Here is a 206,100-nt window from a genome sequence, read left to right as displayed (position 1 = left end):
TATAAGATTGCAGTACATCTTACTATAGTGTTTTGTAGCATATATATATAATATACTGTGATATGTAATTTGGTTTCCACTTACTTTAATTAAGCGAGTCGGCAAATCCCTCCAATTGAGGTTTTCCCTTTTCTCTTCCTTTAGCTGTAAAACACAGTCTGTATCAAGGATGTTAGGTCATAAACTAAGATCAGCCTCAAACATGGTGTCTTGTGAGCATAGTATACACTGTGTAAGTGGCACACGGTCAAATAAGCAAGGAAAGAGAGAGAGAGAGAGAGAGAGAGAGAGAGAGAGAGAGAGAGACTGGGATGTGGGAATGGGTCAGCAAAGTCAGAGATGAGTCAAGTGTAAATGTGCAGTGGGGGTGGAGGGTTGTGGGAGGATAAGAGAAGCGCATGGAGTGGGCAGGGGGTTAAACATGTTATTGTAGAGGGTGTGGAATTTCAGTGCCATGTGTTCCCCTTTCCTGTGTATATGTATGTGTTTGTGTGGAGAGTAAGGGGAATTTATGATTGTAAAAAAACAACAAAATCTTATTGCAAAGAAATTCTCTATCAGCTTACTCTAAAACATATTTAAAAACATGTCAGTTTAAAACAACTTATTTTTTTGATTAATCAAACAGCATGGTTGGGGAGGAATTACTGTCCAGTTAGGTGAGTTAATACACATTTTTAAGCAACTGTATGTATGCCCATAGCATATTGTAATTTTTGTCACACTGTACAACAATAATTAGTGATTTTTCATTATTATAAGGGGTAGGTTAGACCTTAATATAACACAATCTAATATGCATAAAAATGTATTTATTGTTAGCTTCCCTACTGTTATTGTCATAAATGTTGTAAATGTATCACTGCTGTAATTAAAGTGAATAGCCTTACAAGTGTCACTTAAAGCAATTTGCCCTTTTTGCTGAATTTCATACCCGCTCACCAAAGTCACTCCCAAAACAGACATTTTTATAAATGTACCATCAGAATGATTTTAAAACTGATATTTCAAAGTTAAAAATGCTTTTAAGACTGTGGTTTTAAGTATTAATTGTAATTTTTGGAAACAATATTTTCCTACAAATGCCGATATTTTAGTCTGAAGTGCCAGTTCCCTGACTTAAAGCCTAATAAACCTTTGTCTTGTCACTCATGTTATTTATAGCCTTCAGCTGTGATTGAACCGTCAGTGAGAAACCACCCCATGGACTAAGTCTTTAGGACTTAAATGTGTACTATTTTTGCAACAGTGCAGTTTCAATGATGCTGTTCGAGGTAGAGGTCAAATGTAGGCAATATGGCAAATCCAAATCTGTAGATAAATAACAATTGATCTACTACTGCCTTTGAGAATGGCAAATCTAGTGGGACAGACCACCAGACAGAAGAACCAGGTCAAAGTCTGTTCTCCTTGGCTTATTTGTGACAGTTCAACAGGTGAGGATCTCTTCTTATTCTGTCACCCTGTAGTTAAAGCTATAAAGATTCCTTTATTGTGTTGGAATATAGGTTAGCTATGCTATGGGCTGGCACGCATGTTGTATATGATGGATAGTGTTCTCATTGAAAATAACAGGATCAAAGCCAAATTGCAGCTGCTCTTGTCTTTTCATGAACTTGTATGAGCATGTAATGCATTTAAAAGGGTTCTAACATTTTATGGTCACATAACAGAAAGTTTGCTTTTAAAATGTTTAATTTATAATAACTATAATTATTATTACAATGATTATTGTTGCTGTTTAATAACAATTTATTAATGTTGTTGTTGTTTTATATTTATCTAAACATTCTTTATGCTTTCAACATCACTTCTTTAGTTGTTCTGGGAATGAGGTCAAGGAAACTGCATGTGTCTGAGTGTATCTGTGTTTCTGTGTTGGTGGGGCAAGTGTTTCAGTACATTTGCAGATGTTTGGTACACTCAGGAAGCTGTCTGTGTGTGTGTGTGTGTGTGTGTGTGTGTGTGTGTGCCTGCCTGTCTGTCAGCTACAGAGCAATGTTACACACAGTATTTTCATAGCCAACCATTCCCCCTTCTTTCAGGGAGCCATGTTATACTCTTTAGTCCCTTCTGACTAATTCTCTGTCTTCTTACATACACATACTCACATATTTAATTTAGTATATAAATTAGGGCATACCATAGAATTACATCGCTTTATATGAAGCTAATTGTTACACAGTGATCATTTTAACTCTTACGGAAAACATTTGCATTTTGCATTATTACTCAAAAACGGATGTCCCCATATGTCCCCAAAGGGAGGTTCTCAGACTTAGCTAACTTCTGGGGACATACTAGAGCTAATTAACACCAAACACACACACACACTGGTGAAAGTAGGCATGCAGTGTGAGGTGTGGAAATAGCAAACCATGGTGCTGACATGAAGAGTTTTATTTAAACCTCAATCTGGCGTGTAAGTGCTGCTGTCTGTGTGTAATTCAAGAGCAGCAATGGTATGTGTGTGAATGTGTCTGTCTGTGAATGATTGTCTGTCTGTGTGTACAAAACATATCTACAGTACACAGAATCCTGCTCATAGAACCAAGAACTGCTATTCCACCTGTTATGGACATATTGTATTATTAAATATGTGCTTATGCAATAAACTTTAGTAAAGAAAATAAAAATATAGAAGTTCTTATGATAGTAAATTGAAAAAAAATTTTGTGCATCATTTTTAAATCCCTTTCTATAGATTAACCTGCATGCTACAAATCATGAGTAATTCTGCCATCTAGTGGCTTACAAATATCATTGTGCAGGGCCCTTTAAACATTGCTCAATAAATAAAAAAATATTGCATAACCCTGTTGTGTTGATGTTCGGATTTCTCAAAATGGTGGATTGACGTGCCTGTCCAGGTTCACACCAAAAGCTGTTGCTGTAACTGAACACAGACTCGCTTGTTAAAATAAGTGCAATGGAGAGTGAGATTTGAGAGCTAACAGAGGTTTCATTTCAGGTTAGACAAACCCTATTTATTTATTTTTTCAGGAAAGCACAGGTAGAAGAGAGGGGAGCGGAACTGACAAAGGACCTCGAGACAGGAATCAAACTCAGGTCACTTTGAAGTTGCGAAATGTAGGCTACATTTTTTTTATGTTGATTAAAATGCTATTCAGCAGGGACACCTCAATTGATCAAAAGTAAAAGTAAAGTCATTTATAATAATGATGCAAGAGATTTCTATTTCAAATAGAATGTTTATTAAACAAAGTTTCTTGAGAAAATATTACACAAACTATTAAGCAGCATAACTGTTTTCAACATTGATAATAATAATAAGAATTGGTGTGTGTGTAGGAGCAACTTTAAGTTAACAGAACAATGTCCAAGCTTCAGCTCAATCTGTACTTAATGTGCTATTAAGTGATACTGACATTGATAGTGAGCCAGCTGATTTTTTCATTCATAATTTTTAATAATTAATTAATTATTAGGGTTGGAGCTGAACTCAGCAGGGCTGCCACCCCTGGTCTATATGCTTAAGATAGCATTCAAGAAAAAAATTAACCCTTTTTTTTACAGATGCGAAGAAGCCTTTCGACATACACTTCCTCCACAAACACAGCGCCTATTGTGAAAGGCAGTTGACAAGGTTTTATTGTGCAGAACCTCTGATCCACTAGTGTGACTCACCCTTTATGCACAAAGTCCAACTGATTAGTCCAGAGCTGTCACATTCATTGAATGCATCTGCCTTGTGTTGCTGACAAAACAATTGTTTTTCCTATTGTCCACTCTCTCTGCCTCTCCATAGAAAGCACACTCAACCTTTCCAACAAATGTTTTCACTCGCTTTTGAACTTGGCTGGTTAAAAAGTTGCACATTATGCAGTAAAATGATGGAAGCACATGAAAAGGTAATAAAAGGGTGGGGGGTTGTGAGACTGACTCACCTGTGATAAGTCTAACTCATGCAGTTTACCTGTCTAGCTTGTTCTACACTTTATGGGCGTTGCTGGTCCATTTATATAGCGCATGAGTCTAGGGCAGGATTCTCTTTCAGTCAGATGTTCTTTTGGGACAAGCATCTTTTATAACATTACATTTACATTTATTCAAAAGGTAGGTAATACTTAATCTGTAGGCTACACATTCAATTCTCAAAAGCAGGTGCTCGGAACTGGAGTGTCGCTTCCACTGGAATAAACGCAAATGTACGTGCAACTTCCTGTTTCTCTCACAGTAATCAAACCTCTGCGCGCAAGCTAAATATTAACGGTGATGGGCATATTATTAGCTAAATATGTGAAAACAAAAGGACATTATATTATCAGAATGGACAACAGTCTAAAGATGTTTTTTGTATAGGCTACTAACGCTGGCAATTCATAAACCATATTGTTTACACTCTAGATCTGCTCAATACTCTTTGCTGCTTTTTGTGAAAATATTGCGCTAGGTTGTATGGATTTTAACGATGGTTGCATAAATGATGGGGTTCTTTTTCTACGTAGTGTGATCAGTCATGGAGGGTCTGTCTCGTGCTAACAGTCTCTTCGCTCTGGATCTCTATCGGGCTCTGAGCGAGAGCAACGCTGCGGGAAACATGTTCTTTTCTCCACTGAGCATCAGCGCAGCGCTCAGCATGGTCTACCTGGGAGCCCGAGGAGACACTGCCAAAGAAATGGAAAAGGTATGAGGTATAAGCATCTGGAAGAACAAGAACAGGTCGGTGTGGGAGTGGGGTTTTTTTCAGTTGTGAATCTACAAATAGTTTGCATTCTGCACACTTACAGTAGCCTAATCCGTGACTGGGAAATCCAGCTAGGAAACAAAACCATAACCCAAAACCAGGAAGAGAAAATAACCGTGTTTGACAGAAAAAATGGGGTGAGGCCCAAGAGTAAATATTTGTTCATAGTATGAGTTTAAAGAGTAACTAAACCCTAAACCAACTTTTTTTAGTTAATGATCTATAAGAATGGGGCTTTATTAGTGCTGTTCATTGATTAGAGTAACTTTTTTGACATTTGAGTATAAAGTGTTTTAATTCTACAATATATGGTATAAAAACGTCTGAGTGCTTCAGGTTGAACGGTGGCTACTGCAGTTGATTTTCCCTATTGGATGTTGCGGTGGCAAGTGACGTAAGCAGTTTCCAGCTCACCACGCCCCTTGGTACGAGCTACCACGCCCTTGGCAGTATAAAACCATCTTGTTCCATCAAAATCACTGTATTGAGTCAGTAGTTGTAATTGCGAGTATTGAAAACCGCGAGTTCCCGCCTAGAGCTGGAGTGTGCAAACTGCATTTTACACGGGATTGCTTCTCCAACGCAATGGAGGTGGAAATGGGCTTCTCCACACAGCTCGCGCTGAAAAGCGACGCGGTGCGGGAGTTAAAGACTCCGCAGTTTGAGCCAGTTGCTCGAATTGATATGAACACCTCGACATCCTCCACTTCAGGTGAAAGTGGGGGAGAAAAGTCCTCTACTTCAAATGATCACTCTGTTGCAAAGCTACTTGCGTCATTACAGTCACTCTCCATTTTAGCGACTCTGACAGCAGCTGTCAATCAATCCGTCACTGCGAGTTCACACAGGTTCAAGCCGCACTCGCTCAGCCCCGCCCTAGGTTCGTCCCCTCTATCTCCGCTGTGATCTGCCCACTTTTAAGCATTTTTCAAATATTGTCAGTGGGTGGAGTCAGGCTCTGACCAGGGGTTTAGTTACCCTTTAAAACAGAGTTGCATTTATCACAGCCGAACAATAGCACACAGTTATGAGTTTTTACCTGGCGAGTTTGTTTACTTAAGCCAGATGTAGTGAAAAAATGCTTAGAAATGTCTTAGAATTCTTTGAGAGTTTAGTGAGAATGCTTCTGTTATTAGGCCTAATACATTTTAGGGTTGAAAAAATATTGTCTAGAAATGATGACTCATTTCTGTTGGGTAACTCTGAAAGTTTGAGTTGACATTATCATTCAGTAAATTCTTCTTGTCATTTCAGTTACTTGTCAATGGATGGTAAGAATTCAAGAAAATTTCTTAATGCAGAAAATGTGCTCTCATTCAGAATTTTATTGTCATTCAGTTTAAGCGGTGAATACCATAGCATATCTATAGTTTATTGTATAGCCAAAGTGGTTACATGTTAACTTGCCTATAGAAGTATTGAAAATAATCCAAGTTACTTAAACACTTAAGTGCTATATGCTGACTTCAACCATACATCATCAATCTATAAGAAAGTATATTTGCATGGTTAGACTGAAATCAAATGCAAAGCATTTGATGTTTATTGAAGACCTAGACAGGGCAGGACATTTGATTAGCCTAAGAGCACATGCAGGCTGTGGTAGGCTACTACCAGAGAGAGACTAACTCAACAGAAAGAGGGAGAGCTGGAGTAGTGTAAACAAATATAAACAAATGATTACAGCTGCACACACCTCTCTCTCTCTCTTTCAAGCTGCTCTATTAGAAGGAGCTTAAAAAAACTGAAAAATCCATCCAGATCTGAAAGGAGAAAACAACAACTGAGATTTTAGCCACAAAAGCCAACTTGTGCATGCCCTAAGCTTGCTGCCATGATTTACTTTAATTTCAGACTCAACTAGACAATGAATGTGAACGCTTGTTTTAACAAAGGACTTCAGACTCTGACATTAAGTTTACTCCTTGTGATAAATCTGCTCAGAACAGGCTCTTTAGTGCACATCCTTAGCTTATTCTGTAACATACCATGGGCATTTTTTTTGTAACTTTTTTAATAAAAGAGTAATATATAATTATTATATATATGACAAAATAAAAATATGACAAATTTTGTAAAACTATTAGTAAAGTCTCTCCTGTGTAAATAAGTTAATATGTGAACTTCTTTCTCTTTTAAGGTTTTGTCCTTCAGTTCTGTCTCTGATGTTCACTCTCATTTTGAGAGCCTCACCTCAGCAATCAACAGTCCATCAGCTTCTTATATCCTCAGGCTGGCCAACCGTCTCTACGGAGAGAAAACCTTCAGCTTCTTACCTGTGAGTTAATTCTGCCTTTAACAAAAAGACATTTGGAAGCTAAACCTAAGACATATATTCTTTTCCATCCATTATTGTTTAACTTCTCAATTAAGAGGTCATTCTTGATGATTGTTGTCATGTGTCCTGCAGGAGTATTTGGACTCCACTCTGAAGCTGTACCATGCTGACCTTCAGGCTGTGGACTTCATTGGAGCATCTGATGAGTCACGACAGCTCATTAACAAATGGGTGGAAGAGCAGACAGAGAGTGAGAAGAGCAGTTCAAAAACAGTTCTATTTCAGATTAAAGAATCAGTTTGGACCTGTTACTAGAATATCTTTCTTTTTAAGTACAGATGTGAAGTCAGTAAACTTTTGTTTTTCAGATAAAATCAAAGACCTTATCAAACCTGGAATGGTGACCGGAATGACCCAACTAGCTCTGGTTAATGCCATCTACTTCAAAGGCAACTGGCTACAGAAATTTAATGCTCAAGACACTAAAGAAATGCCATTTAAAATGAACCAGGTCTGTATGCAAACTATTGTAAAATGCAGTGGCATGTATTCACTCAAAGCATACTAAATCATATCTACTTCATAGAGGGTCATACTCTTTTTCATGTTCACTTTCTCATTGGTATGTGTATTTGTCTTCCATCAGAATGAGCGCAGTACAGTGCAAATGATGTACCAGAAGAAAAAGTTCCCCTTCAACTATGTTTATGACCACCGCTTGCAAGTGCTGGAGTTGCCATACGTAAAGGAGGAGCTCAGCATGCTGATCCTTCTTCCTGAGGAAAGTCAGGATGGCTCTGACCCTCTTCATAAGGTCAGCAAAAAGTTTTCATACCGATCTGCTTGACTTGAAAATGTTGTAATTTTGTGGATATTCAGAGACTCATGTGCACATGTGTTTGACAGCTGGAGAGTGAGCTGACCCTTGATAAGCTGCATGAATGGACCAACAGAAATAATATGGACACCCACACAGAGATCATAGTCCACTTGCCAAAGTTCAAGCTGGAGGTTGAGAGCTCCTTAGCAGAAATATTGATGGGGATGGGGATGAGCTCTGTGTTTCAGGGTCCAAAGGCTGATCTGACAGGCATGAGCAGTCAGGGTGGCCTGTTCCTTTCGGCAGTGGCCCACAAGGCCTTTGTGGATGTAAATGAAGAAGGCACAGAGGCAGCAGCCGCTACTGCAGCCATTGTGGCATTCTGTATGTTACGAGAGGAGCATTTCACGGCAGATCACCCCTTCTTGTTCTTCATCAGGCACAATCCCACCAACAGCATCCTCTTCTTCGGCAGATTCAGAGGCCCATCTTAAATATGTGATGTTTGTCTGTCTAAAACCAAAATAAACAATAAATACTAGTATTTAGATGTCAGTAATTCACATTTTGTATTTTTTTGGTTTTTAAGAGCACAGCAACACAAAAATAATGTCTTGGATTTGGACTGAGATGACAACACTAATATAGAGTTCAAATTTAGCTGGAAAATTATGGCTTACCTAATGCAACACATCCTCGATAATGTTTTTAGTGACTATCACAAGAATTATTTTGCAAATTTGCTAGCTAGGACAAAAAAAGTAAATGAAGTAGTCATTAGGCATGCTTACATCTTTGTTTGCTAAAGAATAACGTAGCACAGTTGTTAACACACTAATACACACAGTATCCCATAATTCATGTTCAGGAACTCATATGCCCAAAAATCGTGTTATGCAGAGGAATGTGTAGCTAAGTTAAATTAATTACATATTACATGTAGCCTAATTTGGTAGTAAAATAAAAGTTTTACATATTGTATTATTATAGAGATGAATATGTGTTTTTCATATTGCAACCGCTTTTTATTAAAAATTATTAGCATTACAATAAATAAATTCTATAATCGGTTAGATAGGGTCTTTAAGTTTAAAGTCGGCATTAAACCAATAGTATGTTCCTGCACAACCGGAGGCTGCAGATTCAGGACCACAGATCTAGGACCGCAGTTCTAGGATTTTAGTGCAGAGATTAACATCTTTGAGAGCTGGTTATGTAGTCTTAATGGACCGCGTTTCAGTCATTATAATATTAATTCCGTCGTTGGACAACAGAAACATTAAAATATAAAAAACGTTTTATTGAGAATTTTGGCTGCATTAAAATGCAGTACATGAGCACAGAAAGGGCAAGATAATATGACGCACTTACGTCATGAATATGCTAATTCGCATATTACGTCATTTAGCGACTTTTCAGGCAGGGTTTAGCTACTTTTCATTGAAAGACGTTGGCAACACTGTACCCTTCTCCATTAAACGGAAGTGGCGATAGTTGTTTTTTTTTTTTTCTTTACTGTGACCTTTTTCCGAGTGAAATGACTTTGAAATGAGAGGGCGGGACTTGATTTCGTCCTTCGGGAATTGATCGGATCGGGAAGTTGGGGCATTTCTAACAAAATGGAGGCAGATCTGAATGACAGTTTGCAGTTAGTTGTGGGTGGATTTTACCTGGATTTTACCGGCGAAACCCGAGCATGATTTGAGGAAAACGACGACGAGGTCAATCAATGGCACAAAACATGCGTTACAGATCAATGAGAGAGAGAGAGACTGCCGGAATAACTTAGTGCTTCCTCGAGGATATCCATCAGGTTAAGTCACACACACACACACACATACACACACACACACACACATATATATATATATATATATATATATATATATATAGTTTGCAATGGTAATATCCTTTCATTTAAGTGTAGTGTACTCCCCCATATCTTGCTTCATAAATTATTTATAATAAACACTGAAATCCTTGGATGCGGAAGACAATGGGGTGAAATGTTCCGGCTTGTCGTCCACCACTGAAAAGGGCGCATATAAAGTAAGCCCAGACGGATTACAAGGGATGCCCCTGCCATTAGACCTAAAAATCTGAGGCACAAACTCACCGTCACTGTGCGACCCACTTTGAAGTGACGCACGCATGACGCAAGAGACTGAGCGCGCGGGAGAGATAGTCTTGCTGTCATCGCGCGAGAGTCCAAGTCTATTCCCAGAAGCTTATCCGCTGAGAGGGAATTAAAACACTCTTCTAGAAATTCGTGCATAAGCCCAGGCTGTTAAGATGATTAGCACAAGATCCCGATGGGAGTGTGCTTGAGTCTGCGATTGTGCTAACACCAGCCAATCGTCCAGGCAATTCTATACATGAACATCCTGGAGCCGCAATGGGGCCAGAACTGCGTCCATGCGTTTCGAAAATACTCGATGAGCCAAGGCTAAGCCGAAAGAAGAACACAGTATTGATACGCTTTGCCCTCTAAAGTGAATCTGAGGAACTTCCTGTGTCTCTTGATGATCTGAATATGCATCCTTCAGATCGATTGTGACAAACCAACTGTTTGGTTGAATCTGAGACAGAATAGACTTTACCGTTAACATCTAGATTTTGCTCATCTTGAGTGCAAGATTCAAACGGCGTAAATCGTCACTTTTATTTATTTTACCTAAATAGCGGCTGTAAAACCTGACTCCATCTGAGAGGGGTCTACTTTTATAGCCCCTATTCCCCGCAGAGATGCTCCTGCCGCAGCACCACGATTGGTTAACAACCATGGGAAGATTTCCACGGCAAAAAGGCGGGCCTTTCTGAACTGAATGGTGTATCCGTGACGAATTGTGCGTAACACCCATAGTGAAAATGCCGGGCAAGCGCTGCCCTGCAGCCCATAAAACGTAGTGGTTTCCAAGCCTCCACCTGCAGCATTCCCAAATGCATTAACGTCCGAGCACGGAAAGCTCACAGCGTCCGTAAGCAAGGAAAGCACATGTGTCAAAGTCACTACGTTTCGTTGTGTCTAATCTTGAAGCGTATCCACGGCAGAATTAAATCCAACAAAATGAACATCGGGTCACACCGCTAGCGTGATTATGGTAGCTGTGTGAGCCGTCATAAACAGGCCGTCTTAGTCAGCCTCTTGTGCCGTCTCTCAAACTCTGAAGGCTGGATTGTGCAGAGTGTCAATGTTAGAGCGTGGGGACTGCAGTGAGAGGGTTGGATGTGCGTTAGCAGTCCAACAGCACTCTCTAGTGGAGGGCACAGTCCCTGACGAACAGCCGAAGTATAGGAACTGCTGTAAGGGGATAGAGGCAGAAGGCTTTTGCCGTCCAACTCAGGTTTTTGTAATGTCGGCAAGATTAGCCAAGGTGGCGCTCGACCGTTAACATCCCCGTCATAGAACTGTTCACTGCTCGGGCAGTATGTTTGGTAGCACTTAGCGCCAAATCTGTTGCCCCCCGCAGCTTTTTCACCGCCTCCGGTTGTAATATCTTTCTCGTTAAGAACCGCCATAAAGTGAAGTAAATTTGCCGAGATTAGACACGACTCGACACGCCTTCGACGAGCCTTTAGGCTGCGGCCGAGTTCAGTGCGATCCGTTCGGCTAGAGAGTTCGTCCACCAGCGGCATCGCTGTATAACAGCAGTCCGCCATGTCAGCAATGGTGGCGAAACCCGCGGCGTTGGTAACGTGCGCAGATTAAGGCTGCTTCCAGGACCTCAAAACCTCCAAACCACCACCTCGTGCGGCGCCTCGGCGACCGCAGAAGCGTAACGTTGGGGGTTAGACGCGAGGCGACCTATAGAAAATACACTCCAGAGCGCAGAACTGTAGCCGCAGGCTATCATGGAGAGAACATGTAGAGAGGCTGCTAACGAACCTCTCATGAGTGCCTCCCCGTTATAAACCCATTATACGGCTCTTACCTTTCGTTGACTCATCGCGTCCGCGAAAAGGAGTTGAACACTGCTCGAAGAAAAAACCGCTGAGAACGCGAGATGATTTCCTTAGGGCACAGATGATTCGCTTTCCTGAAGGAAATGAAATCTGAGTGAAATAGCGCGCAGCACTCAGGTATACGATGCGTAAGCATGCGTAGGGTGGTGCCAAGCGCTATTTGGCCAATAGGATTGGCGGGATGGTATAGGGCTTCAGACATTCGTCACACCGAGAGGTGTTCCCATACGGTGACGTCGACGCAGCATCGAAGTGACCTATGAAAGGGAACGCATCTCAAACCATGGCCCTGTCCCAAATGGAACACTTCACTTCAAGTCCACGAGACCATAGGGCAGGGATAGGCAACTCCGGTCCTGGAGGGCCACTCAGAGTTTAGCTTCACCCCTCATAAAAACTCACTTGCCTGTATCTATCTAGTAATCCCGAAAACACTGATTGCCTTGTTCAGGGGTGTTTAATTAGGGTTGGAGTTAAACTCTGCAGGAGAGTGGCCCTCCAGGACCGAAGTTCCCTATCCCTGCCGTAGGGTGTCCCATTTGTCATTTTAGCGTTCAGAAGAGTGCTCGCGAGCGCCCCTCTGCGGATGTTTATGCGCGCTCGATCCTTACTTCTACCGAGCCCGCACTGGGTCAAGCTCCGCCACAGACTTTCCCCGACAGTCAAAGCATTACGTCATGAAAGTGCGGACTCAGAGTAAGACTGTGAGGGTTTAATGTGCCATTTGGGACAGGTAAAGAGTTAACACGCAAACCTAATCACGCACGTGACTGGATAGAAAGTGAGGCTATCACGTGATTTTGTGGAAACAATGCACCCCTCGAAAAGAAACTTCACTGGAAATTGCGCTGCGTGCTCCATACGCGCATCTATGGCAAGCTGTTTTATCTTAAAATATTCCCAGCGTTATTCGTCAATGGCATTTTTACTAGTAACAATTCAATTAAAGAGCTCTACAATATAATTCTTACTAGTAACAATGCAATTTTTACTAGTTACAATTACAGAGTTCTCTAATTCAATTAGAGAGCTCTGCAACTGCATTCTTACTAGTTAGAACTGAATTAGAGAACTCTCTGATTCAGTATTTACTAGTAACAGTTATGATTATAGAGCTCTAATTCAATTCTTACTAGTAAGAATTCTGTTAGAAAGCTCTACAATTGAATTCTAACTAGTAAGAATTACAATTAAGAGAGCTCTTATTCAGTTCTTACTAGTAAAAATGCAATTACAGAGCTCTCTAATTAAATTCTTACTAGCAAGAAACCTAATTACAGAGATCTACAATTGTATTCTTAGTAGTAAAAACATGTATTCATTAGACACAAAAAGATGCCAAGTAGGGGTAACTAAAGCCTGGAGCAATGGGTGTGGCAAAAGGTGGGCGTGTCGAAAGGTTTCTCATTGGTGGAAAGAAAGTTAGGGGGCGTGGCAAAAGGTTTAGCGAAAACTGGCTGTTCCGCCTAAAGGCAAGCCATACTCTTAATCACTATTGGCCTATAGATTAATAGAAAGCGATAAATTAAACACATAATCCTATAAAACCAATTGAAATTCATCCAATGTAAAAACAGCGTTAATGATGTAAAGAATATTATTTTAAATTACTTTCGAAAGTACCTTCAAAACGGCTTACTGACGTAATCACCACCACACGTTTAGGTCTTAGTTTATCAATAATCAAAAACAGATTACAATTATTTTTGAGAATACAAACGTCTCTTAACACGGTTAGTCGCACTTGCTGTTCTTAAGTTAAAGTCATTTAAAGTCAGCTGTATTTGTTAACATTAGTCAACTAACAAGAACAACGTACAGCTGTATTTTTATTAACTAACAAAGTTTAATAAATACTGTATCAAATGTATTGCTCATAGTTAATGTTAGTTAATACATCAGTCAACAAATGAAACTTTATTGTAAAGTGTTACACTAGAAAACTAGGTTTTGCCTGATAGAGAAAAATAAATATGACAAAACCATTAAATTATCACATTTAAAAATTTGTCAGAAGAGTTAAGTAACCTTGTTTTAAGTGACATTAACCAATTAAGCAAATAGAAACAGTTTTATCCACTAAAACATTTATTTAGCTTTCAGTTTCAGTCACCAATTCAAGTAAATAGATAGATAGATAGATAGATAGATAGATAGATAGATAGATAGATAGATAGATAAACCACTCATTCATTAATTCATTCATTCATTCGGTAGTAGCAGTCCATAGAACAGAATCCAGCAAACTCTTTTTTGAATAGAAAGCTGTGAAGATGCCCTTCTTTCCAAGACCACAGTATCTACAGCCATCACACATCTGCTGAGCTCCAGCTCCACTCTGTGTGTCCTCCTCATATCTGGACTGACAGACTTCCAGTCAACCATACCTACACAAGAGAAAAACAAATGTTGAGAGGTTCAAAAAAGAAGTAACCAATAAGTTATAATAATATAATATTATAATACAACTGTACTACTGACTCTTCACGGAGTACCAAAAGTACATATGCTTCCTGTGCATGGTTTGTAAAAGAATGGAACCAGAAAAAAGCTGACTGACTCATCTATACCACAGGTTATACTAATATTTACATTTACATTTATTCATTTAGCAGACGCTTTTATTCAAATCGACTTACAAATGAGGACAAAGTGGAAGAAATCAAAAACAACAAAAAGAGCAATGATATATAAGAGCTATAACACATATAAGTTAGCTTAACACAGTACACATAGCAAGGGCTTTTAAATAATATAATAAATAAAAAGAAAACAGATAGAATAGAGAAAGAATAGAGCAAGCTATTTGGTTCATGTGCATGTACCACTCCAACATGTTGGATTAACTTAAGAGTGAATGTCCTTCGAGTGCACTTTGGGCAATGGTACAGTCAAGGAATGAGGATCTAATACAAGAGGCTAATCATTCAGAGTAAAGTTACTGACAGTGCTTGTCTCCATCTTCTAATGTTGACAATGTGCCTCTTAAGGAAAGTCAGTGTCTTTCTCAGGTATGGTGGATATGCAATGTTGAAAGCAAAATACATCCACAAGGCTGTTATGAAGGCTTCATCAAGGGTGGTGCACTGACACACATCTATTCCATCTTCTGTCACCACACTGAGCGCTCCTCCTATGATTGACATTTTACAGTCAGTATCCATCAGGTGTATGGTAGGAAAGGTGTAGCCGGGTCCCCCTTTCATTAAATAAAAAGAATAACAACAACAATAATAATAATAATAATAATAACGAGAAGAAAAAGAAAACACTTTTCAGATTCATCAGATTCTGTTGCATCCTCTTTGGCTCAGACGGTGTAGCTACATACACTGCAGAACTGCAGAAACAATCAGAAGCTAATGTATAAGGTTCACAATACGATGCATTTCATGTTCTTGTATAGACTGATAAATCTTACATTGTTTTCTAAAACTATTGCTTTAAATTTTTAACAGGGGATAAAAAGGTACAGAAGAATAAAATATTACTTGAAAATATTTGAAACAAGATATTTTACAGTTGATGAGTTTTTTTTTTTTAATATACCCACTCCAGCAGGATTCCTTAAGTATGTGTATTTTTAGAGTACATCCTCCACAGAGATTCCTTCCGTGCTTTCTCAGCGTCTCCAGGAGAATGATCCTGCCATGTGGTCTTTGACCGTCGAGGTGTCTGGATGTGTTTTCTGATACTCACTTTGTAGCACATTCACATGTGCCTCAACAGACATTGAATCCTGCCCAACACAAGCTTCCTTCATCAGAACAACAGAAACAGATCATGCTTAGACTGTGATAGATATGAAAAACATCTAAATACTTACTGAACAAGGTGCTTTAGATATAACAAATAATAAAAACATTGAACTGCATAAACATTAAGATGATGGTCAGGCAGTGAAGAAGTGGAGTACATACAAAAAGGATTTAAATATCTGTAGTACAGTACCTTCCTTACATTAACCTGCACTAAGTGAAAATGTAAAATTGATTAACAGTGCAAAAATAAATTATGCATATGTCAGTGTGCTTACATATTCTACAATAACCTGCAAGTGGAGCACGTTCTGCTTTACATTTCAGGTTTAGGGATGTGTCAGATGTGCTTAAAACACAAATTTGACTGATTGTCATTTTCCAGCAAAAAAAGATTACAACATCTTGTTACTACAATATTGTGTGTTATTATGTTGATAGAGATAAATCAATTAAATCAAAACAATTTAACTTACACAGTAATTTATTTTTTAATAATAGACTTAATACATCATTAGAGCCTCAGTGCTGCTATTCATCATTAAAAGCTGCTTGACTGAACAAGCTGCTTGAGTCCTCATTTTCTTTTTTCAAGATTGATTTTTCCTTTATTCCAATAGGACAGTGTAAGTGAATTGAGGTGGGATCGGAAGGGTCCGCAACACGAGCCACGACTCAAATTCAGGATACCCTTGGTGCAACAGCATTATCGATGAACAAATGGACCTTTTTGGATGCACCCAGCGGAAAAGCCCTGTTATCATGTGAGTTGGCTAATTTGGCTTATTCGCCATCTATCACAATAATAATATAATAAAGCAGTGTTCTGAACTTTAGATTTTGTCTGTTTTCTTTTTGTTTTACATTTTTCTTTGCCCTATGAAAAAACATAAAAAAATATTTTACAGGTCCCCCTTTATGAACACACAAGCTTTATATGGGTAAGTATTTTAATTTACTTTTCTATTACTGTTAAATCTTTATTTTTGTGACGTCACGCATAATTAAAAATATGAAAGCTGGCATTCCAAATAAATCAGAAATAATTTAAAACGTTTTGTGTGTGTGTGCGTGTTCTAGATTTTTCCCAATAGGTTTTTGTTAATAAAACTTACTTCCATACATTTACCTACATTTGTTTGTTTTGTGCAGGGCATGAATGAAGTCTGCATCAATGAGGCCACTGAAGACACCACTGTTGGGATTTACATTCTCAAACGACATGCTTCTGAACAACCAGAGGATGTTGGCATTGTCCTTGAAAGCATTAAAGGGATAGTTCATACAAAAAAGAAATCTAAATTCTGTCATTAATTACTCACCCTCATGTGATTCCAAACCTGTAAGACCTTCGTTCATTTTTAGAAAACAAATTAAGATATTTCTGATTTCCTCCATTATGAAGAGTCCTTTTTTTTTTTTTTTTTTTTTTTTTTACTGATGTCCTTATGTTTCTGGGTCTGGGAACATTTCAGTTGCATTGCTGTCTAAGGAGGGTCAGAGAGCTCTCAGATTTAATCAAAAATATCTTAATTTGTGTTCTGAAGATGAACGACGGTCTTACAGATTTGGAACAACATGAAAGGTGAGTAATAAATGACAGAATTTAGATTTTTTTGGGGGTGAACTATCACTTTAAGATGCATGGTTAACCTCCAGTGAACTGTAACAAGCTATTGCTCTATTTTAACTTTCACTTTGTGCCATGTTTGGATTGCTTAAGTGTTTTCTTTTTGTTTGTTCTAACAGTATACTGTTTAGTATATGCACTTTTAAGTCTTCTGGGATAGTTAATATTTTTACAAATGTCTTTGCTGTTCTTAATCGATACTGACAACAGTTAATAGTAGGTTTATCAATGTCTTGCTGTTCTTCATCCAATTTGACAATACTTATGCTATTGATGCATTAAAGTGTTTTTTTCTTCTGTGTAATCAATTCATGGCAACTGTGTTTTTGATTAATACTAGCATTAAGAAATCAATGAAATCACTTTTACAGTACACAATGCATTTGTGTAATGATAAGCAGGAACTACAAATAATTTCTTGAATAGACATGATTATTTTAAGTAGTCTTAATGTGAATGTTGGTTTGGCAAGCAATAAGTCTTTAAGAAAAAGAGGAAAATTATGTCAGTTGAACACATTCTGATCATGTGGGACCGATGTACACATTAAAATTAAGTAAATTCAAAGCATTGGGAAATCCCACTTTTTTTAAGTGTAATTGAATTGTTACTAGTAAAAATGCAATTATGACGAGCAACGTTGGGAATACTTTAAGATAAAACGGCTTGCCATACGCATTGGAACCTCGGTGTCATATGTTACTTCACTGCAACTCGTGTAGGCCTAAATCGGTTGAAAAAATATTTTTGAAACGCCCTTTTCGTTCTGCGGACATTCTAACAGCGGGGCGGAGCCCTCTCCGGACAATACTCCAGCAACAACACCAATGCAGCGCACTATTAAAAGCATTCTTATGGGACATTTTCAAGATAATTACATCTTTTAGAGCATCAAGTGAATATTTTGAACACGTAGCCTATAACGTATAGGCAACAGTGGAAGCTGTCGAACCAACAGAGGACAAGTGAATTACGGCAAAAGGACATCGTTAATAAAAGTAAAATAATACTTAGTGACTTGAAAGAAGGTTGCATAAAGTAGGCTATGATACTCACAGCTTTTGTTTTGTTGTTTCTAGCAGTGTGATCAGTCATGGAGGGTCTGTCTCGTGCTAACAGTCTCTTCGCTCTGGATCTCTATCGGGCTCTGAGCGAGAGCAACGCTGCGGGAAACATGTTCTTTTCTCCACTGAGCATCAGCGCAGCGCTCAGCATGGTCTACCTGGGAGCCCGAGGAGACACTGCCAAAGAAATGGAAAAGGTATGAGGTATAAATACGTTACCATTGGCGCTATTCATTTTAGTCTAGTTTCAGTTTTTAGTACATTAATTAACGAACTTAAAAATGTGATCAGATATGTGAGATCTACCCATCTGTCTTTCTCTTTATAGGTTTTGTCCTTCAGTTCTGTCTCTGATGTTCACTCTCATTTTGAGAGACTCGCCTCATCTATCAACAGACCATCAGCCTCCTACATCCTCAAACTGGCCAGCCGCCTCTATGGAGAGAAAACCTTCAACTTCTTACCTGTGAGTCCATTAAAAATTATGCTTTTGATGCTCATCGTGAGCTTTGCTAAATCCATGCTTTGCTTCCTTATCTGTGTTAAACTGAATGTTAAAACTATTTATGTATTTATTTTTATTTTTTGTCATATGAGACACTGCCTCTATTTTGTCCTGCAGGAGTATTTGGACTCCACTCTGAAGCTGTACAATGCTGACCTTCAGGCTGTGGACTTAATTGGAGCATCTGATGAGTCACGACAGCTCATTAACAAATGGGTGGAAGAGCAGACAGAGAGTGAGAAGTTATAATATGAGAAGGTTTTTTTGGATAAAAGGTTTAGAAAAGGGATGGGTAACTGCCCCTAGAGGGCCACTTGAAAATAATAGGAAGGTGTATTGGGTTTTTCAATCAAAACTATTCAACCCCCTGGCCACTGTAATAATTTACAAATGTAAACTTTTTCAAATATCCAGCATTTTTTTTTAAATTGCTATACCAGTTTAGTGGCAAATTAAAAGCAATGATGTAGTATGATAATGTAGTATTTTAGAGTAATGGGATTATTTTGTAATAATTAACGCCTATTCAACACTGCTGTTTGATCAGGGCGACTGAGAAAAAGGAAATCTTGCTACATGTAGGTTATCATGATTAATTTGAAGTACAAGGCCATTTTGGCAAAGATTATGCTCTTGATACAGAGACTGAAGTTTGATGATTAATGGACTTCTGCAGGAAAGCCAACCCAAAGTATACATCTGAATCTGGTAAAAGCTTGGTTTGGGGATCAGTCGTAGAATGGATTTGAGTGTTCTTATCAGTCTTCAGATTTCATTATTATTGAAAGTAGTTGATTAAATTTGAAAAAAAAAAAAACAGTGGCAACATGAAAACCAAAGACTATCTCTGATCTGGAAGCATTTTTTTTTCCAAGTAAAGAATGGGTCAAGATGGCAGCAGAGAGGTGACAGAAGCTTCTAAGGACTTACAGACAGTGTTTATTAGAGGTTATAAAGAATAAGATACTCTACACAAAACTTCAATATTTTATATTTGTGAATGTTTAAAACAAACAATGTTGTTTTTTTTCATTCTTTAACAGTTTTGAGAATCTAGGGGGTTGAATAATTTTGTTTGCAAATGTATTATATATTATTATTATTAACTTTGTATGTGTGATAGGCTGTTTGTAATCTGTGCAAAAGACACAAACATGAAGTAAAATGTGTATAATTTAATGCCAATGATCAGAATACTATAAATAATCAAATTCTGATCTTTGTTTGTTTTTGTTTTAGATAAAATTAAAGATCTCCTTCAGTTTGGTGTGATAAATGAGCTGACCCGGCTAGTTCTTGTTAATGCCATCTACTTCAAAGGGACCTGGATGTACACATTTGAAGCATTTAACACTAGAGAAATGCCATTTAAAATAAACCAGGTTTGATTCAGGGGTGCAACTCCATGTGGGGAATGAATGTAAAGTCAATGTGTTGAAGTCATTTTGTATGTACTATGCTTTTCTACATTTAATGGCAATTTTCTTCCATTAGAATGAGCACCGGCCTGTGCAAATGATGTACCAGAAAGAAATGTTTCCCTTCAGAGACATCCCAGAGTATGAACTGCAGGTGCTGGAGTTACCATATAAACAGGAGGAGCTCAGTATGTTGATCCTTCTTCCAAACGAAACTCAGGATGGCTCTGATAATCTTCTGAAGGTCAGCAAAAGTGCTGGTGGATAGTTTTGATGATGCTCTTGACAATTTTGGTGCCATGTATGCTATTTTTCAGTGTGTGTGTCTGTGTTTGACAGCTGGAGAGCGAGTTGACCCTTGACAAGCTGCTTGACTGGACCAAAAGAGACAAAATGGCCATGCATATGGATATTGAAGTCCATCTGCCAAAGTTCAAGTTGGAAGTTGAGACCTCCCTATCAGAAAAACTGCAAAAGATGGGTATGAGCTCTGTGTTTCAGGACACAAAGTCTGATCTGACAGGCATGAGCAGACAGAGTGGGCTCTTCATTTCAGCAGTGATCCACAAAGCTTTTATTGAGGTGAATGAAGAAGGCACAGAGGCAGCAGCAGCCACTGCAGTCATGGTAGAGTGTGACTGTTTTGTCAACTTTCAAAGTTTCACGGCAGATCACCCCTTCTTGTTCTTCATCAGGCACAACCCCACTAACAGCATCCTCTTCCTTGGCAGATTCAGAGGTCCATCCTAGAAATGTTACACACAAATTAAGAAATGTGTGATTCTTTGGATGTTTATTAAATAAATATATCACACCATATACATGCATGTCTTCTAAAATTACATTATTCCAGCTCACTTATAGAAAACTACATTCTGAATGTCAAGGAATCTGCTTTTAGCCTACTGTAACTTCTTGAGTCAGTGATAGGATGGGTTGTAATGAAGAGGTGTTTAAGTGTGTTGTTGCCCATAGTCACACCGTACATACACCACACCAAACTCAATTCCTGGATGGCCACAGTTCTGCAGTGTTTAACTCCAACCAGCTCCAAATCACACCTGCTTGGACGTTTCTAATGATCCTGAAGACCTTAGCTGAACTCTGCAGGAAAGTGGGCCTTAAGGGCCAGAGTTGAGGACCCCGGTAGTATTATACTAGTATCTAAAAAATAAGTACTCCATGAATAACTACTAGTTTATCATCAGTTAAGCTTCACAGACCATATTGCTACAACGACCCGGTCCTGCAGATTTGCCTTATACAACATTAGGAAGTTAAGACCCTTCCTGTCAGAGCAAGCCAACCAACTTCTTGTCCAAGCTCTTGTTCTCTCCAGACTCATGTAATGCTCTCCTGGCGGGCCTTCCTGCATGTACTGTCAAGCCTCTGCAACTGATCCAGAATGCAGCAGTGAGGGTTGTTTTCAATGAGCCAAAAAAAGCTCCCATTACTCCTCTCCTCATCAGGTTACACTGGCTACCAGTAGCCGCTCGCATCAAGGTACTGATGCTAGCCTACAAGACGACCACTGGCATGGCACCAACATACCTAAACTCACTGGTTAAATCTTATGTGCCCTCCAGAAGTTTGCACTCTGCAAGTGAAAGACACCTTGAGGTGCCATCCCAAAGAAGTTCAAAATCACTCTCACGGACCTTTTCCTGGACTGTGCCCAGCTGGTGGAATGACCTCCCAATCTCAACTCGAGTCTTTACTCATTTTCAAAAAACATCCAAAGACTCATCTTTTATGCCAGCACTTGACCAACTAATACTAGCACTTACATTTTCTTTTCTTGTCTTTCATATTCTTATTTTTAAAAAAAGGGGGGGGGGGCAACCTGGCTATGTGTTCTGTACTAGACTAACTGAGACTTGTCATGACACTTGTATACTGTCGTTGTTCTCTTGTTGACCTGACTGCTTCTATTGTTCTCATTTGTAAGTCGCTTTGGATAAAAGCGTCTGCTAAATGATTAAATGTAAATGTAAATATCAAATATATGGAAACACTTTAGATTAGGGAACACAATTCACTATTAACTAGTTCTTTATTATCATGCATATTACTAGTATATTGGCTGCTTATTAGAACTTATGAAGCACATTAAAGTCTGATTCTGCATGGCCATATTCTAGATCCCTTAATACGACCCTATACCTTAACATACTTCAACAACTACCATATTATCAATATACAGCAAATTAGTTAATATTAAATAGCCTGTGTTCCCTAATCTAAAGTGTTACCAAAATTGTGTACTAGTCACAATTGGAATAGGCTACTGTAATTTACATAGTAGTCAGAACTGAATAGCTGAAATCAGAAAGGCAGATCCCCGTAGAAATCACTGGCAAAAACGTAAATGTCATTAACACTGGTTCTTTATTTGTAACCTCCGAAAGAGAGACAAATGTGAAGTCAAAAGTATAGCCTATAATTTAAAGCGACTGTATAGTTTTGGTGCCCTCTATAGTACATAATTATGTATTATTGATAGGACAGAAGTAATAAAGGGTAAAATTAAGAGGGAAGTGAAACCTTGCCAATGGGTGGGGTGCTTTTCATCGAAAACACAGTCTACTCCGAAAACACAAAGAAGCAGAGTGACAGTAAGAAGCTCTGAAATATATAGATTCTGCTAACAAGCAACTTTTCCTACTAACTAGCGGTGAAGTTGAACTAAACGACCTCTTTGTTTCTGCGCACCGTCGAGCGAGTTTTCATCAGTCATGGAGGGTCTGTCTCGTGCTAACAGTCTCTTCGCTCTGGATCTCTATCGGGCTCTGAGCGAGAGCAACGCTGCGGGAAACATGTTCTTTTCTCCACTGAGCATCAGCGCAGCGCTCAGCATGGTCTACTTGGGAGCCCGAGGAAACACTGCCAAAGAAATGGAAAAGGTATAAGGAACTGACACATTACCCTTGCTAGATTATATTGTTATTTTTTACACATTTCGATTGTCTGTCAAGTTTCAGTAAATTCCGCTATCTACATCTAATTTAGAATCATTTAGGACTATTAAGATGTTTGGAATTTTTTACTGCCATTAAAGACAGTACAGGAAGTAGCCTATACTAACAAACTGCGCAGTTCAAATATGTGTACGGTTATTTTCATTTACAGTAGTGAGGTTTATTTGCATGAATATGCACACACACACATGCTGCATTTATTTAAGTAAAATACAGTTGTTTTTCTTTTGATTTTGATTTGATAAAAGCATGGGCGTCGGAACCATATGTTAGACCAGACCCACCCACAGTTTAATTCCGATGATATTGGACCCGCTCACTTTTACTGTCTTTATCCCTTGTACTCTGTTCGTTTGGGGGTGACAAGCGTACTGTTTTGGGTCTCCAGAGACCCCAGAGATTAAAATGTAATTTTTAACAAAATAATAGTAAAATAATAATAACAATAATTTTACTCAGTTTATTAATACTCCACATTTGTAAAACATTTTGAAGATTTGTGATTTTTTTTAATTCATACAAATAAATGTAAAAATACATTAAATTTATATATATATATATATATATATATATATATATATATATATATATATATATATATATATATACACACAGCTTTTATGTAAAATTTGTGTCATAAAATACCAAAATTGGTTATTTTAATTCATGCTGATAAAATGGCCAGTGTGCCATAGTTTAATGCCAAATTGTTTCCATCTACTTTAAAACAAACACTTTTAAAATAAATAATAAAAAAAATGAAATTTCAACTACAGCCACCATATGGCTCTAATTGGCTCACTTGCATACTCAGAATTCGTGCTCTGCATTTACCCATTCAACCTGCACACACACAGCATTGAAAACACACGTAAACACACACCCAGAGCAGTGGGCAGCCATTTATGCTGCGGTGCCAATGGAGCAAGGGCACCTCAGTCATGTTATTGAGGACGGAGAGAGCACTGTATATTCACTCCCTCCACCTACATTTCCTGCCTGCCCAAGACTCGAACTCACAACGTTTTGGATTATAAATCCAACTCTCTAACTATTAGGCCACAACTTTCCCCCACCACAGATCTTGTATAGATATTGTCACAAGTTGTTTATTTTGATCTATGTTAAGAGATTATGAAACCATTATTGTAACAATATAAAATGATTCTTTGTAACAGTTTAGCATTTATTGTACTGAAATAGCATTTTTTGCAGTTATGACAGGATTACAGTCAAGCCTGCATGTGGTGTTGTATGTTTGTATTAGTGTGTTTATGTGTGTGTGTTTGCATTTATTCTTCATCGTGGATGTGCTGTGGTGTCACTCCATCATTTCTGTGTGTGTTCTTTCTTGTAGCTGATATTAATTTCAAAACTGTGTAAGAGAGCTGTGTAAGAGCCACTCATGCCATTTCTACATTTCTTATGAGTGGGTTTTATGGGTTTGTGGGGTGGTGTGGGGGGTCATGTGTGTTTTAACTCAATTGTGGTTGTGCTGTGTTGTCAGATTTTGCGTGTTGTCTGCATTGTAACTGACATTTTTAACAAATTATGTAACAAAAAAAATCTATATTTTTAATAGTATTCAGTTTGATGTCAATGGTTGATTTTTTGGGGAGGTGGGGAAGGATATGTGTGCGACTGTAATTGTTCTGCATTGTGAATGTGTGGAAGGTTTGTCATTTCATTTTCATGTATTTTGTAGTCTGCATTGTGGTGGATTTATTGATTTTATTTGACAAATTAAAAATTAAAGGTATCGATTTTATCATTTCCCTATTCATTTCGAAGAGGGACTATTTTTTTCACACTAACATACAAACAGATATCAATCCATTTTGCCAGTTTGCAATCCAATGGCATTTAGATAAAGGGAAAGTTTTTTATTATTATTATTTCAGCAAATGTCATTTGGGGTCAAAAAGACCCTAAACAGAGTACAAGGGTTAATTCAGCATATAAATCTTTCTTTCCAGAGCGCCATTTAAAGTGGCCATTTTAAGGAATGGCACAATAAATTAAACTCCATTCCGCATTTTAGCTGCAGCCTTTACTTCCATGCTGCTGCTTCTTCAAATCTATTCAGTGTTGCCAATTTAGCAATTTTTTTGCTAGATTAAGCAACATTTCAGACTACCCTAGCAATTTTTTCCCCCAAAAAAAACCATAGCATTTAAAAAAAAAAGTTTTTGGCAACTTAAGCAACTTTTGTAAAGTGTCTCAAATAATAGATAAAGGTACTTTTTATGTTTTAAATCTAAATTACACAAAAAGAGGAAGAACAGCTAGCCAGCCAAACAGCACATCAGCCCGAAGAGAGCTGGATAAAGATGCCTAACAGTACAAACATCAAATATGTATTAAGTTGCTAGTTATATAATTGGTCAATAATAAATGCAAATGTATGATACAGCATGTTATTAGCTTGTGTATATATAATTATTGTTCAGTTAGGTACACTGTAAGAAAAATTGTTTAGAATGTTCAGTTTAACTAATAAGAAAATACATAAAATGTGTAACTGTTCAATAATTCAATGTTGTAAAAGTCCATAAAAATATATTTATAATATTTGTATGAACAAATAACATTATAATAAAGATTCATATATATATATATATATATATATTTTTTTTTTTTTTTTTTTTTTTTTTTTTTTCATATTGGCTACTTGTATTACTGGGTATTTAAATTGTAATTGAATAAGTCAAAATGAAATGTGACATTTTGTGACAGGTTTTTTGAGAGGTTTTATAAAATTTGTTTTGCAGGTTTTGTCCTTCAGTTCTGTCTCTGATGTTCACTCTCATTTTGAGAGCCTCACCTCAGCAATCAACAGCCCATCAGCCTCCTACATCCTCAAACTAGCCAACCGCCTCTACGGAGAGAAAACCTTCAGCTTCTTACCTGTGAGTCCATTTCAGCTTATGTCAAGGATACACACATCATGCACATGCAAAGAGGGCCTCAGTGAACCATGTAAATATCCACATAAATTAATGCAATATCAAATATTTTATAATCAAATCTTATCTTTGATATTGTTCTCCAGTCTTGCTCATTAGAGGGTGCTCTATTATGCCTGTAATAATGTGAGACTTTCATGCATATCTTTTTGTGTGTGTGTATTACGTAGGAGTATTTGGACTCCACTCTGAAGCTGTACCATGCTGACCTTCAGGCTGTGGACTTCATTGGAGCATCTGATGAGTCACGACAGCTCATTAACAAATGGGTGGAAGAGCAGACAGAGAGTGAGAAATAAATAACATCAAATCTATCAGAATGTGGATGGGAACGTTTATAGGCGAATCACTTTCAGCTTTATAGGCTTTATGTGAAAGTATATGATTGTATATACAAAGTCACTTTTACCGACTTTTAAATTAAATGTTCCCGCCTGGTGGATTGACCTCCACAACTCAATCCGAGCAGCTGAGTCCTTAGCCATCTTCAATAATCGGCTTAAAACCCATCTCTTCTATCTTTATTTGACCCTCTAACTTTAACACTCACTATTCTAATTCTATTCTTTAAAAAAAAATTTAAATCTTAATCTTTTTGTATTCTATTTTCTTTTCGTTCATTATGCAATTATGTGTGTATGTATATATTTATATATGTATGTATATCTATATATGTATATCTGTTTTGTTTTTATTCATTATATTATTGAAAAGCCCATGCTACGTGTAGTGTCTTAACCTAACTGAGACTTGTTATAGCACTTATATATCATTGCTCTTTTTGTTGTTTTTGATTGCTTCCACTGTCTTCATTTGTAAGTCGCTTTGAATAAAAGCGTCTGCTAAATGAATAAATGTAATGTAAATGTAAATGTAAATGCATACATTCATGCAAATGATCAGAACACTATAAATAATGCATGCTTTTTTGTTTGTTTTATTTTCAGATAAAATTAAAGATCTTATTCAGCCGGATATGATAAATGAGCTCACCCAACTAGTTCTGGTTAATGCAATCTACTTTAAAGGAAACTGGAAGCACGTATTTGAAGCAGGAAACACTAAAGAAATGCCATTTAAAATAAACCAGGTGCAATCTGCATTTTGTTTCAGGAGCACAACAGCATATGAAAAATTTCTATAAAGCTGATGTTGAAATTTTTTAAAATCATTTTTGTATATATATTATTCATTACATCATTTGATAACATTTGTCTTCAATTAGAATGAGAGCCGGCCTGTGCAAATGATGTACCGGGAAGAGACATTCCCTTTCAGAGACATCCCAGAGTATAAACTGCAGGTGCTGGAGTTACCATATGAAAAGGAGGAACTCAGTATGTTGATCCTTCTTCCAAACGAAACTCAGGATGGCTCTGACCCTCTTCTGAAGGTCAGCAAAAGTGTTGTGAGCAGAAAGAATTGATAGTTTGAATCCTATGGAATAGTTTGGTTCTGTGCATGTTTTTTTTTTTTCAGCATGTATGTCTGTGTGTTTAACAGCTGGAGAGCGAGTTGACCCTTGACAAGCTGCTTGACTGGACCAGAAAAGACAAAATGGAAACATGGATGGATATCAGAGTCCATTTGCCAAAGTTCAAGTTGGAAGTTGAGACCTCCCTATCAGAAAAACTGCAAGAGATGGGTATGAGCTCTTTGTTCCAGAAAACAAAGTCTGATCTGACAGGCATGAGCAGACAGAGTGGGCTCTTCATTTCAGCAGTGATCCACAAAGCTTTTATTGAGGTGAATGAAGAAGGCACAGAGGCAGCAGCAGCCACTGCAGCCTTTGTATTTCTGTGTGGCCGCAGTTCAGAAAGTTTCACGGCAGATCACCCCTTCTTGTTCTTCATCAGGCACAACCCCACTAACAGCATCCTCTTCCTTGGCAGATTCAGAGGCCCATCCTAAAATGTGTTTTTTTTCTTCTTTTTTTAAAGAATAAGAAATTATGTTTTTGTTTCAATATTTCAGCAGACAAAATTATTCAGAACATTTGTATTTGTTTTCTGATCACAAATGACATTATTACAGAGCATTTATTGTAATGAAAGTGAAAGTGACTTGACATGTGGCCAAGTACTGACCCAAACTCGGAATTCGTGCTCTGCATTTATCCCATCCAAAGTGCACACACATCAGTGAACACAGTTTTTCTCAAATCGTTTTAGGAAAAAACTGGCAAAATAAAGACTGTGTATTGGAGTCATATCCTCTTTTATTCACTTTGTGCAGCTGAATCCGTGTAGAGCTGACTCAGAACACAAGTAGAGCACAAAAAGAGAGTTCTGTAATGTGTGTTTGTTATGTTTCAGAAAATATAAACAATAATGCCCAAATGCTTAGAATAATGTAGATTTTTTTTTGTTTCTTATGCTCACCATGGCTGCATTTATCTGATCATAAATACAGTAAAAATGGTTATTTCTGTTATGCAAAGCTGAATTTGCATACTCCAGTCTTCAGTGTCACATGATCTTTCAGAAATCAATTCAAGTTTATTTGTATAGTGCTTTGACAATACATATAATTTCAAAGCAGCTATACATAATTTTTTTCTAGGATGCTACTAATCATGCATTTATAAAAAAGAAAATTTCAGATTGTGTTGTTAATCATGTATGGCATGCATATATTGCATATATTTTCATTTTACAATCTGTTTAATAAAAATATTGAAAGAAAATCATGCATTTATTCAATGTGTAGGCCTATTCATGCAGAATAAAACAAGTTTAGAGCAAAGATCAGTGTTGGGGAATGTTTCTTTTAAAAGTAATGCATTATTATATTGCGTTACTCCATAAAAAGTAACGATTTCTTCGATTATTGCTGGGATAATAATAGTGAAGTATGGGCATTTCATTACTATTGACAACTGAGACAATAGAGAAAGCGAGTCCATGGTGTGATATGAGAGACATGAAAGTAACACCTGTTTCAGTAACCCAGATGAGAGGACTGATATACAGCATTGCAATAATCGACAGCAAATTAAGAAATATCTGACTTAGGAATGTCACCGTAGACCAGTACTCCAGAGAGTGTGTAATAATAATGTAGAACTTTTGATAAGCAGTCACTTTTCCTTAAAAGTGACATCATAAAATCAGACTTTTCTAGATTTTAAGTGCTATAATCAGGTCCCCGGTGCATCGTGAAACCAATGAAACGTGAAAAAGATGAACCCAGTAGCCTAACTTTGTATTGGTACGCCTTTTTCTGCAAGCGCCTGAGAAAACAAGGCGTCTGACTATGATTTCTCTCCCTTGGTGCCGTGTCAAATGGATCTCATTATAATACCTGTGAGTTTATACCCACGGTACCATCATTTTAATTTTGCAAGCGACAATGGTGTACTAGCTCTAATGCCATCGTGAACGTTTGAACAAAACATAACTGTTCTGTCTTTGGTTGCAAGGACAAACACAGAACACTATTTAGAGTCCCAGCCTCAGAGGACAAGAGAGTAGTGGAATTATTGATTTATTCTGTGACAGCCGCTTTTTGTACATGTGCTTTCGATGTATGGTCTCAGAAAACCCTATATCAGAAATCACCGGCTTAAACTAATATGGTTTAAAACGCATGATTTGCAGTCTGTTTAATCTTACTGAAAGCATTTGTCAATAGAATTGTGTAATCTGGTTGAGGATCATCAAAGAAAAACTCCTTCTCCTTGCGCTCTATTGTACAGTCGTGGCCAAAAGTTTTGAGAATTACATAAATATTAGTTTTCAAAAAGTTTGTTGCTAAACTGCTTTTAGATCTTTGTTTCAGTTGTTTCTGTGATGTACTGAAATATAATTACAAGCACTTACGTTTCAAAGGCTTTTATCGACAATTACATGACATTTATGCAAAGAGTCAGTATTTGCAGTGTTGGCCCTTCTTTTTCAGGACCTCTGCAATTCAACTGGGCATGCTCTCAATCAACTTCTGGGCCAAATCCTGACTGATAGCAACCCATTCTTTCATAATCACTTCTTGGAGTTTGTCAGAATTATTGGGTTTTTGTTTGTCCACCCGCCTCTTGAGGATTGACCACAAGTTCTCAATGGGATTAAGGTCTGGGGAGTTTCCAGGCCATGGACCCAAAATTTCAACATTCTGGTCCCCGAGCCACTTAGTTATCACTAGTTATCACGGTGCTCCATCGTGCTGGAAAATGCATTGTTCTTCACCAAACTGTTGTTGGAAGAAGTTGCTGTTGGAGGGTGTTTTGGTACCATTCTTTATTCATGGCTGTGTTTTTGGGCAGAATTGTGAGTGAGCCCACTCCCTTGGATGAGAAGCAACCCCACACATAAATGGTGTCAGGATGCTTTACTGGTGGCATGACACAGGACTGATGGTAGCGCTCACCTTTTCTTCTCCAGACAAGCCTTTTTCCAGATGCCCCAAACAATCGGAAAGGGGCTTCATCGGAGAATATGACTTTGCCCCAGTCCTCAGCAGTCCATTCACTATGCTTTCTGCAGAAGATCAATCTGTCCCTGATGTTTTTTTTTTTTGGAGAGAAGTGGCTTCTTTGCTGCCCTTCTTGACACCAGGCCATCTTCCAAAAGTCTTGGCCTCACTGTGCATGCAGATGCGCTCACACCTGCCTGCTGCCATTCCTGAGCAAGCTCTGCACTGGTGGCACTCCAATCCCGCAGCTGAATCCTCTTTAGGAGACGATCCTGGCGCTTGCTGGACTTTCTTGGACGCCCTGAAGCCTTCTTTACAAGAATTGAACCTCTTTCCTTGAAGTTCTTGATGATCCTATAAATTGTTGATTTAGGAGCAATCTTAGTAGCCACAATATCCTTGCCTGGGAAGCCATTTTTATGCAACGCAATGATGGCTGCACGCGTTTCTTTGCAGGTCACCATGGTTAACAATGGAAGAACAATGATTTCAAGCATCACCCTCCTTTTAACATGTCAAGTCTGCCATTCTAACCCAATCAGCCTGACATAATGATCTCCAGCCTTGTGCTCGTCAACATTCTCACCTGAGTTAACAAGACGATTACTGAAATGATCTCAACAGGTCCTTTTATGACAGCAATGAAATGCAGTGGAAAGGTTTTTTGGGATTAAGTTAATTTTCATGGCAAAGAAGGACTATGCAATTCATCTGATCACTCTTCATAACATTCTGGAGTATATGCAAATTGCTATTATAAAAACTTAAGCAACTTTTCCAATTTCCAATATTTATGTAATTCTCAAAACTTTTGGCCACGACTGTAGAGGGTACTGTGTCGTGGCCCTTGTGGTCATCCAGTAAGCAGTGCATGCAGACACATTTCTGGTCCGTTCGACAGTAAACCTCAAGGAGCTTGTCGTGTTTGGGGCACACTGGAATGACTGCAGCTTTCGCCAGTTTGTGTTTCCTCAGTGCAGGAACATTATAGTGGGGCTGTACATGTGTTTCACAGTAAGAGGCTCGACACTCCAGACAAGACTTGACCGCTTTGATCATTTCTCCAGAACAGAAATCACACGCAATCTCTCCAGGCCCAGCGAGACTTTGTTTAACTATGTTTGCACGGAATTGTCACGGGATCCCTCAACTACTCCAAACAAAGTGAGCAGCTGTACTGGTCTTGATCTCTGAGTATAGCCTCTGCCATGTCTGCTAAAACCTAACCTACTTGTGTTAGAAAAGAACCATGGATGTAAGTGAAGGTGGAAGTGTGAGTTTGACGTGAAGGCATGTAATCATAATACACAAATACAGTAATAAATATGTAAGAGCTTGTGCAAGGTAAAACATGTAGTGTTTTGTATTTTCCTCATAACAGAGACCGTTGTGCTTTAAGTAATGGTCGTAGATTTCTTTGAATTTTTATCTTTAGGGGTTTTCATTATCAACATTAGATGATGACACCTAGCAAATCTTTCTGGCAAAAACAGGAAGCTTTCTAGTCTTGCAGCCACAAAGGGTCATGGGAAATGTAGTTTTGTCAATCATGACACTCAGCATTGCATTCAACTGAACTGTGTTTAACACAACTAATTTATCTTTATTATTAACTACCTTGTCATGATTCTTTAATTGACACCAACTTCAGCTAGGAAGAATTATACAAAACAACAACAAAAACCATGGCCACAGATACTTGTAGACCAACATGTATGAAAAGACATCAGCTTTAGTCACAAGGGCTGGATATCAGAGCAGTGTATTTAATTCAGTCAAAAGACAAGAAAATACTAATTTAACAGCAAAATATGAATTTGCGTTCATTGTATTTTGACAGGACATTTGCAATTCATTATTATTAAATATAGAATTAATTATTTTAGATTTGTTTTTAAAGTGAGGCTGAAACATAATTAGGAGTAAGTGCTCTTTCCCAATGAAAGCAAGAGGTAAACAGAGACATCCACAGTCACATCCTCACAATCTAGGAGGATCCTGAAATGTCATCATCTGTAGAAAAACAGAAAGGCTTAAGATTTTGATCGATGTTGACAAAAAACAAAACAAAAATACAACTAATTCAGGAAGAAAAAAAAACATCTTTAAGTAACTGACCTGAGTTTACTAACTCCATCTCGGAGAGAATGCCTTTCCAGCTTTTGTGTTTCGGAAAATCCACAATCACATCCTCAGATTTGATATCTAGACAGATGAGAGGACAACCACTTAATCATTTCTAACAGCAACCACATGCATTCCAAATGTAAATATACTGCATTTAATAAAATATATTCAAATAGAAAAGTTATTTTAAATTGTAAAAATATTTTACTATATTACTCTATTTACTGTATTTTTGATCAAATAAATGCAGCTTGGTGAGCATAAGATAATTTTTTTAATAAAAAGCTTAATTATTCCAAACTTTTGGCTTCCAGTGTATATGATAAATATATTGAATTAGTTGATGTCTCCTCAAATCTGTTCTTTGAAAAAAATACACAGATCTTGCCTTTTACAACACCAACACTCTTGTGTGTGACATGTCCACCCCAGTTATGTTTTGGAGTAATTATGGAAGATTTCACTCTGACTCTGTCTCCAACCTTAATGGCGACTGAAACATTTTAGTGCAAATATGAAAATTAAGATAATACAGAAAGCATTTTTACTTACAATGTGTAAACAGTATAAAAAAATTATGCATGGGGAAATTACCTAAATCAGCACTGGTCACAAGCTCCATTTCTGAAACTAAACCAGTCCATTTTTTATGCTCAGGAAAATCCACAATCAAAGACTCATCTTGAATTTCTGCAAAAATAAATAAACAAAACATATATGTTTTTTTTTTTGTAAATATATGTAATTTTTCTCACTCTGTGGCACACAGTAAGCCTAGAAAAAAATCTTGCATCATTGTTTCATTTAATCTTGTAAAAAGCACAATGCATGAAGATAGCATGCCTAATAATAGTAATGAAATCAATGTCAGTCATCGCTCTCACTTTGAACAACACCAATGCTTTTGTGAGTGACTGCTCCCCATTTGTGTGTTGGTGTAACAACAGACGGCTTCACACGAACTTGGTCACCAATATTAATAACAGACTCCAGTCTCGAAGATCCTGAAATGCAAGGAACGTCACGAACATCTGAGAGGAGCTTTCTGCTGAAAAGCTGCTAAACTTAAATGTCATGGAAATACTGCAATAACCAAACTCATCATTATTGGTTACTAGTTCCATTTCAGAGAGAATTCCCTTCCAATTTGCATGTTCAGGCAAATCAAAAATCTGACTGTTATCACATTTAATGTTTAAACAGAACAATTTCATATTTTAAGGCTAGTACTTGAGTGCGGATTGCTTGTGATAATCGATCATTTATTTGAGGAAAAACTAATCTTGCTTTTTAGCACACTCACGCTCTTGTGAGGACATCAGCACCCCAGTTAGGTTTTGTAAGTAATGGTGAAAATGGAAAATTTCACTCTGACTTTGTCACCAACCTTAATGTCAGCTGGAGCATTAATTGTTGACAAATTTGAAACAAGTAAAATATTACAGTAGGCACTTTCACATTTAAGTGCACAACACAACATTTAAACTGCAGCTAAGAAACTGTCTGCAATTATTTAAATAGTCATGTCTTAAAATAGGTACAGTAAAAATTACCTGGACCAGCGCTGGCCACAATCTCCATTTCTGAAACTATTCCAGTCCAGTTTTTTTGCTCAGGGAAATCTACGGTCAAAGAGTCGCCCTGAATTTCTGCAAATGCAAAAAAACATAATTAATGTAAAGTATGCTTTTTTTTTTTCCTCACTCTGTGATAACAGGCATTCAATGAGACAATAATAATTTCTTTCAACATTCATAACAGAAGATATTAAACTCAGTGCTCCTACTTTGAACAACACCAATGCTTTTGTTAGTGACTGCTCCCCATTTGTGGGTTGGAATAACAACAGACGGCTTCACACGAACTTTGTCTCCAATCTTAATACTGGAGTCCAGATTTGAAGGTCCTGAAATATCACATGGAGGTCCAAAATGAGTGTTTGATGGAAGACTAGATTATTTTATCATGGATCAAGTGTTTTAAACACTCTGTGCTTCATTCAACGGACAGATAACTATTTTGTTAAAGTGGGCTCTCTAGATATGTACTGCTTGGAGTCATATTCACTCTTAAAAATAAAAGTTGGCATTGATGGATCTATGAAGGACTTTGAATATTCATGGATTCTTCACTGCGGAACCTTTTGCAACCTTTATTTTTAAGAGTGTTTCTGCTGAAGCTTAAAATATTTACTTATATACTTAAAAGATAAAACATTTATTTACCAATCTCATCATTATCATTAGTTACTAGCTCCATTTCACTGAGAATTCCTTTCCAGTTTGCATGTCCAGGGAAGTCAACAACCACACTGTTATCATCTTTTATGTCTAAACAGAACAAGTTCATATTGTAACACAATACTTTAGTGGGAAATTGCTTGATAATTAATTATTTATAGTATATGAGGGGGAAATACGATCTTGCCTTTCACTACACCCACACTCTTATGAGTGACGTTTCTACCCCAGTTATGTTTTGGGGTGATAATGGAAGGCTTCACTCTGACTCTGTCTCCAACACTGATGTCAAATGGGCCATTTTTGGTTGACAAATCTGTCACAGGTAAAATATTACAAAACTGCTCAGATGCAAAGTGTAATATTCTATCAGTAGATGTTCTGGATATTTTTAGCATGTTTTTGTTTGACGAATACAGTAGATTACCTGAACCAGCACCGGTCACATGTTCCATTTCTGAAATTAGACCAGTCCAGTTTTTTTGTTCGGGGAAATCTACAGTCAACAAATCACCCTGAATTTCTGCAGAAGTATAACCAAAAAAAAATAAGCAGTAATATAAAAAAATTAAATTTTCTCAGTCTGTGGTACTTAAGACGTTAAGTGTGTGTGTGTTTATAATTTTCTCTGCAATTGTCATGCCTAATATAAATACATATCAATATCTGTCAGTTCTCTCACTTTTAACAACACCAACACTCGAGTAAGTAACCGATCCCCATTTGTGTATTGGAGTAACAACAGATGGCTTCACGCGGACTCTGTCTCCAACTACAATGTCAAATGGAGGCCTCTTTGTGGACAAATCTGAAACTAAAAGTAAGAGATTACATTAAACCATTCCATCAATCACACATATAATTACATGCAGGAAGTCATTAAGTGGAAATCATTGTTACTTTACCTTTATTAATTGTTTTGCTTATTTCCTGAGTGCAAGTAGTCTCAAGTCTCCCAGTAAGATCATATATAAGTTTTGTTACATCCTCAAAAGGGCAATATGGCTGAAATGGGAAACTCAGCAACTCATCAGATCCAGATGAAGAGGACACAGTCTCATAATTCTGAGGGGGGAAATATTCAAGGACTAAGTAATATAACTTTTAGAAGAACTTGGAATATTTGAACAGTTTGTTATGTCTTATAATTCTGGGTTCTAATATATAATCATATTACTTATAGTGCTTGTACCTGAAGAAATTGGATGTTGTCTTCAGTCTGTAGAAGATCATCTAGAACCCCTTCCCTCTTCTTCAGCTCAGTGATTTCCCCCTCCAGCTTCTTTCGTAGCTTTGTGCCGTGATCCAGATCTGCCTTTTCTTGAGCCTCTATTTCTTCAATCACCTCAATGCTTTTTTTCTCAATAAGTTTGACTAATTCACTGAAGACTTTCTTACTGTTCTCCACTGCCTTCTTAGCAGAATCCTGAGGAGAACCAAAGCAAAACAAAAATGTTGTTTACAATTACAAGATCCAACATGACAGTGATTATTCTTGTGTCAGCTGATAAATGCAGAGTCTTTCTGTATAACTGTGAAAGTTATTTGTTTTACATCAGAACTTACTGAATGTGATGTGATGTCCATTATCATCTTCTGTAGCTCTTTTTCTTTTGCCTTCATTGTCTGCTTGGCTTTTGTCTGAGAGTGCGTGAGTTTTATCTAAGGGCAAATCACAAGTCAAAGTCTGTTAAATCTTACTGAAAACATTTGTCAATCGCATTTTGTAACTGTTTTATGTTACAAGTGGGTTTGTCTAAGTTAATGCGTAATGCAATGTGATAAAGCAATAAAGCAGCTTATTTGGTTAATTCAAAATATTAAAATAATTTAATACAAATAAATAACTGAAACACATAAAGTTACATCATTACATAATTTCACACTCTGTGTGAAACAGAGACTAAACTTGAACGTCAAAACATCCCACCACTGTATGGCCAAATGATATGCAAACTTTTTTGTTTTGCAGAATGAGGATTGTAATCAAGGTAAGGACGATTGCAATGACTTACCGGGTGCTGTATAATAAGCACAGACACAAGTCTGTTATATTGATGCACAAATAAACCATGAATTTGTGCAGTCAATCAAGCTCTGGACACACATGGTATTTATGCACAAACACATTTGAGTACATTCAGGTTGTTTCCACACACATTGAGGATTATGTTTTGATTGGTCATGTGTATGTTGCTGTGTTTAGTTATTCTGAATGGATATGTATACTAGATGATATGAGGTCAGGTCAAGTCCGTTTTTTTTTTTGGCATCACCATGTGGTCCTGTTCGGGATATCAATTGAACTAAACAATTGGACTATGCTTATTTTCTTGCGATTAATAGCGATTAATCACAAAATGGTGTGATTCAAAATTTTAAAGGGGTCACCAAACTTGGTCCTGGAGGGTCAGTGTCCTGCAGAGTTTAGCTCCAAGTCTACTCAAACACACCTGAACTAGCGAATCAAAGTCTTGCCAGGCAGGTGTGTTGAGGCAAGTTGTTGCTAAACTCTGCAGGACACCGTCCCTCCAGGACCGAGTCGGGTGACCCGTTTTGAACTACTGACAGCCCTTACCAGTCATTAAAGAAAAGAAGAAGAAAAAACGATGGACATCTTCACCTGTTTCTCCTTGCGCTCTATTGTAGAGGGTACTGTGTCGTGGCCTTTGTGGTCATCCAGTAAGCAGTGCATGCAGACACATTTCTGGTCCGTTCGACAGTAAACCTCAAGGAGCTTGTCGTGTTTGGGGCACACTGGAATGACTGCAGCTTTCACCAGTTTGTGTTTCCTCAGTGCAGGAACATTATAGTGGGGCTGTACATGTGTTTCACAGTAAGAGGCTCGACACTCCAGACAAGACTTGACCGCTTTGATCATTTCTCCAGAACAGAAATCACACGCAATCTCTCCAGGCCCAGCGAGACTTTGAGGAGACTCTGTACTCCTCAGTTTCTCCATTATTTCAGCAAGCATTGTACTTTTGTTGAGTGGAGGCTTTGAATTGAAGGTATGTCTGCATTGTGGACATCTATAGATCCCTTTCTGATCATTTGTATTCCAGCACTCATCAATACAGCTCATGCAGTAACTATGTCCGCACGGAATTGTCACGGGATCCCTCAACAACTCCAAACATATTGAGCAGCTGTACTGCTCGTGATCTCCGAGCATAGCCTCTGCCATTTCGCCAACAACACGTGCTAAGACACTAAAAAAGATTTGTCCCGATCTTGTCGTCCGACGAAAAGGTGTTTATCAGAAGACCCGGTCGTTAGAAAAGCTATGCGTTGTGAAATCTAAAAAGAGAAAGTGAAAGTGTAAGTAAAGAATTGACACGATTCAGAAACTAACAATATGATCCAAAAGCTAATAATAATAGGCTAAAAATCACACTCAAATAGGCAAACTCAGATATACAGCTTAAATACAGAACTGAAGAAAAAAATCATATTTACCTGATGACAGTACGTTGTGCGCGTCATAACGCGGCGGCAGGAAACTGCGGAAACTTTTATCTTTTTATGGCTTGAATTGTTTGTTCAATGTAAAAAGCTCGTCGTATTTTAATTGTGTATCAAATATTGAGGAAAAGTTTTAAATGCAGACATAAAAAGGAAGGAAGAAAGAAAAACAGTTTAAAGCATAAAATACGATTCGGGGCTAATGAGTAAACGCGAAGATCTGTATTTTTTGAGTGGTGTCTTTTAGTATAGCCACTAGATGGAGGCACTGAATAGAGTACAATGGAATCTTGATTGAGTTTCATGTGACTATGAACATTCTTCTTTCAGAGTAGATTTTTAGTGTTAAATAATCAGGTACATTAAATGCGTGTTGGTTGTCCTGTAATATTGCGTGTTGTCGGCAAAACGGAGCCCAGGGGACACCTCAGTTTAGGGTTAGAGGAGAAACAAAAATTCCCCAGACTGTTGAAAAAAGTCCAACTGATAGGACTTGAACCCATTTAAGACAGAAGTACCAACTCCACAGTATTATATCAATTAAACACTCAACTCACATCCATTTTTAATTTTCCAGAATTCTAATTCACAATTAATTTACACTATAATCTTAAATGTAGCTATATATATATATATATATATATATATATATATATATAACACTCCTGGTAGCTGATATGTAAAATTGAGTGATAAAATGTGGTCAAAAATATTATCAAAACTTATTATCATATAATCTAATATCATGTTCTTGAAATCGTTAAAATATTACAAAGGACAGTTACATAAAAAATGTCAGAAAATCTTCAACTTTTTTTTCCAAAACATAACATGCCTATTTTTTTTTCTTTAAAAAAAATAATTTATTTTTTTACTTTGAGTTTTACAGTTTGTATCTCCTCCAACATCACCTCCAGCTTCTCAAATATCTGTACACCCCAGCATACAGAAACCATTTAAAGATATGAATTAACAGATTAAATTTGAATTAACATACTGCGCTCATATTAGTTACAAATGTAAAAATGCGCCAGAATATTGAGGTGCAAAAACTGCCACTTTTATAACAACGTTAATATCCGACACTGCCATCAGTATAACTCACTTTGAATAAAATGTGAATCTTTCACATATGAATTATTTTCTTAATTTTATCTATATATATATATATATATATATCCATTCAACTCTTCTTAAGGCAGTGGGAATGGCTGAGAAATTTGACCTGTGTGTAGCTACTCTGAGAAATCAAATTCGTGCGTGTCCATTTGATTTTTAAGATGCCTGCAAAACAAGATGTGCATTGTTGAAGTTGGGGCCCAGGGTTGAATCACAGACGCTTTTGTTTGGGGCTCCCCGTTCCTGCGAAGGCCTGCTGTCGATCAAGAAGCAGGAGTCCGCCCCCATCGGCCCTTTCACTGCTGCAGCTGCTCCCTCGCGCTGCTCAGCGTCTGCTCACTGTGATCTCAATCTGAGCTGGAGAGGCCACACGAGCTGCAGCTTCAGCATTAAACCCGGCCTACAGACGCGTATGACGCTCGCCACCAAAGAACGCCAATAACACGAGGTAAGCCTAAGCGTACTGGCACGTGCGATTTAAATACTATCTATATTATGTAGTCACACCGCTTCAGATGATTTCAATCCGCGATGGTTAAATCGCAGCGCGGTCGATTTCGAAAAGCGGCATGTTTGCGGAAGTGACCGCGCGGTCCATGTTTAGCCGCCCCTGTTATTTGCCTTTACATGTCATGTGTGTTTTTCCAAACTATATTTTACTCTCACATGCATTTTGTCGACACGGTAAGCGTTCGGAAAAGCTGAAGATGCTGTTTGTGTTGGCGGAGTTGACTAGCCAGCGGACCCCTTTGAAAAATCAAAATGGCTCCCATCTTTGTCGTCTCAGCTGAGAGGTTTATACCTTTGTTTCCCCGTCTCGCATGTCAGGGAGTCTGTGAGTAACCTCCTATTTATATTTATCTAGTGGGTTATTATCAATCGAGCCTTCGAATGAAGAGTTTGGGTGTTTATTTCACTGGTTTTTATTTATTTTGTTACTCACCCAGTAGCGCACTTTTTGACCACGTCAGTGCGGTGGGGGAGGGGGAGTGAGTCTGTGTGGGCGGAGCCTGTGTGATACGTTCCCTGTGGATCAATTATCCACTGCCCCCTTCGCTGTAAGTTTGATTTAGTTTAGACTCCAGCTACTGGAAGAATTATTAACTGATTTTTTTCTTCTTTATTAATGTCTTTTGATTAGTACTGTGTCACCACTTGCAATGTAGTCAAATTCAAACTGTTATACCTAAGAGCACATGGAGATCTCCTGAAAATCATTCTTGATATAGAGTGCTGCAGGAATTGCATATTTTTGTAGGCCGTTCTAGAAGTTGGCATCACACTGATTCCCTTGGGGGGGAAAAAGGCTAAAAGGACTGACTTTTGGATAATTGCAACAACAACAAAAAAGCAATGTGAACAATTAAAGTTTATTATTCTCAAATGTCTTGTTTATAATATTTTTTTTAATCTTTAATAATAATCACCAATTAACAACTTTGATGACTAAATCCAATCGGCCGAAATAAAAAGCTATATAAACAAACGGTCGCAGGACATCACGTTCACCACCACAGATTTTCTATTAAATCTTTTAATCTTTAAAGGCAACAATTTGGAACGATTGAATATTTTGCAAAAGCATGCGCATAAACACAACAAGGCTGTAAAAGTCGACTTGTGAGTAGATATTTGCCTTGATGTCGTTTAATGTCCCCGACAGCCTCTGAAGTTCCATTTAGAGCTTTTTCAAGATTCAAAAAAATAATGAGTGGGATTTTATGTTGCAGAAAAAAATCTGAAACATATTGAGCTTCTGTTAACCACAGACTTTATTTTACATATTTAATCATAAACCCACTGACTTTCGGCATGATGGAACCAGAGGTTCGAAATTCCTAACTAATTTCCCGGTTTTAGGACTCATTTCTTGCGGCACTCTATTGTTAACTGAATGCAGTGCTGGTGTTGGAAATGTTGGTTGTAGTTTTAGTTGCAGCGGATGTGTGTCAGCTTGCACTCTGGTCTCTTTTTCAACAGTGCTGGGATGTCACCCGTGCTTCAGGTAGGCACACCACCATGCCCTTAATATCTGGTTAACAGTGGGGTTATGGGTTTAAAGTTCTTGTGTGTGATCTTGGTTAACTGTCAAGCAAATCATCTCCATTATGTTAAGTCATCCCTCTTAACATGAAATGACTTTGCAGTACATGTGCTGGTTTTTGTGTGCTTGCACTTAATGGATTTGCTTGTTTTGCATAGAGTTTGATGTGTAAAATGTAACTCATTACCATTGTTAAGCTATCGTCTTATGTCTTCCCCACCTTTCACCTACCCACCAGTATATGTAGCTGATCAGAGGTCCCTGTGCCCCTCCCTACACTTCCCAACAATACACACACACACACAGTCACATACACGCTCACGAACACTCATTCGGTCAAGAGCTAGTGTGATGAAAGATAATGTGCTTTGTCATGCTGGTTGGTGTCATGTGTTTTTCCTATACTGGATGCATGTTTGTTACTTTTAGGCTCCTGTAACCCTGGTTGGCTGGCCACGGAGACAGGGAGTCCTCGTCTCAGTACTGTGGCTCTCCACATTAGACTTTCTGTTTGGGGTATCTACTTTCACCTCCATTTTTATCTATATGTATCTTGAAGTACAATTCCAAAATTTTATTGGCTAAATCAGTCATTTGATCTAGTGTGAGTTCATGTAGATTACTTTAATAATCTTCAAATTCCCATCATGTGCAAAGATCTACATTTAAAATCAATTTATGCATACTTTAGGTGGTTGAGATGTGATATTTGGCCTAAAAAATATTCTGACGCTCTGAAGCGTAGGAGTTTATTGTTCCTGCTAAAATAATTTTCAATTAGACCAAAGCATTTTTTTATCCATATTCAATCATATTAGACTATTACCAAGGTCAGTCATATTATATATTGTTTAAAATGTCAGTTAGTTATCCATTTTATTTTTTAAATATATACATGTATACATAGATATTCATGGCACATGTTTTAATACAGTTTAAATGTTCTAAAAGGTTACTTTAACTCTGGATTTGTGGTTTGTATGTTTTTCTTAGACTGAAAGCACTGAAATTTACTTTTATAAGAATGATTGACATTTCCATTGGTTTTATATTCTAGTTCTAGTCGCAGCAATTATAATTTTTAATAAATGTAAAGAACATTTTTACTGATCTAAGAAACAGGGTTGGGATTGACTTTGAAAAGAATTGGATGAATTGAAACTGACCATCGCTATGTCTTTTTTCTTTTCTGTAGGCTAAACATGTTCTCCAAGGGCACCAAGCGTAAGTTTTCTGATGGTGATGAAGAAATATCCGCCGAAAGCCTGGTAGGTGCCAGGGTGGCATCTTCGTACAGCTTGCAACGGCAGTCGCTGCTGGACATGTCCCTCATTAAGCTGCAGTTGTGCCACATGTTGGTGGAGCCCAACCTCTGCCGCTCGGTTCTCATAGCCAACACAGTCAGGCAGATTCAGGAGGAGATGACCCACGATGGCAGCTGGCATATGGTCGCTGAAGCGTTCTGCAGTCCAGGTCAGAGTCCCTCCGAGCGCTTGGTGGCCACTGAGGTCCTTTGCAGGTCGCGAGAGCAGGATGCAGAACCTAAACTCTTTTCTGTCATCAGCTACGAAGGTTGCCGTGAAGAGGAGGTGGTAGCTGACGAGACGCTGTGCTCCGTTTCAGTTAGCGATACTGTCTCTAATGTGTGCCTGGCAGGGCGTATGGGCCAGTGCTGGGAGAAGAGTGAGCTCAGTGGTGTAGAGAGGGATGAAGAGGCCCTTGAAGACTCTAGTCTTGGTTCAGGAGAAGATGAGGAGATAGACACTGAGGATGAGGCTTCTACAAAGAGTCCAAAGACCACTGGACAAGTTTTTGGGACATTTGAAATAAAAAACGGTTCCCCGGGTCCAGACTCTGCTCTTGAGGAACTGTTCTCTGATGTGGACACCTCCTACTATGATCTGGACACCATGCTGACGGGCATGCAGAGCGCACCCAAGATGGGCCCTTATGACCTCCTTGACAGCTTGGCACCTTCACACAGTTCCCCCACCATAGTATCCACCCCGAAATGTCGTTCTGATCTCAATGAACTGGATCACATCATGGAAATCATTGTGGGATCTTAGGTTCCAACTTGTTCAGAGACTTACACACTTGTCTTAATATTACTGGCTTTTCTGTTCCTTATGGAAAGCAAGTAAAGTCTGGAGTCCTTTCAGGAAAAAGAGTTGATGTCTTTTGAAAGACGGCCTTGATTTTATGAGCTGACCATAGTCATCTTATTTGCATACCCTCTGTATGTTTTAATGATTTTTCTGTATTTGTCTGTCCAGACATGTTGTTTTTTTTTTCTTTTAATTTATTTGTTATACTCATGACACTACGGAGAGCAGAACAAGATGTATACAAAAGTTGTAAAGTTTGGGATATTTTCATAAGGAGGCAAAAGATTGTCTAAATGTGTATATAAATTATATATTTTTTACAATAGATTCTTCTTGTAATATGTTACTGTACATTATGTACATGTTCTACAAATTGATTTTAACCGAAGAGATTAGATTCTTATGTGCAACAACTCAAGTTTTCTGTTTTATCAAAATCCATAAACTGAAGCAACTTAATTCAGTACTTCAATATAAAAAATGCACCAAGTATACATACGGTGAGACATTTTACATTTATGTGCTTATTTGCACAAAGTATTTTTTTTTCCTCTCAAGGTTTGATTGCAGTTTGCTGTCAATCAGCTCAGCCATGTAGGTTTTGTTTGTTGTTAGACGTCGAAGTCCTTCTACTTTGTCTTATCAGCAAATGAAGTATAATGGGGCCAACCCATTTTATATTGTGACTTAATTTATTTAATTTATTTACTGCAAACAGTGAGTGTTGGCTGTGGTCAAACTCAGGGTGGGTTTTTAACTCTAGAGGACTTAATAAGCCTGATTCAGAAAAGCCTTTTGCACATAGTAAATCGGTCACAGAATTAGTGCTTTGTGAGTTGTTTTGCACAAATTATTGGTTTCAGTATTAATTTTAAATAAGTTAACTTTTTGAATTTTGGTGATTGGCTTAAGTATATCAGTCTATTAGTCCTCTAGACCATTCATAACGAGAAGGCATTTGTCTAGTTCTATGCATTGAGTGTCATAACACTTTATACGTGTGAAGTGTTTGATATGCATTTAGTACAGTATTTTTTTTTAATACTTAAGAATCAGTCAACATAATACGGAGTCAACATTTCCCCCCAGTTATTACATATATTATTTGGTTTTGTCAGAATTTTTGCATAAACTATGTTTGTGCAAATTATAGGTTATTACACTTTGATAATTGTTTTCTTCTACATTGTCTCACACTTAAATTCTAAGAGGATTCTGTTTATTGTATGATCTTAAACTAGTATAGAGTATAAACATTTTATATGAGCATTGTAACTTTTTTAAAGTTTTTTAATAAAAGGTACAACTTATGAAAATGCTGTTTTTTTTACTGCTGCAATCAAATTTTAAGGACATCAGCTGTCATCAAACTTAGTCATCAATCTCTATAAATGCTCATTCTAAATTTTTTCGATTTAGTGAAGAATTGATACAGCAAGAAAACAAATAAATTATTAATAATGTCAGGGAAACATGCACATGGCAAATCTTAAAATGTTTCCAGAAAGTAATCGTACAGTAAGACCACAATTCCTTCAATCAACGTCAAGGTTTCATTCTGCACGTAGCGATTTCTAACGCAAGTGACGTCAGCAGATGTGACTCAAATGAACGTCAGTGTTGCAATCCCTCCGCGCTCAGATATTATTACATGTCAGAAAATGTTGTATTATACAAGACAAGACACAGTTGTGAGGTTTTATTAACTACTAAAAATTAGCTTTGTAAAGCATAGCTTAGAGAAATTCTACAGTAAATATAACTATAGTAGTATATACTATAGTATATCTAACATATGATAGGTAAAAATTGATAGCCTGAATGCACTGTAAGTCGCTTTGGATAAAAGCGTTTGCTAAATGCATGAATTTAATTTAACTGTAAGCATCTTTAGTATTCAGATGCTTGTTAAGTTTTCTTAAAATAGACACGGGAAATGGAAAGCCACAAACGTGCCATTTACAACGCTGTTTGTGCCGTAGTCGGTGCTCCAAACGGTCACGTTTTCGGTCTGTGGGCTGGGCATGTTAGGGGGACGAATGTGACTGGAGGAGGGGCAAGAAGACGCGTTCCACCAATCAGGGGTAGTTACTAGGCGGGTCTGAGATCGCGTTCGACCAATCACCGCCTTCCCACCTGACGACCGTCAATCAGCTGAGTTCTTTTCGCGTTGATTCTACAGTGTAGAGAGAGTTCTCTTCTCGTGCATGTGTAGAGACGTGATCGGTCGCGTAGTTTTGCGAAAAATAATGTTCAGGATTTGGACCAGAAGCTCATCGCGAAGTTCGGCGACCGATTTAAACAACCGTACATCTTGTTTTTATCATCCAAGAGAATGTAGCGGTCATTCGAGGGTCTTGTGTAAATTAATTTCGTAGTTCCATATAGACCGAGCCAGCACTTAACCAAGTACGAACTAGCTAACTGGCTAATTCATTGCGCATCCCTGTGAGCTTAGCCGCTGAGGCTAGCGGTGCGCGCGCACGTATGCGAGAGTAGTTGGCTGTAATTAACGCTAAACAACGAAGTAACTGATTGAGCCAAACATAATGGTATGGGTCAAAGGGACATCACTGCGTTCAAGGCGTCCATGAAAAGAAAAAAGGGAATTCCTACCGTCTCTATGTGTCGACTGGATGTGAAGAAGGAAGTTGAGCCCGCCGGAGGAGATGGTGCCCTTTCCTCGTCAAGGTAACGACTTTGTCACAAACTGTTTTCTGGATGTCTCATGAGCCCGGAAGAAGACCCTTTAGTTATAATTTTTTGTATTTGGAAATTGTTTCGTGTATTAACACTGTTCAGGACTGTCCCGCTTTACACAACAACTAAAGTTAGAGTTTATGTTATCGATACTCGAGCTTGTGTAGCTGTTACTCTATCCACACTTAGTTTATTTACACCTGGAGCAGTCCTAGCAAAAAGTATGTTACATCAGGGGTTCTTAACCTTTTTGATGTCGGGGCCCAAATTTTACAGTACAAAGTGGCCCAGGGCCCAATCAAATATTAGCACTGTATTGGTTTATTGATCTCAGCCTTGGTTTGATTTGTATTCAATAACTAAATGAAATCCACTTGCAGTTTAACAGTTTATTATTCATGTGTATATAAACCTGCACATAAAACATGTCAAACACAACAATTCAAGAAACAAATCAATCTGCATCAAGAACAAAATTAAAAGGCTCAAGTCAGGCATATTAACACAAAAAATCAGTAAGATTTGACAGATTTTACTTACAAAAAATAACATTTATATAAAATAAAAACAATAAAATGTTTTGCTACAATAAATTAAAAATAATATTTTTCAAATTAAATAAGTTGTAAATGAAAATGGAAATAAAGTGCAAATGAAAAAATATAGGCGTACTGACGGACCGCTCCTGGAACGCACTGACAGACCTCGGCCGCATGCAGTGTGAACGCTGGAATCCTTTAACATGGGTGCGTAAAACAAAACATGCAACGCATAGGCACTTCAGACGGAGTATGTGTGAAACAGCCGTAATTCAGTGCGTGCAGCACAGCAAAAATAGACTCGGTAAATCAGGGGTGAAACAGGCGTAACTTTTGCTTCAGGCTACGGTTGACTGAGTGTCTTCTTCTGCTTATTAACGTTTGTTAAACAACTGAGGCATTACTGCCACTAGTGGTGGGATGGTGTATTGTAACTGTCTCATGGATAACAGTGGTCATTCTGGTGTCTTCAATTGATAACTTGTTTGGTCCCGTGGCCCTCGCTGCCCACAGTTGAAAAACGTAAAGTTTTTTGCGGCCCTCCAGGTGGTGCTCACGGCCCAAGCGTGGTAAGAATAGGTGTGTTACGTTATACTGGTATTTCTATCTGTATCATTGTGTGTGAGCCTATAAACAGAAACTTTGGTACCTCGCGTTTTGTGTACGTGGTTTCGGTTGAGTAAGGGGGTCGATTTGCAACACCGATGTTTGGACCCCACTAACGTTCACTCGTAAATGTGACTGGACAGTTTTCTAGCAAACCTGTTATTAAAGAATTAAAATAGTATGTCGTTATGGTATTTCAGTCGCGTTTCGCAAACATGTCTAACTAAAGCAATAGTGAAAGCTAAGAGTGCATGAATGCCGATTTCGGTTTTACTAAAGTTTCATAATTCGAATGAATCATGTGTTATTTTACATTAATCTTTATGAGTATGTGTTTCATATTACGTGTCTTCATACGCGAAATGGTCAGAGCAGTTTTAGATTCAGCTGTCTTTCGGAAAGCGAAAGTCTTTTTTTTTTTTTTGAGAAAGCAGCTAGTATGTTACGAACTTTATTTGGTTGTTTTATATTACATAGTAAGTGTTTGTGTAGTATGGTCACTTCTGGGTATTTTAATGATTATTCACTTGTAGCATAACAAGTATCACCTTAAGGTTTTTAAAGAAATGTACAGGTTTGTAATATGTATTTTGTTTGTTATTATTGACTTCTACAGATGATAACTCTGTTGGTTTCTGTTGTAAGCAGAAAGTCAGTAGTGACTAAACTAGGTTCTGCTCTCTCATGGCTGTCAAACAGTTAAAGGGATAGTTCACCCAAAAATGAAAATTTTATGTCTGTTGCATTATATGTCTAACAGACTGCAACGGTTTGTTTTAAAAATCTCCTCTTTTGTTCTACTGAAGAAACAAAGTCACCTACATCTTGAACTATCCCTTTAACTTTTTGCATAAAGGTAAGCTGTGATCGTTTTTTGCATTTTTTTTTTTGTTTCTTGAAAAAGTGACTGGTTTATTATTATTATTATTATTAAAGGGATACTCCACCCCAAAATGAAAATTGTCATCACTTTACCTCCATGTCGTTCCATACCCGTAAAAGCTTTGTTTGTCTTTGGAACACAATTTAAGATATTTTGGATGAAAATCGGGAGGCTTGTGACTATCCCATTAACTTCCAAGTAAATTACACTGTCAAGATCCAAGGTCAAGACATCATCAAAATAGTCCATCTGGCATCAGTGGTTCAACCAAAACTTAATGAAGTGAATGCAACTTCTCTAAAATGGCACTGAATGCAACTTATGCACTTCTGTGTCAGCCGCGACACAAGGATACGTTTTCTATGTGTATTTACGCTTTGATTTTGAACAAAACCCGTGCATTAGTGCAGCGCGGCTGACACCGAAGAGCGTAAGATGTTTGTGTTCAGTGGATATTCTCCAAAATTGTGATGCGGAGAGACACAGGAGAGGAATTGTTGAATAAAGTCATTATTTCTTTTTTCTTCGTGTACAAAAAGTATTTGCGTCGCTTCATAACATTACAGTTGAACCAATGTTAGCAGATGGACCATTCTGACGATGTCTTTCATATTTTCCTGGATGTTGACAGTGTAATTTACTTGGCAGTCTATGGGACAGTCACAAGCCTCCCGGGTTTCATCCAAAATATTTTAAATTGTGTTCCGAAGACGAATCAAGCTTTTATGGGTGTGGAATGACATGGGGGTAAGTGTTTAATGACACAATTTTAATTTTGGGGTGGAGTATCCCTTTAAATGTGTGTAATTGAATGTTATGCAGGGTTGTCAACAACTTGAACCTCAGTCATGCATTAGTTGCTAATAAGTTCTTAGTAGGCAATCATTTTTATAGTAAATGAATAAAATCCATCTGAATCTTAGACTAGATTGAGGTTTCACCACTGACTCAGAGACTTACACCACTGATAGACAAGGAGGCTTCATATGAGTGTGTGTTCACGTCTTTCAGCGTGACTAATACTCTGAGTCACTTCGTCAGTCTGTTGGAGCCGCCCAGTTACAAAGCTGCCCAAACTAAGACATCCGGCCTGTCTACCCAGTGGTTCATTAATTTAAGACTTATTTGACTTGTCAGTGGCATTTGCCACCTACTCCCTCCCTCCTACTCGCAGTCAATCCCGTGCTCTTTCTTACACTCCTCAACTCAATCTCTTGTTCTCCTCCCACTTTCTCTCACAGACTAACCTTTCTAGAAGCTCCTGCTTGCTGTAGCTTATGTACACCCTCTCTCTTTCCTGCTTTTTTTTTTTTTTAAGACTCTTTCCTGTTGTCCTCTTTATCGTGACTGCCTTTTTTGGGCCAGTGGGAGGGAAACCGGAAGAGAAAGATGAAAATATGACTCAACCACGTCAGTTCAGTTTGCTCTCGTGCAGGGAGTATCGTAACTTAAGCCGGCCTATGAGTTGAAGCAACACTTATCTTGTCTTCGAAGTGTGACTAAAGATCATCTTGTTGCTGTCTGTCACTTTGTGGTCTTTTCATTTTTTTTTTATGTACTAACCACACATGATGGAAATGAAGTCCTTATCTCTCTAAATTCAGTGAAACCGATGTATCTTTTTTTTTTTTTGTGGAGCTAGGCTGTTCATTTATGCAGTGCTGTGCTGCTGTAAGTGAAAGCAGCAGTAAAAAGACACTTCTCAGTTGTTCAGACTCTTGTGTGTTTCACAGGCATTATGAATGATAACTTGGTTATCCTACAGTGAGTGTCAACACTTTTTTTTTTTTTTTTTTACAATTTTTATGCACCTTTATTATAAAAGTGTAACAGTCTGTTATTGATACTACACATGAATAAAAATGATGAAAGTTGTAATGGTACGATTTACTTTTTAAAAATTTTAGTTATTATCATTATTATTATTACAAAGCACTGCATCTTAAAGACTGACTGCTGATTATCAAAAAGGCCCTAATATAACCTAAATTGATGATGCTCTGTTTAATAGTATCATGTTCCATCATGTAGTTTTTTCTTTTTTTCACAGTAAGGAAAAAACCATCACTTTTTTTAAATAACAAAAAGCTGTCAAATGTCAAAAGGTTTAATGACAAAAGTAAGTATTCAAAACATAATTTAACTTACAGTCTGTAAAGGAGTGGAAACATGTTCAAATACTCAGTCCAATAACTTTCCACAAAATATGTCATTTTCTGTCACTGGATGTAATAAACTCCTACAGATGTGGAAAAAATACATTTGGGTCATAATTCTAACTTTGAAATCCAATGTTTTATTATCGCATAATACAATCTAATATATTTTAATGTTGAATGTTCTTCACCTTACAGTTGGTTGTTCAAAGCAAAAATTTTATAAAATTCATCTATTTACCAGGTAAAAACCAAACTGAAGTACCATCATGTATATGTGCAGACCTGAAGTGATGCAACGCAGTGTACTCTACTGCAATGCTCCCTCTTCTATGGATCCCATTGTATTCTCCCACTTTGATGGTCGTCTCCGTAGTTTTGTTTATTGTCTTTGAGCTGTGTGCCACTCAAGCGCCAGCCTCTCATCCACCGCTGTTGCCATGGAAAGCAGACCACAGAGGCCAGTCTAACCAGAGGGGCCCAATTTAAATCATGCCTGGCTGCTTTAAAGCTGCGAGACTTGATAGTGACCAAGTCAAAGTTTAAGTTGTTCAGCTTGCCTTCTTTAAAAAAAGCTTTAGAATGCACATTTGAATGTAAAAATCAGTAGATGACCTTTTTCTCAAGCTTTAACACTTGTTTGATGTCTCAAGCATAATGAACTCTTACATGCCATATTCTTCTTGATAATAGTGTTTTTCCGAAGTCATGGTGGTTTGCTCCCTTGCATTCCATTTATAGCTTGCTGTTGCTGACAGAGACGGGCTGCAGACCTCTTCCAAGCATACGTGTGCTCCTGCCGGAATTCAGCTGTGAAATCTGCAGGAATACAAAATGTCCCTTTTTAAGCCTTGTGACTTCCTTGTAGGAACGGCACCTATAGGGCTGAGCAGGAATGAGCCCAGAGTGCTCTGCTAGCGTGCGTGGTTATATAACCGCCAGCCTTTGCGTGCAGCACATGCATGCACTCACACACATTCAGGCATTAAAAGTGTTTAATCAAACTTGTTTTGATGCAAATGGTGTTTAGTTGTTCTTAAAGATTAATAATTAAAGAAATTCTTCCCTTCATGCTTTAGTTAGGTTCATGACTGGTTGTGGTATCTGTTGCCTGAAACTAAGACATAACGTGCTGCACATTTTGCTACATGTTGCGATTGAGACTAAAAATCTAATGCATCCATTTCCCTTCTGAACACGAGAGACTCTTCTTGGCTCCTGCAGCTTCCTGTGCACCCTGCAGTAGAGAAGAGCAGTCAGTGACCAGACCTGTGGGGGATGTCTGTATTGGTTCAGAGCGATGGATGTAGGGAGGGGGGCGCCTACACCACAGAGAGCGCAGAGGTGGATAGACAGTCTTTCACATTTACGGCCCTTTCTACTCAAACTCCAGCTCTCCAGATCTGAGGCGGCTATCTGACAGCTCAGTTATGGTCAGTATTCAAATAGTGCGCCCACAAGCCACATTTCGCTTATGTTTGTGCATAAACGTATGGCCCAAACAAAATTTGTGGCTCGGAATAGCAGTTTGAATATGGGATTGCATACTTAAGAAAACCTTTTTTCAGTGCTCAAAAATGGCTACTTCCATTTACAGTTTAGATTTGACAGGTCCATAAAGAACCCTGCCTTTGCACAACAGATTCTTTATAGTTTTTGCTGCAAAAACCCCTTTTAGGAAATGAAAAGTGTATCTTGAAGAAGGTCTTTGCTGTTAAGAATCGCTCATGGGGTAGAAGCTGCAGCAGTAAGCATTGTGCTCCTGTGCTGCGTATCCTCCTCCGCTGTGAGAAAGGAGCGCTAACGAAGCATGAGCTTATTCTCCTGTGTACTGCAGTCACAGCCAGGAGGAGCTTGAGCTAATGCATCCACCTCTCAGGAAGTCCCGCTTAGGGAGGAGGAGGAGGAGAAAGAGCTGTGTCAGGTTAAAGCTTCACGTTATCAGTCATGTATCAGATAACAGTCAAATTTCAAGGCAAAAGTGTTTGTCAAGAACAGAGTTCAGCGATAGTCTATTTGCACAGACGATGGTCATGGTGCTGTTAAATTCAGAATTGGTTTATTCCATGCACAGTTAATAACTGGAGCAGACCACACAGTGAACTTCGCAGGAATCAGTAGAACATGGATGCAATCTCATGTGTGTCAAGTATCAACAGTCTTAAAATATCAGATAATTCAACCTTTTTTATGACCAAGCAAGGTTAGTTGTAAAATGTGATGCTGAGACTTTTCAAAAACAAATTAAAATTTGTATTTATTTAAGCCTATGAATTATTAATTCATGATTTATTGATTTCATTTTTTTGCAATAGAAAACTACTTAAGTTAGGGGCAGTCATTGCCTAATGGTTAGCCTTAACCTTTCCTTGAATACACAATATTGAATTTGTACATGTGTGAAAATGAGGCTGTGAGGGATAGACTTTAATACTTTACAGTGCTATGTATGCACCATGTAGATCAAATGAAATTTACAAAAAAAAGTTTTGCTGATCGGGCAAGTGACAATTCCCTATGATGTGTTCTTGCAAAATATGTTAGTAGATGAAGCTTAAAAAGCTTGAATTGCAAGTAATATCATGCACCCTTAAGTAATATTTAATTTTTCTGTATGGTAGGTCAGTGAAAGAAATGTTCCAGTTCTGTTGTTCTGAACTTCCCTTTCTTTTTTCATCTCTAGGTACATGTTGGGCCGGGGGGTGAAACGTAAGCTGAGCACATGTGAGGACCCTGCCCAGGACTTGCCATATCCTCAGCAGAGGCAGCTGGTGCTGGACTTGTGTATAGACAAGCTACAAAGCTGCCAGCAACGAGCTGAACCTAGCCTGCACCGTTCGGTCCTGCTGGCCAACACCCTCCGCCAGATTCAGCAGGAGATGAGACAGGAGGGGGAAACCTGTTTGCCACCAGCCCCGCTCGGCCCCTCGCTCCCTCTCACCTCCACCCCACGCCACCTCCCTGACCTGCCACCTGTGCCCTTAGACTGTCCTCCACCCCTATCCGGAGCACTGTCCCCTTCATTCCCCTTCATGACAGCTGAGGATGAGGAGGTCCAGTTGTGCAGCACTGAAAATGAGACACTTTTGCCATCCCTTGCTGGTGAGGACGACACAAGGTCGTCAGATTCGCTTTTCAGCTCTTTTGAGATTACTAATTCCACCAGCTACTTGACAGACTTGCCGTTGGATGACATCTTTGAAGACATTGACACGTCAATGTACGACTCCTCTGACATTTCTGTCCTGGCGTTTCCTGTGCAGAGAAGCAGCGGGGTGGACGATGGCCTCAAGACCCATTCCAGCTGCACATCCAACAGCCTACAGCTCTGTCTCTCAGACATCAACGACCTGGACCACATCATGGAGATCCTGGTGCGCTCATGAACCACGGCTCGAACCACATTGTTCTCATTCAGCCATCCCAATGTTTTCTATGGGAAATTAGTAATACAGTGTGTTTTCTGAAAAAAAAAACAGACAAATATTTGATCTATTTTTATACAAAGGACTGATATATTTATATATTATAAACGGAAACTGCCTGACACACTCTCACTGTAGGATAAATGCACATTTTAAGACTTTTCAGATGGTCGAGCTTAACGCTGCCATCCTTCATATTTAAGCAAACTAAGATATGAATATGCAGGGACTTCAGAAACAAAGTATTAGCATTGATGCTTATTTATATTGGATAGCGACTCAGTTGTATTTAAAACAAGGAGATTGAAGAAAAGTGGATCGTGATGGACACTCCGTAGCTTTTGATGAGCTAAAAGACATTTATTTTTTGTGATCTCCACTGTATTCTGAAGCATTACATTTACTGTCAGTAATTCTGATTATCAGATCATGTCATGCACAGGCAGCACTCACACTACCTCTCAAGATACCAGGAGCTCTTTCTCAATACAAAGACTGTCATTGTTACAACTGTATTTTAATGGTTTCTCTCCAATAACTTTCAAAACTGCTGATTGTTTTATATGTGGCTCTCTGTTCACAGAAAGGCCTCTCCTCAAATGTTAGAATTCAGTCCAAAGCTATCGCTGTAGAAAAAAGGCTTTTGTCTCGATCTTTCTATTCAAAACTTTCTTTTCGAAACATTTCTGGATTCAGAACGGGCTGTTGCTTGCATAAAAAGTGATCTCTATTTTCAAATCACTTGGAATTTAATGCTGTTTCTACTTTTCACGTACATGATTGTCAGACACACAACCACCGTCGAATCCCTCGTATGAACATAGTGCCTACAACGGAGAATGAAGACTGCCGACGATGAACTGCACACTGTGGACCCACACATAGACTTTCCTGATCTACGCCCATGACTGTCCTTAAGTGGGTTGTTTGCCACTTTTTGAGTGTTAAGCGCAATCCTCTGTCCTCTAAAGAAGCCATTATCTCCTCTCTGCTGTCCTTTATTGTGATCTACACTGCAAAAAACTGATTGTGGATGTCTGTGAATGCCTTTCATGTTTTTTGAGGACCATTTCTGAATGTCCAAGCTTTCTCGTGTGGAGCAGTGGCCAAGAGCCATTTCCACCACAACTTAGTTATTAGTTACTACTCAGATGTGTGCGGATGACCAGAGCGAGGCCCTTGGTTTTTATCTGTATTAACATCGACTGAACATTAGGTTTCTGCAATCGAATGCAAAAGAGCCACAAGCTGCTGTCTCCATTAAGACAGGGCAGAAACAGGGGGAAGGGAAGAAGCAGAGCCAGATTAAGGGGGGGGGGGGGGGGTTAAAGCAAACAGCTACTGTCACGTGGAGAGCTGTGCTAGTGGTGAATGCTACTTTGAGAGTTTGACAACAGCTGGTATGTGTGCGCTCACATTGGTGCAATCACAACAAGCCCCGCCCCCAGTGAGGCCCCAAGGGGCTTTGATCTCCTCCTGACCAATCATTTTAGTTTAAGGGAGGAGCTTTGGTCTCTGTCTGATTTGTGGAAAAGAATAACAAGTGGAAGCGCTTCAGTTTGGTCTGTAAGCTCATAGAGGAATGTCTTTCTTTGCCTGTGGATAGCTCACTTTAATCATTAGTGGCTTGAGACATTTATGGTCTGAATTTGAGTTAAAATTAGACATTCCAACTAAAATAAATGAGATATTTTATATAATTTAAGGAACCACTAACTATGGCATTTAAGGTGGCAGCAGAGTAGGGCTTTTTGTGTTTTCGTCTGAACTAACACGCTTGTATCTCTTTAAAAACAGGCGGGCAGACACCCAACCCTGCCTTTCCCGCTCACAAGACACATGCCCTGCCACAGAGAAAACCGGACACTCGCAAAGTTTACACAAACATGCTTGTGTAAGATGGTTACCATAAATCAGAGAGAGATTGTATGGTGAGACCATGGCGTTACAACAGTGACTGGTTTTTAATGCTGAAAGCTGTGGATCTAATGAGGGTGTAGCTTCTTAAGCTTTGTAAGCTTGATCTGTTTGTGTGTGTGTGTATATTTGTATTTATACATTTTACTTGTGTTTTCATGTTTTTTTTTTTGTTGTTGACTGAAGATCATGAGATAATATATTGCTTTTATTTAAGAGTGAGAGATGATCTGTAGACTTCAGTCTTTAGGAGGTTTTATTTGTTTTTTGAAGTGTGATTTGTACTTCACCTCCGCTTAGTAATAATTGTGTACATATATAATGCAGAATTATGAGAGCTGTTTATCATTGGAATTATTTGTAAAGCTTTTGATCTGTGCTGACCATGATGGGATCTTCTTTATGGTGTGTTCACTTCCCTTTGGACCAGGCTGTTTTTAGGCAGCTTTTTAAACCGTTTTTATGGTAAAGTGGTTAAGGAGGAGAGCTTTCAGTTGTCTGCTTCATTTAAATGTAATGTCTCCTGCTGCTTGAGTTTCAGTCTCTTGAAGGACATTCGTTTCACAATCAGCCCCAGGAGCCTGTAGTTTTTAACTAGTGTTCATTATGCTTTAGTCTAGGAGCATGCATTGCAGTAATACATAGAGAAACAGTGAAAAGTGGTTTACACTGTTGTAAACTTGTGAACGGCTTACTCAAATAATGTAGGGTACGTTTGTTGTACCGGTTGCACAGAGAATATAAAATGCAGCAAGAGTTTGTATCATCATGGTCCTTGTCAAATTTGCTTGGTTGTGAGGCACAAAACAGCAAGCTTTAAACATCACATCATCTTGTTAATTTGGCAATTATTTATTTTTTAAGATAACCTTTTTTTAATTATTATCCTAATAAAATTGTAATATCAGAAACCTCAAAATGTCACTTTGTCCCAAGTGCAATAAGAAAATATGAACATAAGCGCTGTCTTGCCTAAATGCAAATGAATCAATGTAGTAGTCCTATATACATTTGAATGAATAAATGGCTATGTTTTTTTTTTTCTAATGATGACTTTACACCTTACACTTTTCAGTTTCACACAGAAACTGTCCTTTGATCTGGTTTGACCGCAGATTAAGTATGTAAATAAAGCATTTTCTTTTGCTGTCATATTCTATGCAATACATTGTAGCAGGTCAGTATGTCAAATAAAAAATGGAAATGGAAACTTATGTATTTATTCAATATCTACAACCAGATAAGCACACATTTTAAGTGATAAAACGGACAGTCAATATGGAGTAAACGCATCAGTTAAAAAGGACATATAACGCCCCCTACAGGCAAAATCAAGGAGTGCATGAAGGGAGATCAACTCGCTTGGAATTATATGCTGCACAATATCTTTCAGATACTGCACAAACATAAATGGTATATAAAATCGTGATACAAAGGTTATCACTTAAGTCTCATATAAACAAGCAACTTTGCATTAAAGATGAGTTTTAAACCATGATGCAAAATTATTTGTTTTCCATTTACCCTTTTTTCAAAACATTAGAATTCAGACTCTAAGATGGCTATCTGGAGGCAGTCTGCACTTGGATCGAATTGCTTGCAAAAAAGCATTAATAATACATGTATGAAGAAATCTGCTCTCCGCCCCATAGAGTATCAGCCATCTTTCTCCTCTTATTTTATTTCTCGCTCTCAAACAGCTGGTGTTTAAAAGTGCTTAAGTACTTCAACTGCCAGGTTCTTCCTCGTAGACCACTGTGTGTCCCTCCGTCTGTCTGTTTGGTGGGTACAGAGCTGCACTCCTCCTGGGATATCAATGCAGTTTGCTATGCTTGATAGCAACTGCCAAGAACAACAAACGTCAGCATGGGGTAGAAGACAAATTTGACTGACACAGGAAAACACCAATATGGCTCTCAAAGTCTTCCTCGTTGTGATATGGCAACAAAATTGTGGTTCTCAGATAAATATGATGCACATCTAATAGTATTCTTATTCGATTAGACTAGTTAATTTTATAATGTTATGTTATTAGGTAAACATTTTTTTTAAATACTCAATTTTAATATTTTACTTTAACAATTATGAGCATGGTTCATGTTTATGCAATGTGTCAAGGCTATACATTTCTTTTCATGTATTAATTTTACATAACATAATGTTGCACACAAAGCAAAACTACACACTTTTTTTCTGTTTAGCTGATCTGATGGAGTGCATGAGATACTCACATGTCAGTTTGCTCTGAATAATTCATTTGATTTCCTATTGTGGCTATTTACTTCCAGAAGATTCAAAAGGAATTAAGAATAGTCTTTGTTTGCACAGTTTATACTCTGTTTATATTAATTTAAACAATTTATAAGGTAGGCATTTTGTCTTATACTTTTAATTTACAAAATACATTTCCTGGCAAGACAATATTTAGAAAACATGGCAAACAAACCCTTAAACAACATATAATGTCAAGACATTTTAAGATATTTTAGATATACACCTCAGAAAAGGAGTGTTAGGGTTATAAAATAATCATATAACCATAGTAGCCTAAACTCATGACTAAACTATTTCTGATGTCAAACTTGTCAGTTCAGTTTATTTTACTTGTATAAGGCCAGATTTATGTTACTCCAAATGGTGATCATGCATGTTCCTTTGAGAGCATCAAAAGCAAGATCTCTCATTTTAGTACAATGTGAGTTAATGACAGCCAATAATCAATGCATTTTCTAATACAACAGCATGTACTGAAGGCCAACCAGAGGATCAAAGATTAGTCAGTGCTCTTTACCTCAGCTCCACCTGCTGGACAAACTAATGTACTGACGACTTAAAGAGAACCTGGCAGTTTCATACTGTGTTTTCCCCACACATCTCATTTACACACTTGTATTGGGATCATTTAACACCAGGGAAAAAAATTGAAGTAAAGTAATATGGATATGGATCCTGTGTTTCATTCCCTATGAAAATGTACCATTGTGCATAGTATTTAACTGTCGTATTTGAATTAAACCAAAGTAACCATAACCATTGGTAGCTCTTCATTAAAATGGTAAGCTTGAATACAATGTTGCAAAATATAAATGGCTATTTATTTATTTTTAAAAAAAGGAGACTAAAGTCTAGTCATCTCATTTCTATTAAATCTTTTATGTCATGTATTTGAATATATTTGGATTTGTAATGAAGCTACAATTTAGTAGCTTTTAAAATAATGTGCAATATCACAAAAAAAAGCACTATAATTAAAATTATGACCAAGTACTCAATTGTAAAAATAAAGGACACGTGTAGTACAACGTGTAGTTGAAGTACCGTGGTTTTTCATATAGCCTATACTTTTGAGATATATAAATAGGCTACACTAAAATTAAGTGCACATTTATGATATGCACATTCAAAACAATTAAGCGCTATTTTTTCACAAAGGGAGCTCAGTCCAGTTGATAAATGAGATTTATGGCTGGTCTACATTCAAAAGTTTTTTGTTGTTTATGTTGATGTTTAAACTTGGGTAACGAGGACCAAGAAGGTCCGCGAGTTTCTGGTTTCTAAAGGAAGCTTCTTCACCCAGTTCCGGTTCTGGGACTTTCTATGGGGGCTTAATAAAGGTCCAGGGGAACAGCTGCTAGCTAGTTGAGCAGACAACTTACCTCTCGGCTGCTCCTTGAATACTTCCTCCCTGCCTCCCTCGGATTTCCTTAAGAGAGTTGTTTTGTGCGTCTAATATAGTCATAGTCGTTCGGTCCTTCACTGGTCCTGTATAATCTCATGAATATTTATACTACTCCGTCGACGCAGCAAATCAGCTGAGATCCTTCTGCATACATTTATTGTGTAATTCACGAATTTACATCTGTCAATCCCTGCGGTACTAACCCGCATCCGCAGTTTATCGGAACAGCTCAATTCTTTTAAAATCATCTCAATTCTGTCATGGCCAAATGGGGAGAGGGAGACCCGCGCTGGATTGTGGAAGAAAGAGCAGATGCGACAAATGTCAATAACTGGCACTGGTATGTAACACGTGCATGTCGGCAACAGTGTGTAGCAAACAGCAAGTTTTTTCGCCCATTGTGTTAAATTAACTGCATGACGTGCCTCTTAATAGATTAAATTCTATTTTACAACTTCACATGTAGTCATCTAGATTTTGGGTTAAAATGCATGAATGTCTTGGGGAAAGTATAAGCTATAGATTATGTTATTGATTACAGATTTATCATTATGACCATTCTATATTTTAACTTGATCATTTTAAATTGTCATTTTAAACTATTTAATATTCTGTCTCAATGTGCAGCCAAACACAGTATATAAAAACTGATTTAGAAATGTTTGAATTGAGAATGGCATATCACCTCAGAGAAAACGTAAAAACTCATATTTTACAAATACTGCCTACATCTGATTCTTACAAGGCATTAGGTTAGTTTTTCCAGTGTTTGCAGAAGCCTCTGGAATGTCCAGTGGTTGAATGTGAGGGGTTGGCACAGTCTATTTTTGGAAGTACATGAATGTGAGACAGAATTAGACTCTGATGGAGTGTTCTGATGAAAAGCAAACTGAGTATGACTTCTGAACTGTCCCTCTTAAAATGTTACTTATCTGAAGAAATAATCTATATTATATAATTATATATATTATCTCTTGCTCTCTCAAATGCACACACGTGTGTGAAAGAGAGATTTAATATAGAGAAGATAACTATTATATATATATATATATATATATATATATATATATATATATATACACACACACACACACACACACACACACACATATATATATATATATATATATATATATAAGTGCTGTAGAATGACTAATCACGATTAATCGCATCCAAAATAAAAGTTTTTGTTTACATAATATGCCATATATGTACTATGTATATGTATTATCTATAAATAAATACACACACATACAGTATTATATTAAATATAAATACTTTTAATATATAAGCAATATATTTTTCTTAAATGTATACATGCATGAGTGTGTATTTATAAATATATTGACAGGACACATTATGAAAAAAAAAGGGATGTGATTAATCGTGATTAATTGTTTGACAGCACTTATATATATACACAATATATACACACACACACACACACACACACATTTATTCTCCTATACAATTTTGAGAAAACTGCAGTTATTAGTAGTTGCATAGTTCTCTTTTGAAATGTGAATTATATGCAAATTCTATCAAATAAACTGTAAATAAATGTTTATTTTTCTTAATCGTATACCACAGGACAGAGAGAGATGTTACAAGCTGGTCTCAGGATACAATAAATAGCCTTCTTCTTGGGCTTCGTGTAGAGGGTGAAGAAGGCTCATGCGAGATCACAGACATCAGCAATATAGACGGCGAGGCCTCCATCAACAACCGCAAAGGGAAACTCATCTACTTCTATGAGTGGGTTGTTAAAGCCTCATGGACTGGTTAGTCAAAGTTCTGTTTGCACACACAGCATAATAACTGAATGTAAAGGTGAAATAAAAGACATGTTTTTTTTTCTGTAGGTACAAATAAAATAGGAATCAAATATAAAGGCACTGTGGAAATACCAAATCTCTCTGATGAAAATGACATGGATGACTTAGATGTAAGTGAACCTCTCTCCCAATTAAAGACTCTTTCTATACGAGTGAGCATGCTGAATGAAAATCTACCTTGTTTGTTTGTACAGATTTGTGTTAAACTTTGTAAAGACCAGCCAAACACACCTCTGACTGACCTCATGAGGAAGGAGGGAGTCAAGAAAATCAGGATGGCACTGGACAACTATGTCAAACATCTCAAAACAGGTGATGGATTTAAAACATCATCTGTTTGTAATTATTGCTTCGTTTTATTTGTGCAGGTCATCACATTCTCGTAACTTGTTTTTACAGAGTTTTCTCAGGGTATGATTTTACCAACAGAAAACGCACTCAACAAACAGAATCAGGAGACACAAGCCAAGGTCAAACTAGACAAAACCCAAGTAAGTTCTCGTTCATTTTCTGGTAACACAAATACATAGACAGTATGCCGGTCATACATCCACCCTTTATTTTATGTCAGTTGCAATCACACATATATTCTCATGCTTGTTTTTGGATTTAAGTGATATTTGTGCACATTAATATTTCAGCTCTGTATCAAAATTGAGTATAAATGTTTTGGTCCCCCCAACAGATGGGATCCTCCACAACAAAAAACGCTCCCAACACTGGAGTTAAAATTTCAACAGTATCTTTGACTATGAAAGACACCTTTCTTACCTCACCAGAAGAGTTGTACAGGGTTTTCCTAAAACAAGAGGTCAGAATAAACTCCTCTCTTGTCCTGTCAGTCCATACAAATGCAGTTGAAACAATAAATCTGTATGTATCCTGCTCTTCTTTATGCATAGATTATCTGATGTTGAACTCACTCACTCCCTGTTTTTCCATGTGTGTAGATGGTACAAGCTTTTACACACCTTGCTGCCTTTGTGGATGGCTGCTCAGGTGGCAAATTCCGGCTGCTGGAAGGAAATGTTTATGGGCAGTTTGCAGAACTGGTGAGAATGAACCTCTTATAATTATTTTTGTTAACTGTTAAATCAACTAATTTGGTTTAATTTATTTATCTGGTGAGAACCTCACTTTTTTTATACTGCATTTTTCTATTGACGCAACATTTTGTTTTTAGATTCCGGACCAGAAAATTATCATGAAATGGAGGTTTTCAAGTTGGCCAGCTGGTATGGTTTATTATTGTATATATTAATATAGTATTTTTTTATGAACCCGCATACTACTTTAATATTAGTAATCATAATATTTTTCCACATTATTTGGTTTTTATTTTTCTATATTATTTGTTTTGTATGTATTAAGGAAAGTCTATGAAATGTTTTGCTCATTATTGATTATTTATGGCCAGTGTTCAACACTGTTGTTGGATCTGTTTGCTTTAATCTGAGTTATGATTTCTTTATAACTCCCTTATAGGACATGCAGCAACTGTCATTTTAAACTTCGTAAATAAAGGTAGCGAGACAGAGCTGATTATGGAGGCCAGAGGAGTTCCCAGCAATGACGAGGAAAGAATGAAAGAGGGCTGGCAGAGATACTACTTTGATGCCATTAAACAGACGTTTGGTTATGGAGCACGACTCTGTTAAGCCAAAGCTCATGTTGTGCCGTACCAGAAAATTGGGACATAATAAAAATAGATTAAAAAAAAACACCTACGCACATAAAACACTTGTTGTATTTCTTGCATGCGCTAGTTAATTGCTGGATTGCCACAAACATCTGTGCCTTTACCTTTACGGTGAAAAATATGTGCCTGTATTTTTTTATCTTGTTATTAATTTTATTTTATTTTTTGCTATTGCATTTGCATTAGAACTTGTCATGTTTGAATGTAATATGTATGTTGTGTCTGTGCATTACATATATAGATAATGAGCTTTTCAAAACGGAGTATTTTATAAGTGAAAAAATGTTTGTCTGTGATGAAGCAAAAGTCGAATTGATTGTATAATCATGGTGCCTCTTGAATACATTGTCAATTCTGTGTTGTAATAAAACAATAAGTTTTAACTTTTAAGAACCATTATGGCTCATGAACGTGGACTTTTAAAACATTTATAGACTATTTAAATATTTATTTCTAATAATAATATAATATTTGATAACTCCTATACTGTCTACTTCACACTCGACTGAAAGACAGTCAGCTGTTCAAAGGCGTTCTCACATCCTGCAAACTGTCTTGTACACGTCTGCTGACTCTGCTCCATTCGCGTATCTCAGGCGCCGTGTTACTCTTGTGTGTGCGCATCTGATTGGTCAACTGACTCTTGGAGCGCAGCGATTGGCTATTATCTACGATCCCGTCTCCTGATTGGTGAAGCCGCAGCGGATTAGGAAATTGGGGGTCGGTCAGTGAACAGAAATATGCTGTAACACGAGAAACCCTAACGACGGCTAAACTGTTGTCTTCTGTTGTTGAATTTGATAAACATTGCAGGTGCCTTGAAAACATTATTGCGGAAATCATCTGTTTTCATGGTCCGCGACCGACGCGGCATTAGTCTCTGGGAAGTGTTTAGCTGTGCTAGCTGTGTAGACAGGCTGTCACTGAGTTAAGTTACATCGAGCTGCTAGCTCAAAATGTTTTGGTAAGGGTGTTTATGTACTGTTTTTGCGAATGGGTTGTTTTATTATAATCCATTTTTGCTCTTGGGAGAAGTTTCCGGTTGACTGGCTCGCTGGTCAAGTTCTATAGCTAGTCGGTTATGCAGTCAGGTGCAGTTCACTGACATATTTAAATAGCTAAATGGCTAGCTAGGACAAAAGACAGTTCAGATAGTGTGCAGGTTTAATTCAATCAGATTTTCAGTCCACTGCGTTTTGCACATCTGACAACATGAATCCCACTAAGAAGTCTTGTCTGGTCCTTATTGTGGCTTTAGCTGTGACTTTGGAAGTGACAGCTGGTGAGTCAGAGGCTCTTTTTAAATTTTTTGGAAAATGTGTGTTTATTTAGACGATAACTAAGCTATTTAATATGTTAACATGTTTTGTATATAAAGTGTATATGAGTTTTGATTTTGGTTGCAGAAGTACTTCAAGATGATGGAGTTGCAGAGGGTGGTGAGTCTCAGGTAATACAGCATTTAAACAGAATTATATATTATCAGAGCCATTTAATATGCAGTTGGGTAGAAGTGTTTTGTGTTAGTGATTCCTTGTATTGCATTTAGGGAAAAATAAATTTGATTTCATGTTCTCAATGTAAAATTACAAAAAAAAATTTTTTCTTAAAACATCATGGTATGCATACACAAATAGTGAAAATATTGATATATCTATACACACACACACATTTATTTATTTAATTTTAAACTGTTTTATTTATCTGGTAATTATTCCTTTTTATTTTTGGCCAGAGCACAGGTAATAATGATGGCTCCAAAACTGTGGCGGGACATGCGTATGTCTCTAAAGATGCCCAAAGCGACAGCAGTACAACTGACACTGGAGTAGAGAGTGAGATTGAGGGGGTTGAACAGGAAGACCTTCCGAGTCAACCTCCTCCACCAGAGGAGCGTCATAAAGAAGGTGAATAGATCCAGATGGGGTCTGCAGGTGCTTCCTGAATAACATATAGTACTCAGGTTTTGTCTGTAGGTTTCTCTGCACATTTAGTTGAAATTTACTAATCTCTCTTTACTACATAACTAATCTTTTGCTCACACATTCAAGGTTTTGATACCGTTTGAGTCCTATGTTGCTTAGTTTAGGGTTTTACAGCGCAAGATCTTTCTTTGTTGCTCTCCGCATCACAGCTTGCAGGGTTTGAGAAAAGAAACCTGCTCACCCATGCATTCACAAGTGTGTAGTTTGCTTCCTGTGAAAGTATCTGGCTATTGTGTCATTTTCTCATTGGTGTTTATCATAGTTCTGGTGGCGATTGGTGGAACAGCCTCTGGAGAGCCCTGCATCTTTCCTTTTCTTTTCCAAGAGAAAGAGTATTCGGAGTGCACTACTGAAGGCAGAGGAGATGGGAGGCTGTGGTGTGCCACGACATACAACTACAACACTGATAAGAAATGGGGCTTCTGTGAAAGTGAGTGAGCTGTTATTGGTAGTGTACTTTATATTGTAAAAATTAGGGGTGCACCGATCGAGATCGGCCGATCGTTAATGCGCATCTCGCCAGTAAAGCCGGTTCTCTAATCAGCGGTAAATTCCATCAGGTGCGTGATTTCACATAGAGCCGCTGTTACTACACAGAGCCGTTGTTAACAGTCTTGCGCAAATAAACGCTGATGATGAACGTGGATTTGCGCAGCTTCTCAGTTAACAATGGCTCTGTGTAGTACCAGCTGCTCTATGTTAAATCACGCACCTGATGGAATTTACCGCTGATTAGATAACCGGCTTTACTGACGAGATGCGCATAATGATCGGCCGATCTTGATCGGTGCACCCCTAGTAAAAATGAATCATATTGTGACTCTACAGTCTATATGAAATATGATACTAATTTAATTTGGAAGAGTTCTTGTTCTATGTTAGTCAAAAGGAGTTTTTGCTACTCTTACTCTTCTGCATTAGTAGCCTAGATATGAAAAGATCAATGTCAACTTTACCTGCAATATAAATTATTTGTGATTTTTAGCACTTTCAGTTGTTACACCAAATGCATGTGTAATGTATCTGTCCTCACAGCGGAGGAGCAAGCAGAGCAGAGGCGTTTGGTGGAAGAGGCTGAAGAACAGTACCAGGATGCGATTAAGATGATTAACAGCACCAGCAGAAGGAGCCAGAAGAACGAGTGAGTGCTGTGGAGCCATTTATTTTTCTTGCAGTGCTGTTTCAACAGTTTTCTTATTATTTATGTCTTGAACATACACTATCTGAAGAACTTTACATACTCATGCTCTTTAAATCAGGCTGTGATTCTCATTGGCTGATTCTGATTGTGGTTGGCTGTTCATATTTCTATCATTCATCAGCTGGAAAAAATTGTTGAAGTAATTCCAACAATATTGTTCCTCTGTGCCATTGTAGTTGTGGTGTGGACGCTATTATTTTAGATTTAGAATAATATTAAAATTAATGAGATTAAAACTATACCTACTGTATATAGTTAACATTGTAGTTATTGTTGTTGATGTGAATTGGATTCAAGGTACAGTTTTTGCACATTTTTATCTTTTAGGATAGTTTTGGTTTCTGTATTGGAGTCAAAGTATTAACGTGTAGAATTGAAGGTGCAATAGTAGATCTTGGAAAATGCTAACATTAGCCTGATAGCGCTGAAAGCAAAGTAATGTCAAAAAAGATTTCTATGTCAAATAAAATCTTTTGAACTTGAAAAAACTATTAAAAATAATAAAAAGTAATGTATTTAAAATTAATAATGACAAGAGAGTTTTCTTGAGCACCAAATCTGCATATTAGAATGGTTTCTTAAGTGAGACACGGAACGGGAGTAATCTTTTTAATCAATAATTTAATCGTAAGAGACTTGCCAACCTTAAAATATTAAACAGTGTATATTCTTGTTTATTTCTGCATTACAGTTTATATGACAGACTCCTGAAAGTTGCAGAGATGGGTCATGCCAAGGCCATGGAGAAGGTGGCATATGCCATGCTGTTTGGAGACTACTTACCCCAAAGCATTCCTCAGGCGAAGGAGATCTTTGAGAAGCTGGCATTGGATGGCTCCCCTAAAGCCCAGACTGTAAGAGCATCTGTTTATTAACTAAATGTCATCTTTTTATGATAATACTGATGCTTTTTTTGTCCTGTGACTCATTTCAAGCTGTTTCTTAGCTGCTGTGTTTGGGGTTGTATTACTGCTGTACTATTGCATCAGGAAAAGTTTGAGAAACCAATTTTCAATTTGTGTTCACACAGGCACTTGGTTTCCTATATGCTGCAGGATTAGGGGTGAACTCAAGTCAAGCAAAGGTATTCCCTAATTACATTTATCTAGAAAGCACAGCCTGCTTATTTTAACTGTGAATGTTTAATGAAAATGCTGTTTTTCCTCTAATTGCAGGCACTGGTGTACTACACCTTTGGAGCTTTAGGTGGAAATCTAGTAGCACATATGATTCTGGTAAGAAGAATGATTCTCTGTCCTGTATTTTAAACAATGGAGGATCCTGTTCCACTGAGGAAATTAGACTTGATGACTTGCTTATCGTACACGTCAAGTCTTTATTTGACTTTGCATATATCAAGTTGAGTGTCTAAACAAACCTTTGGATATACTGAAGTTCTGACCGACACGTTGGCTCAGTTACATGCAGCAAAGTTGAAACCTCAGATCATGTGGCACCATAATTTATCCATGACTACTTTCTTAATGCATTGTTGCTGTGTAGGCTTGTTTATCCTGCATTTCCTGGCTGTGCTGTCTGCTAAATCCCTATTTTTGTTTTATAATTTTTTTTTTTCAGGGCTACAGATATTGGGGAGGTGTTGGGGTTCCTCAGAGCTGTGAATCTGCTCTCACTCACTACAGACTAGTGGCCAATCATGGTAAATCTTGTCACATTTATATGCAGTCCTAGTATGTCTAAACATATCGAATTTCAGCACAGCATCTTTTAAAAGATGTTATCTGGATCCTTGTTCGCCACTCGTCTGTCTAAGTAAATGTTTAATGATTAAATGCTGCATGTGCGCAGTGCAGTGTGACCATACAACTATAAAATCTCTGTAGAAATGTATTTTTAATGTGAATTACACTCGTACTGCTCATTTTTTTCTCACTCTGTCCATATTTGAACTCCGTGATGATTAAGTCTTGTAGAGCTCTGCACGGGCCTCAAATGTAGGCCCTAGCCCGGCCCATGTCCAACAGCTTATCAGAATTCCCGACCCGAGCCTGTCTTTATTTTCCCTCTTCTCCCTAAACAGCTTATACTATTGTTTCAGCTAATAAAGTAGTTCAGTTTGGCATGTAATAGCAAAGTGATTGTTTTGTTTCGTTTATTTAAGTCAATTTAGAGAAACTTTTGGAGCATTTTTTGTTTTTTAGTTTTCTTTAAGTAACAATCAAGCATCCAGCAGCAGACAATGAGTCTATTTTTGATCAATTTAACCTTCTCAAATGATCACGACTTGCCTAAAATAAAATCTATAGACATAAAACAGTTCAAGTATATAACAATGTTTAAACGTTAAACCTAGGTTACTGTGCGCTACATCCAATAGTTTGTGCGGAGATGCGTTTACAGGACATGGAGGTAAAAAAAATAAAGAAAACAAACATGATGCGCTTTCTGTCGCCTCGTCTTTAACAGGAGTACAAAAATGAACCAAAACTCAGTGATTACATGCCTCACAGACATGATGAAAAATATATCTATAGAAAGCTTTAAATGACTTCTTAACAAAATAAAACAAATTGAAAACAAAAACTGTTTCATTATAATCATAATCTGTAAAGATGCACTTCTCTCTAAAGGCGCATCTGAGGAGATGACGAGTCAGGATCAGATACTTCATCCTTGCGAGGTCTGCGTCTGAACTATGATGTGAAAATTGACCCGAAGCCTGGCCCGAGGGGCATAAAAAAGTCAGGGCCCATCAACCCCTGGCTGAAATGCAGGGCTCTGAAGTCTTTTAATATCAAAGTAATAACTTTTTTTTTTTTTTTTTTTTTTTAATTAGTGGCCAGCGATGTATCCCTGACAGGGGGCAGTGCAGTACAGCGGATCCGGCTCTTAGATGAAGTGGAAAATCCTGGTTCTAGCAGTGGAATGCTAGAGGAGGATTTGATCCAGTACTACCAGTTCTTGGCTGAAAAAGGAGATGTGCAGGCACAGGTAAAATAAAACCATTCTGATTCATCTGTAAGAACAGTTTCACCCTGTGGCATTGTTTAAAGTTGAACTTAGACTGTATCACTGCAGCAGTTATTGGTCTAATGTACTTGTATTTTTGACTATTGCTATCACATTTGAAATTGTCTTGACTAGGTGGGCCTGGGTCAGTTACACCTACATGGAGGACGAGGTGTGGAACAGAATCATCAGGTAGTGTTTTTTTTTTTGCCTCCTCCTAATAATTTTATACAATGATTTTATAGTCACTTTCTATTTTTCATTATTTTCAGCGAGCATATGAGTACTTTAACCAAGCAGCAAATGCAGGGAACACACATGCAATGGCCTTCCTTGGAAAGGTATGGATTTAATAAGTCCCTTATTTTAATTTTCCTGGACTGTAGCTGAATGATCTCACTCTGTGTGGATTTTATATTCTTTAACTCTCATTCTGTTGTCTCAGATGTACTCTGAAGGCAGTGAGTATGTGCCTCAGAACAATGACACGGCCCTGCATTATTTCAAAAAGGCTGCAGATTTGGTGAGAATAATTTTATCTTTTCAAGATTAAGAAACTTTTCATTTTCAAATGTTCTTTAATCTGTCATTTTTGTTGGCGTCTTTTTAGGGAAATCCGGTTGGCCAGAGTGGCCTCGGTATGGCTTACCTGTATGGAAGGGGTGTTCCTGTGGTGAGGTTCCTAGATGAGATCAACATTATGCAATCACTCAAAGATATTTTAAGTCATTGTTTCTTCTCGATCCTGCAGAACTATGACCTGGCACTGAAGTATTTTCAGAAGGCTGCAGAGCAAGGCTGGGTGGACGGACAGTTGCAGCTGGGAACCATGTACTACAGTAAGTGTGCGTCAGTCAGAGATATTGCATGTGAATAATTTGCTTTCAGTTTTTCCCTTCACTCCTGTTTCTTTACTTTTCCTGCTGTTACTACTGGAAAAATAGTCAGCCATTTATGACACAAAGGAACCGGTTTTATTGAGCCAGTAAAGGCCATGGAATATTTTCCCACAGAATTCAGCAAATTTCACAAAAACTCCAGAATACATCATTTATTAGGTAAATTTGATATATAAATATTTTGACTATTTAAGTGATGCAATAATTTGCAAAAGTTTAATATTTTCTTTGCAAATACAGAAGTGTACATATTCCCAACAATTACAGAGCGCACGCCTAAGAATATAGAACAGGAAATTCTTCTTTCTTCTTCCTCCTTCTAAAAACCATTTTTAAATAATTTCAGACATTCATATAATTTTACCAGACATTACAAATTTCAAAATATAATAACAACAACAACAACTTATTTTATGTAAAATAAAATTTCAACCAAATATGGGAAAACCATGAAAATTGATATTGTGAATTTTTCAAGCTTTGCTCTGCTGTAGTTCACTCTTCCACCACTTCAATAGTGATTTATCTTCTTTTTATCTTAAATCACAGCTAACTCCTTTTGGTTTGGTTGCTTAGGTGATTGTTGCCATGACAAACTCCCACCTGCATTCTGCTTTGGCAGGATCTTGACAAACATTGTGGACTGAGAAGCGTGTTAGTCATTTCAGCTGGTGGGTGTTGAGAGTATGAAAAGTGCATTTATGACTTTGTTTCTTCATTTTTTTTTAGATGGAATCGGTGTGAAGCGTGATTATAAGCAGGCTCTTAAATTCTTTAACCTGGCATCTCAAGCGGGTCACATCCTAGCCTTCTACAATCTAGCTCAGATGCATGCCACGGGGACTGGGGTCATGCGCTCCTGCCACACTGCAGTGGAGGTGAGACGTGATTTCATCATGCATAGCCATGTTTCAAAAAACTTCTCTGATAGTTTTCATGAATGTATGTGTGTGTGAGACCAGCTCTTCAAGAACGTGTGTGAGCGCGGCCGCTGGTCTGAGAGACTCATGGCAGCATATGGAGGCTTTAAGGAGGGCGAAATGGATTCTGCTCTAGTACAGTATCTACTGCTGGCTGAACAGGGCTACGAGGTCGCCCAGAGCAATGTGGCCTTCATCCTTGATCAAAGTGAGTCAGTGATTTGCCTCTACCACCAGAGGGCGCTAAACCTCTAACACATACATGCAAATTAATTTTGGTTTTGGGGCAAAAGTTGGTCTGAGAATAGTTGGTCAGCATCTGCCATTTAATCAAAATGTTGTTTTTAAATCATATCTTTATTTAAAAAAGATGGATAACAACAACAACAAAAACATTTTATGTATACATTACCTTCCCATTCTGCCCTGACAATAATTTGAAATAAAGAACAGATTTCCCACCCATAGTCATAAAAAGCTGGAAATTATTCCTTTTTTTTTTTTTAGGCCTGGAAAAGTCATGGATGTATGACTTAAATTTTATGGAGAGTATGCATTTCTAAAGGGAATATAATTATTATTATTTCATGTTCTGCTCTAAAATATTCAAATGCTTTTGATAATTAATCAAGATGTTACTTTTATGAAATTATTAGTTAAAATGAATATTTTGTAACTGATATGCTAATGAAAAACTGCCATGGAAATCTGTATATTATGATTTCTTTTTAAAGGTGTCATGAGCTGCCTTTTTATATTATTTTGTAGTGTTCTCTGAAGTCCCGTTATAATATTCTCAAGGTTTTTACAACAAATGACAAAGTAATAGGCTGTTTTCTCTCCTGTTTTTAATCCCCTTATCAGAATGCTCTGCTTGACTAGGAATGGCGTATTGTAGACTCTGAAGTAAACGCCCACTGCTGTGATTGGCTAATAGTTGTGTGTTTGACAGGACACATACATCATAGATGGAAGCTGTTGTACTTTAGGTTAAAAATGCATAAATACTCAGTACATATCAAACGATCTGTAATAACAGACAAAGCAACAGTGACCATGTAATAAAAAAACTTGTTTGGTGTGACATTACTGTCAGATTCAATATAGTTGGCACAGCATTGTCTTTTAGTTTCAGGGTTTCTGAAAATCCTGTCTCGAATTGTGCCTTGTTTGTAAATGAATCTGTGGTAAAATTAAGTGAACAAAGGACCAAGTTCTTACTGACGTGGTCTGGCAGGGCTAAATAGGCTGTTTTTAGTTTTCAGAGTTCATTTTAAACTCACAGGATTTTTTTATAGTCCAGTGACCTCTTATGTGTCAAAAGATGAAGGGAATTTTGATTTCTCAGTTCATGACCTCTTTAAAGCGTAATTATTAGTGATCTGAAATGAATGGGGAAAAAAAGTTATGGAAATTCATGTCTAAACATGTGGGAACACTTAAAGAAGGTCACAGAATCTTTGTGAAGGTAGAGCATTTTGTACAGAAAGCCTGAGAGACTACATATAAAGATGTTCCCTTCATGTTTACTGTCCCTTGGTAAATTAAAACCCAGCTAAATTAAGCCATTTCACATTGTAATAATAAATCTGACTCTGTGTCTTTCAGAGGGATCACAGATTTTCAATGAGAATGAGACGTACCCACGGGCTTTGCTCCATTGGACCAGAGCAGCTGCTCAAGGTTAGACTGTTCTCTTCAACCCACACAGTCACTCTAGCAAAATGCCAAAGTGCTTTGATGACCTTACAACCATTAAAGAGAGACAAATATAACTGCATACTACATGGCTCGCTCAAATACTTGATTCTGATTGGTCATCAGCAGCATCCTGCTGTCTCACATTTCAGTATCATTGCTGCTATTTTACTGTTATCCCTGGCAACAGATCTTTGTCATACTCATATTATTTTCATATTGCTTTGTAAAGAAAATTGATTACATATTGATAAAATATGCCGTTTCACTATATCATGCCCATTTATTTACTTGGTTCACAGCTATGTAATAAGCAGGATAATGTAAAGTCAGACAATCATTGCTGAAAAAAAAAAAAACAGGTTTTTAAAGCATGTTATTAAAAATGGTTTGAGGCTCTATCAAGCTGTTGAACACCCAGGACCTCCGTATCAGTATCTGTTTTATATTTTGTTTTGCTATCAGGTTACACAGTGGCCAGAATCAAGCTGGGTGACTATCATTTCTACGGCCATGGCACTGATGTGGATTATGAGACTGCGGTCATTCATTATCGTCTGGCCTCTGAGCAACAGCACAGTGCACAGGCCATGTTCAACCTAGGCTATATGCATGAGAAGGGCCTTGGGATTAAACAGGTGAAATATCTATGCATATTTACATTCACAAGCAAGCATGTACTGTACATTACCGTTCAAAAGATTGGGGTCTGTGAGATGTTTTTAAAACATCTTTTATGCACCCCTAGGCTTATTTTAATTTATTTGATTAAAAACCGTAAAATTGTGACCTATTATTACAATATAAAAAAATCTAAAATTTCAGCACTGTTGTGCTAAGAGCGTCTCTAATTCGAGTCCCGGCTTGTGGACCTTTCGTGGACTTTACACTGTCCTTTACACTGTCCTATCTAAATAATAGGCAAAATAGCAAAAATAAATCTTACAAAAAAATATTTAAAAAATGTAATTTATTCCTGTGATAGCAAATTCCTTCAGAAATCATTCATCTTTCCAATATGCTTATTTGGTGCTCAAGAAACGTATTATCAGTGTTGAAACCTGTTTTACTTTTTACCATTTTTGTGGAAACAGATTAATTTTTTTTTCTTATTTTATTTAGGATTCTTTGTAAAAAGAACGTTCAAAAGAACATCATTTACTTGAATCTGAAAACTTTTGTAACATCATAAATGTCTTCCCAGTCACTTTTGATCAGTTTAATGCATCCTTGCTGAATAAGCGTTTATTTCTTTCTAAAAGCTTCCTTTACTGACCAAGTTTAATCTGAAGTGTATACAGTGTACTACATTTTTGGATTGTTCCTCCACAGGACATTCATCTGGCTAAACGTTTCTATGACATGGCTGCAGAAGCCAGTCCTGACGCCCAAGTTCCTGTGTTCCTGGCCCTGTGCAAGCTGGGCCTTATTTATGCACTAGAGTACCTGCAAGATTTTAATGTAAGTCAGATCTTTTGGTGAGAATCCACCTGAAATCTGATTTGCCTCAAGTCAAGGACTAACCAATAACATTAATCTTTTTTTGCTCAAGCTGAAGGATCTTCTATCTCAGGTGGATCTTGACCAGTTACTGGGTCCAGAGTGGGATCTCTACCTCATGACTGTCATTGCTCTGCTCTTGGGCACAGTAATCGCATATCGGCAGAGGCAGCACCAAGCCGTTCCCAGAGTCCCTCCAGCGCCCCCTAGACCTCCAGCCCAGCCTGAGCAGCCAGCCGAAGAGCCTGAGGAACAGTGAGAGAGCAGGGATCAGACTGGAGGTGACCAAATGGGACAAGGATTACGGGAGAATGAATTGAGGCCCAATAGCGTCTCTCTCCATGGGACAGCCGCTGACACCTATACCTGCTGTGGTCTTTAATCCTGTTAACCCCAAATGAGCTTTCAGGACTCTTGGTGTCCTGTCCAGCCCCTCCTTTGTCTTTTAACTGTGGCTTGGGGAAAAACTAGAACTTCTTCAATATCTTAAATGTTCGCCTCAGGGTTTTGACAGGAGAAATAACATTTGTTCAAATCAACACTCACTATGTGGGGGGAAAAAATACAGCATTGCTGAATGGACTCCATTAGTTATTTCTGCTTTTGCTTGCCACTGTGCTAAACGCCAAGGATCTAACCTATTTTGTGCATCCCATTTAGATTTTTTTTTTATTAAGTTTGGTATGAATTAAAACTTGGACACCATGCCTCTTTGGAACTGAGTGTGAGGTGGACTGTGCCCTAAATTTGATATGTAAAAAGTTTATGCTCTCAGCATGCTTTCATTTAAGTGGCTTGCTAGCAGATTTTGTTTTCCAGATGTCCAGAAATTATTTATTTTGTGAGTATTTGGACAAAGTAGTTTTCAGCAGCACATTGATGTAGATTTCTCTTTCTTAATTCAAATGTGCACAGATACCTATAAATTAACTACACGGGAAGTAGTCTAAGGTTAGCAGTTTTTCATAAGGCTTTTTACTGCCATAAACGCTCACCTTGCCAAATGTTGAATCATTCAGATGATTACTGCCCTTGACTTACTTTCATTGTAACAAAAGTGTCGCAGTGGGGTGTTTTATGATACTAATTTAGTGCAATTATGGCTGGTGTCCAGTATGTTTCAGATTTTTGAAGCTCTAGTTACATCAAACCTCATTCGTCATTAGTCATTCAACCGTTCCAAAACTTTTCAAAATGGAATTTAAATTCCTCTGCAAGTCTGCATAAAATATTTGAATTGATGAATGGGTTGCTATATAGCTATAATGCTCAGTTTTTGGTATTACAAGACACCTTTTTGCTTTATTTTAAGATCAATACATTTGAATGCTCTCAGAAATGTTTTTGATGATACACGTGTAAGATCTGTAGCTCTGTGAATTCCTGAAGTTGATCCATTTGTTTTGGGATGTGGCTGTTCATGTGCTTAATCTCAGTTTTAGATTTCTTTTTCAGAGGAAAAATATTTCAGATAATTTCAGTTGTGAGCATGTCTAGAATATCTATTCATTATTTGGCAATGTTGTCTGTCGTTTCAAGTAACATGGCAATACCGCAACTTTTGGTGTGTAAAAAAAAAAAACTAAAAAAACTGTAATGTAAGCATATGTATGTGAATAGGATGTAAAGAACTGATTTCTTGTGAAGATTCACCAGAGCATTAGTTTGTTTTTGCAGAGTTCTCACAATTCAGCAGTGGTTTGAAGCTTTGAAAGTAATATAACAGATTCCTCTGTGTTCCATGTCAATCAAACTGCTCATAATACTGAGATAACAATGGTTGAGACTTAAAAAGAAAATAATTAAATTTTCAAATGGCAATGTTTCTAAATGACTAATAAAAATCAATGGGTTCACAGCTGAATGTAATTTCCTATCTTAATATAATTAGACCTACAGATGCTATTCGGTCCAAACCCACGTCCAGTGTGCACAACATCTCTCCTAGTCCAGATCTGCATTGAGCTGTGGGTCTGGTTCTCCCAGGCCCCAGTGTGACACAGTTTCTATTAAAACTCACGAAGGTTGTGAATGTTGACCAGTCCTCTGGCAGTTGCATGTGTGCCTGGATCATGCTTTATGTTGGTGGGCCTGAACTTTGTCGCTCAGCTGTTTTGGGTGGGGGAGATAAAGGGGCACTGATATAATGGCCCCGTTCTCTCTGCATGCACATCCATTGTACAACCCGCTTGGAAACGCTCCACCATGGAGTGGCTTTTCATTTCCGTGGCAACCTGCTTGCTATCCCTCTGTCCTGTCAAAGGTAAGGGCTAGAATCATCCAGAGCTGGGAAGATAAGCTGGAGCACAGAGCCCACGTTACATGTTTGAGATTGACCTGGGATGATGGAACGAGATGTTTTTATGGACCTATGTTGAAGGCCTCTCTGCTAGTCAGTGGAAGCCGGACTGTTTTATTTGGACCTTTATTAAGCCTAAAGTGCTTATGGATCTTAATATTTTTCCCAAGGTGATGAGTGGAGGCTGGAATATGAGGAAGGACTCAGTCACTATAGTGAGGAAGCTCTTAAAAAGGTGCGTTTATGTATTTGTAATGGAAATGTTTTGACCATCAAGGATGTTTTTGTGTAGGAATGTCACATGAGGCCATAAATACAACCCTCAGATTGGTTTATCTGTAATAAATCATAATGTAAACAAGACATCCGGTTGCTATAGTGTGTCCGTGGCCTGAATGATGTTTTAGCTGTGACCTCACACAGTAACCAGCATGTTATTTTGTTACAGGAGTTTCCTGAGAAGACCAGGCCAATCAGTTTCAAACACCCACCTTTCATGTGTCCTGACATGAGCCCCTCCTCTTCTGTGCCCACCTCAGGTAGGCTGGTCTAGGGTCAGTGTTTTGCCCACATTGTGTGATGAATGCAGACTTCTGATCTAAAGTCAATACAGTCAAACTTGATTATTCAAGCTGCCAGTACTAGTCAGGATTGGGAAAGTTTTTTTTAATTCAATATTTTATTTTTTTATTTTTTTTAGGCAGTGAGGGCATTTTTACCTAGATGCTGATGTGTATCATTGGTGATGAATGTTAACTCTTGTAATACCACAGGCAAACTTCATTACAGTAGAATGTTTAGATCATGTTTTGGTATCTGATCTTCTGATTCGCTGTATCTCTGTTGTAGTTGAGCTGGTGAAGGCTGCGGATATTAAAGTGATCGCTGCCCTTGGGGATTCACTGACAGTGAGTGTGATTTATTGACTCTTTCCTTTTCAGTTTTAAAGACCCCTGTTCATTAGGTAGATGACAACAGAATTAATTATGCACTACCTTTAACCACGTTCACTCATGAGGCAAAATGAGGTAGACAACAGGGATAGTTTACCCAAAAATGGCAATTCTGTCATCATTTATAATGAGATATTTCTCAAAATATCTTCTTATGTTCAACAGAAAAAGTCATGTCATTTAAGTCAAAGTGACATAAGAGGTCATTCTGCTATAAAAACATCCTCTAAATTTCAGAACTCAAAACTTTATAATTCTAAAAACAGTTTGTATTGAAGAGTCTGCCAAAATGACAGCTTCTACAGCGCTGCCTGTTTAGCCCCGCCTACCAATTCTAGATCATTACCAGTTTAGCCCCGCCTACCAATTATACATCATTGCCTGTTTAGCCTTGCCCACCAAATATTGCACATAGTGGGTAAATGATAAGGCAAACCCAGGTCTATGCAGAAACCAAGTAATAAAGATGTCTCCATAGACAGCAAGATGCTGTGCAGTGCCAAGCTGTGGGGGAAAAAAGTCTTTGCATTGCCTTGCTTATGATCCCAACATTATTAGAGAGTGGACGTACCAGAGTGTGTCAGTAAGAACTTGGTCCTTTTGTTTACTTAATTTTACCGCAGATTCATTTACAAACAAGGCACAGGTTCCATCTGTGAAGGACGGAGGCTGTCAAACATACACAACTATTAGCCAATAATAGTGGTGGGGATTTACTTCCGAGTCTACAATCCTCCACTCCCACTCAAATGGAGCGTTTAATGAGGGTGGACAGAAAATAGCCTATTACTCCTAAATTATGATGTTCTTGATGCAAAAATCTTGATAACATTAGAAGTGGACCTCAGGGAACAGTACAAAATAAAAATAAAAACAACAGCAGTACATGACCCCTTTAAGCAGATAGCAATATAAGAACACATGTATAACTAATGCAGTTACTGATAATACTGGTGTGTGGCGAATAAAGCTAAAATAATAATAATAATCTCTAATAACTAATTCTCTCACTTGAAGACAGCGATTGGTGCAAATGCCACCACAGTTCTTGGCATACCCATTGAATTTCGTCACGTGTCTTGGAGGTAAGATTATTACTAATATTAACATTGCTTTTGATTTCTTTATGACTGCTACTTTAGGAATAAAGTGACTTTTATTTGTCAATAAATTTGTGATTATTTCTTATTTTAACAGCATTGGTGGCTATGGAACCTTTCAAGATGTCATTACACTTGCTAGTACATAGTTTTGCTTTAATATCAGTAATATTCTGCATTTACAAATTGAAATCTGTTGCAAAATGCTTAAAAAGCATACAGCTTTGGTGACCCAGACTGTTCTGTGCTTATGGTTTAGACATCATTCGACTCTTCAACCCCCATTTAGTGGGATCTGCCCCAACTAAGACGGTCCATGGGACCCCGGCTCCCCTCTGCGAGACTGGATTCAACCTGGCTGTAACGGGACACAACACCTTGTAAATGCCAGTACATCATTAGTCATTCATCATAAATGAGATAAAACACATAAAGATATTTTTTATTTAGCTGTGCTATTTTATCAGCTGATGATATGAAATGTGTTTTCTTCCTAGTAATCTTCCTGAACAAGTCAGACATTTGATTGATACACTAAAAACATATGAGGTAATTGTATTATTTTGTTACAATGCCTTTGAATATGCTGTTTCCTACAAATACAGATTGTGCAATCTTGGCATTGTTGTGATTTTTCTCCCCGTGTTTTGCTGTAGGATATTGACTTTGATGAGGACTGGAAACTGTTGACTATTCTAATTGGGATGAATGACATCTGTGATTACTGCAAAGACAAGGCATTGCTTACAAAGCTGTTTCTTTGGCAAACTTCAGACAGAAGATTCTTCTACAGTTTTGACACATTTTGTTCGCAATGTCAAAGCAGAGAGATAAACGTTAAATTGTGAACATATAGATGCTTGTGAAGATTTTCATTAACCGCATGTTTCATTGTTCTCATGAGTAGTTGTAGTGCTTTTGAAATGTGTTTGCATATAAGAATCAGCAGTTCTAGTCTAGTCAAAGCCTTTAAAGTGACCTTTAAAGAGTCTGGATTCAGACGTATTTTCCTGTAGGAGTGTGTTTTTGGAGCCTCTAAATTTATGTTCTCTATTTATATGCACAGTCCCTGTTTTCGGTGGAGAACTTTGTCCATTACATGACTGTGTCCTTGGAAATGCTGATGAATGAGGTAATTTCTGAGAAAATTTCTGAGAATGATTTATTTTCTCATCAATTTCAGTTTCTTTTTAAAATCATTGAACTGAATGTACTGTACCATATATTAAACTGGTCAAAAGTGAAAATTTTGTATAAAAAAACCTTATTAATCGAAGATTACAATTTTTTTTTTATTTGTTTGTTTTTTAAGTTAAGCAGCACAAATATTTCCATCATTAATGAAAATAATAAGAAATGTTGCTTGAGCACCAAATTAGCATATAATAATAATGTATAAAGAATCTTGTGACACTGAAAACTGGTATGATGGCTGTTGAAAAATCGTCTTCACCATCACAGGAATTAATTACATTTTAGAATATATTAACAAGGAAAATTTATTTTGCACTGTAACAATATTTACCAAAATTACTGTTTGCACTGTATTTTCAATCAAATTATTAAAGCCTTGGTAGTATATTATTGAACATTTTCTTTTCATTTACCTTTGCAGGTTCCTCGAATGATAGTGAACGTTGTCCAGATACTGCCGATGGAGACCCTGAGGGAAGTACAGAAACCCACGCCAGGATGTCTGCTCCAAAGGTACAGGAAATTAAATCGAGCTTTATCAAGCTTAATCGAGCAAAGAGAGAAAGTGATGTCACCGATGATGATTGCACATGAAAATTGCATATGCAATGCATATCTTGTCACTTTTTAGAATCATTCAATCAAAACTTTCTTTAAATGTTAAAGTGTAACAACATTCAGCCTGTTTTGGTCAAGATGATGGGCATGTCATCTTTATTCTTTCAGGATAATTTCTGTCCTGTCCTATGCTCTGATCTCTCCAGGTCATTCTGCTCCTGTCTGGTAAGGCCCGCTCCGGGATCTGCTGATCTGAAGGAGCTGGTTGGAGTCAACCTTGAATTCCAGGTGTGTTTGCTTTCACAATGATCTGCACAGTTATATTATGAATCTGTAATTTGCTGATATGTCTATGTCTATGTCTCAGAAAGCACTGGAGCAGCTCTTGCACACTGACCGCTTCTTCAAAAATGACTTTGCTGTAATTTTGCAGCCATTCCTGAAACACGCAGATCCTCCAAGACTCCCTGTGAGTAGTGACCACTGACTGTTTATTAAATACTATCATTTATGGCACTTTGCTGATAGTTTTGAATTTAAGTTTAAATGGTAAAGTTTCCATTAAAACATTAATGTGGTGTTCATAATTTGTGCCTTTTATATTTTTCTCTCATTAGAATGGGAAGATTGATATGAGCTTTTTTACTCCGGACTGTTTCCACTTCACCATGAAAGGACATGAGGAGTTAGCCAAGGGACTGTGGAACAACATGGTTACAACTTTACCTCTAAACAAATTCACAAAGCTATAAAATACAATACAATAAAATATTTAGACTAGAATATTTAGAATAATAAATAAAATTGAATATTTAGAATAATAAAAGAAAAATAATAAATAGAAAAGAAAACGGAATAATTAGAATAATAAAGAGATATAAAAAAACAATAATATAGAATTTTGATGTGCAGTGCTGATTTTATGTCACTGTCATACAGGCACAGTATGTCGTTTTAAAATCAAATATTTTCTCTCATTTCTTGTGTGGCAAGTTTCAACCTGAGTGGGAGAAGTTCACGGTGGAGAGTTTTTCAAAACCTATTGAGCTCATTTGCCCCCCTGTGGTAAGAAATGATTATTAGTGTCATTTAATTATGTCACTATAATTACATGTGTTGGATTTTCTTGCTAATTCCATTATTATGTGCTTTAAATGTCTTGCATGCTCAAACGGAAAAATCCCAGAGTCATCCATACATTTACACCAGACCCAGCGCTGCAAAGTCAGGCACATCACTTCCTGAGATGCCCCAGTCAGCTGGCATCAGACTAACTGTTCTCCACCTCGTCTTGGCTTTCCTTCAAATGTGGTTGGCTGTTAATCTGGCCTCCTTGTAGGACATCCATATGGAGTATCATGGTACATCATGTCTGCCCACACGATGTTCTGCTTGGGCTTAATATCATTGCTTTGAACCACTGAGGATCTATTCTGAGACTCGAGCCACTGCAGGATGGTCTATGATGAAACTGATAATGAGGAAGTAAAAGATAAATAAGTTATCAAAAATGAACAGGTAATTTGAGTTGGCCAAATATGAAGACTTGGTTAGAGTCAATATCATATTTAATTCCTCTGTAGAGTTTATGCAATGGAAATGGGAATGTTGAAACCTCAGAATAGAAAAATATATGCTAATGTGATGACCTTTTCTGATATACCCAACCAAAATAGTGCAAGAGCAGATGCAAAGCCACTTTTAGCTAGGAATAATGCAGCTATAATTAATTTAGGCATGAAAGGTAACGGTGTAAGCTAATTCCAGATGGCTTGAATAAAAATGGCCAGAGGTTATACCGTAAACTCATTAAGCCTAGAATTAAATGTTGACTGAGAACAGCTGTTTTGCTTCTGAGAGCATGGTGAAAAGTAAACTGTTTGAGAGCTTCTTAATGCCCACAATAATTTAGATAATTGCTTTGGATGCTGCAACATGAGAAGTGGTTAAGGGGTACTTACCTGTTTTGCTTCCTTTTTTTTTTTCTTTGAAAGTAATTTTATTTATTTAAGATATGATTTTTCTATACAGCTGAAGGCTCTTCATGGTTTTATGAATTAATTATTCTGTTACCAATCCAAGAACCCATCTTTATAGTTGTAATTAGCAGCTCCTAAAGGTTCTTGGAAACAAACAAATAAACAAGAATAATTAAATGAATTATAGCAATGCAGTTATATTGGTGGTTTCTTCACATTTATGTAATCAATATGTTCATGTTTTGTCAGTCTGTTTGATTCTGTCTGCATTAGTCCAAACTTAGCTGGGTGCTGCATATTCATTAGTAGCCTATTATTATCATTCAAAGTGGATGTGTTTTGACCCACTTTATACCTCAGATCTGTCAGTGAATTGCTAATATTAGCCTCTTTTCTGTTTTAAAATAAGTAGATAACATGGAGGTTTTTATATTTTGCCACAGGATGTAATGTTTATCATTAATTCACTAGGTTGTCATTTTTCTATTCCTGAGATCACAAGAGTGAATTGAAAGCTTATGTTTCCTTATCAGTTTACCTTTGATTTGTTGTTTAGGAAGACTAATATTCCCGGGGATTTGTGTTGTACATATGCTATAATAGTTTTATTTACTTTCCTGTATTGATAGCTCATACAAAGCTATTGCCTTGTTTAATATCAATAATGAATATGAGTTTTATTTATTTATTTATTATTTCTTGCATACTGGGAGTTCTTTTGATTTGAGTGTTTTTATTTATTTTTACATTTGAAAAAGTAATTGCTTAGTTCGGAGAAACTGTTTTTTTTTCATGATCCGAAATAATTGAACTCAATCACAAAAACAACCATTTATTAAAAAAATGAGAACTTTCCATTATTATCATTCTTACAGGGGTTTTAGTAGATGAGTGGGATATTTTAGTTCCACATAAGTACTTTATCCTCTGGGCATTTCTGGGAAAATAGTTGTACATGTACATTATAAAATAAATCTGATTTCCATGCATGACTGAATAAAACACTGTACAATTTATCATATATTTCCAAAGGGGAAAACTTAGAATTTACACATTTTAATATAACTTAATTACTTGGAATATTTCTTTTTTGTTGTTGTTTTTAAGGTCAATTTCAAACTGATACCAACAAGAAACCATACATTGTTTCCTCTCTGAAGGAAATTAGATGCAATACATCACAAGCACGTACTCATACTCCTACTGACTGTTCGGTTTTCATTCAATTTCAATTTTAGTGTGTCCAGAATAGAGAAATAGAATTACCTTCTCATTACAAATCAATGGTCAACATGTCTGCTGCCTCAAATATCTTGCTTTTCTGCAATGCATCTGTTTAACTCAATATCATTTCCACCAAAAGGGGTAAAACAGCTGCCTCTTATGTGCACATTATCAAAGCCCAGTAGGGTAGAGCCTTGCTTTCTGTGTCACCTACAAATATTATGATAAATGAAGTCTGAATGGCTTGTTGAGATGCACAATGAGTGGCTGATATATTGTTTTCATGTGCTACAAGGACATTTAGTCACGTATTGCAACTAACAAAGAGCATATTTCCATCAAAACAACCTATTAAAGCATAAAATAATAAGTGGTGAACAAATAATTAAGCAGAAACATTTGATCAGATTTGCATGTGAATTGAAAACCTTCACAACATGTAGAAGAGCTGTAGTAAATGTTGAATAATTGCATGACACTCTCCAACATCTAATAATCTGCATCCTGCTCACGTTCACTCTCTTTCATCCCCTGCCACTCTCTTTCTAATGCATCTTTACTGTGCTCAATAAATTAGTTGGTGGAATAATCACATATGGTTCCCCTGAGGTCCATCGTTTACTGTTTATGCCAATGTTTAATGCAGTCCCTTTCTAACTGAATTAATTTCTGTTTTGAATAGCAGGCACTAACTGACCAACTTCTGTTTGGTATTCAGCACAAAGATTCATGCCAAACAGTATTCCATTCATTTTGCTTCATTGGGGACTAAATGACTATAATTTGGTGTTTTTTTTACTTTAATGTTTTACTGTACTGACATTTTAGTGAAAATCACGATCTACTTGTGCTCAAAGCCATTTTATTTAAATAATGGGTGGGATCTTGATGGAACCTCATAACTAATAAGACATCTGTGTGAGTGATATATTTTAAGCACGTCCAAGATTATAACTTTTGAATTAAAGGGAAAAAATAAGTTACAGACTTGTTTTGAAATGCCTAGACTGAAATGCTTTAAGAAAGGGTAATGCATGGGATGAAAATCAAGCAAACCACCATCAGACTATAAAACTTAATGATGTGATACATCATAAGGGAAATAAATAAATACATTTCTTTAGACGATCCAACACACCCTTCTACAAAATATTGGACACCGATTATCGAATAGAATTATGCTTGTAGCCTATAATGGCTTAAGTAGTATGTATATTATGTGTATTAGTATTAATCAATTTAAATAATTGAGCAAATAGATGAAATTAAAGCAAGATTAAAGCAGTTGTTTACATCCATTTATGCATACAGTAATATAATAATTATTATTATTAACTTTTTTCTTCATCATGTAGTAGATGGTGAATTAAGCAGCTGTACTTCATACTGATGTCATTTCCTCTTCATCAAGTCTTAAAGGCGGCTTCGCTGCGGTAGTGAGGAGTGACACTGAGGCATTCTGGTCTTGCGAAACAAATAAGAGGCGGTGCCTTATGCGCATAATGCATCCATAAATCAGCGAGTGTTTTCATTAACTCTGAGGAAAGGAAAGTACCAGCGTTCATTCGCTTTCCTCTGACGGTTCGTCACTTTTAAGCAGAACGGTTTCCTGCGCTTCGCATTACGAAAATGATCGCACGAGGATGCGCTGCTTTCGTGGTGCTGGTGAATTTTGGTAAGTGTGCAAGATGTACAAATAATCACGTAACGTGTTAAGTTATTGTGGGAATTCTTAGTGTAATTAGTAATTCTGGATGATGAATTGATTCTGTTGTGTTGACTGTACAGTTTTTACATGTGAGCTGTGCCATGTCTCTGTCAGCACCAAGGACAGCGGATAAAACACTTGTGAGGAACACAAAAGGCTTTCCACACTTGACATTTGTAAACATAATCTCTTTACACGCTTTACAGTGATAATACTTAGTCTTTTAGTAATTAATCATCTTCGAGATTTCGCATTGTAAACCCAGGGTTAACGTTCTTATTTATATATTTATATAGTCATTAACGTTAATTAGACAAATACAGCAATAACCGCTTGTATCTACGTGAATCTCCCGACGTCGATCCTGTCCGGTTGTTTTATAATAAGACATGCAACAAAACTAAGAATGCATTTTAACGGTTTCCATCTGATTACGAACGGCGAGTGAAAGTTTCTGAAACCTGCAAAGAACATGGATATTTAATGAGCTAAGCACTGAAGCAGTTTATGATTGGTTATCTGTTGCTAAACCACTCGCGAAAGCCTAGATTAAACCATGGCTTTCACAGATTCGTTTGTTTTTACTTATCAAAACTCTCTCTTTTTCCAGTCTTCTCCGTACCTGTCTCTCCAGGTCACATGGACGATAAGGATGTGAAGGTATGAGTTGATAAATCATCGTTTAACAAACAAAATAGGCTATTCGTGTTCAGCTTCACTACTGTTCAGTATTATTTTAATGTGTATTTGGAGCAGCCTTTTGGAACATAAGGATGCACAGAATGGCAGCAGCCATAGTCCATGTTGTCAGGAAGTGTGGGGAAAAGCAGCATAAGTGAGACAGTGACTCAACAACACGATTTCAGCCTAGTGACAGCTGGTGCCATGTGTGCTTACTCAGAGGAGGCTACCAACTACAGATGACTGCAAACTGTGTCTTTAAACTGAAATGAAACTTAAATTGAAGTTGGGTTGCACTCGTTTAACTTAGCTGAGATTGTCGCATGATTCTTTCCTGTCCTTGCCGACGAAAAACACCTTAAGAGAGGTTGTTTTGATAGAGGACACTTCTGAAAATGTGTGTAAATCTGAAGTTTTGAGGCGAAAGACATCGGCAATGTCAAACTGCAAACAGATGCATTTCTTCTTGGTAAAATGATAATGCCATTTCAGCAACACTTTGGCCAGACTGAGGGAGGCTGTTTTTCCCTGACAGCAGAGAAATGTTTGACTTTGGGGGAATGTGGAGTCAAACAAATCGCAGAGATGGGTGAGAGGGATGAAAGCACTGAGGAGGAAATGGCATTGATTGAAAGTGAAATGTAAGACAGGAAGGATATCTAGATATGGGGTGTTTTGAGATATTGTTGGCGTGCTGCATCTGTGTCCTCTGTCACATTGATCTCATGAGTGCATGGAGTCCATATATACACACCACCACTGAAAAACAAGGATGCATTACATTTATTAAATGCATATTTGAAAGATTTCTAAAGGATCATGTTACGCTGAAGACTGGAGTAATAGTTACTGAAAATTCAGCTTTTCCATCAGCAATAATTTGCATTTTTAAATATATTCAAATAGAAATTTTATTTTAAATGGTAATCTTACACAATATTACTCTTTTTACAGTATTTTTGATCAAATAAAAGCAGCCTTGGTGAACATAAGAGATGTCTTTCAAAAACTTTAAAATAACTTACCATCCCTAAATTTACAAAATAGCTTAAATATGTATTTTCCATTTCCTAGCCCAATCTTCTCTGTCTTTGTATAGGTGATGAAGTGTATTGTGGAAGTGATTGCAGATGCCCTGTCCAAGCCTCATCCCATCCCAATCTCCCAGGACTGCCTTGAAACCCTCAGCGCTGGTGAGTGCCTGCATTAGTGACACCTGGACTGCTATTATTTCCATATGTTTTGCTGCACTTCAGTGCACTTCCTTCCTATCATCAGCAGTGACCTTGCTGATATGATCAATATATGCCACCATTGCTGCTGTGACTGCACGTTTCTGATAGTTGAAAGTTAATGGAGCAAAGTAATGAATTACATTAGCACAGGAGTCATAGTGTGAAGTTTTGCCGTGCACTGTTTAGTCACATCACTGGGTCTTTTTTTCCTTGATACTTTAATAGTTGGAAAATCAATCATTCTTTTAGCAAGGCAGGTATTGTTACTGAGATAACGCTTATAACAGTGAAATTAAACACTATGAGAGACTTAAACAATGAGGCTAGGACAAAGCAGCAGTGAAGGACAGAGACTGACAGAAGGAGAGGAGGACGATAAGTTGAGAAAAGCAGAATTTCATAAAGACACTGTAAAAGCATTAATATTTTTAACAGGAAAAGTGCTATACTTAAAAATGTAAGTGTTAGTTACCTTACCAAAATATAGTAAAAAAATTATATTATAGATAATATGATAAGTAATAATAATAATAATGCTAATAATTATAATACAACTTTTATTATACAATTAATTCAAACATTTAATTTTAATAAAATTTAGTTTAATTTTTAACGAAATATTGTTACAATTATAATTTTTACATTTTTTAAATATAAAAAGTACTGTATAAATCATCTTATGTAGTATGAAACACCTTATAATTCATAGCAAAATGGATATATATATACAGACACCAGAATGTCATTCCCTAATGCTTGTCCATTATATGTCAATTCTGTACAGCAATATTCTGCCGACTACAGCAGTCAGTTTTGTACCATAACTTTAACAGATTGCGAAGAAGCTTGGCATAGAAATAAGAAAGATATTTTTGGAGAGAAAGGATGGAGTAGAGAGAAAAGCATTGTCATTGAGTGTGCAGCCGACTCTTCATGCACTCCTTTGTCAGTCAGCAGAAAAAAAAGCTTGACTCAACGTTCATTCAACGCAAATCTCACATCTCCCCCTCTTTATTGCTTTCATGTTCTCTGTTCTCTCTCAGCGGGCCTGATGATTAATAGTGCTGCTCAGGAGAAGGCAATACATTTCAGTGCAATTAATGCAAATAATGTAAAAATGAAGTAAAGTGCTGACTGCTAAAAATAGTGCTTGGAACTGTGTGTGAGGTGTACCTTGAATTTTCCAGATGACAGGCTTGTGAGCATCCTGCGCCACCGCAACTTTCTCAGAGAGATGCAAGATATCGCTGCGGAGGGTAAGAGACAGCTCCAGTTTTGATTGGGACAGCATGGAGAAACGCTAATGGCAGCAGAATGACAGTTGGGTGCTAATGGCTTTTTTGGCAGCAGTAGGTCATTTGAAATGTAGAGCAGATAATTGTATAACCCAGCTTATGAACTCTGAAAGAGAATCCATACATTCTGTTTTATTGCCAAGAAGCTGCTATGTCTGCTTCTGCTTCTTAGGAGCCAGTGAAAGAACACAGGACCCACACCCAGGAGATGCAGCTGAACATGTGACTAGCCTCTCTAGAGACACAATGAAAACTGCAGGTGAGATTTATCCACTTCTTATTTGCCACAGTACATGAAAACTCTATGCTACTCTGCTACATCTTTATTTATTTCTTTACATTTCCATTCAGAAATCTTATATATAAGAGTGTTATTACCATATACATCCGTCCATACATACATATTTCACACGTTTACATATTCTGGATAGATGAAAGTTAGAGCATATAGAACATTTCTGTAGAAAATGTTGTTTGTGTTTTTTTATATGGTATCATTTGTAGCAACCAAATATGTCAACAATGTATTTTATTTATTTGTAACTTTATTAAAACATATATACAAGAATTTGTATATTAAGTCGTTTTATATTAAGTTGTGTAAATCTGTATAGTTTTATGTATATATATATATATATATATATATATATATATATATACAGTACAGACCAAAAGTTTGGACACACTTTCTCATCAAAGAGTTTTCTTTATTTTCATGACTATGAAAATTGTAGATTCACACTGAAGTAATCAAAACTATGAATTAACACATGTGGAATTATATATGGAATTATATACATAACAAAAAAGTGTGAAACAACTGAAAATATGTCATATTCTAGGTTCTTCAAAGTAGCCACCTTCTGCTTTGATTACTGCTTTGCACACTCTTGGCATTCTCTTGATGAGCTTCAAGAGGTAGTCACCTGAAATGGTCTTCTAACAGTCTTGAAGGAGTTCCCCGAGAGATGCTTAGCACTTGTTGGCCCTTTTGCCTTCTGTCTGCGGTCCAGCTCACCCCTAAACCATCTCGATTGGGTTCAGGTCCGGTGACTGTGGAGGCCAGGTCATCTGGCGCAGCACCCCATCACTCTCCTTCTTGGTCAAATAGCCCTTGATGCCTTCAGTGTGACTCTACAATTTTCATATATATATATATTTAAATGCATGTGTGTCTTTTATATTTACTTGTATAATATCAAGCTGTATTGATGAGTTTTAGGATGGATATACATGTACGTGACACATTATATCCAAAACTCTTCAAAGGACAGAAGACAGTCATTCAGTGCTCTCAAAGCACATTTTAGTGTGAACCACTGTTCTGCTCTATAGCGCTGCACTTAGCAGCATTCTGACAGAATCAGGGCAGAGGGCATCCGTCTCTTCTAGTGTGCATCGTTTCTTGTTGGTGCAAATGCACACTATCTGTGGTACAATATCGAGCTTGTAAAATTTCTTGTGCCCAACACCCTGGATTTTTGTCTTGAATATGTCATATTTCAAGTGTGTGGGTGTAAAATATCATTCAGTACGTACAGTTTGAGAGTCAAGTAAAACACTGATTGTGTTTTAAACTACTCCTTAATCTGTGAGTGGGTTGTCAGTGTACTTTGCTGTGCATTTCATTTGACCTCATTCAAAAGTGCTGACCTTGAAAATGGTGTCATCGGTTTCTAATATCTGCTTGCATTGCAATTACACATATTAAGCCGTGTCAGTCTACTTATGGTCAGTCTGCTTAACTTTTTCCTGAGGTTAACATGTTTTGAGCACACCATCTATATGTTCTTTTGCAAGTACTGCACTGCTGAGGTCAGAGAGATTGATGCAAAGAAAACCCATGTAGACAGTCTGTTCCACAGCCTTGCACTTTCTTTAAAAGCCACTGTAGCAGAATTCATCACAGATGAATCAAATCTAAAGGCTTAGAACCTGAAGGACGTGAAAGAAACACAAAAACAGATCTCAATAAAGTCTGTCTATCATACAGTATATAAATCAAGGCTCTGACCTATAGAAACCTGTCTGCATAAAAGAATATCGCACAAACCGTTTATTTATTTTGATATATGAATATATTAATTTTATATAATTTATGAATGAACATGAAAACATCTGAACTAAAGAGTAACACTATATAATTATAATTTATTTATTTATTTAAATAATACAAAAATGGTCACCTAACCTCAGTGTAACCCTTTACCGTCCTACAGATGATCAGTCAATGTTGGATGCCTTGGATAAACCAGAAGAAGATGCAGAGAAGAGAGGAGCAGGAGAGGAGAGTGAGGAGGCAGAGCAGGATTCTCAAAAACCCAACCAGATTGCTGAGGAAGAGGAGCATGAAGATCATGAGAGTCCTAGCAATCACATTTCCAACTTCATAAACCCAGAGCAGAAGAGAGAGTCACAGGAGGAGGCCACAAAAAGGGAAGAGGATAAACAAGAGGAGAAGAAACACTCCAGCTTGGAAAAGGAGAAGGAAAGTGATCCGGCTCACCATAAAGATGGTAATGATGAATGCGATGTGTGGGATGCCATATGCACTACTTTCTGAGTTTATCTTTGAGTTGAAAGCTATATTCAGTATGATATGTTATAAAAAGCAATATTTTGACTGTAGATGATGTGTAAGGATGCATTACCGGCCCGATGGGTTCAGTGCCCATGGGACCTCTCAAATTCAGAGACCTCCTGCCGAGAAGCTTGAAGCTCAATACCTGGAAACAAGCCACTGCAGATGCCCAATTGATAGATGAATAGTGCTTGAATGTGTGCCAGAAACTACTTCAAATATGAAATGTGATGATGTTAAATACACAAACAAATGAAATATGTCACTTGTTCCAGGCTCCTCCACAGCACCAGCAGATGTTCTACACTACTAGATTTCTTGATTTATTACGATTCTGAAACTCTCGATTCAGTTAGATTTCATTCCAGTTTGATTCAGTTCTGATTCATTTGGGTGTATTTCAGCTATAATGTTCACTTTGCTTAAATCTAAAAAAATCTCCCTCTGCTATTGCTGTACATAACACAAGGCAGTTTATATATATATATATATATATATAATATAAGAACTGATTTACAAGAGTCATTCATTTCAGGAATCAGGTTACACAGATTGTGCTTTATATTTTTGATTCACTACAAAGAAAAGCTCAAAAGAGTCATTAGTCATCAAAAGAGTTCATATGACAGGCACTTGTTTATTTCATTGAAGAGGTTAGGAATAACAGCAGGAGATTGTGTCTAAGACGCAACAAGGTTAAAATGGGCCAGGAGGGAGGGATGGGGAATGAAGATTGATAGCGGAATTTAGTTCAGTGCTCCATGAACTGGTCGGTGAGACACTGCCTCCATCTATGAAATGAAATCCACGCTGTGCTGTGGCCTGTTAATTCGATTCAATAATTGATGTTGGAGGCAATCCAGATCAGCAAGCTGCCTGTAGCTTGTTAAAAGTGGCCCTCGGATCTCAGAGGAACTTTGTGAGGAACTCAGGTGACTTTGCTTTAGTATATCTGTTAATAGAAACAATGATTTGGGAATCTGTGTTCATGAGTACAAATGGACAGGACGAGGGCTTATGTTTCAGGATAAGAGGCATCAAGCTGTGAGCTGGTAAGAGAGAGCATTTCATTTAGTGCTGAGTTTGCTGATGCTGCACTAAAGTAAATGTGTGTGTGTGTGTGTAGAATAGAGAGAATAGACTGAGATAATATAATAAATTATAACTTTGTTCCCTTTTTATCTGAAGGGGAAACAGCCACAGTTGATCATGAAGTGAATCAAGATGTAAAACAATCCGTCATGGAGGACAGCGAGGAGCACAAGGGAGCTGAAACAGAGGGAACACATTCAAAAGAAGAGCTGGAAGAAGAGGAGGAGAAGAAAAGAGAGGTGGGAGTGAAGCGCTGGAGTCGTGTGAGCAAACTGTCCCACAAGAGAGTAGAGGCAAGCCCAAAGCTGGATGAGCACCGGGAAGCACCACACCACTCTAAGGAGAGAGAAGACGAAGAGGGGGAGCTGTGGAGGAGCCCTGAGGAGCAGGAGCTGCAGCTTATGGGACAAACTCAACCACAGGACAAACCAGATGAAGAGGGCAGCGGCAGCAGAAAGACAGGGGTAGGACTCCAAAACACAAACAGGATTTTCCTTTCTTTGCATGGCTCTCAGAGAATCCATGGTTCATAGTGACCATGTTGGTCAAGCTTCAAAAATGACAAAAACAACATTGAAATAATCCATGTGACTAATTCCAAATCATCTGGCGTCATACTATGAATATATAAACTACGTAATCAGTATATTAGAATGATTTCTGAAAGATCATGTGACACTTAAGACTGGAGCAATGACTGCTGAAAATTCAGCTTTAACATTACAGAAATAAATTAAATTTAAAATATATTAAAACAGGACAGAACAATTAGATTGAATAGTTATCCTAAATTATTCATTTTAAAAAAGTATAAATCTGTGTGTGCATAAGAGACTTAATTCAAAAAATACTGACACCAACCATTTGAATGGTAGTGTACATGTAAATGTTCATGAAGCATTTCAAATTCTCTCCTCTGTGATCAGGATGCTGAGATCGAAAGTCTGGCTGCCATCAAGTCTGAACTGGAGAGTGTGGCTCAGAAGCTCCATGATCTGAGACGAGGCTGAGCTTCTCCAGCTCTTCTTCTCTTTCCAATTTGCCCTTCATCTCTCCTTCAGTAGAAAGGCATGTTAACTGGAGATGAGGCTCTCACCCTCTTGCTCAGTCCACAGCAGCGCAAGCTCTTATCTCAGCGCCGCAGATCCTCTGCTGTTTCCCTCCGTGTGTAAAATCAAACCTTGGAAACTTCTCTGGTGTCAGACATTCAGAAGCCCCTTCATGTTTTTCTCCTAGCTCCTCTGCTTTGCTTTATCGTGCTTGCTTCCTGAAGAAATTTGGGCATTGAGTACATGTTTAATGTCAAATATTTGCTACCCAGAATTATCACACTGGGTTGAAATTTTAATATAAGTAAGGATATATATCTGATATATTGTACCTGATATTATGGAGTCTTATGATCCATAGGCAATAATGTTTTTATTAGATATGGTGACGACTGTAATTAAATGCTTTTTGGGTTTAATGAAAACAAATAAAGATCAAAAAGAAGTGTTTCAAAATGATTCCACAAAGTCTGAACTAAACCTCAAAGCGACCCAAAACTGACGTCAATACAGCAGACAAACAATCAGTCGAAGAATTCTCAGTGTTAAAGTTTGATTTTATTGTCCTTCATTCTTGTTATTTTAGAGGCTTTTTTGTGTCACAAAAGAAAGAAAATTACCATATTTACAAACTATACATAATGTACAAGTATAATGTGTTGGAGATAAAACAGACTAACAAACTTATACATTGTCAAAATATCATGTCATTCAAAACCTGTATGAATTTAGTTTGTCAATACAATGAAAGTGCTCAGTGAAAGGTTCAGTGCTGTTTTAACCCCTGGGACTTTCATTGTCAACAAAATCAGTTGGAACATTTCTGAAAATATCTTCTTTTGTGTTCTAACGAAGAAAGAAAATCATGATGACTGAATTACATTTTTTGGGTTAACTTTTTTTGGTGAAGTTTGTTAATGTTCTGTTTGCAATCAATGCATAACCCCTGTGAAATAAAGCCAGTGTGGAAGGTTTTTACGGGCCCCTCAGATATGAAATGATTCAACTTTTTAAAAAAATCTTACTCTTCAAAAAAAAAAAAAAAAAGCAGAGCTGCTGTTGCCATGTTTTAAGAGATTAATTACCAGCAGATTGCTTCAGACAGCACTAAAGGTCCTCAAACTCTCTTATCTGGCCAGAATTTATGATGTATGCAAGAAGAGAAGCTTAATAAGACAATTAATTAAATAGTGCAATGTCTTAGACCCAAATCATGACACCAATTGTCCCTTCAAGTATTTCATTAATATATTAACATCAATAAAATGTGTAGTTTCTCCACAAAGCCCTTTTTCTGCAAATCAAGTTCAGTGCAAAATTCATAAAAAAATCTAAATCATATACATCTCCAAGATCAGGTCGACCATTCCAAACATGAAATTAAATAAATGAGAAGAAACATTCACTCATTTCCTACACAATTCACATTGGCACAAATTAATCTTCTATACACCTACTCTTTGGCGAGGGTTCATTGGGTTTGTGAACAGTAAAGAAATATTCAACAGCGTTGGCTTGCGGCGTCACTGCGAGGATGTCTCCGCTGCTAAACTTGACCTGCCATGCTGGTGAAAGTTTGGAGCCATGCAAGCACCACCACAGCTCAGTCCCTGATGGGGACCCTTCTTTATCCCCTCGCTGTCCATCAACCAACTGCTTTCATTTCCCAGCATGCCACAGTGTACCCCGCAGGCCACAGATGGGCTCTGAGCTATCCCGTTCAATCTCAGATGACCACACGCTGCTCCATTAGACACCTGACCTTGCAGGATGCTGGTGATGTGACTCAACAGGTCATCAAAAAACTTGGGGACTCCCTCGTAACCTGGGTAAAAAATGAAGGGGGTTTTAGATAACGGCAGTTAATGGGTTTCTTGTGACGGTGCTGAAAGCACTATAAGCGCTCTATGAGCCAGATTAATAAAAGGCAGATATCATCTGTTGTCTTACTCCTGTGGTATCATGGGACTCGTTGGATGTACAACTAAGAGATATGAAAGTGCCGTTCCCTGCTAGATACACAAGATCATCATGGCAACAAGCGAAGAGGAGGCCAGGTGGCTTTTAAACACACTGTGAGCTGACAAACACAGCCGAGCCTGCAGATACTACTACAGGCTTCAAATCAAGAGCTTCGAATGTACTTTTCTCCATCCTTCCACAATAATAGATACACTACCAGTCAAAGGTTTTTGAACAGTAAGAATTATATATAATATTTTTTTAAAAGGAGTCTCTTCTCCTCACCAAGCCTACAGTTATTTGATCCAGAGTACAGGAAAAACAGTAAAACAACTGTTCTCTATTTGAATATATTTTAACATAATTTATTCCTGTAATTTTAAAACTGAATTTTTCAGCACCATTACATCACATGATACTTCAGAAATCCTTTTAATATTCTAATTTGCAGCTCAAAAAACATTTATAATTATTATTATTATGTTGAAAACAGCTGAGTATAATTTTTTCAAGTTCATAAGAACAGCATTTATCTGAAATGGAAACTTTTGTAACATTATAAATGTCTTTAGCATCACTTTTGATCAATTTAAAGCATCCTTGCTAAATAAAAGTATTAATTTCTGTAACCCCCCCCCCTCCCAAGCTTTTGAATGATGTCATGTATAATGTTACAAAAGCTTTTTATTTCAGATAAATGCTGATCTTTGGATCTTTGTATTCATCAATGAATGCTGAAATAATATTCTCAACAGTTTAAAATATTGATAATAATAATAATAATAATAATAATCATAAAATGCCTCCTTGAACAGAAAATCGGCATATTAGGCTAATTTCTGAAGGATCATGTGAAGACTGGAGTAATGATGCTGAAAATTCTGCTTTGATCACAGAAATAAATTACATTTTCAAATATATTCAAATAGAAAAGTTATTTTAAATGGTAAAAATATTTCACAATATTACTGTTTTTGCTGTATTTTGGATCAAATAAATGCAGGCTTAGTGAGCAGAAGATAATTATTTTATTTATATATATATATATATATATATATATATATATATATATATATATATATATATATATACAGTACAGGCCAAAAGTTTGGAAACATTACTATTTTTAATGTTTTTGTAAGAAGTTTTTTCTGCTCATCAAGCCTGCATTTATTTGATCAAATTGTTTTTTATTTATTATACTTTAAATTATCATTTATTTCTGTGATGCAAAGCTGAATTTTTAGGATCATTATCACATGATCCTTTAGAAATTATTCTAATATAATGATTCATTATCAAAGTTGGAAACAGTTCTGCTGCTTAATATTTTTTCAGAACATGTGAGACCTTTTTAGGATACTTTGATGAATAAAAAGTAAAAAAAAAAAGTAAAAAAAAAAAGCTATGTTTTTAAAATATAAATATTTTATAATAACAATATACACTACTGGTCAGTAATTTGGGGTCAGTAATTTTTTTTCTTTTTTTTAATAAAATCAATACTTTTATTCAGCAAGGATGTGTTAAATTGAAAAAAGTGATAGTAAAGAAAATATATTATTAGAATTTTTTTTTTTTTTTAATAAATGCAGTTCTTTTTAACCTTTTATTCATCAAATATATTAGACAGCAGAACTGTTTCCAACACTCATAATAAATCAAAATATAAGAATGATTTCTAAATGATCATGTGATAGACTGGATGTTACATGTGACACTGAAGGCTGTAGTAATGATGCTGAAAATTCAGCTTTGCATCACAGGAATAAATTATTTTTTTAAAGTATATTCAAAAAGAAAACTATTATTTCAAGTTGTAATAATATTTCACAATATTACTGTTTTTTTCTGTATTTTTGATCAAATAAATGCAGGCTTGATGAGCAGAAGAAACTTCTTTCAAAAACATAAAAAATAGTAATGTTTCCAAACTTTTGGTCTGTACTGTATATATATATATATATATAAATATATATATATATAAAAAATATTACTGTTCAAAAACTTTTGACTGGTATTGTATATAGAGAATATAATAACATTACAATTGTTATCATGTGATTATATTATGTTGTTAGTAACAATCCTTTAAACGATACATTTTAGGTTATATAATTATATAGTATATATTATATAGTTATAATAATTAACTTTTGATAACTTTTAGATAACTTTTGACCTAACTCCTTTGTCACATTGATGTAACTAGGATAATCTTGTACCATATTGATACAAAAATACAAAGAGTAAGAAAATATATTGCATTTGTTGTAATTACCAACATGTCTTTACATGAAGGTTTCCCAAACTGGGGTTCATAAAGGAACTGCACTGGGATTTGTGAGTTTAATGAAAAGCTAATAATTAAATCATAAAAATGTAAAATTATAATAAATCATTTTAAAAAAACAATCAAAATAAATCACTCACTAAAAATATTAAATATTTTATGTTTACCTGCATGTCATGTGACCATAAACCATTGTCAGAGAACTATGTGATGTGATATGAAGCTGTTTTTAGCATTTCAAAGCACTAAAAGGCCTCTTTATTATTCGGCACTGACACCATGTGGTCTGTTTGCATGACTGCATTTCTGGGTCTGACAGTGGGAATAGAGGTCAGTGCATAAAGATAACAAATATTACCCAGTCATTGTTGGACTGGATTCAGTCGTTGGGCTGTGAGGACCTGCAAGTACCTGGGAAAGCGTTGATGTCGATGACGGCGTGCTGGCCGGTCTGGTTGTTGATGATGATATCAATCCCGAACAGAGAAATGCCAAGGGCCTGTCGTAACCTTCTGGAAATTTTCTGAATGACATCTTTGTTGGGTTCCCCATACTGGCCCTCCATGTTGTCCCTCTAGGGGAAACCAGAAAAGGGACAAAAACTATGAAATGCATATTTGTTGAACATGTATGTATTTTGTTATATACAATTGTTTGATGCATTCATTTAGATGTTTTTTTTTTTTTTTGATTAAAAATAAGAAATGTCTCAAATGAATGGATTTTGCTGATTGTTTTCAGGTCTTTAAACCACTTAAAATGTTTGCAGAATAGTTCAGTTGAAGAAAAATGTAGTTGTTCTTGACTTGAAGGGGTTAAAGCATTGCTTGAGTTATAAATGTGAGGCATGTTGACTTACGCAGGTCAGGTCAGAAGAGGACTCTGGTTTGGACACATGATGACTGTTGAAGGATATTGCTCTCCTGTCTAGAGGATAAACAACACCACTTCATTTGTGTAAGAAATATTTACACTACTTTTTCAAAAGTTGGGGACAGTAAGGTTTTATTTAAAGAAATTAATTATTTTTAACTATTAATTTATACATACCTTTATTCAGCAAAGATACATTACTGATACATTACATTACATGTGACTGCATCATATAATAACTATTAATTAATAATATTGATAGTTCGTCTAGCTGACTACGTCTTGTATTATTATTATTTTTTTTTTTTTCTAAAATCCTGTCAAACGTGCACAAACTGCTAGCTACTACTAAATATTGTAGAAACATAATTTTCTGTAAAGTTGCTTTGTAACGATTTGTATTGTAAAAAGCGCTATACAAATAAACTTGAATTGAAAAACTTGAATTGAATTGAATTACATTTATCAAAATATTAAGCAGCACAACTGTTTTCAAGGTTGATAATAGTAAGAAAATGTTTCTTGAGCACCATATCAGCATATTAGATTGAGTAATGGCTGCTGACAATTTACCTTTGCCATCACAGAAATAAATGACATGTTAAAATATATTAAAACAGAAAACAGCTATTTTAAAATGTAAGAACATTTCACAATATCAGTGTATTTGCTGTATTTTTTTATTTTTAAATGTAAAGTTTAAACCCAGTTTAAAAAAACCTGTTGAACAGTGTTGTATGCACAGTAAATATTTGATTTTTTTTGTCCTTTTCAGCTACATCATTTATTCTGCAAAGAAAAATCCCCAAATCCTTCACCATCTCATTGTAAAGTTTATGCAACATGTAGAAGAGACTGTTGATGGTTCGCACTCTGAAAAACTAGACATAATGAGCATTGAGAATAGCTGGATGGCTGAAACGTCTGCTCTTGCTCTAATAAAATGATTGATTCTTTTTGTTAAAGACTTTGTCTAGTTTTTCAGAGTGCGAACCATCAACAGTCTCTTCTACATTTTACTGGTTTTCACGCACCTGGACTTACAACCAGCCTTCATCGGAGCGCAACAATATTCCCTTGTCCTTAAAGTTTATGCAACAAAAATGACAAAATCTTGGCAACAGAGAATTTGATTGGCCATCAGGGTGGGCATAATTCACCTAACCATATTGGCATCTGAGACCAAAATCTTTGAGTTGCTTATTTAATACATACCATGTCAAAGACAAAATAAACCACTTCTCTGTAAGAGAAGGAAAGGGTCTAAACATCAGCAACATATGTTGACAGAATGGTCTAGACAGGCCGAGAGCCCTCGCCATCACACAGTCGCTCACGAGTACCTTTAATGTCAGTCTCACTTTGTTTCTGATAAATCTTTCAAACATAAGATAACCTTATAAAAAGCTCCAGACCGAGTGGGTTTGTTAGGATATGCTTGTGTGGATGGTTAAAACTAGTTGAAAGAGACCGGATGTCTACATTTCTGGACCTGGCACTCTATAAAGTGTTTTTACTGGCTTTAATGCCGCCTGGTGAACTTGTGTCCCATGTGTAACACACACATAGTGCAATTTACAGATTTGCCTTTATTTCTATGTGCAAAATGCTAATGTAACACAAAGTAATATATGACCCTGGACCACAAAAGCAGTCTTAAGTAGCTCAGGTATATTCTGTAGCAATAGCCAACAATACATTGTATGGGTCAAAAATTGATTTTTCTTTTATGCCAAAAATCATTAGGATATTAAGTAAAGATTATGATACTTTGTAAATTTCCTAGGGCATGTTTTTGATTACGTTTTGATTAAGCAATGCTAAGAACTTCATTTGGACATCTTTTTTTCAATATTTTGATTTTAGATTTGATTTCAGATTCTAGAGCTTCAAATAGTTGTATCTCGGCCAAATATTGTCCTAACAAACCATACATCACTGGAAAGCTTATTTATTCAGCTTTCAGATAATGCATAAATCTAAAAAAAAAAAAAAAAACCCTTATGACGTGTAATCTATGGTCACATATATCAAAGAGTATACACTATCATTCAAAGATTTGTTCAAAAGTCTCTTACACTCACCAAGGCTGTGTTTATTTTATACAGTGAAAACAGTAATATTGTGAAAGAATATATTTCACATTTTTTATTTATTCCTGTGAGGGCAAAACTGAATTTTCAACATCATTACCCTAGTCTTTCGTGTGACATGATCCTTCAGAAATCATTCGAGTAAGCTTGATTTGCTTATAACTCGTTTATCTATAAAGAGTTTGATTTATGACTCAATTATAGAGCAAACTATTTTAAACAAATTACATTCATTAAAAAACATCGACTATAGGAATGTTGTGTGACTCAACTGACCTGTGGGTCCAGATGGGAAATTTCGAATGGAGGGCCGCTGCACCACATTGTAGGCCTCTCCTACAACAAACACCTTATACAGCACTGCATTATGGTTGATGAAGCTCTGGATGACACATGGGGGCTTGATGTCCTTCAGATCTTCCTCACTGAAGATGATGGCCATCTATTGAGCAGGAACCAAATCAATATCTTAACACATTCCAGAGCAGGTAGGTTACAAATTACCACGATAAAATACACAGCCTCCTGTTGTTATCTTGAAATGTAAAGGAGAAAACAAGAAAGGTCAAATATAATGTATGTACTGTACTCTCACGACACTAAGCCACTCCAAAACCCCCTTAATCCATGCATGTTCCTTGTTTTTCCTTTAGCTAAGTAAACCCATGTGCTCACAGTCATAAAACGCATGACCATCAACCTGTTTGCACAAACACAGTCATTCAGCAGGAAGTGGTGACACATTAATCTAGTACGGCCCTCACTGTCAACACTGTAAAACAGAGTTACTAGTGTCTTGGAGCAGTATTCTGGAGGAATGTGTGTGTGATCAGAGACTTTGCCTGTACATTAGTCACCGAGAATCAAAGATACGGTCACCATAGCAATGAAGGCTGCACCCCTGTTAATCATCCACGAGGACAACAGTGTTATGTGTGATTCAGAGCGATGAGAGATTCAGGTTTACTCTCTCTTTATAGGTGGATGTGTGTCAAAATACTTCACTTCTGTGGTTTTTATTTATTTATTTGGTTTATTTTAGTGTCATACGTTCAAGGCAACTAAAATGAATCACTGAAGTGGCCACAGTGTTGTTGAAATATCACAGAAATGACGTGTTTTTTATTACTACTACTCACAATAATGATAATAATTAGACCTCTCAGTTCTCTAGCTTTAAGAAAACAGAAATCCTGCATGAAAAATCGTGATTCTCAAGCCCAGAATTAATCATTTTAATGAGACACCACTCAGTGTTAGAAATTATTAACTAACATCATGTACATAATGGATCTGAATAGCACAGTACTCTACCGTACTTATCTACTGCTTATTATGCAAGTTATAAAAAATAGTGCAGGTTACAGTAGAGTAACGTCTCTTACCTCATGGGACGTGATGCCATGAGCTACTTGGGTTTTGCAGACTGCAATCAAACAAAAATAGTGTGAAAATGTGTCGCTCAAGTACACAAGGAAATATTTGATAAGCAGCTTTTTTGAAGTCTTAAACTCCTTTTCTGAATTAGATGAGCCAAATCGATGTATGTAAATGTTCCTGAAGATTACTGCTGATTTGAAATGTCTTAAACTTACTGAAGGGAAATGTGATTCCATGTTTCTGAAGCTGCTCCAGAGTCTCAGTGCCACATTCACTCTTGAGGACAATGAATGGAGGTGAGCAGATTCTGTCATCTACAGAAAACACACATGAGCACATGCTACGCTTTTGTCTGGATCTATGAAATTATTTAATAGTATATTATTTCAATATGCACTTTATACAAATAATGACTTGAAAATACTTCTTTTGTGTTGGAAATGTTTTTAATTTCTGTGTAGTTTGATAATGTAACTGCACTGATATCATATAATGAAGAAAAAAAAGACAAATTAAAAGGGTGAAATTCTTCAAAAAAAAAATTGTTTTATTAATATTTGTTTAAAAAAAAATATATTTGAAAACCCTCTTCAGATCAGATAATTTGACAAAGCAAGGTGTGCTTAGGTTATCAAATGTCCCATGGAGCGATCTTCTAAAAAACAGATTCTGATTCAGAGACTTACAGTATCATTCTCTAAAAAATGTAAATATTAAAAAAATATTAATATTTAGTAATTAATGCTTGATGTTATTTGAATGAATGGAAAATAAATAAATAAATAAACACTTTTAATATATTGTCTTTTCTAGGGAGATATTATTATTATGAAAAAAGATTATTAGGATAAAGCTGGTTGCTATGTTTTTAAATATTAAAATGAAGATTTAAACATCTAAACTCCATGTCAAAGTCAAGAAATCATTAACAGCTGTCTTCTTTACTCTTACTGATCTGGAATCAAGATTTTTATTTGTAAAAATCTGGGAGAAAGAAATAGTTGATTCTGGGATGTGTTTTGATTTCATGTTACCTTCTGTGTCTTTTTCTCCCCGACTAGCATTTTTTTTCTTTTTTGCTACACACACACACAATTGAAAATGTAACCAGACAGCAACATCTTGACAAGATTAACCAGCACACCCTGAGCATAACTCTTCGTAGACACCAAGTTTGAAATGGGGTCTTAATGATGTGCAGCCTGCACACATTTTAAGTGATGACTAAACTTTATACAGAATAATATTACTACTGGATCCATGGAAACATTAAAAACTAAATCGCTGAGGTATCTGTGAATTTTCAGCTCGCTTTTGATCTGAAAACATCAATTCAATCTTATAAACAGCTTCTAGTCCAAGAGTGAAAGTGCAGGCTATTTATAGCCACTCAAAAACAATATTTTTCTATGTTGGGCAACTCAACACAGCTCAGCGTAGTAAAGCATCACATTTTACATTAGACAAGGAACATGAATCCATTTGATCAAACAAGCACTAACCTTTAAAGCAGCTATGAATGCTGAATACAGCAATGTGATGTGTAACAATGATGTATGAGATAAACTAAAGTCTGCATTTTGGGGGATATGGATTGATTATGATTCATTATGAAACCACAGGATGAGCAATCAATTTACACAACAAGTCAAATGACTTGAGATTAACTCAAAAATAACACTGAACTTACTGCAAATCCCATGAGTAAGATCATCAATGTAAGTCACACAATGCAGTACTTGCTTTACATTCAAACACTTGTTCACATGGACTTGACATATTGGTCGATTAGCTCATGGAAAAATAGGTCTCATTTAACAAAATCAGTGATTGATGGCACTTGCTGATAGAGTCAGACATGCATGAATTGGGCAAGTGAGTTATTTTAAAAAGGATCTTGTGTAATACAGAGGGGTATATGAGTTGTGTTATCTTTCTTTCCCAGAATCCATTGCACTGTTGTTTCATAAGCTAATAGCCATAGAGGCAGTTGCCTGGTGAGCAGACCGGAGAAAATAGTCACTCCCTTTGTATCCTAAACAGAGTCGTCTCTTTCTTAGAGACTGGGGAAGCACCAAGGCAGATGGTTAACTTCACACTAACTCTCAGTTGACACTCCTGTACCCACACGTCCCACTGGAGAACACTGACATTCTGATATGGTTTTGATCGGAAAACATCAGTTTCTCTGATCTGAATGCAAGAGGTTTCTCTGTGAGCAATTTGAAAAGCATGCAAATTTTTGCATTTACAGATCCTTTATAATATGAGATTCATATCCAACGAGGTCCAAAAAGCCACACTGTCACACTGACCACACAAGATGCTCTTTGGATCGCTCTCAAAACCTCATCAGGTTGTACTCAAACTTGTGGAGATTATACAGCTTGAGTGTGTCTGTCATTAAAACAAAAGAGGGACAAACCAAATAAGAGATATTTTATCATTCAAATTCATTTTAATTTAAGTAACTGCTTGACTCAAGTTTCTATCCTGACATAAAAAATGGAAATAAAATGGTAGTTTGTACTAAATCATAAAAGAATGCCAATTGAAACAGTCCCAGACTTTAAAGGGATAGTTCACCCAAAAATGTAAATTCTGTCATCAATTACTCACCCTCATGTCGTTCCAAACCCGTAAGACCTTCGTTCATCTTTGGAAAACAAATTAAGATATTTTTGATGAAATCCCAGAGCTTTCTGACCATGCATAGACAGTAATGCAACTGACACATTCAAGGCCCAGAAAGGTAGTAAGAACATTGTTAAAATAGTCCAGGTGACATCAGTGGTTCAACTGTAATTTTATGAAGCTATAAGAATATTTGTGCACATACTACTCTCCTGAACATGCATCAAAGACACGGACACGGAAGAGAAGAAATTGTTGAATAAAGTCCTTGTTTTTCTTTTCTTTTCACAAAAACTATTCTCATAGCTTCATGAAATTATGAAATAAAGTTGAACCACTGATGTCACATAGACAATTTTAACAATGTCCTTTCTACCTTTCTGGGCCTTGAATGTTTCAGTTGTACTGTCTATGCAGGGTCAGAAAGCTCTCAGATTTCATCAAAAACATATCTTTATCAATTTTTTTTTTACTCTCACCAACCTCAAACTTTAGAATGGTAGTGTATGTGTAGATACTTCTGTGTGGAAATGTTTAGGCTGAATATTTTGAATAAGAGTGCAGATTTAGATGGAATTCCTTCGGCACTACGCCATTCACACAGCTGGTGATTCTGTTGGCTTGTAGTGATCCTACGGGCCTCCTGTTATTTCTGTGGCCAGGGAATGCAGCGTGCAAGCCGAACAAAGAATGAATGACTCAGCAGCTTTAGGACATAAGCCCTCCATAAGCCTCACACTTCCCCTGTGGAAAGACAAAACCTGCCCTCCTTGTGTTAGTTCACCCCTGAAGAACAAAGGAGGTTCTAAAGGCCTGGTTTACAGAACCATTTAGAATTAGTGGAAATGCTGTAAACGGTCTGAACTACATTACAGCTTAGCATGTCTGACAAAAAAAGCAACCAACCACATTGGTGGAGTGCCATTTAGGGGTGAGCTGAAATATATAGCAGGGTTGCCCATTATCAATAATTGTATTTTACACAGTTGGATTAAATCACACATGTATAACTGTGTATTAGTGCTGTAGACAGACCTTGCATGCATTCTTCAAGTTTATGAATTAGCTTGTATGACTTGCAGCGGTCCAGCAGGGTACGAATGGCCGGAAGAGGGTCGAGAATCACAGTTTCAGGATGTGCACCTATGTAGTCCTGCAAAGAGGTCAAAACATATACACATATATACATATAATTATAAAAAATATATATATTATTATTTATATGTTAATTTAACTAAATATTACAAGGAGTGAAGAGCTGATAAATGTTTGGCCACTTGAGCTGATTTATTAATTTACCTGAACACCCTGAACAAGCAGCAGAGACTCTGTGACATTTTGGTCAGCATCAACAATGTGGTCAGTCAGCTTGTGGATGATGACATCAAATGGTCCCTGCTTCTCGATTGGCTGGCTCAGATCCAGCTAGACCGGGAGAACAAGGTAAAGAGCTCAGTAAACATCCATGAGACATTTTAACAATACCCCTCCAGGAGAATTCTTATGTCAGTAAATGAACAGGCAGAGGATGTCTCTTTCTAAAAAATGCACCTGTGTGTAATATTTGTCAGACATAAACTATTACAATGACAAAACAGACAGCATGCCTACATTTTGGAAATTCCAGTTTTGCCACTGTTTGCTCAAGGGGGACATTTGAAGAACAGATGTTTATGATGTGATGTTAATTGCGAGGTGTGATCTGTGCCATCACTCAGACCTTCTACTGCTCAGCTCTGAAAACAGACTATTTTGTTTGTTCTAAAACTCAGATCTGGAGGAAATAGAGATTTAAAAAAAATATAAAATAATAAATTACAGTATTTTTTCATAGATATAGTGGTAATAGTGAAGAAGCATTTTGTGTATGACAGCACTATGTGTTCTGAAGGTTTTACAAGATGTCCAATATGGAAAATGTCTGCTTGGGAACATGTGTCTACACAGAACATGCAGTCCCTTTGGGTTTAACCTTTGGGGATGAAAGCATATTACTTTTGGATCAGTCCACAAAGGTTCTTGGCAAACATCAGAGGCATCTGAACATGGCCAAGGCAGTTAATAGGGGATAAGGGCATCCCTAAGTGCATTTTTATTTAAAACGCTTAGACCCAGTCTGGAGTCTCTCTTTTAAAAGCAGCACCAAATAAAGAACTTGGACTTTGTGGCCCACCAGAGGTAATCCTAAGGGGCTTATTATCTTATTCCCTAAATGGCTCTGTTTCAGATTACAATGTTTGGAAACATTCTCATTGCCAGCACAGATGTGTGACAAACAATTTGCGAAAACAGACATGAAGAATGATGACACACAGATTCCACCTCATGACACATTAGAGAAAAGACCCATCCACTTCCTTTTTGTAGAGGATATTCAGCTGATACACACATCATCTGATATAAAGCATGAGACAGCCATGCTCTACGTAACATTAATGTTGCTGCAGCATTTTAGTCATCTAAAGTAGCTTTTTAAATAACAATCAGGCAAAGAGTTTCACTGCTTCCTGGATATAATAAGGTCTTATTTGCTTTGCTAGATTATTGTTCTTCCATCTAGCACACTTCTTCCTGAAAAACAGAACTAAATCTCTAACTTGCGGTTGCTTCAGTTAAACAGTGAGGGTGCAAACCGAGGAAGTGATAGCAAACAAAAGTCCTTCTATTCCTTTTTTAAGTTACATTTTAAAACATGTTAAAATAGAAAACAGTTACTTTAAATATTTTACAATATTAGTGTTTTTACTGTAATTTTGATCAAATGAGCACTAGAGACTTACAAAAAAAGACTTTTATTCACAATTGTTGAAACAACTTAATGACCCCAAACTGATAAAAAAAAAAAAAAAAAAAAAAAAAAAAAAAATTTATATTATTATTTTATATATATATATATATTAAACCAAAAGTTTATAAGGATACTCACATGACCCTTGGGTTATTATATTTTGAAATGAGTGTTGGTAAGTACTTGAGAAAGTGTAATTATCTTATCTCAATGGCGGTGACATCCTGAAATTGCAGTTTTTAAGCTATATTTAAATGAACTATGAACCTATAAAATTATTTAATAAGTAAAGTAGGTCAGGCTGAGAAGGGAAGGCAGAGTATGATGACCAACAAAACCTTTTTAACAGTATTTACCCACAGAAAATACACTCAAGTAAATATTAGGTAAATATTATAGTAAACAAGGTAAATATTCAAAGACTTCATTTTCAAAAAAAGTGATGAGATTAAGACTTTTCCCCTTGATTGCTTTTAGTAACCTAATGATTACTTTACACATATTAATGACTCTCCCTCTGTCTAAAGTGATCAGCACACGGACTGATTGCTAGATAGTTAAGTACTTTAGAGACCATATAAACTATATGACTGGGTGCAGCTGGGTAGCCTATTGCATGAGGTGTAAACAGGTCAAAGTCCATCCTTTACTCTCTTCAGTTTCCACGCCCTGCATGCTGTGGATAGCAAAGAGGTGTACATCTTGGGAGTGGAGAAAAGGCCTCAGTGTTTCACTCATCCAGACAGCTTCACTGACAAATGTCTGACTCACAATAAAGGTCCAGAATGAGGGAACAAGGACCTTGGTTTAGTCTACCAGCTTTCACATGCATGTCCCAAAACAAAACAAAGTGACTCTGTTCCTCCATCACTCATGTACTTTCCATGGTAAAACATTAAAGAACAATGTTTGTCCATAAGCAAATACATTTATTGATTTTTTAACTAAAGATATGCTTTGAGTTCTATAGCTACAAGCAAATCCACACCTCATTTCCACTGCAAGCTGCTTGGTTTGTTATAGGCAGCCCTTTACGTATCTCAGGGCCAGCTCAGTTCCACAATATAAACATGCTTGACAAGGGCATGTCCTGCTGGAATGCACAAATACTGTTTTCATATGTCCACTGAAAACATAAACACAAAAAGTCAAAAAGTCATTTTCTCCAAAATAAAGAATTTCTCCAAGTCACTGATACCACAGTTTAATTTTTTTTTAAATATATTTTCTAATTTAATGAAAAAAAAAACTTTTAAATATATAAATTAAATATGTCAAATACTGTTTAAAAAAAAAAAAAAAGAGTATTTTATTTAAAATTAAATTAAGCATTAACATATTTTCAATATTTATTTTTTCTTAATTGTATGTCTATTTTCTTTTTCTTTTTTATCCTGAAGGTTTAAATAGATTTTAAATTACACATTTTCAATGTGGTCTTAGACTTTTAGAGAAGGAAAAAAACAACCACACACAAAGTAATCATAATAACAATAATGTCTTAAACGTGTCGTAGTACCTTCTAATCTCTGTGAGTCATGTGTCTAACGATTTATCAGTGGCAAGGTGAAACAAAGAGAAGGTGCCACAGAAGTGCAACAGAATCATTCAAGAACTCGCCATCCTTGAGCAAACATGGCATGATGGTGATGGCCTTTCATGAACTTGAAAAAAGTTCATGTAAGAACAGTCCATGTTCTGTTCATCAACTCTAAAATGGGGCACCAATTGTTTTTGAAGGTATAAGACATCTGTATAAGACAAAAATACAACTATTGGCCCTGACAAAGCCAGGTGTTCCTTACTAGGACAAAATACACACCTTGTAGGTGAATCTATTTACAGTGCCATCATTATCAGCGAGGACAGGATGGGTTTAACCTATTCTCCAAAAAAATATTTTCTCTGTACTTGAGTAAAGCCAAGGATGCTAGATTAAGCAGGGACAAATGGAAGACTTAAAGATGTGTAACATGATGTCCTATTGCACAACCTTATAGAGTTACTTGAGAAGACAATGCTTCAGCTTAGACTATAAATGCAGCTCATATCAGTCTGATATGAAGAAGGCTAATTAGTGCAATTTCCAGCAAACTTATGTTTTGTTATGGCTGAAAACAGTTTTGAAGCAAAAAAAAAAAAAAGTCTATAAACTGTTTTTGCTGGCATCTTTTCAATGGCAAAGAAAAAAAAAATCCACATGAATGTTCATGCAATACCAGTATGAACATTATTTATATATCATTACAGTAAGCAACACCAGCCCAATTAAATAATGCATTTATTATTATGCAATACAAACCTCTAAATGCACAATTCCAAAGTTATTAACTGTGTAGTAATGCAGTATTAGTAATTAATACTCTGACGGTGATATTTTGAATTAAAGTGGCATACTAGCTGCATTTTCATTTAATGAAAGGCATGTTTGTAATGTTTCGAGCAGATGCTGACACATGTATATATATACCGATGATACTGTGGAAGCAGCCTCACAATAATGAGCAGGGTTTTGTCATGGAAAAGCCATTAAAAATATAAAGAAAAGAGCCATAAGGGTATCTTACCTGGACCATCTCTATGCCTTGTTTCCTAGAAAACAAAAAAAGTGGAAAAACAACCTATGAATATTTTATATCGATCCTATGTGACATGCAACTAAAATACTGTTGAATAATAATCAGCATTGACTTGAACTTGGAATAATGAGAACTTCACAATGAGACAAACTATTAGCAAGACAGAAATTCTTATATTGAGAATTGGACTGGTGATAAAAAGGGGGCTTTGTCGTATACAGCAATCCCTGTTTAGCTTTGGACTGCTGTCTCTCACACAAATAGGACATAATTCTCCATATTCTCTCTTTTCAAACACAGGCACAAAAAAGCAACAAACCCACATGCTTAAAATCAAGTATCATACCTCTCCATTTCCAAACAACACATTTGTGACCCTGTCCTTGAAGTCTCAGAATCTAATTATGAGATAACAAGCTTCAAAATTTGATTTCAACCATTAATTTCACTATGATTTCAATCTTTGACATGGCCTTACTCTGTCAGTATTAAAGATATAAAGGTTTTGCACAGAATGTTCTACATCTTTATGAAGGACGATTTTATGTAGAAAACAGTAAATCTCAAAATAAGGAATTTAACTGGGTTTTCATAGGCAAGGTCACATTTATATTTTCTGATAAAGCAAAACAAAACACTCTTTAAATGATAACACAGTTCATATAAAGAACAGGGTGTCTGATTAGTTCTTGTGTTATGAGAATATCTGTATTTGGGGAACTTTAAGTTATTTCATTTTGATAGACCTTGAAGAAAACCATAAGCTCACATCTTTTTAAACAGCTGACAATCTTGTAGTGATTTAACGAATGTAGCTCTGTTTGGCAGTTTATCAGCAGTGCTGAATCAGTAGTTTGTTTCTAAAGCCTCAGAACTAGGTGAAAATATCTTAGCCTTTCTCCAAATGTCCCAAGACAAATATGACAGACAGCAGAATAACAAATCACTGAGCGTTTTGAACAAGCTTAGGTAAAATCCCTTTTAAAACCGGTTATCTTAAGGCTGGAACATGCTTGTGACAGATCACATTACATTAACTCAGAAATGTCATGTAGCCCACGCATTTTACGTCATCACAAAGATACTTATCTCAGACATGTTAAGTGCCTCCCTCCACAAACACAACATTTATAGCTTAATTGCCATATTGATAACAAAGCAATGTAAACTTAAATAACGTAAGTAACAAAGTTTGGCTTTGAATCAGTTAAGTAACAGGCACAGTCTTCCTGCAGACTCTTAGGAATGCATTTAGTCAAAGAGATATGCGAGAAATGTTACTCCTAATTGTGTGAAATCGAAGACTGCCTGCCTGCCTGGTGCTTATCCAGGTGCCTTTGTCTTTTTTTTTTTAAAGAAATCTAAGGAAGTTCAGAAAGGACTCCCTTGAATAGCAAATGCGTAAATAACTGACAGGTAGAGTGACTGATGAAGAATATCCATGGTATTATGATTGAAGCCTTATATGATGGATGCAAGAGTGCGAGAGGACAACAAGAGTGCATGACTAGTTGTGAAGAATCATGTTTCCTTTATCCTATAAGCCCCACTTGTTTAAAATCTCTTCAACTCATCTGAATTACACATCCATGTTTAGACACATCAGCAACCCTCAAAAATAAATATGCCTGTATGTGAAGATGACATTTAAATATTTACTAAGAGCTTTAACATATATTCCACTTGTTATAGTAACATTTTACTCTTAGTAACACTATATATTTTTTTCATTTAAATATCTGACAAGTAAAAAAAAAACTTAATTAAAAGGTACTAACAAATATTAAAACAACTTGCTAAGTATAGCCTAAGCGCTGAGATGCGCTTTCACGCACCTGCACATATCCACGAAGGTCTGGAAACTGAGTTTTTTGATCTTCTTTTCACTGAGCCAGTATCCAACTCTCTTTCCTTTCACGAACGTCTGCATCTCTGGAGAGAGAAAGCTGTGTCAGTCCAATTGCAGAGTATATTAAGAAATCGACCAGCAATTTAGTTTAAGTAGACTATTTTATTTTAAACTACACGCAAGAAGAATAGTTGGGTGGTTAAAGTCAAAAGATACAGAAGATTTCATTGAACTTACCTGACAGAATCAATGTGTTGAAGCAATGCGTTCTGATCGGTTACGAGTCTCTTTTTTACGTCACGTAAAGTCCGAGTTCCAGGTTTAGACTGTCGTCAATAGTCCATCCAGGATTGCTAGTGTCATCCAGAATGCGTGTCCCTCTGTCTAAATAGCTGTTCAATTTTATGACAACTTCGTCACATTATTAATATGACACCAACACATATCGACAAAACAAACACATCATGACACATCACAGTGTGAAACCGGCGTGTGTGTCTCTTGTCTAGCCACAGTCTTATTTATCCAAGTGGTCTGTCCATTATTTGACAGTGCTGTCGATTAACAATGTAATGATGATTGGCCATTTGGACAGCAACTAAACTTGTTTGCCCTGGCACACCCTCTTTCAGAGGCGGGCTTAACGTTAGTTCACTTCACTGCTTAAACCTGCCTGTGGTGTTTGCGAAGGATCTGCTCCGGTTGGATTCGATCGTTCAGTGGTATTCCGTTGTACCAAAGTTCAAATCTTTAAAAATGAGGAATAATAAGGAAATAAGAAAGAGGTACAGTGGCTTGTTGGAGTGGTAGAGACGTAGAGTGTAGATTTTAACCGAGGTCGAGCAAAGTAGGCTATTTTTTCATCTAACTATTTCAATTATAGAAATTATTTTCAAATAAAATACTAAAGTTTTTATTTAAATTTTTCTATTATTACATTTGCTATTTGTAATATTTAAATATATGATTTAAACTAATGACAGTAGCCTAGTGGTCAAACTTTGTATTGGCTACTGCCCACACGCTGTTGCTACAATAAAAACGTGTAAAAACATTTTTTTCGATAAATGTGTAATATCCTAAATGTTGTGCACGTTATTAAAAAAAAGTACAGTGGTTATTTTCAAAAGTGTAATTCGATTACTTTGGTTACTACTGTATACTCTCTCTTAAAAGTAGGCCTATTGCATTACTTACCACTGTTGGACTAATTACTCAAAAAAGATTATTCATTATATTCATTTATTCATTCTTCACGCCCCAAGGAAGTTATAGGCCTAATTGCTTAATACCCCCCCCCAACAAAAATAAATAAATAAATAAATAAATGTCAACAATATATTTCTGCCTTATCATTTGACCAAAATCCACATTGGATCACAGTCAGAAGTTATATCAGTTTTTTAGATCCCCCTAAGGAAAACAGCTTGTAAATCACAACATTATATTTATTTTATAAAATGTAAAAATGCTGAATGTTTTCTTTGAAGTTTAGGGATAGGGTATGGGGACTGAAAGACGCATCCCATAGCACTGTCCCCAATCGTGATGAAAGTGGTTTGAGAGGTTAGTCATACACCTTACCAAATCCAATCTTGACTTGCTCCAGTTTGCATACTGTTGAATCCTGGACTTTCTAACCAGAAGACCTCCTCACTCAGTCTGTTTCAGCCACAACACCCCCAAGCACTACCACACTGAGCACAGGTGCCCCACAAGGCTCTATACTCAGCCCCCTTCAGCTCTAACCACATTATCAAGTTTACTGATGACACTACTGTGGTAGGTCTCAATTCCAGTCACCTCACCCACCTCTGAAACCTCATCCACAACCCTAGCTTCTGAAACCAGGATCCTCTCTCCCCCCATCCCACCACACCTCAAGAGCATTGTGCAATTCTGAGTGTTCTACACACAGGTGAGTGGGCTGGACAAACAACCTGTAGAAACATAACCTTTCTTCTCTATACGCACCAGACACTTTCTTATAAACACTCCATGTTTCAAGGAAAACTTTGTGCAATTCTGAGTATGCTACACACAGGTGAGTGGGCTGGACAAACCACCTGTAGAAACACACTCTTCCCTCTCTATAAACACCAGACACTTTCTTATAAACACTCCATGTTTCATGGACTTAATAAGATAACACAAATGTTTACCTGTGAATGCACCACAAAGCATATTGAACTACTTGCTTCTTAACCTTAAATACATCTTTTGCACAATATCATGTACAGTTATTATGTAAAGTACTTGTATAGTCTGTCTTAGGTTATGTGTATGTATACAGTCGTGGCCAAATGTTTTGAGAATTACATAAATATTGGAAATTGGAAAAGTTGCTGCTTAAGTTTTTATAATAGCAATTTGCATATACTCCAGAATGTTATGAAGAGTGATCAGATGAATTGCATAGTCCTTCTTTGCCATGAAAATTAACTTAATCCCAAAAAAACCTTTCCACTGCATTTCATTGCTGTCATTAAAGGACCTGCTGAGATCATTTCAGTAATCGTCTTGTTAACTCAGGTGAGAATGTTGACGAGCACAAGGCTGGAGATCATTATGTCAGGCTGATTGGGTTAGAATGGCAGACTTGACATGTTAAAAGGAGGGTGATGCTTGAAATCATTGTTCTTCCATTGTTAACCATGGTGACCTGCAAAGAAACGCGTGCAGCCATCATTGCGTTGCATAAAAATGGCTTCACAGGCAAGGATATTGTGGCTACTAAGATTGCACCTAAATCAACAATTTATAGGATCATCAAGAACTTCAAGGAAAGAGGTTCAATTCTTGTAAAGGCGGCTTCAGGGTGTCCAAGAAAGTCCAGCAAGCGCCAGGATCGTCTCCTAAAGAGGATTCAGCTGCGGGATCGGAGTGCCACCAGTGCAGAGCTTGCTCAGGAATGGCAGCAGGCAGGTGTGAGCGCATCTGCACGCAGAGTGAGGCGAAGACTTTTGGAAGATGGCCTGGTGTCAAGAAGGGCTGCAAAGAAGCCACTTCTCTCCAAAAAAAACATCAGGGACAGATTGATCTTCTGCAGAAAGTATAGTGAATGGACTGCTGAGGACTGGGGCAAAGTCATATTCTCCGATGAAGCCCCTTTCCGATTGTTTGGGGCATCTGGAAAAAGGCTTGTCCAGAGAAGAAAAGGTGAGCGCTACCATCAGTCCTGTGTCATGCCAACAGTAAAGCATCCTGACACCATTCATGTGTGGGGTTGCTTCTCATCCAAGGGAGTGGGCTCACTCACAATTCTGCCCAAAAACACAGCCATGAATAAAGAATGGTACCAAAACACCCTCCAACAGCAACTTCTACCAACAATCCAACAACAGTTTGGTGAAGAACAATGCATTTTCCAGCACGATGGAGCACCGTGCCATAAGGCAAAAGTGATAACTAAGTGGCTCGGGGACCAGAATGTTGAAATTTTGGGTCCATGGCCTGGAAACTCCCCAGACCTTAATCCCATTGAGAACTTGTGGTCAATCCTCAAGAGGCGGGTGGACAAACAAAAACCCACTAATTCTGACAAACTCCAAGAAGTGATTATGAAAGAATGGGTTGCTATCAGTCAGGATTTGGCCCAGAAGTTGATTGAGAGCATGCCCAGTCGAATTGCAGAGGTCCTGAAAAAGAAGGGCCAACACTGCAAATACTGACTCTTTGCATAAATGTCATGTAATTGTCGATAAAAGCCTTTGAAACGTATGAAGTGCTTGTAATTATATTTCAGTACATCACAGAAACAACTGAAACAAAGATCTAAAAGCAGTTTAGCAGCAAACCTTTTGAAAACTAACATTTATGTAATTCTTTGGCCACGACTGTAGTAAACCATTTAGAAAGTTATCTATGCAGGTCTAAAAATTGTTCTTATGTTTAGTGTTGTATGTTTATATTTATGTTTATTTATGTAGCACTGTGGTCCTGCGAGACACGACATTTCATTCCACTGTATTTCCACACGTAGCGGAATGACAAAAGCTGGACTTGACTAGATTAATACAGTTTAAATCATTTTCTTATCTCAAAATTGTTGTGGTCCTTTAAATCGTATTAAATTCTAATTTTACAACTGCTAACTGTCATGTAAGATAGTGATTTGTCCTGTGTAGTGAATTTGTGTTTGGTAACGCTGTTGGTGTTACACTTAGCACACACATATTTTAATTTCTGGAGGTGTTTATGACACAGTGATGCTCTGGGGGGCAGTAAAGTACAGTTTGCGAGGTTAATAATAAAGTCGGCGAAGATTCACGGGAAACTTCCCGGATGTTGCTATTCCAGGAAGTGAGTCCTATGACAACAATCCTGTGACAGCGTCGTGTTTGAATCGAGAAACAAATTGTCCTGAAAACCGCGCAACATGGATTGATCGTGTGATCACAGTAAGTAACACTCATATGAAATCATGTGTTTAGTGGATACGATGGGGGCGTGTCGCTATATAATGACACAGCAGTACAAGTCAACAGCTTTGAGAAATCTCCAGATGGTGAGGTTTCTTGTGTTTGAAGGACTTCCTCTTTGCTTATTTAATATTTCAAGCTAGAGTTCAGTAATTCGTATAGGAATGTATTTCCTGCAACATCAAGGAAGTAAATGTTTTTTATTTAATTATTAAATATTTTAGTGTAATATTTTTTAGTGAATATAATTAAACATTAACTTGTATATTTAATAAGGATTTAATAACAATACTGGTATTTCTTCAGTGAGGATTGAGAGTTTGATATGATTTTTATTTCCTAAATATTTAGCAGTGATCACACCATTGATCACATGATTTCACAAGCATGTGTTTGGGTTCTTGTCATCCAGTTCATTTGCTGTCGTTGTTTCTCCAGAGAAGAGCATGGAGAATGATGAATTTCCGCCAGCGGATGGGGTGGATAGGTGTCGGACTGTACTTGTTGGCTAGTGTCGCTGCCGTGTATTATATATTTGAGATCAGCCAAACATACAACCTACTTGCACTGGCACAAGAACAAAAGGTGGCTGGGGCACAGACAAAAAGGTCAGGAGATGCTTCTTCCTCTTCCCCATCTTCAACCTCATGGATCGTGACTCTGAAAACGAGACTTCTCCTCCTGCCCTTCTGGGTGTGGGCCACCATTTTCCTCATTCCCTACCTCCAGGTGTTCCTCTTTCTTTACTCCTGCACAAGGACGGACCCCAAGACTGTAGGATACTGTATTCTACCCATCTGCCTTGCTGTTCTCTGCAACCGTCAGCAAACCTTCGCCAAGGCCTCCAATCAGATCAGCAGACTGCAGCTGATTGACACTTGAAGTGAGTGTTAAAGATGAGGAGGAGGTGCCATACAGTTTGGTGTCTTAGGGGTTGGGCAATACAAAAGTGCATTCATAAATGAGAATCTTATTTTTTTTAAAGACTTGTTTTTTTTTTTGGTGTAGGAATTAAAAGGGGAATGTGATTAGGATTAAGGTCTTTGTAATGTGTTTTTTTTCTCTTTGTCAACTAATTGTTTGAGTTACTTACAGTTCCACACCAGTTTTTATTGTGTATTTTTAGCAAAAAAAAAAAAAACTGGACTATAGGTGATGTTTCGTACTCTTTCAAGCTGAATAGCAAAATTTGTCCACATTTTAATTGAAGTAGATTTATAACGGGATCCAGAAATATTTTCCATGTTGGCTCAGCCTTATGGTACTTTTTTTCTTTTTTAGAAGCTTTGTCTTGATTTCACTGAAAAAAACTTTTATAATTGAAATAAAAATTTATTAATAAAATCTAAGTTGCCTAAATTGAGTCATTTAAGCCATTGTCTAAAGATGTGGAGGATTTATAGTGTCACTTTAATGCTCCATGAATTTGTTTTCAACTCCAGCGGACATTTTATTAGTGGAAAATAAGAAAACCGTGGACAGTGGTGCCACATATGTATTTTCCATTTGTTTATAACCGTGTCCATCTTTTCATTTGTTTTGAATCTAAAATGCACTCAAGGCAGTAACAAAGAAAGGAGTAGTATTAGGAAAGGAAATGTTTTGTATTAAAAATACACTTTACTATCAGTATTTTTTAAAATATGATTTATTGTCAGCTCTAGACATGGCAATAGTTTTTTCTCCAGTTCTTTAATTTAACAAATCATATTTTTCATGTATCATAGTGATAATCAAGTGTCCTCAGAGAAAAGACATCTGTGTTTCAGAAAGCAAATTGTTCATATTTATGTCTGTGTGGAATAGTTGTGAACTCAATATGTCTTATTGTTGAGGGATATCTGCATCATTTTACAGTGTGAGTAATCTTATCTTGCATAAGAAATGCAAAGGTTATTTAGACTTGTTGGGTGTGTTAGGTTGTAATAAGTCTGGCACAAAACATTGGGTCTCAAACTTCTCAACTTCAACCTGTGCCACAGGACCCAAGTGTTTTGATTTTTAAAATCACATCTTTTTGTCAACAGTGTCTTTTATTGTTCAAAAAAGGCAAATCATTTTTGTCTAAAAGGGCTTGACTGTGAATTTATAATGATAATGTTAAATGGGTATTTGTTAATAACTTTCCATTGCAATCTTAATACACTGTGGTTTGAAACAACTCTGAAAAAAAATCAATAAAGAAATGTAATGTGGAGTCTGTTTTCTTTTGTTACAAAAAAAACTGTTACATTGATTTCTCAATCAGAAACTCAGACATTTTACTAGACTGTTTGAACCCAGTTTATTGCACCGTGGTTTATTATCACCTGTTAGCTGAAGAAGCCACAGTACTGATAACAACTGTCAATTTGTAACTTTTTAATGTATTGATAAAACACTTTTCCTTTTACACAGTTATACTTTCACCTTTTACTGGAACCTGAAGTTATGAAAAATAAAAAAAAACTGCATAAACAAAAATGGGAACAAATTAAGGCAAAATTTCAGCAAATAGTCTTGAAATAGTCTTGAGTCTTGACTGACATAAAAGTTTTTACTGATACTGATGTAACAACACATCTTTATGTAGTAAACGCCAATTACAAAACAATGAAAGATGTGAAGATCAAGAACGCAAGGTTTTCATCCGCTTTTTTGGAGGCTCTGAGTTTGACTTTTTGGTGGCCATTTCTGTAGTCCTCTCCTCTTCATCACTGTCCGCTTCTTCTTCATCTATAACATGGGTTTAAAAAAAAACAAGTAAAAAAAAATGAGAAAATTAAATAATTATAACAAAATATGACGTTGGTTTAATTGTAATAGGAATATTGAAATAATAAAGTATTTTAAGTAAGTAAATAAAAGTTGGGTCACTACTTGTACTTGGAGCTCGTTGTCATAAGAGGGGAGACTTTTAGCCATTTTCATTATTGTATATATTTTAGTTTTTTTATTTATTTATTTATTTTTTAAGTTTGTTGGTTTTCCATCAACAAGCCAGTCTTCATTTTAACCGCTTACCATCTACATCCGCTGTGCTGTTTTCCACTGAGCCTCTTTCTTGTTCAACAAGAGTGGTCAAAACTTCAGATATATCAGCATTTAATTTCTTGATGCCAGTTATCATTGCTTTCAAACTGCCATCTGCTGGTACTGTAAACTGGCTTGTCCGTCCATCTCGGTACTTCAGCTCTCCCTGCAGCTCGCACGCTGCCATATTGTAGGTACACGCACTGTAACTCGGTTGCCAGATCTCTCAAGAAAACCACGCAGAATGGACTGTCTAAAAATGAAAGAAATGTTTTTTTTTTTTTTTTTTATATATATAAAATAGAATGGAATATATTACTTTACAGGCTAAACTACAATATCGGTAAATACATCATTTTACAAAAAATGGTTAAAATATTTCAAATTTAGAACTGGTCATTAAATAACTGCAACAGGCAGCAAATTAACAACATTAGCAATGAGCAAAATGCCGACATATAACATGAACATAATGTAAAAATGTGACAACTGAAGAATTAAATATATATATATATATATATATATATATATATATATATATATATATATATATATATATATTAAAGAAAATCGTACGAGTGGCACACTATTTATAAATAATATAATAAGTGGACATGGCAACACTGATCTACCCTTTGAACTCTGAGCTATCAAATTAGCTTTGCGAAAATTCAATTTTTTTCTGTTTATCCGTAATCATTGAGTTAATGTGGGTGTGATATATGAATACACATTAGTCAGAAAAAAGAGCCCTAAAAATAATAAATTCTCTTTACAACTCCCGCCAAACATATTGTAATTTGCATAAACCGGAAGCAGCATTGGTTTTGTTATTGTCAATGTTGAGTTAATCCCGAGAATATGTTTGGGTGATGTCAAACTGCATAACACTTTGCTACATCTTTATTTTAGTTCTATAATAGAAGACCCACCGTCTCCAGTAAAACGCGATCTCGCGGACAGTTCAGTTCAGTTCAGTTTGTTCGTGTCTCGTCTCGTGCCCTGGAACAGGAACTAGAAACAATTTTTTGCGCTCATCTCTTTAAGGATGGCGGCAAATGTCGGAGAGGAGGAGGCTACTGTATCTCTGGTGGACGTCTTAGAGGAGGATGAAGAGCTGGAGAATGAAGCCTCCGCTGTTCTCGGAGGCAGTGATTCAGAGAAATGCTCGTATCCAGAGGTTCGACGTCTTTATGTGAACGCAGACTTTTCAAAGAATCCGTTTTTAGCAAGCGGATCATACCTTTACACAGCCTATTTAATCTTGGTGTTCAACATACTTCTTGCAAAAATGTTTGTAGGATTGCTTTGATATGGGTTAAGCACAAAACATTAATAATAATGCGTAGATGCTGGGTCTATTTGTTGGAAATAGCAAGATGCCTTTAACAATAGTTGTCAGCAAATGCTCTGTATTTACATTAACATTCTCAAAATGAAAATAAGTTATATGTTCTAAAACAAGGTGATTTATTTTGTGTCCTGACAGGGATATGTGAAGCGCCAGGCTCTGTATGCCTGTAACACCTGCACACCAAAGGGAGGAGAGCCGGCTGGCATCTGTCTGGCATGCTCCTACAAGTGCCATGAGGGCCATGACCTTTTTGAGCTCTATACCAAGAGGTGAATATTTCCACAGTCCATCTAAAATAACCACTGAAGTGTAATATTATGTTAGAAGGTACATTTGCCACTGCTTTAACCCATTTAAGCAGAGCCTGATTGGATCTGACATTTATTGTTTGATGGTTTGCTGAAGTGGTTCCATGCGCATTTTGCAAACTATTTTGCCTAATTTGTATCCATATATTTTTGACAATATGACAGAGGGATTATTTAGCTGTTTTTCCCTGATGTATTTGCACTAGCTGCATTATAGACAATGCAGAACTTATGTGAAGAAATTTCCACATGGAGATCTGGAGGAAATAAAACTAAGCATCAGTGTTTTTAGATTAAATTACAAACAGATCCTGCTTTAAATTGTGCTTTCTGAGGCATTGTGATATGTTATGAGTATGCTGCACTCAAAACCTTATTGATAATACAGGAATTTTCGATGTGATTGTGGAAACGATAAGTTTGGGGCAATGGAGTGCAAGCTTTTTGCGGTAAGATACGTTTTGCTGTTAGTTTGAATTTGTGTTTTCGTGTTTTAATTCGATTTTTCTAATCAGATGGATATCTGTTATACAGGATAAAGAGAAAGTGAATTCAGGGAACAAATACAGCCATAATTTTTTTGGCTTGTACTGCACGTGTGACAGACCCTACCCAGATCCAGAGGATGAGGTAATGAGTTGCATTCTATAATGTTCTATAATGTATGTTGTATTGCAAATATAGTTTTTAATTAGGAATCAGTGTTCAGATTCTAATTGTGTTTGGATGTTTCGAGTGCTTTTTTTATATTACATTGAGTAGATTGCATGCATCTATGAACCATGTTCTCTCTTCAGGCTCCAGATGAGATGATCCAATGTATTGTGTGTGAGGACTGGTTCCATGGTCGGGTTAGTATCAAATCAGACAGGACATGAACATGGATTAGTGTTCTTTGTGTGTGTAGATGAGAAGCATAATGCATTCAGGTTGAAATGTTTCAGAACATCTCTGTGTTTCTCTCAGCATTTGGGCTGCGTAGTGCCAGACTGTGTGGAGCTGCAAGAGATGATTTGCGAGTCGTGCATGAATAAAACCGCTTTCCTTTGGAACTATGCTGCACATATTGCAGGTAATGTTGTTGTATACATGTTTCTACTTCCATTTTGCATTAACAGACAAGTTAGTATGAAAATGAGGCAAAGTTCTCATTAAAAATAGAGAAATTAGTGTATCAGCCAGGACACATTAAACTGATCATAAGAAACAGTAAAGCCATTTACAGTGTTTACAACAATTATACATTTGTGAAGGTTTATTCTATCTTGTTTGCATCAGTGCCACCCATGACAAAAGTAAGTCCATGCAAAGGAGAGGAGGATGTGAAGGTGGAGGTAGAAAATGATGAAGAGGAGAAGAAAATTAACAATGAGAACCCGAAGAGCTCTGCTGATGAGAAGGTTCTAACTGTTTGCTGTAATGTGCTTGTTTTCTTGTCTCTTAATAGGAGGATGAAATATGACATGGCATTTTTAATTCTATTAATTTCTGTTCAGTCCATTTTTATTGTGGGTAGCCAACTTTAAATCTCCAACTTGTATTCAATGAATAATTGTTTTAGGACACGATGCACTCACCACAAGGTGGCAGTAGTTCTTTTAGATGATGCATGTTTGAAAGACTTTTCATTGGGGAATTGGTTCATCTCTTATGCTTCATCTGTCTCAATTAAGCTATAATTTGATGAAATCGAGCTCAACTGAATTTGCACCACATTGTTTTGTTGCTGTTATCAAGAATGCCAACTCAGCTGTATGAATGAGAAATGATTTTAACAATCTACACAGGAAGAAAGGAATCAGTGATCAAGATTTGGTGACCTTCTCTCTGCCGTCAGGTGCAGGTCAATGGGACATCCGCCTGTAAGCGGAAACACCAGGAAGAAGCTGAAGGTTTCTCAGAGGAGGGATGCAGGCTGAGAGAGATGAAGGCCTCGGGTTGGAGCCGGACTCTGCAGGGCGCCGTGTTCTGGCCATCTGCCTGGCGCACAAAACTCTGCACCTGTACCGACTGCAAGGTACAGCTCAAGCACACTTTACAGAGGAGATTAACTAGATAATTATTAAATACTGCATGGTCCCAGCTGAGGAATAAGGGTCTTATTTAGCGAAACAATCAATCATTGTCAAAAAAAATTATACTTTTTAACCACAAATGCTCATCTTGCACCAGCCTGACCTCACACATTAGTCACGTTGAAAAGGTCATGCTTGACATAGGCATGAGGAATACCGCCTCATTGTTTTTTTGAAGTTAAAGGAGAAAATTTGAAATCACACATGCGCATCGCAGAGCTAATGCAAGACAAGCATTTGTGGTAAAAAAAAAAAGTAAATATTTTTTTTCAGAAAATGACTTTTTGACTGTTTGCTAGATAAGATCCTTATTCCTCGGCGTGGATTGTGTAGAGCCCTTTGAAGCTGCATTGAAACTGCAATTTAGACCTTCAACCCACTGGAATCCTGTAATGTTTTCCTAAAAAAAATCCATTAACAGAGTGGTTCTGTATCGTTCAAACATGATGAAGATGAAAAAACAACATTCTTTCTGGTCTCATCTCATGATTTGCTTTCTTTGCTTAGGTCCTCTATACAGATGCAGGAGTGTCTTTCCTTCTGGATGAGATGGACACTGTCCTTGCGTATGAAAACAAAGGCAAGTCTACAATGCAGGCTGAGCAAGCAGGAGGAGCTGAGAGTCGTGACCCCTTGATGTCGGCCCTAAACAACTTAAATCGGGTTCAGCAGCTGGAGATTATCCATGGTTAGTAGAGTTAAGTGGTCCTTATCCTTATCTGTGTGAAAGCAAAGCGAATTTGTTTTCTCATTGATATGAGATTTCAAATGTAACTGCTCAACTGTGATGTTGACATTTAACTTTACATCAGGATATAATGACATGAAGACAGAGCTGAAGGACTACCTGCAGAGATTTGCAGCAGAAGGAAAGGTAGGTTTTCTTCTCTGTGTGTGTTTTTTTTCTTAATGTTTGGTTTAGTTGAATGTAAGCTTGTAGTGTCTGTTCATTTTCTTCTCCTTTCCTTGTTTAGGTGGTGACACCTGAGGACATCCGTCATTTCTTTGAACAACAGCAAAGCCGCAAGAGACGAAGAGCCAACACAGGCCAGTACTACTGCAGTTAAACCGCCCTTCACCCTGCCACTTCAAGCATACCAGCTCCATCCAATCCTTCATGGTTTCCTCCCCCAAATCTGTTCATTTCAAGACCACCCCTGGTTTTTTAAAAATAAATATGCAGTTCAAATCCAGGCCCTCATAACCTTGTATGATTTTGACCTTGTATAGTGATGTATGACAGGATCTGTGTTTCCAAAGATGTAGCTGTAATTCTTTTCTTGTAATCCTGCCTTTTCAAATCAACATGTCAATGGCTCCAAGATTAAAATCAGTGGATTTATGCAAAAGCACTTCTATAATGTCATATCAATTGGAATTGCAGTCAGTCCTCGGGAGCTCTCTTTTTAGGCAATTTAAAATGGTTCTGGTATTTACAGAAGGCTATTAGGGAAGTCACAATCACATGACTGCAGTCAGTATTCATTCTGTTCAGATGGGACGGCAAATATTCACATTCATGTATGTCAGGGTAAATAGATCGACAGCCCATTGGAAAAATCTGTTTAGATAAACCTACACAAGCGCTTTTTCAGGTTGTTGAGTTACAATTGTTACTTGTCTAGTAACGCTTTATTCACTTGATCTTGTTTTAACCTGTTTGGTTTGTAGATTGTTACTTTTTAACATCCTATCTTTGAGAAATAAAAATGGTAATACATTTGGGCCTTGAGATGTATGTCTTAGTTTATCCCAAGAACACTCCATTGGGGAGAAATTGTTTTTAAGTGTTTTTTATTTCATTAGTTTAGTAACTTGTATACATTTTGAGTTCTGTTAATAACTGATAAAGTTTTGCACATCATTGCAGTGTGTGAAAAACTGACCAAGACTACTAAAACTTTATTTATTTATTTATTTTTTTAAGTAGTACCGGTACATGATTTCAGTCCCAATTTAAGGGTATGCTTAGGCATTTCAGGAAGCCTGCATCTAATAATACAGGCTTTCCACATTCTATCCATCTATTCCTTAAGTGGTTTAATAAATTACTTTCAAGCCTCTAGGCTTGTGATTTTGCATATGCATCATTTCAGTTGGCTTTAAATTCAGTTGTTAATTTCATTGGGAACCGAATCATGATTTCTGCAGTACAGTGTTTCTATGCAAATTGCGTGGTTAGTGAGACCGCTGTTTCCCTCTCTCATTTCCCACTAATGGCAAGGTGTAACTCACTGTTCATCTGGCAGCTTGAATGAATGAAATCAAACAAACAACAAAACACACACACACAATCATAACTCAAAACTATTTATTTCCAAGACATTAGTCACCTAATTGCAGAGTAAAGTTCATAACTACACCGGCCAAAGAAAAGAATAGAAAAATAGACACTTTCCACAACTCCACAAAAGAATGCGTATTTTTTCTGTTCTTTTTATATATATATATACACATGTGCATGTATATATGCAAATATATGCACACGCACAGTCTCATAGATATTTGCATGTTTTATATATATTTATTTAAAAAATTTACATTTTAGATACAACAACATTTTTCTGAGGCCTGTGATCGAAGGTACCAAAATTCTTGAAAAATATATTTTGAAGAAAATGGAGACAAATTAAAATATATGCACACTAAGCGTTGGCTACAGTATTACAAAGAGACGGTTTAACAGAGGTTTGTAGAAAGGGCTTGCATAAGACAAAAAGGGGTGTGGAGGAAGCCCAGCCTCAGGCAGGGAAGGCACTAAATCGTCTCCGTAAGAGAGATATCACAAGAGACAACCTGGAGATCTCGACTTCAAGTCTGCAAACACAACTTCCCTTGCCCCTCACACATCCAAAACACAAACCTTCAGTTCACAATTCAGCCTTGCAGCACTTTGGAGATAAATAATGCAATGCCATGCAAATATACTAAAAGGATTAGGAATGAATGTTTAACTCTGCTGTAAATCTAGAACTAAAACAGACAGACGTTCCAAATCAAAATAAATCAATAGAGCCAACAGAGGGCGCTATTCCACAACAAACGTTACACACATCACAATCAAAAATTTAGTGCAATGGGGTACCTTCATCTGTTTTAGCTTTTACTCCTCGGTTTAAGTATAGTAGCCAAATTCAGTCCTACCCAAAACAAACCCATTATCCTTAAGCAATGAAAAATTAACATCAAACCACATGCCAGTTGAGTTCTACAGGACAGACTAAACAATGATTCAAGCTCCTCGTCTGGGAGCTCAAATGCATTTCCAATTCATTCCCTACTAAACAGTCTCTCAGGCAAGCAACCCACAAAACCCAAATGACCACAAATGGCATTTGTGATAGAAATGTATTAATTATGAGGTCAGTGTGAATCTCAAATACAAAATAATACCTTCAAACTGTGCATTGACTTTTGCAGCAATCAAAACCATCCGATTGGTGTTTTATAGCATGAAATAAATGACTTCTTAGCAGTTCAAAATGGCCTGAGTATAGCAGAGGCGAAGGCGATCTAAGGAGTTCTCCTAACCTCCCCCTTAAGTTTAAGGCATGGCTGGGGTCTATATGGGACTAGATCACTGGGATCAGCATTGACGTCAAGAAATAATGTTCTCCGCTGGTGGGAAAAACCTCTGAGTAGCAGCAGCAGGCCTAAATATCCATCTGTCAATTTTGGGTCATAGTTAAGCATTCAGTGCGATTCGCTAGAATGACATGACAGACCTCAGATCTCCTCTCGGCTGCCTCGAAGGGAAGTGCTGATGCCAATTACTCAATGCTTGGAGTTACAGGTAACAGGAAAATCAGAACTAACATGCAACTGTTACATAAAAACAGGAAATAAATACCTGAAGGAAAAAGAACATACCGAAAGGTCTTTGCTCGTCAGATGACCCAATACAAAATGCCATTGGTACAGAAGGCTGGACCCACGGCTCAAAAATACTGACTTACAATTAATTTAAAATGACTGCGCTTTAGACAAAAGAACGTGTGAGCTGGTGGGAAAACAAGTCACGTGACCGGTGCATTGATTTGTTATTAAAAGGTCAAATGAAGTTTCAGTGAAACACCTGCTATGTGAAACAAATCTCTTTTTATTCTGAATAAATGTGGTTAGTAAATCGCTTCACTCGTCCTCTTTTTGCTGCAGAATGAGGTCAGGGAAGGTAGGCATAAGTAGGCTGCGATGCATTGCATTTTGAAAGAAACCGATACTGAAAGCTCATTCTCATGATGTATTATCAACCATTTGCACCAGGGACTGAAGATCTTCATGTATCTGATAAGCCTGATGTAAAGAGTGCCGCAGAGCTATGCCCTTGACATTCAGAGGAGACGAACGGCCTCCTACCAATCTCAGTTCGATTCAACTCTCTGAGGAGATCACTTGCACCCCAGCTAGGGTCTACGCTGGATCTATTTTTGGATCTGACCCTCTGAAGCTTTGCGGGATGGCAAACTGGAGCTCTCCCACTCAGGGTTCATGACTCTTTCAGGCTTGACTCAGAGGTGGGCTGTAGTAGGAGTCCAGGAAGACCCGTTCGTCATATTGCAACTGCATCAGGCAGCTAACAATTCTGAACAACAACCAAGGGTAGATGAAGAATAACAACTCTGATAACTTTAGATTGAGTTAATTATCGCGCAGGATGGTGCTGTCCTCACATATCTCTTAACTCCGCTGTTAAGTTCTAATAAAACTTCAAGTGTAAAGAAAAGGTGAAAAAAATGTGAGAAAGGGTTGAAAATCTGATTTCCAGCTGTTGGTTCTGGTTCCCCAATGATTAATGTTCAAGGTGAGGCTCAAAATGTCTGAATAAGTTGAAAAGAATATAAAGAAGGGAAATCGAATTGACTGAAAGATTTTGAGAGAAGCTGATCAGAGGTAGAGTCTCTCTGGCACAGAAGACCTTATGAGATTTAAGATGGAGCACTGCGTTACCCAGAGTAAGGTCTTAAGTCCGGAAATACAGACACAGCAGTACTAAGCCTAATTTAACTCTTAAGTGCCTGGGGAGAGAACGATAATATCAATCCATTACAAATGCTCCTCCGATGGTCACAGTCACCAAAGAGTCTTGAGTAACAAACATGAAACTCAACCCAATGGTTTCAGTTCAACTTGAAAGAAAGCTGGGAGATGAAATAAAATGCTTCCGAGATTCACAAAGCAACACAAACATCCTCCCAAACTCATCTTTGGTCTAACTGTGGGTACTTAACAGTCAAAAATAAATCAAATCTGACCGACCATCCAACTGAAACTCAAGCCTTTTACCAGCGTGTAAATTGTCGGAGCACTTTTATCTGACGAAATGAAATGAAATTCTTAGTATTTCTCATAATGTTGTGCTTTCAACCAATAAAACGCTTCTTGTGCTCCAAAGAAAGAAGCACTTGAAGTGATAGTGGGATGGATACAGCGGAGGATCGTTTCAGATATTCAACAGAGGTCCCATCCGGCCTAATACAACATGAGATTCTTATATAATAATATTTGATGGCATGTGAGAATACAGTACCATCATCGCTTGTGGGGAAAGGCTATTGTTGATTATCTTAAAGAAAATAGTTCCCCCAAAATGCAAATTCCTTCATCATTCACTAACCCGGTTGTTTCAAATCTGTAAGATAAATGTTCTTTCTGCAGAACACAGTGAAAGTCAAAGGGGTCAAATGTTGATGTTGTTCTAAATATTTTCTTTTGTGTTCTACAGAGGGAAAAAAAGTTACACCGGTTTGGAACGACACAACGACTAAATGAGGACACAATTTGCATTTCTGACTGAACTAGCCTGCATATTTGCTGTGTCAGTATTATCTGAGAAAAGGTTTTTATTATAAGGAGAAGAAAGCAAAATTAATATTTAAAATGAAATAGCGGCACTATTGCACAGTTATTTAAGAATGCAGGTATTTCAGATGCTAAAAAACAAGCTTAAAATAAGTCACTTCATCTGTAAGTAGGTTGTGCAGCAGTGTATGATATTGTTTCTTAAAGTGTTGTGTAGCAAATCAAAAGTAAATACTTGTGTCTAAATCCATGACACTTCCAAGAATTCTCTTTTTTTTTTTTGCAAAGCCTGTTCATGACATCATAATTGTTGGTCATCTGCTGACAGAACTAGCAGAGAAAAGGACTGCTGCCGTCCTACTGAACCAGAGGACTGAGGATGTGGCGTGAGGTTGGTTTGGTTGAGCGTCCTGTACAGTTCTGGAGAACGTGGCTGATAATGATCAACTCATATTTGCCGTCTCTCAGGAATGCCACCAACTCCAGTCTTGGAATGAGAATCTGAATGCAAAAGAGGATGCCAAATTTTTGTTTGAGAGAACAGATCGTTTTTAAAGTTAAAATATACTGGAATGAATCTGCAGATCGGAGTTGTGAAACACGCTAAAACAAAGCCCCATTCACATTTAATGGTGCATCTGTGCCATTGTTATGCCTGATAAGTTGCCTCATAGGAGACAGGGGATTTCATTTGTTTTCCCTTTCATGTTCCATCTCGGCTCTTAAATTGCCCAGGCTAATGTAAAAGCCAGCGTATGCAGCAGATTACATGAGCTATTACTGCCACTCTGCCCTCAAAAGAAGAAGGAGCCCTTTGTCAAGGACTAGACAAAGTAATGAGTTTGCAACTTATTGCCTTCATATTTCTTCAGTTTACTCCTAAGAAACAAAATTTGTGCATATAGATGAATGTATATTTCTCCAGTCATCAGTCTGTTCAGAAAAATAAAAGTAAAAGAAATATACTGTGATACTTGTACATTAATATCCTGTACATAAATTGAAGGATATCTATTTTCAGGGTGCACACAACCAAACCAAGCTCTCCTCACTGGGTTTCAAACCGATCCAGATCTCCCTTTAGCCTTCAGGAAAGCAGCCACTCGCGCAGCTTATGGGCATTCATCACTTCAAGATACTGTCTTCCCTCAAAAGAACACAAAGTGCAGGACTGCTGGTGCCTCACCTGTTAGCTTACACTTAGCATTTATCAGTCCTCAGTCTCTCTTTAATCAGGGGTCAGAGAGCAGACTTCCTGTAGGGGTATTCGGGTTTGCTGGGCGACCTGCGGTCTCGAGCACCCAAGCCTCCCTCGTCCCCAGACCCAACGTTCGCCCCTAAGCCAAGCCCCATTCCTTCTGGAGCAGGCCGGCGGCCCGTGGGCCATTCCTCATACTGTTCTGTTGAGGGGCCAAGCCCACAGGTGAGGTCCGTCTCATTCATGGGCCATGACCTCTGCACGGCTTGAGCAACGCCCCCTTGCGAGACGATTGCCAAGTCTAGTCTCTGTGGAGGCTGTTCCAGCACATCCAGGCGGAGGGATTCTGAAGCCTCGGAGTAGGACGGTGGCGCTCCACCTCCTGCCTGACGGCTGTGGATATAGAGGTCCGGTCCGCTGTAGGGAGGCACGTGACGGCCTGGGAACTCGTAGAGATCTGGGAAGTCGGGCTGCGGGCCCTCAGGCTTGGGTTCGACTGCGTGCCGCTTGCGGGAGGAGTGCGGGTGACGACTGGAGTAGCTGTGGGACATGGGAGGAGCTGTAGAAAGGTGAGGGTGGGCTTCGTGACTCTCCACCTCCATGGAGACCTCCGGAAGGCGCCGCTCCTTCAGGCTCAATGCTGAAACACCCATGGCGATGTCTGGCATGAACTCGTTGATAACAGGCTCCATGTTCTGCAAGAATAAATTAGAGGATGTACATTAGCAAAGCTCAAAACGGAAACCCATTTTCAGACTGTACATTCTAATGCTGTAATGCCTAAATTCACTTGAGGCGTTTCAATGGTCATCAGCAAAGTTTTTATATTTAGATTTTTTTTATAGTGATTTTTTTTTTTTTACATTTATAACACTATTGTATTATATAACCTTTGCATCAAATTACATAAAAACTAGTTAATGCTAATGTGAGGGTGTTTCTTATGCAGTATCTATGGGAGGGATGGTAAATTTGACATCATTCTCTTTTCTGACAGCTGTTATCAGTCTCTCTCAATTTTTTTTTCAAGTCATGAAAACACTATCGTGCTGTTTTTCTTTAGCTATGTGAGCAAATGGGAATGCCAAAATATTTTCGTGGTCCTCTTCCATTCACTATTCCTAAAGTTAACAAAGATAAAAGCACTCTTTCATTAGAAAATAAAATCCCACCTTTAATAGTTGAGTTTATTTACAGTAGAAACCTTGAACTATTAGTGAAAAAAAACAAAAAATAATTGTTCATTAATTGTAATCAAGGTCAAATGTTTTAAGATTGAGTTGTGATTTTAGGTCATTTCATTCAGCCTTAATAATTAGAATAATATACTGGCATAAATCACCATTTGCTTGTCAGGATGAAGATTTCTCCCCCCCTGTGCATTAGTGCAGTCTGGGGGCAGGGGCTTGGCTCCTGGTGGGTAGACTGGGCTGCCCATTTTGGAAGAGGGCTGCCTGTGAAGGAGTGCATGATTGCAGGGGTAGGAGAAAGATCTGGAGGGAGGTTGGGTGGGGACCCGAGGTCTCCAGCCCGTTTTATACTGCTGCTGGCTATGGCCCGGGGTGGTCGGGGGATGATAGGGTGGAGGAGGAGGGGGCAGAGGGGGATGGAAGCCCACCAGAGCCTCCAGGTCAGTGAACATGCTCTCCACAGCTGGTGTACTGTTGACCCGGCAGCGACCTGACTGACGCAAGGCCAGGACGGGACTCTCATCTCCAAAACGCTCCTCGGGAAAGAATTTGTGCGGATTCTGAAACACAGCACATGTAACCATGAGGGTAATGTTTGTGCTAGACATGCTTCAACAATGAGACTTAATAGACCGTCTGGTATGCTGAAGAGGTTTCGACTCCTTCCAAGCTATCCAGCGTAGGTTCAATGGTCACTTAATGGTGAGAATAACAAGATATCAAGGCAATTCAAGAGCTCAGGGAACTTATGAAACCAAGAGCATAGTAACTGGAGAAATTTGCTAGTCAAAACAATGGAGTGATGCACAAGTACATGAATGCAGTTGTTCCCATCCAAGATTTGTCAGATTGCAAGTACACACTGCATTCTTAGTAAACTATAGTTAACAATATTGTAGAAGTCTTTTCATTTTTTATTTTATTTGCATGTTAAGTGACAAGTTGGTTTTGACATGCAATAATTATAATAGAAAAGTGTATTTTTCCGCCTTCACAAGAACCAAATTAAAATGTTAAATTAGATTAATATCATAATATATAAAATTATATAATATAATGTACACACACACTTACAAATTAACAGGTTAATAGGTATTTTTATTATTCTATCAAATTAACAGGTTAATAGGTATTTTTAATTGTAATAATATTTAACAATATTACTGTTTTTACTGTATTTTTTCAAATAAATGCAGCCTTGCTGAGGCATTAGAGACTGGACTTTTGTATGATAGTATGTATATGTATATATATATATATATATATATATATATATATATATATATATATATATATATATATATATATATATATATATATATATATATATATATATATATATATATATATATATAAAATACACACATTTATACAGACTTTTGCAATGCATTGAAGATGTGTTCAAAATCTGAATAAATTCTCCCTTTTTTATTTGAACAAAATCAGTATGAGTGCTTGCAATTACTGGAGAATAAACTGTATTCTGAGGCCGGGGTAATACTAACTGACATGAAAGTCAGAGAGATAGTCACGGTAGCCATAGCAACACATGTCAGTCTCCACGCAAACACGATGTCCTGGGTTACCTGTAGGAGTTCTGCAGCCCCATCAGGTAGCCCGAACTCTCGGAGCACACGGATCTGCAGCTCGTAGCTGACTGTGGCGCCCTCACCGCAGTTCAAAGCATATGCTCGCTGCACCTGGTCTGTGTGACGCAGCTCCTGCAGCCTACGGATCATTTCCTTCACTACTGCCAGCCTGGGCACTGAAAGACCGGGTGATAAAAGGAAAACAGATGACTTATTTGATGTGCAAATACAAATGAAGAAGCTCATCAGTTAACATCATTAGTGAAGTAGTGAAGTGACATTCAGCCAAGTATGGTGACCCATACTCAGAATTTGTGCTCTGCATTTAACCCATCCGAAATGCACACACACACAGAGCAGTGAACACACATACACACTGTGAACACACACCCACACACCAGTGGGCAGCCATTTATGCTGCGGCGCCCGGGGAGCAGTTGGGGGTTCGATGCCTTGCTCAAGGGCACCTAGGTCGTGGTATTGAGGGTGGAGAGAGAACTGTACATGCACTCCCCCCACCCACAATTCCTGCCGGCCCGGGACTCGAACTCACAACCTTTCGATTGGGAGTCCGACTCTCTAACCATTAGGCCACGACTTCCCCTTACACAGCAGATCAACAACATTAATACAAGATTGGCATATAAGACACACACACAAGAAAAAAAGTGTTTTTGGGTGTTGAATTGTTTTATATAACACCCACAGGATCACAAAGCTTGCCAACATACAAGCCAATGTTCCCACTCACATTATATATATAAAACAAAAAAACACTGAATTGCTTTCTTGCAAAAGAATAGCAAAATTAACTTGAGAAAACAACTTCTCATGGTTTGATTTATGGGATACGGGACTACATCTAGATTAGGGCATGATCTACTTGGCCTTTGTACTAAATCTCTCTAAAATGACTTGATAAATTGAGTCACCACAATCATGTATAATTGAGTATTTTATACAGATATATAATGGCTAGTTTTGAATACTGTCTGAAAGAATGCATCTTTACAAGGCACGAATGAGAGCTTAACCCACCTGGTATTTCATTAGCAACCACAGACGGTGGAGCTGTCTGGCTGCCAGCCATTTGCTGGTGGTTGATCATGTGACAACACTGGGGGACGGCATTGTTTACCATGTAGAGTGTGTCAGGTACATTGGACATACGAACCATGCGCAGCCTAACCAGGTCAGTCTGCTCAACCATCATCTCCTCCAAAACCGCCTGAAGAAAAACACAAAGCTTAATGGAAGTCATATAATGAAATAAGCGTCTTTAATTACAGCACTAAGGTTATTCTATAAACCAACTGCCTTTTAGAAAAGATTTGATTCCCAGTTTTCAATTACAGTCAATAATAATTACATGCTATAAATGTATCAAATGTTATCTTGTATTATTAAAATTTTAAAGAAATGAGATGGATAGAGATACTTAAAAGGTGTATCATTTAATTGCATTTATCTTTTAATCACCTCTTCTGCCTCCACTAGTTCATTGTTATGTTCAAGTTAACCAACCTGCTGTGTGTGAGGTGAGGAAGTGTATCCTACCTTGGCCTCCTCCACATAAGGAGAGAATAACCGTGGGCGGACATAAATGCCAGCACTCTTCTGCCGGAGCCAGGCGTTGGCTTTGCCTCCCTCCGCTGTGGGCAGCATGTCAGAGGGAGGGGTGCTGATTAGACCCCTCTTCATCTGTTAAAAGCAGAGGAAAAGCCTTTGCTGATACTTGAAGAGAGCGGTCAAGAAGAACGATGGAAAGATGATGTAATTTGCGGGAGCATTAGCACATTGGGGTACCTGTTTTTTACTCTCTAGCAAATTACATCCTGAGAATAAGTATATGTACCCATTCATACATCAATCAATATCACAATTTTTGTCATTCTTATTCAGCGTGCGCTGTACAGAAAACCAAAAGTAATGTTACCCATTTGGCTTGTGGCAGCATGTCACATTTCTTTGCATTTTACAGACTAAAGAGAAGTGTTGGGAAGGTTCTTTTGAAAATGTAATAGGTTACAAGTTACTCTATTTAAAATATAATGAGTAGTGTAACTATTTCGATGACTTAAATGACTAAGTAATGCAACTGATGACGTTTGATTACTTTCTAATTTTCTAATGAGTGTTTTCAACTGTTAATCATTTTCAAACATTTAGACTAGGCAGGGTTAACCTTACAGTAGCACTCAACACTGATTACAGTCAGACTTTCAAAGCTCTTCATCAATTGAATTAAGGTTATAAAAATCTACATTTATAGCACACTACAAAAAATAAATAAATAAATCAATCAGACTTTATCACCTCTTTTTACTTCGAGAACGTTCTAAGGTTAAACACTCATTTGAAAAATAAAGCATATACATAAACCAGTAAATAAAACATTTTTAATAAGCAAGCATGTGTCCCAACTCCTGAAATACTGGGGTCTTATTAAACTCTTAGAGGAGTCAAATTGTAATCAAATTAAATAACTAATCTGTAACTAGTACATGTACAACACTGGGAAGTATGATCATTCACTGACATTCATAGCTGCTATGGAAGCATATTCACAGAATGATGCTACACAGTTTAGTTTAGATGTTCAAGTTCAAGTTTGGTGGAAAAATAATTGACAAATATAGGATTAAATGCTTCTTTTCTATATTTTCTTTGAAAAAAGACATGAAGGAAACTGATCTTGGTGGTTTACACATGATCCTGACTTACAAATTTTTATAAAAAGTTTAAAAGAACACTATTAAAGAAACTACTGTTCAAATGTCTGCGGTCTGTAACAAAAACAAGCCTCTTATGCTCACCAAGTCTGCATTAATTTGACCAAAATACAGTAAAAACAGTAACACTGTGAAATGTGAAAAACGCTATATGTTTTCTATTATAATATATTTTAAAATGTAATTTACTTCTGTAATAGCAAAGCTGTATTTTCAGCAGCCATTGCTCCAGTATCAGTGTCACATGATCCTTCAGAAACCAGTATAATATTCAGACTTGAGTTTTATCATCAGTGCTGAAAATAGTCATGCTGCTCATTTGTGTTGATGCACTGGAATTTCTAAAGAACAGCATTTATTTAGAACGTTACATTATAAATGTTTTACTGTTTTACTCGTCCATTTAATGTATCCTTGCTGATTAAAATATTTAAAGTCTTACTGACCCAAAATATTTCAAAAGAACTGTAAACTTCAATTAAGTGAAGCTGCATGGAGCTAAAAAGCAATTCTGTGTGCTTAAAATCAAGTGTGACTGCTCTTAATGCTACGGTTTAAACTGTATAAACCAAACGACATACACATTAGCAGAAGACACACAAACACACTCACAGTGTCAGAGAGGACCTCACTGTTGGTTGGTAATATGTGCTCAGTTCTGACGAAAGGCAGCAGTGGAGAGAGAATCTCTTTAAGCTCTTCCAGGTCAAGATCCCTTCTTTTCACGCCACGTTTATTCACACTATGTGCAGTACCACTTAACAGGTTAGGCTCTGGGGAACACACAGAAACACACAGTTTCAAACACACACAAGAATTTGCGCTGGAGGAAACGGTGGCCCAACTTTTCTAGCCCACGATATAGATTAGACAAAGATGGGTGGGAGGGTGTGTGCTTCCAGAGGATTAGTGGTATCGCCCCGCAGCTCCACTTTCTGCAGCCGTGCCCTTGAGCAAGGAATTTAAGCCCCTTTGCTTTGAGGATGCTGCACTGCATTGGACCCTGAATTACTAGCTACACCTCAGACAGCAAATCAGTATTATGAATAAACACTATTAATGGCAAAATTAAGGTGAATCTGTGCATTCCTGTTTCTCTTTAGAATGTGTTCTGGGAGAAAAGCAATCAGAGATTGTGGTTGCGATTTGGCACCAGCTATAAACGTTCAGAATAGTGTTAGTCTGGGTATATTTAATTCTGTTGGGTACACAGAGCAATTTCAGACCCAGGTCTGGAGCCGCCAGCCATATGCTATGCTTCTGTATTGCAGAGCACTTGGCCTGATTTCTCAGAGCTGAGCCAGTCAGAGTCATTACTAGACATTAGGAGGATTGGGGAATAAATCATTAGACTGGCATAGTTCAGACCACCATCTATAGCAAGAGGTGGAAACAGGGACAAATTCAGAGGCACAGAAAAAAAGTTCAGCCTACAGAAAGGTGTGTGTGTGTGTGTGTGTGTGTGTGTGTGGAGGAGATAAAGGAATAGTTCAGGCAAAAATGAAAAGACTTGTAGACTTGTGCACTACAATTCAAGTTAAAATACAAATCACAAGACAAACGGACCACAATTAAGATATTCATGTTATGCTTTCATGATTTTTATTATAAATATTCCACCCATTTTTGGAGTCAGGCAGACATGGCCATTATGCACTGTATGAAGTAAGTTATGTAATGATTAGTAATATTTGAGTGTCTGCATGTGATACCTCTATCGGCCATCCTCTTGATGAGCTGGTGTTCGCCCCACTTCACAACATACTTGAGGATGTCCTGTTCACTGGCCTGTAAAGAGGGGAGAAGAACAGTACCAGTTTATCTTACTGACTTTAGACGGTGCTGCAAGGCTGAAGAAGACTGCTGTATACAACAGAACAATATCGAAGGAAAAACAGGATATATAAAACCAGCAGGTCCTGCAGGTTCAAGATAAAACTTGAGAAAAATGAATTTCCTACTATCTTATCTCTTAATGAGAATATTGCATAGCCAAAATCTCATTTCATTCACCGTCAGAAGCTGATCCAGGTTTAATGGACATAGATGAACCCTCAAACAAAATAACATTTTTAATAGCAGGGTGGCCACACTTTCTTAAATGATATTTTTTGGGTTTTTTGCCTTTTACAGTACAGCAGTAGAGTGCAAACCGGAAATTAGGGGCGAGAGAGAGTGAATTGGATTTAGACATGACCAACAGCTCTTATATGTCTTGACCAAGTCCACATCACTTTAAAAATTGTATTCAAATGAATCATTCTGACCTATTCGTTTACTTACTGAAAATCAATGTCAATAAACAAACTTTACTCTACTCAAGCTCCAGACAAATAGCTAATAAAATGAGCATCAAATTAAAAAAAAAAAAAGTATAACAAGCTCAATATTCACTGATATTTACAGGGTTTCCTTGACCATGACAAAGAATCAATCAGTTAATGTCACTTTTTTAAAGCATGGTATAAAAACTCAATTTTTATGCTGCCAAAACAATTCTAGTCTTTATTAATATTTGTTTAAAAATTCTCAGTCACTTCAGGGATAAGATCATTTCAACAGGTTTGACCCAGACTAGATTTACAGAAGACTTGTAAACGTTGAACAGCTAGCACACAGGAGTGTGAGGGCGCTAACAGACTGCTGTGTGCCAGGCCAAATCCCAGATGGGGTTACAGCTCTAGTCTCTATATAAGCTCACAGAGGAGACTTAAGGGAGTCATCTGATACAGCTGCTGACTCATTTGTCTAAAAACAAAAGCAGGTGACCTTTAAGGGAGCCCTGATCAACAGAGATCGATAAACAGACTGATATGGACACGCTGCTTTCTGAAATGGATAGGCCTGAAGCACTGCAATGATTTGTGGACTGAAAAAAAAAACACATTTCCCAATAGTGCAATGTGATTCAGTTACCCTGAATTACCTCGTATGTTTCCAGAGAGAAAATAAGCTTGACCTTGAAGTAACAGAACAAAAATCATGTGTAACAGACTTTACAAGTAGGTTGTTAGAAATACTGAGCTAGAAAATTAAGTTCAATCAGATTTTTTGCACACATATGAACATTTTGTCTGAGGATCCAATAACATGTTCACATTTAGTAAACAAAATGTAATTTTTTGCCTCTCTAGTAAAAGACGTCTCTGTATTTACAGTGCATTTAATTTACTAGCTAATCTTGCACTGGGAAATCCAAAAAGTACACAAGGTGAATTGGTTGTAGGTCATCACCTGCAGGTAATCAGACTGAATAGCCCCCAGCAGGTGCTCCTTGCTAAGCTCGTAGAGGACGTCGGAGGTCATGACCTGGCTGAACTCCTCGCACAGGAAGTGCATGGCCTGCCGATGAACCCATTTGGAGCCGTATGGCTGTGAGCTCCACTTCAGGATGGCCACCACCGAGTCCAGAGAGATGCTGTCTGCCACAATGTCTTCACAGCCTAAAACCAATAAACAATGACATCACATTTTATTTAGGCATAAACAGGGCTTCAGTTGCTCTTAAACACACAAATCTGTGTCCAAATGTAGTTAATCAAGATTTTAAAACAAAAGCGTGGGTGGTCCGGATGCTCTACCTCCATCTGCCCTCTATGCTGCTTTATCTATTTGTAAAATCATTTTCTCATCACCGTGACTGTAATATAACACTATAAATCTATAGAGTCCTAAAGCACACCAGGAATATATTCTACCACAATATATGCAGATATGTCTAAAATATTAATGAAAATGTATGCAGTTAAATGTCACTGTGGGAAAAGATGAATAATTTACCTAATTATTCACAACGAAAACATTGCTTTATGCGGTTTCAAACTGAGCCTTGTCTCTTCTATTCAATTCTTTTGGTCTCCTTTTTCAGTCATCAAAGACCGAATGTCAAAAGAGAGGCATTCAGAGCAGTTTAATCAGTAAATGCCACCGTTTTCTCCCCTCTGTGCTTGATACAAAGACCCCTGGAGCAGTGGAGAATTTCATCCTCAAAGCAATCCAAGGCAAGTATCTCTAGTAGAGGTCTTCACGGGTCCATAAATTCGTGCCCGAACCCGAAAGAGACCCGTAATGTACTACACCGAACCGACCCTGACCCGTCTAATATTTCAAAAGCTGGACCCAGACCCGTGTAGATCCGAGAAATGCCTACCAGGACCCGACCCGGACCCGTATATTATTTGAAATCTGGACCCGAACCCGCCGGGAAGACACAGACCCGACTGGACCCGACGTTCACATATTCCACCTTAAATTACTATTACAAGTCAATAAACCTGTTGCGAAAAATACAGCTTTTTGTCTTACCTAATTTAAAGAGCCGTAGTCTCTCTTCCTTGTACCTGACTGCCTGTGATGCATTACAGTCCTCCGACAAAAAAGTTATTCATGTTATTCCTCTCGTTATTCCAAGTCCAAGCTGAATCCACTCATTATTTCAGCTTAAAAAGTCCACTTGATGTCACGGTGACGGATGACAAATCCTACTGTGCACATGTACATTCTGACTCGAGTTAACTCGCATAATAACTTTGACTGTTTGCCCTTTTGAACTAAAATAACGATCGCTCGTGCAATGCCACAGCCGCTGACGTTATTTATTTGCTATCATCTGATCTCTGTGCTCTCTGCTCTGCATCGAGTCTGAATCTGACCACTAAAACTTTAAGATTAAACGGTTCATTTATAATATTATAAAAATGGGCGAAAATGTAAAACGCGGTTTGGCGGTCGAAGTGTCCCTCACTGGTTGCCATAGAAACATGAAATGCGCTGGAGACTGCACATGCGTGCTAGCTGTATCAACCTAAAATGCTTTAACGCAATTTGAGCGTCATAGAAAACATCAATGTGACAATTCACCTCACATTGTGTTGCTGATTTGAAATATATTAAATATGAGTGTGTCAAGTCTTTAAGCATTAATACCGTGCGTGCACTTGTATTAACTCTGAGTCTGCGCGCTCTGCTTCTAAAAGCAGAGAGAGAGAGAGAGAGAGAGAGAGAGAGAGAGAGAGAGAGATCACTTTTTTTGGCTCACTCTTTTCTTTTCCTAATTTTACAAGTTGCAAGTTACAAAAAACACAAGCAGTCTTTGATCACGACCGGGTGTTCTCCGAGTCCGATGACTCCGATCGCACGGGTATTACACACAATGTTAAACAGACCCGGGACCCGAGATAATAGATTCGGACCCGACCCGGACCCGGCTGATGATTTAAAATATAGACCCGAACCCGTACGGGTCTCGGGTCGGGTCCGGGGTCGACGGGTCTCGGGTGCACTGTGAAGACCTCTAATCTCTAGAGAGCAAGCTTGGTTTTCCCTTTCTAACAGGCATTATGCGAAAATTCAGTTTCAACAATAGTTTGCGTACAGAAATGCACACATGTATTGTATCACACATTAAACAGAAAACAGCTATTTTAAATTCCAATAATATTCCACAATATCACAGTTTATACTGAATTTTTGATCAAATAAATTTAGCTTTGGTGATGGCATATTAAAAAATATCACAGAGAACAATTTACATTGTAATACGTGTTCCTCACACAATCATATCTGGAGCTTTGTAATCATTATCCAGCTTTAAAGGTATGGAAAAAACAGCTCAGGTATTCTGGTCTAATAATTAATTTCAAGCTAAACAGAAAGAAAGAAAATAATATGTTGATGGAATGAGGGTGAGTAAATGACACCATTTCCATAAATTTGTAAACTACTTCTTAAAATTGACTTCCATAACATTGTTTTTCTATGCTGTGGAAGTCAATTGGGACCAGCAACTATAGCAACTTCAACTTCTCCAGCACCTTCTCCAAAATATCTTCTTTTGAAGAAAGAATTTCAAGACACTCATACAGGTTTGGAACAACTTGAGGGTGAGAAAATGTTGAGAGGGTTTAGATTTTTGGGTGAACTATCCCTTTGCACAGGCACACTGTGCTGATCAGTACCATTAAATATTCAACTAGAAGCAGTCTGCGTCAGAGTGGATGCCTCTCTCAAAACTCTGGAGACAGTATTACACTGTCGAATGACATATTTTCTAAGTAAATAGGCTGTTCTTCAAGACTCATAAGGGTAACCTTGAAGATGTTAAGGATCTGAGAAAGTCAAATAAAGACAACAAGCATTCGTAGTTTCTCACGCCATAACCCCGCGTCCTGTCCAAAACCACAACTTGGACCTTTTGTCTTTTTAAAAGTGTTTTTAAAAAGCATTTCAAAAAAAAATTTTCTATACCCCAAAGACTCAAAATTTAAAATTTAATGCATTCACCATCATGATCTCAAAATCAATAATCATTCACAATTGTGCTGTATTACTGAACAAAAGCCATGACTGCCTGCAGCCTTGTGCCAAATCATAACCATACTGATATTCAGCACAAGTCTGATATTGCTTAAATAGCCTTCTATACTGCCTGCAAAGTGCTAAGGTGTACTGTTTAAGTCTGAGATCTAATGACAATGTCTTTCCTTTTATGATGGGCACCGTACAGCCTGAGGATGACTGCTCACACGTCTCCAGCCTGGAGCACACAGAAGATTAAGAGTAGCACTGCATCTGTTTCACTGCATGACTTGAAACCATTTAGTATGCAGAAGCAAAGTAGTGCAGTATTGCCTAATAAACCTGTCCCAGTTAATTATAATCTCTAGTTGCAGAGCCATAAACTTGTCATTTTCAAAAAATGGTATCATATTAGCCTCTAGGGAGTTTTTCACCCAGCATCCAAAAATCTCATCATTCTTTATTGACTTTATAATCAATGTGTAGATTGTTCTCGTTGGGCATAAATGCAGAGGTACAAATCAATGCGAGTTAATGAAAGTTAATGATTAGGTGCCAGTCGAATTCAAACCATAAAAATGAATGCAGAACACCAAGGAGTTAATAATTAGTCAAAAATGAGACAAGTGTCCTAACATGAGACCAGAAACAAACGTCTGCAAAACAAAAGCAACACATGGCAGGAAGATTTTGCACCAACAACTTGCAGTATTTTCCACTTGAAAGCACTTGAATGCCAAGTGCAGAAGATTTGATGGTAATGAGTCCCAAGGACAGACATGTGCCGGTTTTCGGTAATGTGATATATCATGATAATTAATATACACAATATTGTTATCGTGGGCACTTCAAAAGTACAGAGAATAATTATTCATTTATTATATTATAAATATTAATTAAAAAAAATATTTTTTAAAGAATTAATAATGCATTTAAAGAACACTTTTCCCATCAACTGGTCACAATGCATAACAACGCTGTATGTTGCGTCACAGACATGTGCTCCGACTCTGATGCATGACAAGCACGGATGAGAAGCGCATGAATTAACACATTCACTCTCTGACAGCAGATGGCGCTGAACAGCAGAAATGCAGCTGTAACCCGGAAACCCCATAAATAAAGCACTAGTTTCTATTTCTGAAAGTGTTCAAATTATTTAAATAGCCATTCAGATTTGTGTATTTGCTATGGTGTTCATCACAGTGCCAAATACTAAAATATTTAGACTTAATAGGCAATTTAGTTTCAAACTTTTTAATCTGGACTACAACATGCCCTAGATCATTGGTTCCCAACCTGGGGTCAGCGCCCCCCTCAGGGGTGCGCCAGAGTTCACAGGGGGGGCGCGGGAGCGGATATGCTTTGAGGTGAATAAAGATGCATAAAATGTTCTACTAATAATTTTATATAAAAATATTTTAAAAAAATTTTTTTTTTAAAAATCATATGCTAATAATGCCGATTACAATTTCGTTATTTCAAATGTAGGCGCGTTGCGCGTGGCAAGCGTGCTCATAATGTAAGAGATGCCGGCGGGACCACAACAGTGCCCAACATCAAATGGCAAACATAATCCAAGCGGAACTTGAATTTGAATTTGGCACAGAAGTAATAACATCGCTGCGAGATCTAGAGAGAAACATTCACATTTCTCCGTTATTAACGGATCAAACAGCGCGTGGAAACCAGGAAGAAACATTGTGCCGTGAATAGTGTTGTCAAAAGACCCGGTACTTCGGTACTAAAAAAATTTAAATATGACGGTACCAGGTTTCTTTAAGTACCGGTAGTACCGAGGTCCCGTTCAAACCCGGTTCAGCCATAGAAAATATAAGAAAGGGTTCAGCGCTATGATTTCCGCGAAGCAGAAAACGAGGACGGAATCTCAAAATCCAGTCATGTAAATGAAACTTACATTTTAATATGGACAGTCATGGAATTTGTCAAAGTTAACATACATTAATCAAATCAAATCTCCATATGGACCAGTATCTGTAAATGTTAAGCCGCAAAAGTTGTTAGAAATATGAATCTGTGTTCTGCGCGTCTCTGTGTGAATTAATGAATGGCAGAGACGTGCGGGTTTGTTTACTACATAGACTGAAGCGCATGACGCTTGCATTAATTTCAGCATCTGAGCTTCAGAGTTCTCTCTCCATCAAGCGATCTGAACTTTTCAGTTCATCTCAATGGACGCACAGCGCACCTGATGCTCTGTAAACTCTTTGTGAAGGCGCACGACTCACCGTCGCTTTACTGATAGCGCTGTTTCTCACACATGCAAAGAGAGAGAGCGAGAGTCTTACCACGCTGAATCGACACGCTATATGTAAACTATTCTTTGTTGTCTTCTCCTGTCAAAATAGTGGAGCTCATTTAGAATTATTCATTCATTTTCGAACAAGCAGAAGACATACCGGTTTCTCCGGTAGTGGGCGGAGCTAATACGCAACTGGCAATTTCATTGGCTGGTGCTGATCTAGTACCGCCCCTGTTTTGATTTCAGCAAATCATTTTGACCGAACGCAGACAACGTGATTAATATTCATGAGCCTAGCAGCTCATCAATTCATAGTGCATTGTATATACATTAGTATGATAGTAGAATTAGTAGTAGTATTATCAATACTCAAATGACAAATATGCATTCATTAGGCCTAAAATTAAATTTTTACATAAAGGCATAGTGCTAGAAATATTACTATTATTTAGTAAAATGTATGTGATACTGCTACTGTTGAAAAAAAATTATAAAACTTGATTTTTTTAAAGAAATAAATCACAATATTTCTTCCATGTTTTAATTTTAATAGCAAATCCCCTTTATTTACCAAAAATAAAATGTTTAAATTTCATAAATTAAAAGACAAATTAAATTTGGGTGAAACTTGTTTACTGTTTTTCATAATTATATAACTTGTAGAAAAACTTTAAACACAATTGTAAATAAGTATAAAGAATGGCATTGGTTTTATTTTTAGTGCTAAAAAGTAGTTATTTTTTTTAGTGGTTTAATCTTGTATGCCCACAATTGGTCTGTTCCAAAACCTAGAGAGTTCCTTATGGAGGCAGCATTTTGAGACATCCCAGTCACACTCCTGACACAAAGATTAATGCTACACTATTTATTACCAAAAGAGATCAATACAAAAGTATAACAATTAAAAATGAATTATTTTTTCATCTCACAAAAAAAGCTCCAGATCACAGTTCCTTAATGAGGTGAGGAGTCCTCTTAAGTAAATTGTGTCAATGAGTAAAACCCATGAAGATCTGTTGGGGAAAAACTAAACAGGAAAGTTATTAGAGTGAAAAAAAAAAGTCACAGCCTGCATGGTGTGAAAGGAGGATGATGAGGATGCACGAGGAAGGCTGGCTGACTCCAGCAATGTGGAACTGCTAACAAATGAGTCATTTAAAATTCATTTCACTCGAAAACTCATAAAAAACTAATTTAAAACTAAACCACGAGCAAGGCAACATTTTATAACACATTCAGCATCCGTTTAAAACATGCTTCTTCCAAAGAAGCACATTTTGTCAAGGACTCAAAGCTAACAACAAGGCCATGTGATGTGAAATACCTAATGGTAGTCTTGAGCTAATTTTACAGTTGAGTACACCTGATATTGGAGGAACACAGCAACACAGGAAGAGAGCGGATACAGTGAAGGACTAATCATTAGGGCATCTATTAGCCTTGAACAAGTGCAGTACCCTAGTCATCTAGCCAGAGCCCCGGAGCTTGATATAAGGGGTAGACAGACTAATAGACACAGAGGAAGAAAAGAGATAGAGCGAGCCAGTCAGCGAGAAAAACAGCGACATGCTGAGATGAAGAAAAATGGGAGGAGGAGTAAAGATTAGGAGGGTAATGTCAAAAAGGACAGAGATAGTGGAAAATTAGCCTGAACGTGAAAGATGGAAACTGCTGAAAGATACAGAGATGAAAATGAGAAGCGGAGAGTGAAGGAGCTCCAGAGAGGTGTTGGGTTAAAATTCTCCATGACCTTTCAGACAAGCTGTAACAGACAGAATCATTACAGAGCTGACAGTCTCTCATAGGCTTAATGGAAACACCACCAGCAATCTGTGTTAATACTAATCAGAATGGTGCCTTGGGGCCAGGAAGGGTTTTCGTATCGAGTTTGAAACGCACTCTAAAGGATGTCTGACTTAACCTCTTGCACAAGCATCAAAGCGTCATTGTTTCAAAAGGACTCTCTCTCCAAAGATGTCAATATTAGACCTGTTCTCTCTAGGAACAGAAGTGTTGAGGTGACAGTGTTTGTTACCCACAAGATTGTTATTACTTCCTGCCTATAAATTCAGTACAAAATGTGAAGTCTTTTAAAATAATATTAAATCAGGAATAAGACAGAATAATTTATTTGTGACAGCTTATATTAGGTTTTTAACTGCACATGCTCATTTGCTCTAATTTTACATTTAAATTAAATCTTGAAAAAATATAAAATACTGTTAAATGTAATTTTTATCAAATCTCTAAATTTCAATACACATTTTTAAAGTTGTACTACTAAAATTAACAATTATTTTTTTGTGTGTTCAGTGTTTTTTTAATGTATTTAGACAAAAGTATAGAATGTTAAAAATCAAATATATAACAGTTAATTGCTGTAAAAAAAAATGAGCTTATAGGTATTTAGAATATCAAGTTTAACATCAGTGCATCCCAAGAAATAAAGCATTTTCAGCTTTCTACATATAAAGCATGCAAGGACTAAGAACAACCCCAACAGTTCAGTTATTTTTTTTATTTTTTTTTAGCTCAGTGGTAGATATCATTTACACTCTGCAACCAGACAAACCCAAAAATATATAGGCCTTTATATAGATAGATAAAAAGATTAATTGTTTAGATGTTTTCATTAAATTGTATGAAATTAATGTTTGAAAAGCTTTAGAAGAAAAACAAGGTCACAAAGACCTTGCTTTATGGATTTTTGAAATGCTCCTGCTGCCCAATTTTCATTGTTAGATAATGATGACATATCAAAACATCCTATTTAAACCATTCAACTTAATGAACAGTGACACAAAACTGCAAGCGGAACAAAGAATGAAAAATACAAATGAACACATACTCTCTGAAACACACAAAAGGTTTTCAGTTTGTGAATAATTTCTCTCTCTATCCCCAGATGTCTCTTTCTCAAATGAGAAGCAATGAATTTTTTAAAGGTGCTGAGAACTGGAAGAAATGTGCACAGCTCTCTGTAGCTTCCAGCCTCCAGGCCCATCGATGCAGCATTTCATTTGCACTACAGAACAGACCTATGGTACACCACGCTGTCAGTTAATGTTATCGTCACAGGTGCAGTGTCACGCTCAGCCCTGCGCCAGTTCATTCACAGCACGAACCCTCACCAGAACCGTTTCCTTCAACTCCAAGTCAGTCTATTTCCATCACACTGTTTGAAAACGGTCTCATGTGCCTAAGCCAGATATCTGGACCACCACTTTGCATTATCTCACCTACCCTGTGAGATACTGATTAAATGCTAATTTTTCCCCCTGAGGCCCACTTTTAAAGTTAGCCAGGTTTCCTGCACTAAAAAGCCATCATTTAGTTTTACAGGAGCAATTACTACCCTCTCTCTGACCTTTAGAATTCAACAGCCTGTTTAATTTGCTAATGCACTTTAAGATTTTTATATGTAAATGATCACAGTTATGATTATGACAGTACTCTGAGGTTAGTCAATGTCATTCATTAGGTCGGGCCAAGTGCCAAGTTACGTAATAACTCTGAAGGTAAATGTGAGCTAACATGTTCATTTGCACATGCTTCTGACAACATAACCATGTTAAATCTGAGCAACTGGGTGAGTTTTTGCAACTTACTGTCCATAAACGGTCTGGCTGGACTAGGAAGGAAGCTGTTGTGAATATTGCATTAAAGGAATCGTTTTACCTAAACAATTCTGACATCAATTATTCACCCTGAAGTCTGTTTAAATGCAGAGCATCATAAAACACAAACAATTGCCATAAAAGCACAATAAAATTAGTTGAGACGACAGTTCAGAAGTTTAGGGTAAATATATATCTTTTTAAGAAATTAATACTTTTACTCAGCAAAAATATCTTTCTTGACTCTTGAGCACTAAATCAGCATATTAAAATGATTTCTTTGCAACACTTTCATTTTAGTACTTGCCAATAGCAACACCTGTATTTTTATTAATTTAAGGCCATATTTTCAGGAACTGTCAGTTCCACTGTCAATAACATCGATCACAGGTATAATTAAACTATAGCTGATGACCGCTATGGTATCATAAAACAAAATACATTATTTCATTTTTAATACAAATGTATTTGGTTAAGAGATGCAAATGATAATCATGCGAGTTGGCCTAATTAGTTTAGCAAATACAGATAACTAATACAGTCAACAATGCACTGGGAAGACCTTGTTACTTTCACTGCTGTTATCTGTTCACAGTTTCTCTTGACGTCAATTTCCTGTCACAGCACAAACAGAGCGATAAGAAGTGATTTTCGCATGACTTCCTAATAAATAGGGTGCTATGACACTAAGTTATTAGGTTACATATAATGTTTTTTCATTCCTGAGATAAATATGCAATTTTGTTGTAATGAAAAGGATTGTGCTTCCTTTTATTTGACTGGCACATACACCGTCTGGGCGAACATACGGCAAGTCGTGCACACATCAGAAGCTAATACAAGCAAGCATACGGCGAGCTCTCTCCTATGCATCCTCATTCTCAAATGTCGTTTCTCTGTGAAAGTGTCTATTTTTTCCAACTTTCAAACAAGCAAATAAAATTTACCGCAATTAAACCAAACTTGTGAGGAAGGACATTCATGGAAACTCATACATTCTAGTTTCCTTCATACACAACGGTTATTGGTGTCTTTGTATCCCAACCATGTCATCTTTAAGTTCACAGCTTAGGTTTAACAAAGAGGTTAACAAGGTCCACAGCTGCAGGAGCTGATTTCCTACAGTTAGTGTGAACAAGAGTAATTTTCCTCTGCGGAACAGAGTCAGTTCCAGACCAATGGGTGGCTTTTTATCAATGTGAGTCTGCCTGGTCAGCACATTAATTATCTTTGCCATGTACTAACAACTGGCCGGCTGCTGACTGGGTGTTAAATGACTACTGTGCCTCCATTTCCTAGAGGTCACTGACACGTTTGTCTCCCACCGGAGGCTATCAACACACTACACGTACTGAAGTGACCTCAATGATTGCCAGTGTTAAGTGCTGACTCGGAGTACTCCATCTAGGGCTTTCTTTGACTGACGGAGTACCTGACTAGCCCTAACAAAACAAACAAGTAAATACAATGATGACCGTAATGTGGACTCATTGGATGCGTGTGTTGAAAATCTCATGCAACACATTGTAACTACATTGTACCATACAAAAATAGCTGTTAAAAAACTACCAGGAGGAGAAGCTGACAATGTTTCTGACAATTGTAAGTTAAGTTAGTCAAAAATGAAGTCAATTCAAATCAAAGTCAGAGCCGCACAAGCAATTTGTATTTAATTGCTGTATGTTTCATGTTGGTGGGAAAAAACAAGGGTTGACGTAGCAAGTGGTACAGCATGTTCTGGAAGAAAACAAGTCCTCCTGAGCTCATCATCGGGCTATGCTGACAGGACTGAATCGGAAGCCGATCTGTTACAAACCACAGCTGACCAATGGGTCATAAGGATCAGCAGACACTGACGCTGCAGACCAGTGCTGTACAGCGCAGAGTTTGATACTCTCATTCAGATTAAGTAATCAGAAGGGTGGATGGCTCTCTGAAAAACCCCTTTAACACTGCACGTTGGTCCCGGAAAATTGCTGGAGTGCCTTCTGTGTGAATGCAAACATCCCAGGATCGATCCCGGGTTGGGGACCTAGTAACATTGCCGGGTTCAGTCCTGGAACAAGCTCTGTGTGAACAAAAGCGAGAACCAATGCCATAAAGGGTGTGTCGCAGTGATGACACACGTTATCGCACAACTCTTCTACCGGGTGTTTTGAAGGCAGATCAACATTAGCGTATATGTGCAAACTGTAATGAAGCAGAGATCATGGAGCTCCTCACCATCCGCGCTGAAGCTGAGATCACCAGTTTAAGTGAAACCGAATGCATCATATTACAAGTCACATTGTAAAGTGAGGAGTCTTTACAGGATGTTTACATCATGGGTGTGAACGCACACACAGATTCCGGAAAATCACTGGCAGTGTGAATGAACCACAATCAAACAATCCGGGACAAATCACGGGACACATTATCTGTGTATTTTCTGTGTGAAAAAGGCTAAAAACATTTAGCATAAAACAGCTGAAACCCATCAATTTGTGCAGTAAATAGAGATAAACTGGCCAATTCACACACAGGCAAGGGGTGTACAGGCTAGTAAATGAATTGTGTGAAAATAAAAAAAAAAAAAAAAAAAAGAAAACAAAGCTGCTCATTTGCTGCAGACAAAAAGACCGTTTTTGAGAACTGATACACCGGCAGGTTTTGGCAAGGCTGCGGAGATAAATTAGATGTAAATTACTGTGAGGAACCACTTTAGATACCACTCAAAGATGTTATTTCTCCCTCCAGTGAGTAGGGCTAATTTTATATCGCCAGTAGAATTTGATGGCGAAATAAAATAAGTAACAGTGAATATCGCAATGATTTTAATGCCTTCTCATTTGATCATTAAGCTTCCCAAACACCATGTAATTTGAGTAGATTCCTAATCTCTCCTCATTCTCCTTTACTTCAATTCACTCATAAATGCTCAAAAACTGTTCTGGAGTGGAACTTTTCATCTATTAAAGGGGTCATATGACGTTGCTAAAAAGAATGTTGTGTATTTGGTGTAATGCAATGGTTTATGCGGTTTAAGGTTCAAAAAATACATTATTTTCCACAATTTCTCCTCTATGCCCTGCCTTTCTGAAACGTGTCAATTTTTACAAAGCTCATTGTTCTGAAAAGCAAGGTGTAGGGCTGTGACGGTGGCTGATTTTTACCACCGCGGTAGTCACAGACCAACAACTGCCGGTGGCGCGGTGTTAGATAGATAGATAGATAAGTAATTATATAAAAAAAAAAAATAAATAATAATAATAGTATTATATATATATATATATATATATATATATATATATATATATATATATATATATATATATATATATATATATATATATATATATATATAACATTAGTGTCAAAATTTGCTCGTAAACGAAGGCGATCATTTTTTTCCAGTTTAACGTATTCAAATTATTTTACGTAGGGGCAGGGATGGCCATCCACTCACAACTGCTGCTTCTGTCACTTTTTCTCATGACAAGAAGTGAATTTATTCAGTCGCAATCAGAATGACTGAACAGGAAACGTTTCAGACACGCGCTCCACTTCACTTTATTATCAGGTGCAAGTTAAGCGAGCGCGGACGGTCCTGTGCTCAAAGGCGATGCGTGCTTCCTTTGTGCGTATCCTTTCATATCAAACTGCGAAATAAACTATATGCAAGCAGTGTCGTGGTCAAAAAGGCCCAAAAAGGTGATTAAAGCTGACTTAAACTGTGCATGCATGTAATATATTTTATATATATTATATACAGGATATATTTATATGTATGCACGTCTAGAAATCACTCATCTAACACATCAACTCGTCAGTTCGTGTTTATTTGAGCACTTCTGTCAGTGAACGCCGCCTGCAAAACACTAAAATAAATATCAAAGAAATAATGCTTATTTAGGTTACAAGAAAGTAGCCTAAATAAGAAAGTTAAATACACCCTGTCTAACGGACGCGAGCGACGCAGCGTGACAAAATACTCCTTATAAGTAGTGATGCTACACTGGATGCAGCACAACACGACATGATAAATCCCCCATCCGGTCTGTGAGGTAGGCGACACAGTTCAAATGTCCTGTATAGACACTAGACAGACTAAACCTGTCACAACGCGATTGTGTTGCGTCCGGTTTACTTTTCCGCCACCAAGCAAGCTCAGTAGCTAACTCCTCATCTGCACGCGCTCTCTTTGAAATAGGAATCCATTGCCATATTTCTTGTTACCTTCTTTTATTTATCGCCGTCTCGTTTGTAATTGGCCAGTTTGGAGAAAGCCTCACCAAACCTGACCAGCCAGCGTTTGCGATCTCGAGAACTTGTGCAAACGCCGATGGGTGACATGAATTCAGATGACTCCAGATCGGTGAGGTGGTATTTGCTTTCCCAACAAGATCCATCGGCCAACACTAAATTAATTAATTAAAACTGTATTTTCCTGCACTCAAATCTTCCAATCTAAAGGAAACGCTGTGTTTGAGGTAATTTGTTAATTACCATAGACTTAGAATGTGCAACTATTACAGTTATTACACTTATATACAAAACTTTGTATTATGCTTGCTATATAGTTTGTGACGTCACGTGCACTACCGCCGGTGGCAGTAGACAACCACGGTAGCAACTGACCACCCTGGTGACGCAGTTGTCACGGCAACCGTCACAGCCCTAGCAAGGTGTGCTCTGATTGGCCAGCTATCCAGTATGTTGTGATTGGCCGAATGCCTCAAGTGTCTGACAGAAATGTTACGCCCCTTAACATACTGTGATGCCCGTCTCCCAGCATGATGAGACAAAACCAATAAAATCAGTTGAATAAAAGAATCCCTTTGTATTTCATCATTGAGGATTTATTTTAAAAAAAAAATTATAAAAATCATGTCTCATCTCATTTTCGTGAACCCAGTCTAGTCTCATCACACCACTAACTATTATACATGATTATCTGAATTATGTACTAACCAGTTTATATAATTTAAACTCTGCTAAGATAACTTGCTAAATAAAAGATTTTAAATAATTTAACATTCACACATATATCTGTACCTAGCAGATAACATTATGATATTTTAGTCTCTAACTTTATTAATAATTTATCATTGGTACATACAGTGTTATGTTTGAGCATTGATACAAATAATTTTTGATGATATTCTTTATAATACTGTGGTTCATCTACTGAAAAATTATGTACGTAGTAAAAATTTGTCCACATTTTACCTCTGGCATAAAACATTGAATGTGCTTAAATGGATGTATAAACCTTTTAAACAATGTAATAGAGAAACCTATATCAAATATCATTAAAAGGCATACAAAATATCAAGATATGCATTAGCTGTATAACACAACCCAACCAAAAAGTAATAATACCTTCTTAAAAAAAAAAAAGAAAAGAAGAAGAAAAAAAAAAACTGGCTCAATCAACAGCCATTTTCAGAAACTACAGACTCAGGACATTAAATACAAATCAATAGCTATACCCTGCAGCACACATCAACAGTAGAAATAAGACATTCGAATCCAGAACACAAACCACAACTTGAGAGAGGTGACCTATTCTTCTACCTCCTGCCATAATGCACAAAGGAAAGTTAACAGTGTAATGTAGGGCTGCTTCAGAGAAAGTTGACCATGAAGCAGATTTATGTCATTTTTGGTCATTAAGTACACCCTTCTAACAACAGGACCAATTCTGCAGCCCTTAGAAACTTCCTAAATATAATTAATACAGGCAGGAAATGGATAAGGGTATTAAGAGAATCGCAGAGATTGCAGTGCTTTGTTGTTTGGCACAAATGGGAATGTTTCACAAACAGTACTCCCAACATGAGGAAAATAAACTACACAGCAAACCCCACCCTTTTCCTCCGGTCTTCCCTTGATAGTCTGTGAATTAATCAGGCAATAAACAAAGCTGGGGGAGGAATGGAAGGGGAGCGTAAGACAACAACTAGAAAATATGGATAAAAGAGATGCTAAGACTTACCCTGAGCCAGCATGCTGAACTCCAAGAAGAGGGCGATGTGGTAGAGCTCCATGGCCTCTTCGGCCCGACTCATGCACCCTCTTCCAGCCACCAGCGCTTGAACTTCACCAAGACTGCCTTCAGAAGGGCTCCCACGCAGCACCAGCGAAAGGTCCACAGCATCAGTGTACATGCAGTGCAAGACCACACGGGCGTATTTCTTGGGAATGATGGATTCGTCAAGGATAATACGGGTAGGGGTTTGCAGAGTTCGGTCTGTGATCTCCTCACCTGAGCGGATGCGTCGTTGCAGCAGGTTGCGAAAGAAGTGGGAGCGCGCCGAGAGCACTGCCTTGTGGGCCCTTAGCTCCTCATCAGGAGAGCTATGGTTCACCCCTGCGTTTCCAACTCCTGTGCCACTTGGAACAGGCCCACCTGCTCCGAAAGCCTCCACCAGCTCAGAGTCTGAAGAGAAGCTCAGCAGTGAGTCAAAATACGGCATGTGCTCACTGAGGTTTCGCATGTCGGCTTCTAAGGAGTTGGGCGTACCGAACTCCTCGCTCAATCTGACCAGCACATCCACATTCTGCAACCTCACATCCTCTGAGCCCAGCTCACCTGTATAGAGGTAATGCAGCAATGAGGAGAACATGGGCGCATCCATTCCCACCGTTCCAACGTCTAACAACACTTCTGCCCCGTAAACCGGTGATGATGAAAGCAAGGTCTTGAAGAACGGGCAGCGGGCAGCCAGAATGGCACGGTGTGCTGGGAAGCAGGAATCCTGGAAGATCAGGTCCACATCAGTGCAGTACTTGTGCTGATAAAGGGTGGCTAAATCACGCTGCAGGGTGCGAGCCTCGGGACGGGCCAAGCCCGCCTGCAGACTGAGCTCTTTGAGTGCTGCTGTGCCCTCATACTCCTCCACCAGGGCATTGACGTCACGCACGTCCCAACCCGATAGAAGCTCGCGCATCTGTCGCGCATGATCAGCAGACCGACTGGATTTGCGTCGCTTAATGAATCTCCTCTTGAGGGTGGCCAAACCGGAGCTTTTTTTCTTCTTGTCCTGAGGTTTTTCAGGGCCATGTTCTAGGCTGTAGAGCTTGGACTCGCCGCCATAACCCTGTGGTGCATAGGAGGCGCCTGGTGACAGAAAAGACACACGCTGTGTAAGAGTCTGGAGTAGTGTGTCACGGTACCAAAATTTCAGTATTCGGTACCGATACCAGTGAAAATCCACGGTTCTCGGTACCAATTTCGGTACCAAAGCAAAACTAATGTAATAAAAATATGCTAATTAAAAAAAAATAACTTTTTAGCACTAAAAATAAAACCAATGCCATTCTTTATACTTATTTACAATTGTGTTTAAAGTTTTTCTACAAGTTATATAATTATGAAAAACAGTAAACAAGTTTCACCCAAATTTAATTTGTCTTTTAATTTATGAAATTTAAACATTTTATTTTTGGTAAATAATTTGCTATTAAAATTAAAACATGGAAGAAATATTGTGATTTATTTCTTTAAAAAAATCAAGTTTTATAAATTTTTTCAACAGGAGTAGCAGTATCACATACATTTTACTATGTATGTCTTCTGCTTGTTCGAAAATGAATATGAATAATTCTAAATGAACTCCATTATTTTGACAGGAGAAGACAACAAATAATAGTTTACATATAGCGTGTCGATTCAGCGTGGTAAGACTCTCGCTCTCTCTCTCTCTTTGCATATGTGAGAAACAGCGCTATCAGTAAAGCGACGGTGAGTCGTGGGCCTTCACAAAGAGTTTAAAGAGCATCAAATACAGGTGCGCTGTGCGTCCATTGAAATGAACTAAATAGTTCAGAACGCTTGATGGAGAGAGAACTCTGAAGCTCAGATGCTGAAATTAATGCAAGCGTCATGCGCTTCAGTCTATGTAGTAAATAAACCTGCACGTCTCTGCCATTCATTAATTCACACAGAGACGCGCAGAACACGGATTCATATTTAAAAAAACTTTTTCGGCTTAACATTTACAGATACTGGTCCATATGGAGACTTGATTTGATTAATTTATGCTAACTTTGACAAATTCCATGACTGTCCATATTAAAATGTAAGTTTCATTTTCATGACTGGACTTTGAGATTCCATCCTCGTTTTCTGCTTCGCGGAAATCATAGCGCTGAACCGGGTTTGAACGGAACCTTGTTACTACCGGTACTTAAAGAAACCTGGTACCGTCACATTTAAATTTTTTTATTACCGACTTGGTAGTCTGGAGACCTTCAAAGTTGTCAGCCGTAAAATATGCATTGTGAGGTCTGCTGACATTATAATTAAAGTTTATTCCAAATAAGTGCAACACCACAGGGCTTTGCTTTTTCCAAGTGCTTCAGAACAATTCTGAAATACACTTTACTTTTAATGACACTGGACTGATGGAGTAAATTGAATGCAATGAGAGTACAAAAATGTTTCTCTATAATTGTGTCTCTATAACTGCAGTCAAAAAATAATTAATTCATTGTTTAGACAAATTTAAAGGGATAGTTCTCCCAAAAATGAAAATTGTTTACTCACCCTCATGTTGTTTCAAGCCAGTAAGACCTTCATTCATTGTTAAGAACACAAATTGAAATGAAACTGAAATGTTCGCAATTATCGTGGTACTCTCGATAATGGCATAAGACAGTAACGCAGGGAAAAAAAACTGTTTAATAAAGTTATTTTGGTTTACTTTGTGCACAAAAAAGTATTCTTGTAGCTTCGTAAAATTGTGGTTGAATCACTGATGGACTATTTTACCAATGTCCATGCTATGTTCTTGGGCCTGGGAAGGTATCAGTTGCACTTCTGTCTGTACAGGGTCAGAAAGCTCTTGGATTTCATCAAAAATGTCTTAATTTGTCTTCCGAAGATGAATGAAGGTCTTATGGGTTTGGAATGACTTGAAGGTGAGAAATTAAATGACAGAATTTTCAATTTTGGGTGTACTGACCCTTTCAGTGATGCGTGTGGACAAGACTTTACTTAATATTCTACAGAAATGAAAATATGAAATCAAAATATGTAATTCCCTATTTTTTATATTCATTTATTATGATCATTCCTTGAAGGAGTACTGCAGATAAACATTAAAATTTCAAACAGTAAAGTATGCATCCCCAAACTTCTTTTCACATAAATTAGGCATAAGAAAGATGAGACTATGACAAAAAATGAATAGATGCTCTGGAGAAATTTAAGTGATATTATGGATTGAGACGTTTTTAAATTAGTAGAGTGACAATGTCTAAAATAATGGAAATAATTTTTTTAATTTTTTTATTTTAAGCATGCAAAATATCACTTCTTGACGTAGCATTGCATAAACAATTCCAACTTCAAAAAGGAAAGTATGTATCCCCAAACCACTTAATGTGCACTTTTAACTTTCCCCCCTCTAAATCTCAAAATTTTCACCTGCCAAAAAAGGAAACTATGAAGTCATCTAATGTCCTCCCCAGCATGGCTAATATCTCCCTGACGACACTTTATGTCTCAATCCAATGTTCCATTTCTCATTGTAGGCCCACTGTCATGCATGGCTTAGCATTTTAAAAGCACCATTACTTTACTGATCTCAAAGACATGAAAATATTCACATCAGAATATGCTGTTAAAGCCAGACTCTGTGGGATACTGAAAGAAAAAAATTACGAAGCAACTGCCGACAGTTGTGATACAATTTCCAAGCCTTTAAATAAATGAATACAGACAAGATGTTACAGTCAAAGAATATGAAGACTGTCCCAGCTGGTGAAGTCAATAATTTAATGAGATTCTATTTCTCTGTGCTGTTGAACTGCCTTTGAACATGAACATTGTTCTTTGTTTTTGTTTTTTAAACAAACAAATGTAGAATTATTTTATATTCTACCCAAAGATGAACTTCTGTCTTTGAGAGTTTTCCTTTTCTTGTAATAGAAAAAAATTCATCATATTGCAATGTGATCCATTGAATTTGGGTCTGATATATGCCATCTGAAACCCCAAAAATGTCATATTTTTTTCTATTTATAACCTTTCTATTGTTATCGATCACAATAGTTGCTAAACTAGGAACAACAAATGTCTCTATAATAGCACTGAAATGTGAGTTTACCTATGAAGGTCTGCTGGGTCTGTGAGTTACCCCCGAATCGAGGTGAGCACGAGTGAGGGTAGCTGGAGGCATTCACACCCATTCTCTCCCCCCTTCTTCCTCCTCTTAGTCACCCTGCTGGATCATTCCATCTAAGCGTCGACGCACTGAGTAGCTCACGGCTGCGCTCAATCAGACCTGTATGAATGTGGCAACACTGCAGCTATGTCCGTCATTCCTGGAAAAGAGAGAGAGGTGGGGGTAGAGAATACATTAAACGTCAACAAGACAGTCACGGGATCTGGAAAATCAAATCAAATTTATTTGAATAAATTATAATTATCTAAAATATTTAAAAACTATTTATAATTGTAATCTAAAAAATTAATATTTAATTTCTGAAAAAAATGTAAAGGAAAGGCAATCAAGTGTGTAAAATCTGTGTTCTAATCTGGAAGGAAGGCAAACGAAATGAACAATACAAGCAAACCAAACTGACTACATAAGCAGAGCTTTGATGTTTACTTCTGCTCTTGAATACCATTACAATAATGCTGGAGGATTCTGACTTATTCAAACCCTCCCACTGATGTCATGCTAATGCAATCTGACACAGAGGCACAACTGGCTTGTTTACTCAAGCTTAACAATGTCTACAGTACTTCACATCTCTTTTTAGTTCTCTGTAATCTCCTAACTTTGGCCTGTGACCTTGCTTTGGCCTTCAGCGCTCAAGGCTTCAAGTTCACGCCATCGGTGCAATGTATAATTTCTAGAAAACCAGATATCTTCCTTTGAACTGACCTGGCAATAATATGTATTTTCTTGGGGAGGTGGAAGACTGGGTTTTGCTGTATCCAGATGAAGAGCTTTTGCTCCATCCAGATATTTATGTTTCACATTACATTTCAACCTTGCACTGTTGGGAACTCCTCAAACGGGAAGCCCATTACATTTTGGGGAGATGTAAATGCTTTACATCCCCCACTTGTGACTGAAAACATAATAATATTTCAGGCTGAGCCAAAGCCTAAGGACACTGGACAAAGTCATGTTTACATACACAGACCTCGATTAGACGTCCAATGCATGTGTGGTAAAGCACAGATCCCTTGTCTGCTCCCTCAACTCTGGCCGGGGTTGTTTGCGAAATCCCCAGAGGTCAGAGTGATCAAGACGGTTTCCCTCTGACAGGGTGTGAATGAAGCGGTCCACAGTGGAAACGAGATCTCGATTGCTGTTCGCTCCATTAGTGCATGCATTTGGGTTAAAACTAAATCGTGAATACAGTCAAGGCCAAAAATATCAGCACCCTTGGTAAATATAATCAAATAAGGCTGTGAAAATGAATCTGCATTGTTAATCCTTTTGATCTTTTGTTTAAAAAAAAAAAAGAAAAAAAAAAAAATCACAAAAATCTAACCTTTCATTGGATAATAATAATTTAAAATGGGGGGGAAATTTCATTATGAAATAAATGTTTTTCTCTAATACACATTGGCCACAATTAATGGCACCCTTTTATTCAATACTTTTTGATACCTTAATTTGACAGTTTAACAGCTCTTAATGTTCTCCTATAATGCCTGATGAGGTTTGAGAACACCTGAAAAGAGTTCAGAGAACATTCCTTCATCCAGAATCATTCCAGACCCTTTGGATTCCCAGCTCCATGTTGGTGCTTCTCTTCAGTTCACTCCTTTCATTTTCTGTAGGGTTCAGGTCAGAGGACTGGAATGGCCATAGCAGAAGCTTGGTTTTGTGCCCAGTGACCCATTGTTGTGTTGTTTTTGAGGTTGGTGTTTGGATTATTGTACAGTTGGATCTAAACATGGCCCATTATACGATTTCTAACAGAGTCAGTAACTTTTTTAGATTTTTTTATCTGCTGGTATTTGATAGAATCAAAGATGCCATTTGTCTGAACAAGACAACCAGGACCTCCAGCAGAAATATAGGCCCACGACAATAAAAATACAGCTGTATATTTCATTGTTCACATGGGGTACTTTTTATCCCCGTGTTCACCAAACCCACCTTGAGTGTTTGCTGCTTATTTTAGTTTTAGTCTAGTCTTTGTGTGAAGCTGTCATTTCAGTTTTTATTAGTTTTAGTCATGTTCATACTCTTTTTAGTATAGTTTTAGTTGACGAAAACTGATTACATTTTAGTCTAGCTTGAGTCAACAAAAACTGATGACATTTAATCAATGAAAATTGTATTTTAGTCTCTTTTTGGTAATGCTATTCTATTTAACACAGTCAAGTACCTAGTAGTATAGACGAAACTAACATTTTCTTTTAGCCAAACCCATTTCAAACAAGGTTATCTTATTATATTATTTTTACCTTAAAGACTCAAGAATACATCCATTCCAGACACGAAAGATTCACAACATTTATTTTACCAACCAAACATGTTAGAAGTACACACACATACATTTAAATAAAATAAAAAATAAGTTTTCTTGGGTGAATGCGGAAAATATGACATCATCGCAGTGTTGCCGGAAGTTCGCTTTGAGTGCACGCAAACTTATTTCACGTGGCGGAGTGCACAGCATTTTTTTTAACTTTCGCAATGGCTCCGCATTCGAACATGCACGTCTGTGCTGGCATTTGTGTGAAACAGAAGCAGTTTAATGTGAAGTTCAAACTCCATCAGGTGCTATTTGAAAACATTTTTTAGGAAAAATATTTGCATAGTTTGTCCAAGGCTTCTTATTTGAAATAGGTTTTATTTTTAATGTATAAAAAAAGAATTTGAATTAATTTAGGCCCAATCCTAATTCTACCCCTTAGCCCTTCCCCTTTCCCCTACCCCTTCGTTTCGCGCAGGTAGGGGTAGGGGTGTCTAGATTCTCTTTTGGTTGGAGGGGAAGGGCCAGATAGCCCTTCAAACAAAGATTTTTTGGGAACACACTTCAAACGAAGGGGTATGAATTATCTCGGCAAAATGGCTGCTACAGCGAACAAAAAGACACATAAATGTAAGCTTTTTTGGCATAAATAAAGATTTTAACGAAAAGTAATCATTTGTTTTATGTTACATTCAATTGTGAGTTCATATTAATGGTCATGCTACTCAAAGAAAAAAAAAAAAATCGCTAATATTTGCTAATGTCATATCATTACAGAATGCATGATAGTGCCACAACATATGTCTGATCAGGGCGATAACTGCCGTAGACATTGATGGGGGCTAATCCCCCCAATAATTAGAAATCGCTAAACCATTTTCTCAAATATTTCCTATTCGAGAGAGAGAGAGAGAGAAATGGAAGTTGCGTGTATTTGCGTCTGTGCGTTTATCTTTGTAGAGTGAGTTTACTAAAAACAGCGATTATATCTTTTCGTCGCTGGAAAATATAATGTAGCGATTCAGTATTTAAACTATTTAATAAAAGTCGTGGGGCAGCGTTGACAAATTAATTTTCTCCTGGATGTTTGAGCTGCGCGATTTCCGATGTGTGTGTGTGTCAGTAAGCAGCTCATTAATACAGAACGATAATTAAAAGGCGCTAATGCACACCAGCATATCAGTATATGTGTGTATTGTAAGAGCTAGGCGACGAATGATGGCGTGTGACGGCATAGTAGTGGTGTCCCAATCCTTAGGGGAATATTTTCTCCCCTACCAAGGGGAGAAAGGGACAAGGGGAAGGGACAGGCTGAGGGTTAGGGGAAGGGGTATAAAATAGAATTGGGATTGGGCCTTAGATATTAATTATACACTATTTGCTTTAAGTTGTCTTGTGTTTGATGCGAAATACAGCCAGTAGTTTAAGATTTTTTTTATGTACAAACTTACAATTTGTAAGTTTTAGAATTAGTACAATTACTAATTCATCAACTCATTCATCACAAGACTTGTATTGGCCTTACTGGCAAATTATTTCTCACCGGTTATTCTTGATGGTTTTAGAGGACAGTCACTCCCTCTTTCGTTTCAAAGAAGAATGCAATGGCTAACACGACAAGTATAAAAGCCACGTCCGTTTGGGAAGGTGCGCTCGCAGTCAGCGGAAGCTCGCAAAGCATAGCCAGGCAAAAGTATAAATCCCGCTTAACTTTGTTTGTTATCGTCTTCTGAATAATGCCGCGAGTCGGGCTTGAGGAAGTGATGTCGGATGCGTCTACACTGTGCGAACTGATGCAGCCCCTGAAGGGAGACACAGGAAACAGAAATACTGCAAAATATTAATAACGCGACTAAACGAAACTAAATAACGTTATAACATTTAGTTTCATCTCGTTTTGGTCAACGAAAATGGAGATACATTTTAGCATAGTTTTTATTTTGTAAACCACATTTAGTCTTTTTATTCGTCAACAATATTGCATTATACATTTAATTATGGTCATTGTCACATGACCAGCATTTACGTTGCGTCTTGTCTTAGTCACGTGATAAAGGTTTATTGATAATGATATTTAGTCATCATTTTTGTTAACGAAAGCAACACTACAATGTTAAGATGCCTCTGACATTGTCTGTGGTTCATGAGTGGCTTAACAAGAGCAATACGACAAGCCAAATTAGTAGCCAAATTCCTTGACACGTCTGTATGCTTTGACCCCAGCCTCAGTCCATTCCTTGTGAAATTCACTGAAATGCTGATTGGCACATTCTAATTAGTTGAGATAATTTGATGAGTGAATTGATGGGATTTTGTTAAAAAAAAAAACAAAGCCTAAGATTGTTTGTAGTTGATTAAATTGTCAGTAATTGAGTTGAATTAATGAAATAAATTAACTTTTACACGAAATTCTAATGCACCTGTATTATTCGGCCTATTTTCAGACAAATAATTTTGGTTGCAGAAAATTTGGTGCATCCCTAGTTCGCATCATCAAATGATGTTGATCAAATTCTCCATGAAATAATTCCAATTTTGCAAAGTGGCAGGTGATTTTGCTTATCTACCAGCCACTGTGGCAGGAGACTTGAAAAACATCTCTGACTGACACTGACAAGAAAGGCCATTGCAGCGGTTTCATCTTAAACGTCCACAGTGTGGATTATTTATAACATGAGAAAAAAAGACCTCTGCAAGTTCACTTTATTTTGACAATATTAAATGCCTAGTTTCAAATATTTCTGTCTTTTTTCACAATACTATACAAAGTTAATGACATGCAATGACAGAAGACTATTATAATTAATATAACAATTTGTGTTTTAATAATTGCCACAGTGCAACTGTGTTATAATAAATTATGATGATCATGATGATGATAATAATAATAATAATTATTATTATTAATTAAAATTATTAAACTAGAAAACATAACAGCAAAAAAAAACAGTGTGGAAAAAAAAGGTAATTAATAGCCTAACTGAAAGTACACCAGTGGTATAATATGAGTGTAATATTAAAAGAAAATTTTATATACTTAACATATATTTTACCCTATAAGCAGGTGGTTTCTGACATCCCAAGGGCCTTAAATAATGAAAACTTACAAGGTCTTGATTTTTTTTTTATGTGTTGATCTGTCCAACAGCTTATTTCACTGGTACTGTAAGTGGGAAAACCCTAAACAGGACTCAAAATGTCACATCCTTAAAGGAGCATTGCGTAGGTTCTGAAATTTCTAACCGTTACTGACACCAGTGGCCGTTAGAGGAACTGCAGCCAGTCTCATGCTCGTTCTCAGTGCGCAGGCTCTTTTTTTTTTTTACTTACGAGGAGTGTCCGTGGGTGTCTGAATTGTGCTGGAGGCTGGTCGCTTCTTTCCATCCGCAGAGTCCATTTGAAAACACTATTGCCGCTGCTTACTATAATGGCTGGCGTGCCGTATGGTTGTAAGCCCAAGTAGACAAGAACGCGCATGACGTCACATTTTGTGAATTTTCGCGCCAATTCGGGCCCGACTCCTCCACACAAAATTGAGCCTACAGGCTGACAGAGGCAACCGTGTTGGACAGTCGAGGTGTCATTCTTTTTTTTACATCATGGTTGGCTCATACATGTACAAATGAAAACTATCTTAAAGATTTTTTTTTTAAGTAAAAACCTCCACATAGCTCCTTTAACTTAAAAAAAGGAGAGGAAAGGAAATGCAAGCTCTAGTCAAAAGAAAATCTTTAGAGACTGAGGTGCAAAGCTAAGCAACAGTTTATCACACATTTCATCATTCCAGCAAAGCGTAAACAGGCAGACTCTGCCACTGGAGAACACATCAAATTTACAATTTCTGCGAATTCACGGACACCGTGAACATGACAAGCATTGCTGAATTGGTATTCACTCAGTGTAGACGAACCCTCCATCAGGTGAAGTAGCGGTGCATTGTTCAGTGTTTAATAAAGTTGCTTTAAAGTACTAAAAACGTTAGTCAAAGATAAGGCCTACATTGAGGGACAGCAGGCTCATTATAAACATTCCGCTGTGAAAAATGATAATCACGGTGTCCGATGCAAAAACTGTCTCTCAACGTGAGTGACAGGAATGGAGAGGGAATAAATGAACACTTCTTGAATGCTGCAGAGCTCCAGAGCAGGCACTGACACAGACAGCAGTTATGTAAGCAAGCAGGAGAGTGGAGCAGTTTTGCCACATTAGGCAAATCAATAGGGAGCCTCTGCACCGTTGCTGCAGGGGAAAGTATCAATAATGCACCTCAAGGTTTTCAAACCATCTAGGTTTGCTTCCACCCAAAACGACATTTAAAGGTTCAGAAAACCAACGATTGTTTTATTTGGATTACAAATTGAAAGAAAAGAGACCGCTGAGTGAAACATGGAAAAATGTGTGCCCTGTGCGTATGAAAAACTCAAACTGGGTCACATAAAACCAGCCTGTATACTCGTTCATCAATTGCAAGAGGTGGTTTTCCTTGTAGCTGCCCCTGACCCAGCTTTATTCCCATTCTTTACACTGACTTCAGTGTAATCGGGAAATTGATCCTTGATCAATGTTTTTCCTCTCTGGTTTAGAAGGATCAGAATCAGCTTGATAAAGAAAGGTCAGCATTTAACAGGAGCATGGGCTGTCTGAACAGGCTCTTAATGTCTGAAACAGTCCAGCGTTGCCTTTGGAACATTGTGATATTGCTTCATCTTGGCCTATGCCTAAATGCTACTCAGAGAGAAGAGATTCAGATGACAGGGGTTTCTATGTGCATCCTCCCATGAAAAAGCCTGCCATCACTTCGGCTGGGTGTGCCCCATATGGTGGGTGTTTGTGGACTGGGATTAAATCGGGCCCTGTGGTTAGAAACGCAGCAGCACTGCAATGCTTATAAAAAGACGTTCATGCACACTAAAACATTACACAAAACAACTTAGCACACCATAAAAAGGCCTTCTAAAGGGATCACTAAGGGGATTCTCCATGAGGTCTGTTTCAGATTTAAGGCCATACAACGTCTTCAATGGTTCAACAATGTCATGCAGAACATGCAGTTCTGAACCGGTGGATCGGCAAAAAGATAGAAAATTATAAATTCTATATAGCCTACAATAAGATTTGTATGTTACTAAATGAATGTACCCGTTTGATAATAATTGTTGAAATTAATATAACAATTGATACTTTTGACTCCCCAAACACCCCAGCGCTCTCTCCCACCTTCAATACCACGACTGAGCTGACCTTGAGCAAGGCACTGAACCCCCAACTGCTCCCCGGGCACCACAGCAATAAATGGCTGCCCACTGCTCCAGGTGTGTGTTCACGGTGCGAGTTTGTTCACTGCTGTGTGTGTGCTCTTTGGATGGGATAAATGCAGAGCACTAATTCCAATACTTCCGATACTAATACTTGGCCACATGTCACGTCACTAACACCAGCTGTGCGGTTTCATTCCGCTTTTGGCATATAAACAATTTATCGATATATTGATTAAGTTATATCAAGATAATTATCATACTTGATGTCTTTACCAATTGAGGTGCTTGTTACTACATACCTCCAGTAATTTCAAGTCATTCAGATCACTGCACACTGAGATATGGGTCTACATTAGGTATGCAAAAATTCACCGATTTGCTCGTTGCGTCAGCAAAAAAAGTTAACTTTGTGATGCATCGATTTAAAAAAGTGTGCATCGAATACAAGCTGGCATTTGCATAGCTATGCATTTTTTTTATAACATATATAAATAAATATTTTTTTACTGATGCAAATATTTACTAGTGGATATGCTATAATTGTATTGTTTAGAAAGTGACCAATAATTTGTGACAAATTTTACATGTAGATTTATTTCTCCTCTTGAAATTGTTTCTCAAGCATGTTCTCTCATCACCACTATGCATAAATATGATGTTTCACAATAACAGAGACCTGATAAAAAGGGGGGATTAAAGTCCAAAATCTGACCGGAAACAACCTAACAAATCAATCGGGGCTTAAGTGGTTCCATAAACGTCTCATTAAGTTCACACAATCCAACTAATTTGTGGACGCTTATTCTTTAAAAAGCCCTTAAATGTCGTTCATGGATCAAATCGATCCACCATGGCAAACAGCGAAAATATTTGTGCTGTTTGATGCATTTGAGATGTTGTGTTTTCCTCAGTGCATAACTGACATGTTACAGGTATATTTTTCATCTGTAAATGTTAGAAAGTCATGCAAATATTTCCATTTTGCTGTCAGGAGTGGGCGAGGCTTATGTGAGTGAATGAGCGCTGCTGCACGCTAAACAGACAGCCAGCAAAAATCCAAATATGCATTTTGCTAAAAGTGCCTATTTGTAGTTGGACATTAAATGTGCCTTTTGTAGAATTTTAAACTTACATACAAGTGTATTTTTATGATAGCAATCACCGTAAAGGGACTACTGTAATGGTATAAAATGTAAGATAATCTTGAATTAGTTTGTCTGTTTCTTATATCAGTTAAAATCTACTTTTCTACTAATGTTCTAATGTTCTGCTATCTGTTCTGCGATCTATAAAACTTACAGATGTCATAAAACCAGAGAGAAAGGTTGCATGGCTACATTATTCTTTAGAAAGGTTGTTTAAAATAAAATATATTTTAATAAAACATGATGTGAGCTTAATGGGAACAGGGGTATGTCCTGGGCTGGTGTGGTTACACATGGTCTGCGGTTGTGAGGCCGGTTGGATGTACTGGCAAATTCTCTGAAACGCCTTTGGAGATGGCTTAAGGTAGAGAAATTACCATTTAATTGACCGGTAACAGCTCTGGTGGACATTCCTGCAGTCAAGATTTGCGAACAATATTTAAGAGAAATAGGCCTTTTGTGTACATAGAAAAAGTCTTAAATCTTTGAGTTCAGTAAATCTATATCCAAAGGCCAGAGGGTGCTCTCATGCTGAAACTCCAAATATGCCTCCCAGAAGAAAACCAGGGAATCACTATAGCGGCAGCTGAATAAACAAAAGATTTAACAGCTTTCATTGATTCAACGTGACCAATAAACACAGGACTACGACAATTTATGGTTTATCGGAGTTAATAGTATATTTATAATGCAATGCGTTTATCACTGCTTAGAATACTATGAAATATTTTGCGTACCTTATTCTGTGTAAGAAGCCACATCATTGCACAGAAGGATTTATTTCAAACACTCGACTGACGTTATGAAGTGAGTTGAGTAAAAATGTGTTATTAAATGTGTTATTTTCTTAGGGCTGGTCCAAATCCCAAACGGAAATAACTGCATACCGTACTCTATCGAACCGTACCGCTCAGTGGAAAGGAGCCATAAGGCTACAATTAACAAATGAGCCCAAACTTTAATTACTATTTATATTTAACTATAATAATTAACACTCAAAAAAAAAACATGTAAATTAACTTCTAAATTATACGATATCTATTTGTTGTTGAAATATTATAATTTACACAATGGTTGTCATATTTATTTAAATATACATTGAATTATTAAGAAATCACTAACATATAAAGCAAAATATGAGTAGCTATAGTCTATTTCACAAAATGCTCTTCTCTAGACTGAACTGATGAGCTTACATTTTGTTTACAAGCAATTTTAAACACATATTTCCACAAGTGAAACATTGATTGTGTGATTACAAGACACATAAGATGTCAATTTATGTTTATTTCAAGTTAAAACTGGAAGTAAGATCGCGCTCACTTGCTGAACTGAAAGGTTTACACAGCGAGCTAGCACGCCTCAAAGATTGCCAAAACGGCATTTGTCCGAATTTCCAGGAAAAACATTTAATGATTTGTTCTGTACATGTGCATAGTCTGCACACCTAACCGAAAGTTCCCTACCAAATATTTTCAGTATGAATACGTGTACACCCCTAAAAAATTTGCAAAAGCTGACAAACAAATGTTGTGGATTAAACTTAATTTTTATTACTCACATTTCACTGCTGGTTATCCCTTGTGGGTTGTTGGGGACGTTTTCGTCCACTAGGGGGTAAAGTTGAGTCTTATTTTGGCCACAACTTTCTCTGTGTTTGAGTTAATGGAATGATTTTTGGTGACAAATCTTATTTTGACCCATATTTTGGGAAAATGCTTTGAAATTTTTCAAAAACTCAACGGTACACTGTGGGCAATTTCACTACCCTTTCGGGATGTTCGTGGATGAAAACATCCACTAAATTAAACTGCTGTAAAAATGTATCATAAATATTTTTTTCAATTTTTTTTGCATAAATCTATTAATCAGCCTCAGTCCTGATCAAAACTACCAAATTTTTTAAAAAATTCCAAGATTTTAACTTTTTAATTACCAAATTCATAAATGATGTCACTGATTTGGGGAAAAAAAACACACAAAATTACATATTTTCAATATAAAAAGTGATTGTGGACTGGATTTGTTTTTACCTTTTATCACAGTCTTGGGCATGTCAAAGAATAGTAACAAGATTGGCTTTGATGCATTGTTAGTTTTTGTGCAGCATTAGATTTAAATTTTTTCTCCCTAATTAGCTGTTGGTGGCTGTTTTTGCCCCATTGACTTCCATTATAACGACATTTTTTGATTGCAAAGCCATGACACCATATAATCTTGCATTCTTGATTGTTTGTGGTTTTCACTTTTGGGAAGAGGTAAAAAAATGTATTTTTACAGTTGATCACTAGGTGGGACCATTAACCCTTTAAATAGGCCTGTGCAAAAAAGGCTTAGTTTCTGGCTTGTATATGGAGTTATATGGAGTATAACAGCAAATTATAGTGTTTGTGTGTGTGTGAGATTCTTGATTGTTGGTGGTTTTTCCTGTTGGGAAGAGGTAACATTTGTTATTTTTTACAGTTGATCACTAGGTGGGACCATTAACCCTTTAGATAGGCCTGTGCAAAAAAAGGCATAGTTTCTGACTTGTATGGGGTTATATGGAGTATAATAGCAAATTATAGTGTGTGTGTATGTGTGATAGAGAGAGAGAGAGAGAGAGAGAGAGAGAGAGAGAGAGAGAGAGAGAAAGAGAGGGTGTGAGAGAGACCTTTGTGCACTTACCTTGATGTACAGTATTTGAAAAAATCTAAATATGCACCTCATGCTCTCAGAACTACATGGAATAAACAATAAAAAAAGAAGTGTGTTTATGCACCTGCTTCCTTTTGATGGTGAAAAGTACATATGGCCTATAAGTGAAATGCTCCTCTTTTATTGATGGTAAAGCCAGTTTAAAACCTTAAAATCCTGTAAAAAAATATACTTTGCATCAAATTTATGAAAAATGTATTATGAACCAAAATGCAATACCAACTTCAAATAAGCTGCAGCTCGCTGGAGGGGTCACGCTACATAATCATTTCTATAAACTTTGGTACAAGTCAAGCCCTTTCTCGTGTTGCTTGCTGCTTTTCTCACCATTAAATATCCAGCACGATGGCATGCAAGTGTTTAAATCCACGTACTTTGCTTTTTTTTAGTCTATTCGCTTATTAAGTCTGACGTCACGTAGCAGCGCTTCCGTGTCCAAACGCTCTATCAGTTACCACGAGAAAACAACAAAAGGTGCTAATATAAACTGTGATAGAATACTAGTGAAAAAGTTATAACATTAACCTTTAACTCCATACTGAAGTACCAGATAGCCAGACAATGAAAATATAAATATAAAAAAAATATCTTAAAATTATTTGTGTTTGGGACGCTGTGAGCACGGAGACTGTAGTGTATATCGTAAGTTTGAAAGCGTTTAACTTAAATTATCAATATGAATAATCAGTGCTCATAAACGGCTGCTGAGGTCATATTCTCAAGTGAAGCGAGTTGAGGCCTGGACCCGGAAACAGCGCTTCTTACGTCATCACTTAACAACCGAATACTTTCACCACCATTAAAAGGCAGCAGGTGCATAAATACACTTTTGTTTACTCCATGTAGTTCTAAGAGCTGAGGTGTACATTGTGATTTTCTGAAATACATTAAGGTAAGTGCGCAAAGGTCTCTCTCACACACACTCTCTCTCTCTTTCTCACACACACATACACACTCAATATAATATGCTGTTATACTCCATATAGCTTCATATACAAGTCAGAAATTAAGCTTTTTTTTTCACAGGCCTATCTAAATGGTTAATGGTCCCACCTAGTGATCAACTGTAAAAATAACAAATGTTACCTCTTCCCAACAGGGAAAACCACCAACAATCAAGAATCTCACACAAACACAAACACTATAATTTGCTGTTATACTCCATATAACTCCATATACAAGCCAGAAACTAAGCATTTTTTTGCACAGGTCTATCTAAATGGTTAATGGTCCCACCTAGTGATCAACTGTAAAATTAACAAATTTTGCCTCTTCCCAAAAGGAAAACCACAAACAATCAAGAATTAGGGCTGGGACAACGCGTCGAGGTCATCGATGACGTCGACGCAAAAAATACGTCGACGCAAAATATGTGCATCGATTCGTCGACCTGTTTTTATTTCTCTAAAAAACGTTTGCAAAACGTTTACCTTATGTGCGCTGAATATACACGATGGCCGGATCAACATTCTGTCCAACGTTATATAACCAATCCAGGGGTTTTTCTGCATTGATCTTTTTTTTTGGCGGGTGTCAAAGCCTTATTTGATCGGTGAGTGACAGTGACAGAGCGCGTACGAGAGAGAGCCCCGGCTGCGCGCGCACTCACAGTCTTCAAACAACACAAGCGCTTCTTGCTCTCTCTCTCCCTTGTGCAAAATCAAAATCATTAAACACGATAGAAAAAGGGCGAAACACCAAAGTTTCACGCGCAGTTTCACTCACAGTCTTCAAACTACACGAGTGCTCTCTCTCTCTCTCTTCCCCCACCCCTCGTGAATATTAACCAAAATCATTAGACACGATAGAAAAAGGGCAGAACGCCAAAGTTTCACGTGGAGCAATCGGAGATTTTTTTTTCTCCATGACAGGCTGCTGGCTCCCACTGTTAAATTTTTTATTTTTATTTTGGAAAAGCACTCTCTGTATTAGCTTAAAGCCCTAAAGTTTACATTGGTTACTGTATTCTTTCAATTGCTCTAAACAAGTATTTTGGGTGAACTTTTTTATTGAATGCTAGACATCAAGTTGTTGTTATTTTCATCTGAAAGAAGAACTTTTTTTCAGTAAGCTAGGCCCTATGTGTTCAGTAAGCTTGTTTCAGTAAGCTATGTGTTTTCAAGGCTTCAAGGTTTTATTGAATGCTATGCTCTATACAATTGCAAAGTAATGCATTCTTAGTCAGTCTTTTATTTTGTAATTTTAAGAGCAATAAACATATATTGCAATGTTAAGGAATTCATGTTTTTTTCATTCAGATATGTAAATCAACATGTATAAATTGTTAGTAGTCAATTAATGGGGAGATAATCGAAATCGAATCGGCCCGAAAAAATTAATCGTTAGATTAATCGATGCATCGGAAAAATAATCGCTAGATTAATCGTTTAAAAAATAATTGTTTATCCCAGCCCTATCAAGAATGCATGATTACATGGTGTCATGGCTTTGCAATCAAAAAATGTCGTTATAATGGAAGTCAATGGGGCAAAAACAGCCACCAACAACTAATTAGGGAGAAAAAAATTAAATCTAATGTTGCACAAAAACTAAAAATGCATCAAAGCCAATGTTGCTACTAAACTTTGACATGCCCAAGACTGTTATAAAAAGTAAAAAAAAAAATCCAGCCACAATTACTTTTATATTGAAAATAAGTCATTTTGTGTGTTTTTTTCCTCAAATCAGTGACATCATTTATGAACTTGGCAATTAAAGAGTTAAAATCTTGGATTTTTTAAAAACATTTGGTAGTTTTGATCAGGACTGAGGTTGATTAACAGATTTATGCAAAAAAAATTGAAAAAAAATATGAATCTGATATTTTTGTGAACAATCCACAAGGTTATATGCTCTATATAATTGTGTATGTGACGAATACAAATCTTGAATCCAGAATATATCTTGAACTGAGCTGGCACAAGCTCTTACGTCACTTTATTCTTCCAAATCACATAGCTGCATATCCACAACCCAATAACAACAAACAGACATTGTAGGATGTATTCCCAGTGTTCTTTGTGCCATTTTCATTCGGTTGCATTTGGACATGACAATTTATATCCCATTTGATTTCAACATAAATATGCACTCAAATTCCGCTACCATACGTGAATGCCAGTGACATCCAGTTTGCACAGTAGCATAAGAGTAAGAAGACTGTGAGAGAGAAAGTTAAATGTGTTTGGGGTACAACACTTTACCAGACCACTGAGCATAAGCAATGTCCATTGAAAATCACTGGTATAAAGGGCTCCCTGTTCCAGGGTGTCTGTAGTTCTCTCTGAGATGAGGAGACAGAGGGGGGTGGGGAGGGGTCACAGGCACCCCATGGCAGTTTCCTGTGAGTGGTAGCGGTCTGGCTCATGTGAAACTAATGAGCGTGGACAGAGCCAAGCCACACCAGGCCAGCTGCAGGTCGCCTGGTCCACCCTGTCCTGCTTTTCTACTGGAATTCCTTTAAGATTTGAGCATCAGAGCCAGGCAAAAACAAAAAGAAGAGAGAAAAATGCCATGCGATCAAATTTTAATCCGTCACGTCCAACAATATTCACTGTGTGAAACATAAGGAGACCAGCACCCTTGAAGGACAGCATGCCACCCCAAACTGCTTTTTTGATGATGAGGAGGCACGACATTTCATCAAGAGACACGCTGCCTTGACAGACAAGGCTCGCCCTTTTCCGGAGGGAGCTTGACGAATGCTTCACACAACACTCGACCAATAACACGCCCTGAAAATTCAAGATTCAGCAAATACAATTTCATAAAACATCTAAGACAATGTTTTTTTTAAAAAAAGATCGGCCATGTTCCAGTAGCATTTTAGAGATGCCAGGATTGGCAAGTCTGATCTGTTGCTAAGTAAAGGGGGAAAAAAGGTTCAGAGAAGTATGGGGTAACTTCAATGTTTTAGACAACAGAAAAAAAAAAAAAAAAAAAAAAAATAAAGACGTAAGAGACCTAAGCAGTAAAGCAAAAGCACACAATGATCTTGAAATTCCTACGTTAATAAACAGGGTATACGAGAACTGTCTTGAATGGCATGAATGTCAAAGTAATTAATATGGATTTATGTTGACTGATGATGATGATGTTCATTATGCTTGGGTCACAGCGGTCGGAGAGAATTGACAAACACATAAGCCAAAGCTTTTCCCTGTCTTCGCTCTTTGCATTCATTCCTTGTCCTAAATAATGCAGCGCTGTTCGCAGGGCGGAGCGTCAAGTGTTTGTTGCTGGTCAGTCCTTGATGAAATGTGATGATGTTTAACTGGGTGAATCTCACAAGAGGCCAAAAAATCTAAATCAAATCAAAGAAAAAGAATAAATAAATCTAAAGACAATTTTACAAATATTTCTATATTATATTTTGTATTAAATAAAACCTGTTAGGACCATCCAGGATTTTCAGGATAAATTACAATTATTTTACCCCCGTCTTCTTATTATTGTAATTGTAAACTCCTTTGCTCAAATAAAAAACACTAATATATAAATGAGGCAATTGTGATACAAATTTTTAAATATAAATGTTTATTTTAGATGGCAAAAAGTTAATTTAACAGTATTATTTCAGTAAAAACAAAATTATGGGGTCAGAACTTGATCTGGGCATTACTTTCATGGGCGATCCTGCAAAGTTTCAGGTTTATGGGCATAAAATATTTAAAACCCCTTTGTCTTGAAAAAATTACAGCCTGCAGGACAAAGAAAGACTTTTCTCAGTGGTATCATCATAAGAGCAGTTCAAATGACATGAGAACAGTTCACTAAGTTAGTCTAACCTCTTGGTATCTCACACACACATGGCAGAAGGACAATTATGCATGTTTTGTGCTTTCATTGGCAAATTGACCTGCTTCCTGTTTGTGATTATTTTTCCATTCATCGAAGAATCTTTATCGGCCTCTCTCCTCTGCAAAAGGGAAATGCCACAATGACTTCATTCATTTCTCCAAACTCGTATGACACTATGACAGTCAAAATGTCTTTACTATAAATAAAACAGAATAAAGCATTTAGGCCAGAAATATGGCCATTCTCATTTTGATAGCTTCTGAATTTCCCAAACACAAATTTGAGTTTCCAAATAATTATATACTTGCAAAAACAAAACATCACTATGATGCAGTATGAGATATTCAATGAATACATTAACAAAAATATAGTTCTATTATGTTTTAGCCTATGTGTTTTTCTCTCTTTATTTGTTACAGAGCCATCAAGGAAGAGGGCTGGTCCTAGCTGAAGGGTGTTGGTGATTGAGGTAAACGGTAGTGCCACACTTTTGGACAGATGAGACGAGGAGGACCGAAAGAGAGGCCAACTGATCAATACTGCGCAATCTACCACCTCACCGACTCAAGCATTATAATTAATACTTTAAAACCACCCCTTGCCATTTCAGCTGACAACATGAATGAGTCTGCTGCAATAGCATCGTCAATATAAACTAGTCTAAATATCTGTTGTGTGTTACAGAATGCAAACCACACCGGGACATATAATTCAATTTCCATTGCATTTAAACATTTTCAAAGATTTTAACCACTGGAATAGAATAAATTTAGAATGAATTCTAAAGTAAAAGCAGGAATCCGAAAAACTGTATGATTTCGGTCCCCTTCTTTGGCAAGAGTCCATCACTGTTAAATTTTTAAAAGGACTTTCATCAGCTCGCACTCCCAGTAGACTCAGCCTATGACCCTTTCAGTGATGCATGAATGAATGTAGGAGGAGGAAAAAGGAAAGGAGGGGGAGAATAGTGTGGAATTCCCGGATCACACAGTTTGACTGAACCACATGATATGATGGAAGAGGATAGCTTGTCTGCGGTAAGAACATTGTTAGTCCTGTGTGTCAGTCAGGCCTTGTGTGTGACAGACATGCTTCCTTCAACATGGGACAAACAGTTTACAGTACTGTGTCTGGTACAGATTCAGGAATATAATATTCTACCTAAATTTAAATATTTTTAATGAAACATGACATTCAATTTCATTAACATCCTTAGACGCTACATATGTAGTTATAATCAAGCTAGTGCTGGTTTTGCATAGTTAAGATACAGTCTACATTTGTCTATTCAAATAGACATGACACAATGCATGAATCTAATATTTGAAGGATTAAAATGACTGGATGAAGTCAAGCTACAACTGTATGATCTAAATAGTTCAGCTTCACAAAAACCAGGCTGGTGGGATTTCAGTCAGACTAAAGTGTGTGCATGACATTTTAAATAGATGAAATTATTGCTTTAGTCCGAAATAAAACTTCTGAAGTGCATGTAAACAAACTTAATGTTAAACAAAACCAGGGCTGAATGAACCCTGTGTGGGATTCTTTTGCACTAGCTAAATCTAAACCAGATGTGAAATGCACAATTTGAACTCTATTGAAATCCATTTTTCTCCTTCAACTCACATTCTGCACCAAAAAAACCAAGACAGAGAGAAATGCAAGCAATAGAGACGATTACTTTAATGAATGGTGTAATTCTATGTAATTACCTCTACGCTTTCAGCTGCAGTTTCCACAATCAGCTGGATTAAATTTAGTGATTTGGACTCCATACATTTATTTGGAAGCTCCATTCTGATAAAATGACTCAAGACTGTTGTGTATAGAAGACTAGGAGTGACACTTAGAATTTAAGAATATAAATATAAATGACTTTTTATATGTACATGTAAACAAATAAATATAGACATTTTAAACCGTTTAAATGTTCTTGTTAATTTGTTTCTTTAATAACTGATCTATTAATTAGATAATTTATATCCCTATTCTCATTTTATTTTTCAAAGTCTAGTCCTCCATTGTTGTGAACCGTTGACAGCTGAAGCTTGTAAAGTACCACTGATCAAAATGAAAAAGTAATTACTGGACTATCAGTCTTGGCAAAACAATTCTGTTGTACAAGACCCAAGAGACAAATAAATAAATCTGAATGCACCCATTAGACCGTGCAGCTTGCTGTTCTGAAGACCGTTCCGTTGTACATAAAGACTGTATAAATAGAGCAGGACCTTGGCTATTCTTAAAAACTACAAAGAATTAAATCAACACGGGACTGACAAGCATGATAATGTATTTGACATCTGTGTCCACTAAGTCCACAGTTTATGAGCTTGATCCAAAGAGAGGGAAAATTGGGATGGCAGCTTTTTTTTTTTCATAAGCAGAGCAATTTATGGAAAAAGGCTCCAACCACAATGGACAACTAAAAGTGTGTCCAAAATGAGGTTGAAACTGTATCTTCTTCCTCCCTGTGGAGAGACTTTTGTAAGTATTTCTGTGCCGAGAGTGACCTAATATGCCAGTCCAGATACAGGTAGGTGTTCACTTTCTGAGGACAAACGCCTAGATCCAGAAGAAACAAAGAAAGCGAGGAGGCCTTAACTGGGCGAGTCGAAGGTTGTTCATATGATTATCTTCTCATTAGGATGAGTCATTGTGACCATGATACCTCATTACTGTGAAGCAGAGGAGTGCTGAGGGGCTTTCTGACTTCTAGAGTCAGGAAAATGGGCTAATCACTATGGACTAGATCTCTGTATGGGGGTGGGGACTTTTGACTGCTCCCGTTCACTCCTGTATACACCCTCCAGTTACCTCTGAGCTTTGCTTCTCACCTCTACCTGTCTGTGTGCCAGATATATGCAGGAGTACATCTAAACACTTAGAAGAAATAGAAGCCATAGATATGAATCAATATAAATTTATTGTTAAATCAAAGTGAATCTAAGTGTGAAGGATATTCATTATTCCTTCTTTCATTGTCTAGTCACCTGTGCACAGTACAAATGTACTAATTATGCAAAATTGTAAACAAGTACAATCTGTTCCTCATAATGTACTCATAATCACAGTTTAGACATCAGGAAAGACATAGCCTGCGGTGAGAAGAATGACCAAGAGCCCCAGCATGTCTCAGAGTCTAAGTATGCCTGATGGAGTGAAGGCTTCACTATCATCTCAGCAGCACGTGGAGTCTCAGTAAAGCCTGATGCAGGGCAGACTGCTAATGCATTATCAAAAACCTTAAATAGGTCACTGAGAGCCTCCTGTCAATCCCATCAGAAGGCCAGTCAGTCAAAAATTAAAGCTTTTTTGGAAAGCGCTTCTGAAATCCCTGCTGAGACTATAGCCTAGAATTAGAAATGCATTTTTAGATGGTCATGTGGATAGAGCCTTGTCTACTTATAACACTTGGAAAAGCTATTGAATATGTGTGTGCAAACCATTTCAAGCTAACAAAACAAGCGACTGGCTATTTAAAAACCAATTGAGCATTAGCGATTTGCAAATCAGCATTTTCTAAATCAACTTGAGTCTGCAAATTGCCTAAATGACTAGGCAAATAATCAGTCTAAAGGAAGCCCTGTATTACGCTGGTTTTGGGCTAGCTCAGATTGGATGGGTTTCTTATGGGGGCATTTATATAATAGAGCAAAAAAACTAATAATGTGAGATAAAATGCAATGGCCAAAGATGTTCATCTATTAGTGTACTGCTATAGCAGTGATGCTTTAAAGTGCATTATCTTTATTTTCTGGGAGGGTTTGTACCATCCCTACCCCAAACAGCTACAACACAGAATGTAAATAAAAAAAGTATTGCAGCTTAAATTATTAAAACATTACTTTTAATCTTAATAATACAACCTCATTAAGAGTAAAAGAAAATATTTTTTTTTGAATAAATGCAAATAACCCTCTGTCTGGGCCAAAGCAGGAAAAAAAAAACCAAATACCCGGACCGCAACTCTCCAAGCAGGGCATTCCAGAAGTGAAATGTGGTTTGTGAACACACACTCCAACAAACCACTTTTGCCTATTTCATGCCTTTAAAATGAATGAATTAAAGCCTGCAAGATCTGAGGTCTCATACAAGAGTGATGTCAAGCCACAGAGGGAATGCTGAATGAGAGTTAAAATTCAAGAGACTTTAGATTGCAATGCAATATTCCTGAATGATTGATACAACCCTTGGGCCTGGAAGGGATGCTCAATATAGTCAAATAAAAAAGGACTTTGGGGGGGGGGGTGATAAAATTTCCTCTATTCTGTGTTTGATTCAATGTGGAGCACAGAAGTTCATGTTTCTGAACGGAAATGTCAAACATTCCCCAATCTCAATGAATATAGCTACATGTGATGTCAACCTGCAAGTTTACAGGCACAGGAAGTGTCACATAGTAAACCCCCTCTGCGCTGCAATTTATCATTACTTTTTATGCAGCAACATTTCTCTTGTAAAATATGGCAAATCCCGAGAATTAAATTTCTATGAGAAATGAGTGAAAATACAGCATTAAAGCACAATTCTTAGTATTTGAAATAAATCCACTGTTGCAGTCTTGGTCTATAACAGCACTGGGTTTCATTAGTGCATGATGATGAGGGCTAGACAAAGGAAGTGCACACTTAATTCCTTTGTGTGTGTGTGTGTGTGTAAGAGAAGAGTGTGCAAAAGAAAGAGAACTTCAACATCCTACTGGACAAGGTGAAATATTGGGACCTGAGTCAGCCTGTCATTTTAAGAGAAGGGGGGAAAAAGTGGTTGCCAAGGACAACAGGGGGGAGTGGAAAATGAAAACGTGTCCTACTTTCCTTTCCCCATCCAATTTCTCTCTCCAGTGACAGCAGCCAGAGGTCAAGCCAATGTACTTGTGGAACTACAGGGACCTTCAAAAACTGCACACTGAAAAAAATTTTTTATTCAGATTTCTATATCCATGTGCATCAGTCAATTACCATTTTTGGATTAATGTTGCAAAAAATAGCAAACCATTATAGCAAACCAAATTTCCTTGTTTCCCTGAAATACATAAGCCAAATGAGCTGAAACATCATTGTACTGAACATGAGGACAAGAGCAATGTTTCATAACATAATCATACTTTTATTGTGATAAGACTACTATAAAAGTATGAGTGCACAGTCAACAAAAGCCCCAAAAAACCTTATTTTCAAATCATACCTGGGGCGCTGTTAATCGATACAACCTGATTTGCAGTTGTTTGATGCTTTGAGGATATGCAATTGGCAAGCTATACTCATGTGACATTGTACCCAAGTAGCACACAGTCAGTCTGCAAAACCCTGACACATCGCTACAGAAAGACAGTGAACTTATTCAAGACAGCTAAAGATTTCATAACGATTCTGGATGGGCTGACTAGATCATGTCAGCTGTGAAGCAGTTATCCCAAACGGGACTTAACAATGAGGATGGCCTGATGGTACGTAGTGTGAGAGAGTTTTGGGACAGTTGGCAGATCTGTCACTTGTCCTATCAGGTCAGCGACTGCACTGTCACTACATCTTGTATGCGCTAATTATGGACATGTGTTTTAATGTCTTGCAAATTTAAACATTTCTCTTAAGTCAAGTTTCTCTTTAAGTTAAAAATCCTGCTTTTAATGTCACCAAGTTAAAATTACCTATAGCTTGATAACACTGAGGTTTGCATGAATTAAATATCAGTATAAAATGTGTCAGTAATATACGTGTATGTGTGTGTTTATATGAATGAGCCAGCAGAAAAGAAAAAATCTTTACTCGGGCCCTGCCTATAATTTTCATCTAATGTCTATGCCCTATGCATTGTGCTTTTAGCAAAAAAAAAAAAAAATACAGAAAACACAAAGCAGTTCACAAAAACAAAACAAAGGCAAAAATAAATAAACAAACAGACATCCTTCTAAAGAGTCTTCACACAGTTAATTGTCTATACAAGGACAAGACCAAAAGCAATAATGAAAAAAATGCTGTTTTTTATATGTACTATAAATGCACTACATTAAAGTTGTGCACTAAATTCCAGTCATACTGAAAGTTATGAGCAACAGATCAAAAAGAGAGCCATTATTCTCTGAGGTGCAAATTCAAACTGCAGCAAAGTCCACTGAGTCAGTTAGTTGAATTTAAGAAATGCATCAGTGAATAAAAGCTGGATGAACCGATTACCCAGTTCAACCAGTTCACAAATCAAGTGGCAAGATCATTAGTGAAAAATAACTTAAATGTTCAATCTATTCCTCTAACAGCACAATCACATCACTTGTAATACAGAGCATGTCATATGGACTACTTTTGTGACTTTTTTTTTTAGCAGCGGTCACTGATTTGCATGAATAGCTATTCTTCAAAATATATCAGATTACAAATTCATTACAAGTTTTGAAGTGATATGGGAGTGAGTAAAAGATGACAGAACTCACATTTTCAGGTCAACTATACCTTTAACACAGAACTGCAGCACCATCAGACATAAATTTGACTTAAAGGCCTTAAAAGCGAATTTGTGCAATTTGCTTGTTGGTAATAAACATTTAAACTGTTATCCATTGTATTTTATGTTGTTGGGTATCACAAAACGGAATATAATACGAAAAAGTAGGTACTATCTTAGAGCGGTCTCCTTTCCCCCACAATGCATTGCATCACGTCAACGTTGGGGAGAGAATTTACCAAAGCACGCCTTGAGAGCATTGTAGTGGTGGAAATTATGATTCTTTCAAGAGATTCGTTCATTTTCAGTTCGTTCACCAAAATGATTCTTTCAGAATCGTTCATTGATTCGTTCAGTTTTCATTTCTTTGTATTACACAAAATATGCCAGCAGGTGGCAAAAAAGAGTGTATTATGTGTTATGTCTTAAGTCAACGAATGTATTCACTTGTTACAAAAACTGATCTGGCTTTATTAAAATGTGTGCATAATCGCATTCAATATATAAAGTCTAATAAACTTGTTCAGATGAACAAAGCACGAGGTTTTCTTGCCCAATTAGCATTTTAATTGTTTGGTCAGATAGGTTGCATATTATATATTTACATTCATGAATCGGGGATTAAACGTGGAATTCTGTATGCTAAATATCAAAACAAGCGTATGTGCGCAGTACCTTTAACTGTGCTTTGCATTTTGCGAGATTGACATGCTAAATGGCAGACTAACCCGGTTTACTCTCATTCATTTCGTTCACGAATGAGATAAGCTACCAGTTCATTTCATTCACGAACGACCTATCCGTTCATTCAACTCATTCACGAACGACATGTGTGCCAGTTCAGTCATTTCATTCACGAACGAGATGTACTAAATCATTCAGCTCGTTCACGAACGACATGGGCATCAGTTCAGTCATTTCGTTCACGAACGATAAGATCTCTAGATCTCGTTCAGACTCATTTGAAACTGTTCATTGAAGGGTGCATTTGATCACTACATTCAACAAATCACATGCTCTGACACATCTCATACTTGAAGGCTATTGGCTCGAGGTTGAGTAATTCTTTGACAGGATGAAATGGTTGTTAACCGGTTCACCGAGCTGCGCATGCGCTGCTAATAACGCCGCACTGCTGTGGAGGGAGGAACTTCAGTGAACGAGAAATATGAGTCAGTGGATTGAGTGAACGAGAACGATTCGTTCACCTAGAAGATTCGTTCAAAAAGAACGATTCGTTCACGAACGACACATCACTAGAGCATTGAGAGTGACTAGAGAGTAGTAGACGAGAGTATTCAGATTGCGCAGATTATAGATAAATAGATAAATACATAGATATATATAGATAGATAGACAGACAGACAGACAGACAGACAGATATCGACCAACAGCGACCCAAACGCACTCACTTCCCCTACAGCACAAGCTTTTCAGCTCGGTTTCCATGGGACAGCACCGCCCACACAAGCACCTGCCAAACACAGCGACACACACGCGGCTACGTTTGCAACAACATTTTCACCGGAGGAAGAGATAAACACTTAGAAACGTCCATATAGTTAGCATTATGCTTTCTATTTCTAGATGACAAAGACAAAGTTTACCAGTTCTACGACACTATGACAAAGGTTACCGGTACTTATCTGAACTAACGTCATGATCACTGCCGCTAGATATAAAGAAAACGTTGATTTTTTTTTCACTCAGTGCTACTCAATGAAAGTAAAAAAAAAGAAAAAAAAAATTATTTTTTATTATATATATATATATATATATATATATATATATATATATATATATATATATATATATATATATATATATATATGTGTGTGTGTGTGTGTGTGTGTGTGTGTGTGTGTTATTGTGCACTGCTGCTCGTAGACTAGCTCCAGTGCTCATTGCTGCGATGCTAAATGATAGCAACTCACCAGGACACTTCACCAACTCTCCACTCATTCTCCTCGGACCATGCTAGGGCTGTCAACGAATATTCTAAATTCGAATATGTATTCGAATAGTTAAAAAAAAAACGAATTTCGAAGGTGAAAATTAATATTCGAATAAAAAAAAAATGTCGAAAAAAAGGCCCGCGATAGTAGAGGCGTGGTTGTCTGCTTTGCGATTGGGCGCGTTAGCGCGCCTGAGGGTTCAGGGACAGGTCACAGCCTCACAGGAGTCACACTGTCTGGCACATCATCACTGCTGAAAGTTGACGCGTCTTCATGGAAGATGCCAGCAAGTGCAGAGCCCAACTCGACCACAGCAGAGAAAATGAGGTAAAATTGTTGACCCGCGCGATTGTTGTATGCAAGCTATTTAAGATACAGTTAGCATACCATTCGACAACTAGCAACATGAGGTCACATCTCAAAAATGTGCACCCAAATGAGCATGGCATAATGTGTGGAACTCCAGCTAGACAGTCACGTCTTGACACTTAACGTTACTTTGCATCGCCCGCCGCAAGCACTTTGTCTGCAACACGACAAGAGGCCATAACGGATAAAATAATTTCGTTCATTTTTAAGGACATGAGACCGATCAGTATGGCCGATTGGGCACGCTTCGGGGAGTTCTGTCAAGCAATGGATCCGAGGTTTGATTATTTATCATTTCATGTCAAGGAAAAGTTCCATGTTTACCACAGCACAGCTCGCTCGGAGCATTCAATGTCAGTTCTATATGCTGTAAAACTTCCATTAATATTAATATTTTTTTCAATCACTGAATGAAGCCTGCTATATTTGGGACAACAGTCGTGACCTTAAATTGCTTGCACAAAAATTTGTTTGTTCATTTAAACCATTATGCGCAGAGAACGTGAGGGTGAGAGAGCGTGAGGTCTGCAGACTTGGCCATTAATTGATTTCCTTGTTTTTGTACGTTGTCATATACGTTTAAACTTAAATAGACTATCTATACAAGTAGTTATGTCTCTTTGTATTATTTTTGCCTGTTATTGACGTAATGCGCGTCATTGACAACATGCGCCACCAGATGTTCGAATAGTTCGAATATTCGTGTATTTTTTAGAGGGAATATTCGAACGTCAATTTTGAGCAATTTTGACAGCCCTAGACCATGCATAGGCTTTGACGGACATCAGTTCTTGGTTCTTGCCACCTCTTCCTCATCACAGTCAGACGCTATAACGTTAGTTCTGATGCTGCGTTCCAGGCAGGTTTTTGAGCTCGTAATCACTATTTCATACCACTACTAACGACTTTGTACCGTTCCAGGCAAGTTACGCCAAACTTTGAGCGCAAGGAATTGTAACTAGATTATTTAATTGCAACTTTACATTGACCTAAAATCGTTTTTTCAACGTGTACCACTTGCATAAACACTGCATCCGTAGGCAGTATTATTCGTAGGAGCTGTCATCGTTGTTTCGCGTGCTGTGTGACCTCGGAGTACATCAATCTAGTACAAGTCACAGGTTTGATTGCCGTTCCAGTGCACTTTCACGGGTTTGAAGTTGGAAAAACACGGGTTACGGGCTGCCTGGAACGCGGCATCATACTAGGCTGAGGCTACCTTTCCTCGACTTCTCAGTACTTCTGGATTAATTTGTATTGGAGACGCGAACCGTTTAAAACGATTCAGTTCGATTTGGTGAACGGTTTCAAAAAGATCCGGTAACATCGAATGATTCGTTCGTGAACTGGATATGACAAACTGCTTTGTTTTGAACTGTCTTACAACAGACACGGAAGAGAAGACAATGCTGAATAAAGTCGTAGTTTTTGCTATTTTTGGACCAAAATGTATTTTCGATGCTTCAAAAAATTCTAACTGACCCTCTGATGTCACATGGACTACTTTGATGATGTTTTTCTTACCTTTCTGGACATGGACAGTATACCGTACACACAGTTTCAATGGAGGGACTGAGAGCTCTCAGACAAAATTTAAAATATCTTAAACTGTGTTCCGAAGATAAATGGAGGTCTTACTGGTTTGGAACGACATGAGGGCGAGTTATTAATGACATAACTTTCATTTTTGGGTGAACTATCCCTTTAACCTGCAACATGGCCTTTAATTGTTGGCACAGGCACATATTGCAGCACAGTAGCAAAGGAAAGGATGGCCTACATCACAGGAAGATGAAAAAAATAGGGGGAAACCCCTACACATCAACCACAGTCACAACACGTCTACAACATACTGCAGTACCCAAACCGCACTGCTCTCTTCACTCGGCTGTTTCAAGAATTACCCACGTTGATGGAACAGCAGTGGTACTGATTGAGCTATATTAAGGATGACATTCTCTCAACAGAGCAGCAGCAGATAAAGCAGGACAGAATTGGAATGGTTTGGATTCATTAAGATTTACCTTTGTTTCTCATTATTAGGTGCTAGGCTATCAGCAAATCACAGCCTCTAGTCTTGTTTGGGGGGACATCTGATAACATAAGCACTTTAAATCCCTGAATAAAAATTCCTACAACACCAAATAATTCTCACTGTGACCCTCTCCATTATCACAAAGAAAGCAATTTGGGTCACAAAACAATTCTTCTTTAGCACAGTCTCAGAACACATTTGAACGATCCTAAAAGGCACCATGTGGGAAACTGAGAGATACTGTTGAGGTGAATGAACTCAAGGGGGCCAAACAGGATGGGACTTGATGTAAACCAATTTGGTCATCAGTTAAAACTTTGCCTTTAATTAGACCCTGATGGCTTCCAGAATTCTAAAGGAAATAAACAGTCGAGACAAAGACGGGAAAATGTTCCTGTCCACTAATTCTCCTAAACAATACCCTGTCTAATTACAGGGGTCCGAAATAAGGCACAGTGCACAAGCATCTTTTTTAAATATAAAATAAAGGTCTGTGAGAGAGGACCTGTCTCCTGGGGACTATAATAGCTTTTTACAAGCACAAACATCTATAATATGCCAAGTATGTTTTTGGAACTCATTGGGATCTATAGTGTTATGCTGGGCAACTCGAAGAGTATTTCTTAAATCAAGTCATTCACATATTTGAAACCGGTTATAACATGCTGGTGGCTACTGACAGCTCCAATTGAACAGGCATGCTTACTCCTAGGATGAATCTTCCTCTTTATTAAATGACGTGTCCGCATACATGAAGGCATTGTATCTGTAATAACTGCACACTACGCATACTCAGCTAGCCTAGCTTTATGTGCATTTAGCATTCAGGTGGCTCTTAAAAGCTCATTTGAGTGAAAAAAAGTTACCAAAATGCGACATATGTAGTCGTTTCAACCTCTCTGTGCAATAAACTACAGAACTTACGTAATGTTAATGTTTTCTTTTGGTCTAGCATGCAAGCTAACCATAATAACTAAGCTTTGCTTACTAACGTTAGTTATATGCGGAAGAGTGAAATGGGTTATTATTTGAAGTTAATCCTGTTATAGCAACCAGCATTACGAATAAATATTCAAAGGTTGTTGTGATTTTAAAACACAAGGCACAACTGTAAATGTAGCTAATTCAGCAGCTCGCCATGGCAGATTAGCAAGCAAAGCAAAAATAGGAGAAAAAATACCTTCACCCCTACCTGAGTCAAGTTTACTGCTCCTTACTTCTCTTCTTGCTCATAAAACGAGCCAAAATCCGAGCCAGCGACTCCTGATATTTGCTTAGCCGAGCAAAATCTCTCGCACTTTTGTGAGTGTTATTGAGTAAAAAAAAAGAAGCCTCTGCGCGTCCCGGGTTAACACTCACATACACATACAAACACATACATGAAGCGCTAGCAGGCTGCTAGTACTTTACGTTATACCATCCGCCCTACATTAGTCGCTTTTAATGATTCGTTCAACAACAAAACAGCTCAAATAGAGTCTGTGCTCTTCGCTTTCAGTTTGCCGTGAGCCAATATTACATGTAGTGTTGTATCCTCCTCTTATTCAGTAAAACAATGAGGGGAGGGCTAAGCGTCAGGATTTGGTTAGCAATGTCGCTACGCCATCTATCTGCTCGAGCTCGGATGAGGCATATATAGAGCTAAAAGGTCCAATCAGTCTTCTGTGTCGGATGGACCTATGGGCCAAATGTAATGAAGAAATGCGTAAGCCTCGACCACTCCACTGGCTCGTGTGTGTGTATATAATATTAATAATAATATTAGAATTAATATGTCATATATTAATTAATGTCATAATATAATATAATATAATATAATATAATATAATATAATATAATATAATATAATATAATATAATATAATATAATATAATATAATATAATATAATATCTTTTGTCATCAGGCTTTTTCCATAGGAGGGCGACAACACCACATTATTGAACTGTTGTCCACTAGATGGCTTCAGAAGGATGGCCTACAATTTCTCATAAATCTTTATGACGTCATTCATAATCTAGGCAAATCTGGAAAAAAATCTGAAGAAAAAAGAGACTTAATTTTTATTTCAATAACTTCACACACATCCCTCGCTACCATCAACAGAGGCTAGTAGGCGTTTATGCTTTCAAATAAAGCACAAAAAAACTACAGTATCTTGGTTTCAGGATGGTTTTGCCCCTACTTTCATATTTAGTGGATTTCAAAAAACTTCTTAGGTAATCTTCTTTCCACCAGAGATATCAAAAAAGCACAATAACAGGACACACACAACAGAAATTGCTCACACCCAGTACATAAACCAAACAATGAGTAGAGTGTATCCACTGTGGACACACTGTGGAAGTGCTGAATGGTTCTAACATGAAAGACCAGCCTCTGTAATGTGATCACCAAACATGAATGAAGTGCAGTACCACAAGCCGCACTGACAGCTGACAGAACACACAGCCAGCTGCACCACTTTCTGCACTTTTATCTCCCTTCAATCTGCTCCTCTAATCAGATCTCTAGTAATTTGTACCTCTTTGTACTGGACACAGCCCTGAATGCACACTAAGCAGAGAGCCAGGTGTTTGGCTACCTGTGTTCCTGTGAACTCATGTGCTGTCAAACAGCGTCTGCAAAGCAGGCTGTAAATCAAACAAGACATTAATCACAGATCTGTGGGACTATTACAGTATGAGCCAAAATGAGCTTTGTCCATCACCTCTAAGTTCAAAATCTTAATTTCACATAGTTTTGCGGTCCAACATGAGAGGATGTAACTTTAAATCTAAATTACACTGAATCTAGGACAATATGATGTAATTTCCTGCTGTTTCATTAAAATCTTGTCAAAAGGGGCATTGATGAAAAGTTAATAGACTGGGTGGGTGGCCGATCTGTCTAGGCCCCTCCCAAAGAGTGGGCTGGTTTTGGGAGATAAAGCCTATAATATGACAGGATACATCTATTTTCTCTTCAGCAGTCCTGAGGCAGGAAACCCAGGGGTTGCACCCAGTGAACATCCCCCATTTCCGTCTCCCTTAGCCTCTCTCTCTTAGACACATCCAGACTTACTGGTGCTGACCCATACAGCTGGTGGGATGCTGACCTTTCTGAGGGGAGCTGTGCAGCCGGTGACTGTCAGCAGGGCGAGGGATATTGTCCAGAAACGCAACTCCAGCATTTACAGCAAACCACCCAAAAGCAAGATCGGACCTGGGGTGAGTGAAAAAATTACAAAATCCTAAAAGATTGCAAAGATTCATGGGATCAGCCAACATTAGTTTAACTGAGGTCAATGGAGATAATAGGATTCACCAATGACCTGGTTGACTCCTTGTATTGAATAATATAATCCTTTGTGTTTAGACAAGAACAGAATAACAATGTCAAATCAAGCAAACCATCCAAACATCATATTGGTTCAAATAGTAGAAGTACAAAAATAGTCATTATAATATATATAACTGTTCAAAGGTTTGAGGTCAGTATGATTTTCATTTCTTGATCGAAATTAATTCTTTAATTCTGCAAGGATGTGTATAAGATTGATCAAAAGCGACAGAAAATACATTGATAATTTTACAAAAGATTTCTGTAAATAAATGCTGTTTTTTTCTATTTATGAAAAATAAATCCTAATAAATGGTTTCTGCAATAATATTAAGCAGCACAACCATTTTCAACATTGATAATAATATTGACATTGAAAATGTATCTTGAGCATTTTAGCATATTTAATGATTTCTAAAGGATCATGTGACACCAAAGACTTTAATAATGCATATATTTACTAGTTTATATTTATTTTATTTTATATATATATATATATATATATATATATATATATATATATATATATATATATATATATATATATAGTAAGTTAAGTATTTTGAATATAATGATATTTTACATATTACTGTTTTTAAATTAAATAGCAGTCCAAATTTTGTAAGTATTAAAGCTGTTAAATTGCATGTGTGTTTCTGCAGCAAAGTTTCTTCATCATGTCTGTGTTTGCCGTTGCCCTCCTGGCCCCCGCCGGGTGGATTCTGCACCACATCCCAGAGTATCGTCAGAGAGCCAAACCCCCACCATCTTGAAGAACACCTCGGTCATGGTCAACTTACCGGGTGTTGTGTACCACTGACAGACCTGGCTTCCTCTAAAGAATTATTAACCTCCAGTGAAAAATAGAGATCTTTAAAACATGAGCAACATCACAAGTAACAAATTAATAATAATAACAGTATAATAAAATTATCAAATACTACAATTGTCCAATTGGGAGAGAAATTGGCCTCATTTGAATCTAACAAGAAATTAAATTCCTTGGTGTTTAATGCCTTAGGACTGTGGCCCTTATTACATGCAAAATGACTGTATGCTTTCCCATGTAATAAAGTTTCTATTTACACCATCTGTTTTTTGTTGATAACTTTGTGTTTTCACTGTGCTAATTGTTCTGGCCTTGGGGGCACTGCTTAGAAATATACATAGAAATTAGATTTCTTGAAAAAAAAAATAACTTCAATAATGTTTTAGCAGAGACTAAATAAGGAAGCAGATTGATGCAGCCAATTCATAGGTAAAGGTTATTAGAAGGCCAGTGGGCAAAGTTTGCCATGACACCAGGGTTAAACCTTTACCCTGTGATTTTTCATGACCACAAAGAGTCAGAACTTCAGTTGAACATTTAATCTGAAGAACAGCGCCTTTTTAGAGTGTAGTATCCCATTCAGTGAGACTTCTGGGAGCACCCCCTGCTGGGCTACACAACACCAGCAGCTACCCTTAGTTTATCCAGGAGTCTCTCATCCAGGTATCGATTCAGCTCTGCTTAGCCTCAGGAGAGTTGCTGCCGGCTAAATGGGAAGCTACCACCCACACGGAGTATCTCGAAAGGTCTGTATACTTGAGGAAACTACACAGAACGCTGATGTGCTTGATAATATCCTAAACACAAACATGATACGGTCAATGTTTGTCCATAAGTGTTTCAGTCCTCCTTTGGAGCAAAGGAAACCCTATTTTATGACAGGCTAAGGTCATTGCGGTCAAAAATGTATAACTGTAGAAATGATGGTGTTCACATGCACACTTTGTAATTTTTCCCCCATATTTTTGCTGAACCATTTGAAATGCCAGGAAAAAGATTAAATTCAGTGAATTCAGTATTGGTTCATATTAATTTCAGCATTTACTAATACAATATTAAAATCAAAATGTGTCTTTGTTAATAGTATTTAATGGACCTGAGCTAACATGAACAGTTGGATTTTTTATTAAAAACATGGCATTAACATTAACATTAACAAAACATAATTAATACTATAACAAATGTATCGCTCTGTCAGTGTTCATTAATTCATTAACTAATGTTAACTAATGGGTCCTTATCCTACAGTGTTACCCAAATATGTGTTTAATTTATTTTGTTTACTTATTGCTGCTAAGGGGAATATTAATCTGCATTTCATATTAGATGAGCAAGAAATGCCCTGTATCTTCACTCTGTTATTTCCAAAAAAAAAAATCAGCATACTGTAGTAGTATATGGGCTAGGAGATCTAGACATAAGACTCAATTAGTCCCTAAAATAAGTTGCTAAGTCTAGGGACATTCGGATACATTCATTTCCCAAAGACTGCAGAGAGTGACCCTGGTCTCAAGCACTTTAGAATCCCCATTGTTTGTTTATTTTTCCAGAACAGCAGGAATGTTGAGATTCTGCCTCATTGCGGTAACATGAATTTATTTCTGTTCTAACATTGTTTAAATAAGTTTTCTTAAACCTTTATAAAGGAAACCAGATGTATTTCTAGTCTTTAGCAATGTAAACAAGATAACCTGAACATATTGCTTTGAAAAGTCTGATTCATTCAATGATTCATTTAAATGAATGGATTCACAAAATTATTCACCAATTTGAGTCCCAAAGTTTTCTCTTTTTTTCTTTCTTTTTTTTTGTGGTAAGCATAGATCTGTTCAAATTTAATACTGTACCACCAATTGTAGTTAAATGAGCAAAAATATACTTCTGATTAACTTACAGGCCTAAATTTGACAATTTTATTGTTTAGTAATTATGAAAATATTAGCCCCTTTGATGTAATTTGCTACTTCTTGTCAGTATCTTGCAATTCAGCTAACTACTTTATCAATGCAGCAGCTTGACTATATTTCAATTATGATTAGCTTGTTCCCCCGGGTCAAATTCAATAGTGCGTCACTCATCCCAGTGTCTCCAGTTAGAAGATTTTTTTAATCTACTATAGTGAAATTCAAAACGACCCACGGTGAAATGGAACAAGCAGACCCCCCAAGTACTGTGAGATCTGCAGCTAAATGTTCCAGAAAAAACTAAATGGTTATTTTATTAGGCTCTGTTGATTATGGAAAGTCAAGCAGAGTTTTATTATCATTATCAAAAGCAGATTATCCATTGTTAACCCACTGTTTCCTGTTGCTTTTCAGATAACATTAAAAATGTGACAACTGATGCTATATATAATTAATTTTAGAAAGATTTAATAATGTGCACCTGATCTGTATACTGAAAATAAAACAGATTTATGCTCCTTCCCTTTCTGGCATGCTGCAGCTGATCTCTCAAAGATTAACATGTAGATAGCAGCAATACCGTCTCTAGAGCAAACATTGTTTCCTGATATTCCCACAGCTCAGGACAGAATGTCCTTTCCCTCTTGCTCAAAGCTAAATAAGACTTTGCTGGTGTCTGCTCTACTTCAGCATATCTGTTTAATAAAGAAGAATTATGAGTGAAAGTCTGGATTTATTTGATTTCTGTGCATTCATGCATTATAAAACATGAAATGAGTTCTCAAGCATGTAAATGAACAGAGATTAGGTTTAAATGTTACCACAGAGTTTAAAACACACACACGTCGTGCCTTAAGGTGAGAATAAGCAAGATAAAAGATGTATGTGACCACAGTTGTGTGTGTGTGTGTGTGTGTGTGTGTGTGTGTGCACTGATAAATAAGTGAGCTCTGGGTGAATTGGTCTCTGCAGTGTGTGTGTGTGTGTGTGTGTTTGTATCTGTTTGCTGTGAAGATGTACTGTACACACAGTAAATGTGTCATAAGGCTCATGGTTTCCCACACTTTGGGAAATTGTAATTTAATAGAATTTTCATATTTATTTATTTTGTTGTTTATGCCTTGGCAAGACCCTTTTCACTCTGTTCTTGTTTATATATTGTACATATCAGTGAAAACAACAGCATTTTAAAATGATTTGAAATTACATTAACACCTAACAAGCTGAAGAAGTATGTATGAGCAGAAAAAGATTGAAATAAAAAATAAAAAATGAAGTAAAATTAATTAATGCATTAATGCAAAAGCATTATTTCATAATTTTGGCAGTGCTTCCTCAAAAACTGGGTTGCATAATTTCAGATCAATGAAAATTAATCAATCTATGATTAATCAGTTCCAAAAGGAACAACAAAACCTAAGCTAACTGAGAGAAAACAAATACCATAAAAAAGACTGAATTCAGTTTTTGTTAATAATATAGCAAAATGAGAAATAGATAAACAATTTTTTTGTAGGCTGGTTATTTTTGAACGGGAACACCGCGAGGGAAACAAGGTGGGAAAAAATCTCTTTCTCTCACTCTGTCTTTTTTAATGTATTTTTAAACAGATAAGTTGTTATAACCTGTGAGAACACAGTCAGTATGTTTAAGTCCAATGCTATAACATAATGTGAAAATGAACATCTCTCGTGGGTCATAATGACTGGAACACGACATAAAATTAAGTATTCTGAAAACTCCAGGACACAGAAGCCAATTACATTGCACTGATTTAGTGCTCTCTTGTGGTGTAACACTGGTAGTGAACTCATACAAACACTTTTAAAGTGAGTGTTACAGTAAATCTGCAGCTATTTTAATAGTGAACAATATAAAAATATAAAAATCATGTTAATATAAACATTAAATATATAAATCAATGTTTATATATTTTAAGAAACATAAATTAAAAAAGAAAAATCATGCTGCACACACAGCGAGACAGGCATAGCCCTAAATGAACCGCATTCTGCATTTAGGGGCTTTCCCAAACAAGTCACTATCACATCCGAGTGGCAGATTATTAATAGCACAAAGGGCACAGAATAAATAGGATGTAACCCTGTCCAACCCAGAACACAGCGCCATCAGACCGTGTCTGAGTGCCTTGTCTTAATACAGCACCTCTAAATTTAGCCAGATGAATAATGCATCAAATCGTTTTTACTGTAGGCCTCTACCTTCAAAATAAAACCTAAAAATAGTCATCTAAAAGTTTCATAAATATAGACACAATCCTAAGATACTAAGACCAGTACGAAAATAAGTGAGCCCAGGGTATTTTTTAACACAATCTCTGCCTTTTGTGTTATTCCCATCTTGTCTTCTGTGCATTACATACTTTTGTTTCTTATAATTTAGTGTCAGCATGAAGATGAAGGAGGAGAAAAGGAAATCATTGCTGAAACTGCATTGCCATTATCACAGCTTCACAAGAGAGATAAATGCTATTATCAACACTGAGCTCATTGCTTGGTTTGCTAAAAGCTGTACGTAGCGTTGTGATTTGAAAAAGCTGACAAATTAAATTTATTCAAAGCGGCTTCGAAATTAAGATTCATCTGTTCTTCATGTTGGAAAAGTTAAACAGCCTCGGTGGTCAACATAAACAGGGCAAAGTATGTTATTTTAAGGGTACACACATCTTTAGCATTTGAGATGACTTGGTGTCTCAATGCCCCCAGCAGATGGAGCCTTTGTGTAAAAGACAGCAGTGCCATTTCTCTAACTTGTTCGAGGCTTAACCACAATGTCACTACAGAATGGTGTGTTATTTTTGGATCAACAGCTTTTGTTTTGCAGTTACTTTCAAGTTAATGAGAACATCTGTTAAAGAGCACCTATTTTGCAAGAGCTGCATTTATGCAGTGACCCCGTGACTTGCAGAAACGAAACTATTGTCCTGTTTCTGAGAATGAATTAAGAAAAAGATTTATGATTTAAGAGAATGTTAATGCTTAGATTGTGATTGTTAAAAAAAAGCAAATGGTAACAGATGAACAAATGTGAGTGTGACACTGCTTTTCTACAACAGCTGAATACAGCAAAAGTTAATATAAAGTAATTCAGACACAATATTATAATGTATTTTTTCTACACAAATGAAAGCAAAGTCCAAACAATGTTAACAAAAAGAGCAACATTATAGAAGAGCAACATTATAGTTGTGATATAGTGGTGTTCTGTCCCTCAATGAATACATTTTTGAAAGAATCAATTAATTATTCAAGGATTCACTTGAATTCTTTTTGGAAAGAATCAGTTGAGGGAATAATTCAAGGACTCACTCACAATGAGTCTCGTTCATTAATCATCAAGTGCACTATTTTAGGAGTTGGCCATTTGTAGTGGTGTCCAAAACGGTAGTAGACATTTTCAAGTGCACTTATTCAGTCTCATAATAATGGTGGCCTAAAAAAATCTTCACAACACAATGAAATCACCACAACACAACACAACACATCACAAATAACTAATTTTGTTGTATTGTGCTAATTTTGTTGTATTGTGCTAATTTTGTTTTGTAGTGGCTTGTTTCTTTTGTGTTGTGCACATTTTGTTTGCTACTTTGCTAATTTAACAAATGTAAATGTAACGTCTCGTTCCTAAATGAATGCTTTTTGAATCAGTTATTCAATGACTCCAATGGAAAAACTTATGAAACTGTGTGAATAAATCACTTGAGTCAATGAGTGATTGACTACTAAAGACAATCAGTTTACTGTAACAACAATGCAACCTGCATAAAGAGTCACTGAAAAATGTCCACCATTAATGTCTTGAATGCGCAAACACAAATAAACAGAATGGTACAGACAGTAAAAGTGCTGTTAGACTGTTATATTCAGCACTCATGGAACACCACTTAACGAATCATATTGGAAGATTGGAAGTAACAGTTGTGTAACGCTGTGTTGTTGATGGGCATACTTTAAAAAGCATTTACATCATGTGTGCAATCACATTTGGTACATTACATTTTAGGCTGAGTTTAGTCGCTGGGTCTGCCTGACTGGGGTGCTATAGACTGAATCAAAAAACAAACGAGGAATGAAATCTCAGTTTAATTAGATCAAAGACAGCTGGGGATTTTATGCATTCAAAATTTTTACTGTTTGGAAATGTCAGATTTCTGCATGCATAAGTAACTATGAAATTCTGAATAGGTGAAGGCCAGGTTGTGGCTGCATTGTTGAATTAGAAAGCCTGACAGAATCCACTCATCGTGTTGGAAACATCTGATATTTCAGTCATATACTTATCTCAGTTGTAGCTTTTGTTAAATTGTAGACATTCTATATGTGTATATTTCATCATTTCTTCAATTTCAAGACATTTGAACCCCCCTCGATTTATTTATATATTTTAATGTATAGTATTTCAACCTCATTTATGTGCAGCATCTGCTGGTGACAGCACTTGAGATGATCAGTGATTTAATGCAATGACTTGATGGCGAGTGAGCCCAGAAAAAACATGAATAGGAAAAAGTGCCCTTCATGATAGAAAAGGAATTGATTCCTACCATTAGGATTTGGGACTGATTCGGTTAGACTGGATACAATCTGTGGTCAGATTACACATTACTGGAACATTTAATTAGCCTGTCAGCATTCATGTTTGGTTTGCCAACATGTTCGCCTATTTGTACAAATCAATTAGCTTTGTAATCAAACTATTTTTGAAGAATTCTAGGCTTAACTGCATCTCATTAACTCAAGCTGAGATTTGAAACATCTAGTGTTGTGCACTCATTTGTAACTGAGTGACAGATTTAGTGCAAAAACATTAACCCTCACTGTCCAATATTTAATGTGTCCATGCTGTTCAAACATTTTATGATTATTAAGTTTAAACCAAACATGTAAACAAACATATATATAAATATATATACTAGCAGTTAATTGATTTTCTTTCACAAAGGATTTATTTAAAATGCAGCTAACAATACACATACTTATGGAAAGCATGTTCTTGTGTCTAGTGCCTAGATCTAATTTTGTATGGGAACAATGTGTACAATAAACCTGTCAGTGCTGCTAGAACATTTACTTAACCTTATACCATGAATCAAAGCTAACAGCAAGTATGCAAACCTTTGAGTTGGCAAATACCATTAGACCACCATGTGATAGATGCAAAGATCTGAAGTGGCATCTGCCAGACATCAGCACTGCTCTGCTTCATTGACTCGGAGTCATTGGTGACCTGTAGGATATATTTTTAGAGATGCTGCACAATTACTGTATTATTGTGGATATGTTTAATTTCTTTAATTGATCAAGAACACATTAAATTGTTCAAATGTGCCAGTAAAACAATAGAAAATGTAAACAAATGTATTTATAAAGTGTATCATCATCCTATTTATCAAATTCTCTTTTTTTTTTCTTTTTTAGTTTTTGTTTCAACATTGATTATAATAATACATTTTGCAGTTCATGTGACACTAAAGAATGGCTGCTGAAAATTCAACTTTGTGATCACAGGAAATAAAAAAAATATTGTATGAAATATCCCCCACACAAATCAAATAAATGCAGTCAGGGTGAACATAACAGACTTCTTTCAAAAACATAAAAAAAATGTACAAACCCCAAACTTGGATAGATGCACAGTGGAAAGGAATTATGAAAGTGGTGAACCCCCCCTGGAGGACACTGCATGATTAATGCCCCGTTAACCACAACCAACTGTGCCGCTGTGATGAGGTAAATCAGTCACATAATTTACCCTGCCAGATGCACCTGGTAGCAGAAACCCACTCACTGACCGCTGTTCGCACCACAATCATGAGTTTCTCTGTCCTCCACAGGCTTCCCCACTCCTCTCACAGCATGGGTCTGAGTTCTCAGAAACCATTACATTAGACTCACGGAAATGGTGTTTTGCTGACATTTACAATAATTTCTCTCATCTAGTAAAAAGATCATTGATACTGATAACTCTGCAGTGAAGGCAAGCATTAGACCAAATTATGCAAGACTAAGACATGACTAAAAAATGAGAAATATGTTATCATTTACTTACCCTGAAGTTGTTCCAAACCTGTATGAGTGTCTTTCTCCTGTTGAGCACAAAAGTAGATATTTTGTAGAATGTTGGTAAACAAACAGTTGATGGTAGCCATTTACTTTCATAGTATGGAAGTCAATGGCTACCATCAACTGTTTACAAGGGCTTTGGGCTGGTAACATCCATCCTTTCAGTCACAAGGGAAATAATAAAGGCTTTAAAAATAGAAAGGTTGATCTGTGATACACTATGCTGTCAAATAATTTTTTGGCGCATTCTATAAATAACCATACACAACACAATATTGGTAATATATCTTCAATCTGTCATTATATAATCACCCTCATGGTGTTTCAAACCTGCATCTTTGTTATGAAGAAGATATTTTGAAGAATGTTTCAGCTGTTTCTGTACCTTGTTTCTGATCAATTAAAATCAATGGTTAAACAACATTGGACCCCACTGACTTTCATTGTATAAACAAAAATGTTTCAAACTATCTTCTTTTGTGTTCCACAGAAGAAGAAGAAAAAAGCATCCTCAATGAAAACTTTAGTGTTTAGGGTGGTAACCAAGAAATTGTGAAATGAGAATATCATTTAAGAACTGCTTCTGAATGATTAAAACTTGTGCTGGAATTTCATTTGAAACACAATTATATGCCGTGATCACTCCAGTCTAAACGATACCTAGCTAATGTCTGCCAGACAAAAGGTGAAATGGGGTGCTCTTGGCTATCGAAGTTCAATTATTCAAACTGAAATAGGAGCTCAGCTACAAAGAGGGGCCCTCAGTCCCACAGCTGTGGATCTATGTCTATTACCCTCACATTCATTTTGCTCTCTTTCATCATGCAGGCCAAGCTGGAGCCTGCATGGGCGTTAATAATGGCTGAGCTAACAATGCATCCATCGTTTCAAAGGCCCTTACCTGTAGATAATAAATGAAAAGAAGTCATTAATCCATTCAAAGGAACACAAAGACACAGACTGATATCTCAGGCCCTAATTGATGCATCAAAAACATACTGCATGATGACACTAATATAAAAGATTGCACCACGTTGTTCATGTAAATTTTTGCTATTGATGTTGGCCAGCTAGTTTTCAGGAAAATAAACATCTCCCCTCTGCAGACTTGCGATACCATACACAACGTTTCCATCTCTGGAAGGTCTTTGGACTAAAGCCGTGTTTGATCTTTTGCCATGGTCTGACATTTGATACTGTGACATTTTTCAAAGAAAAAATAGATTTGACCAAGGCTATTGTCACACTTGAGTCCTCTTTAAAAAATACAAACTGAGACCCCTTTAAAGGGATAATTCACTCAAAAAGGAAAGTTCTGTTATTGTTTACATACCCTCGTGTCATTTAAACCTTTGCATTTTCCTTCTCTTGCAAAAGACAAAAGTATAGGCAACACTTTATTTTAAGGTCCAATTCTCGCTATTAATTAACTATTAACTATGACTAAGTAAGGTATTATTAAGTGTAGGTATTGGGTAGGAATAGGGATGTATAGAATATATGCTTTATAAGTACTAAATAGCCAATATGCTAGTAATATTCATGCTAATAAGCAACTAGTTAATAGTGAGAACTGGTTCTTACTAAAGTGTTACCAAAGAACACTTTGAAGAATTGTTCAACTGATTTGTTCATGTTGGACATCAGTAACTTTATTTGTATGGATGCAAAAAGCACAGAGATGCTTTTCAAAATATCTTCAAGGAAGACACACAGGTTTGGAACGACAGTAGGGTGAGCAAATGATGACAGAATTTTTATTTTTGGGAGAACTATCTCTTAATATAGACATCACATTTTTTTTGGGAGAGCCAAAAAGAAAAGAAAGAAAAAGAAACAAAGAAATGGAAATTCCAGACCATCAATTCATCACACCAGACTCCATCATCCCTGGCGTGCTACTCCAAAATAGTTCAATTGTAAACAAGATGAAAACAACATCCCCAGAACATGTCTAAGTTTTATTCATTTGACGCCTGTTTAATTAGAATGAAGCCAATAATTTTTTTTTCAATAAATGGCTTATAATGTTTTACTGTCACTTTTGACACATTTAATCCATTTTTGTTTAATAAAAGTATTCATCAGTTATATTTAAGCCATCTTTCAGACAACCAAAAATGTCATAGTGTAATGTACCTGGACAAAAGGGACTAATGTTCCAGTACAAAGTATATAAAACCTTCAGATCTTTTACAGCTGTGTAATTAGATGTGAAAATAGTTTTGTGAACAAGGGGTTAAGGTTTATTTGCTCAGCTTATGGCTCAGTAAGTTGGCAGATGCCATGAAGTTTCAATTCGACGACCGTCAATATGAGCCATGTTTCAAGATATTATGCTATATGTTGTACCAGTCATAGGAAAAGCCTTATAGAATTCCACAATTACACAACTGTACAAATATTAAGGTATGACTTTAGTATAAGTCATGAGGTGTTACGCGTCCAGTCAAGCATTTCGTTACTGTGTAAAAGTAATGACTCTGTAATTTACATGTCAGTTCAACTCAGAACGCCTACAGTTTATTTCTGCTCGTGCTGACGTAAGATCTAATTCATGGGCATCTACGGTACCTATAGCAATTACTAGACCTGGACTTCCCCATGTTTGGAAAATACTTAAACTCTGTTGTCAGACATGATGCAAAAGATCAACGGAGGTTAATGCAAAGATGTATATAATGCAGTACCTCTTAATGGTAATGCTAATGCTAAAAGCTTTTGCAGATCACTTGTGTCCTGTTATCTGTAAAGTGCCATTAGCTATCTTTCGCAGCAGAGAGTGAAGCATCCTTCAGCAATGTTCTCAGCTTAAATTTAAAAGTTACCTTGACAGTTAGAAGACAGATGAACTGCTTCATGAAAAAGGTAAAGACCATTAATCACAGAGCAAATATTTGGTGGCTATAAGCCTAATGAAAATATAGGCTACTACTCTCTCAGAAGCTCTCTCAGATCATCTACAAAGGACAAAAATAATTCCATACGACAAAAAGCACCATAAGTCGGTATTGTGCAGAAGTTACATTGACTCTATATAGCACACAAGTTGCACTTACACATTTTATGTTGCTTCTTTTTGTGCTTGACACTTGAAACAATAATGTTTTAATGATTAAAACAATAAATAAAAAATTTGACATGAATTGCATTCACTTAGAGCTGTTTATATTGTTTAAAATGTTATATAAAATTCATAGTTTATTTTATATATATATATATATATATATATATATATTTAAGTCTTTAAAAAAGGGTAAGGTGGTACAGCTGTCCATTTTAAATGCTTGAGTAAAAAAAAAAAAAAAACAACTCTGGAAGTTACATGTTGCACAGGAAAGCAAATAATTGTTAACAAAAATATCACAGCACAGATTTTCTGTATACATGCTTTGTAGCCATTGAGTTTAGGGATTTCATGAGCTTGCAGAAGCTTTTGGTAGCACTGTCTATCCTGTCAGAAAGTGCAATGCGCTCCCTGGGAGCTGAGGGATACCTTGCTGGATTTGCCTCTCTGCTGCTGGCCACTCAGGCTCTTCCACTCAGATCGATTTACCATTGAAGCACAGGCCTTAAATCACAGCGCCACGGCTGTGCTGACTCCACTTCACTCCTTGACCTGGGGCGGAAAAAACTCAGCAAGAAACGAACGGCTGTCACAACATCATCTATCACCACTGCTCCCTCCATCTCAGGACACAGTCTACCCTTGCAACCTCCCCAGGACATGTGCAAGGTTGGGCACTGTGTTTCAGCTGCATTATATCCAAATGCTCTCCGCAGATTTCTATAGAGCATTACATCATGGAGAGACCATGCAAGCACACAGAAATGCTCTGCAGCATGTTATTAGAGCTGACATGGAGTAAAGCAGTGGTGTGGAAGTCTTATCTGAAAGACAAGAGTAAGAAGTAGGCTGTTATTGTTTGATTCATCTAAAGGCTGCAAACTTTTACACACAAGTTATTTATCCTTATACATGGATTTTTACATCAAACATTGTGATGAAACAAATGACTGAAGTGTGCAGTGCTTTAATCTATATCACATCATTCACACCTGTAGATCATTTGTTTTAAAGGGTACATAACATACACAGTTTCACCTAATCTCATGTTAATCTTGAGTGCCTATAGAGTAGTACTGAATCTTTCATATCTCCAAAAAGTCTTTAGTTTTATCATATTTATAAAAGAAAAATACAACTTTCTGATTCTCTCTGGAAAAAGCTGAGCTCCTGGAGGCATGCGCGGTCTCGCTCTCCCCTGGTCAATGTGTGAGCGGGCATGCTTTTCAGAGAGAAATGCTCATATAAGGAGTTCCACCATCGTCTACGTCATTAGATCCACGATCGAAAAAAAACAGCCGAAACTTGTACCAACCAGGAAGTAAGATTTTCAGCACAGAAATTCTCTGTCATTCATCCAAATTATTATTATTTTTAAACTTTGGCCATGTTTAGCATGAGAATCCATCTCTTTAACACTGTGAAAAACCCTGAATATATAAAACACCATTGTAGCCCCCCTTTAATTGTTTAGCAGTAAGTAATCAGACAATGCTGCTTTTACGAAAAGGATTTGCCCTTAATGAATTATGATACAGGGTGGTTTGTTGATTTTTTGGGTCAGACTGCTTACTCATCATCACAAACAAACATGTTAGTTTTCAGTCAGGTTGAGTTGAGATCACCTCCTTCAGGCAATCTCGCACAGAGCATTTTGGTGCAGACTCGAGTGCAAGTATGCATTCATACATGCCAAACAAACTGAACTATGATGCCAGGTTGCAAAACAAACTCTCCTGCTGAACCAGGTGTGAAAATGCCATACTGTTCCTAAAGCCTGGCTCTGAAAATAACAATGAAGAATGGATACAATTAAATTAATGTTTTACGGAATAATCGATTATAGGTCAAAACATTCTAAGAGCTCAAGTATATGTTGTATTCTCTGCATTACAACAAAGGGTGCTATACTGGGAATGAGCATAATGACTTTATTCACAGTCACTTTTCTTTTCAGGTCAGCTGTCAAGATGGAGCAACAGTTAGAAGAGATTCTTCTAAGTCAATATTTTTTATTAGATTTATTATTACATATTCAGTTTAAAGTATGCATGAAGTAAAAGCTGTGTTCTACTTCACAAAAAATTAACAAGGTTTTATTTTAGCAGTTGATTTTAGAGGTTCATGGCAATTCAACGACTGAATTCTAACATTGGTAGTGTTCTGAATGTTAGAATTGTGCCTAATGAAAGAACATCATCATGTGGCTTATCATTAATAATGTTTTTAAGCACACTTATGAATTGCTTAATTTTTCATAGTAGGTATTTTTGCATGAGTGACCAATTCTATTTAGAAATGAAGATAATTGCAAATGTTCTTATGAATGACTGCAGCTTTGCAAGATGGTCCTTATTTTAATTACTTTTCAGAAGGCGGACGGAACCCCATTATTTCTTAGAATTAAACATGAACATTCTCTCGTTGACAGCAGCAAAGGCTTTAACTAATTATATCTATCTAATAATCACTTTCATTGTAAAAGTCATTTTTGGCTTTCAAAAACTCTGATAAAATGATTGGATTATTGATTGAGTGACAAGCAAAATCTAGCTACACTACAATTTGTCTACAAATATGTCAAAACATTCACTGAGATATAAATTAAGAAGGCAATGGCTTCTGAGAGACCAAAAGAAAAGTAGCCTTTTTTAGGATTGCTACCTCAGGGTCAATAAAATAAGAATATATGATATATGAGATTAAAATACTGTATCTTGTGGTGCCTTTTGTCTTCATGCTGTAATCCCCAAAATGGGCTAAAGACTGAGTGTTTAAAGTTTTAGTTACGATCATTTTAGATTGTGTTATGCTAACATCTTGTTTGAGCACAGCTATAAAATTTCTCAAGTATTACATCCCAGAGGTCTTTTTGATCTCTTTTATAGCAAGACCGTGGACATACTGTTTACGGAGAGCATTCAGGTAGTCTGCAATACTACTTTATTGCCATGAAGCTAAACTTAAGACAGAACTATAGGGTTGTTAAGGTGCAAATTTCCCTCAATCCTTACTGAATCTGCCAAAGGGAATACCCACTGCAGCCAGTTTGATTCACAATTCAATTCCATCTTCGGCAGAAAAAAAGCCCAGAATAGACTAGGGGTTTCTTTAGGTGAGGAAGAATAAATCAAGAATTCAAGTCCGGGAGATAAGGAACACAAATCGAAAAGACAGAGTGGTAGGAAAAGAAGCAGCGTGAGCTCATCTTGATTGAACACGAGCCTAATGGCCTGGACTCAATTGGACGAACAATCAGACAGATCTACCTTAATGTACACAGAGCCATCAATCTCTTTTTTTAACTAGATTACAGCACCCTTCAGGGTTGGTCAGCAGGCAGGGGAGAGGACTGCTGCAGACCAAGCAGGACTTCCTGGCATCAATCTGTAGGATCAGCTATTGTCTAAATACAGCCCTCCCTGTTCGGTGACCCCTCTTTTTATTTCTAATCTACTCTGCAGTACGCCATGTCTCAACTAATGAAATGGCATTAACTTGGACTAGAGCCTATCACTAAAACCAAGCACTCACATTGATTCCATATTGACTAAATTTGTCCAGCACTCAGGAGAACACATGTATGGTGCCTGCATTTCTAATAGCTTCGCACTGGTTTTTATGAAAAGTAAACCCAGGGAGGTGCGTTTTGATGTGAAGTATTGACTAAATAATATTTTAAATGAACATAATTACTTTCAGATTTTTAGATAAAGGTGTGCTTAAACTGCACTAAATAATCCTAGTGGTGTTTACCAAGGGAATAAATCAAAATATCTGCCGGTTATTTAAGAGCCAATGAATGATCACTGTAATTGAACAGAAGCAACACATTGGAGACATGGTGTCTGAGGTGCTGGTAGACTCTGACTCAGTCCATAAAACAAGACCTATAAATTAAGATTCAATTTATTCTGGGTGGAATTTATTGCTTTGGTGATTTAGTGGAGCAACCTCATTTAGGATGATCACATCAGAGGGCTTCTCAGTTTAATTAAATCTGAAGAAGGAGGGGGTATTAGTGCAAAAGTGTAAGCTGTCACCATGCACTGGAGTTTGGTAGAGGAAGAGGTGGAAGAAAGAATTAAACTTAAATCATATTTCAGATTACAAAAAAGATCTTGCTGATAACGTGTCTATATATAACCAACATTCGTCATGCCTTTCTGTTTCTATTTAAATCCTTGCTAGGTATATGGATCTTAAGCAGGGTTGATGCCATATTTAATATTCCATGAATGAAAAAGCAGACACATTATCTGTTCAATACTGTCCTACATAAAATACTGTACTTTACTGTCTATAATGTACAGCACAGTCCATAAACTTATATATGGTATAAAAGGCTTATAATAATATATAGCCTACATACCTGTAGTAATATACAGTATAATAATATTGTTTATACATACATATATATGATTGGCATTCAGGTACAAAATACACCATTCCCACTGAGCAATAGTCTTGTTTATCCAGTTGTAAATTAGCAGAAAATATACATAAATGGAAATTCACATATAAAGTTAAACAAAAAGCAGAAGTGTTTGAATAGTATGTTTTACTGCCTCCATGACAAACACAAAAACTGAATATGTAATATAATTAAGCACACAGCTTTAAACTGGACTAAACTGTAGTTTTAGCACTGTGTCTAATAATACAATAATTAGAAAATACCAATGTTTTTATTCCATCAACCAACAATCATCATTCAGACACAAGCCTAACTGGTCTAGAACTGTTTATAGACAAGCACCTGCACTTCCTGCTCGAGATTTTACTGCACTTTGCTCCAGTACTTTAGCACTTTTATTGCCAGTTACAATTGCTTTTTATTTTGGCACTCCATGTCCGATTTCAGAATTAGACTAACTACGCATTTGGATCATTTATTGAAGTCTCTTAATTAAAAATTATTTAATCAAATCCCATGTGGATGGTAATACATCCACAGAAAACGTCCTTTAATTTACCACGCAAGCTAAAATTAAAATTCTGCCACCTAAACAAAAGCTGTGGATGGCAAACTGCCCCCCTCCCCCTCGGCTCTCTCCCTCACTGCCTCATGTGCTCTGTGTCTGTCTACTCTGCAGAGTACATCCAACTCGCCCCGAATACATGCTCACTGTCTGACGCCGTGACCTAACCAAACGTAACCCTAAGGGTCCTAGTTAAATACATCGCTTTAACTCAATCCGGGAACGATAGAAAACGTGTGACTACGACGCTAATGTATGGAAAGCCAAATGGGTCAGAATACGCGTGCTTTTCAACGCCGTATTCATTTTAAAACGCCGTTTTCATAACGCCGCCAGGCGTTAAATAAGCGCCGTTACGTGATAAGTTGACGCCAGACGCCACCAGGCGTTAAAATAACGCCACACGCCTACCGACGTTAAGTTAACGCGACACGCCACTTAAGATGCAAATTTATTCGCTCATCTACATGGACACACCTCTCATGGCTACGAGGACTCTACGGCAAGTCAGAGCATCCAGTTTGCAAGAGCGCGAAGATGGCAAGAAGAGCGTTTGTTTTGCAGTGTAAACACACTGTTAATGACTGCACTCGCCTTTTACTGTCTGATAATCCCGGGCCTGCTGTTTTTCAGTCATCATTAAACAGGTAAAGATTGTGTTTATGTTCTCCAAAATAATTTAGTTAGAGTTGTAACGGTCACGTTTTGATAGACACGATTACATGAGCTGTTGATTTAACTTGCTAATTTTAATGGCACAATAATGGCACAATATTTTTTTTAACACAATTTACTAACTTTTATGCCCCAGAACTATGTTAAGTCATCTTAATACATTTTATGCAGTTGTTTGGAAGCAAACAAGATGCATTACAGTGTTTCTCCACCCTGGACCTGGGCATCCCCCAACACTGCACATTTTGTATGTCTTCCTTATCTGACACTGCCTTTTCAGTCCCCTGAGTTTCTTTTAATGAGCTAATGAGTTAAATCAGGTGTGTTTGATTAGGTAGACACACAAAATGTGCATTGCTGGAAATGCCAGAATGAACTGTCTCATATAGTTATTACAGGAATCACAAATAATTCCAACTTTGAAAATGATCAGTCGTTTGAACGAATGGACTGAATGATTTTTAAACATTTACTGACACCTACTAGCAGTGAGTATCTTTTTTAGTTTATGTTTAAAATATATTGGCTATATAGTTTCTCAAAAATTGAAATTCTTTTTATTAACATCTACCCACCCCAATGTTGTTTCAAACCTAAATGTCTATATTTCTTTTGGGGAACATATATTTTGAAGAA

The 206,100-nt window shown here is 37.3% G+C and overlaps 16 protein-coding genes and 1 long non-coding RNA gene across 41 annotated transcripts; 12 read left to right on the top strand and 5 right to left on the bottom strand.

The window, feature by feature from the left end:
• Positions 1-3,448: 3,448 nt before the first annotated feature.
• On the bottom strand, positions 3,449-24,127 carry LOC132106807 (uncharacterized). The gene is made up of 3 exons (XR_009424200.1): positions 24,002-24,127; positions 22,857-23,057; positions 3,449-4,043 (listed from the first exon to the last, which is right to left on the bottom strand). It is a non-coding gene; the product is annotated as an uncharacterized LOC132106807 (long non-coding RNA).
• Positions 4,064-8,350, top strand: serpinb1 (serpin peptidase inhibitor, clade B (ovalbumin), member 1). Its single transcript, XM_059512821.1, has 7 exons — positions 4,064-4,169; positions 4,470-4,648; positions 6,849-6,986; positions 7,119-7,236; positions 7,355-7,497; positions 7,633-7,800; positions 7,893-8,350. The coding sequence occupies exons 2-7, from the start codon at positions 4,481-4,483 to the stop codon at positions 8,298-8,300; spliced, it is 1,143 nt and encodes a 380-aa protein (XP_059368804.1). The 5' UTR covers positions 4,064-4,169; positions 4,470-4,480; the 3' UTR covers positions 8,301-8,350.
• On the top strand, positions 17,866-22,687 carry LOC132106803 (leukocyte elastase inhibitor-like). The gene is made up of 7 exons (XM_059512820.1): positions 17,866-18,155; positions 18,237-18,418; positions 18,550-18,687; positions 18,844-18,961; positions 19,966-20,108; positions 20,221-20,388; positions 20,484-22,687. Exons 2-7 carry the CDS (start codon positions 18,251-18,253, stop codon positions 20,892-20,894), a joined length of 1,146 nt encoding a protein of 381 aa, XP_059368803.1. The 5' UTR covers positions 17,866-18,155; positions 18,237-18,250; the 3' UTR covers positions 20,895-22,687.
• Positions 22,880-28,684, top strand: LOC132106806 (leukocyte elastase inhibitor-like). The gene is made up of 6 exons (XM_059512822.1): positions 22,880-23,047; positions 25,894-26,031; positions 26,259-26,376; positions 27,036-27,178; positions 27,314-27,481; positions 27,592-28,684. Exons 1-6 carry the CDS (start codon positions 22,880-22,882, stop codon positions 27,997-27,999), a joined length of 1,143 nt encoding a protein of 380 aa, XP_059368805.1. The 3' UTR covers positions 28,000-28,684.
• A 3,560-nt stretch (positions 28,685-32,244) lies between these two features.
• LOC132106799 (E3 ubiquitin-protein ligase TRIM65-like) lies at positions 32,245-46,342 on the bottom strand. 11 transcript variants are annotated; one of them, XM_059512794.1, is made up of 16 exons: positions 46,218-46,342; positions 37,489-38,165; positions 36,432-36,527; positions 36,058-36,291; positions 35,771-35,930; positions 35,548-35,679; positions 35,293-35,388; positions 35,053-35,181; positions 34,851-34,955; positions 34,412-34,531; positions 34,179-34,274; positions 33,510-33,629; positions 33,220-33,315; positions 33,014-33,118; positions 32,562-32,703; positions 32,245-32,530 (listed from the first exon to the last, which is right to left on the bottom strand). In XM_059512794.1, exons 2-15 carry the CDS (start codon positions 38,050-38,052, stop codon positions 32,582-32,584), a joined length of 2,175 nt encoding a protein of 724 aa, XP_059368777.1. In that variant the 5' UTR covers positions 38,053-38,165; positions 46,218-46,342; the 3' UTR covers positions 32,245-32,530; positions 32,562-32,581. The 11 variants fall into 11 exon arrangements, with proteins under 11 accessions (XP_059368777.1, XP_059368778.1, XP_059368776.1 ...); XM_059512795.1 differs by lacking the exon at positions 46,218-46,342 and adding an exon at positions 40,393-40,498; XM_059512793.1 differs by lacking the exon at positions 46,218-46,342 and adding an exon at positions 38,325-38,901.
• Positions 39,643-43,928, top strand: cdca4 (cell division cycle associated 4). 12 transcript variants are annotated; one of them, XM_059512812.1, is made up of 5 exons: positions 39,904-40,284; positions 40,400-40,507; positions 41,430-41,454; positions 41,923-42,009; positions 42,689-43,928. In XM_059512812.1, the coding sequence occupies exon 5, from the start codon at positions 42,696-42,698 to the stop codon at positions 43,560-43,562; it is 867 nt and encodes a 288-aa protein (XP_059368795.1). In that variant the 5' UTR covers positions 39,904-40,284; positions 40,400-40,507; positions 41,430-41,454; positions 41,923-42,009; positions 42,689-42,695; the 3' UTR covers positions 43,563-43,928. The 12 variants fall into 12 exon arrangements, with proteins under 12 accessions (XP_059368797.1, XP_059368791.1, XP_059368799.1 ...); XM_059512811.1 differs by having other exon boundaries at positions 40,397-40,507; XM_059512814.1 differs by lacking the exons at positions 39,904-40,284; positions 40,400-40,507 and adding an exon at positions 39,643-39,897.
• On the top strand, positions 45,756-55,007 carry si:dkey-177p2.6 (uncharacterized protein LOC568712 homolog). 2 transcript variants are annotated; one of them, XM_059512818.1, is made up of 2 exons: positions 45,756-46,292; positions 53,169-55,007. In XM_059512818.1, the coding sequence occupies exons 1-2, from the start codon at positions 46,156-46,158 to the stop codon at positions 53,869-53,871; spliced, it is 840 nt and encodes a 279-aa protein (XP_059368801.1). In that variant the 5' UTR covers positions 45,756-46,155; the 3' UTR covers positions 53,872-55,007. The 2 variants fall into 2 exon arrangements, with proteins under 2 accessions (XP_059368801.1, XP_059368802.1); XM_059512819.1 differs by lacking the exon at positions 45,756-46,292 and adding an exon at positions 51,544-51,918.
• Positions 55,008-59,394: 4,387 nt separating this feature from the next.
• ahsa1a (AHA1, activator of heat shock protein ATPase homolog 1a) lies at positions 59,395-63,436 on the top strand. The gene is made up of 9 exons (XM_059513508.1): positions 59,395-59,846; positions 61,097-61,287; positions 61,369-61,451; positions 61,536-61,653; positions 61,741-61,832; positions 62,027-62,152; positions 62,292-62,393; positions 62,525-62,576; positions 62,827-63,436. Exons 1-9 carry the CDS (start codon positions 59,767-59,769, stop codon positions 62,997-62,999), a joined length of 1,017 nt encoding a protein of 338 aa, XP_059369491.1. The 5' UTR covers positions 59,395-59,766; the 3' UTR covers positions 63,000-63,436.
• A 296-nt stretch (positions 63,437-63,732) lies between these two features.
• On the top strand, positions 63,733-76,071 carry sel1l (SEL1L adaptor subunit of ERAD E3 ubiquitin ligase). Its single transcript, XM_059512791.1, has 21 exons — positions 63,733-64,322; positions 64,447-64,490; positions 64,776-64,947; positions 65,288-65,455; positions 66,061-66,166; positions 66,918-67,080; positions 67,257-67,310; positions 67,402-67,461; positions 67,805-67,886; positions 69,024-69,178; positions 69,332-69,388; positions 69,469-69,537; positions 69,642-69,719; positions 69,807-69,869; positions 69,948-70,035; positions 70,825-70,973; positions 71,058-71,223; positions 72,624-72,698; positions 73,179-73,351; positions 74,046-74,174; positions 74,266-76,071. Exons 1-21 carry the CDS (start codon positions 64,253-64,255, stop codon positions 74,470-74,472), a joined length of 2,328 nt encoding a protein of 775 aa, XP_059368774.1. The 5' UTR covers positions 63,733-64,252; the 3' UTR covers positions 74,473-76,071.
• A 15-nt stretch (positions 76,072-76,086) lies between these two features.
• si:dkey-177p2.18 (phospholipase B1, membrane-associated) lies at positions 76,087-83,107 on the top strand. Its single transcript, XM_059512792.1, has 16 exons — positions 76,087-76,476; positions 76,683-76,747; positions 76,961-77,051; positions 77,362-77,420; positions 78,483-78,550; positions 78,663-78,706; positions 78,825-78,945; positions 79,063-79,114; positions 79,222-79,302; positions 79,632-79,697; positions 80,181-80,272; positions 80,524-80,605; positions 80,685-80,786; positions 80,935-81,030; positions 81,311-81,382; positions 81,504-83,107. Exons 1-16 carry the CDS (start codon positions 76,419-76,421, stop codon positions 81,654-81,656), a joined length of 1,302 nt encoding a protein of 433 aa, XP_059368775.1. The 5' UTR covers positions 76,087-76,418; the 3' UTR covers positions 81,657-83,107.
• Positions 83,108-84,934: 1,827 nt separating this feature from the next.
• chga (chromogranin A) lies at positions 84,935-93,629 on the top strand. The gene is made up of 8 exons (XM_059512790.1): positions 84,935-85,195; positions 85,839-85,888; positions 87,009-87,102; positions 88,332-88,400; positions 88,612-88,698; positions 90,659-90,955; positions 92,224-92,576; positions 93,039-93,629. Exons 1-8 carry the CDS (start codon positions 85,150-85,152, stop codon positions 93,120-93,122), a joined length of 1,080 nt encoding a protein of 359 aa, XP_059368773.1. The 5' UTR covers positions 84,935-85,149; the 3' UTR covers positions 93,123-93,629.
• Positions 93,630-93,856: 227 nt separating this feature from the next.
• itpk1a (inositol-tetrakisphosphate 1-kinase a) lies at positions 93,857-112,125 on the bottom strand. 2 transcript variants are annotated; one of them, XM_059512787.1, is made up of 11 exons: positions 111,850-112,125; positions 111,599-111,695; positions 109,752-109,776; positions 105,696-105,821; positions 105,432-105,549; positions 101,978-102,076; positions 101,768-101,808; positions 100,659-100,824; positions 98,276-98,343; positions 97,828-97,990; positions 93,857-94,986 (listed from the first exon to the last, which is right to left on the bottom strand). In XM_059512787.1, the coding sequence occupies exons 2-11, from the start codon at positions 111,691-111,693 to the stop codon at positions 94,685-94,687; spliced, it is 1,203 nt and encodes a 400-aa protein (XP_059368770.1). In that variant the 5' UTR covers positions 111,694-111,695; positions 111,850-112,125; the 3' UTR covers positions 93,857-94,684. The 2 variants fall into 2 exon arrangements, with proteins under 2 accessions (XP_059368770.1, XP_059368772.1); XM_059512789.1 differs by lacking the exons at positions 109,752-109,776; positions 111,599-111,695; positions 111,850-112,125 and adding an exon at positions 108,173-108,187.
• A 3,730-nt stretch (positions 112,126-115,855) lies between these two features.
• Positions 115,856-117,529, top strand: tmem251 (transmembrane protein 251). The gene is made up of 2 exons (XM_059512786.1): positions 115,856-116,012; positions 116,472-117,529. The coding sequence occupies exon 2, from the start codon at positions 116,487-116,489 to the stop codon at positions 116,913-116,915; it is 429 nt and encodes a 142-aa protein (XP_059368769.1). The 5' UTR covers positions 115,856-116,012; positions 116,472-116,486; the 3' UTR covers positions 116,916-117,529.
• Positions 117,530-118,292: 763 nt separating this feature from the next.
• On the bottom strand, positions 118,293-120,108 carry si:dkeyp-55f12.3 (uncharacterized protein LOC568418 homolog). The gene is made up of 3 exons (XM_059512785.1): positions 119,978-120,108; positions 119,037-119,298; positions 118,293-118,748 (listed from the first exon to the last, which is right to left on the bottom strand). Exons 2-3 carry the CDS (start codon positions 119,230-119,232, stop codon positions 118,642-118,644), a joined length of 303 nt encoding a protein of 100 aa, XP_059368768.1. The 5' UTR covers positions 119,233-119,298; positions 119,978-120,108; the 3' UTR covers positions 118,293-118,641.
• ubr7 (ubiquitin protein ligase E3 component n-recognin 7) lies at positions 120,093-124,507 on the top strand. The gene is made up of 11 exons (XM_059512784.1): positions 120,093-120,225; positions 120,535-120,668; positions 121,096-121,156; positions 121,242-121,337; positions 121,505-121,558; positions 121,674-121,779; positions 121,986-122,107; positions 122,545-122,724; positions 123,290-123,470; positions 123,595-123,656; positions 123,757-124,507. Exons 1-11 carry the CDS (start codon positions 120,094-120,096, stop codon positions 123,847-123,849), a joined length of 1,221 nt encoding a protein of 406 aa, XP_059368767.1. The 5' UTR covers position 120,093; the 3' UTR covers positions 123,850-124,507.
• A 572-nt stretch (positions 124,508-125,079) lies between these two features.
• btbd7 (BTB (POZ) domain containing 7) lies at positions 125,080-186,257 on the bottom strand. Of its 2 annotated transcripts, XM_059512782.1 has the most exons (11): positions 185,795-186,247; positions 157,562-157,778; positions 153,445-154,569; positions 138,525-138,733; positions 137,003-137,078; positions 135,903-136,063; positions 134,116-134,259; positions 133,597-133,786; positions 132,556-132,734; positions 131,122-131,529; positions 125,080-130,474 (listed from the first exon to the last, which is right to left on the bottom strand). In XM_059512782.1, the coding sequence occupies exons 2-11, from the start codon at positions 157,641-157,643 to the stop codon at positions 129,821-129,823; spliced, it is 3,228 nt and encodes a 1,075-aa protein (XP_059368765.1). In that variant the 5' UTR covers positions 157,644-157,778; positions 185,795-186,247; the 3' UTR covers positions 125,080-129,820. The 2 variants fall into 2 exon arrangements, with proteins under 2 accessions (XP_059368765.1, XP_059368766.1); XM_059512783.1 differs by lacking the exons at positions 125,080-130,474; positions 131,122-131,529; positions 132,556-132,734; ... (3 more) ...; positions 137,003-137,078; positions 138,525-138,733 and adding an exon at positions 152,867-153,372 and having other exon boundaries at positions 185,795-186,257.
• Positions 186,258-187,562: 1,305 nt separating this feature from the next.
• LOC132107274 (cytochrome c oxidase subunit 8A, mitochondrial-like) lies at positions 187,563-189,011 on the top strand. Its single transcript, XM_059513507.1, has 2 exons — positions 187,563-187,809; positions 188,584-189,011. The coding sequence occupies exons 1-2, from the start codon at positions 187,690-187,692 to the stop codon at positions 188,692-188,694; spliced, it is 231 nt and encodes a 76-aa protein (XP_059369490.1). The 5' UTR covers positions 187,563-187,689; the 3' UTR covers positions 188,695-189,011.
• The last annotated feature ends 17,089 nt before the right edge of the window (positions 189,012-206,100 follow it).

This window comes from Carassius carassius, chromosome 27 (assembly GCF_963082965.1).
Source record: "Carassius carassius chromosome 27, fCarCar2.1, whole genome shotgun sequence".
In the NCBI taxonomy this organism is placed as follows: Eukaryota; Metazoa; Chordata; class Actinopteri; order Cypriniformes; family Cyprinidae; genus Carassius; species Carassius carassius.
This window is presented reverse-complemented; position numbering and strand designations above follow the sequence as displayed.

Coding starts and splice junctions, on each gene's coding strand:
- serpinb1 (XM_059512821.1), top strand. CDS start 4,481: ATGGAGGGTCTGTCTCGTGCTAACAGTCTCTTCGCTCTGGATCTCTAT. Junction 6,987..7,118: donor AAACCTTCAGCTTCTTACCT/GTGAGTTAATTC, acceptor TGTGTCCTGCAG/GAGTATTTGGACTCCACTCT. Junction 7,801..7,892: donor GCTCTGACCCTCTTCATAAG/GTCAGCAAAAAG, acceptor TGTGTTTGACAG/CTGGAGAGTGAGCTGACCCT.
- LOC132106803 (XM_059512820.1), top strand. CDS start 18,251: ATGGAGGGTCTGTCTCGTGCTAACAGTCTCTTCGCTCTGGATCTCTAT. Junction 18,688..18,843: donor AAACCTTCAACTTCTTACCT/GTGAGTCCATTA, acceptor TTTGTCCTGCAG/GAGTATTTGGACTCCACTCT. Junction 20,389..20,483: donor GCTCTGATAATCTTCTGAAG/GTCAGCAAAAGT, acceptor TGTGTTTGACAG/CTGGAGAGCGAGTTGACCCT.
- LOC132106806 (XM_059512822.1), top strand. CDS start 22,880: ATGGAGGGTCTGTCTCGTGCTAACAGTCTCTTCGCTCTGGATCTCTAT. Junction 23,048..25,893: donor CTGCCAAAGAAATGGAAAAG/GTATAAGGAACT, acceptor TTTGTTTTGCAG/GTTTTGTCCTTCAGTTCTGT. Junction 27,179..27,313: donor TGCCATTTAAAATAAACCAG/GTGCAATCTGCA, acceptor GTCTTCAATTAG/AATGAGAGCCGGCCTGTGCA.
- LOC132106799 (XM_059512794.1), bottom strand. CDS start 38,052: ATGGCAGAGGCTATGCTCGGAGATCACGAGCAGTACAGCTGCTCAATA. Junction 35,680..35,770: donor AAGCAAAACAATTAATAAAG/GTAAAGTAACAA, acceptor TCTTACTTTTAG/TTTCAGATTTGTCCACAAAG. Junction 35,182..35,292: donor TGTGACCGGTGCTGGTTCAG/GTAATCTACTGT, acceptor TACCTGTGACAG/ATTTGTCAACCAAAAATGGC.
- cdca4 (XM_059512816.1), top strand. CDS start 42,696: ATGTTCTCCAAGGGCACCAAGCGTAAGTTTTCTGATGGTGATGAAGAA.
- si:dkey-177p2.6 (XM_059512818.1), top strand. CDS start 46,156: ATGGGTCAAAGGGACATCACTGCGTTCAAGGCGTCCATGAAAAGAAAA. Junction 46,293..53,168: donor GGTGCCCTTTCCTCGTCAAG/GTAACGACTTTG, acceptor TTTCATCTCTAG/GTACATGTTGGGCCGGGGGG.
- ahsa1a (XM_059513508.1), top strand. CDS start 59,767: ATGGCCAAATGGGGAGAGGGAGACCCGCGCTGGATTGTGGAAGAAAGA. Junction 61,833..62,026: donor TCAAACTAGACAAAACCCAA/GTAAGTTCTCGT, acceptor TCCCCCCAACAG/ATGGGATCCTCCACAACAAA. Junction 62,394..62,524: donor ATGGGCAGTTTGCAGAACTG/GTGAGAATGAAC, acceptor TTTTGTTTTTAG/ATTCCGGACCAGAAAATTAT.
- sel1l (XM_059512791.1), top strand. CDS start 64,253: ATGAATCCCACTAAGAAGTCTTGTCTGGTCCTTATTGTGGCTTTAGCT. Junction 64,491..64,775: donor CAGAGGGTGGTGAGTCTCAG/GTAATACAGCAT, acceptor ATTTTTGGCCAG/AGCACAGGTAATAATGATGG. Junction 67,462..67,804: donor TAGTAGCACATATGATTCTG/GTAAGAAGAATG, acceptor TTTTTTTTTCAG/GGCTACAGATATTGGGGAGG.
- si:dkey-177p2.18 (XM_059512792.1), top strand. CDS start 76,419: ATGGAGTGGCTTTTCATTTCCGTGGCAACCTGCTTGCTATCCCTCTGT. Junction 79,303..79,631: donor GTGATTACTGCAAAGACAAG/GCATTGCTTACA, acceptor TTATATGCACAG/TCCCTGTTTTCGGTGGAGAA. Junction 79,698..80,180: donor TGGAAATGCTGATGAATGAG/GTAATTTCTGAG, acceptor TTACCTTTGCAG/GTTCCTCGAATGATAGTGAA.
- chga (XM_059512790.1), top strand. CDS start 85,150: ATGATCGCACGAGGATGCGCTGCTTTCGTGGTGCTGGTGAATTTTG. Junction 87,103..88,331: donor CCTTGAAACCCTCAGCGCTG/GTGAGTGCCTGC, acceptor TGAATTTTCCAG/ATGACAGGCTTGTGAGCATC. Junction 90,956..92,223: donor TCCGGCTCACCATAAAGATG/GTAATGATGAAT, acceptor AAACAGCCACAG/TTGATCATGAAGTGAATCAA.
- itpk1a (XM_059512787.1), bottom strand. CDS start 111,693: ATGCAGACGTTCGTGAAAGGAAAGAGAGTTGGATACTGGCTCAGTGAA. Junction 105,822..109,751: donor AAGGCATAGAGATGGTCCAG/GTAAGATACCCT, acceptor CTCCCGGTCTAG/CTGGATCTGAGCCAGCCAAT. Junction 101,809..101,977: donor TGGAATCACATTTCCCTTCA/GTAAGTTTAAGA, acceptor GTTTGATTGCAG/TCTGCAAAACCCAAGTAGCT.
- tmem251 (XM_059512786.1), top strand. CDS start 116,487: ATGATGAATTTCCGCCAGCGGATGGGGTGGATAGGTGTCGGACTGTAC.
- si:dkeyp-55f12.3 (XM_059512785.1), bottom strand. CDS start 119,232: ATGGCAGCGTGCGAGCTGCAGGGAGAGCTGAAGTACCGAGATGGACGG. Junction 118,749..119,036: donor CAGCACAGCGGATGTAGATG/GTAAGCGGTTAA, acceptor CCCATGTTATAG/ATGAAGAAGAAGCGGACAGT.
- ubr7 (XM_059512784.1), top strand. CDS start 120,094: ATGGCGGCAAATGTCGGAGAGGAGGAGGCTACTGTATCTCTGGTGGAC. Junction 121,157..121,241: donor TGGAGTGCAAGCTTTTTGCG/GTAAGATACGTT, acceptor TCTGTTATACAG/GATAAAGAGAAAGTGAATTC. Junction 122,108..122,544: donor AGAGCTCTGCTGATGAGAAG/GTTCTAACTGTT, acceptor CTCTGCCGTCAG/GTGCAGGTCAATGGGACATC.
- btbd7 (XM_059512782.1), bottom strand. CDS start 157,643: ATGGGTGTGAATGCCTCCAGCTACCCTCACTCGTGCTCACCTCGATTC. Junction 134,260..135,902: donor GTGAGGTCCTCTCTGACACT/GTGAGTGTGTTT, acceptor TGCTTTTAACAG/ATGAAGAGGGGTCTAATCAG. Junction 131,530..132,555: donor GGGCTGCAGAACTCCTACAG/GTAACCCAGGAC, acceptor GCTGTGTTTCAG/AATCCGCACAAATTCTTTCC.
- LOC132107274 (XM_059513507.1), top strand. CDS start 187,690: ATGCTGACCTTTCTGAGGGGAGCTGTGCAGCCGGTGACTGTCAGCAGG. Junction 187,810..188,583: donor AAAGCAAGATCGGACCTGGG/GTGAGTGAAAAA, acceptor GTGTTTCTGCAG/CAAAGTTTCTTCATCATGTC.